The sequence below is a fragment of the Salvia hispanica genome, chromosome 1 (genome assembly GCF_029641045.1).
Source record: "Salvia hispanica isolate PSC_SH4W2 chromosome 1, Shi_PSC_v1, whole genome shotgun sequence".
Classification (NCBI taxonomy): domain Eukaryota; kingdom Viridiplantae; phylum Streptophyta; class Magnoliopsida; order Lamiales; family Lamiaceae; genus Salvia; species Salvia hispanica.
The window spans coordinates 67,888,524-68,156,660 of record NC_142692.1 but is presented as its reverse complement, the minus strand read 5'-3'; the positions used below and the strand labels follow the sequence as shown (position 1 = coordinate 68,156,660).

The 268,137-nt window shown below is 37.9% G+C and overlaps 38 protein-coding genes, 1 long non-coding RNA gene, 1 other non-coding gene and 4 pseudogenes across 53 annotated transcripts; 20 read left to right on the top strand and 24 right to left on the bottom strand.

The window, feature by feature from the left end:
• Positions 1-22,370: 22,370 nt before the first annotated feature.
• On the top strand, positions 22,371-23,735 carry LOC148934471 (uncharacterized; the record flags this gene model as incomplete). Its single annotated transcript, XM_089062311.1, has 1 exon — positions 22,371-23,735. A coding segment is annotated over exon 1 (1,365 nt), but the record flags the coding sequence as incomplete, so codon positions are not given.
• On the top strand, positions 23,702-24,743 carry LOC148934470 (uncharacterized). The gene has a single exon (XM_089066555.1). The coding sequence runs from the start codon at positions 23,790-23,792 to the stop codon at positions 24,741-24,743; it is 954 nt and encodes a 317-aa protein (XP_088922681.1). The 5' UTR covers positions 23,702-23,789.
• A 2,095-nt stretch (positions 24,744-26,838) lies between these two features.
• LOC148934469 (uncharacterized) lies at positions 26,839-29,211 on the top strand. The gene has a single exon (XM_089063172.1). It carries the CDS (start codon positions 26,839-26,841, stop codon positions 29,209-29,211), a length of 2,373 nt encoding a protein of 790 aa, XP_088919298.1.
• A 6,145-nt stretch (positions 29,212-35,356) lies between these two features.
• LOC125224370 (uncharacterized) lies at positions 35,357-39,770 on the top strand. 2 transcript variants are annotated; one of them, XM_089059826.1, is made up of 4 exons: positions 35,357-35,482; positions 37,258-38,039; positions 38,134-38,896; positions 39,010-39,186. In XM_089059826.1, the coding sequence occupies exons 2-4, from the start codon at positions 37,312-37,314 to the stop codon at positions 39,058-39,060; spliced, it is 1,542 nt and encodes a 513-aa protein (XP_088915952.1). In that variant the 5' UTR covers positions 35,357-35,482; positions 37,258-37,311; the 3' UTR covers positions 39,061-39,186. The 2 variants fall into 2 exon arrangements, with proteins under 2 accessions (XP_088915952.1, XP_088915951.1); XM_089059825.1 differs by having other exon boundaries at positions 38,134-39,770.
• Positions 39,771-44,257: 4,487 nt separating this feature from the next.
• LOC125185341 (uncharacterized) lies at positions 44,258-46,264 on the top strand. The gene is made up of 2 exons (XM_089062310.1): positions 44,258-44,976; positions 45,082-46,264. Exons 1-2 carry the CDS (start codon positions 44,258-44,260, stop codon positions 46,262-46,264), a joined length of 1,902 nt encoding a protein of 633 aa, XP_088918436.1.
• Positions 46,265-51,666: 5,402 nt separating this feature from the next.
• LOC125224003 (NAC domain-containing protein 104-like) lies at positions 51,667-53,662 on the bottom strand. The gene is made up of 3 exons (XM_048127334.2): positions 53,262-53,662; positions 52,548-52,819; positions 51,667-51,932 (listed from the first exon to the last, which is right to left on the bottom strand). The coding sequence occupies exons 1-3, from the start codon at positions 53,422-53,424 to the stop codon at positions 51,789-51,791; spliced, it is 579 nt and encodes a 192-aa protein (XP_047983291.1). The 5' UTR covers positions 53,425-53,662; the 3' UTR covers positions 51,667-51,788.
• A 2,738-nt stretch (positions 53,663-56,400) lies between these two features.
• Positions 56,401-63,876, bottom strand: ARC5 (P-loop containing nucleoside triphosphate hydrolases superfamily protein). The gene is made up of 18 exons (XM_048082001.2): positions 63,454-63,876; positions 62,405-62,569; positions 62,208-62,330; positions 61,836-62,057; positions 61,486-61,619; positions 61,317-61,409; positions 60,969-61,032; positions 60,730-60,778; positions 60,401-60,483; positions 59,729-59,886; positions 59,577-59,637; positions 59,216-59,278; positions 59,007-59,107; positions 58,203-58,260; positions 57,729-58,070; positions 57,268-57,429; positions 57,091-57,180; positions 56,401-56,650 (listed from the first exon to the last, which is right to left on the bottom strand). The coding sequence occupies exons 1-17, from the start codon at positions 63,799-63,801 to the stop codon at positions 57,106-57,108; spliced, it is 2,301 nt and encodes a 766-aa protein (XP_047937958.2). The 5' UTR covers positions 63,802-63,876; the 3' UTR covers positions 56,401-56,650; positions 57,091-57,105.
• A 279-nt stretch (positions 63,877-64,155) lies between these two features.
• On the bottom strand, positions 64,156-66,131 carry LOC125185294 (uncharacterized). Of its 3 annotated transcripts, none has more exons than XM_089057325.1 (4): positions 65,977-66,131; positions 65,129-65,547; positions 64,979-65,038; positions 64,156-64,872 (listed from the first exon to the last, which is right to left on the bottom strand). In XM_089057325.1, exons 2-4 carry the CDS (start codon positions 65,531-65,533, stop codon positions 64,594-64,596), a joined length of 744 nt encoding a protein of 247 aa, XP_088913451.1. In that variant the 5' UTR covers positions 65,534-65,547; positions 65,977-66,131; the 3' UTR covers positions 64,156-64,593. The 3 variants fall into 3 exon arrangements, with proteins under 3 accessions (XP_088913451.1, XP_047937767.2, XP_088913445.1); XM_048081810.2 differs by having other exon boundaries at positions 64,156-64,867; positions 65,977-66,130; XM_089057319.1 differs by having other exon boundaries at positions 64,156-64,867; positions 65,129-65,515; positions 65,977-66,110.
• Positions 66,132-66,266: 135 nt separating this feature from the next.
• On the bottom strand, positions 66,267-69,556 carry LOC125224342 (uncharacterized). 2 transcript variants are annotated; one of them, XM_048127724.2, is made up of 2 exons: positions 69,402-69,556; positions 66,267-68,462 (listed from the first exon to the last, which is right to left on the bottom strand). In XM_048127724.2, exon 2 carries the CDS (start codon positions 68,153-68,155, stop codon positions 66,371-66,373), a length of 1,785 nt encoding a protein of 594 aa, XP_047983681.1. In that variant the 5' UTR covers positions 68,156-68,462; positions 69,402-69,556; the 3' UTR covers positions 66,267-66,370. The 2 variants fall into 2 exon arrangements, with proteins under 2 accessions (XP_047983681.1, XP_047983682.1); XM_048127725.2 differs by having other exon boundaries at positions 66,267-68,477; positions 69,402-69,551.
• Positions 69,557-77,685: 8,129 nt separating this feature from the next.
• Positions 77,686-81,228, bottom strand: LAC14 (laccase 14). The gene is made up of 6 exons (XM_048081883.2): positions 81,154-81,228; positions 80,918-81,069; positions 80,599-80,843; positions 80,298-80,426; positions 78,704-79,654; positions 77,686-77,927 (listed from the first exon to the last, which is right to left on the bottom strand). The coding sequence occupies exons 1-6, from the start codon at positions 81,226-81,228 to the stop codon at positions 77,791-77,793; spliced, it is 1,689 nt and encodes a 562-aa protein (XP_047937840.1). The 3' UTR covers positions 77,686-77,790.
• Positions 81,229-83,190: 1,962 nt separating this feature from the next.
• Positions 83,191-87,035, bottom strand: LOC125185369 (putative calcium-transporting ATPase 13, plasma membrane-type pseudogene; annotated as a pseudogene).
• A 2,982-nt stretch (positions 87,036-90,017) lies between these two features.
• LOC125217828 (BRASSINOSTEROID INSENSITIVE 1-associated receptor kinase 1-like) lies at positions 90,018-95,598 on the top strand. The gene is made up of 11 exons (XM_048119377.2): positions 90,018-90,478; positions 90,812-90,944; positions 91,031-91,102; positions 92,240-92,383; positions 93,083-93,154; positions 93,245-93,316; positions 93,413-93,489; positions 93,773-93,904; positions 93,987-94,328; positions 94,610-95,004; positions 95,073-95,598. The coding sequence occupies exons 1-11, from the start codon at positions 90,397-90,399 to the stop codon at positions 95,388-95,390; spliced, it is 1,839 nt and encodes a 612-aa protein (XP_047975334.1). The 5' UTR covers positions 90,018-90,396; the 3' UTR covers positions 95,391-95,598.
• Positions 95,599-96,757: 1,159 nt separating this feature from the next.
• On the bottom strand, positions 96,758-99,606 carry LOC125222993 (F-box/kelch-repeat protein At1g22040 pseudogene; annotated as a pseudogene). 2 transcript variants are annotated; one of them, XR_016128965.1, is made up of 2 exons: positions 99,420-99,606; positions 96,758-98,431 (listed from the first exon to the last, which is right to left on the bottom strand). The product of XR_016128965.1 is annotated as an F-box/kelch-repeat protein At1g22040 pseudogene, transcript variant X1 (transcript). The 2 variants fall into 2 exon arrangements; XR_016128967.1 differs by having other exon boundaries at positions 96,758-98,424.
• A 1,793-nt stretch (positions 99,607-101,399) lies between these two features.
• On the top strand, positions 101,400-103,948 carry LOC125222994 (uncharacterized). The gene is made up of 6 exons (XM_089057306.1): positions 101,400-101,493; positions 101,554-101,818; positions 102,622-102,757; positions 102,844-102,935; positions 103,353-103,476; positions 103,557-103,948. The coding sequence occupies exons 1-6, from the start codon at positions 101,421-101,423 to the stop codon at positions 103,629-103,631; spliced, it is 765 nt and encodes a 254-aa protein (XP_088913432.1). The 5' UTR covers positions 101,400-101,420; the 3' UTR covers positions 103,632-103,948.
• A 2,600-nt stretch (positions 103,949-106,548) lies between these two features.
• LOC125224021 (putative CCR4-associated factor 1 homolog 11 pseudogene) lies at positions 106,549-107,559 on the bottom strand (annotated as a pseudogene).
• Positions 107,560-108,755: 1,196 nt separating this feature from the next.
• On the bottom strand, positions 108,756-110,241 carry LOC125218637 (non-specific lipid transfer protein GPI-anchored 31-like). The gene is made up of 3 exons (XM_048120354.2): positions 109,801-110,241; positions 109,635-109,661; positions 108,756-109,058 (listed from the first exon to the last, which is right to left on the bottom strand). Exons 1-3 carry the CDS (start codon positions 110,123-110,125, stop codon positions 108,883-108,885), a joined length of 528 nt encoding a protein of 175 aa, XP_047976311.1. The 5' UTR covers positions 110,126-110,241; the 3' UTR covers positions 108,756-108,882.
• Positions 110,242-112,310: 2,069 nt separating this feature from the next.
• Positions 112,311-113,439, top strand: LOC125222701 (chlorophyll a-b binding protein CP24 10A, chloroplastic). Its single transcript, XM_048125458.2, has 2 exons — positions 112,311-112,590; positions 112,800-113,439. Exons 1-2 carry the CDS (start codon positions 112,376-112,378, stop codon positions 113,347-113,349), a joined length of 765 nt encoding a protein of 254 aa, XP_047981415.1. The 5' UTR covers positions 112,311-112,375; the 3' UTR covers positions 113,350-113,439.
• On the bottom strand, positions 113,388-115,353 carry LOC125222702 (uncharacterized). Its single transcript, XM_048125461.2, has 4 exons — positions 115,012-115,353; positions 114,879-114,939; positions 114,655-114,799; positions 113,388-113,847 (listed from the first exon to the last, which is right to left on the bottom strand). The coding sequence occupies exons 1-4, from the start codon at positions 115,235-115,237 to the stop codon at positions 113,599-113,601; spliced, it is 681 nt and encodes a 226-aa protein (XP_047981418.1). The 5' UTR covers positions 115,238-115,353; the 3' UTR covers positions 113,388-113,598.
• A 902-nt stretch (positions 115,354-116,255) lies between these two features.
• Positions 116,256-117,747, top strand: LOC125185615 (uncharacterized). Its single transcript, XM_089057275.1, has one exon. The coding sequence runs from the start codon at positions 116,311-116,313 to the stop codon at positions 117,544-117,546; it is 1,236 nt and encodes a 411-aa protein (XP_088913401.1). The 5' UTR covers positions 116,256-116,310; the 3' UTR covers positions 117,547-117,747.
• Positions 117,748-120,759: 3,012 nt separating this feature from the next.
• Positions 120,760-122,648, bottom strand: LOC125219722 (peroxidase N1-like). The gene is made up of 3 exons (XM_048121765.2): positions 122,194-122,648; positions 121,731-121,893; positions 120,760-121,372 (listed from the first exon to the last, which is right to left on the bottom strand). Exons 1-3 carry the CDS (start codon positions 122,581-122,583, stop codon positions 120,957-120,959), a joined length of 969 nt encoding a protein of 322 aa, XP_047977722.1. The 5' UTR covers positions 122,584-122,648; the 3' UTR covers positions 120,760-120,956.
• Positions 122,649-134,112: 11,464 nt separating this feature from the next.
• On the top strand, positions 134,113-135,056 carry LOC125185545 (early nodulin-93-like). The gene is made up of 4 exons (XM_048082094.2): positions 134,113-134,275; positions 134,463-134,524; positions 134,604-134,679; positions 134,766-135,056. The coding sequence occupies exons 1-4, from the start codon at positions 134,191-134,193 to the stop codon at positions 134,861-134,863; spliced, it is 321 nt and encodes a 106-aa protein (XP_047938051.1). The 5' UTR covers positions 134,113-134,190; the 3' UTR covers positions 134,864-135,056.
• Positions 135,057-135,577: 521 nt separating this feature from the next.
• Positions 135,578-138,366, top strand: LOC125217526 (uncharacterized). The gene is made up of 5 exons (XM_048119043.2): positions 135,578-136,074; positions 136,901-137,025; positions 137,271-137,585; positions 137,674-137,843; positions 138,069-138,366. The coding sequence occupies exons 1-5, from the start codon at positions 135,799-135,801 to the stop codon at positions 138,284-138,286; spliced, it is 1,104 nt and encodes a 367-aa protein (XP_047975000.1). The 5' UTR covers positions 135,578-135,798; the 3' UTR covers positions 138,287-138,366.
• Positions 138,367-138,396: 30 nt separating this feature from the next.
• On the bottom strand, positions 138,397-141,984 carry LOC125185380 (uncharacterized). Its single transcript, XM_089057260.1, has 13 exons — positions 141,631-141,984; positions 140,866-140,939; positions 140,669-140,752; positions 140,449-140,529; positions 140,242-140,322; positions 140,041-140,133; positions 139,741-139,920; positions 139,593-139,660; positions 139,466-139,517; positions 139,114-139,167; positions 138,939-139,031; positions 138,775-138,841; positions 138,397-138,697 (listed from the first exon to the last, which is right to left on the bottom strand). Exons 1-13 carry the CDS (start codon positions 141,761-141,763, stop codon positions 138,606-138,608), a joined length of 1,152 nt encoding a protein of 383 aa, XP_088913386.1. The 5' UTR covers positions 141,764-141,984; the 3' UTR covers positions 138,397-138,605.
• Positions 141,985-143,683: 1,699 nt separating this feature from the next.
• On the bottom strand, positions 143,684-148,914 carry LOC125222773 (protein LNK1-like). Of its 2 annotated transcripts, none has more exons than XM_048125575.2 (8): positions 148,779-148,914; positions 148,281-148,385; positions 146,557-147,131; positions 146,159-146,480; positions 145,265-145,954; positions 144,359-144,507; positions 144,127-144,253; positions 143,684-144,039 (listed from the first exon to the last, which is right to left on the bottom strand). In XM_048125575.2, the coding sequence occupies exons 2-8, from the start codon at positions 148,302-148,304 to the stop codon at positions 144,037-144,039; spliced, it is 1,890 nt and encodes a 629-aa protein (XP_047981532.2). In that variant the 5' UTR covers positions 148,305-148,385; positions 148,779-148,914; the 3' UTR covers positions 143,684-144,036. The 2 variants fall into 2 exon arrangements, with proteins under 2 accessions (XP_047981532.2, XP_047981531.2); XM_048125574.2 differs by having other exon boundaries at positions 143,684-144,036.
• Positions 148,915-153,460: 4,546 nt separating this feature from the next.
• On the bottom strand, positions 153,461-159,825 carry LOC125219972 (pumilio homolog 9-like). Of its 3 annotated transcripts, XM_089057242.1 has the most exons (6): positions 159,685-159,825; positions 157,783-159,311; positions 157,528-157,690; positions 155,453-155,616; positions 154,713-154,971; positions 153,461-154,005 (listed from the first exon to the last, which is right to left on the bottom strand). In XM_089057242.1, exons 2-6 carry the CDS (start codon positions 159,285-159,287, stop codon positions 153,898-153,900), a joined length of 2,199 nt encoding a protein of 732 aa, XP_088913368.1. In that variant the 5' UTR covers positions 159,288-159,311; positions 159,685-159,825; the 3' UTR covers positions 153,461-153,897. The 3 variants fall into 3 exon arrangements, with proteins under 3 accessions (XP_088913368.1, XP_047978027.2, XP_088913376.1); XM_048122070.2 differs by having other exon boundaries at positions 157,783-159,825; XM_089057250.1 differs by having other exon boundaries at positions 153,461-153,991; positions 157,783-159,825.
• A 7,736-nt stretch (positions 159,826-167,561) lies between these two features.
• LOC125221991 (uncharacterized) lies at positions 167,562-172,304 on the top strand. 2 transcript variants are annotated; one of them, XM_048124361.2, is made up of 10 exons: positions 167,562-167,719; positions 168,030-168,255; positions 169,089-169,211; positions 169,281-169,433; positions 170,096-170,222; positions 170,315-170,356; positions 171,053-171,217; positions 171,300-171,342; positions 171,728-171,790; positions 172,061-172,304. In XM_048124361.2, the coding sequence occupies exons 1-10, from the start codon at positions 167,643-167,645 to the stop codon at positions 172,137-172,139; spliced, it is 1,098 nt and encodes a 365-aa protein (XP_047980318.2). In that variant the 5' UTR covers positions 167,562-167,642; the 3' UTR covers positions 172,140-172,304. The 2 variants fall into 2 exon arrangements, with proteins under 2 accessions (XP_047980318.2, XP_047980317.2); XM_048124360.2 differs by having other exon boundaries at positions 171,713-171,790.
• Positions 172,305-172,353: 49 nt separating this feature from the next.
• On the bottom strand, positions 172,354-174,441 carry LOC125221990 (Pentatricopeptide repeat (PPR) superfamily protein). Its single transcript, XM_048124359.2, has one exon. It carries the CDS (start codon positions 174,380-174,382, stop codon positions 172,505-172,507), a length of 1,878 nt encoding a protein of 625 aa, XP_047980316.1. The 5' UTR covers positions 174,383-174,441; the 3' UTR covers positions 172,354-172,504.
• A 1,120-nt stretch (positions 174,442-175,561) lies between these two features.
• Positions 175,562-182,593, top strand: LOC125222354 (potassium transporter 7). Of its 2 annotated transcripts, none has more exons than XM_089057236.1 (10): positions 175,562-176,017; positions 176,891-177,119; positions 177,233-177,481; positions 177,597-177,647; positions 178,119-178,379; positions 178,995-179,047; positions 179,158-179,272; positions 179,556-179,810; positions 180,957-181,479; positions 181,809-182,593. In XM_089057236.1, exons 1-10 carry the CDS (start codon positions 175,772-175,774, stop codon positions 182,335-182,337), a joined length of 2,511 nt encoding a protein of 836 aa, XP_088913362.1. In that variant the 5' UTR covers positions 175,562-175,771; the 3' UTR covers positions 182,338-182,593. The 2 variants fall into 2 exon arrangements, with proteins under 2 accessions (XP_088913362.1, XP_047980853.1); XM_048124896.2 differs by having other exon boundaries at positions 175,563-176,017; positions 176,885-177,119.
• Positions 182,594-183,020: 427 nt separating this feature from the next.
• Positions 183,021-195,796, bottom strand: LOC125221605 (copper-transporting ATPase PAA1, chloroplastic). Its single transcript, XM_048123757.2, has 17 exons — positions 195,237-195,796; positions 194,755-194,808; positions 194,187-194,340; positions 191,760-191,834; positions 190,866-191,143; positions 190,329-190,562; positions 189,975-190,073; positions 189,177-189,326; positions 188,889-189,035; positions 188,153-188,203; positions 187,878-188,050; positions 186,860-186,998; positions 186,419-186,516; positions 185,665-185,908; positions 184,691-184,894; positions 183,860-183,940; positions 183,021-183,486 (listed from the first exon to the last, which is right to left on the bottom strand). The coding sequence occupies exons 1-17, from the start codon at positions 195,630-195,632 to the stop codon at positions 183,235-183,237; spliced, it is 2,829 nt and encodes a 942-aa protein (XP_047979714.2). The 5' UTR covers positions 195,633-195,796; the 3' UTR covers positions 183,021-183,234.
• A 1,636-nt stretch (positions 195,797-197,432) lies between these two features.
• Positions 197,433-200,706, bottom strand: LOC125220105 (ubiquitin carboxyl-terminal hydrolase 4-like). The gene is made up of 6 exons (XM_048122241.1): positions 200,442-200,706; positions 199,567-199,683; positions 199,224-199,322; positions 198,410-198,574; positions 198,091-198,272; positions 197,433-198,007 (listed from the first exon to the last, which is right to left on the bottom strand). Exons 1-6 carry the CDS (start codon positions 200,580-200,582, stop codon positions 197,599-197,601), a joined length of 1,113 nt encoding a protein of 370 aa, XP_047978198.1. The 5' UTR covers positions 200,583-200,706; the 3' UTR covers positions 197,433-197,598.
• Positions 200,707-201,405: 699 nt separating this feature from the next.
• On the bottom strand, positions 201,406-204,771 carry LOC125220106 (ubiquitin carboxyl-terminal hydrolase 3-like). The gene is made up of 6 exons (XM_048122242.2): positions 204,532-204,771; positions 203,719-203,835; positions 203,279-203,377; positions 202,473-202,637; positions 202,146-202,327; positions 201,406-202,069 (listed from the first exon to the last, which is right to left on the bottom strand). Exons 1-6 carry the CDS (start codon positions 204,646-204,648, stop codon positions 201,661-201,663), a joined length of 1,089 nt encoding a protein of 362 aa, XP_047978199.1. The 5' UTR covers positions 204,649-204,771; the 3' UTR covers positions 201,406-201,660.
• A 3,296-nt stretch (positions 204,772-208,067) lies between these two features.
• On the top strand, positions 208,068-214,344 carry TOC64-V (translocon at the outer membrane of chloroplasts 64-V). Its single transcript, XM_048126200.2, has 13 exons — positions 208,068-208,457; positions 208,681-208,833; positions 209,207-209,331; positions 209,906-210,031; positions 210,396-210,578; positions 210,710-210,851; positions 211,149-211,317; positions 211,985-212,119; positions 212,262-212,462; positions 213,030-213,157; positions 213,244-213,295; positions 213,464-213,533; positions 213,976-214,344. The coding sequence occupies exons 1-13, from the start codon at positions 208,219-208,221 to the stop codon at positions 214,056-214,058; spliced, it is 1,806 nt and encodes a 601-aa protein (XP_047982157.1). The 5' UTR covers positions 208,068-208,218; the 3' UTR covers positions 214,059-214,344.
• Positions 214,000-219,023, top strand: LOC125223185 (uncharacterized). Its single transcript, XM_048126201.2, has 5 exons — positions 214,000-214,119; positions 214,766-215,415; positions 217,758-217,850; positions 217,946-218,013; positions 218,341-219,023. Exons 1-5 carry the CDS (start codon positions 214,104-214,106, stop codon positions 218,882-218,884), a joined length of 1,371 nt encoding a protein of 456 aa, XP_047982158.2. The 5' UTR covers positions 214,000-214,103; the 3' UTR covers positions 218,885-219,023.
• Positions 219,024-219,846: 823 nt separating this feature from the next.
• On the top strand, positions 219,847-223,198 carry LOC125218923 (1,8-cineole synthase). The gene is made up of 2 exons (XM_048120728.2): positions 219,847-220,557; positions 222,684-223,198. Exons 1-2 carry the CDS (start codon positions 219,888-219,890, stop codon positions 223,028-223,030), a joined length of 1,017 nt encoding a protein of 338 aa, XP_047976685.1. The 5' UTR covers positions 219,847-219,887; the 3' UTR covers positions 223,031-223,198.
• Positions 223,199-223,537: 339 nt separating this feature from the next.
• LOC125218292 (metacaspase-1-like) lies at positions 223,538-228,858 on the bottom strand. Of its 2 annotated transcripts, none has more exons than XM_089057216.1 (4): positions 228,110-228,858; positions 227,711-227,822; positions 226,963-227,160; positions 223,538-223,642 (listed from the first exon to the last, which is right to left on the bottom strand). In XM_089057216.1, exons 1-4 carry the CDS (start codon positions 228,856-228,858, stop codon positions 223,586-223,588), a joined length of 1,116 nt encoding a protein of 371 aa, XP_088913342.1. In that variant the 3' UTR covers positions 223,538-223,585. The 2 variants fall into 2 exon arrangements, with proteins under 2 accessions (XP_088913342.1, XP_047975886.2); XM_048119929.2 differs by lacking the exon at positions 223,538-223,642 and adding an exon at positions 226,603-226,884.
• A 60-nt stretch (positions 228,859-228,918) lies between these two features.
• Positions 228,919-229,696, top strand: LOC148934468 (uncharacterized). Its single transcript, XR_016128954.1, has 3 exons — positions 228,919-229,052; positions 229,180-229,377; positions 229,486-229,696. It is a non-coding gene; the product is annotated as an uncharacterized LOC148934468 (long non-coding RNA).
• Positions 229,697-231,496: 1,800 nt separating this feature from the next.
• Positions 231,497-232,189, top strand: LOC148934467 (glutathione S-transferase T3-like). The gene has a single exon (XM_089062309.1). It carries the CDS (start codon positions 231,497-231,499, stop codon positions 232,187-232,189), a length of 693 nt encoding a protein of 230 aa, XP_088918435.1.
• A 2,254-nt stretch (positions 232,190-234,443) lies between these two features.
• On the bottom strand, positions 234,444-236,799 carry LOC148934466 (metacaspase-1-like). Its single transcript, XM_089067540.1, has 4 exons — positions 235,659-236,799; positions 235,167-235,272; positions 234,742-234,936; positions 234,444-234,663 (listed from the first exon to the last, which is right to left on the bottom strand). Exons 1-4 carry the CDS (start codon positions 236,228-236,230, stop codon positions 234,607-234,609), a joined length of 930 nt encoding a protein of 309 aa, XP_088923666.1. The 5' UTR covers positions 236,231-236,799; the 3' UTR covers positions 234,444-234,606.
• Positions 236,800-243,933: 7,134 nt separating this feature from the next.
• Positions 243,934-245,431, bottom strand: LOC148934465 (metacaspase-1-like). The gene is made up of 2 exons (XM_089062397.1): positions 244,387-245,431; positions 243,934-244,097 (listed from the first exon to the last, which is right to left on the bottom strand). Exons 1-2 carry the CDS (start codon positions 244,947-244,949, stop codon positions 243,938-243,940), a joined length of 723 nt encoding a protein of 240 aa, XP_088918523.1. The 5' UTR covers positions 244,950-245,431; the 3' UTR covers positions 243,934-243,937.
• Positions 245,432-249,062: 3,631 nt separating this feature from the next.
• LOC148934464 (uncharacterized) lies at positions 249,063-252,833 on the bottom strand (annotated as a pseudogene). The gene is made up of 6 exons (XR_016134353.1): positions 252,758-252,833; positions 252,269-252,632; positions 251,481-251,587; positions 250,443-251,449; positions 249,778-250,175; positions 249,063-249,522 (listed from the first exon to the last, which is right to left on the bottom strand). The product of XR_016134353.1 is annotated as an uncharacterized LOC148934464 (transcript).
• Positions 252,834-253,191: 358 nt separating this feature from the next.
• LOC148934463 (uncharacterized) lies at positions 253,192-254,796 on the top strand. Its single transcript, XM_089062308.1, has one exon. The coding sequence runs from the start codon at positions 253,192-253,194 to the stop codon at positions 254,794-254,796; it is 1,605 nt and encodes a 534-aa protein (XP_088918434.1).
• A 1,611-nt stretch (positions 254,797-256,407) lies between these two features.
• HCF173 (high chlorophyll fluorescence phenotype 173) lies at positions 256,408-260,504 on the top strand. Its single transcript, XM_089057204.1, has 13 exons — positions 256,408-256,984; positions 257,818-258,030; positions 258,117-258,321; positions 258,406-258,481; positions 258,562-258,697; positions 258,770-258,874; positions 258,981-259,061; positions 259,404-259,493; positions 259,579-259,644; positions 259,757-259,813; positions 259,894-259,971; positions 260,059-260,106; positions 260,250-260,504. Exons 1-13 carry the CDS (start codon positions 256,445-256,447, stop codon positions 260,319-260,321), a joined length of 1,767 nt encoding a protein of 588 aa, XP_088913330.1. The 5' UTR covers positions 256,408-256,444; the 3' UTR covers positions 260,322-260,504.
• Positions 260,505-260,771: 267 nt separating this feature from the next.
• On the bottom strand, positions 260,772-260,856 carry TRNAM-CAU (transfer RNA methionine (anticodon CAU)). The gene is given in 2 exon segments: positions 260,772-260,807; positions 260,819-260,856. It is a non-coding gene; the product is annotated as a tRNA-Met (tRNA).
• A 4,387-nt stretch (positions 260,857-265,243) lies between these two features.
• On the bottom strand, positions 265,244-267,210 carry LOC148934460 (7-deoxyloganetin glucosyltransferase-like). Its single transcript, XM_089057200.1, has 2 exons — positions 265,937-267,210; positions 265,244-265,610 (listed from the first exon to the last, which is right to left on the bottom strand). The coding sequence occupies exons 1-2, from the start codon at positions 267,127-267,129 to the stop codon at positions 265,388-265,390; spliced, it is 1,416 nt and encodes a 471-aa protein (XP_088913326.1). The 5' UTR covers positions 267,130-267,210; the 3' UTR covers positions 265,244-265,387.
• Between the last annotated feature and the right edge of the window lie 927 nt (positions 267,211-268,137).

The window sequence follows — 268,137 nt, the reverse complement described above, 5'->3', positions numbered from 1 at the left end:
AGGAATGAGTGTCCTTATGAGTTTTTGAACGAGTTTAGTAAGCTATGTAGCATCCAGAAAAGGCCTAACGAAACTACCGAGGAGGACTATCGCCTGCGAGCGATTCCATTTGCATTGAAAGGAGAGGCAAACACTTGGTTGCTGAGGCTTCCACCTGACTCGATCACCACATGGAGGGATTTCAAATTGGAGTTCCTGGACTATTTCTTTCCGTCCAATAAGACAAACGCTTTGAAAAAAGAAATTCAAGAGTGTAAGCAGGACTACGATGAATCTTTAAGCCAATATTGGTCTCGGTTTAAAGGCCTGCTTGACGCTTGCCCAAATCACAGGATGACGGAGGCTGAAACATTTTATCTATTCTACGAAGGGGCAAATCCTGAGTCCAAGGACTTAATGAATTCCTCGAGCGGGGGGAATTTCACCAAGAATAAGGCAAGCGAGGCACGCGAGATTCTGGGAAGATTAATCGACGCGAAGAAGGCGTATGACTGCCCGCGTGCTATCATGAGGAGAAGCTCCGCGAACACAGTTAAGGAACGAGAAGGAGAAGAGGTTAGAGACAGAATAGATCGACTGGAGAAGGCACTGCTAAATGCCATTGAAAAGAAAAATACCCCTGGGTCGACTGATAAGGAAAAAAACCCAGGTCAAGAGGAACATCAGCTTCAATTTTACAATAATCCCTCACTCGATGGAGATTTCCAAGCTCAAGTGAATGCAATGGGGAATTGGAATCAAAGTAATCAAAATACCAACTGGAACCAGTGGAAGATTAAGGAGGCACCATGGAGGGACAATCCTTGTTTCAGATGGGCTGAAGGGAACCAACAACCACAGTCACAACACCCAGGTCCAGCGGAGAACCAGCAGACATGGCCCAGCCGGAATCAGGAAGGACCACAGCATAATTCTAACTGGGCAGGGAAGCAGCAAGAGGGGCTGAACAACTGGAATTTCCGTAACCAAGGGGATCAGCATAACTGGAACAACAGGAACCAGAGCAACCAAGGGAATTCTTATGTGCCACCGCATCAGAGGAACAATTCAGGAAACAATCAAAATTTCCAACAGAGTCACCCAGGTCCAGCAACCCAGTACAACAATAATCAAGGAGGTCAGGGAAATTTTCGCCAGAACCAGGTGGTTGGAACCAATCAAAATCAAGGATTTAATCCCAGTTCAATTCAAGGTTTCCGACCACAGCGGAATCTTGATGACATGGTGCATGATCTGGTAAATTCCCAACAACACATGCAGAATAACATGCAGGCTAACAATGACGTGGTGCACAAAATTCAAGATGCCCAGCAGGAGCAGAAGTCTGCCATGGACATGTTGGCAAAGCAGATGTCCCAGTTGGCCACGTCGCTGAACGAAATGCGGGGAAATGAAGGGAAATTGCCTGCCACTGTCAAACCACCAGACCGAGCAAATATTAGTCAAATTACCTTGAGATCGGGGAAAGGCTATGAAGGACCGAAGCAAGTGAAAAACGAGGAGACACCCTCACAGATGAACGGAGAAAAGGGGAATCAGAAGTCTCGAGGAGATGATCCTGGACTCAGAGAAATTCCTATACAGGATGACCTCCAGGAGGGAGATTTAAGGGGATCTATGCCTCGACTAAGTGACCCATTTTTCCTTGATCCAGAACCTGAGTTGGAACTTAAAGAGGGAAGCAGGGAGACAGGTGCAGCCCCAGCAGGGAGTTCCACGAATGCAGTAAAGCGACCCAAACCATTCCCATATCGAGGAGAAGCCAAGAAAAAGAAAGATGATACTGAGGACCTTGTGGAAATATTTAGTAAGCTGGAGATTAACCTACCCTTTTTGCAGGCTCTGAAAATACCCACCTTCAGCAAGTTCATCAAGGAATTCATAGCAGGAAAAACCAAACCTGATGGGAAGATTGTTATAGGAGAAAATGTATCCGCCGTGATACAAAAGAGGAGGATGCCGTCAAAGTGTACAGATCCAGGTATGTTCACTCTTCCTATTTCTATAGGTGATATTAAAATTGAGCATGCCATGTGTGATCTAGGTGCTTCGATAAATGTCCTACCGCTGTCAATATATAAAAAATTGGTGGGAGTCAGTTTGGTTGATACTAAAGTAGTGATTCAGTTGGCCGATAGAACATGCATCTCTCCTGAGGGAGTATTGGAAAATGTTATAGTTAGAGTGCATGATTTCCTATACCCAGCTGATTTTCATGTGATAAAAATGAGGGGAAATGAATCTACTGAGTCTAGTGGGGTGTTACTGGGGAGACCTTTCCTTCGCACCGCGAAGACTGTTATTGATGTGTTTGATGGAACCATATGCCTGGACTATCATGGGGAGAAATACACCTTCAACATTGAAGAAGCTATGAAAAAACCGCTTGATGTTGAAAACTTGCATGTTGTAGATGTAATTAACCCCCTAGTCCAAGAATATCTTGAGACTGAACTAATGCAGGAACAGTTTGACAATTCGGAGCTGAGCCAGACTGTAGAAAAGGAGGTGACAGGATGGTGTGAAACTTTTTTCACACAGGACTTGACAGATGATCAGATCAATGAAGCGATCATGGCATTCTGCCACCAGCCACTATCATTCCAATCAGCCAGATCTGTTCAGGAGAAGAGCCCAGACGAGGGAGCGAATCTAGAGGAAATGGCGCCAAGAAGTAAGGCGGAGAACCCTTTACCTCAGGAAGCCATCACACCGAAGAAGGAGTTGAAAACTTTGCCTGAAAATTTAAAGTATGCATACCTGGAGGAAGGAGAAACTTGTCCAGTGATAATTAACAGCCGCTTGACTGAAGACCAAGAGAGTGCGCTGCTGGAAGTAATAAGGAGGAACAAGAAGGCCATAGGGTGGACACTTTCTGACCTAGTTGGAATTAGCCCTGATCTTTGCATGCACCACATCAGACTAGAGGAAGGGGCAAAGGCTCGGCGTGATCCACAAAGGAAACTGAATCCAAACATGAGGGAGGAAGTGCTCAAGGAAGTTCTGAAACTACTGTCCCTTGGAATCATATACTCTATTCCAGATAGCGAGTGGGTCAGTCCGGTTCACATGGTACCGAAGAAATCTGGAATACAAGTGGTGAAGAATGACAAGAATGAGTTGGTGCCTACTCGACTGGTCACTGGATGGAGGATGTGCATCGACTATAGGAAACTAAATGAAGCCACCAAAAAGGATCATTTTCCTTTACCATTCATTGACCAGATGCTAGAGAGGCTGGCTGGCAAACAGTATTTCTGTTTCCTCGACGGATATAGCGGTTATTTCCAGATTTTCGTGAACCCAGAGGACCAGGAAAAGACCACATTTACATGCCCTTTTGGAACTTATGCCTACCGAAGGATGCCATTTGGTCTATGTAATGCACCAGGTACATTCCAACGTTGTATGATGAGTATTTTTTCGGATCTACTAGAGGTATGCATCGAGATATTCATGGATGATTTCACTGTATATGGAGGCTCATTTGATACTTGTTTAGCCAGCCTTGACCTAGTGCTGCAAAGATGTCAAGAGAAACATCTAGTCCTGAATTTTGAAAAATGTCACTTCATGGTAACTGAGGGGATTGTTTTAGGTCATGTGGTCTCTGAAAGAGGAATACAAGTGGACAAGGCAAAGGTGGAAGTGATTGCAAAGCTACCTTACCCTACAAATCAAAAGGAAGTTAGAGGATTCCTCGGTCACGCAGGGTTTTATCGAAGGTTTATCAAGGACTTTGCAAAAATTGCGCAACCACTCACTCATTTGCTGCACAACGATGTGGAGTTCGAGTTTGATGAGGGATGCAAGAGGGCATTTCAATTGCTCAAGGAGAGACTAGTGTCCGCACCAATTATCAGGGCACCGGACTGGAATCACCCTTTTGAGATAATGTGCGACGCGAGCGATTTCGCTGTGGGAGCCGTCCTAGGGCAGAAGATAGATGGGAAAAACTACGTAATTTTCTATGCGTCCAAGACACTAAATCAAGCTCAGAAGAATTACGATACTACGGAGAAGGAAATGTTGGCTGTCGTCTACTCGTTCGAAAAATTCCGCCCTTATCTTCTTGGGTCAAAGGAGTTTGATTGGGAAGTAAGAGACAAAAGAGGAACAGAGAATCGAGTGGCTGACCACTTGAGTAGAATTCATCAAGGAGATACGGACGAGGCTATTCCCGATGTTTTTCCCGAAGAGCATTTGTACTATATGGACGAACCACCTAGACCGATAAGCTGGGAATCTGTCTTAGTTTTAACCGGTCCAGGAGAATCTGATCGAGGAAAGCGCGTACGTAACGCAGAACCATGGTACGCAGACCTGGCAAATTACTTGGTCACGGGAGAGGTGCCAAGTTCAGAGGAAGCCTCCCGGGCCCAGAAGATGAAGCTTAAAAGCGAAGCCAAATATTACTTCTGGGATGATCCTTATCTTTGGAAGATGTGTGCAGATCAGATAATTCGACGTTGCATTCCTGAATGGGAACAAAGAGATGTACTCCATCATTGTCACTCCTTGGCGTGTGGAGGGCATTTCGGACCAAGGAGAACCGCAAGGAAAGTTCTAGACAGTGGATTCTACTGGCCTACATTGAACAAGGATGCCTTTGAATACTGTCAATGCTGCGAAAGGTGTCAACAGACAGGGGGAATCTCGAGACGAGATGAGATGCCCCAAGTGCCCATAGTGATCTGCGAAATTTTCGATGTTTGGGGGATGGATTTTATGGGCCCATTTCCGTCGTCGTACGGAAATGCTTACATATTGGTCGCTGTAGACTACGTTTCCAAATGGATAGAGGCGAAGGCTACGCCCACTTGTGAGTCTAAAGAGGTGGCCAAGTTTCTGAAGTCAAACATTTTCAGCAGATATGGAGTTCCTAGAGCGATTATCTCAGATCAAGGAACACACTTCTGCAACCGCACTATAGAAGCGCTCATGAGGAAATACGGCGTGCATCATAGATTGTCTACACCATATCACCCCCAATCGAATGGGCAAGCTGAAGTCTCTAATAGGGAGATAAAGAGTATTTTGGAAAAATCAGTTAACACCACAAGGAAGGATTGGAGTAAACGCCTTGACGATGCTTTGTGGGCGTATAGAACTGCTTACAAGACACCAATCGGGATGTCACCTTATAGGTTGGTGTTTGGGAAAATGTGTCACTTACCCGTGGAAGTGGAGCACAAGGCATACTGGGCCATTAAGGAAATGAATATGAAGTCTGTGGCATGTGAAGAAGAAAGGAAGCTGCAATTACAGGAGCTGGAGGAACTACGGCTAGAGGCATTCGATTCAGCAATGTGGTACAAGGAAAGAACGAAGCTCTGGCACGACAAGAACCTCCGGGTCAAGGAACTTCAGGTGGGGCAGAAAGTACTTCTATTTCAGTCCAGACTCAAGCTAATGCCAGGGAAGTTGAAGTCAAAGTGGGTAGGTCCATATACCATCGTTGGCCTCCGCGCACACGGAGCAGTGGAAATCCAGGGAAGTGCTCCTAACTCGGTCCCTTTTCTTGTTAATGGCCATAGATTGAAAGTCTATAGGGATAATTCTGAGCTATGCGTAGTGGAGGAAATACCACTACGTGCGCTCTCAGTTATCACTTAGCCAGACAAAGGAATATTCTCGATGAACTCCTGGGTCAAGGGAAATGTTATGTTTTTACACACTGATCCAGGGGATTCGAGAATATTCAAAGGTAATTGTACATAGTTTAATTGCTTTAGAAGACAAAGAAAATCCAAACAAAATAAAAATTCAAAAATTTCCAAAAATATTTTCGAAGACCCAAACTCAAAGGGGATTTATGTCTCGTACTTTAACCTTGACCCAGGAGTCTGGGGTCTTCATATTTTTTTAGGTCGCGGTCAAGGGAATCAATTAGAGGAAGAGTGCATGAAGGAGCAGTTGAGGAGGGAAGTTATAATTTGAAATTCAAAATGCCGACAATTATGGAGGAGTACGGTCGCTGATGTCATGCCTGCAACCGTCTCTCTCTTCTGTGTAAAAGATGCGAACCGACCTTCTCTCTCCACATAATAATTTCACAACTTGCTCCTCCCTCTCTCTACTGTCATTCTCTCTCTAAGCTTACAAACCCTAACCAAATCGGCCGAAGTGGCGAGGCACAGAAGATCATCCACAGCAGTCCCTCGATCAAGCCATTCCAGCAGTTGACCACCCCGACTATTCCCGAGAAAGTTCCAAATCCACCGAGGACGAAAATGCTAATGAGGAAACCAGGACTCGATCAAGCTGCAGAAGGAAAGGAAGAGCTGGAGCAACCAGCGAAGAAGAAAGTGAAAACAAACCGCCCCAGTGTTCCACCACCGTCTGGCTCTCGCGGGAGCCAGCCCCAGAAATGAGCAATTTCCCCAGACCAAGTAAATTTTAGTTTTTGTGTTTCTTTTTCTGTGTTTTATTTCCATGCGTTGCTGTGTTTTATGCTATCTTCTCCCACTTAGCCCAATGCTTGGTCTAAGTGTGAGAAGTTCTATGTTTTCTGTTGGTTTATTCTTCTCCCACTTAGCCCGTTGCTCGGTCTAAGTGTGAGAAGTGAAATTGTTGTTTAATTCTGCATTGAATTCTCTGTTTTCCCCCCTTCACGACGATGGCTTGAGGACAAGCTTGAGTGAAGTGGGAGGGGGAGAGGAATCAATGCAGTGTTATTATGCTTTGAGGAGTCGTAGGTCTAGGGGTGTGTCGCATGAACTAGTGGATATAATACGGCAGATTCCCTTAGGGAGAGCAATTGAAAATAGGAGGTATTCCAACTTAGAAGCCTGATTCTTTAGTAAGCCGAACCAATCTGAATGAAGCGAGAACGATAGTAAATGCCTTTACTTGCTCAGTTGTGAAGCCCTACTCTAGAGGTGAGTTATAAGCCTGTGATAACACTTAGAGCTAACATATGTCAAAAGTCTGCCACTGAATGCTGAAGGAAAAGAGAAGAAAAAAAAAAAAAATATAAATAAAAAAGGGGGAAAGGAGAAAATATATAATCATAAAATCTGGAGGTATAAGCTGGACGAAGTCCAGAGGAGGAAATAAAAAGAGAGAAAAAAATCAAGGAGGTATAAGCTGGACGAAGTCCAGGAAATCAAGGAGGTATAAGCTGGACGAAGTCCAGGAAATCAAGGAGGTATAAGCTGGACGAAGTCCAGAAAGAAAAAAAAAAAAAAAAAAAAAAAAGAAAAAAAAGGGGGATAGTGACGGAGGATAGAAGGAGGAATTCTCATAACCCGAGGTTTCAGTGGTTGGCAATAACTTAAGAGAGAATCGGTCCTAACATCCCTGGTGAGGAATGAGTGATCGAGTGAATCTAACAATTGGGGAAGTAAAAGGCTATCTTGACGAGCTGACAGATTGGCTAGGTAGAGGGGAGAAAAGGGCCTATTTGGAGGAGTGCAGCCTGTTGGATTGATCTTAATCTTGTGGGGACGGTTGCCTAAAAGTTGAAACCAGTTCATGCATATGTGTTTATATGTTTTCATCCTATGTGATTATGTACTCTTTGTTTTAGTGTCTAGCTTTGCCTCAGTTGTGTCTAGGTGTAGGAGTTTTGTCTAGAGTCTGTAGAGTCGGTCAAGGGGATAACCATGCTTGAAATTCGCCTTATTCTTCTTTTCTTCTTGTCTTTATACTTGAGGACAAGTATGGTTTAAGTGTGAGCAGTTTGATAAGGCTAATTTCATGCATTGGTTATGTAGTGAAAAACATCACATTTCTGCTGGATCTAACAAGTTTTGTTAAGCCAGGTGTGTGTGTAGCGCTAGATCCAGGAGATGCTGGAGGAGTAGATCTAGCGAGGAGCAGGAACGGAATCACGAGGAAAAGCTAGAGGAAGGAAGCCAAAAGCTGAGGGCAATCAAGTCAATCAATACCTCGCTGGGCCCCACCTCGAAGCTTATAAATAAAGGAGTGCGCAACAAGAATGGCAGATCGGTTACACTCCACACACAGTCACGCTCTTAGCACACACACTAGGGATATGGGAAATTTGGGGTGGTTTTCGTTTTCAGGAGTCTCGTATCAGTGCATCACCGTCCCTTGAGGGCGAAGAAACAATTGTTCTTTTAAAATTTCTGTTTGGTACTCAGTTCAGTCTCGAACTTCACGTTTGGAAGTCGAGCTTGCTGTTTTGTTGCTGAATCAGTTTATCCGTTCTATTTACATTTGATTTGCTTTGATGAAGTTAGATTTCGTGTTGATTATTATGATGCTTGCTATTTTGGTTTGTTTATTTGAGATGTTCTCTTGAATTTGTTGCTGAATATTTTAGGAGATTCGAGAATCGTGGTATTGAAGTTGTGTTCGGTTGGATTTTTGTTCTGATGCTTGGATCCGGAGTGGATTTAGCATCCGAAGTGTGGATCTGAACAGGGGAGGTGAAATTTGTGCATGAGATTATGGGGATTTTGTTCTGCTTGGTTTGCTTCGTCTAGCAGTTTAATTTCCGTCGTTGTTTAGTTTTCTGTTAAGATTATGCCTCCGATCTACATCTGAGTTTGTTTTTCTTGATCTCTGCATTTATTTGTGTTCGTTGAAGAAGATGAAGTCATTTTCAGTTGATGCTTTAGTTAGTTAGGCTGCAGATTCGATTCTGTCCGTACTTACCTTTTTCAGAGTTTGGTCCCCACTTGTTTTAATCTCCTTGGTCTAGAGATGTTCGTAGAAGTCCCAGATCTAGTAGTTGATTTGATTTAGTTCTTATACATAATTCATTTTTTGCCTAGATCTAGCAGTTAGCATAGCATACTTTATTTCCAAATTCACTTAGTTAAATTCCTCAACCCAAAATATGCGTGGCAGCAGCCAACCCAAAAATAGTTTCCAAATCTCTATGCATGTACTATACGAGTCCATCTCTGTGGGATCGATCCCTACTTCCCTGTGCTAGTTTAGTATCTGTGGTTGAGGGTTTTGAAGGTTTGCTTGCGTACCAACGACCAGACTTCCAGTCTTGTGAGTCTCTAGACCTTGTGATCTAGTTGATTTACTGGATCTAGGAAGTGTGTAATTAGAAATTGATAGGATACAGCAAGCAAGAAAATCAACTCTTCACAAGCTAACAGGTTGGATAGAATGTTATATTTGTAATAGTGAGGCGAATGGGTTGTATTACGCTTGTACTAGCTGCTGGTACGAAATAGACATCAAGTGTGCTTCTCTGCCCAACACCATAAAACACACATCTCACCCGCGACATAACTATCTAAAGCTAGTCACAGCTGATGATTTAGGGTTTGGTGTATGTGATGATTGTCATGAGCCTGCATCTAGTCGAAAGGAGCAATACGGATGCAATAGCTGCATATTCTCTGTATGTGGTAAATGTGTGATTCTACCGGCAACAAATAAGCATAGGCTGGAGAATCATTTGATGCCTTTGACATATGATGCTCGTGCTAACCGTCCCGGTGATTTCTACTGCAGCAACTGCGAGAACCAAATGGACCCCCGGAGGTGGATGTATCATTGTTATGACTGCGATCAATCCTTTCATCCCCAATGCTTTCCCGCTACATCGGGTAAGTACAGAAACATCAAATATGGGACAGAGCGCGTGATTTCCCGTATCCATGACCACCCTCTTAGATTTCAAATCATATCCAACAAAAAGAGATGTGATCTATGCCGTCAATATAGGTATGATGAGCCTGGATTTCAATGTGCGTCATGCTTCTTTGTAGTGTGTCGTTTTTGTGCATAAGGACTCTTTAGGAAAAGCTTGAAAAAGCATTGTTTTACATTGACTAAGTATTTTTAACTTCACTTTACTATCTTATCATTTCTCAGTTTAAATTTCAAACATGACGTACTAATGTCGTAAAAATTGAAACTTATACCAAAATTAAATCATTTTCAGACACACTTATAAATTTGCACGTAAATTATTCAACTTTTATCAATGTTCGCGCAGACATGGACTATTGAGAAATTATGTGGCATACTCTCCCACTAAATGTAACGCCACCGCTTCTAGGCTATAATTAAGGCTCTAACTTTAAATTTTTAAGGGCATTGACGCCTAATATCACGAAACTTTCTAAAAGTTTATTTTCACACGAACTTTAAACTTGACATGCATATAATATCACCTGCGACAAAATCCAACTAATATTAAAATGAGATAGATAATCATATCCATTTTGGTGACTTTGTAATCACATAACTATCATTTTTCATATCCGACGTGTTGTGATGATAAGTGAAAGGCAACAGTTATATAACTATCATTTTTCAGCTGTGCATCATGCTCCACCCCCAGCTCAGTCCCAAGCATCCAGGGACAAGAGGAAGTGGGAGGGACCACGAGCCCAACCGGAACCTAAGAGAGGAGGTTATGAACCAAGCAAGCCACAGGGTGTCGGGTAACAACCTACCCCTGGGTCATTCAAGGGGAATACCCCAAAGTCCAACCCATGCCCCAAATGCAACAGACTGCACGGAGGCATCTGCAAGTTAGGGACTGATGCCTGCTATAACTGCGGGAGGACTGGACACTTTGCTAGACAGTGCCCAAACAAGACTTCAGGGACGGGAGCAAAACCTCACCCGTCAGCTCAGCGCCCTCAACTGCGCGCGATGAATGTTCAACCTGGAGCAAATCCACAGCAGGCGCCAAGGAATCAGCAGCAGAGGCCAAAACTTCCATCACAGGCTCGAGCTTATGCAATGAGGCAGAAGCAGCCAGAGGTGAACCAGGGAAACTTGGCAGGCATGGGTAAGATCTCCAACACCCCTGTTATGCTTCTGTTTGATACTGGTGCTTCACATTCATTTATTTCTGCAAATTGCGTGACTACTTTGAAACTCGCTACTAAGGAGTCAGAACATAGAATGGAAGTAGTTTCCCCAGTAGGAGGATGTATAGAGATTTCTCGTACTTGCTCGAACTTAGAAATCACTCTGGGCGAACTTAAGATAGTAACGAACAACTTGAGTGTTATGATCATGTGGGACGTAGACATAATACTAGGAATGGACTGGCTGGCTGAAAACCATGCCACGATCCTTTGTAAAGAGAGGCAAATTTCTTTTGGAAGCCACGAGGGTGAAGCTACACGCTTTAATGAAATTTCTTTAGGAACACGAAAATCGGTAATTTCGATGTTGCAAGCCAACAAGCTGATAGGGAAAGGATGCCCCGCATACCTTGTTTACCAACAAAGAAGAGAAGGGCGAAAGGAAATTTGAAGAGGTCGACATTGCTCGCGATTTTCCGAACGTGTTTCCTGACACACTACCGGGTTTGCCGCCAGACAGGCAAGTAGAGTTCACTATAGATCTAGAACCAGGATCTGCCCCAGTATCGAAGGCACCATACCGCATGGCCCCAAAGGAACTAGATGAACTGAAGGTACAGCTGCAAGAACTCCTAGACCTGGGATTCATCAGACCCAGCGTCTCGCCATGGGGAGCACCTGTACTGTTCGTCAAGAAGAAAGACGGGACCATGAGGATGTGTGTGGATTATCGAGAGCTTAACAAGCTGACTCTCAAGAACAAGTACCCCTTACCCAGGATCGATGATTTGTTTGACCAGCTCAAGGGAGCTAGTGTATTTTCTAAGATGGATCTGAAATCGGGATACCACCAGTTGAAGATTAAACCAGCGGATGTGCCCAAGACGGCCTTCCGAACCAGATATGGTCACTATGAGTTTACAGTGGTACCGTTTGGACTAACGAATGCACCGGCGGTGTTCATGGACCTGATGAACCGCGTTTCCCACCCCTACCTCGATAAGTTTGTTCTAGTCTTCATCGACGATGTGCTGATATACTCTAAGGACAGAGAGGAACACAAGGAGCATTTGAGGACTGCTCTAGAGACGCTTCGGGCGGAGAAGCTGTACGCCAAATTCAGCAAGTGCGAATTTTGGCTCAGTGAGGTGAATTTTCTCGGACATATTGTCACGGCAGAGGGGATCCGAGTAGACCCAGCAAAAGTAGAGGCGGTACGAAATTGGAAAGTACCAACTACACCCAACGAGATCAGAAGTTTCCTAGGACTGGCTGGCTACTATAGGAGATTCATTGAAGGATTCTCGAAGATTGCACGGCCGATGACTCAGCAACTCAAGAAGGGAACCAAAGTCTCATGGTCTCCCGAGTGCGAGGCGAGTTTTCAGCTGCTAAAAGAGAAATTGACCAGCGCACCCGTACTAGCAGTTCCAGAGCCGGGAACGGACTACGTTGTATATACGGATGCCTCCAAGAGCGGACTTGGATGCGTGTTGATGCAGAACGGGAAGGTGATTGCTTATGCATCACGACAACTCAGGCCACACGAGCTCAACTACCCAACACACGACCTAGAACTAGCGGCAGTGGTCCACGCCTTGAAAATTTGGAGACACCACCTATATGGAGTTAGGTGTGAAATTTTCACGGACCACAAGAGTCTCAAGTACTTCTTCGAGCAAAAGGATTTGAATATGCGACAGAGAAGATGGCTCGAATTAGTAAAGGACTATGACTGCGGCATAAACTACCACCCGGGCAAGGCCAACGTTGTGGCAGACGCGTTAAGCCGAAAGACTCAGCACCAAGTGGGAGTCCTGTTCACTCGGGAAGAGAAATTGCTACTAGAGTTCGATAGAATGAGTTTAGAAATGGTGCAAGCGCCCGAAACGGTAGGAGGTATAATTTCTACTCTAGTAGTTATTCCCGATTTGAGAGGCAGAATCATTGAGGCCCAGAGACGGGACGAAGCTCTAGAGAAGTTGCGCCTAAAAGTGAGAACGGATGAACAAAAGAACTACCAGGAGGAGGCAGATAACGCCCTCACATTCGAAGGGAGATTGTGTGTGCCGAACCAGGAGGAGCTCACAAACGAGATAATGAGCGAGGCACACGATACTCCATACACCGCCCACTCAGGGAGTACAAAGATGTATCAGGACTTGAAGAAGAAGTTCTGGTGGGACGGTATGAAGAGAGATATAGCATCTTTCGTTGAGAGGTGTCTTGCCTGTCAGCAAGTGAAGGCACTACACCAGCGACCTTATGGAAAGCTGCAACCATTGGAGATTCCCGAGTGGAAGTGGGAACACATAGCTATGGATTTCGTCACAGGATTGCCGAAATCTCAGAAAGGAAATACTGCAATTTGGGTAATAGTGGATCGTCTCACTAAGAGCGCCCATTTTGTACCGATACCTATCACATACGGGTCAGAGAAGCTAGCCCAGTTGTATGTGAGAGAGATCATTCGCCTGCACGGCATACCAGCGACGATTACGTCAGACAGGGATGCTAAATTCACGTCCAGATTTTGGAAGAGCCTACAGAAAGAGTTAGGGACGCAGCTAAATTTTAGCACTGCTTTTCATCCACAGACCGACGGACAGTCGGAGAGAACGATTCAAACACTAGAGGATATGCTAAGGGCAGTAGTGCTCGATAGAGGGAGCAATTGGGAACAAGTACTGCCACTTATAGAGTTTGCCTATAACAATAGCTACCAGGCAACGATTGATATGGCTCCGTACGAAGCTCTGTACAGGAGAAAGTGTAGATCACCCCTCTATTGGGATGAGGTTGGTGAGAGAAAAATTCTGGGCCCAGACGCGGTCGAGGAGATGATAGAAGTTGTCAGAAAAATCCGAGAGAGGATCAAGGAGGCTCAGGACCGACAGAAGTCTTATGCAGATACCCGACGGACTGATTTGCAGTTTAATGTGGGAGATAAGGTTTTCTTAAAAGTATCACCCTCGAAGGGGATCACCAGATTTGGAGTCAAGGGAAAACTCCGACCCCGCTACATAGGACCGTATGAGATTTTGGAAGCGGTCGGACCAGTAGCCTATCGATTGGCGCTACCGCCAAGCTTTGGAAACGTTCACAACGTGTTCCATGTATCCCAGCTAAGGAAGTATGTGTTTGATCCGAAGCACGTAATCCACCAAGAAGAGATGATAATTAATCCGGATCTGAGCTATGAGGAAAAGCCAAAGAAAATTTTGGATAGAAAAGTGCAACAATTGAGGAATAAGACGATCACTTCGGTGAAGGTACTGTGGGAGCATCACGGGCAAGAGGAAGCCACGTGGGAGTTAGAAGATAAAATGAAAGAACTTTACCCCGAGCTTTTCGAGTAGAGCTGCGCAAATTTCGGGACGAAATTTCTTATAAGGAGGGTGGAATGTAACACCCCGGGATTTCGTTCTCTTCTTTATTTTAAATCGGTTTAAGTGGCGTAACTAAATTCCTTTGAGAAGCCGTGTAATCATAGTTATCGTTGCTAAATAATCTAAGTTTGTTGTTGAGAAGAAATTGAACACAAGGAAATTTCTACTTCAAGTATAAAAGAAAGTAGAAGAGATATTTTATTATAGAAATGTGGAAATGCTTAAAGAAATAGAAATACATGGGATGTGATTGAAAATACAAAGTGCATACATATTTTTGGGACAAAAATATAAAGGAATGAATAATGTACAGCTACTATTATCCTACTAGCCTCAAGCCTAAGAATTGGCTACACCAATAGAAACAAGGGATATGCTCCTAGGACAAGATCTCTTGCTCTTCACCTCCTCCTTCTCGAGAAATGGCTCCTCATAAGACTCCAAATCGGGACAGCCAAGTGCATCTTGAGGACCCTGCAGTTTACACAAAAAAGGGGGGGTTAGAATAGACTCACACTTGGAGAATAGGGTGAGACTAAGCAAGATATAGGAGATGATGGGGATGAGCCAAGCAAGACAAGTCGAGAAACCCGATCGAGGCTGTAAGATTTCAGCCAAACTATTTTCTCCCAAAAATATTCATAAACAGAGAGTCAATACAAAAACTGCCACAAGGGAGCAGACTCAACCACAAGCCAAAAAGGGAAGCCCCTGCAGGGAGCAGGATAGCCCCATGGAACTCTCAAGAATTTCACCAAATTAGTATGCAAATCCTCTTAGCAAAGCTCAAAAGTGAGCTGAGATGCAACCGAAAATAGTAAGTCTTTGCCCCCAAGAATCGGTCACAAAACAGCCAAATCCATGGCTATATGAGCAACCTCCCCTCACCTCTTCCACCACCACTTTACAACACCACAATTTCAAAACAACACCATAAGGAGAGCAGCGAAATAGGAGGGAGAGGAGCAGCGAGTGCCGACGGCAAGGGCAGCCACAACCGAGGCAGATTCACCCGTGTAAGGTAATCCCAACAACACCACTTTGCATCATATAGAGCAGCCACAATGAGTAGTCAAGAACTTAGACTTGCTATAGGAATCTCCACAAGACCTTAGCATAATTTCTGCCAAGATTCACAACATAAAGCCTCTGCCACAAACTAAATCATTGAACACAGTAATCGAACTCTCCCAAGATCACAACTTTACTCCAAAATAGCAACAAGGAAATCCTCAAACAAAATTTCTGCCATAGCTCAAGGAAAACTTGGGTGAAAGGGGAAAGGAGAAAGGGACTTAGCTTTTAGGCCTTCCAGTGACAAGCGTTGGACGACGGAGAAATCATCGGAGGGAGCCGGGGAGAGCGCTGGCAGCAGCGACGGAGAGCCGGCGACGCAGAGGAGCAGCGGACGGCGAATGACGGCGGCGGGCTGCTCGTCGAACAGCCGGAGACGAGGACGGACGGAGGCGCTGCTTCCTGATTCCTCGACCGGAAAGAAAGGCGACGCCTTTCCCCTCAATTCGTGACCTCGCCGGAGAAAAACGAGGCGGAGAGTTGCTGGAGCACGGAGGTGAGGCGACGCCTCCCCTCCACTGCCGACTTCACTGAGAGAGAGAGGGAGCCGACTGACAGAGGGCTCGGCGAAGGAGTTGGCGCGAGTCGCCGACCGACGAAGCAGGGTGAGGGCGACGAGGCCGCAAGCTCCGAGGCGACGCCTCAGCCCCACCAGCGAATTTGCTCCGCTGCGACTCCACCGCCGAGGAGAAGAGATTCGTGCGATGACCGAGAGTGGAGATAGAGGAGGCGAATCCGGCAACCGCCGGCGAGCAAATTTGACGGCGGATAGCCGTGGGAAGAAGGAGGAGCCGCTGCCTTCAATTTAGGGATTTGATTTGGAGAAGTGTAGGAGAAAGAGGGAGAGTTGACCGATAGGAGTATATGTTGGCACATACCGCAGTGGAAGACACGGAAATCAAATAGGCCCTAGAACGGATCTATTTAGGTGGTTATGCATTCGATTCCAATTTCATGCAATTAACCTAGATCTATAGATTTAACATCAAATAAACACATAAACATGCAATTTGATGTAGATTCGATCGTTACCTCATTTTGATCCGTCATAGGATCGTAGTTGCTAGCTGCACCACCCGGAGATCCTTGGTTTATCGACCGTGAATCTTCCATACTATTCCCTCGTCCTTGATTCTCCATCCGTGTGGGCGGATCTTAGAAAACCAATTAAATAACTTTGAACGAATCTAGGTAAACCCAATACAATCACAAATTGTCTAGATCTAATCCTATGAATTAGGATAGATCAAGAACAATAATCAAAACCCTAATTCTCCCACGGCTATGGCTCGAAAATCGAGACAAGGGGAGAGGAGGAAGGAGGCGCCGATTTTGGCACTAGGGTTAGGGTTTTGTGTTGTCTTGGATTGTGTGCTAGGGTTTGCCTTTCATTCATTATTTATAATGGACCTTATTGGGCTAGTAAGGGGATCCATGGAATGATTTAAGTGTTGGGCTCACCCATTGGATAATTAACTAATTAAATCAAATGACCCATGATTTAATATATTATCAATGGAATATTATTTTATTCCACTAAAGAATAATATTGCACTCCCACTTAAATCACCAAATTACAAATAACTTGGGTCCATTTTATTTTATGATATTTCCCGCGTTTAAGATTATCTTGATCCATCAATTTAATTCTTTTGTCTGCTATGCGACTAGAATAAATTAATTCTCCAAAGAGTTTTTCTAGTTTGAAACTTTATTTATTATTCGTGGAATAAATTCCAACTGCGCAGTTTTGCAATAATAAATTCCTTTTTCAAACACCTCTTGGGGATCACCCCTTAGGGATTTAATCATACCACACTGGGCACGCGAATTCTATGAAATAATATTCCAATACCTTCATGTTATTCAATTACTACCACCCAAGATATCATGAACTTGAGTTACGTACAAACTCTCACATATTGATAAGTCAAAGTGGCGTTTGATTGAATAAACAATATTGATATTAATTCCATAGACTAGAAAATACTAAAATCTCCGAAATATATTCTTACGGTAGATAGCAATAAAGAATACATTTCACTTTAGATCCTTTCAGTGCTTTACCACACCGGTGTTACTAATCTCGTCTTAGGTAAGAGAGAATTATCACAAACACCGCAACCGTACCAATAGGTAGCCAAAGCCTATCTAGGTTGTGAATACGTTTTTCTTCTTACTAGATCTGGCCAAGTCCCCTACTGGAAAACTCATGAGGAGGTTCATCGAATTTCCCTACTTGACCTTCTTAGTAAAAAGCCTTAGACTTGTTTATTATATTTCAATAATAAACCATTATATTATATTATTTATTCTCATAATTAGGTAAACAAGTGGATGTGGCGTTTCTCGTATACATGCACAAGCTGACTGTACAAAGGCATGTACGCTCGAAGCATCTTTTAGTATACAAACCCCAACAATCTCCCACTTATACTCAAAGAATGCTTTCGAGTATACCTACCGCTTTATTGGCCTTGTGCTACACATTCACACACAATTTCTTTCTCCCACTTATACTCAAAGCAGGCTTTGGCTACTATGTACTCAAAACTATAATTCTTTATAAAAGAATCTACCAACATAGTTTGCTAGAGTACATGAAACGAAAATATACTTGTAATTTATAACCTTAATTCTTTCTAAGGAGCACGAATATTTGATCAAAATATTTCTAGGCCATTTGATCCAGTGGAATAATTTTATGTGCCTTTCTCAAGTGCACTTATACATATTCCTCTATCAAAATCCATTATTTTGATCCTTCTGAATTTCTACTAATTAAAGTAGAGTACTTATAGCAATATATAAAGTTTTAATCATGTCGAATATGATTCCCAAAACTTTAATTATATAATACCAACCTAAATTGGTATTATCCTTGCTATATTACTTGTGATGTAAATTTATGTATGAACATAATTACCTCATCACAATGACTAACTGGAAATTAGTCCTTATAACAAATAAAACCGAATGATTGCATTCTTTGTTTTATAGTCATAAATTCCAAGAGTTCATTTATTTAATCATTTGTTGTGATCTTTAGAAATACTTTCTTTGGAAATCCAAAAGTAATTCTAATTTTAATAGCTAACTTGGAAATTTCTTTTAATGTTATTAGAGTCTTAGAAAGTGTGCAATTCATCACCTCTTTCATTCTAGGGTGTGAACCCCTTTAACTCTACTAAACATTACCTTAATTCCATTTATGAATAATCTATGAGACAAAATTTAGCTCCCACTTTTAAAAGTAGAAAAATACTAGTCTCAATATTCTTTAAGGCTATTAAAACAATTTAAACAGTGTCTGGAGTTAAATTCATCCTAGTTTAATAAAACGAGCCATGACGCTCTTATTAAACACTTAGAATTTAATTATTCATTTAAGAAAAGCTCCCACTATTTTAATTATCACTTTCACAACAAAATAAATAAAACAGTAACTAATCAAATAGTCAACTCTAGGCTTGGAACATTAAAACAATTTTAATGTGCATACTATATTTACTATACAAGAACTTCTAGTATTTATAAAAATACTTATCTTGTTTCTAGTTGAATTTAATTTACTTGTCTTGTAATCAATTATTGTGATTATTTTTCTTACACCTTTATTTGAACAAACGCGATCATAAGATCATTTTACTTTGTGTTGAATCCATGTCGAACATTAATGTTCTATTGACTCATCAACAAAATAATGGTTCAAAAGACTTAAGGATTAAAGAAACTTAATAATCAATATTTCTAGAAGAAAACTTCATAACAATTGAATCAACAAGTTTAACCACAAGTAAAAAATTTTGATATTAACCATGTTACATTTGATGTCATAAATAATTGGATAATCAAAACTTCATTTAGCTAATAATGCAAGCATTATAAAATGACATCGATAATCCAAAAACACAATTGATAGACTAGGAATTAAAATTCCATATCAATAATCCATATGATATCAAAACCAAACAATATCAAAAATCCTCAAAATTCAACAATGTAAATAAAGCAAAATAAACTCTTCTGACTTGAACATGATCATCTCAAAGGTCCACCCCTTCTGTTCATCTTAGTTTGAGCTGCCACAAGCTTGTTATAAAGCTCCAAAAATGAAAACCTTTTGTCGCTAAACAAAATTTCATCTCTGACTTTATTAAAGCTATCTGGAAGCCCATCAAGGATCATCATCTGTTGGGTTTCTGGGTCAATTTTCCCCCCGACAAGTGAAGTTGATTGAAGTAGCCAAGCATGACCAGGGCATATACCCCCACGTCTTGGCCCTCTTCAAAAACATCATTCCTTAAATGCTTCACGGCGATACCAGCTCGTACCTTAGAGGACTTTTCTTCAAACCACGTGGGCTTGTTGACCAACGGCCTTTTGGGATCGTCAAACCTCTCAAGGGCATTGCCAACATTGGCTAAAACGAAGCCCTTGAGATGACATTCCGCGGTATGCCACTGATCACGAAACTCCTTGTCCTCTCCTTGTAGATGGTATGTGGGCGGACGATTCTTGCTGAGAATCAACCTCAAGTCATTGATCAAACGATCAACATCAAGCTTACTTTTCCATTCCTTAAACAATTCAGAGTCATGCTTCCTCGAACTAAGTATGGCATAATAAATATCCCAAGTATCAAACATCTTTCGTTCAAGCTGAGAATAAAGACCAATAATATAAACATGTAAAATTTCAAAGAATTGCAAATAACCACAAAACAATTCATCAATTTTACATCCACAAAAATCAAGCACAAACGTTCTTCTACTAGGAAGCCGAGTCTTATTCATGCAAGAAATTCATTATTTTTACTGGCCACAATGTCGACAGATAGTCCAGAGACCATAAGAATGGCATGGCTGACTAACAATGCTAAAGCGTATAACCATAAAATTAAGCACTAAGGATTCTTTACTTGTGCGTGAACTCCTCTAAAGAAAGGTCGGACCGGACAAGCACCTCCTCCTATAGCTCCCTCTAAGTATTATTAAAATACAATCCTTATAATTTCGCAGCAATATTGCTCCGGTAAAAACCAGTCGCGATATTACTGAAAAACTAATTTTACGATTTTAATAACCTTTATCTAGAGAAGTCAAAACTTACGAACTGGTAATGCTCCTCCCGTAAAGACAGGCCGGTCAATACTTCGCACTAAGACCATAATGGAGGCCATATACAAACGTGTTGTAATTATCGCTTCATATTTTCTTATTGGTGGTTTTAATAGTTTAATTATTACTCAAGCAGATAAGGCAGATATCCACATTCAAAGAACAATTAAACATGTACTAGCTATGCATGTGAGGCAATAAGTACATAGGCGATGCATGAGTTAAACTAGATTTTAACAAATAAAATCATAACCCACAATTAAATATCCATCATCATCAATAAAACATGCAAACACATTTACAAAAGGTTCACATAACCATAAAGATGAAACTTGATCATTTAATTAAGCATCTAAAATAAATATAGATAGAAACAAAGTTCTACCTTCACATAAACAAGATTATCTAGACATTAAGTCCAATCTTAAATAATCATACATTATTAGTTAAAATAACGTATCTTGATTATTAGAATTACCTTTTAATACTATTAGGATTTACTTAGATAGAATTAATCCATCATTATCCTAAAATTAATGTCTAGGTGTATATCATAAAAGATTAGCTAAGTCTTAATTTAAAATGCCCACTTGGATAAAAAATCCGCACTTATCCAATTAAGACTAAATGTAACACCCGTCTTTTTAGTACCTTTTCGATTAGTTTTGTTTTGAGAACGAGCGAGTGATAGACCTTGATTAAAATACTGTCTTCGTTTTGTTTAGTTGCGAATGGAATTTTCGAATGCTTGTTTGGTTGTTGATTAATTGTGTGGTAAAAATAGTCGACGAGATTATTGTGAGAATCGTCGAAGGAAAAATTAAGCGTTCGTCTAAGTACTTGGAACAACACCAAAGTACTAAAATAATAAAACACCACAATTAAATCCAAGCACTAAATTTCATATATTTTTGTTCCTATCACTTTTATCTATTTTTTATTCTTTTCTAGCTCTTTATCCTTATTCAATTAGGCTATTTTTATATAGCCATTTATTCCTAATTCTTATTAAATTACCGCAGTCAACATAAATCTCTTCTCCAAATCTTTTCTACACGTTTTCTTCTCTTCATCAATATCTCCAAACCCAAAAATCTCTCCAACAAACCGATCAAATTGTTCTATATACTCCTTCCCCACGTTTTCATCTTTTTGCATCTGTCGTCCCATAACCCTTGAGCACAGAGACGAAGGGACAATGGGGCCTGGGGGGCCCAGGGGCCCCTCAACAATTCTAAAAAATCACAGGGGTATTTTAGTAATTTCATAATTATTAATTTTAATTAATAAAAAATACTCAATTATTTTCTATTTTCTTTCATTCACAGTTGTAGCCGTTCTCTCCTTTCTGCTAAACCTAGGAATCTCCCGTGGAACTTTCAGCTCGTCGTCGCCGCAGCATCCATTGTCGTTGCTGTTGCCTCCGTGTCGCTGGCGGATTGTTGCTGCGACTGTCCTCGTCGTTGACGCTGGCTGCTGCCGTTATCTTGTCTCCGTGTCGATTTTCCCCCAAATTCTGGCAAGTGTAAAATCAAAACTGCTATGAAGCATAAGAAATTAAGACTTTGCGGACTGCGAATGATTTTATTATGTTGTGTTTTAGGTTTAATTATCATGTTTATTGCAATTTGCATCAATCTTATAAATATTTGTAATTTGTAAACATGTTCTTGAAGCAACCATTGAATGATTGAAAGGGCAAAAGCACAGAGCATCTATGTAATTTTTTTTCTCGAATTCTGGAGTGGAATGGAAATAGAATTGCTTTGATGGCTATTAATAATTTACTGCTATGTAATTCATTGGATTTATATATGGACAGAATGTGGACTTGTGGTCCCTACTGACAAATATTTTTATATATATGTATAATGTATATGTGGTGTATAATTGTATAAACAAATGAAAATATAGCATATATTTATATATAATGACAAATGGACACAGTATAATGTGTCATGATTTATGCATTTCACTGTTAATAAACTTTGTTTCAAATTTTGAATGCAGGTGCTTGTTGAAAATTGAAAATGGATCGATATTTTAAGAAACTTTCTCCTAGTGTTGCTGCTTCATCTTCGTCAGTCAGTGGACCTACACTTCTTCAACCTCAAGAGTCATTGAATGAAGATGAACTTGAAGCTGATCCAGAAAATATTCAAAGTGATCCAGGGGAACGACCTAATATAATGAGATATCCGTCAAACTCAATAGAACGGGTGCGTAGAGCTTACTTACTTAAAGGTCCATGTCAACCGCGCGAGCATGATTTTCCTCCAAGAACTGATGGAAAGCGACAACGTAGATTTGTTGCACATTGGTTTGATGAATTCAAAGATTGGTTGGAGTATAGTATTACAAAGGATGCAGCATATTGTTTATATTGTTATCTTTTCTCTAGACTCCATGGAAATGGACAGGACGCTTTCGTATCTGGAGGATTTACAGCTTGGCGCAAGAAAGAAAGGTTGAGAGATCATGTTGGGGATCATACAAGTGATCATAATAAGTGTAGATTAGCATGTCGAGATTTGATGAATCAAGCCCAACACATCGAAGTGTGTATATCTAAACAATCAACAACATCTAAGCTTGAGTACCGTCGCAGATTAGGTACAACTGTTATGTGTCTTCGCTATCTTATCAAGCAAGGATTACCCTTTCGTGGAAATGATGAGTACGATGAATCCTTGAATCAAGGTAATTTTCTAGAGCTTTTGAAAGTTGTTGCTTCTTGCAATGAAGAGATAGCTAATGTTGTACTGAAAAATGCTCCTCAAAACCTCAAACTGACATCATCGGATATTCAGAAAGACATCATTAATGCAGCTTCTGTTGAGACAACGAAACTTATTCTAGATGATATAGGAGACAACTCTTTCTCCATATTAGTCGATGAGTGTCGAGATGTGTCTATCAAAGAACAAATGGGTGTTGCGGTACGATATGTGGATAAGAATGGATGTCTCAAAGAACGTCTTCTTGGTATTGTGCATGTCTGTGATACGGTTGCAACCACACTTGAGAAGGCACTTGATTCTTTGTTATCAACTCATAGTTTAAGTGTATCAAGTTTGAGAGGTCAAGGATATGATGGTGCAAGCAACATGAGAGGAGAATTCAATGGGTTGAAAAGTTTGATTCTCAAGAGAAATCCTTGTGCTTATTATGTGCATTGTTTTGCACATCAGCTTCAACTCACAATTGTTGCGGTTGCTAAAAAACATACAAGTATTGGGTCTTTTTTTAATTCTATCACCCGTTTGTGTAATGTTGTTGGAAGTTCTTGTAAGCGCAAAGATGTGCTACGAGAGAGTCAAAGAGCTAAGGTTGTTGAAGCAATCGCAAGTGATGAAATTGATACCGGAAGAGGATTAAATCAAGAGAAGTCATTGAAACGACCCGGAGATACTCGTTGGAGTTCGCATTATGGTACTCTCATCAACTTGATGCATTTATTTTCTTCTATTAATGATGTTCTTGATTATGTTGGGGAGAATGGTTATGAGGATGCAAATAGGGCTGAAGCTGAGGATGTGCAAGCAATTCTGAATCATTTTGAGTTTATCTTTGTGTTGCATCTTATGAGGAAACTCTTGGGAATTACACATGATCTCTCTCAAGTTCTACAAAAGAAGGATCAAGACATTGTTAATGCTATGAATCTTGTCAAAGTAGCAAAAACACGTTTACAAGTAATGAGGGAAAAAGGTTGGGAGGTTTTGCTTACTGAAGTTACAAAGTTTTGTAGAACAAATGAGATTGATGTTCTTGACATGGAAGATGAGTGTGTAGTTAGAGGAAGAGGAAGACGTAAAATTGAGAAAATAAAAAATCTCCACCATTATCGAGTTGAGTTGTTTTGTTTAGTCATTGACATGCAAGTTCAAGAGTTGAATCACCGTTTTAATGAAGTCAACACAGATTTACTTCTGTGTATGACATGTTTGGATCCTAGAGACTCATTTTCTGCATTTGATTCAGAGAAGCTGCTTCGCCTTGCCAAGTATTATCCATCTGAATTTTCTGAAGTTACTCTGTATGAGCTTGAAAGTCAGCTTGATAACTTTATTTTTGATGTTCGCACAGATGAAAGGTTTTCAAAAGTATCGGGAATTGCAGGTCTTGCTCAGAATATGGTTTCTACAAGGAAACATGAGAATTTTTCGTTGGTTTATTTGTTAATTAAATTGTCATTGCTCTTACCCGTTGCCACTGCTACAGTAGAAAGAGCTTTTTCAGCAATGAAGCTCGTTAAGACTTCTCTACGGAATCGTATGGGAGACCAGCTATTGAATGATTGCTTAGTTCCTTATATTGAGAATGATGTGTTTGTTAATGTAACTGATGAAGCTATTATGCAGCGGTTTCAGAAGATGAAAAGTAGAAGAGGAGTGTTATAGTATCATTGTACGGAACTATGTATTTGCAACATCATATTTATATTATTTAATATTATTTATGTTTCATTTTATTATTTGAATTTTTTATTCGGGCCCCCCAAGCGTAAAATCCTGGCTTCGTCTCTGCTTGAGCAGTTTTTTTTTCATCTCTTCCGTGAAGGTAATTTCTTCCCATTCTATTGAATACGAAAACAAAAACCTCCATAATTGTTGATTCCATAATTTGATATTACAGTGGGAAGAAGAAGCAGAGTGTTGTGATTACCTTCATTCCTTCCAAAGGTATATCTATTATTATTATTTTTTTTCTGAATCCCTGCATCCCACTCCATGATTAGTGTCACATAATCACACACGGGAATAAGCCCTTTTGAAATTCTTGAAACTGTTAAATGATGGATTCGTGTGAAAGCATCAATCTTTAATGCTTGAGATGTGCCTTCTGTGTTTCTTTTCAATCCCAAATTCCTAAATCCCTATGCCTGCCCTTTATTAAGTGAAATCAAATAAATAGAAATTTTTAATAAAAGAGCTAGGGTGAGGTTCAAGAGAGAGAGACGAACCTGTTGTCGGAGTAGCTGGCCATCGGGATAGGTGGTGGACAGCAGCGGCGGACAGAGACGTAGTAGCAGTGGCAGAACCGGCTGACGTCGAGGGCGTCGAAATGTAGACGGCGTCGCTCGCGGAATGAGAGAGAGAGAGAGAGAGAGAGAGAGAGAGAGAGAGGGAGGAGTTAGGATTGTTTCTGTTTTGTAAATTGTAGACGATAACTGAGAGATAGGGGGCGTGAGTCAAGGTAAGGAGAGGAGTTTTAACAGTTTAGATATCAGAGGAGGGAGTATATAATTCTTTTTCAGTCCATGATGGATAAGAAGTAGACGTGTTTAGTGTAGGAGTATACATGTGTGCCTAGTTTTTATTTTTGACATTTAATAATTCCTCTTTCTTTTTGCAAATATGTGGAGTTGAATATATTTTTGTTTTTATGTTAACATGTTGGAAAGTGAGTAGTTACGTGTAGATGGCTGGGAGTATAACAATAGTTATTTTAATTCTTTTACCTTGTGTTACATGTGGGATAGGGAGTATACGTGTGGTGACAGGGAGTATTTTGGCTACTGTTCTTTCCTTTCTTTAGTTTAAGTGTTAGGAAATTTAATATTTATTGGGCCATGAATTGTTTTGGGCTAATTGGAATTTAAGTTGAGAAACTACTTTTTTTTAAATTCATGAGTGTCTCTTGTATGCAGAGACGAAGGGACAATGGGGCCTGGGGGGCCCAGGGGCCCCTCAACAATTCTAAAAAATCACAGGGGTATTTTAGTAATTTCATAATTATTAATTTTAATTAATAAAAAATACTCAATTATTTTCTATTTTCTTTCATTCACAGTTGTAGCCGTTCTCTCCTTTCTGCTAAACCTAGGAATCTCCCGTGGAACTTTCAGCTCGTCGTCGCCGCAGCATCCATTGTCGTTGCTGTTGCCTCCGTGTCGCTGGCGGATTGTTGCTGCGACTGTCCTCGTCGTTGACGCTGGCTGCTGCCGTTATCTTGTCTCCGTGTCGATTTTCCCCCAAATTCTGGCAAGTGTAAAATCAAAACTGCTATGAAGCATAAGAAATTAAGACTTTGCGGACTGCGAATGATTTTATTATGTTGTGTTTTAGGTTTAATTATCATGTTTATTGCAATTTGCATCAATCTTATAAATATTTGTAATTTGTAAACATGTTCTTGAAGCAACCATTGAATGATTGAAAGGGCAAAAGCACAGAGCATCTATGTAATTTTTTTTCTCGAATTCTGGAGTGGAATGGAAATAGAATTGCTTTGATGGCTATTAATAATTTACTGCTATGTAATTCATTGGATTTATATATGGACAGAATGTGGACTTGTGGTCCCTACTGACAAATATTTTTATATATATGTATAATGTATATGTGGTGTATAATTGTATAAACAAATGAAAATATAGCATATATTTATATATAATGACAAATGGACACAGTATAATGTGTCATGATTTATGCATTTCACTGTTAATAAACTTTGTTTCAAATTTTGAATGCAGGTGCTTGTTGAAAATTGAAAATGGATCGATATTTTAAGAAACTTTCTCCTAGTGTTGCTGCTTCATCTTCGTCAGTCAGTGGACCTACACTTCTTCAACCTCAAGAGTCATTGAATGAAGATGAACTTGAAGCTGATCCAGAAAATATTCAAAGTGATCCAGGGGAACGACCTAATATAATGAGATATCCGTCAAACTCAATAGAACGGGTGCGTAGAGCTTACTTACTTAAAGGTCCATGTCAACCGCGCGAGCATGATTTTCCTCCAAGAACTGATGGAAAGCGACAACGTAGATTTGTTGCACATTGGTTTGATGAATTCAAAGATTGGTTGGAGTATAGTATTACAAAGGATGCAGCATATTGTTTATATTGTTATCTTTTCTCTAGACTCCATGGAAATGGACAGGACGCTTTCGTATCTGGAGGATTTACAGCTTGGCGCAAGAAAGAAAGGTTGAGAGATCATGTTGGGGATCATACAAGTGATCATAATAAGTGTAGATTAGCATGTCGAGATTTGATGAATCAAGCCCAACACATCGAAGTGTGTATATCTAAACAATCAACAACATCTAAGCTTGAGTACCGTCGCAGATTAGGTACAACTGTTATGTGTCTTCGCTATCTTATCAAGCAAGGATTACCCTTTCGTGGAAATGATGAGTACGATGAATCCTTGAATCAAGGTAATTTTCTAGAGCTTTTGAAAGTTGTTGCTTCTTGCAATGAAGAGATAGCTAATGTTGTACTGAAAAATGCTCCTCAAAACCTCAAACTGACATCATCGGATATTCAGAAAGACATCATTAATGCAGCTTCTGTTGAGACAACGAAACTTATTCTAGATGATATAGGAGACAACTCTTTCTCCATATTAGTCGATGAGTGTCGAGATGTGTCTATCAAAGAACAAATGGGTGTTGCGGTACGATATGTGGATAAGAATGGATGTCTCAAAGAACGTCTTCTTGGTATTGTGCATGTCTGTGATACGGTTGCAACCACACTTGAGAAGGCACTTGATTCTTTGTTATCAACTCATAGTTTAAGTGTATCAAGTTTGAGAGGTCAAGGATATGATGGTGCAAGCAACATGAGAGGAGAATTCAATGGGTTGAAAAGTTTGATTCTCAAGAGAAATCCTTGTGCTTATTATGTGCATTGTTTTGCACATCAGCTTCAACTCACAATTGTTGCGGTTGCTAAAAAACATACAAGTATTGGGTCTTTTTTTAATTCTATCACCCGTTTGTGTAATGTTGTTGGAAGTTCTTGTAAGCGCAAAGATGTGCTACGAGAGAGTCAAAGAGCTAAGGTTGTTGAAGCAATCGCAAGTGATGAAATTGATACCGGAAGAGGATTAAATCAAGAGAAGTCATTGAAACGACCCGGAGATACTCGTTGGAGTTCGCATTATGGTACTCTCATCAACTTGATGCATTTATTTTCTTCTATTAATGATGTTCTTGATTATGTTGGGGAGAATGGTTATGAGGATGCAAATAGGGCTGAAGCTGAGGATGTGCAAGCAATTCTGAATCATTTTGAGTTTATCTTTGTGTTGCATCTTATGAGGAAACTCTTGGGAATTACACATGATCTCTCTCAAGTTCTACAAAAGAAGGATCAAGACATTGTTAATGCTATGAATCTTGTCAAAGTAGCAAAAACACGTTTACAAGTAATGAGGGAAAAAGGTTGGGAGGTTTTGCTTACTGAAGTTACAAAGTTTTGTAGAACAAATGAGATTGATGTTCTTGACATGGAAGATGAGTGTGTAGTTAGAGGAAGAGGAAGACGTAAAATTGAGAAAATAAAAAATCTCCACCATTATCGAGTTGAGTTGTTTTGTTTAGTCATTGACATGCAAGTTCAAGAGTTGAATCACCGTTTTAATGAAGTCAACACAGATTTACTTCTGTGTATGACATGTTTGGATCCTAGAGACTCATTTTCTGCATTTGATTCAGAGAAGCTGCTTCGCCTTGCCAAGTATTATCCATCTGAATTTTCTGAAGTTACTCTGTATGAGCTTGAAAGTCAGCTTGATAACTTTATTTTTGATGTTCGCACAGATGAAAGGTTTTCAAAAGTATCGGGAATTGCAGGTCTTGCTCAGAATATGGTTTCTACAAGGAAACATGAGAATTTTTCGTTGGTTTATTTGTTAATTAAATTGTCATTGCTCTTACCCGTTGCCACTGCTACAGTAGAAAGAGCTTTTTCAGCAATGAAGCTCGTTAAGACTTCTCTACGGAATCGTATGGGAGACCAGCTATTGAATGATTGCTTAGTTCCTTATATTGAGAATGATGTGTTTGTTAATGTAACTGATGAAGCTATTATGCAGCGGTTTCAGAAGATGAAAAGTAGAAGAGGAGTGTTATAGTATCATTGTACGGAACTATGTATTTGCAACATCATATTTATATTATTTAATATTATTTATGTTTCATTTTATTATTTGAATTTTTTATTCGGGCCCCCCAAGCGTAAAATCCTGGCTTCGTCTCTGCTTGTATGTGAGACTGATGCCGACGGGAGGGAGTATATTTTGTTAGATGTTGTTTTGGTTAATTGATGAGTCTGTTTTATTATTTGTGAATGAGGGATATATTTTTCACACACGTAGGATCATGCATTGTCTTTAATTAAATTATTTAGCAAAGCCTGATTTTTGCATATCATGTTATTTCAAAAAGGGTGAGCTTGTACACGTGGGTTGCGGTTGGAAAAGGAAGTGATTGAGGAGTAAGCTTGTGAGGTGGGCTTTCGTTTTAAATAAGGACTATGTCCTAAATACTATTTTTTATGTGAAAGAAGGTGAAAATTGTTTGTCTTGCCATGTTTTATGTTTGAATGAACCTATCTGAAGTGGCTATGCCATGTATGTTTAATCGAATTCGGGTCCCAGTAGGGCCGCAAACCCTGCTCGGACTAGTGTACACCCAGTAGATCGTGCGCTATCTCTTTGGAGTTGGCCGGTCTAGTGACTTGGTTCGTGGCCACGTTCCTTGTCATGTATGTTCAGATATGGTGATGGTGATGTGAATGGAAAATGGTTGCAACCGAAATTTATGTAAAGATGATTTTAGTGACTTGGGTTCTTTTCAATTAAAACCCCCAAGATCACTCGTTATGGCTTGACAAACGGTTTTGGCATGTGTCCACTGAGTGCATCAAGTACTCAGCCCTGCATATTTGTTTTCTTAATGTGCAGATTGAGCGACGACGGGCGTGGAGGATGTTGAGCAAAATTCATGGATTAATTATGTTTGGCTTAATATTGTTGGATATGTCGTGTCTTCATACTCGGCATTTTCCGTGTCTTGAACGCTTCCGCTAAGTGTCTTTTCTTTAGAATTGTTTTAGTATTGAGAACCTAACTCTTTTCAAAATATTCTACTTTCTAGTCTTTATTTCTTAGAATTGGTACTTTGTTGAAATGATACTATGTTGTTTTCTAAGTTATTTCAATTATTTAAATATTTTGGTCAAAGATGTGTGTTTCCCCCTTTCTTCCCCGCTTCTTTAATCATCCCCTAGTCGCGATCAACCGTATTTTCTATCCTTAGAAAATACGGGCGTGACACTAAATCCATTTAAAACACACCAATTAAATTCGAGAATTAAAATTTCTCATAGCTTTCATAAAATCACATTACAAGTAGAACTTTATTACATCTTTAATTCATAATGATATTTTCTAGATGAAATAAAAAATTCACCTTTATCAAAATTAAAGACAAAATTCTACTTAAATAAATAATTAAGGATTTTAATAGCAAAATTAATGCTCTATGAATTTCTCATATCTTTAAATCAATTCGATGTTATCTAGATGAAATAAATTCACCTTCATCAAAATTAAAGATAAAATTCAAATTAAACTAGGAATTGAATTCCAATTAAAATCCAATTAATTATTTAAACTTTAATAATTTAGGATTTTAGGTAGCATGTTAATGCCAAATGAATTTATCACTTCTTTAATTAAACCGATGTTATCTAGATGAAATAAAATTCACCTACATCATATTAAAGAAAAAATTCAAACTAGGAAATAAATTCCAATTAAAATCCATCCAATTATTTCTTATGTAATTTTCGAAATTTTCAAGGTTTAAAACAATTGAAAACTCATGTCTTTTCCTTAGGTATATTTCTAGGAAATAATTCCATAACACACCAATTAAAAATTAAGACAATTTCAATTAAACCTCAAAATTAAAACATGAAAGCATATTAAGAAAATATTCTTTAAAATTCTATCCAATTAACCAAAAATTAGTTCTAACAAATATTTGAATTTCCTTATGTTAATTACCATGATATTATCTAGATGGAATTAATCCACCAAAATCAACTAATTAACAATTAAATCAATTATTTGACTAATTATTCAATTGGCAATTTTAAAGAAGGCAAATATTCTCTTTTAAACATTAGAATCTTGACTTAATGACAAAATCATTCTAATTCTCACAAGATATTTTAAATATTCTAGGTTTAGGATTTTAAACCACAATTATAAATAGCTTGTGTCTTGAGAAACGAAAAACACGAAAAACGAAAAACGAGACGACGCGACGACGCAACCCAAACCCTAATTAGGGTTTGGGCCGCCTCGGGCCTCGCGGCAGCCGCTGCTGCCGCGCCCGAACTCCGCCGCCTCCAGCGGCCTCCGGCGCTGCTCCCACTGCAGCGCCGCCGCGACCATGCTGCCTGGAGAAGCTCTCGCCACAGCCGCCGCTGCCGCCCGCCGCCGCTGCTGCTCGCCGTCGCCCGAAGACGACACTGCTGCCGCTGCCTGCCGCCGCCTGCCGCCGCCCGAAGACGACGACGCCGCTGCCCGGAGAGGAAGCTGCTGTCCGACGAGGACAACTCTTCCATCATCGCCCGAAGGCGACGCAGCTGCTGCCGGAGCCGCTGCCCGCTGCCGCCGCTGACTCCCACTCGACCGGAGCTCTCTCTGGTCGACGACCGTCGCCGGCCGCCGCCCCCGAGCCCCTCTCCGTCGCGTTTCCCGGTCGGCAACGAACTAGGGTTTTCGAACCCTAGTTTAAAAAAAAAAAAATTGTTTTTTTTCGATTTTTTTTTTTAATTAACTCGATTTATCGTGGTCGCTTCGCTTGACCACGATCTTAAATCTTAATTAATCGTTTCTTAAATTTTGCAACAATCTTTTATGTTCATATCAAACATGCATATTTAAATATCTAGCATTTAGCAATTTAAATTATTCTTGCATATTAAGAACATAAAAACTATAGATCTGTGAATACTTGCCTAGATCTAGAATATTCTTGTGAAAAACTTGAATAAAATCCAAGATTCATAATATTCTTTCATCGATCCAAGTATTCAATCATGGACCACTTTATTTCTTGATTCAAAAACATATATTCACTTAAACACATACATATATGTAATTACAAACATATAATCTAGTACATATTACTTAGAATATATAGATCTAATGATGTTCATCATAGATCTAGAATATTTTTGTGAAAAACTTGAATAAAATCCAAGTTTCATAATATTCTTTCATCGATCTAGAACATCATATCATAGATCGAAAAATAAAATCAAGAAAAACATAGATCCAATCAAACATTGCATTATTTTCGAAAATCTCAAGTTATTACACTACAATTTTCGAAAAATTCAATTAATCCCAAGTTGACCGATAGGAGTATATAATTGGGTTGATCCCAATTTAAATTGTTGGGCCACTACTAATTTCTAGATTTGGGGCCCAAGGGATTAATTCTACACATGAGCTGAAATTAAAGAGTTGGGCCAAGTATCATTCCTCATTTGAAAAAAATTAGGAGAGTAAAGAAGTTATAATTCAGTTAAGGAAGTGGGCCGAGAACTATTTAAGCTTGGTTGGAATAATTAATCTTTGGGCCAAAATAAATTAAAGAGGGAGAAGAACAAATGGGCGGCCTTAAGAAAAATCCGAAGAAAGGGATTTAAGAAGAGGCTTTCCAAGAATTTTTATTCTATTAAATAAGTGCCCAAACATTAATTTTAGAGAAAGTAGAATTTCTCCAAAGTTACTAAAGAGAATAAATAAACTCTGCAGAGTAGTGAACCCGAGGTAGGATTGAGAAAAAGAAAATCCTATGAGACGAGACTAAGATATAGGTGCTATCCGGTAGGATGCATGCATTCTTTCTCCAGAAAAATAATTAAAGTATTAATTAGCGTGATACGCTATTTATTTTCAAGGGATAAATTGCTCAAGGGCGAGTGAGGCCAAAGCGAGCATTTGAGTTGAGACATAAGCATATCAGGTGGGCTTTCTTTTAATATCCAGCACTATAGTGTGGATATAAAGCAAATACTTTTGAAGTTATGAAAAATCCTCTTCTCAAAATGAAGCAGTGTTTGTTTTAAAAGTTGTTGTCATGCCATAAATTGTTTATTTGAGGCCTATCTGTTGGGGCTATATGCCGTGGGTTCTGGCAATGCCAAACCAAGCTAAGTAACGAATTCGGTTCCCAATAGGACCGCAAATCCTGTTCGGAATAAGGTGCACAAGGGCCGTGAGCCATCTAAGAGAGTTGGCCGGCTATGGTGTCCGCTGAAGGTGGCCACCTTCACGGTACACGATTCACAGATATGGCAGCAAATTTTGAAGGAACTTAGACTGCGCAGTTGGACTTTTAAGATCACAAAAGAATTTAGTATGCTCGGGCCTTTTAAGAAAAACCCCCGTGTGATACTGTGGATGGATGACAACTATATAATGTATGTTTTGTTTTCGGCACGTGTCCACTGAGTACTCTAGTACTCAGCCCTGCATGTATTTATAAATGTGCAGGTTGAACGTCGAGAGGATGGGGAAAATGATCGGAGTCGATGCTATAAATCAGTTAAGAGGGTCTCTCACGAATTGTGTCTTCATACACAAATTCGTTTAGTAAGGACTATTCCGCTGCGTTTTTCTTTTGTTGAGAACTCTTGTAGTTTCACCATTGAACTCTGATCTATCAACAAGATTTTTTGTAAGAATGTTTAGACCATGCAATGGCAGGCTAAATTTCATAATTATTGATTTGGCATTGAAGCAATTCCTCAAGCTCTTTCCCCTTTTTCTTCCCCGTTTCTTTAATCCCCCTTCTTAGTCGCGGTTTGCCCGTTTTCGCTATCCTTAGCAAAAATAGGGTCGTGACAAAAGATGTCAACTTAAGTTCGATGATATTTTCGACTTAGAATTATTAAGTGAAGAACGGATATAATACATTCAATATATTTTCCAGTACAAACTAAAAAATCACCGTAAGTAAATTTCAAACTTAAATTTTAGAATGCCCCAACTTTAATGTCACACTTCCGTTTTCATTAAAGTCGTCAATATATTTTCGATCCAAAGTTTCAGTACTTTTTCTATTGTATATCGATAATAAAATCTAAATAATTTAAATATCTAAAGTATAATTCTTTTCTTTGTTTACGAAGATAAATTTTTCTAGATTCCGTAGAATCGGAATATGATTTTTGTCAGTAAAGTTTATATATGTCTTGAAATTCAAGATATATTGTATGTAACTTGATGAGAAATTGAGACTTCTTTGGTTGTGGAAAACTTGGAATTAAATTTTAAAAACTTATATATCCAAGAAAAGTATCAAGTTCTCTTCATTTGATCCTTTTCTTTGATTTATAACCCTTTTCAAAGTAACTTCTATGTGTATATCACTTTTCTATAACTGCATTTGGTAATGCAATCATCAGTTTAATTATTGAAACATCAATTTATAACAAAATTAAGAATTTTATACTAATATATTTTTATGAAACAAATTTATTAATAAGGTTAAAATGTGTTACTTACTCAATTTGATAAACTTGGTAGGAGTAGTATAATTTACTTAATTTCTGTTCTTTGCTCTCTCCCTCTCTCTATGCTTGCCTGATTCTATTATTACACAAAGCTTTCAAGAAGTTTAACATACACATTTTTTTTTCTTTTTCCATTCTGTTATATGATGAAGTTTCTTTTCTTTTCTTTTCTTTTCTTTTGTAGAGCATCTTAATCTTTGAAAATAAAAGTAGATGTAGTGTGTACTAAGAATGGTGATTTTTATTTTACGAAAATGAATTTCTATATCTTTTAATATAGGCCCACAAAACATTCAAGATAGACAACTTAAAAGTTGCTTAATTACATGTCGATATTTTGATTTCTTAATCTTGATATGATTATCTATTCTATCAAGTTATATTAACTGAAATTCAATTTAACTAATTATATTTATAATACATAGCATTTGATTTAATTTAAACAGTTTATAATGCATTAATTCTTTCTTACATTTTTTTGAATTTTTTAAAATTAAAAATGAATCTTGAAGCCATCCTTAAACGGCAACTTAACGTTTAATCAAAGTCGTATAACAATTCTTCATAGTAGGTTATTCGAGATGCCATCGACCCCACATGCACTACCTCCCACCCCAATAGTATACATACTCCTTGAACCTCATAACTTTAGCAGAAGTAAACAATAGAGTTTCTTATCCTTCTCCAATCTCCGTGATTTCTTTCTCGGTCTCCTCTTCTCCGGTTTTGTTTCATAATCAAATTCCGGCAAAGTCGCCGATTGAAGCCTGCCAGAATCGCCTCTCTATCTCTCTCTCAAATAGGTAATGTATTTATTCTAAATCTTCATTGCTGTGAATTTTTTGTGATTGTAAATGTTAACAAAATGTTGTAATGGACTATTTAGCTTTGTATTTGGATTGTATGTTTATATATTAATTATAATTATAATATGGTTTGTGAAATGGCGGGCAACTTTGTTGTGATATTTATTTTAATATTACTACTATACTTTATGTTAAATTGTTGTCTGATGCAACGATAAACATTTCCCATATCAGTAGTTATGTGTAGATTAAAATTTAAATAATTTTTTATATCTAAAGTATGGTTTTTTCTTTGTTTATGAGGTAGGAATTTTCAAGTTTTCTTAGAATCGGAATTTTGCTATATCAATATATGTCAGAATTACTATAGGAAACTTTATTTTGTTTCTTCTAATTTTAATGGGGACACTAACGTTTTATGAAACGTTGGTGGTATAATAGACACACAAATTAACTACAATCAAATTAATTTTTAGATCATCTTCCATATAATTTGCTTCTACAAATTATATGGAGTATCATATATATATGATGCATATATGGCTGCTTTGATGGGATATATTAGTACTCCTTCCGTCCCCGATTAAGAGTCACACTTTTCCATTTCGGTCCGTCCTCAATTAAGAGCCACACTTCATTTTTATCATAAATAGTAAGTAGGTCGACCCACATTCCACTAACTCAATTCACTCACATTTTATTATAAAAAAATCAATATAAAAAATTGGTCCCACATTCCACTAACTTTTTCAACCAACTTTTCTTTACATTTCCTAAAACACGTGCTCTGTCAAAGTGTGACTCTTAATCGGGAACGGAGGGAGTATAATATAGGAAGTCCAAAATAATTAGTAGTACTATATATTGGTCTTTTTCAAAAAAAATGGATGTCATAATAATTGAGATTCGTTTGGCTTTAATTTAGTCAAAATATATTGGTTGAACTTTTGGAGAAAACTTCTTGGTATGTCTTGACTAGTCTACACGAGAAAACTTGTGTACCTACTCACTTCTCATCTGTTCGATCTAGGGCTGACAATTTTTGACACGACACGATAACACGACACGAACCGGCACAAAATTAATGGGTTTGGGTTAGAGTTTATTGGGTTCGTGTCCTTATCGGGTCAACCCATTAAGGACACGAAAATTTCGTGTCGGGTTCGTGTTATCCGTTAACAAATAATATTTTAATATTATTATATCTTATTATTTTCATTTTTCAATACTTATTAAATAACTCTTACAATATCATTTTTCAATACGTGTTGTTATCGTGTCGTGTTGACCCAAAGTGGTTCGTGTCGTTAATGGGTTTGTGTCATGTTCGTGTCTGAGGGTAGCGGGTCGTGTTCGTGTTCGTGTTTGCGGTTTTCTTAACGGGTCGTGTTCGTGTTTGTTGTTATCGTGTTCGTGTCGTTATCGTGTCGACACGATAACGACCCGACACGCACGATTTGCCAGCCCTAGTTCGACCGTTCCCCACTTTTCTTTTTCTTTTTCTTTATCTTTTTCTTTTGCATTCTTATTGAATAAGATACAAAAATCCACGGCATGTGTTGAATTGTTAATAGTTATACTACTATTCATGTTTAATATTTAATACATTTATCAAACTATTAAAAGTTTTACATTTAATTGCGTTTGATAATGCAATCATCAGTCCAATTATTAAAACGTCAATGTTGAAAGAAAAATAAGAATATATTTTTGTTCCAATTGTTTGTATATTTATACTATAATTAATAAACTGAGAGTATTTTTTTTTTCAGTGTGAGTAGTGATAGGAAGAGGGCAAAAAATTGTTGAGAGGAAGATAAGAAGAAATGGAGGTAGAGAAAGTAGATCATATGTGTCATGAACATCCGTTGGGTCGGATCCTCCGTGAGTCGGCCCACCAAAGTTACTTCTACACTTTCTGTTATGGTTGTCATAGATTCTTTAGAGCAGGAGATGTAACTTATGGATGCAGCCTCAAGTGTGGATTTAATAGGTTGTTACACAAAGAATGCATGGAAATGCCTCGAGAGATTATGCATCCTCTTCATCCTTCTCATCCTCTCACACTCCATTCAGAAAAAATTCTTAGATCAAGAAACTGTGCATTTTGTGAAGCGAGGGTGTGGGGGTTATACTACAGATGTAGCCACGGGGGCTGTAATGGATTGGTGATTCACTTGAGATGCGCGGGGGGGCTTAAAGATAACGATGAAACGCACATGCGTATGTACCACCCAAGCCACCCTCAGCATGAGCTACGCTTTTCCAAGAAGACGAGGTGGTGCCCATTCCCTTGTGATGCCTGTGGTGCCACTGAGAACGGGGACTCCTACACCTGCACCCTCTGCGACTACTCCATACACCAGAGTTGCGCACTCCTCCCACTGTCTAAGGACTTCCCTCATCATCACCACCCTCTCTCCCTCGCCTTTTCTCTTCCATCTGAGTACATCGAGTATGATTTTGATTGTGATGTATGCTGCATGACTTTGCCATTGAGACAATGGGTCTATCATTGCCACCTTTGCAGATATGTCGTCCATCTCAACTGCGCGTAATGAAACACTCCTTTTTACTACTGCTACTACTACTATCATTGGCAAAATCATTTAATTAACTCATGTTGTGGTTGATTTTCTTTCTTTCAGATTTGATGATCAAAATGAAAGTGGAAGTGCAATTGATGGTGATGAGAAAGAGGCTACCAAGTTTCCAATAGCAGTAGAAGACATGTATGAGGAGATGATCAGACCTTTCGTTAAGCGACAAAAAGATCAAATTCTTGTCCCTCATCATGATCATGACAATCACAACATCGGTGGCAAGTACAGCTTCTCCAATCATCCTCATCATCGATTAACTTTTATTGCATTTTCTTCAGCTTCGTCGTCATCTTATGATCACCACGAAAAAAACGACGATGAAGATGACTTTGAAAGTATTCCAATATCAGAATTAATATGTGATGGGTGCACACTGCCTATACATGAAAAGAAGCAAACAGATGACGATGGGTATGAGAGTGGTTACATGAGTTGTGATGAATGCAAATACTTTCTCCACTTGTCCTGCTTCAACTTACCACTTGAGATTCCCTCTCTTCCAATTCATCATCTTCAAGATCACAGCCTAAGGCTTCAAAATGCTGATGGCAAGCTAACAGGTTGGATAGAATGTTATATTTGTAATAGTGAGGCGAATGGGTTGTATTACGCTTGTACTAGCTGCTGGTACGAAATAGACATCAAGTGTGCTTCTCTGCCCAACACCATAAAACACACATCTCACCCGCGACATAACTATCTAAAGCTAGTCACAGCTGATGATTTAGGGTTTGGTGTATGTGATAATTGTCATGAGCCCGCATCTAGTCGAAAGGAGCAATACGGATGCAATAGCTGCATATTCTCTGTATGTGGTAAATGTGTGATTCTACCGGCAACAAATAAGCATAGGCTGGAGAATCATTTGATGCCTTTGACATATGATGCTCGTGCTAACCGTCCCGGTGATTTCTACTGCAGCAACTGCGAGAACCAAATGGACCCCCGGAGGTGGATGTATCATTGTTATGACTGCGATCAATCCTTTCATCCCCAATGCTTTCCCGCTACATCGGGTAAGTACAGAAACATCAAATATGGGACAGAGCGCGTGATTTCCCGTATCCATGACCACCCTCTTAGATTTCAAATCATATCCAACAAAAAGAGATGTGATATATGCCATCGAGAAAGGTATGATGAGCCCGGATTTCAATGTGCATTATGCTTCTTTGTAGTGTGTCGTTATTGTGTACACTTTAGGATATGCTAGTAAAAGCCTTGTTTTATAATGACTGTATTTTTAATATCATTTCTCGGTTTAAATTTCAAACATGATATACTAATGTCGTAAAAATTTGAAACTTATACCAAAACTAAATCATTTTCAGACACTTATAATTTGCAAGTAAATTATTCATCTTTTATGAATGTTCGTGCAGACATGGACTATTGAGAAATTATGTGGCACACTCTCCCACTATTGAGAAATTATGTAATTAAGGCTGCAACTTTAAATTTTTAACGGCATTGACGCCTAATATTGCGAAACTTTCTAAAAATTTATTTTTACACACGAACTTTAAGCTTGACATACTCTCTCTCTCAAATAGGTAATGTATTTATTCTAAATCTTCATTGCTGTGAATTCTGTGATCGTAAATGTTAACGAAATGATGTGATGGACTATTTTTTTAGCTTTGTATTTGGATTGTATGTTTATATATTAATTATAATTATAATATGGTTTGTGAAATGGCAGGCAACTTTGTTGTGATATTTATTTTAATATTACTAGCTACTATACTTTATGTTAAATTGTTGTCTGATGCAACGATAAACATTTCCCATATCGGTAGTTATGTGTAGATTAAAATTTAAATAATTTTTTATATCTAAAGTATGATTTTTTTTCTTTGTTCATGAGGTAGGAATTTTCAAGTTTTCTTAGAATCGGAATTTTGCTATATCAATATATGTCAGAATTACTATAGGAAATTTTATTTGTGTCTTCTAATTTTAATGGGTACACCAACGTTTTATGAAGCGTTGGTGGTATAATATGAAGGGACTATGGCAGCGGAAGCGCTAGTTTTATAATGAATCAATTACAAAATAATTCTGATCTATTTAGCGGATTATTTAGACAAATTCTATTCGCGCAATTATCACATGTATCATGCTCATAACTCAAATAAATCATGCTTTAAATTAATTGAAACCTAAAACATGCTTTTTTACGGTTTAGCCATTATACCTTGATGATTCTCCAAAGAATCGAAGATGGCTTTCGACTTCTTCACATGAAGATCTTTAGTACAAAATCACGGATCTTCTGTCTGGTTCTCGGACTGTAAACTGATATCAGGGTGGGCTGATCTAACCAGTGTACTAGGACTTAAATAAAGAAGACAGAAATCATATCCCTCGTAGGAGAGAAAATCGTCCACTACTATAGAGTTGGGGGGGGCAAAAATTTTGTAAATAAAACAAGTGTGTTTTCTGTCTCCCTTATTCTCCTATTTATAATAAGTCACATATTGGGCCCAGACAGGGATCTATGGAAGGCTTTGGATATGAGTTCCTCCAATTAGCTTTTTACTAATTAAATAAAAACTCAATTTAATATAAGTTTAAAATTGGAATATTACGAGCAGCCACTACAGAAGTAATATTGCACTCCCCATCCAAATCCGAAATTACAAGTACTTCGGGTTTCCAAAATTAATATTTATTTCCCGCGCTTAAGATAGAAACATCCATTAATTAATTATTGTCTGCTCTGGACTTATTAATTAATACTCCATCCGTCCCAGTTTTATAGTCACATTTTGCCATAAAAGTCCGTCCCACATTTATAGTCACATTTAGAATTTTCCATATTTGGACATAAAATTTTACCCCATTATTCACTAAAATTACACTCAAATGTCATTATCTACACAAAAATAAATCAAAATTAAAATAAAAAACCAAAAAGTCAACAAGGGACCCACCTTCAACCAACTCACTTCATTTATTACACACTCCTTCATCTCACTTCATTTATTACACACTCCACTATCTCACTCTTCCATCTCACTTCATTTATTACACACTCCACTATCTCACTTCATTAATTACACACTCCACCAATTCCTTAAAACCCGTGCCCTAACTAAATGTGACTATAAATGTGGGACGAAGGGAGTATCTTATTTATTCTAAGAGAGGACTCAGCAAGAAAATCTTATTTATTATTCATAGAGTGGTTAAACTCCAACTAGCTAGGTTCCGAATAATAAAACTTTATTTCAAGCTTCTCTTGAGGATGTTATCAAACGAGACTCACCTCGCGCACGATTCAACATAATAGCAATCCTAGCACCGCTAGATATTAATCACCACTACCCAATATACCAGGCTTATTGGGTTGCGAAAAACCCGCACCATTTGGTAAGTCAAAGTAGTGCATAATCAATACCGTATGCTCAATGCTAACGTACATTGATTAAGAAATAATTTACCAGACCTCGTCTTTCAGTAGATAGCATAAAGACTGTCTCGCTGTTAGATCCATTCAGTGCTATACCACACCAACGTCATCTTATTTCAGTAAGGCTTAGAAATAATTGGACTGACATTGCAATCTTTCACGATAGGTAGTCTAAGCCTATCTAGGTTGTGAAGTTCTTCTTTTTCTTTGTTTAGAACTGACCGTGTTACCTTAAAGTGAACGACGCCCACAACCGGTCTACTAAAACAAAGACTTAGACTTTGTTAGGTTACTTATACATTTAAACATGTAATAAACATCCATTAAATGTAAAACATAACAACATTATAACAAAAATAATCTGTTTATTCCTTTGGAAAATAAAATAAGAGTTTCAACAGTATTCAATCACTCGAAAGGTGATTTCTAGTATACAAACTCTAACATAATAGACACACAAATTAACTACAATCAAATTATTTTTTTTGTTTTGTAATCATTTTCAACAACTTCTTTGCGCATAGCACTTTTATTTAATTGTGTTTGGTAATGCAATCATAAGTTTAATTATTAAAACGTCAATTTAAAACAAATTTAAGAATATACTAGTATATTTTTAGGAACACATTAATTAATCAAGGTTAGAATGTGTTACTCAATTTGATAAACTTGGTATAATTTAGTTTATTATATCAATTATTTGCTCGCTCTCCAAGTTTGCATGATTCTATTACTATGTCTATTAATCTATTACAAATATCTCAATAGACATATTTTTTCTTTTTCCCTTCTAATATATATGATAGAATTTTCTTTTCTTTTCTTTTGTAGAGCATCTTTAATATTAAAATTTGAAAAGCGATAAAAGAAGATAGAGTGTGTAATAGAACGGTCATTATTTTAATGAAATTAAATGATTATCTTTATCTTTTAACATAGGCCCACATTAATAATAACTACACAATCAAGATAGACAACTTAAAAGTTGGTAATTACATTTCCATATTTTAATTTCTTTATCAATCCTATCTAATCATATTAATTAACTGAAATTCGATTTATAATACATACTTGGCTTTAGTTAATCAGTTTATAATGCATTATTTCTTTCTTGCATTTTTTTTTATTTTGAATTGAAAATGAATCTTGAAGCCAACCTAATTAAAATGCTAAAACAATTGTTTCAACCCAAAATATTTAGTAGTAGTATTTTTCGTAGTATGTTACAATCACAGATGGTGGTAGGATAGGCCAACCCAACCGTCAGCCACTTATACCGAAATTTCTATCATGCTCAATAGTCAAATACGTCGAGATGTCAGGGACCCCTCGTGTACCACTATGTTAAAATTCTAATATCTTGTCCCGCATCGGTTTGGTAACGATCTTAGCTCACCTATAAAAGTATGGATAACCCTCCCCCTTATAAGGTCTTTTAAGGAATGAGTGCTCATTTTTAATATGGTATCAGAGCGGGTCCAAGCCGATGATGGATTTATCTCTCTATCTCTTCTCTTGCCTACCCACGTGATAGAAGTCCGATGTGTCATTCCGGCCCATACGTGAGGGGGCGTGTTAAAATTCTAATATCTTGTCGCACATCAGCTTGGTAACGATCCTAGCTCACCTATAAAAGCCTTTTAAAGGGTGAGTGGCTCATTTCTAATACACCATCTCCCGCCCCAACAATATATAAGATTTGAAATTCATAACTTGGGTTGAAGTAAGTTATGCAATAGAGTTTCTCATCTTTCTTCAATCTCCAACGGCAGATGCGACTTGTTTCCTAATCGACAACCGGCAAAGGCGTCGATTGAAGCCGGCCAGAATCGGCTATCTCTCTCAAATAGGTAATGTATATTTTTTCTGTAATTTTCATTGTTGAATTTCGTAGTAAAAAAAATTGATAAGGTGAAGGGGAAGTCGTCGTCTCATTATTCTGTAGTCAAATATTTAATTTTTGTATAAATAAAAAGGCAACTGACTAATTATCTACTGAAGGGGTAGAAACACTATAGGAATGTATCTAGATTTTATTCAATTTTGTATAACATAGGAATTTATCTTAAATTTGGTAAAGTATAATAGTAACATATTTTAATGCATGTATGTTACACTTTTGTGAGATAAAAATCTAAATACTAGTATAATTCCTTTGTTTGTTAATGAAGATAGAAATTTTGAAGTTTCCATAGAATTGGAATATGATTATTCTTAGCAAAAACTTACATGTCTAAATTACAAGATATTTGGTGAGAATACTTCAGAAAATTTACAATCAGAATTTTAAAACATACCTACCAACCAAGAAAAGTTCCTAGCTAGTTCTCACCCTTTTTTCCCTTTTCCTTTTTCTCTTTTTTTCTTTTTCTTTTGCATTCTTTTCGTTTTTCTTTTGCATTAATCTTACTCCCTCCGTTCCATAGTAGTGGAGGCATTTCTTTTCGACATGGAGATTAAGTAAAAGTTGTGTTAGGTGAGTTAAGGAATCAAGAATAAAGTAGGAAAAGAAAAAGGTAGAGAGATGTAGAGAGAGTAAAGTAGGTGTAGAAAAATGTGTTGACTTTTACCAAAAAAGGAAATGACTCTACTACTATGGAACGTACCAAAATGGCAAAATGACTCTACTACTATGGAACGGGGGGAGTACTCAATAAGATTTTTTCGAATCCACGGTTTGTGTTAAATTGTTATTGGTTATATTAACTCAGTGTGTATATATCTTTTTCAGTGTGAGTAGTGATAGAAAGAGAAATGGAGGAGAATTTTGTTCATGTGTGTCATGAACATCCGTTGGGACGGATCCTCCTTGACTCGGCCCATCAAACTAATTACTACAATGCCTGTTATGGTTGTGAGAGATTCTTCAGAGAAGGAGATGCAACTTATGGATGCAGCCTCAAGTGTGGATTTGGTAGGTTGTTACACAAAGAATGCATGGAAATGCCGAGAGAGATTATGCATCCTATCCATCCTCTACACCCACTCGCATTGTATGAATCTGATGGATTCAAGGAATGTGCAATTTGTAAAAAGGGTTGGAAATGGGGGTTAAGCTACAGATGTAGCCAAGGGGGTTGTGATGGAATGGCGATCCATTTGGGATGCGCGGGGAGCCTTAAGGATAAGAGCCCGGCTATGGCCCACCCAAGCCACCCTCAACATGAGCTACACTTTTCTAAGAAAACGAGGTGGAGCCCATTCTCATGTGATGCATGTGGTGTCACTGAGAAAGGGGACTCCTACATCTGCACTCTCTGCGACTACTGGATACACGAGAGCTGCGCACTCCTCCCGTTGTCTAAGGACTTCCCTCGTCTTCACCCTGCCCACTCTCTCTCCCTTGCCTTTTCCCTCCCACCTGAGTACATCGAGTATGATTTTGATTGTGATGTATGCAGCTCGACTCTGTCTTTGAGACGTTGGGTCTATCATTGCCACCTCTGCAGATATGCCGTCCATCTCAACTGCGCGTAACGAAATACTTCCTTTTACTAGCTATTCACTCATATCTTTTGTGCATCTTGTGTCAAAATCATTTAATTAACTCATGTTGTGGTTGGTTTTCTTTATTTCAGATTTGATAATGAAAATGAAAATGAAAATACAATTGATGACGAGAAAGATGTTACCAAGTTTCCAATAGCAATAGAAGACATGTATGAGGAGATGATCAGACCCTTCGTTAAGCGACAAAAAGAGCAAATTCTCATCGTCCCTCATCATGATCATAACAATCACAACATCGGTGGCAAGTACAGCTTCTCCAATCATCCTCATCGTGTACTAACTTTTATTGCTTTTTCTTCAGATTCATCGTCATCTTATGATCACCACCACCAAAAAAATGATGATGATGATGATTTTGAAAGTATTACAAGATCGGAAATAATATGTGATGGGTGCGCACTACCTATACGAGAAAAGAAGCAAACAGATGATGATGAGTACGAGAATGGTTATATGAGTTGTGATGAATGCAAATACTTTCTCCACTTGTCATGCTTCAACTTACCACTACACATCACCTCTCTTCCTATTCATCCTCACAAAGATCACAACCTAATCCTTCGAAATGCTGATGGCAAGCTAACAGGTTGGATATGGTGTCATATTTGTTGGAGTTATACTGATGGTCTCTATTACACTTGTACCAACAATTACTGTAGGTTCAAAATAGACATCAAGTGTGCTTCTGTGCCCAACACCATAAAACACACATCTCACCCGCGACATGACTATCTAAAGCTAGTCACAGCTGATGATTTCAGGTTTGGTGTATGTGATAATTGTCATACGCCCGCATCTAGTCGAGAGGAGCAATACAGATGCAATAGCTGCATATTCTCTGTATGTGGTAAATGTGTGATGCTACCGGCAACAAATAAGCATAGGCTGGAGAATCATTTGATGCCTTTGACATATGATGCTCGTGTTAACCATCCCGGTGATTTCTACTGCAGCAGCTGCGAAAGCCAAATGGACCCTAGGAGCTGGATGTACTATTGTCGAGACTGTGATCAACCATTTCATCTTAGATGCTTTCCCGCTACATCGGGTCTGTACAGAAACATCAAATATGGGACAGAGCATGTGATTTCCAGTATCCATGACCACCCTCTTAGATTTCAAATCATATCCAACAAAAAGAGATGTGATCTATGCCGTCAATATAGGTATGATACGCCTGGATTTCAATGTGCGTCATGCTTCTTTGTAGTGTGTCGAAATTGTGTACTAAGAATCTTTAGGAAAAGCTAGAAAAAGCCTTGTTTTATAATGACTAGTGTTTTTAATATCATTTCTCGGTTTAAATTTTAAACATGATATACTAATGTCGTAAAAATTGAAACTTATACCAAAATTAAATCATTTTCAGACACACTTATAAATTTGCAAGTAAATTATTCAACTTTTATCAATGTTGGTGCAGACATGGGCTATTGAGAAATTATGCAGCCTCTACGCTAAAATTAAGGCCCCAACTCTAAATTTTTAAAGAGTTTTGGCGTCTAATATCGCGAAACTTAAAGTTTATTTTTCCACACAAACTTTATCAAACTTGGCATATAATATCACCGGCGGCAAAATCCGACTAATATTAACATGAGATAGATAATCATATCCATTCTAGTGACTTTGTTATCATATAACTATCATTTTTCAGCGATTACCATCTCCGACTTGCTTTGATGATAAGTGAAATATAGTCGGATTTTGTTGCCGGTGATAAAATTGCAACAATTATATAAGTTCGTGATGTTATATGTCAAGTTTAAAGTTCGTGAGAAAAAACAAACTTTTTGAAAAGTTTTGTGATATTAAACGTCAATGCCCCTATTTTTATCATCTACAAATATTAATTTCACTTTATAACCTTAAAATCTAATGTAGAAGCTTGTAACAAAGTTCTAAAAACCCTCATTGTTTTTAAAATCTTTAAACCTTTTGTCCCTTTTAAAGTTTTGAATATAAGGTCGAGAATTATTTCAAAATCGAAAGTCCTAAACAAGTATGGGCCATAGTTGTACCTCAAATAACTCTAATTTAATTAAGGCCCAAATAAACAAGCCCGATATATCTCAAATCTCCAATTTTTGGGTCTTGATATCTAATTAATACTAATACTCTCTACATCTCATTAATGAGAAAGTATATGGTTCAATCTCAATTTGCACATATATTAGGAAAACATATTTACTTTTTTTGCAAATATATTTTATATGCAATTGTTCTAATTCTTTCTTTTTCATATAAAGCTATTTTTGGAAATTCATTTTAGTGTAGTTTGTGTGACGATGCTATTTCGATAGTGGAAAATTAATGGAATTTTCCACCTAATTATACTGTAACTCTGCAAGAGTTCGCTTTCAAATTGAATTTTGCAATATTTGTTAGCAGTGCATAACTCAGTGTTCAGACCTAATTACACTTTTTAGTCAAAAAATAAGACCTAATTACACTTTTCCCAATTTTCGTAATAATATCAAGCACCTTCAGCAATCAGCAACCAATCCCTTGTTAATTACGTGGTTATTTTACATTATAATCCGAATTTTTGACATGTTTTGATTTTCTAACTCGAAATCAAATGTTAGTCACCAGCTTAATTTTAATAAACTCTAGCAAATTTATCATAAAAGAGACTTAAATACAAAAACAAAACAAAAATTCTACTAGTATCATATTATAGTAAAAATTTGATTTAATGATAAGTTTAAAAGGCAAGTGTTACATATATGGGACATGGATTCAATAACTTTTTTAAAACTTTGTTTTAATGTCTCCCACAACTTGAGCCGGCGAATAGGACCCAATATTTTCACTTGAGATTTATTTTTCTTTAATATTTAAATTTGTCAAATTGTGCAACTAGTGCTATCTCCACTTGCTCTATCTCTAAACCTGTCTAATTAATCTTGTTGACTTCAATGAGGCTTTATCTTTGACCTTTTTGTTTGTGGAAAAAAACATGTACTAGAATAATTAGCTTTGCCCTAAAGCCACATGATATATTGGGGAAAACAATAATTCATTTTTTTAGAAGTTGCACAAATATGTTAACCAAGGAATGATTATCCCTAGCTAGCTCAATGGGTATTTGGCTTGTGTTCAAGTCAATATATACACTCTCTTTTTTGGTGTCTCTATCAATGAAACTAAATAACTTTATGAACAAGTTGAGATTGGCCCATGAGAGGCATGTCTTGTGCAATCATAATGACTTTCCATTTGATTTGGTCTTTTTCCAAGCAAAGTTTTAAAAAAAATGTCATTTAAATCGCAATATTTAAGAAAATTATGATCAATCCCGTAATGTTTGAATACGAAATATCAAATTATTAAATTTTATTTTTTCTCAATTGTGTCATCCGTGTACAAAACAACGTCTAATGATGCTCAATTGAATACGATGTTGTTTTGTTGCAATAAGTATTGCTCATATTCTGACATGTCCCATAATACTTGAAAACAAAATATGAAATTACAACATTTTTATTTTTCTCAATTACCCATCTATATACAAAACAACGTCTGATATGCTCAAACGACGTCGTTTCATCTAAACACTGATCTCTTTGTGTATTTATTTTCTTATTTTTTAATGCAATGACGTCATTTTGAGTATAACCAAAAGACATCGTTTTTCACTTGAACGAAACAATTGAAAAAAATTAAAACTTTATAATTTAATATGTATATCATTTATAACGTTGTGCTATTGACTAAAATTTGATTTAGTTTCATATTTCAAATGATTATTATTCTATGGAAACCCATCAAACTTGTAGTATATGGGACTTGCCTTTGGTCACAATTAATTACTATACACTTATACACTCACATCTCTTTCTCAGATGTGCATGTGCTTTGTTTGTATGTGAAATGTGTGTGGGTGAGATGATTACTGTGCTCAGTGCTTACGAGCTAATTAAGCAATCAAATAGTTTTATTATACAATATTTATTTAATATTTTATTTATTCTTTTGAGTTGAATAAGAAGTAAGCATGACATGTACTTCTAAATAATTGTTGCCTATACATAAGACAAAAATATAGGCACTCTTTTTATGATATACTAAGCGTTACCAATTATTTAATAATTTTCTTACCTCGGAACTGCAGAGAGCATGCCAATGGTAAGTGGTAACTAATCAAAAGTTTGAACATCATAAACTATGAATTAGGAATACTTAGCCAGAAAGTTATGTCAAGTAGGTGTTAGGCCCAAGAATTAGGCAAGATTAGCTAAAAAAGTACAAATATGGTTGTTTGCAAGTTGTGTTTTCATTTCAAAAAGAGTGATGCTATTAGGTTATAACGTAACTTTATAGTATAATTTTGAAATAAATAAAATCGGTTGATTTGTTTTAGTGCAAAAACCCACAAAAATTGATCAAATTCTGGTTTATATTGCAACTTTTAAAATCAGCTGAAAAATTCATTGGTTTATTCACAATTATTTTACAGCAAAAAAAAATCTATATACGGAGTATTTTGTTATTGTTTTTCATCAATTGATGTTGTTTTCTTTATAAAATAGACTATATTATTTATTTAACATGCTGAGATGTCAACATATGATTTTTTGGCAATTATATTAGTTATAATTTTAAAAAACAATGTTACTATAAGATAATTGTAAATAAATTCAAATTTTATGATTTTATACTGTTGTACATAATTTTTTTTATTATTATATCTTAGACTGGAGTCACATCACCTCTCTTTGTAATAAGTAGAAATGATTAGTAATATAAATATATTTGAGCATTAAATAAATTTATCAACTAGTAGTACCTTAGTACTATTGTTTCAAATTAAATTTTTTTAAAAAGTACCTTTTTATGGCAAGTTATATTTTGGCTTACTTTATTTTTCCTAAATTTTGAAATTCCAAATGAAAAAACTAATTTGGGAGAAGGTAGAAAGTGGTTTATGGAATTGGAGATATGGTCGGATTTATTGGTACAAATGCACTTATTTGACCAAAACAATTAGTTGCACTAAATGCATAGTTAATATAAGGTGCAAATTGTGACATGGACCTAATGGATAAGATTAGTGTGACATGTCCAAATTGATTTTTCTTTTCTGAATATTCATAATCTATATATATTCAAATCTTTTATGAAACCATATAAAAGAGATGCATTTGATTATCAACTAATGGGATCATTAATTTAATTGTCATTGAAGTTTTGAACACATGCCCTATTGTGTGTCCATATTCTCTAGCTTATTTTGTACATTTTCTACTTGAAAGATTGCTATGAATTAAAGCTATTCTAGCTTATTTTTTTGATTAATTAGAAATCCAACAACGTGGGACACATTTTAATGTGTGTTTGATGTCAAACACATGGTGACTTTATAGTGCAAGCACATCTAGTTACTTACTAATTACACTAAATGCGTATGACTATTATATTGGACTATAGACATGCAAATTTTATACATCGATCAAAAGCCTTTTATATATCTAAAGATAATAAATACTCTCACCATTCCATTAAATATGCAATATTTGGAAACTGTCACAGATTTTTATATAGTGTTGTTTTGTGAGTTAATGAAGAGAAAGCAAAGTAAGAGAGATGAAAAAGTAGAGATAGAGAAATTTCCATTTTAGGATATATTTTATTTTTAATGGGACAAATTAAAAAGAAAAATGTTTCATTTCTAATGAGACAGATGGAGTATTAAAGGAGTATTAGATCAAAATTAAATCTACCACAGGTCCAATACTATTTAAATTTTATTGTTCTGCAATTGAGTGACTAACAAAATAAGCTTTATTTTGGATTGATATGACCTTATTATGTGTGGAAAATAGTATAAAATAAAATTGTGATTGAGTGAGGTTGCATCATAGATGATGTAATGCTGGCGCAAGCAGCCACCAATATAAAAAAAGAAAATGCATTCCTTAAGTTTGTGATAAACAAGACAAGCACCAAATGCCCATCATATCATATAAAAGCCAAATAGATGGGAATGAGAAAAGGTTAATCAACATAGAGGCAACATGAAGAAACAACCATACACTATATACCAAGTACAACCAAAATAACTTCTCAAGAGAAGACTTATTACGGAAACGACAATAAAACGCAACTTAATTGATAAAATATTTTCTCTGTGACAATTCCAGTTCCGGTTTAAAATCACCGCTGATGGGGGCAATTTTCGCCTATTTTGAATTTTTTTTCCTGTTTTTTTATCGATTGCTCTTATTTCCTCAGTTTTAGCCAAACACCAACATTCGCTTACAATTTTAAAATTTTAAATCCGAAATCAGAGCCGTAGAACCAGCATTCGTAAGAGGCCCTTACGATTCAAAAATCAAAACAGCCGATCGATCCTACGTCACTGTACCGGAAATAAAAAAGCATTATTAATCAAGATAGTCATTGGGCCCCACACAAGCCAATATTTCTTCCTCAATAATCTCTCTCACTTTGCACGTGAGAATCCCAAATGATCTCATCAATTAAAATTTAAAAGCAATACCCCAGTGGAAGTCACACAATTAAACACACAATCTACCTCCATTTTCATGCATCTTATCTATGTATGACAATGCTTGTGGTTGCCTTTGCATTTGCATGTACTAACCACACGTGTCAACCCCTCGAAAAGCCACGTCATTAGCTCTTAATTAACTTCAAAGTTGCTATATTTTCAAATTGATCATATCACATTACATAATTTCCCCAAGCTAAAAGAAAGTAGCTAGATATGAATAATTAAAAATACTAGCTAGCTATAAAATCTTGGGAGCTAAGTAAAATTTCTCAAAGAGATTTCATCAAGATCATCAAGCGACAGGAATACTTCATCCAAGCTCGATAGCTGCGTCCCATCATCATCATCACTATCGCAGTTGCGCTCATACACTCGACAAACTACCCATTTGCTGTAATCCTACACATCCATAAACCACAAATACATACATATAAAATTGTGAATTAATGATAAAATTGTCATCACTTCTTCGATCGCGAAGATCTACGATAGATGCATCTACTTCTCGGCACCCGTGTTCGAATCATACGTGGAGCAAAAATTTCATTTTTTTCCTTCGTGAGCCAGTGGCGGACGCAGAACAAAATTTTTAGAGGACATAATCAAGTGAGGGGTAAAATTGTAATTTTACAGTATAAGCTTTACTACTGCTTAGTAGTGGGAAACACGAGTTTTAATGTAAATTTGGTAAAAAATCATAGAAATAATAATTCGAATGTAGTGAATTGAAGGTAGATAAATAAGAGATTAGAAAAATCGAAAAGACCATTTTTTGTGGATGACGAGATAGTGTCTAAAATAAACCCAAAATAATAACATTGTTTAACGTCTTCTTTCAATAAAAGATCTTCATACAAGGGGCAGTCATAACGTTTTAGGCCGACCCTAATAGAAAATTAATTAGGCGCATATCTAGGGCGCGTTTCCGGCCGACTCTAAGGGAAAATTAGGCTCTCTTACGAAAAATGCAGGTATAAATACAGATGCTACATCAAATGAAATATATCGACTTACGATTTTGGAACTTCTTCTTCTCGAAGACGATCGGCTAGAGGAAGTAGAATCGGGGAGGCCATATTCCTGCATTATCCAACTAGTTTTGACTCCTTGATCAGAAGGTTGCTGCCCTAAGTAGAATGCACTGCATTTCTTGATTCCAACTTTCTTCCCATTTGAATAAATTGGTTCCTCGATTCCCATTGGCTGCCAGTATCCGCTCCCGGTCACCCGGCTCTGCGTCCTTCTACTGTAGAAGTACCACTTGCTCCCTTCGCACATCGCTTTACCTACACAAATTAAACACGAGAGTGTGACTGAGCCAGACATTTTACGATGAGGGCCCAATTCAGACATTTTACATTGTAGACTGTTTGAATACTATAACTAAATATTTCACATTGGGGGTCAATTAAGACATTTCGCGACTTTTACAACAAATTTTTTTAGAAATAAAAATACAAATTAAACTCAACTAATTCATTTTCTTGAATTTTGGATAATTAAATAACACTTCGTCTATTTGTCAGCCAATTGAATTATCGTTATATATGTATAAGTCACACATTTCATTAACTTATAAAAATGTGATCCTTGTTCCGCTATTTTTCTAATTCATATTTCTAGAAATGGTGTAAGAAAAAAAAAAGACACTTATCCCTGAGCGGAGGAAGTAATATTTTTTTTAAATATGAAATTACTAAAATACCCTTGAATCGCGGAGACTATTACCGTGCAAGTCCCAGGGGTCGTAGGGATAGAGGTCGAGGTCGGGGATGACGTCGGGGTGGCAGGGCAGCAGCGCGGCCTTGCGGTGGAGGAAGTGGACCACGAGCTCCTCGTCGGTCGGGTAGAACCGGAAACCGGGGGGCATGTTGAAGCCGTTATCCCCCATTTTCGAGCACTAGCAAAAGCAAGAAGAGAGAAAAGTACTGAATTTGTGACTTCTCTCTCTATGTATTTGGATGAGAATTAATTAATGAGATTGTATAAGTGATTTTGTGATATATTTATAGTGAGAGAGAGAGAGAGAGGAGAGAGAGTGTTGGAACTGACGTGAAATGGAAGGTGTATCTGTTTTGATCAGCACCACCACCACCACCAAAGATTCAAGCATGGGATTGTTTTTGGTTTTATCTTTGGTGGATTGTGTATTTGTTTATTTACTTTTGTTGGCATTTAACATAATTGATATATGTATGTATGTGTATATATAAGTGTGTGTGTGTGTAAAAAGTATATTCCCACTCCACTCCAAGGCGGCGGGTGGTGGCTGTTGCCACTCGAGGGAACTTTCCATGTATGTATCTATAGTGTATATCTATACATTATATGTGTGGAAATCATGTTGACTTCATTTCTCATTGTGTGTACATATATGGGACAACACTTCATGCCTATATCATCAACATCATAAGCCGTACACGTGGCATTGTTCCGTTGGCTCGAGACTATGGACCGTATGGTATTCTAGTAAAAATTTGATGGTTCATACATATATACTATCTCACAATTGCATAAATCTCTAAACTGAGTACGATTTCATGGGTGATAACATTTATTGCATTCGATTATTGCAATTGCTTAGGATACCATTTTTTAGCTTCTAAGGTCTTTTTAAAGAGTAAAAGTTTAGTGGTCTGGACACGTAGTGTGTCTAGCTAATCATATTTGAAGAAAAATAAGAGAGTATTTCTGTAATTGTGATTGACGATATATCATGTGGTTATGTATCTGAATACAATTCCCGGATGGGAACTAACAAGTTGGAGTACAGTAAGGGCGAAGAGAATTTGTGGAGCGGTGAAATGCGTAGATATCGGAAAGAACACCAACGAAGAAAGCATTTTGATGGGGGGATCGACCATCAATATTTTACTCATGATCTTGGGTGTGCCCAAAACCTCATTATTAACAATAATTAAGTTTGTCCAAATATTTGAGGTTTTTATCTCATGGATTTAACCAGGCTGAGGATGATTGACAGCAATGGCATTTATGATCTTACTTAGGATGAAACAAAATTAAAGATTTTGATGGCCCATTTACCCCTCATGGTTAAAAAAATGTTAGCCACTAATGTTTGTTAGTGATGATTTGGTTCATTAATGAGACACATTAATGATGCAAGGAATTTGACTAATTGAATTATCCAGGAACAAATGTAGTACTGATTTAAGTGCAATCATCAATTGAAGTTGAAAAAACATGTGCATGAAAAAAATCTCAAAATGTGCATGATTAGGTTGTTTGAAATTCTTGGTTATGCACTTTTAAGGAAAACATTTGATCATTACATATGCATTATATCATTAAAAGACATTCAATTTGAGTTGGAGAAGCATTGTTAGCGGGATCCGATTAGATTCCCCTAATTTTGAGTGTATAATTCAAAGTTTCACATTAATAAATATGTTTTGATAATCATGCATGTTTCAAAATGTTCTTTGTCGACATAGATGAGAAATGTTACTATTTGAAAGTATCATCGTAAGCATTTCTCTCGTTTAATCTAATTTATTTTTTATTACAAAAAAATAGTATTAACATTATTTACTTTACAGATTAGATAAAAAAATGAAACTCGATTTAGTATTTTATTCATTTATTAGAAGTTATAGAGAAAATGAACCGATTGAGCTTGTTTTTTTTATATTGATGGCTTTCACAAGGACTTTTAATTTTTAGAATCAAAATAAATACTACTCCCTCTGTCGTGTGTTATTCGCACTTTTCATTTTATGTCGTAAATCCGGAATTGATTTTTAGTGTAATTAAATTAGAATTTTAAGTGTAATGAGACATCACTTAATAAAGGACCTCTTAACTTAATCTAACATATAAATTAAATACATTAACTTTAACTTAAACTATAAATAGTGTAAGAAATTTGTGACGAGCCGAAAAGCAACAATTAACATGGAACGGAGGGAGTACTACAGCAATCAAAGCAAATAATACTAATTAGTAATTGACATGTATTTGCTCACGAATTGTGTTCCCAACTTCCCATCAAGTATATTGCTTTAACATTTGTCAATATATAGAATTAGATGTGTAAATAATTACGTCAAATATATACATTGCATAGGTGGCTTTGGAATAATATGGATATAGTGGCTAGGACATGTGTGAGGCCCACATTTATGCAAACAAATATAATTTGAACTTCATTTCATCCATATATGTATATCCAAACTTAGTGACCTGAATCGTCCTTTGCTATAAAATATTTATTGAAAATTTTAAATATAAAGAAATCATATTTTTAAGGGGTGACATGTGCTTTTGTCAATTGAGAGACTATATGCCCTCTTTCTATTATCCATTGGGGATTTGTTCATTGTTATCTAGTTAGAGCCTTTTGTTTATTGAGAAAAATAGTTCAAATAAAAATTGAAATTCCAAAATAAAATAAATCAAAAGTAAAATAAATATTGATGTAGTTTGAGTTTGAAAACCCATAAATAAAATAAACAATAAATAAGATAAAAAAAAATTACAAGTACATTCAATAAAAATATCTCCATCTTAAAGTAATTGCAAAATTAAATCAAACATTTCAAATAGGAACATTTTCATTGAAACAATATCTTGTTTTTATCCATTTTTAAGTGAATTAAAATACTAGAATACTCATTTTTGCAGTTACTCATTTTTGTTAAAAAAACAATATTGGATATTTACCCTTTAATAGATGTTCATACAATCCTCCATCTTTTTCTGATTAGACACCACTGAATAGAAAATCAACCACATGAGAATGAGTGTAAAGAGGATGAAGCAAAGAGAATATATTTGGTGAAAGAAATCAAGATGAAGCCAAAATAGGACTATATGAAATTGAGATTTTGGTGAAATGGAAAATCACTGAATGGAAATGGGCCAGATTTGATTAGTGTAAATTTGTACAAATTTGGCATCATTCATTTGCAAATTTAGTCTCATGTTTAACATATCATACACACAAAAACAGTACTATATGAAATACAACAAATGGACTTACCTTTCAACATTCAATTTTCATAGCTACTGAGACACCTCCATTGGAATGTATCTCTTCTGTTACAAGCCACCCATTTGGAGTCTCGTCGATACTGGAAAAGTATCTTTCCGTAAACCTGTGGCATCGGACGAGTCACTTGATGTCTTAACGGACAAGTAACGATATACGGGTGGGAGAAAATGAGTAAAGCATAGTGTTCGAAGTAAGATTAACGGATAATTCAGTGCACCATAACAGTAAGTTCTCTAATCTTAAAATAATACTCCCTACGTCCCATCGTCCCATAACAGATGTCTCACTTTCTCATATAGTTTGTCCCGACAAATGTCACACTTCCATTTTTGAAAAAATGACATTTGACGACCTTTTTATCTCTACTTAAACAAACTAAACAACTTCTAAAATCTCGTGTCACCCAAAAAGTGTGACATCTTAACTATGACAAAGGGAGGAATTCTATAAAGCACGAGCAAATGTACTAGAAAAGAAACGACCCTCATGGATGCAATTGTTATCTAACCAACAGTTAAAAGAAAATAAAGAAGGGAGACTCACAGGCGTAGATAATCACTAGGCCCTCGACATGGTTTGACTTGAACTCAGCTGTTCGTGAATTTCTCTGAATTTATCTTTAAGCCTTTGCATCTGCATTACGAGGCCACTTCATGGGTAACAAAGCGTAGAGGAAATATTCATAAATCGAGAGAATACATAGCAACTATATATACATACCCGTTTCAGCTCAATCTCCATTTCTCTCTTACGGTGTCCTAAAGAATGCCGCACAGTACTAATGTCAAAGACATTATCAACGTCTTCAAAAGTGGCCTCTAAGTCTGCCCGGAGAAGTGCAGGCAACTTGTCAACAACGGGCATAAGCAAAAAGCAATTGAACTGCAAAGAAAGAAGGCAGAAAAAAAAGAAAACAAGTCAGGCTTACGGAAGACTTGTCACTTTGCTGCTTCTAATCTGTTGCAAGTGGCTCGTTGCATACGAATCTTTATAGCCGAGTATTGAAAAGGCGACTTCTTATAAATGTTTTTTTTTTTAAACGAAGTTGTTAGAAAGTCAAGAAGGCAGGGTAACTGTCCTCAGTTAAGGCTAGACAGACAACTTCTAAAAATGTCGATGACAGCTATTTTCTTAACACCATCAATAACCCGTGGTAACAAATTAGGGAGATGTATACAAACCTTGAGCTCAGTAGAGGCTAGGAAGTATTCCCGGATTCCGTGAAATATCTGTTGAACTAAAGCGTATACAATCCTTTCGGATGAAGGGGCGAGCCTTCTGTTCCATAGTGTACTATCTAAAAGGTCAGCTAGCCTTGTCTCTGTTGTTGGAGGACTAGCTGTCGAATCATTTCCTGGAGCCAAACTATTGAGCTTCACGTCTGCTTTGGACTTAATGTCTTGCCTATCATTGCTTGCAAATCCAGACGATAACTCTGTAGAAAGACTGGAAGAATTGACAGCAGCATTGGACTGTTCTGACCCACCAAATGAATCCAAGAACTGTCGTAATCCAGCCCTATTCTGCAATGTACGACAGTTCTTGTATAAGTGATTTTGTCATAGTAATATGCTAGAAATGATGCAATGGAGGTGACCAGATGAAAATGCTAAGAATCTAAAAACGACATTGACCAAAATAGCAAGTGAGTCTACCTTATTGTGAAGTGACCATGAAACATAGCGAGTAGTGCTCACCAAATCCTCCATACACCTGACAGTTCGTACGCCAGATTATATTTAAATAATGATAGTGATGGTGATATGCAACAAAGAAACATCGTTCCAAATTAAGACCACTTCTATAACATAAGAATAAGACTACCATACAATCAAATTTCATATATTCTGCAAGAAAATGTATGCTAAGTTTTTAATCATGTTGCTCGAGCAATTTCACAGCCAAAAAAACTTTTCAACACATTTAAACCCATTTCCATTAGACAAGGCATGTAAATGAAGACTTGCATTTGTTGTTTGCTTTTCTAGGTGTACGTTAGTTAGCTGGCTGTAAAATCGTTACCATGAGATTTGTGTATTTTCATGAGCAAACAATCCAAAACTCTAAGTTGGAGAAAAATAATACTAGTAATTGTCAATTTATGAGACGCCTAGGACTTTTGACTCCAAGGCCAAATGAATGATGATATGCCACCTTCTCTAGACCTATAATGCCTCCTTTTAGTATTGAGACGATTATATGAAAGTTTGGAGCATCAAGAAGCGAAATGAAGGGAACATACATCTGAAAGACCAATTCCTCCAGCATACTAGTTTACATCACTCACACTTAATTATACAAGGAAAAGGAAGTGCATACTGTATCAACAAAACACAACTCGAAATTCAAGGCAAAGTGACAGTTGCTTAAAAACAATTTCCATACTGTATGGAAACAGTTATGTAAATATGAAAACTATTTAAAAGGAGCAATTTGAAAATGCAGGCAGTTATACTAACTTTTCACGGCATGACCGTTCAGTTGATTCAGCAAAGTTGTCAAAGGCAGATGCAACACGCTTTAGAAAAACTTCATGGCCGCTAAGATATTCACCATCTTTCTGTTGAAGGGCTCAGACCACACAGAATTCTTAGAACACAAACAAGTAGAGCAAGTTGCTTTTTAATCATGAAAAATTGTATGATAATAAATGCATACTAATTGTTACCTGGAGAAGGAAAACAGAGATGGGAACCAGCCTTTTGAGAATGTGCAGCAGACGGCCGCCTAACTGGTACCACACAAAGAAGGAACGATATGAGAGTCAATAATAATCTTGAAGAACATGGGAAGAGGAAATGTACTTGCAATCCAACAGTTTTTCAGATCGGCTGTCTTATTGACTTCTGGGGTGTGTTTGCTCATTGAAACGAGGCATATATGCATATGTATGTTTGATCTAAGTACATTTTCTACCACCCAACTACCTAATTTGGTCCTGATTATGCAATTTCTTTATAATGGTTGCACACATATAGTCCAAAACAACAATGTAGGAGAACTGTCGTAGATGACATTGATCTCATTACCTGATGAAGAAAGGGCTCAAAAGTATCACGAGCCTTCGCAACAGCAATTACGCAAGCTGTCCTATATTTAGAAAAAAAAACAGAGTAAAAATTTGAAGTAACAAAGAATTTCATCGTTAGATCACATGTTTAAGAATAAATCTCATTAATACCTTGAATAGTTTGTTCCATCATGAATGTCCTCAACACCACAGGCATTGACAATCTCTTCGCGCGTAATTGGAGGGCATTTGATCCCGCCAACAACAAAACGGAACTCAGCCATGGCACGATGATATTGAGCACCTCCATAGAGACGCATCCCCGCATTCTGCATAACCAAGAAGACAGTAGCAACAAGGTTGAGTGTATCTAGAGGGACGTTACAAATACATATATATATATAAGCAATCTGATTGCTACCTAAGTGGCTGCTAAGTGAATTTACACATTATATTTCAGAAGCTGGAAGGCACAAAATAAGGAAGGTAAAATGGCTACTAATTCAAGGGGGCAATAAAAACACTATTTGTGGTTTGGAAACAGCAGCTCCCACTGCTAAATTTCAAAGCCTTGCTTTGGCATAAATTTTCTTTTGCATGTATAATAATATATTCCATTCAAAAGAAAAATAGACCACTCAAGAATTTCAAGTTTATTTATGTTACGACTGAATATGGACTAACCAAAAATTATAGTAGCCCTAGTAAGAAAAAGTTTGATGTTCACTATAAGAAAGGACAATGATGTAAAGTGACAAGTTCAACAACACACAGCTACTTCTGGAATAAGGACAAAAGGCACAATCAAACGAGATAAGATATGTGAAAGACGTGAAGACTCACAGGTATTAACTTGTGAGGAAATTGAAGACCATCAGTGCCAATAAATGCACCTCCATTAACCCTCTCGTCCTGCAGTGTTTCTCCTGCAAAGAGTACATAATCCTTCATAATGAGGTGCCATGTGCATTTTCAGCTAGAGATATGAATGGGTCAGTGAAGAAGTCAAACACACCATGTTTACACTTCAATTGAAATAGAGATATGCAGTATGTAGTTAGGTGCTCGAAACAAGAAGGAATGCATAGGAAGTTGTCAAGTTTAGCAAAATTGGGAAAGATCTAGTTGAAAATTGTATTTTCAGGTTAAGATACGTGCAAAAAAGAACTTACCAAATTTATCTGGTGGTGCGACAACCGTCCCCTTCAGTAAAAGTGATAACTAAGCAATAAGAGGAACATATAATCAGGAACTCTACTTTTCGGATAACCTGAGACCAAACCTAAGCCCTTATTTTTTATGCATTTGAAATCATGGATTCTTAAAAGTAAATAATACAGATGTTGCATATTATTTCAGCCTGAATAGTAGCTACAAGAAGATTATATGCAGACATGAACTAGGATATGACCTTGGTCAAGAACATATCATGAAAAGTTCTTCCTTTCTCCTTCAGCTTCACTTCATCCAAAGTGCTGAGGAAAAAAACAGCAGAGTTAGTTGAAAAGTACATAAGCTGAAAGGTGGAAAATGAGAAGCTTAACTAAGCCTGCTCAACAATAATTGACACGCGTCGCACACACATATATATATAGACTAATCTAACTTTTGCTTGCATTGATTATTTAATTTTAAACATGTTTGAACATTGACTATCTAATCCTCAAATATTCAATCATTTGTTTATCAATCAACCTATCGCACTAATTAATTGCCCCTATGTTTTAAGTATAACAAGGGGGAAAAGGTAACCTTCAACCTGAGTTCCTGATTAATTTCATTTAGCTTCCTTGTTGTACTTCGGTACTCTTTCTCAAGAAGCGGAATGATAAGAGGTACACTGTCCATATACCTTAGCAGAAAATAAATTATACCATCAATGAGTAGATCATATAAAGGAAAACAGCATTACAGTGCAACTTCAGTACCTTTTCTGTAGCAACTCTTCCAAGAATAACTTAAGACTGCTAACACCTATTCTACTCCTTTCCTGTTTCGAAAGTGATCTACCCAATTTTTCCTCCAAAGCTGCTCTATCATCCATCTCCCTCAAAGATATAGCCTGACAAAGCCTCAGTGGTGATCAATTGAATACACCATAACACAAGAACCGTTTATTAAATCAATCACCAAGATCATCTATCTATTACACGACTCTATGAACAAATCTAACTTTGGTTAACATCATATCATTTATTAGAGGTATTAAAAGATAAAATTAAAACAAAATATAAAGAATACTAACTGTCAGTGCATTTAAAATAATGAAGAGCCTAACCTGTTTGAACTCATCATTAGATCTATAAACTGACTCGTGCCCAGTTCCAACTCTTCCGGAAGGAACAGAAGTGAAAAAGGGTGAATCGCCTAACATGAATCCATCGAGAGCGCTTGCAGGTGGTGAAAGAAAAACTTCCACATCTGAAGCACGTGCAAACTGAGGGATCTTTGTATCAAGCTTCGTCGAGACAACTACTGTCCTTGAGAGTTCAGGATCAATCTAGATGGAAGCACGAACCAAAGGAGTCATTTACAGCTTGTAAATATAAGAAAATATCTAAACATGAGAAGAGCCCGTATCAGTAAAGTACAGAAAGTATTTTTAGTGTTCTGATCTTCTAAAGTTTGTATTTTGTAAAGAGAAACATACTTGCATCACAACCCTGCGGGTTGTGGCATTGCTCCAATCGCTGCAATCTTCGAGACATAATATGATGAATTCCTTATGTTGCATTTTAGCCCGCACTAGAGACTCCACGGCTCGCGCTTGAGACTGTGACATGTAGCTCCTCAACATTCATCATGCAAGTGCTTCAAAACTAACATTTTAAGAAACAAATAATGTACCTGCAAAGCACGATTTTTCCGGGCTGGAGCTGGGGCGATGAGTCCAGGAGTGTCTATTATGGTAAGGTTCGGACAGTTCTTGTACTCTATTCTAATTATTATCTCTTTCGACGAAAATTGATAAGATTCTTTCTCCAGCCTCATATTTTCAGCTTCAATATAAGCCTGTGTGAATTGACCAAAAGCCATAGTTTAACACTACAGTTTAAACAAAACTAGGCTTGAAACAACTCTCCCCTTAAAAAATATTTCTTGCAAGCATCAGCCACTATAAAAAATCATGAAAATGCAGTCAGCAGCAATGGAAAAATATTCTGAAGGATAACTTTCCCACAAACAACTCTAAAGGAATGTTCTTGCGTTTGTTCACCAAAAGAAGGAAAATGCGATCTCTAAATGATTAGGTTTGGTCGAATTCCGGTGTGTCCCGCACCTTCCAAAATTTGAACGACTAATAAAGAAGTTTCGAAATTCGTAATCGTCTCACAACAAATTTTCCAGGCAATGCTGAGTTGGCGCATGCGTGTCGATTAATAATAGGACGACATAGCAACTAAACAACACCGTTTCGAGGCTAAAAAAATCTGTTCACTCTCTCTCTCTACTTCCTAGATATCGTCTCCTCTCTGTTGTTGCCTCACCACCGCATCCATGTAAACTTTTTCACCCTGCCCGCCCGTCAACCTAGCTTCAATTTCCTCAAATTTCACAATTGCAAATTGTTTAAAGATTGGTTCAAAATTTAAAAGGCGCGATAGAAACCAAAAAAAAAGGTCCAATTTTTCGTTATTTCACAGGCAATTAAGCAACTTTTTAACTATAAAACCAGCAGAAAAGGCTCAAACACATAAATACTCTTAACAAAAATGCAACTTCCATTTCCCTGTACAAAATGCCAACTGTGCATTACTCAATTAGGGCATCAGAAACAGCACAATTAGGCAATTTTTTTCACAATAAAACCAGCAGAAAGCTCAAACGCATAAATGCAACTTCCATTTTCCTGTAGAAAATGTTCAAAAATTCAATTTGGGGATCGGAAAAGGCACCTGAATTTCGTGAAGGGATTTATCCTGGGGGACGGAGGGGTCGGAGTCGGAGAGGAGGCGGCAGAGAGGGGCGTCGCAGTCGGGGTTGAACTTCATGTGGAGGGTGATGGGGCGGCGCGTCTTGGTGCCGCCGCCGACGTGGTTGAACTGGAAGCCCATGAGGGCCTCGACGAGGGCGCTCTTGCCCTCGGTCTGGTGGCCCACCACGAGCACCGCCGGCGCGTCGAACGGCGTGGAGAACTCCTGCGCCAGGCCGTGGAGCTCGTTGTAGGCCTCGTAGAGCTTCCAGTTGGCGTCGGCGGCGGCGTCATTGGTGAGGTGAGGGAGGAAGTGGCCGTCGTCGTCCATTCTATCTCTAGATTTTGGAGCTTTTTTTGAATGGTTTTCGATTTTTTCGGAACTCTCCCACCTCGCGCGCTGGAAAACTCCAAACTTTAATCGAACCCTATTTTCTTTTTTTTTTTCTTTTTTTTCATTTATGTTGTCATTAAATCGTGATGACAACTACAAAATACTCCCTCCGTCCCATTTTAGGAATCCCGGTTTACCATTTTTGGATGTCCACTTTAGGAGTCCCGGTTGAAATATTTCAACTCACATTTTTCCACTCACATTTTATTATAAAACTAATATATAAAAGTATGACCTACATTCCACTATCTTTTTTCAACAACTTTCCTTTACATTTCTTAAAACCCGTACTGAACTCAACCAGAACTTCTGAAGTGGGATGGAGGGAGTAATAGAGGAAATCAAAAATGTATCCACTTTGTACAACATTGCATCAACAATCATACAACTAATCTTCATTTGACACTAAATCGACAGTGAAACGATCCTTTCGTTCGTAGAACTATTTACTCATTCCATACATTTCTAGAACATCGGGAAAAAAAGTCAATTTTGGCCGAAATTATTGTCAACCTCTTGGGACATGAATCTGATTATTTCTCAAAATTGCCCAATGTCGGCCAATAAGGTCAGATCACCAAAATCAAATCAGGAAATCCTGTCACCACAAAATGTGTCTCCTTCACCAAATGGTATGAATCAACTACGAGTCAGGGCAAATCCCAACAAACACAGGCAGCCTCTTCTTCTTCACCTTAGCCCCATACAGCACATTCTCCATATAAGCACCTACATCTTCCTCTGATGGACTCGTGTCCACGCAAGGCAAAGAGACCTCGATCCCATCTGTGCGAGGATTCCAATCCGAGGCGAGCATGGTAGTGTCCGGGACCGTGCTAGTTCCAGAAACTTCTTCAGCTGGGACTGGTGGTAGTGGTGGCATTGAGAATGCCTCTTCTCCTTCGGCTTCTGCTGCGGCCGCCCTGGCTTGGCTGTTTCGGTTGAACTCAGAGCCACATGGTGACGGGCTTGAATCGCTAGATCCCTCGAAACATTTGGAGATCTATGCTAGAGGGATATGCAAGAACGGACCAAAACAAACAAGAAACCATATAATCACTCAAGATTGCTTAATTACTACTCAGCAAAGATTCAGTTTGGTTTAGCTATGTACCTCGAGTTTGGTCTTGCCTGAGAACCGGTGGTGGCGCAGCTCCTCTTTGCCGTGTGCAGACTGTTCCATTTGGAAATATTAGCACAGTTGAATAGCTGAGTGATTGTTATGTGTAAATGTGAGTGTGACAGAGGTCAGAGAGAGAGAGACCTGACATTGGGAGCCAAATTGGCACATATGAGAAGTTTCCCAGTAATGGCAGAGGCTATTCTTATAAGGAATCGAATTCGAATTCGAAATCGATTTCACAAATCTGCAGTTGAGAGAGTTTGATGGCATCAAAGGCAACCTCAGTCTCACTTCGCCGCTTCCTTTGTTGGAATTGGGCACGGAAATCCCATCCATAACAATCACATCTTCCTCAACCTTGACCGGCGTGAGGAACGCCGGTGGCGGATCGACAGAGCGCATGAACTTCATCAGCGGAGACGGGGAATCCGGATCGAACGGTGACCTAGAGCGGCGATTGCCGGCCGCATTCATCGAGTTGATCTGTGATACGACGCCGGAATTGAACTTCGGAGCTTTGGATTCGCGCTTGTTTTCAGAAAACATTCGATTAATCAGAACTGCGTGAAAATCAATCAAATCAGAACACGCAGCGCAGCTGATGGAGAAATTTGAAATCTTAGCTAAGAAATAATCCAAAAATTCACGCGAAACAAACTGCAACAAAAAGCACTTCGACAACTGAATCACGAGCTGAGGTTCAGTTCAATCGATAGAATTAGCTACAAAGTTAAAACCTAAACCTAAACTAATTTCAATTTCGCCTTTTGTGGTGATGCGAATGCGCACCATTTCTAGGTTTCAAATCGGAAAACAAAAACGAAGCAACATAAAAATTGCACAATCGTTAAGCAATCGGATTAAATCACAGTTGCAACAAATCAGAACTGTAACATCAAAATGAAAAAATCGAGTTCCGTCTAACCACCGGCGCAGGAAAAGGAAACATCAAAATAACATGAAATCGCATCATCGCAATCAAATCGCACCTGAAGAAGAGAGCTTTTTTCTTTCGCCGTCGTAACTCGTTGATCGATCGAAGCAGAATCCGAGAAATGAAGAAGAAATCTGAATTCAGAGCGAAGCTATGAGCTTACTCTTCCTGCGTATATTTGAAAGAGAGAAATATTTCCGCCAAATTCATAAAATAGTTAAGGAAGTTGAAGCCTATTTATAGTAGCTATCAATGCAAAAAGAAAAATATAATTATGAAACAATAATACAAGTTATTTTAATTCTTCAGCATAATTACAAGTTTTATTAAATATTCAAATGCATCTACAAAATAGCATTCCTCTTGCACCATAATATATCACATATCACACATTACATTATTATTCAAGAATTTATACAAATCTTAATAAGAAGAAGTTTGTGGAGACATCAAATCCCAGTTATGGCAGAATTGAGGTCTCCGCCAAGCAACGAAAGGAGTCCACCACCATGTACTCTCCCCTCCGGGCCCGCGAAACCAAAGCTCGTTGGCGCGTCCTCGCCAGCCCCCGCGCTCCTTTGGAGTGTCGAGGCCTTCATCGACAAAGGAACCAGTACCTGAGGCGGGATGAGCTTCTGCCGCTTGGCTGCCCTCTCGACCGAGTTGGTTGAGTCCGTGATCACGCTCCCACCTGATGACGAACGCGCCTTATCAAGGCTCACCAAGCCGTGGAAGAGCCCCGCGCCTATCATTCCGCCTCTGCTCGCCTCCCTCCCCCGGACCAGGGTGCAGTGTGCAGCACACAGACCGCTCTTTCCCCGGGCAAACTTCTCGCATTTCCCCTCGCCCCAGTTACACCTCTTCCCCCCACCGTGGGCCTTGCAGAAGTCGGTACTACCCTGAGCGCTCTTCCCACAGTTTTCGACCTTGCAACGCTTCCCCCCTCCGTGCTTCACGCAACAATCAGTCCTGCCACGGGCGCTTTTAGTGCATCCAGGAACAGAGCACCTCTTCCCCCCGCCATGTGCAACGCAGAAACTTGTCCCTCCGTGCACACTCTTCGGGCAGATCCCTCCTCCATCGAACAGGCAGCGCTTCCCACCACCGTGCCCTTTGCAGAGGGGCGTACTCCCCTCAGCGCCCTTCGTGCAGCCTGCGAATATGCATCTCTTCCCACCACCATGAGCCTTGCAGAACATGGTACTCCCCTGCGCGCCTTTAGTGCAGCCAGTGACTTGGCAACGTCTCCCACCACCGTGAGAGATGCACAAACCGGTCTGTCCCTCAGCACTTCGGATGCAGCTCTCCACCTTACACCTCTTACCCCCACCATGCCTTATGCAAAGGCCGGATTTCCCTCTCGCTGCTTTAGTGCACCCTCCCGAGAATCCACAGCGCCTCCCCCCACCGTGGGCAATGCAGTGGTCCGTCTTTCCCTCAGCACTTTTCGTGCATCCAAGCTGATGGCACCGTCTCCCTCCTCCATGTGCTTTGCAGAAGGCTGTTCGGCTTTCTGCACCTTTGTTGCATCCGGGCTTCTGGCATCTATGTCCGCCCCCGTGCCCAATGCACAGACCTGTTGTCCCCCGTGCTCCTTTTATACATCCATCAAACTTGCATCTTCTTGAATTTACAGCCCTCTGATGTGATGATTCCGAAGCACTTCTAGGCTCAGACACGGCACTCATGGAGCGATCAGAGAAAGATGAAGGCGAAGGCTCAGAACTCGGCCGAGTAAGATGGAAAGTGGATTTTGCACCAACTTCTGTAGTTTTATTTTTTGTCAACAACCTGTTGGCATCTTCCACTCTTGGGGCCATAACAAGGCTCCTCATATAGCCACCCGATTTCTTGCAAGAAGTAGAGCCCTCATCACCGAGCTGTACTGAAGCTTGAACATTGAGTGCATCAGAAACTACATCAGCACTTCCAGAAAGACCAAGCTTCAACATTGAGTCATGTCCCGAGGTGTATACAGGTGCAAGATCTTTAGTACTGTCATCCTTAGGAAGCGAGTAGCTATCGGAATATGAACTGGGAGTTGGTCCCAGTCCAAGTACTAACTTGCATCCATCATCGGGATTGTTTATGTAAGTACCTTGACCACCAGCACTCATTTCACTACTTCCAAACATGGAAGCTTCATTTGACACATAAGCAAAGGCATTCAACCGCAGAGTAGTGTCTCCGCCATTACAATTCTTAACAAACTCAGAGTAGAAGGAAGGATGCATGTTGTTGTTGATCTTATTAACTTAAAATATTACTTTTTCGAAGGAATGAAATGGCAGCTTAAAAGACTATGATCACAAGTACTATAATCTATAGATTAATATGAAGAAAACACGAACATACAAGCTGCCCCCGCCACTCACAAAACCAGATGTGTCGGATCTATCCATTTCTTTAACTTCTTTCGAGCAACGTTCTGAGTATTTATAGATGCATCCTCATCGAAAAATTACTATTGGAAGGTATCATTAACCTCAAGTATCTGCACAATTCAAGAAACTGAACACAGAGTCCTTGCAGTTCATTCACCTGGAAAAAAAAAGACTACGCTTCAATAATCAAACCATACTCAAAGAGAGGATAAAGAAACCTACACAGGATAACGCGTCGTGACTGGAGTTAGAGATTGTAAAACTCTAATGAAATTAAACAGATAGCAAAGTATGATTTCTTGATCTTGATTTGTATCATACTACTACACATAAGGACCAGGAAACGGATATATGCATATCGGTCTTAGGAATCAAAACACATCATTCATTTAGAGATAAAACTCTATACAAACATGGCCATCATCTACCTCTGAATCCTTAATTCCTTCCATCTTACATCTATTATTTGGCACCATCCAATTCATACACGAAACAACCCTTAACGCGACAGTAACATTCCCTCTTACCAATTTACCCCGAAAATCGATCCATGGATGGTAGGTAATCATAAACTAGTGAAATTTCATGAAGCAAGAACACCTTGAGAAAAGTTGACTCATCTCATACTTGAAAATATGCAGATTTAGTTTGATACATGAACAAATCTACTAAAATCCAATCTCCTAATTCTAATCACTGAAATTTATCCTCAAAACTCCATCATAATAAGGTCACCAATTGAGTATGAAAAGAGATCTATAATTTGATAATTTCACCCCTCAATTGTAAAAAACATAAATCAATCACAGATTCCATTGCTGCCATGTTTGACAATCACAAAATCATGCGCAAACAGTTTTCGTTTTCAGTAAAAAAAAATATACAGTTTTCCACGTAACAAAATTTTACTGATCAGCTCTCAACGCATCAAATTCAGAGAAAACAAACACGGAAGAGTTAATGTGAGTGATTGAGATAACATATTAACAACCACACACACATCAAGTCATACGAACTCATTATTTTCAGAGATGAATTAACATTCTGTAATTTTGAAAGGAGATATGAAAGGAGTGGGAAGGAAAAGGAATATTACTCTCTACGGTTAGATTTTCTCTCTGCCATTTGCGCAACGAGCCAATCTCAACAATCCAGCACAGAGAGAGAGAGAGAGAGAGAGAGAGAGAGAGAGAGAGCAACAGCAATTGCCAGTTGAATACAAACAAAGAGTGGAAAAGGGAGAAAAAGAAGAAAAGAGAGAACGTATTTAAGGCTAAACAGAGGATTAATTAAACTTGATTTAAGCATTCCCTTATTTTTATTGGTTGTGGATTGCCAATAATACCCTTCGGGTGTTTGGTTTGGGAGTTTGCTCGAGATTAACTTGTTCCGAGATTGAACTGAACTGAGATTAAACGTCGAGAGTCGTGATGTGATTACCAAGTTTTATCGCTGCAACTGAACAATACTCATGACACTCAATCTTATCTAGTCCATCAAATCAAACGCTAATAGATGGTTGAAATTTATGTAAGTTATTCTATTAGATATACAGTTTTATCAAATCAAACACTAATAGATGGTTGAGATTAATTGGTTTGGACGTTTGCTCGAGATTAACTTCTTCCGAGACTGAACTGAACTGAGATTGAATGTCATGACTCGTGATACGATGCAATCTCTCTGCATTAAGTACCAAGTTTTATCGATCCAACTGGACAACATTCGTAACACTCAATCTTATCTAGTCCATCAAATCAAACACTATTAGATGATTGAAATTTACATACGTTATTTGATTAGATGGATGTGTCTCTGTATTCGTTCTCGAACCAGTGTCTCATAGGTTTAATCAATGCCGGATCGGCTATGAGTCTTGAACTTTTTATACTACAAAATAATTTGATTAATTTAATTTTAAATTTGAATTTAATCTCAAGCAATCATATATACCTCATTTTCGGATGCAATTATCAGCTGCAGGCCCATGATTCGGACACCATACATATATACACTTTATATTGAAAGAGACAAGGCCATTGTTTTCATTTTTATTGCTTCACTTGTTTGAATGTTGAATCATTGCAGCTTAAGGGGTAGTTTTGACTTTTCAGTTCTTATACTTCTATATTTTTGTGATAAATATATAGCCAACTTTTTTATTTATATTTTTACCTATTTGTAATAAAAAAATATATCATTGTACTATTTTATAGTTTTCACTTTTTGATCTAGACAACTTCTTTTCAAAATTTCCAACGAAACACTTATATGTATTAGACAAGAAAAATTGCATAAAAAAATAAAGACATGCAGGACATTGAATTTTTGGGTATTGGGACAGTTGAGAAAATTGTTAAAATTATACTTAATATAATCTCAAAAATTGTGATATTGACAAAAAAAATGACCAATCTTGTTATTTTTTGCGATGATATGTCAATTTAATCAGAACTAGATATTTTTAAATAATTAGATTCTGTCAAACTAGTCTAACAAGAAACCTACATGCATAAGTAAAATTTTCAATCTTGATTGAAGTTTCACATCTAATTAGTGAATCCGATTCTCTTGATATGTCCCAATCCATAAAATATTACCCATTGAAGTTGGAGGGATACTTTTATTCTGAAAATAATCTAAAGTTTATACTCATTCTGATCCTTTTCAAATTATTTTCATCAAATTGGATTTTCCATAAATATTACCCATTGAAGTTGCACGGATGCTTTTATTCCCAAAAAAATCTAAATTGAATTTCCAAGAATACACACTTTATGTTTGATAAGGAAAATTGCTGAGTGAATTTAGTAAAATAAAATGAAATTTAGTAGTATTATTACTATATTTTACTAATGTGTTGATTCCTTTTTTTGTCAATGGTTGAATCTTGAGATTCAAACGGCTAAACGTATATTCTTAATAAATGGTGGGGCCCGCGGGGTAGGAAAAAATAAGTGGTGGAGGTGGAGTCGACGTGGCGTACCCTTATCAATATCAACATAGAAAAATATCAAAATATGTGGCTGACCTGGATGGCTTTTCCATTTGTTTTTACTATGTTGGCTTGCTTAGTTGAAAATGTGACCGGGGCATGTTAGGGTTCCATCACCCCTTAAAATAACATCATACCATTATTCTTAGCCAATCATTTGTACACGTGGACGAATAATAAGCTGTTATGTGGCAAAAAATAAAAAAAAATCTGAAAAACTCGGTCAGCAATTTGTTGGTCTTTATCCAGCAATTTTTCTTGTCCAGCAATATCGGACACACTATACAGCAATCTATAGATTGTTGTGTGGCGTTTATAATATTGCTGTATAAGCGGTGTCACGGTGTCACTTTAAGAGGGGTCACAAACCAATGTATACATATTATAAAAAGATAACAATATATTTTTTTGGTGTTATATTTATGTTAGTTATTAAATTAAAAAAAATGCTAGAACATTAAAAAGTCTTGTCAAAATTCGTTCATGCCTCGTAATTTATAAACTATTCGAAAAAATCATGAAGTTTAGATTTTTTTTGCAGTCATTCTATGACGCATTCAGTTGATACCATTCAGTTGACAATCATAAAACAGCACTGTGGCCATCAAATTCTGGCATATCCGACGTATGATAGAGGATTTGATTTTGTAGTTCTGGCATTAGATAAATATTTTCTTCTTATTATTATAATAGAATTGTTAAGTATAATTAATTAATTACTATAAAAAAAATTCAAATGCTAGAGTATAAAATTGTTTTTTCTTGCAACAAAACAATAATCCACGACGGCTAATGCAAGTAGATAAAAATATGTAACTTTGTCTCCACTAAATAAAGGTAACTTTGTCTCCGAGTTTCCATTATATTTTTTTTTGGCTAAAAGCTAAACTAAGTGTAGATAAGGCTCACATGTTTATAACAAATAACAAATAAAAAATAAAGTGAGTGGATTTTGGCGTGAAGCCAAAATTAAATAACCAACATAATTGCATATGTAAGAAATTTGAAAAACTAATTAGATAAATAAATGTGGAAGATAAAGTGAAGGTCGATCGGTTACTAGCATGTCAGAAGATGATTGGTTGAAAATTGGATTTGTTGATATATGAAATAAAACCTGGCCTACCCAAGTCTTATTTATGATTATGCAACTTTTAGTTTAATCATATCATCTTTGTACATGTGTCCCCTCTCTTTTTAATTTATATAATATCTCATTCTAGTCTTAATAATGAATACTAAGAGTATTATGTAAAATTAGCAAAGTTAAAAAAAATATCCTCTATGTTCCATTAGAAATGAAACATTTTTTTTTTAGTCTGTCCTATTAAAAATGAAACGTTTTTTAAAATAAAAATATCTCTATTTCTACTTTTTCATCTCTTTTACTTTACTTTCTCATCATTAACTCACAAAATAACACTACATAAAAACCTGTGCTGATTTCCAAATGTTGCATATTTAATGGGACAAAGGGAGTAAATGATTAGAATATTAAATGATTAGTCGAGGGGGGATAAATAGGAGTACAATTTTGTGGTGTGATTTTGTGTAAATCCTCTCATAAAAGAGTACACTTGCAATATGGGAATTGTGAGGATTTCTCGAATATCAAACACAAGCGAAAGAATATGTATCATGGATTGAATAGAAGAGCTCATTTCATAGTAGAAACTAGTCTATTAAAATTTAGAAGAGAGAGCTAATTTGATTTTAAATTTCATACTAGTTGCCCTTAACTATTGATGTGAAACGTGAAAGTCCGTAACAAAATGTTAGTATTATTTTCTTTCAAATATCTTACCACCGTACAACATATTTGGTAGGGGTGATAACTCATCTAGAGATGTAAATCCATAAATAAAAATGTCTTTGTTCATAGATTTACATCCCTAGATGAGTTATCACCCATATCAAACATACGACTTTCTTAATAACTAAAGGGCTAATAATTTTATTTTTGAATTGCGATTGTAGTTGATGACTCATTAATTACTTATACACATTTCTCTTTTGTTTGGAGAAAAAAAAAATTCACTCTTTGAGTGTCCCAAATGGTGGGATGATTTTTTAATATGCTTTTTTTGAAATTTTTGAATTTCAAGTTTAGTTTAGGCCCCACTTCGTCGATCTAGTTTTAGCCAATAATATATATCAAAAGTGGTTAACTTATTATTACCTAAATTCATTGATAACAAATGGATAAAGATGACAAGTTGGCAACTAACTTTAATTCTATATTCGAGTCTTAGAAGATAAGTAAACTATATTATCATGCAAATGGTGTTGTAAATTTCATTTTGAATAACTGAGAAGATTATAATTTAATAATCTTCTCTTTATAAGAATGAAAAATTAGAGTACATATCACAATCTCTTATGTTTTAATTTGGAGAAATATAGACAAAGCATAATACTATATGTTATGATGTAATAATGGATGGCCTATCTCTTGGTATTAAGTACATATTGATATATGGGGACTACAATAGTAAAAGAAATTTTTAAAAAATCAATATATGGGGACTACAATAGTAAAAGAAATTTTTAAAAAATGCATAGGTTGTAACGTTTTTACTAATTAATGGGTCGATAAATAACAGGTAACATTTTTAGACTTTCAGTGTTCAATAAATGAAAGATTTAAAAGAGTGATGATACTTATATGAATCCTAATGAAAGCTATATCAACGGTCAGTTAAGCTAGTAGCTTTCGAGATGTTGAATGTGGTGAATGGTGATTACAACTTGACTTGTTGAAAATTATAGAAGAATACTTAACCGATTTTATACACAGTCATAACTAAGAGATTGTTGATTAGAATTGCTGAAAGGTTATTAAGATACGTCGTAAATATTTTCATATACTAATTCAGAACAAACTTGAAATCACAACTTGACATAAAATTAGCCTTATTATTGTAGTATTTTATTTCAAAATGAACAATTTCCTTTCTCCATATTCAAGTTTGACATAATGCATTCAATAAATAAGTCAATGATATATGAATAATAAAATATAAATAAATAAGATTCCGACCCTTCCGCACAAGAAAATGGTACCTTGGTGTCATTAATTAATAGGATGAAAATGTCAAAATCGAGAGTGTGTATTTAATATAAATAAAAAGGTTTTTTACAAAAATAGTCGCATCATCCGTAAATAATTGATAATTGAATATACGTGAAGATACCAAGTTGCAGAATATTCTAACTAGATGCAAATAAGATACATCGATAATTGTGATTTAGGAATCTATTTTTTAATGATTATGAAGAAATCCAGCATATGTGGGACTCTGCCATGTCTTCGTCTTGCCAACCAATTTATTTTATTAATGCTACTTCGATTTAATTAAATAATCACATACTATTTCGTATGTCCCACCAAGATGTAATTATTCTTCTAGCATTGTTCAAAATTATATCCAAACACTTAGAAACTGGATTATATATTCCCAATTTTTAGTTTTTAATTTTGGGATAATATTTTTATTTCGTTGTAATTTTGTGTGTTTTTGCACAATAATTCATGCAAATTAAATACGACAAAAATATTTTATTAGCTTGGTAGAGATTAGGGTTAGTGATAGTTTGTGTTTCTGGATTTAAATGCTTAGTAAATGTTCAAAAATTATTTTTCTCATTTTCAAAATCTTCATTTTAGTGAAATCACCAAGGGATGTGATCAAATGAAAACTCTAAATATTGTACAAACTCAAAACTATAATTTGGATCACTGAAAAATGTCAACAGATCACAAAAAGCATCAACAGAAAAATGTCAATAGAATTTCAACGGTAGTCAATGATTGATGTTGTGTTGATATTGTATTGATACTGTGTTGTCATTAAAATCTTGAAATTTTACACTGTGTTGATATTGTATTGAAATTGTGTTGAAGCTGTGTTGAGGAGTTTTGAATTTGTACAATATATAAGTTTGCATTTTATCACCACCCAATCACCCAATATAACAGATTTTGTGTCCCAACTTTCAACATCTTCTAAAATATGTTCCAAAGGTTAATTAGGTTTTTGTGTCCCAACAATTCTCAACCTAGAAAAAGTTTGATTTATATCTGGTTTGATATAATTCTACAAGTCATATCGTTTGATTCTTCGACGTATTATAGTTTAATTGAGGTGGATTTTATTTGACGTCGTTTCATTGGGAAAAAATTAAAAGTTCCAACTATAATCTCTTTCTCCTTTTCTCTATTTTGTCCAATTCTTCACCTTTCACTCTCTTCGGATCACATCAAATTCAAATTGAGGACAAAACAATTTTCTTTTTCTTTCTTTTTCTATCAAATGAAAAGTGAACAACATGAAATTATGAAAAATTAGGTGGGAAAATGAAATGTTACCTCATTTAGGGGTGATCCTACTTAAAGTTTTATAAAATTTTAATCTCTTAAAGATAAATCAAATATAAAGTTAAAGATCAAATAAATGCTAAATTTCAACTTTGGGGAGGCATTTGGATAATTCAAATGTTCTCATTTTTTTAACTTCCAAATCCAACCAATTGGCTAATTCACTATAAGATGACTTCTATAGTGAAAAATGCCCAACTAATGCATATATAATTGTATTTAGCTACCTATAAATAATGTAATCAAATACGCAATCACATTCATATTAGAAAAAATATAACACACTATATTTTTAATTAAGCACGTAAAATATGGTATATCACTTAGCTTTTATCAAAGGTTAAGCATTAATCATAAAAAAAATGAAAGTCACAATTTTGTGGCTACTCGTCCACATTGAATATTTAATTAATTAATTTTCAATCAAAGTAAATATATTAGTGACGATATGAATTATGTGACAGCAAAAAAAAAAAAAGATATATTTTTTGGTAATACCGTGGGCCAATACCACTGGACTTTGTGGCTTGTGTTAGCCTCATGGCTTTGGAATCTTAGTAGAATTACTAATTTAATTACTTATAAGGTCGACAATTTTTAGGTCTTATAATATTTGTTTTTAAACATAGTTGGAGGAACACAAAACATAAGCAATAGATATTGCCAAAACTAGGAATTTTATATAGTATAATTAAGATTAATTATTCGCTATAATGTTCTGTTAGTCCTTGATACTTTCTTCAAATTGTTTGGAAGTCAAAAATAGTTTTGGAATAAGTTCATTTTATCACTTTATGTCTATTTTGTTTGTGGTGAGCGAGTATTTGAATTATTTAAATTGAATATTAGTCCCTATAGGATGGAATCGATAAAAATAATTCATATATAAAAAGAGTTCTATTTTGACATTTTAGTACATCTCATATATATTATTCTTGATATATTAACTTATTTAATTTTTTATACATAACCCATCAAATCATCATTTTCTTCGCCAAAATACTTTAATCATTGTTAACCAGATTTATCCTTCAGGCCTATTTTTTATGGAAAACCTACTTGTAGCAACAAATTGTAATAGTAATATATAAATGCCAAAATTAAATATGAATAATATATACAAAAATATTTAAATTTTCTTGGGACCATGGGCCGGGCCTCCGGGTCTGAACATGGCTCTAGTAACTATGACGACTGAGCACATCTTAATTGGTTCGGAAGTTCGGATCACCATGACTACGAAGGTAAATAATAGCCATTAACAAGTTTCTTTAAAAAAGAACTTGTACAATACTCGTTAACCGTTTAAAATTTTTGTTGTAAGTGCCAAAAATTTGATGTTGTGACATTAACAAAAGAAATATTGGAATACTGATTATTTTTCAAGAAATTAAAGATCTTGACTATAGAGCCCAATTATCTCAGTATCCATTACAAGAAGTTAAAGATCTTGACTATAGAGCCCAACAATCTCAGTATCCAAGCCCAAAACATTAATTTAAAAACTTTAAAATGAGAAAGATGAATAGTACTAGGTACGGTTTTGATCTATAAAGACCATATTTAAATACAGAAACGCAGAACAAAGTCATACGTAAGACATTTTTAGGTCATAGTTAGTTTAATTTTAGGTCATGCTAACAAAGCATAACCTAAAATGATCTTAGCATGACATAAACTCAAATCTTATAATATGACCTAAAACTATTTAATTATGTCCTTCCGTATTTTTGGTTAATTATTGACCATTAAATCATCTAATCCAAGAACTAAGATTTGGATTGCATTTCTGGATTTAAACACATGCTTATTTTGATCATCTCCCGTACTAGTACTAGGTAACTATAAATGCAAATTACTAAGTACAAAAATAATTTTTGTGTAAATGTACAATTACACCATTAATTGCTCATAGTGAGGTGGAATTATTAATGAAAATACTTAACCGAGAACCTTTGTAATTATATTGGTAACTTGTCTTTATTTTGTTGTCTGAAAATGGTTGTTTCTTACCGAGCAGATAACTGCAATTATAATTTCTTCCACTCCAAACAAAAAATAGAATAAATCACAATTCGATGTTGCAACACTCAGAAGTTCATATTAGGATAATCAAACCGTGCACGAGGGCAAATCATGAGGTGGAGGAAGCAATTTGGTCTCAGAATCTGCACCATCTTTCACCACTATGACTGCACTCATCCCCCACATTTGATGCCTCTCCAAATGGCAATGCATCAACCACACTCCTGCACCATCATAACCATCATAGTTACATGTCACATCTTCTTCTATTCTCAAACATTCAAGAAAGATAATAAATGGGATAATAGCGATTTAAATCACGAAGTTTTATCAAATTCTGGCGTAAACCCATAAGGTTAAAAACGAAATTAAACGATGTCTTATGATGATGTTGAAAAAACTGAGTAGTTTCGTTGAAAAAGAAAAAAAACACTTATTCAATGAAACAATGTCGTTTTATTCAAGCATTACCAAAAGACGTCGTTTTTTCGGAATGTGATCAGTGCAAAAAAAAGAAGTAAACTTTGTGATTTAATCTCATGTTAATTGTTGAAAGAACCATGAAATTTAATCAAATTTTGGTCTGTCTTACAATATTAAAACAGGAAGAAGTCACGAAGTATTAATTTGTTGGTAACTATCTCACGACAAAAAATCTTTCGCATACGTGTAATATATTGATCATATTTTTCAACTAAATGACGCCATGAATAAATGACATCGGTCAACACGCTAGTGGTGCGTCTATGCATGATTTCTCGCTTGCCATATCAGATACAATTTCAGAAGAAAAAAAAATCTCCTTTGAATAATTGCAGACAAATCAATATTTCATTGTCTTATCGACTAATATTTGATGTTACGGGACCAACTAGATATTGACCAAATTTCATGAATTTTTGGCTATTTACTCTGTACTAGTAGTATTTCATTTTCAAACTTGAATTTTGCCGAATATCGTAATTTAAATGACTATTATCCTTTATAAAATGAAACTAACCTGGATTGTCCGCTCTAAACCGGATGGCCACCCACCCGTTATTCGGTATCCCGACCGTCGTCACCTGTGGAGGATCAACGAGATTGTACCCCAACGGCCCGTCTCGTGAATCGAAGTTCCCGAACCCCCACCCGACCACGTAGAATCCATAGCCATGGAGATGCATCGGATGATTGTCGCTCGCCAGCACATTCGTCCCCTGAAAAACCATCTCCACGCCAGCATTGTACTCCAACACCACCGCCCTCGTCCCGAACTCCGGCACCAGAAGCTCCCCGGGCAGATCCCTCCCCGTGTAGTCGAACCCCTTCGGCGGCTCCCTCGGGAAATCCGCCGTGTAAACGCCCTTAATCCCCTTGTAATACGCTTGCAGAATGTCGACCGAAGCTGGAGGGACGAAGCTCACGTTGTTCAGGCTCGCGGCGAATCTCCGGCCGAAGGGGCCGGCGCCGCTGCTGTTGAGGAGGTTGACGGAGGCGGCGACGACGAGGTGCGTGTCGATTTGGGTGGGGACGTTTTGGGGGGAGGGGCTTCTTAGTCTTCTTGTGAATTGGGTGGCGGCGGCGGTGGCGTTGGGGGGAGGGAGGGGTGGGGGGCCTTGTGGTATTCTCCGATGTGGGATGAGTTTGTAATTATTATTTTTATTTTGGTAGTGGAGGATAGCGGTGGTGGTGGTGTTGTCGAAGCCGGCGCCGAAGGCGCTGGAGTAGGCGGCGGCGGAGAGGTAGTAGGAGGAGGAGGGGGGTTGGTCCGCGGTTAGCAAGAGGTCCATCGATTGGCCCGGGGAGATCATGATGTGGTTGGTTTCGAACGGTTTCGTGTAGAAACCGTCGGTTCCGACCACGGTGAGTTTGTGGTGGGATATGGAGAAAAAGAGGCTTTCGTCCATTACGGCGTTTACGAGGCGGACGAGGTATGTTTTCCCGTGTTTCACTTCTATGTTGAATGTTTCTGTAAAAAAGGAATATGATAAGTTAAAATTACTGAATCCGTTGTTTGACTGAACTGTGATAAAGCTATACATTTTACGTTGAGAGACAGGACGGACATGTAAAATCAATATTCATATCAAATTCAACTTGCAAAAGTTTAATAAATATGAAAAAGAAAATGTTAAACATTCTCCATATTAATCCTAGAGCATATAAAAACAAAGAGAAAGAATGAAAAAACAAATTAGCCATACAAATTTCAATTTGTCAAATTTAGGTTTGAATCATAAATTTTTAAAAATATAATTAAATATGAAAATACTAAATACTCCTACAAAAATTTTAATTTTGTTGAGGCTATGGGACCCACACCTTAACGAAAAGGAACATAATTGTGAAGTTAGGAAAAAGTTAGCATCATGAAGTCAAATCGAAATAAATAAAAGAAATATATACCATCATCAGCGCTTGATTGTTCTTTGATTGTTCAAGATTAACTTGTTCTCGGATTGTCTAAGATTTAATTGGACGATATTAATTTTGTCACACAGGCTCACAACCAAGGCCAACTTTACTAATGAGACTATAAATCGGACACTGATTGAACAATCATAAAACTTAATCTTATCTAATCCATTAAACCGAACACCACCTAAGATTACCTTGTCGTGAGCAAGGGTAGAAATCACCCGGTTGGCCATTGATAGTATAAGCATCAGATAGCATTGGTTCCCCTCCCGTCTTGATTGCATTTCCTTCTATATCCATCACGTTCGTTTTCCACCATTCGCCTATCCTTTCAAACAAGTTTTTTAATTAACTAGCAGAAATTACACTATAGTGCACAAAATATATAAATATATGCTACAATAAACAAATCCAACCACACAAATGAGACTTCTTTCTATAATACCACATCACCACATCCTGCTTTTGATACCATGTTGAATTACGATAACATACCTAGAACGAGCGGAACCTCGGCATAAGGCTTAGGAAAAGGATAGCCAACCCCTTGCTTGGGATAAACAATGATGATCCCATGTAATGTAGCCCTTGCCCACCCACTATGTGCATGCCACCATATGGTGCCTTCTTCACTTGTCAATTGGATATTGTAAGTGAAGCTCTTCCCCGGCCTAATCGGGCACTGGTTCACGTACTCGGCCCCGTCAGACCACGGGTTCCTCGGCTGCCTCACTCCGTGCCTGCCCCAATTATCCAACTTAAAAAATTATATAAATCAATAAATTAACAAACCTTATGGTAAAAGATTGCATACCAGTGAAGGGTTAAGTTATATTCCACTTGGTTGTGAAATTGGACAATTAATTTGTCGCCTCGGTTCGCTCTAAGAGTTGGCCCCGGGAACTTTCCGTTCACCGTCAGAATTTGCTTTGTGCTGCAAAGTCTAGTGTATGAAGTTGACTTTACCTACATTGTAAAATTATCGAATTATTCAGTGATATATGTAGAGGGGCGGACGTAGAAATAAATACGAAGAAAAAAAAGGTGTACCACAAAAGTGTGGTGATGAGTTTTGCCACAACTCAGTGGAACAAGTATTGCTAGAGAAATTATGGCAGCCAACATGTCTGAAAATCTTGTACAATTTGTGAATCCCATGTTTTGAACTGAATGTGGAAAGAAATAATTTCATTGTTTAAATAATAGAGTATGTGAGTGAGTTGAGTTGGTCATTAATTATTTGCCACCGATATATTGATTCATGCTGTCCTGTTGTGAAATTTGTATTTGGTGATAATTGGAAGGTGATTTAATGTAGTTATATTCCTTCTTTTTATGAATATTAATGATGATTACATATTTACATATGACAAAAGAAAATACGTCCAAACTCCAAAGCTAGTGTATTGAAGTATGATAATCCTAAAATAAATTTGTGTGTATCTTTTTATATCTTGAGGAATACATTTCATTTCAAGACCGTAGTATCTTTTTATCAATTTGATTTAGATATTGTAAAATTTCTATTTGGAGGAGATTGTTTAGCTTTTAGAATCATTGAGAAATAAATTAACGTTTTTGTTATTTTGGTGAAATAAATAGTATAGCTTGTACCATAATTTTTTTCTGCATTCACCCATAGTATCTATGGACTAACCAAAATGTAATGATAGAATTGGTTATATATTGCATAGCAATTGGAAATAAAAATATTTTAATCCGTGCAACATAAAATTTAATGGCGAATTCAGGTAGGATTGGAAGATAGCTGACCTTTCGCGGGCACGAGAGTCAAAAAGCTTCATTAGATTTGGCTTTTAGAAGCTGTCGCTAAGCCCACAATGCGACAACTCCATCCCAACCCTTCGAGATTTGGTTCACCTCCGTTTTTTTGTCTACGCATCTCCCAACCTTCCAACGTCGGTGAAGACCTTTTGCATTGTATATATTCCCATGATTTGCAATCAACCTATTTTCTCATTTTCTGCTAATATTGTTTTATTTTTTTCACTAAACTTATTATTGTAGATATTTTGACGACTAATAAATGGGCTTTTATTTTTACTATAAAAAGAAAATTAGCTCCCAAAATTGAAACAAACACTACTTTGCATAACTGATTTTAACAGCCAATGGAAATTCACAGTAATCGAAATGCTTCTTCGATCTCAAATGCCATTAGATCTCTCGAAGATTCATTGCGATTACGGTAGCTCCTTCGATTCTCCATTTCCCAGTGTGTAATTGTATAAGTTATTCATTTATTGAGTTTGGGGAATGAAAGAGCATTTAATTCAACCTGATTTTGCTGATTTAGATCTGTTTATGATTTATCTAATTTCCTCAATCGATGCGATGCTTTGTTGAAGTTTAAACCGTCAGTATTTGGATCCTTTGTGAGATGATTTGATTTGTAAAATGCATAAATCGATTTTCAGTTGGTAGATATTCGACAGTGGTTGTAGCCTTGTAGAAGTGGACTTTTGATGTTAATATAAGGTTAAATTGGGAGGTGATGGTGTCGATTTTACGAGTAATTTGAACTGATAATTGTGTTGTTAAGAAGTTTGAAATGATTATGCATATGCTCTAGCACAGCCCAATGATTTTGATAGTATCTTTGAGCTGATGTTGAGTGTTGCTTATGGAAAGTGGTTCACTATTTGAACCTATGATCTAGTGGATGTTTGTATTTGGATAATATTTTCGTTTTACAGCTGATGGTACTAAGTAAGTTGCTGCGTAATAGGACTTTATCTCTTTTGGAGTTTCGAGGTATAAATGTATATACGACTATTCTCGCTTTTGTGCAAGTAATTCAGTGTCTTCTATGAAACTTCTGCATACATCATTGATTTTCCTTAGGAGATGCACCGCTAAAGATCTTGATGGGCGATTAGAGTTTTTGTCGTTTCCACTGGCTGTTATGATGAAGTTGCAAAACTGTGTTCTATTTAGACAAGAATGAGACTTATAGATAGACATTCTTCATTAGGATATGTGGAGCAAACATGATTTATCTGCATAAGAAATTAGTGATATGCATGCATAGCTGAACTACGCCAAAGGATCATGTTAATGAAAGACTTTCAGCGAAGCAAGGAAATTCTCTTCGTTTCAAATTAATTGAACTAAAGTTAAAACAATGGAAATTTCAATGACTAGAAAATTGCTAAAGGTCTTTAACAAAATGACTAAAGGAACTCATATAAACATAACTAATGAAACATCATTGGTGTGATTTTCAGCTATAGAGAGCTCAAGTAAGGTTTCTCAGGAACTGGCATCCTTCTCAATAGCCAACCCACCAGCCAAGATATCATGGCAATTCCGATGCATGCACGCCATTGCTTCCAGTTGAGCCTTTCTGTGTCTGCAAACTTTTTCAAAAACTCCACCATAATAACCTGCAGAATAACTATCATGCTTAGTAACATCCAGAACAGCCTTTTCTTCTTCAGTCTCTCAAAGATGTCCGTCCCCTTCACCGTGTTGAATATGGCAAAGATTTGGCAAAGGACAAAGATGTTGAAAATCAAAGTATCCTTTTCTCCACCACTCAGTTTGAAAGTTGCTTCTCCCTCAAACTGTATGATAAGTAAGATAATGATTTGGCATACAGCTTGTCCTATGATGTCCCTCCACATTATGTTGGTTATAAATGGTTCCCTTTTTTCCACAGGCATCTTTTGCATAAGGCTTTCAGCAGGATCATCAACTGAAAGAACTAGAACAACTAACGTGCCTACTACCAACTTCACCCAAAGTAGTTGGAGAGCTGCATATGGAATCTTACCAGATGAAATGGATGTAACGATGTTGATTTCTGGGGGTTCTCCTGAGAAAATTGTAGTAATAGAGTCTGTTACCAGAGAGGCCATTGTAGCTGTGAGCTGGAATTGTGCATATATCTGGATGTTGTTGTAGATGCCTCTTCCCCACTTCATAGCTTTTGCTATGGGGTCAAAACTAGCACCCGCGATGATAATATCTGACTTTTCCTTCATGGAATGAGATTCTTGGATCTCGAGATAGAAACCCACATCAGCTTCTTCAAAAAGTTTTTCATCGCCTGGGCAGCCTCCAATAACTCCTACACGGCCAGAATCTTTTAGGCATTGTACCAGTAGAAGCTTGTCCGAAGTAGAGGCTCCAGCAATCACACTACACTTTTTTGCCTCGTCCGGTCTCTCTAGATCAGTAAAGCTTCTAAAATCTTTGGCTTCAATGATGCCATCTGTGACTGCTGTTTGATTAGAACTGAGTATGCCACATCTTATAGCGGATATCTGTGCCTTCTGGACATCTTCTGTTGTGATCATTTTGACATTTACTCTGGCTTCTTGGCATTCTTTCACAAAATTTATTATGTCATCCCGAGGCTGGTCCCATAGACCTAAAAACCCTATCAAAGTGAAACTTTCTTGGTTGAGCCCTTGAATGTCTCCTGAAACAGCGGCATGTGCATACGCTATGCAGTTGAGGTCATTTTTCTTCATCCCCTGTTCAATATTCTTGAATGTTTCCCTTGCAGCTTCACTGATATCTTTGATTACCCCGTTTTCATCATAATATTTAGTGCAAAGAGCCAGAACCTCATCCATTGATCCTTTCATGTGGATGTGTACCCTGTCATCATCGTTTCTTCTTCGTATCCAGATGCAGCCATCTTTCTTCTGTTGGTCGAGGTTTTCAATATCGAGCACGCTACAATTTTCCTTCAGTTGTTCCAGATTCATCCCCAGTTCTCGACTTGCCCAACTGCAAATTGCCTTTTGAGTTTGGAGCTCGCCAGCAAGAACAGACGAAGCTTCAGAGGTTGTATTTAGACCTATTCCCTCATGCATTAGTTCCAGAACTGCTCTCGGTGGGGGTTTCCGCTCAAACCTCACCTGGCCCAGCCAGAACTCTTTCACCAGGGGTGAATTGGACGAAATGGCAACGCTCCTGTCGATACAAATTACTTTAATTGAACCAATTGCCTCACAAGCTGCAAGGTTTCTGACCAGTGCCTTTTCAGCTGCCATTCTCTTGGTTGAATATGCAAGAGTTATTGTGGCCGCGAGTAGTAAACCTTCTGGAATGGCACTTGTTGCAATCACTATTGGCATGACTAGGATCCCAATGATGTCCTTGCAGACTTGATCGATGCTCTTGTCTGGACTATAATCAACTGCTCCACTGCTATTCTTCATGTTCCCTGTAAAGTATTTGATCAGCTGTATCATGAGGACAATTGACGCCACAGCTAATCCAATCATAGCTATATTATGGGTCAGCTCATGTAGCTTCACTTGTAAAGGTGTCTTATCTTCAGTAGGGCATATCGAGCTCATGATCTTAGCCCATTTTGTTTTCGTGCCTACTGCCGTAACAAGCATTCGAGCACTACCTTTTGTGACTTTGCTTCTAGCCAGCAAGAAGGGGTTATCATTGTTGGGTGAAATGTCCACATTGTCGATGGGCTCATTTACTTGAAATGATATCCCTCGTACGTACAACCCATCTGCTGGAACTCGATCTCCAATCTGCAAGTGAACAAGATCTCCTACCACAACTTCACTTGCTGGAATTTGTTGCTCCCTGCTGTCTCTTACGACACGAGTGGTTGTGTGGATGTTGGACTCAGAGAGCGCGTGGAATTGTCTTGTTGGCCAGATATTGCTGAAAGAAATGGCAGCCACTACAACAAGTATAGAGACATATATGGACAGCCCATCAGAGACTCCTTCGAACCCTTTTCTGATCCCAAAACCCAAGGAAAGCGAAGCAGCCAGGAACAGTACAACAAGGATTGGGTCTTTGAAGGTTTCCAGCACAATCCCTAACATCTTTGAAGATGGCAACTGAATTTTGTTCGGGCCAAAAATCCGCTGCCGGTTGGAAATGGCTTCAGTGCCAGCCTCAATCCCCTTACTGACATCAGTATTGAGTTTAGAGGCCAACCCTTGAACCCGTCCAAGCTCCTCCAGATGGTCATGGTTTCTCTCTCTCACGAGCTTAGCGAGCCTCGATCCGTCGATCCCCCGGAAGTGTTCTGGTTCGACATCAATTGCCGTGTAAGAAGGAGTGCGGGAAAACGTTCCGAGTAATGCATCTTGGTCCTTGCTTGCTTGAGAGAAGGCCCAGCTGCTGCGTACAGCTATAGAAAGTTTTTGCCACTTCACGTGGCGTTTCCTCAGCATCGGCGTGAGCTCCACGCTGCTGCTGCTCTCTCCCAGCGCCGCGGGCGCTGCTTCTGGTGAGGAAACAGTTTGGTGCATGATGTGGTGATAGTTAAGGAATTTGCAAATGGGATCCTCAAGAAAGGTAAGTATCTTACCATGTGCTTATACAAAGTTTGCCTCATATCTGGTTACTATATTGCCATGTGTAAAGTGTGTGACATGGAAGCTTGAAGGAATGGTCCCATGTCTTTGATGATATTTAATTGGAAAGTGACATAAATACTTGTGTTCACATTGCTGATAACTTTTGGAGAGTCTTGGTTTGTTTGTTGCTCTATGATTAATTTGCTTTACTGGCTTCCACTGGTTCCAAAAATTATGATAGATGGTCATGGTGCACATATTCGGGTGGTGGAACCGGGCTTGGGTTGGGGTGAGCTTAAACTCGCATTTTTATCGATCCATCTTATCACTCAAAGTAAACGCCTCGTCGGTTTTCTATTTATTTTGCTTTTTCTCACTTCTTTACTGTTGAATCAGTAATGTTATGGTAAATTTCATGGAAATTTCATAATTTCTTTAGAATGACAATAGTTATTGTTGTTTGAGTTGGGACCTTTTGGTGTCTAATGTCTCAGTCTTGGTCTCAAGTCAACCACAGGCCCACAGCTGCAAACGCGTAAATCAGAATTTACAATGAAATTGAAAGGAAAAGTTGCCTTCAATTAATAGTACTACTATACATCATCCATCTCTTTTGCATTTAATGACTAGCATTTTTGGGTATATTTGAGTCTTATTATTAGCACATAAATTTCATTGTCGATCGACCAGTTTTCTTATCTTTACCTTTTCCATTGTCGTTGAATAGAAGTTATACCGGTTCGGTTCTTGTTGACAAAACTCATCCGAAAGACCGAAACTGGGTTTTTGGTTGCTGGTTCTGAACTGAAACAGTTAGGGAGGTTTATACCGTCCGTTTTGGTTAAGAAGTTTGAGAACCGGCGGTTCACGATTCCAAATTGTAGTACCATTCCAATTTTATTTTGTTTTATTATTTTTGCTTTTCTTTGATTTCATTGGATGATTGGAGTGTACGGATTGAAAACCCCACGCCAAACCATCGAGATTGATGACAAAACAAAAAAAGACCAATCAACACACACCAACGGACGCACAACCAAGAATAAAACTTTACTTTAGCATTGTGTTCGCTTAGTGGTTGAGTGGTCAACACTAGAGCTAAAAGTTTTAGGTTCGAGTCTATCGTGACACTAAACCCTATTTATTTACCCAAAAAAAAGAAGGAAACTCCAATAGCCAACACTTAGTCACACGGAGAGCGCAAGGAAAATTAGAATGTGGCTCATCAGGAAACCAAAGACTGTAAAGGTCACCTTATCATTGACCGTCGATTGAAGCATTTGGCTCTTCGATTATTTCCGACCATCTTCTAACTTTGAGCAAATCTTCATACACTTGTCGGGGTGAAAAAGAAAAATATGGGCACCGAGTAAGTTTTTTTTTTTTAGACATTCTAGTTTAGTTCCATCTCCATTTTTTGGAAAGGTAACTTTACTTGTGATCCAAAATGGTTTGGTAAACGGCACTAAAATGACCATAACTCTTTTCCATACTGAATATTTTTTAAAATTGGAATTTTCTAAAAATAAACTAGACATATGTAGCTTTCTATTTTCTAATGCTACAGAAAATGTTTTGTGAATGTTTTGGTTAAATGAATGAGTGAAATTTGTGAGCCTTGGGTTTGGTTTCTTGGTAAATACTTTGGATATGCTTTCATTTATTTACAGCATCCTCATGGTGTGTGCGGGTCAAATTCGACCTGACTTCACTTCAGGGGTGGTGTGAACGGGGAGGAGGCCGCGACGAAAAATAGTCTTGTTTTTTTCTATTTTTGACGGTCTATAAAAAATTAGTTTCTACCTAAGTTATACTTTAATTATTTTTTTCTTTATATCTCTCTTTTACTTTTAAGAATGTTATATTAAAACTTGTATCATCTACTACCAAGACTATTTTTTGTGGATGGAGGTAGTACTCCCTCCGTCCAAGATTTAAAGAATCCTTTTGCCATTTTGGTTTGTCCACGATTTATAGAACCATTTACTTTATTCAATTTTAAGTATGCGGACCTCACATCCCACCAACTTTTTAGACTCACAATCCAATATAAAATTAATACTCTTAATGGTCTCACATTCCACTCACTTTCTCCTTCTACTTTTTTTTATAAAGTTAAACAATTTGTTAAAATTGGTGACGAGTCGAAATAATTCTTTAAATAATGGACGGAAGGAGTAATATTTTTGTACTTTCAACGATGAAAATTAGAGACAAAATAGGTTGGACTGCATCTTAATCATTAAGACAACATAAATGCATTATAAAATATTTTCACTTATTTCATTTCTTTCCAAACCAACAAAGGGGCATTACCCCCTTCCTTTCATGTTTCAAAGAAAACATTCAACTAGAATATTTTTTTATATTAGTCCCCTCAGAATAAATTAATTCAGATATTATGTTTGACAAAGACCACCATAAAAAAATAAGTTCCAGTGATCCACTACTCTTTCTCAAGAATCAAATAAAGTACACTTAGGTTAGATTGTCCTAAATCCCAAGAAGTTCTCCAAGTGCATATTATCATTATCTGCAAAATAGCAAATAACACTCATTCACTTAATTTCTTCTTATTATTCCAAAAGTTTAATACTCCAATAAAATATTTGAATATTCCAAATGCTACTTTCTTCACTAGAAGCCAATGCAATGGTGGTAAAAGAGAACCTTTGACTAATACACCAATTGACTAAAAGCATCAACCCAATCGCTATATCTCCCTAATCCACTATTTCCAGCTAATCTATATGTCCTAACTAGTATTCTATTCGTCTTATTCAATATGGTCATTTTATTAAATCTCAAGTATTAAAATAAGTAGAAATATATATAATTAAATATTTCTATAATTGAGAGAAAAAATTAAACTTTTAATATATTTTCACTGAGAAAAATTGAAAAAGGAAATTTGAACGTCTTAAATGGAACAAATAGAGTATATTTTTGTTTGATTAGTGATCACTATGCACTTCTGACTTCTAGTAAAATTCGTGCCTCATTCCACTAAGCCTATTTTTAGAACGACATTAAGTCATTAAGTCATTCCATTCATATACCTTTTCGAAATATTGTAAAAACAAACTAACATCGCATGAAATTGCAATCCGAGACTTTTGGTCTTAATCCGCAAATTCGGAAGTCTTAATTCGCAAACTCGATCAAGCAGGATTAATCAAATTCCGCTAAAGGCATACTCCTTCCGTCCACGAATAGGAGTCTCATTTTTCTATTTTAGTCCTTCCGCGAATAGGAATCCCGGTTGACTTTCACCATAAATGGTAATAGGGTCTCACTTTCCACTAACTCATTCCACTCACATTTCATTTAAAACTAATATATACAAGTAGACCTCTATTCTACAAACTTTTTTCCATTTACTTTTCTTAACATTTCTTAAAACTTGTGCCACTAAAAAATGAAACTTTTAATGATGAACGGAGGGAGTATTCGAGAAATCGGTGGTCAAACAAAAAAAGAAATGTGTCGCTTTGAGCGGGACGAAAGTAGTTTTGGAGGGACCGTTGAATACTCTTCCCTCGAATATTATACTGGAAAAAACCGTAGTCTCATTTCTCAGATTCCACTAAAAAAGTGAAACAAACACAAAAAAAAAAAGCAATAGAATATTTCTCTTCTATTCCTTTTGCTCTCCTTTTCCATCTGCTTGCATTTTCCGAAATTCAACTCCTCAATTTTGCATTGTTGCTCTGTTCAATTATTCCTTTTTTCCGATTTCACTTGTTTCTCCTTTGTTGGTGGTTTGGTTCAGCTCATTCCATCGATTTTTCTGTTTTGTAGCTATTTAAATACATATATATTTAATTCTCTCTGCCTTTACTTTTTCGGTTTAGTTGAGTTTGTGAGTTGGATGAGTGCGCAATGATTAGCTGCAAAAGCTGGGGTTTGGTACATGTATTGATGATGCTTTTTAGGTGATTTATGATTACGCCGTGATTTTTGGAGAGAGACAAATTAATCGATGGATCGGTCGATTGCAGCGATCTTCTGCTGCTTTGTTGTCGTATTCACGAGGTTTTCGCGCGTTTCTCCCAACGCCGAAGGTTTGCTGCTGCTATTGTTTACCTTGTGATGATTAATTGCGGCTTTGATTGTCGTTTGCTTCTGATTTGCTTCCACGTGTTGTTTGGGGAATTTGATTTTGGCGTGAGTTAATGCACGTTGACTTCGTAGACTTGAATTGATTGACGATTGGTAAAATTCTACTTTGATTATTGAATATTAGAAAACTTGTAATTACTGTGAATTTATAATGAGACGTGAATTAAAAGGACTGTGGATCATTGTGCATTTCTGATTGTTGATGTTTTGCTGTTTAATTTAAGTGTAATCTTCCCTTGTTTAAGAGTTGTTGGTGTTTTTTTCTGCGGGGGCAGGTGATGCTTTGAATGCTCTGAAGAGCAATTTGCAGGATCCTAACAATGTTCTTCAGAGTTGGGATTCGACCCTTGTCAATCCTTGTACTTGGTTTCACGTCACTTGCGATACCGAGAATAGTGTTACTCGCGTGTAAGCCTGCTTGTATATCTCTTTTGTAATCTAGCAACGGACTTTGGTGTGTTGATTTATGGATTTCTTTGTGTTCATATGCACAGTGATCTCGGCAATGCAAATTTGTCAGGCGAGCTGGCTCCACAGCTTGGTCAGCTCTCAAAGTTACAGTATTTGTAAGTTACATCAAAATCCACCTTGTGATAATTAGCTGAACTATGGTATATGTTTATTTGTGAGCATAAAGTCGGACTTTTATGAAACTTTCTCCCTATAGATTATAGTGAGTTGGTGGTGCTGGTCAATTTAGCTGGTTCTAGGAAATTTCTAGGTTGATGCTGTGTGCTTCAACGTGTTGCTATGCTAGTTCCGGGGGTCATTGGCTGCAATGCTTCATGAGAAAGAATGGTTAAGCATTAAAATGTCAATTAACATGGGGATATGTGTTTTTATTGTGTCTTGCTGAATATAGACCTGGTCTAGAGATTAGTGCAACTAACAAGGTCCGAAATCACCCCTAAATTAGAATCGGGATTAGATGCTATGTCAAGTTGGCGTAGTACCGTTTGGCATCTCCTTTTCTGGATGATTAAACTTTACCTACACTACAGGCTGAAGCAGATGTAGCCATTGCACTATCTTTGCACAGTGCACACACATGGATACTGAGTTCACAATTTGCCAACTACTTAGAAGTTAGATGATTGGCCTTATGAGTGTTTCAGTTTGGTGGTCTGAGAAGGAACTGAGATGTGCGGTGGTTGTTTATTCAGTCATTTTAGACACAGAAAAGGACAAAAACTGGAAAGTGAAAATTTGATGGTTTTCGTGGAGTGAGTATATACATACAATCCATGTTGAACCACTCTGCATAAATAGAGTGGTTTGATCATGGCACTTCTTCAGATTTGATAGAAATTTTAGTTCTTCATGAATTCTATCTTTGAGTACTGGCTAAAGATGAATATAGTTTTCATTTGACTTCATTTGGTAAGATCCAAACCGTAGTCCAGCATAATGTTAAGCTAGTCATTATGAAATTAAATTAGAATTGAACTTAACTTAGATGGAAGATATTAGTAATAGATTTGAAAATGCAACTTAAAACTAATTTGCTGAATGATCCGCATTGCATTGAGTACTTACTATGTCTCTTTGTAAAATATTTTCTCTCTCTTTTTTTTATTCCTTAGATGTTGAGATATTCTATTATCACAGGCTATCATCTTGGATCTCCTCTTCTCAGCTGTCCCAACCTGTAAACGAACTAGTTGAGGGTATTAATCTCTTACTCTTTGTTTCTCTCCTTGCAGGGAACTTTACAGTAACAATATAACCGGAAGAATTCCAAGCGAGCTTGGAAACTTAACAGACTTGGTGAGCTTGGATCTTTATCTGAATAATCTAAGCGGCCCAGTTCCTGCTTCATTGGGCAAGCTTCAGAAACTTCGTTTCTTGTATGTTTTTCTCTTTGTTGAGCTTCTAACTTTATATTCATGCCTTATCTTTTCCTGATTTTATTTCCTATTTCTTAAGACTCTTCAGCTATTACTACTAATAGTTACTCCTTCCATCCAGAATATAGAGTAAGTTATTCATTTTTAGCCTGCCCCACATACGTAGTTCCATTTATACTTATTACATTCATTTACAAAAGTACCCCTATTTACTCTTCAGCTACATTTAGGATTTAATTATCTGATTAAGCCCTACTCACTAATAAGAGTATTATAAGAAAATTGTATGCATAATATACTTCTTTGAGCTTTCTATAATCTATGGGGAAAAATGAGGAATACTGGGATTAGATAATTGTAATTGTCAAGGTGTGTGACACATCTGATTATGATTCATTGTGGATGTCGTTTAATTGGATGGTACCATCAAATTTTACCAAGTTAGGCTTTTATGAAATGCCATCATGATTTCTGCAACTAAGCAATTAGATTAATAGCAGAGTATGATGCCCAAGAGAACTGTCAACATTAAGATCCTGGCAACTAAAAATGTGCACTCAATATTTTTCTCTAGCAAGTGAGGAGGTTGTAGTTGGTTGACAACTGTATACAAGCATAAAAAAATTTCAAGTATTTTTTTTATTTATGTGTTTCATACTTCTTAGTGTGTGCTTATGCTTCTGAAATCTGAATCCATAGGAGACTCAACAACAACACTTTGAGTGGAGAAATTCCCATTTCTCTGACAACCGTGTTCACACTTCAAGTCCTGTAAGTGTGAAGTGCTAATATTCCGTATCATTGTTCTTATTTGATTTTGTCTTTTGACTAATTCATACATGTTTTTCAAAACATGTGCAGAGATCTTTCAAATAACAAACTCACCGGGAAAATACCAATCAATGGATCCTTTCAGCTCTTCACGCCTATCAGGTTTATAGAACCAGTGTTTGTATTTATCAAGGTGGACATAGGGATTGAGTTCGGTTTTTAACTTTTAATAGTAATTAACTTCCTTCTGTCTGTCAGTTTTGCCAATAATCCCTTGGAACAGCTCCCTGTGTCTCCACCTCCTCCAGTTCCGCAGAACCCCCCTTCTTCTCAAGGTTTGTCAACCCACACCGCTTAATCATCCATCACTGATGGTTTTAAAAAATCTACAAGTTTGGGCTACATTCTTACAAAATTATACAGTACTTGGTGTGACATGTTAATTGTATCCTATTATTCACGAGATGTTGAATTGACAAAAAGAAGTAATACGAACCTCACTGCAGTGTACTTTATAGGATTTTTGGGTCATTTATTGTCAAATGAATTTGTAGGATGTATTTGATATGTGAATAAACATTTCAACACTGTGATCTTATTTATAAACTTAAATTGCAGTTCGAAACAGCGATACTGGAGCTATTGCTGGAGGGGTCGCTGCTGGAGCTGCCCTTCTATTTGCTGTTCCTGCAATAGCACTCGCATGGTATCGGAGAAGGAAGCCACAAGATCATTTCTTCGATGTTCCTGGTTAGTGATGATAAATCTGTGAAAATGTCTTCCACACTGCATATATCTTTAACTCCCGGAAATTTTGTTCTTTGTTTACCAGCTGAAGAGGATCCAGAAGTTCACTTAGGGCAGCTGAAGAGATTTTCTCTACGTGACCTACAAGTTGCAACAGATAACTTTAGCAATAAAAATATTCTTGGGAGAGGTGGATTTGGTAAGGTTTATAAAGGCCGCTTAGCAGATGGATCTCTAGTGGCGGTGAAAAGACTGAAAGAGGAGCGCACACAAGGCGGAGAGCTACAGTTCCAAACCGAAGTAGAAATGATCAGCATGGCTGTCCATCGGAATTTACTTCGTTTGCGGGGCTTCTGTATGACACCGACAGAGAGGCTGCTAGTTTATCCTTATATGGCCAATGGAAGTGTAGCATCATGCTTGAGAGGTAAACTCTCTCTATATCAGCTGCTCTTTAACTTGGTCGGAAATTACTTGTAGGGCATCAGTTTTCATTATTCGAAATATCGCGGTAAAACATGTTTTGCTTATAACTGGCCAATCTAAAGGTTCAATATCTTCACCATAATAGTTGCAGTTGATAAGGTGTATTTGATCCAAAAACTATTCAAATGATATTGAATTATTGATATTAACATTGATGATATGATTCTTCTTGAGATGCTTAAGACTCTGGATTTGAACAAGCTTTTGGGTGCGTTGTTGCAGAACGATCGGACTCTCAAGCTCCTCTCGATTGGGGGATTAGGAAACGTATAGCATTAGGTTCTGCACGGGGACTTGCCTATCTGCATGATCACTGTGACCCAAAAATCATCCATCGCGATGTCAAAGCCGCAAACATATTGTTGGACGAGGACTTTGAAGCAGTCGTTGGTGACTTCGGGTTGGCCAAATTGATGGACTACAAAGACACACACGTAACCACTGCTGTCCGTGGAACAATAGGCCACATCGCTCCCGAGTATCTCTCCACCGGAAAATCTTCCGAGAAAACAGATGTCTTCGGGTACGGAGTCATGCTTCTTGAGCTCATCACCGGGCAGAGAGCATTTGATCTTGCTCGTCTCGCCAATGATGACGACGTCATGCTACTAGATTGGGTAAGCATTCCTCCCGTCTCACAAACTTTTTCTCGTTGGAACTCGTGATTTCAGCCGTTGTTATTCAGGTCAAGGGGCTGCTGAAGGAGAAAAAATTGGAGACATTAGTTGATGGAGATCTCGCGGGAAATTATATCGACGAGGAGGTGGAGCAGCTGATCCAAGTGGCGCTGCTGTGCACGCAGAGCTCTCCGATGGAGAGGCCGAAGATGTCGGATGTCGTTCGGATGCTGGAAGGCGACGGGCTGGCGGAGAGGTGGGAGGAGTGGCAGAAGGAAGAAATGTTCCGGCAAGACTTCCATCCCATCCGGCACCCCAACACTGATTGGTTAATTGTTGATTCCATTTCTAATATTAAAGCTGATGAGTTATCTGGACCACGGTGAATTTAATGTATATTTCAGTCCGAGAAAGTAATCTGATTTTTCTTTTTTTTTTCACCTTTGTATATGTTCATTTTGTATATTTTTCTCTTTTGATTTATGTATTTAATAGTATTCTAGAATTTTGTTCATAGGGATCGATAATTTATTTCATACTTGCTAGTGTACCCCAGATTTATGAATCTTAATAGACAAACTTGGTTTAGAAATACTCCGTGTGTCCCGAATAAGAGTCTTATTTAGTTATGGCATGAGTTAGTAAGAAATTATTGTTAACACCCGTGCTATGCACGGATCATGTGATTTTCATTATTAAAGAATAATAATTTTAGAAAGTGCAACATAAATAAGAATAATATCATATGTAATTTTAGAGGAAAAAAATATAATTCTCAAGTTTCATTCTAAGTAAAGCATTTTGTATTCCGCATTAGATTTTATATTTTATGAGTGGAGAAGAGAAGGATAATGTATGAGATATGATATAGTGGAGATAATGATATTTACATTATGAAAAAAACGATAATTAGGGTAAGAAATCCAACCCCTGACCCCCCACCCTAAAAAAAGAAAAAGAAAAAAGAAAATGCGTTGCTTACAGTGGGGCAGAAGGAGTAAATACTACTAATTTTTTACTCTTTTTGTCTCATAAAAAATGAAACGTTTTTTTTTAGTTGTGTTGGCAATTGAAAGTAAAAATATAACATACGACTGTCCCACATCGGTGTCAAGAGAAAACTGAAACTAGTATATAAGTCTCATGGGCCCTCCTCCTATCACCAATTGGTTTTAGGATGGAACTCATGGATTTCTATCATGGTGTCAGAGCGGATCACCGACTGTGGGTCAAATTTAACTGACCCAGCAGTATATCTGGGCCGAAATAAAAAAAAAATGACTTTGGTTTAGAAATACTCCGTGTGTCCTGAATAAGAGTCTTATTTAGTTATGGCACGAGTTATAAGAAATGTAAGGAAAAGTGGGTAGTGGAATATGGATCTCACCTATATAAGTTAGTGAAAAAAAATTAGACACCCCCTCCACCTACCCCTAGCGTCCCGGCACGAGCTCTACAATGGGTGCCCGCGCCGAGACACCCCGAGCTGACCGGCGCCTCCGAAACCCCCCATTGTAGATGCTCTTAAGCCCCATTTAATCTTTTCATATGATTCTTTTTTCTATTGTCGAATTTATGGAATTGTTCCAATTCTTATTAAGTTGACCAATTTGAAGCAATCCTTATTAAGTTGATATTATTGACCAAATTGCTAGAAGTTTGAAGATCAAGAACACCACAAATTGCATGCTGAATGGAACAAAAACCAACTTTGCTGCAAAAATGAATTTGTGAGAGAAAGAAAATGAAAGTATTGAAAAGCAATTTCTATATTGATAGAAAGTAGAAACACACAACAAATTCCACATGATATAGGTATACACATAACCCAAGCATTCATTTACAACCCAATATATTTTCCCTTTATCTTCAAAAACAGCAATGAGATTATCATCTGCTCCAACTAGTAGAAGATGCACAAGAAAACAGCTTCAAATGTAGCTAGACATCAAGGATGACACAGCTCACTAGCTCGGCCGATCGAGCGTCTCTCGTTGCGACGACTTTCCAAACGTTATGCGAGGCCGGGTTTCCAGACGTCCGATGCACGCCATCAGACGAGGAGGTAGACGGGCCAGAATCAAGCCGGTTCCTCCACTCAGCTTGCACGACCGAGATGGCGTGGTTCGCGTCTTTCGTGACGACGTGCAGCTTCCCGAGGAAACTCGTGAGCAGATACGGAGAGTCCGAGTCAGCAAGGTCAGCAACGGGCACGTCTCCATCGACAGTTGTCCAAGCGTCGCCTTGCTCGTTGTAAACCTTGATCCTGGCGCTGTCGAGAGAGGTGGACGGATCGAGGGCGTACAAGTCGCCGTCGACGATCACACTCAGCTTCGTCCCCGCCTGCTTGGCCGGCCAGCCGTCCCCCATTCCAGCCGGCATTTCGACCCACGAGTCCGCCTCCGGATCGAACACCTCGCCTCCAACGTCCACGAAAAAGGGCCAGCAGTATAAGCTTTGAGGAACGTATAGCTTCCCCTTGTACGACGTCATCCCGGTCGCGATAGGCTTGAGCAGGTCGGATAGGAACGCGGTCGGCAGCACTTGGGCTTTCGAAAACGGCATGCTCGGCACATCGGACCATGTCCCGGAACACGGATCGAAAACCTCGGCCGACTGAAGAGGGGTCAGCCCACCTTGGCCTCGGGTAACGCCTCCAACGACGTACAGCTTGCCATTCAATACATCCGTCTTGCAATAAGCCCGGCCTGTCGACATGGGAGCCGCTTGAGTCCAAGCGTTCATGACCGGATCATACTGCCACACGGATTTCATAGCCGTAGCCCTGCAGAATCCACCCATCGCGTAGAGACGGCCACCAACAGCCCCAACAGCACAGCCACAGAACGGGACCTCCACCAAGGCATCTCTCCTCCCGAGCCAGCTTCTAATCGCGTCCGCAATACTGCTAGAGCTAACAGCGCTCCACAAACGGAGGCCACCCGCGCCCCTCCTCGCTCCACCTTCTGCAGCAACGTTCGGCATCAGAGGCAACCGTTGCCACACACGGGAAACTGGATCCAACGCGTGCCACACGAGCTTTTCACCCTCGAGCTTGGTCAATACATAGAGCCACTCCTCTGTCGTGCCGAGCTCTCTCCTCACTTCATAGCATTCTCTACTCGTCAGAGCGGCTTTCCAGCTCCTTGAGACGAGCTTCCCGCTGAAATACATGATTCTTGGGATCCTGGCAAGAATCTGCATCGATATCTCATCGGGCAGATTAGGAATCAGCCGGGGATTCTCATCCCAATAGCTCGAAGACGTCCTTTGCCTCTTACACGCCTCATTTAGAGACGCCTCGACTTGCTCACTGCAGCTTGCTTTTTGACTACTCAAACTCAACCTAGCTCCCATGAGGATGCCCTTTTTTCGAGTTTTCTTCGATTCTTGTTATGTCACTGCAGCTTAAACATTTTCCTGGGAGCTTTGATAGAAGCAAATTAGTCAAATATCCAAAGAGATCAAAGAAAGACTAAGAACTATAACCATAATCTAACTATGCTTTTTTCGAGTTTGCTACGACTTAAAACATTTTATTGGGAGCTTTGATAGCAACAAATTAGTCAAATATCCAAAGAGATTAAAGAAAGACTGAGAACATCAAAACGAGAACTATAACCATAATCTAACTATGCTTTTTTTCAAGCTTGCTTCGATTTTTGTTATGTCACTGCGGCTTAAACATATTCTCGGGAGCTTCGATAGCAACACCATCAGTCAAATATCCATAGAGATTAAAGAAAGGCTAGTACATCAATACGAGAGGTCGAGAACTATAACCATACTCAAACTATGCTTTATCCAACGAGATTAAAGAAAGACTAAGAACATCAAAATAAGAACAATAATCATAATTTAACAATGCCTTCTTCATTTTTTCTATATCAATCCATTTTCTTGGCAACTTTGCAACAACAAATTAGTCAAACACCCAAAAAGAATTAAGAAAGACTAAGAAAATCCAAGAGCTAAAAAACCATAATCTGACTATGAGTCAACACCAAGTTGTCTTAAACTACTATGATTTGCCATTTAGTCAACATATGGTAGAATTCAATCACTGTAGTTTTCAAGGAGAATACACAAATGCCTCAATGAAAATGCAAAATACATTCAAAACCCCATCTAAAAATTTCAATTTCAAATTTCTGTCAAATATTCCATGTCACATAAATTGCACAATCAACAAGATTAATCCATAATTTCCAGTCTAAAATGAAAACAAATTTCTCAAGAATGCAACAAAATCACATCTTTCTGAGAACCCAGTTGATAAATCTTGAATAAAACAAAAAAAAATGACAAATTTTAAAGCTCCACAAATTAAAAACTCGATCAATTGAACTTCCAAAAATCCTAAACGGAAAAAAGGTTAATAGAAATTGTGATCAGCTGAACAATTGGAAAGATACCTGTTTATAGATGACAAGAAAAGACCCAAAAAAATGGATGGACGACGAATTTCAGACCAAAAGGGGAAGCTCGGACATGAAAGTGGGATTGTGTCTGAGATATTTGTAGTATGAGCAGTACAACGCAGTACTCTCTTTTTTTATTTCTGAAGAAAGCATAATCCAATATAGAATTTAACTGAATTTGCTTTTGAAAATAGAGGAAAAAGTATTTATTTAAATGGTAAGTTGATGTGTTGCGTCACCGGCGTTGCCTTTAGCTTTCATTAATCATGGCAAATAAAAAACAAAATAAGGGTGTGTGACACACTGATGTGAATTCTTAAGTATTTTATTATTAATATTTATTATAGTATTTTCCTTTTTAATTATAATAAAATAAAAAATCACAATTCATAATGACAAAAATGGATAATAATAATAATAATAATAGTAAATTAAAAAAAATTGAACTCCCTCCGTCCCAACTAAGTTGAGTCGTATTCTTCTTTGAGATGTCCCAACTAAGTTGAGTAGTTTTCTTTTTTAACAAAAAATAAAACATTCAGTCACTCTTACTTTATTTCACCATCTACTTTTCTCTCTCTTAATCTTTCCTATTTTATTCTTCTCTCTCAATTTTCAACACAATTTATTAATCTACGTGTCTAAAAGATTTGTCTCAACTTAGTTGGGACGGAGGGTGTACATGACAAAAAAAATTAAAAGTGAACATCTCTCACAATAAGAGTCACATTTTATCATTTCAGATTGTCGCACAACAAGAGTCACATTTCACTTTTACAATAAATGGTGAGTAGGCCCCACATTCCACCAACTTATTTCACTCACATTTTATTATATTCATAAGTGAGACTCGTAGTCCACCGACTTATTTAACTCATTTTCTTTTCATTTCTTAAAACTCGTGTTCACACCAAACGGAACTCCTATTGTGGAACGGAGGTAGTAGTTACAACAAAATAAATAATTGCTATAAAATACTCGCTCCGTCCCACGTTACTTGAGACACTTCTTTTCGACATAGGATTTAAGAAAGTCGTGTTTAATGAGTTAAATAAAGTAGATGAGAGAATAAAGTAAGAGATAGAAGACAGAGTATAGTAAAAGAAAGAATATAAGTAGGTGCAATTAGATGTTTTGTTTTTAGCCAAAAAGAGAAATGACTCAAGTAACTTGGGATAAACCAAAATGGAATACGACTCAAGTAACCTAGGACGAAGGGAGTATAATTAAAAACACACACAACTAAAATAACAATAATTAGATCTCATTTCAGCACCCATCAATTGTGTAAAACGTGCTTAGCGTTTTCTTACCGCAACTCCTGCGGATACCCCCAAAATCAAGTTATAAGAAATTTTCGATTCGATAACGATGTTTCCATCATGACTAGAGTTGTCAACTGATCCGCCGCGCAACCTAGACCCTTTCCATCAATGAAACAAAGCCGGTTCAGACCGAGCTCATCGGTCGATTCGAGCTCTAATCGGTCATTTTAAAACACGGACCATCAGAAGCCCAACCTAATCCAAGCCCAGGCCCATGCCTAGCCCATCCCATGGCCCAACGTATATAAGGCCCATAATCTCATGTATTAGTAAATTCTTCTATAATATTTTAAAATTTAAAATTTTAAGAGTATTTAATTATTTTATTACTCCCTCCGTCCCCGATTAAGAGTCACACTTTGACCGGACACGAGTTTTAAGAAATGTAAAGAAAAGTTGGTTGAAAAAGTCAGTGGAATGTGAGAACCATTTTTTTATATTGGTTTTATAATAAAATGTGAGTGAATTGAGTCAGTGGAATGTGAGACCTACTTACTATTTATGGTAAAAATGAAGTGTGACTCTTGATTGGGGACGAACCGAAATGGAAAAGTGTGACTCTTAATCGGGGACGGAGGGAGTATATTAGTAAAATTCTTCTATAATATTTTAAAATTTAATTATTTTATTAATATAGAAGAAAAGAAACTAAGCTTCATAACGTTCAACAATGGTAGCAGAAAGAGCTTCCTCCGTCGCTCTGCAACGAACAAGGAAGCAGCGCAAGCTTCTCAAACGAAAAGGTATGCACAATTCTCGACCTGCTGAGACCGAATTTTCTTCTCACCACTTCGATTTCGCAGCGAAAGTCAGGGAGAAGCGGAAATCGGTGAAGGAGAAGAAGCTCAAGGAAAAATCGAATGTCACTCCGCTCGTGACCAAGTACTGGCTCCAGAGGTACGATCTCTTCTCCAAATACGACGTCGGCGTCAAATTGGACGAAGAGGGGTGGTTTTCCGTCACGCCGGAGGAAATCGCCGCCAGCCAGGCCCGCCGCTTCGCCGGTGCCGGTGTTGTGATTGATGCCTTCGCCGGTGTCGGGGGAAACGCAATTCAGTTCGCGAAAGTGTAAATTTCTTCATGCTGTTCAAGTAATTTGAGCTTTAACCCTGTCAATTGGTGTTTGCTCGCATTTGATTTGCCGATATATAACCTAAATTTCGAATTGCATTTTACATGAATGGAAAGAGAGAAGGGGAAATGTTGTTGATCATAGTTAGTTCCTAGTTTGCTGTTTGATTTGATCATATTTATGCAGAAAGCATATGTAATTAGACTGAGCTGCTATATTGGAAATTCAAGTGAGCTGCTAAATTTGAAACACAAGTGAATATATGTAAGTAGTTTTCAGATGGAAAAATGTCTCCACAAGTTTAGATTGTGTTTTCTCACTATAGCGTAGGATAATCGACCATATGCAAAACGAGATAGAATGGGAAGACGAACACATCTATTGCTAGTAGTTTAGCTTAGCAACGGCCTTCAAAACATATGGAATGGGAAGATGAAGGTCTATTTCTAGTAGCTTATTTAGGTGTACGTTTGTCGTCTGGATAAACATCGGCCTTTGAAACGAGATAGAATGGGAAGACAAACGTCTACTGCTAGTAGTAGCGGGTAAGCTGAGTGGTTAAGCAGTAGAAAGGTTTAGAGTTTAGAGGAATATGGGAACTTGTAGTGCTCAGTATAAATGTTAAGCAGCCGTTCACTATGTTTTTATTCACTTACAATTGCAATCACTGTCAATTCCAGTGCTGCTAATATCGGCAATGCTAATACCAGAAAGTCAGAAACCGAGAATTACTTGTATTACTAACCATTTAATTTATGGTGTCCAATAGCAGTTAATTTACGCTGTATATTCTTGTCAGGTGCCATCATGTTGTTGCCATTGAAATTGACCCAAAGAAGGTTGCCCTGGCATCTCATAATGCTAAGATTTATGGTGTTCAAGATAAAATAGATTTCGTAGTGGGAGATTTTTTCCAGCTTGCTCCTTTCTTGAAGGTAGTTTCTATTGCCTGGGTGATAATGGTCTTCACACTGTGTTGTGTGCTTAGTTTCTAAATTCATATTTCTGGTGATTTCATTAGGGAGACGTGGTATTTCTTTCACCACCTTGGGGTGGACCGTCATATAAGGCAAAAGAAAATTTTACACTCGACTTGTTGAAGCCAAAAGACGGGTACGCCATGATGATAGTTACTTTTTATCAATTTCTCCATGCGTAAATAGTTAATTGTTCTTCTTTAATTTGTTATGTCCCTTATAAGTAATTCAGCATCTCGGGTGAGGTATCAGATAATGAAATAATCTTTTTTAACCTTCTATGGACAACTTAATTCAAAGCATCTCATGTCTAAGTATTACCTATATAGATGTCGTGTAAAGAAGTTGTAGGAGGTCCATATTAGCTATCTAACAGCAATTTTCAACTTCTTAGTTTGGCATTTTACACATAAAACACCTCATCTTTCTTAGACTTTTAACTCGTTTTAAGGTGCCCGAATTACGTGCTTGACATTATCTTGCATGTTTATAATCGTATTCATTCTTCTTTGGCAATGTTTTATGGCTATAATTTAGAGTGCTTCTTTTGCAGCCATTCTTTGTTTCAAGTTGCCCAGGCGATAACATCAAACATCGTTATGTTCTTGCCTCGAAACGTCAATGTGCTCCAAGCAAGCGAGCTTTCATGGCTGTCTTCTCCTCCATTAGATATTGAGGTTACTTCTCATAAAACTGCATTTAATCCCAATATGCATATACTCTTAAATCTTTATACTGATTTTCTCTCTCTTTGAAGGTGGAAGAGAATTTGGTGCATGGTAGGTTGAAGGGAATTACAGTCTATTTTGGGGACTCGAAGCTGTGTGTGTAGCCACATCAGCTAAGCCGAATACCAGTAGGCTCGAGCAGTTGGATACTGAGCTCAAGCTCGAATGGGTAAATATTCATTAAATTAAGCTCGCTTGCCGATTTTTTGTAACTGTTATTCAGGCTCTAGCTCGACTTGTGTTAAAAATGCGGAACTTGTTATTTGAGCTCGAGCACGACAGCCAAGGCACGAGCTTGAGCTTGTTCAAGAGCTTGTCTAACTTAAAATGAAGAGCATGAAGCATTGACACTTGATCATGAAGATCTTATGATACTGTTCGAGATTGAATCATCTTGAGATTGATAGAGATTAATTTTGCAATCTGGGAAAGCAAAGACTCATAATAAGCCAAAGTTAATCATACCATCAAACAACACTTATAAGATTTATCTTGTCTAATCCATCGAATTGAACACCCAAGTAGGATTTGGAGCTATTCCCTGAATACATATATATATATGCTAACTAATTTTAAAGTGCTAACGTACATCCAATCATGTGCTGCCACGTGGCACGAAAAATGCAATATTATATACAGAAAAATGCAATATGAATTTCGACAGATTGCATTTTTGTTATATGAAGATTGCATTTTTTATTGTTGAGTTTTGCATTTTCGATATTGACTGTTTAATTTGCATTTTATATCTATACGGATTGCATTTATATATGTGAAAATGCAAAACTTAACAATATAAAATGCAATTTTGTGAAAATGCAAAACTTAACAATTAAAAATGCAATTTTCCTATAACTAAAATGCAATCTGCGGAAATGCATGAACAACTTCACAAATGTGTATTGCATTTTTATATATACAATATTGCATTTTTCGTGCCACATGGCAGCACGTGGTTGGATGTATGTTAGCACTCTAATTAAGGATGCGCCCTAGTGCTCCCCTATATATATATATATATATGTCTAAATTCAATACTCCCTCCGTCCCCAATTAAGAGTCACATTTTTCCATTTCGATCCGTCCCCAATTAAGAGTCACACTTCATTTTTACCATAAATAGTAAAAATCAATATAAAAAAATGGGCCCCACATTCCATTAACTTTTTCAACCAACTTTTCTTTACATTTCTTAAAACTCGTGCCCGGCCAAAGTGTGACTCTTAATCGGGGGAAGGAGAGAGTATATCTTAAATACAAGGCATCATACCTCTCTCTACTGCTAAGAAATTCAAACTTTATCTGTTGGAATTTGTTTGCATCAAATATATTCGTTTGAAAAGGATATCTATTTCTTTGGAAAAACATACTGATTTAAGGAGGATATATTTTAATAAATTACACAGGCTTGGAATTTTATAAAACTTTTTTCAGTTTAAACCGTTCCGACCGACCCGAAACAATAGCCCAACTTCGGCGGTTTAACGGGTCCAACTGGCCTGAAATAGTACCCAACTCTAGGGTGTTTAAATGGTTCGGATCAGCCCAAAAAATTAGCCCAACTTGGCTCTGACTGACCCGAACAATAGACCAACTTCGGCGTTTTAACGGTTCCAACCGGCCTGAAATAATACCCAACTCTAGGGGTTTAAATGGTTCGGATCAGCCCAAAAAATTAGCCCAACTTGGCTCCAAAGTTTCTCATGCATATTACTAATTTACCCTTGAAAATTATGATCTAGCATATAAATATGTAAATTTACTCATTCATCCAAAAAAAGGAAAGAACATTTCTAATTAAAGGAAATTGATTTGATTAACATTAGTTACTAATCTTTTATTATCCATAAAATTAGTTAAAGTGGCTTTGTAATACTATCTGAAACTTGGCTTTCAAGTTTAAAAAAGTGGCCGTCATTACTTTTTGTCAGTCTTAAAATAGTACGAAATACGAGGAAGATTGATTGTTAGATTTTAATTACATGAATCTTAAAGTCAGTATATTTATGTTAAACCGTTTTTATTTGCTAAACTCTAATTAATTACGGCCTTTACTTCCTTCTTTTTCAGTGTATTTTCGTTTCAAGGAAACAAATCTTTCCTCTAATACCATGCATATAATTCCAAGACTTGAACTCCAAGGAACATCTCCAATTAATTCAAGATTTTTTTTTATATTTTCTTTAACTTCAAAATAATAATTTCCGATAGCTGACTTTCGGTGATTTGAAAACTAACTTTTTTTTTAGGTGAAATATTATGGATTTATTCCAGTCGACAAATTTCAGCATACATATTTGATAGCTATCCGCATTTAAACCAGAATTATACTAGTATGAAATAATGATAGTCCCCGAAGGAAGTCAAAAGCAAGCCGCAGAGGTCATGGTTGGAAAGATTTTTTTAATTATTTTCTTTTACTTCAAAATAATAATTTCAAGTAACTGACTTTCGGTGATTTGAAAACTAACCTTTTTTGTGTAGGTGAAATATTATGGATTTATTCCAGTCGACAAATTTCAGCATACATATTTGGTACCTATTCGCATTTAAACCAGAATCATACTAGTATGAAATAATGAAAGCGATATTGGTTTCTAAAATCACGAACTTTAAAATTGGTCTAGAATATCGCAAACTTTGTACTCCTTTGTACTAAAATTGGCCTCCGAAATGCCCCAAAAAAGATATTTTCATCGAAATTTTATTTTGCCTGAGTAACCGAGATACGTTTTATGATATTTTAAATTACTTTTTAAGTTCAAACAAGTAGGATAAAAAATCAGGTAGAAAACGACATTGATTTAATTGTGTGGTAGACATGCCGTGTGAAATACAAATACATCCGAACTAATTTTAAAGCGACATTGATTTAATTGCGTGATAGACATGCCGTGTGAAATACGAATACCTCCAGACTAATTTTAAAGTTCACGTGAAATAACAAATTTTGGCAAAGTTCATGGTTTTAAGCGAAGTTCATGGTTTTAGAGAGTAATATCGAATTAAATTCCAACAAAATTGAAAGAAAATATGTTTATAATTTTATAGTTTCAAGCATTAACATGCTTTGAAACAAGAGCATTGATGAATTCAATGAACACCTTCATAGTGAAGCAGAGTCTCAGTTAACCCAAAAAACACATAATTAAAATCCTTCATGATCTGCTTCTCTTTCCCAAATCTCTTCATCAATTCCACAAAAACCAGCATTGTGAGCAAGCTATCGGAGCCGGCCTGGTGGCTCCTCCCGAGGGCCCGCTCGAGGCCCATCCTCTTCCCGATGGCCTCGAGCCCCCCGTGCAGGCCGCAGGCCCGGGCCACGGGCTTCACGTCGTACACCCTGGGGCCGAAGTGCAAGTCCACGAGCTCCACGAACTCGGGGAGGGCGCTGGGGAGGAGGCGGCCGCCGGTGAGGATCTTCACCATGAACCCCAGGTCGTAGGCGCCGTGGAACGTCACCCAGGCGAGGCGGCGGTTGAGGTGGAGGCCGGAGAGCTTGAAGAGGACGGCGAAGGAGCGGGAGTCGATGCCGGCGAGGCGGTTCTGGGCGAAGTCGATGCCCTGGCGGCGGAGGAGCGCGAGCGAGGCGGGGTTGTGGAGGTCGGAGGCGGAGTCGAAGTCGGCGAAATTGAACTCCCAGGCGCCGACGCGGCGGCCGGCGAGGAGGGGGAGGGCGCCGGCGGGGTCGGAGAGGGTGAGGCCGAGCTGGATCAGGCGGAGGGCGTCGACGTTGCGCTTCATCACGGCGTAGGTGTCGGCGGCGGAGAGGGAGGAGAGGAGGTGCTTGGTGAGGGCGGTGGTTTTGACGGTGAAGACGGTGCCGGGGAACTCGGTGTCCATGGAGATGATCGGGAATTGGTCGAGGAAGCCTTTGATTAGGCCGAATTCCGATATGAGGTTGCTCGCCCAGACCTTACGGATCTCGATTTCCGCCATTGATCGGAGGGATTGGAGGTTTAGGGTTTTGATCGGAAATTGGGGGATTTTGGGGGAGAAGGAGTTTGCAGAGCTCTTTAAATAGGTTACGGAGAGAGAAAGTTTATACTAATTTTTAAATGGAATATAATAATTACCTTTTTCCAAAGAGGATCGAACAAAAGTAAACAATATTTTAATCTCAATTTTCCAAATGGAATATAATAATACCATATTTAAATAAAAGTTATTTTGCCATATATAACTCTAATAACCAAAATAACACAGAAGGGAGAATAATAATGATTAATACTAATGATTAATGAATTATTTATTTTTACAATTTTCGATTTACATATGTAGTTATTTGTATTACTATTTTTCAAAAATATTGTAAGAGATTTAACACGTATTTATGCCATATAACCTCCATCTTTTTTAGATTATATTCTGAATTTAATTACAACTTCGATTTAATTTGGGATTTATTTATGTCAAATAAACTATAAACACGTTATTTTAAATAATTTAAATAGTAAAAAATTGTTTTCTAGGCTGTCGGAATTTTATAGATTTCAGAAACAATTAATAGTATCAATCAATATCCAAATAAAAATTAAATAGTTCTAAATTTACGTATTTGAATTTTGTAATGAAACTTGTTTCAAAAATAAAAAATGGCAACTTTAAGATAATAAATATTGATAATTTAAAACTGATATTTTACGTACCAACCTTTAAAAGTTGCTTGTATATAACTAATCAACTTTACAAAAAATTCCACACTTGAACCTTACTGACTAACTTATGCATGTATGACTATATGACTTCAGGGGAATGTTAGGGTGTCACCTCCTCTTAAAATAATACAATATCACCATTTCTAGCCAAACATTTGTATATGTGGACGAATAATAAGCTGTCACGTGGCAAAAAAAACCCTAAAAAACACGGCCAGCAATATGCTACACCTTATACAGCAATTTTTCTAGGCCAACAATATCCGACATACTATACAACAATCTTTATTGCTGTGTAGAGTTTATAATATTGCTATATATATGGTATCACAGTGTCACTTTAAGAGGTGGTGTCATTTTGACACAGTGACTTTCAATTTCTAAATTTTCGTCAAAACTATGTACTTACCAAAAAGAAATATGAATGAACTATTAATTTAAACTAATTTTGCAACCAAGAAGCATTTTCTTGTAACCATTATTCTAGTCCTAGCATTTTTCTTTCACCTTTGCAAGTACATGAACATCCCTCAATAAATAAATAAAATCATAGCCCATGAAACTCAAAAATATTTAAATCAAGGTGTCCATAAAATCTAAAGAGTAGTAGCAGCCCACATAATTATATCTACTAGAAATATCACTGCCACTAAATATCCCATGACTAGTAGTATATCAATTTGAGACAAAGATCCTCTCAAAATAAACCGAATGATGCTATTGCACCCATAAATACGAGCAATTCCCAGGAGGCGATCTGCGCCAACAATCCCGCGCTACCGTGAGCCGGGGCTGGAGCGCCTTCGTTACCTCCGAAGCTCGGTGCTGGAGCCCCCGCAACGGAGCTCGGTGATAATGCTAGTGGAGAAAGAGCTGCACCACAAAAACCAATGAATTAACAAAGGGAATGAAATTAAGCAATCCAATTTAGTTGATCATAAAAAAATAAATTTTATAGTCCTCAAATCTACTTGGGTTATTAATCTAGTATCCTTTTGCATTTATTTAAATTGAGATGACTTGACTTCAACGAAAAGTTTAATATTTTATGTTTTTATAAATTAAATAAACATTTTTTATGAAAGATGCTTCTATAAATTAATCAAATATTTAAGTAAATTATTAATAAATAAATCGATTTTATTGGAAACATCATAAATAAATAAATTGATTCTATTATAAGAAATTTACTTTCATAAATTACTTAAATATTTTACTAATTATTAAAGACTTTTATTTGAACCGAACAACAAACCATAAAAACAGTCTGATTAAATGTTCAAATATCTTTTTAGACTTATAATATTACCACTTTTCACGTTTTTATAATTGAAATTATTATCTAAATGAAAAGAACAAAAAAACAAATCCAATTATTACTAAACCATACCCAAATTAATATTCAATCTATCAAATTAGACAAAAAAAATGTTTAATTCATATGTATACCTGGTGCAGCCCCAACGCCTTCGCTCACTGTTTCAACACAAAAAATAAAATAATAAATCGTCAATTTTTTTATTATTCACATATCTAAAATAATAAATCGTCAATTTTTTATTATTCGCATATATAGATACAGATATAGATATAGAGAGAGAAAGGAGAGACGAACGGGAGCAGGTGGAGAGAGAAGGAGCGGAGACGCGGCAGGCGGCGGGGAGCGTTAGGGCTTTGGAGACATTGAGCGTGACGCCGAGCTGCGCGCTGTTTCTGAAGGCGTCGCACAGGCATTGGGGATTCGTCTTCACCACCGTCTTCAATCCGGAGCAGCACGTCCCCTCCGGCTTCTGCGCCGCCCCGCCGGCCGTCACGAACGGCAGGCAGTCCGCCATGCTCGCCACCAGGCTCGTGCAGTCCGCCGCCGCGGGCGCCGGGGCCGATTGCGCCGCGGAGGAGAGAGAGAGCAGCACCGCGATTGCGAAGAAGGTGAGCGCCATTTTCGGAATTGGAGAGAGATTGGAGAAGTTAGGGTTTGCGGAATTGGAATTTTAAGGGAAAGGGGGGAAATGGAGGAGAGGACGCGTGGCGCGGAAGGGGGAGTGAGGTGTCTCTGTTTCATCAGCTGCTGCGAAATTGTGATTTGATTTCGAATTTCAAAAGGTGTGAATCTTTTTCTCATTTGAAAAGTAGGAAATTTATTCGAATTTCAAAAGGACTCGTCACATTAGTTATGAAGGATTAAGCTCTTAATTAGAGTGATTAATTGTTGATTATTGGAGGTAGGGCTGGGAATTCGGCATCAGTTAGTCGGTTAACCGATGACCGAACCGAATCACAACGGTTCTCGGTTAACCGATAACCGACATCCCGAGAATTTCGGTTATCGGTTCGGTTTCGGTTCCAAATGCTAGGCGACGATCAGTTTCCGGTTAACCGGGAACCGATTAGAACCGCCCAAAACTAATCACGCAGCCCTTTTTTTCCTTCACTATTCTACTCTCACGGAGCAGCACAGCCTCCTCCACATCGCGCAGTTGGCAGCCATAATTTCTTGCGCTGCTTTTCTTCCCCCCGGCCGCTACTGCGACGCTCCGCCATGGAACCGCGCCTCCGCCTTCTCTTCACTTTGGATTTTGGCATTTTCAGTATAATTACCAGTTCACCACCATTTTAAGCATAAATATGTTTATACAAACATATAAAACGTTAAGAGCAATTGGTGCAAGTGGTTGGCTGGCTGTTTTTCTCACCTATTGGCAAAGGATTGAATCCCAACAGCATGTTTTATTTTTTTTAAAATTCGGTTACATCGGTTAACCGGAACCGAACCTACCCGAATTCGGTTAGGAACCGAACCAAACCGAATCCATTTCGGTTCCAGTTCCGGTTCTTCATTTTCAGTCAATTGAGGACTCGGTTAACCGATCGGTTGGTTCGGTTAGAACCGAACCGACCGAATTCTCTGCCCTAATTGGAGATTAATTATGATGCGTAAAAATTGATTAGGGTGATTAATTGTTGATAATTGGGGGCTTAGGTAGAATTCATGTGAGAGCATCTCATCAATATAAGGGCATGCGCAATGAGCAGAGTATACAAGCTGTTTGAACGACTAAGCACGGATAGTTGACATATTTGTTCATAGAATTTCATCCCCAAATGAGTTATCTACGCTACCAAACATGTGGAGCGTCACATGACGCCATTGATTTTTTTATTAATCCAAAAATAAGTTTTCTAAAAACTATTACTACTACACTCATCAACAATGTTAAAAATAATTATCAATTCATCATCATCAAAAATCAACAACACCACTTGATAAAGTGGTTGGGAATCGGTTGCCCACGTTTTGAACTGAATTGCTTTATTCTTTCTCATTAGATAATTGCTTTATTGTCCAATTTTTCCACATGTCTGCTCACTACAAGAAAAGCACTTTCCATCAAGCATAGAGTGCAAGAGAATGGAATTCATTCGTGGGAAAGAAGATGATTTTGTGTCCTTTGATGATTTGATCACATGAAAGGCATAAATTTTTTATGAGTTACAAGACACTAAGCTAAAAGGACAACAAGAATCATAGCATAGTATTATTACAAAAACAGTTCAGAGTATACTAATTGTAAATATTTTCCTTTATGTATCTTGTACTCCTCCCCCATCCCGCTCTAAGTTATGTGTGCAAAGATTTAAGAAAATGACACTCCTATAAAAAGAGAACGAGGAGAGAATAAAGTAGATGAGCAATGAGAAAATAAAGTAAAATAGAGTAAATGTGTATTTTGTTAAAATAAATGATTCACTCTAGATTAGACAACCCAAAAAGAAATACGAGTCGCTTACAGTAGGATGAATGGAGTATGTCAATCTAAGATAATGTCGAGCAAACATCCCACAATCATATTCATAGCATTAGTAACATGATTTTCTGTGGTCTTGAGGAGTAGTTTAAAACTCTACCATCATTTCACATGAAAAAAAATGAATAAACAAATAATGAAAAACTAGTGGTCCACGTGGAGGCATTTAAGGTGAGGATGAATCTGCCAATCTGATTGGTTCAAAATCTAACAATCTATCCCTTGCATATCATGAATCCTACTTGGCACCCCACAAGACTCATCTTTCGATTTCCTTCATTTCACCATTTGCCTTTTATACCTATTTTTCCTCTTTACATTTTGGCAATCTACACTCTTAGCCATATCTACTTACAAAATAATTGAAAGAGTGGAGAAGAAGAGATGGCTTCCACTTCAGCTGCATTGGTAAATGGCTTCTTGACCGGTGGCAAGAAGAGCCAGGCTCTCTTGTCGGCCCCCGTCGCTGCCCGGGCCGGTGGGGCCGCCTCCCCCAAGAGGCTGATCGTGGTGGCCGCCGTCGCCGCCCCTAAGAAGTCTTGGATCCCTGCCGTGAAGGGTGGCGGCAACTTGGTCGACCCCGAATGGCTCGATGGCTCGTAAGTCGCTCGCTAGAAAAAAATTGTATTATTAATGGCTATTTGTCTGTAAATACACGAACTTTCAATTATTTTTTTATTCTTACATGCAAATAACCATGTTGTTAATAGGGAGAGATTCTAAATGGGTTAATTTCGAACTTGTTTGGATGTTTTATTTTAAAAATATTTGTCCTATCACTCAAAGTATAAGCATGGTTACAATGCAGGCTACCCGGCGACTACGGTTTCGACCCGTTGGGGCTCGGGAAGGACCCGGCTTTCTTGAAATGGTACCGGGAGGCGGAGTTGATCCACGGGCGGTGGGCGATGGCGGCGGTCCTTGGCATCTTCGTGGGGCAGGCGTGGAGCGGCATCCCGTGGTTCGAGGCTGGAGCGGCCCCCGGGGCCGTGGCGCCCTTCTCGTTCGGGACCCTGCTCGGGACGCAACTACTCCTGATGGGGTGGGTCGAGAGCAAGAGGTGGGTCGACTTCTTCAACCCGGAGTCCCAGTCGGTGGAGTGGGCGACCCCGTGGTCGAGGACCGCAGAGAACTTCTCCAACGCCACCGGAGAGCAGGGCTACCCTGGCGGGAAGTTCTTCGACCCACTAGGGTTCGCCGGGACACTCAAGGATGGAGAGTACATCCCGGACGAGGAGAAGCTCGACAGATTGAAGCTTGCCGAGATCAAGCACGCGAGGCTTGCTATGGTGGCTATGCTCATCTTCTACTTTGAGGCTGGCCAAGGGAAGACACCCCTTGGAGCCCTTGGCTTGTAAGCTTCAATTGTGACATTATTAATGTTGTATAAACAAACTTTTCCAATGTAGAGAGTTTAATTATTGATCGATCATTGATTTGGGAGTTTACTTAATCGTCTAATGTTTTTCCCTTTTACAAACAATTCAATGAAAAGGGCTATTTTGACTACAACTAAATTAGACAGCTAAAGCAATCACCAGATTCTGCTCAGCTAAGATACAAGAAGATGAATAGAAAGAGACGAATTATTGTTGTTGAATCATTTGTTAGTTACCCACCATCAAGAATTCACCTTCACAAACCACCTCTCCGCCAACGTAAGCTTTGCCTTCCAACTTTGCTATTCCGAAGCGTTTCTGCAGCTTCACAAGGTTCATTCTCATCACTAATGTATCTCCTGCTATCACCGGCTTCCGGAATCTTACTTTGTCGATTCCAGCAAAGAAGAAACTGCTGCCCGACCACCCTCCTTCCTCCGGCTGTAGCATAATTAAGCCTCCAACCTGAGCCATCGCCTAGATAAAACAGTAACACGCTATCATCGAAGCTATGAATCTTGAGGAGAAAGTAGCTATAAGTTATGAGTGTTAAAATAAAACAAGGAATACTGCCAAATCACAAAATTGTAATTTGCAAAACAGATAATAAGAACTAATTGAAGTTACAAATGAATGTCATTCCTACATCGAAATTTTCAGCCTTTTGGATTGAACGGTGATCAACGATCATATCTTAAGAGAATGATAAACGATTAACGAGTCAATTAGCAAATACTCCTTGAGTAATTTCTAGAGATAATGGTATACTACTTGATGAAGTTATGCCTGAGGAAGGGAGTTTTACCATTACAACTATAGCATTGATACAAAATTTACAAGAACAGGATAAGCAAAGAATGCAAAGTAAAACAAGTTCGAAAACACTAAGGCTCTAGAGTATTTGGTCGTAGCACCTGATCAGCCACTACTTAGCAGCATATAAATGATGTCAACGCATCAAAACCTAGAAATCAACAATCCGAACATTAAAACCCTTGTCATCGGAGGTGCAAAAAATGACTGATGCTCGAGCATCAGAGACGATAGATGCATCCACGATCATACAAAAACTGAGCCTAGATAAACATCATAAACTACGATTTTACAGCCAATACAAATGCACTACTTAGAAGCATAAACATGATGTCATCAGAGGTGAAAAAACTGCCTGATACTCGAGCATTGGTGACTATACGTCCATCCGTAATCATAAAAGGTTCGATAATCGATAAACTACGGTTTCACAGCCGATACGAATTCAATACTCTAATCACATTGGTTTACCTCAATCATGAGCACGCCGGGCATAATCGGCCTCTCCGGAAAATGGCCGGGGAAGAAATTATCATTGATAGTCACATTCTTAATAGCAACAGCAGACACACCAGGTGTGAACTCAATCACTCTATCCACCAGCAGAAACGGAAATCTACAAACCAAAAACATCAACAATCAATTCGAGAAATCAAACAAAACTGATCCACCAATGAAATTAACGCAAAACCAACCTGTGAGGCAGGATATCCCGAATCTGATTAATGTCCATGACTGTTGGAAATGCAGGGTACTCTGAAGCCGTAAATCGGTGAGAAATTGCAAGCATCAAAGTGAAGAAGCTAAGCAAGAGATGATATTTCATACTCAATTCAATCGGCAGCTCGGCGGAGGAGGCGTGGTCATCGGAGGCAGCGCAGGAAGCGGTGAGACTACGGATTTTGTTGAAATTGGCGGCGACGGCGTGTGATCTGGAGGTAGCGAAAGGCTGCTTGACGGAAACAGAGAGCGGTGGCGGTGCGTTCTCGGGTGGTGGGGAGTGTGGAGAAGTGAGAGTGGAGAAGAGAGAATGCGAGAGGACGGAAGACGCCATTGTCGACGGAGTGTTCGACGAAATGTTTGTGAAGAAGGCTAAATAAACGAGGGCGGAGAGACCGAGATTTTTACTGCGGTCTATATCAGCCTACAATGGTGGTGATTGGTGAATCATTGTCTTTCATTTTTTTATCTATAAATAATTTTATTATCCCTAAGTCGTAGTTTAAAAAGCAACATTTAATTTTTGAAGTGCTACTGCTACTAGTGTTGATCTATTTTAGTATCCCTATAAAATTATTTAATTTTTTTAAATCGATCTAGTACACATATCTTAATATTCGAATACACCATATTAAATAGTAATTCACGAAACTATGTCAGTTCTATCAATTTGTAAGACTAGTGACTCGTGCCTTAATTCATGTTAAAAGGTAATGTTGAAAAAGTTATTAATTATTGGGTCTGTACATGTTAAATTTGGGATAGATGGTTATTTATCATCATAGAGTTGAATTAATTATTTCATAGCATATTAGCATCAATCGTTCGATTTCAACTAACTCATTAATTAAACCAAATGGTCCTATGTCTCTAAAGAATAAAATTCAAACCCAAAACACTTGTATATACCAAAACCCAAAATCGATCATTATAATATCAATGCTAAATTTATGCAGAAAAATAAAAAAATCATGATTTAAATAATACTACTAAATTTCTTCAAAATTTGAATGGTAATGAGATAATGGAGAAATAAAAATAGAATAATATAAATTTTATCCGGTTTTCGGGCCAGCCCATCAGGTTTTCGGATCTGGCCTTAACGGATTGCGAGTTAATCTAGTGCGAGCTAATCGGTTTTTAATTTTATCGAAATATAAATTTTCAACCTTAACCCTATAAATTTGGCGGGCTATTCAGGCCAGCCAATGAATTGTGGGCTACACTAATATAATTTCTCGTACTGATATTTTTGATTTAATATAAATATTTATCATATCATATAAATGGCAGGGGCAATACGGTCATTAAACTCAAGTAAAAATATGGAGTAAACGGCAGTCTTTTTTAGTGATAAAAGTAAACACAACTTCCACCGGAGTCGGCGGCGCTTCCACCACAACCACCATGGACTTCCACCTCCACGGCGGATCCCCCTCCTCCACCTCCTCTTCCTCCTCCCACCACCGCCAAAACCCCCCCACCACCACCACCAATTCCGCCTCCAACGGCCACCACTCCTCCGATCCAATGCACTCCTGGTGGGAATCCATCTCCCGCGCCCGCTCCCGCATCCACCTCCTCTCCTCCCTCCTCCCCTCTCCCCCCCTCTCCTCCCTCGCCGACACCGACCGCCCCGCCCGCTCCCTCCTCCTCTCCTCCCCGGCCTACTCCTCCCTCTCCGCCGCCCTCTCCTCCCCCTCCTCCGGCCGCGCCGACGACCCCCTCTGCCGCTGGCTCTACGACACCTACCTCTCCTCCGACCCCGATCTCCGCCTCGTCGTCCTCTCCGCCCTCCCCCTCCTCGCCGCCGCCTACCTCCGCCGCGTCCACCACCCCGCCGCCGAATCCCCGCCCTCCCTCGCCGGATTCGAGGCCGTCCTGCTCGCGCTCTACTCCTCCGAGGCGAAGTCGCGCAACGGCAAGGCGGTCGCCGTCTCCATCCCCGATCTCTCGCAGCCGTCGCTGTACCACGCCCCGAGGAGCCCTAGCCCTAATCCGAACCCTAGCGCGGCCTCGATCGGGATCCTCTCGCCGCCGCTGGAGCCGCAGATGGCGGTGAAGTCGACCAAGCGCGCTTGCATCGTCGGCGTCGCGCTGGATTGCTACTACAAGCAGATCTCGCAGATGCCGAGGTGGTCGAAGCTTGATTTCTGCAATTTCGCTGCTGTTTGGGCGGGGGTTGATTGCCCCTGCACTTCCGATTTCGATGGGAAACCAGAGAATTTCATCGATAAGAACGGATTTGGGGATGATGGTGAAATTAGGGTTGAATCAGATGAAATCGATCGGGTGGTGGAGAGAGTTAGGGATTTAGAAATTGAAAACGGTGAAGAAGAGGACTTGAGAATTCCGCTGCCATGGGAATTGTTGCAGCCGGTTTTGAGAATTTTGGGGCATTGTTTGCTGGGGCCTCTGAATGCCGATGAGGTGAAGGACGCCGCGTCTGTGGCTGTGCGACGGCTATACGCTCGAGCTTCCCATGATCTTGTTCCGCAAGCGATTCTAGCTACGAGGAGTTTGATCCAGCTAGATAAGGGGATGCGTGAAGCTGCCAATGCCGCGGCTGCCAATGGCTCTGGTTCGAATGCCAACACTCCCAGTAAGGCTAAGAAACCCGAGATACTTTTGGTTTCCAAGTGATGGTGTTCTATCAGAATTTGCCTGTTCTTAACTTGGGATTGGTGTTCATTGTGGAAATCTGAGAATGTGTTGGTTTTGTGTAGATTATTAATTGTTACTAGAATTATACGTATAGATGAATTGTTTTTATGATGGGTGACGGGCCAGATTGATGAGATACATGCTTAATGATGTGTAATATTATGAATTATGTTCATTTGATGCGTAGTTGTTCTTGAACAAATGCTTTTGTTTCTTTATATATGCTGTTGATATAGTAGTTCTTTGGTGATTTATAAAATTCAACATTATTTAGCTTCTCAATTGAATACCTTCTAATGTGTTTACTAATATGGAGTAGTTAACCTTGGAGGTAGATGTTTTTGTGGTACTGTCTTTGCTATCTGTTTTGAATTCGAAAGGTCTAACCTTTCTCTTCAAATCAAGGATTTAAGAGGAGGAATTGGGAATGAAAAAGAAGGGAACGGAGAATGCTGAGATTGTTCATGTGCCTATAGTTGGACTTTAGTAGTACCTTTTAGGCAACAATTTTGTTCATCGTTTTTGCTTCTTGCCAATGCGTTTAGTTTAGTTTCTTTCGATGAGGGAGGGGAACCATGGTTTCTGTTATTGCGTTATGTGATTTTTCAGTTTGCTCAAAGCATAGTTGTTGTCTTAGTGGCTGCCTGAATACTGAGTAAATCATAGTAGTATTAAGTTAGTAACAAGCTATGTATTTAACATTTCAAATTCATGCATAATGTGTTACAATAAATTGTAAGGAGAATCTCTACTTTCGATGACTATCCTTAGACATTTTAAATACTTCCCAAAGAGTTGTGGATTCGTTATCCACACCTTACTTAAAAGTTAGAACCAAGAAGCAAGATTATGAAATAAGAAATTTGCACTTGTGAGTTTTGAGCTTCTTGAGACCTTCCCTCTTTTTACACTCTGTTAATCTCAATGAACATTCACTTTTTAAGTAGCATTTCTGCCTTTGGATAGCACTAACGAGGATGATTAGGACGACAATATCTTAGTATGTAGGTTTGCTTGTTGGTTTCTCCTTAAGAGATTGTTTGAATGATGACCTTTGTAGGGTGGATTCTTAATTAGCATTGATAAGATTTCTATCAGAATTTGGGTATGAATTAGTTGCCTGCAGTGAGGAAAGAACCTGAATTTAGGAGCAACCTTCGTGTTTTAATGAGGATGAAGTTTTGACATTATCGAACTCCATTCTAATATTGGCCCTTAAACACTAAGCAGAACTTGATGAAATACTGTTTAGATTAGTAAAGTTTTTGATCCCGGGCTCATCTCAGCGTCTTTTACTTCAGTTAGTGATGTGTTCCAGTCGACCATATTGGTCGATCTAGATCTGCTGCTTGGCTCGTTAGTTGTTAAGCTATATCTATGTTGGTCCCGAAAAGTGAACTTGATTGACAAATATCACCAAATTGACCCTTACACCTAGTGATGATTTTACAACCTCCTGGGTTGTCGAAATCCATGGTCTAGTGCTAAAACGAGGATGATCCCTCCATCCCGAATTGTTGCCTCGAGAGTGAGGATCACATTGCCTTTGATCTCGGGGCCTCGTGACTGACAAGAGTCGATTTTCTGATTACTGGAATGTGTGAAAATGAGTCATTTTATTCTTCAATTTTAGCAAATGTATCATGAATTCATCATTCTCTTATAGCTCTAGTCCTTTTAATGTTTACTATCTTTTATAACACTTCTCATTATGTCTATGAAGACACATGAATGTTAATTATTTGTACTATTATGAATTATAAAATTATTACTCTCATAATGTACTTATTTCTATATTATTGCCTCTCAAAAATGTTTCCTAAGAAGAAACACAAACATACACTATATGGACACCAACTGGTCCAAATCCCATGTTATACTCACATGCACTAAATTTATGGATTTTCCTTTTCTTTTTATCTCCTTTTGCATTGTACAAAATTTCCAACAAAAGTTTAGTTTTTGTCGCCATTCTTGTCTTTTAAGAATATAAAGCATATTAGAAAAATAAATTTAGTTATGAGCACTACTTCTATGATTCTATTAAATTATTGATCTTACTAAAAAATTACAAAAAATTTTAGAATTATAACGAATAGAATAACCTTGAGAAATGTTTTAATTATTTATAAAATCATGAAGTTTGATGTTTGTCATGCACATTTTAAAATTTGAATGATAAATTACATCACAAAATATTGACAACACCAAATTTTCATAGGCAATTAACCCTAAAGAATATATCTACTTTAGTCATTGAAAATGACATTTACAATCTATAATTCAGTAGTAAATTATGTGAAGATAATTATATGGATAAAATAAGCAAGCAAAGTTGAAGAACCAACGACTTACTCCCAAAGTGCCACGTGGTGATATTATTTTATCCAAATATCTTTCTATTTGTTGGTTGATGCCGCATGAATACAAAACACTTGAGTTGATAGAAAATTAGAAACAAATAATTGTACTTTTACTATAGTTATATTTATTACGATTTTAATTACAACTGATAAATTTAAATTGAAAAAGTAAGAAATTTAATTGGAATGAATGTAACCTTATACAAAATTCTGTCGCGACTAATTAAAAAGTAGTGAAATCGAACATTAATTTAAAAACAAGTGTGGAGAGAAGTCAAAGTTGACTGATTTGGACGTTGTTAAGATTCATTCAACACATTACACATCATTGACTTCTTTTTTGAAAAAGACTACATTAAATATTAATGCATGTATACATACGTCCATTGAGAAAGATAGAGTCGAAAATATTTGATTTAAAGTAATATCTGTAGTCACTTATTTATATCGACTTAATATCTGGTTTATATTGACTTTAAAGGAAAATAATTTGTGACATAATGTCTTTATAGTTTATACTATGATATTATTTTTTATAAATTATATTTTACTCTAACTAGTAGTATATCCGTATGCATTTTTGATTGGAGATAAATCAAATTTAACTGAATATCCATATCCAAAAAATTAAATTACGACACTTAAAATTTATATATTCACTTTTATTTTATGTGATTTTTTTGTATTTTTTTAATGTGTGTTTGAGATAATGTAAACTAAAACATATTTATAAAATAAATAATCTATGATGAAAATAACACTTTATTATGATTAAATCCTCATAAAATTGAAAGAAAGTTTTCAAAATTATTAAAAATAGAAAATAATGTAAAATTACAAATTATTTTTTATTATGGCAAAGACAATACATTAGAGCCCTAATAGTTTCTATTTAGGTCCATTACAAATATGGCAATCCAACCTTAACAAATCACAAAGTGGCATAACAAAATTTAGATACACATCTAAACATCTAACAAATTTTACTGTCATCGTCGTCGCCGCCGCCGTCCTCGTCGTCATAACCTAATTAACCGCGGAGCAAACCGTACGGATCTCGCCGCTGGTGCCCGTCTTCACCTCGACATTGCTCATCTTCACCATCGACCGCCCGAACTCGACCCCGAACGTGAGCCCGGCCAAGCCCCTCACGCCGATGAAGCGCTGCACGACGGCCTTCGTCGAGGCGTCGCCCCAGAGGCGCTGGTCCGACTCGAGGACCCCGCGCCCGTCCCTCAGCTTGGCGAAGTACCCGTTGTCGAAGCGGGTCTCGCTGCCGTTGTCGAGCCCCACGCGCCTCGCGCCGTCCCCGCCGTTCGGGCAGAGGGCGCGGAGCGTGGGGAGGAACGCGGGGTCGATGGTCGGGTCGGGCCCGCCGTTGGTGAAGTTGTAGAGACGGTAGCTGAAGAACTGGCAGGCTGAGGTTCCTATGGTGTGGCCTCCTGCAAAAAGGTTAATAATAATTGAAATTAAATTTTTTATTGTAATTATATTATACTCCCTCCGTCCCCGATTAGGAGTCACACTTTGACCGGAGTTTTAAGAAATGTAAAGAAAAGTTGGTTGAAAAAGTTAGTGGAATGTGGACCCATTTTTTTATATTGATTTTATAATAAAATGTGAGTGAATTGAGTTAGTGGAATGTGGGACATACTTGCTATTTATGGTAAAAATGAAGTGTGACTCTTAATTGGGGACGGACTGAAATGGAAAAATGTGATTCTTAATCGGGGACGGAGGGAGTAGGTGATATTAGTAAATTTGGATTAATAAATTATAATTGGAGATGAAGCGGCTTACCAACTAAGGCAACCAGGTCTTGGGTGTTGAGTTTTTTATCAAGAAACTTCTGCTTTTGGACGTCGACGGAATCGCGGAAACCGGGTAGGTTGGAGGTGGCGCTTGCCAGTGAAACCCGGCCGTCACGCCGCCCTGTTGGCACGACCCAGCTCCCTCCGCCACTCTGCATCAATTGAAATAAATATGTTTAATTTACTTTCATGTCTGAACTTTGGTATAAATTAAGTGATTGATTGGACCTCATAATTGGAATTTTACCACTAATCATATAGTTAGGGTTGGTAATTAATTACTACTCATTTTACCATTTTTTAATATATTCAGATAAAGGTGACATTCTACTAACTTATTTAACCCATAGTAACATACTGAATTAATTCATTGAATTCGTGTTGAAAGTAAATGGGGTTTATAATGTAGGATTGAGAGAATATTAAATCAAATTAAAAAATTTGGTACTTACGACGACGACGGAATCGCGAGCAGCAAGAGCGAGAATGTCGGCACAAGAGACCACGCCAGGGCACACGCTCTCAATCTGCTTTTTAGCGTCGTCGATGACCTCATATCCTCTCAAAAGACGGTTGGGTCCCGCAGTCTTTTCGGTGTTGGGACCATCAATGAGAATGGAGCCGTCGCAACCCTCGACAAAGCAATCGTGGAAGTGCATTCTGAGCAAACCCGCCGCAATCGTAGGGTTGGTCCGGAAATGTGACCTCACGGTCGTCAGAACTATCGACTCGGCTCGAGGGCACGTGGCAGAGTAAAACCCTACCCTAGTGCCTTGGCCTTGTGACAAGGCCACTAAGCTACCCAACACCACTAGCACAAGAATTCCATTAATGTAACCCATTTTAGTATATAGTTTGTAGAAAGAAATAATCCACTCAAAATGTAGGAGAATTATTTGGTTTGTGATTATAAGTGGTGGAAATTGAGGGTATTTATAGGATGGAAATTGGAAGTGAAGTGAAAGTCAAAAAGGTTTAAGCCTTGAGAATAAGTAAACAAAGCCGGCTACTAGTGGTGGCATTTTCCATCTAAAATTCAAAAGAAATTTATAGTATTATCGTGTAATGAGTTGTCATGCAATTCCATTAGTATCTTCTTTGGATTATTTAATTTTGAGGATGTGACTCATGGTATTATTTGTCACCGACATGCATGGATTGTATGTAGCAATTAAGCATTATTATCTTTTTTGTGCTGTTAGAATAAATCTTTGACAAGTTTAATTAGGACAATGATTAGGTTAAACAAACACGTTATGTACCCTTTTGACTTTGTAATAGTATATAATAATATTATATACCAAAAGAGGCAAAAACGATTTAGGAGAGTTTTGAAATTAGGAGAAGAAGACAATAATCTAGTGTTGTACAAATTAATTAAGTTTTAGTATTTGTTTAATTTGACAATGAGGTGAATGGGGTTGCAGGTTTAGTTTTAATTTATTGTATTAAGGAAATTTTGTCTTAATAGGGGATAGCATTCAGACTTTGAGTCGGATTTTTAACTAATTCCAATTAATCTTCAAATTTTGAGAGAATATATATAGTAAATATCCATATATTCAACTTGTGTTAAAATGACAACCCCTCTTAAAGTGACATCGTGACACCACTTATACAACAATATTATAAACTCTAAACAACAATATTCAATACGCTATAGATTGTTGTCTAGCGTGGTGGATATTGTTCTCCAAGAAAAATTGTTGTATAGTGTACAACATATTGTTGGCCGTCTTTTTTAACTTTTTTTTGCCACATGACAGCTTATTATTCGTCCACGTATACAAATGATTGACTAGGAATGGTGGTATGGTGTTATTTTAAGAGGTGGTGACACCCTAACATGCCCCTATTCAACTAAGTTCGAATCGAACCGAAAAAAATGAAATATTCAAATATATGTAAGTATTATTTTCAAGGGGAGTGATCAATTGCTAACTAATTAGCAATCCCAAACTAAGACTAAATCTTAGCCATTAGATTAGAAGATCTAGTGGTTGAAAACTTGAAATAATGTCATATTGATTATATTTTTAAGAGTAAAGGCCAGATGTGGTCCCTAACATATGACTGTTTTATCAATTTGGTCCTTAACATTATCTTTTTTATTATTTGGTCCCTCACAAATAAACTCGGACCCGAATCGGTCCTCACTTAACAGAACCATAAAAAAATAGACGATGACCGCAATCTGACTATATTAAATTACTAATGGTAATTAATTATACCTAATTATAATTCTTTTCCTGTTAGCAAAATTGGAAAAAAGATAGTATCAGTTGCAAAATGAAATGAATAATTTATAATTTAATAGGAATTAAGAATTATAATCAGGTATAATTAATTACCATTAGTAATTTAATATAGTCAAATTGCAATCACCGTCTATTTTTTGACGGTTCTGTTAAGTGAGGACCGATTTGGGTCCGAGTTTATTTGTGAGGGACCAAATAATAAAAATGATAATGTTAAAGACCAAATTGATAAAACGGCCATATGTTAGGGACCACATTTGGCCTTTACTCTATTTTTAATTAAGAAAATTAATAAATAAAATTAGAGGGTATTAATGTCAATTCTCTCTCATTAAAATCATCTTAAAACTTTAAATTTACGTAACTCTCTCAATTTAAATTATTTTTTCACAAAAAATATATCAAATTAAAGATAATTTTATAAGGATTCCAACAAGATCTCAATTGCATATGTTCCGACGACGTTCGGATGATGAAATTTGATGTTTTTTATTTTAGATTTCGTAAAGGTTGATAATCAGATTTTTATCAACAAATACATAAAAAAATCTCAATAAATATGTGTTGATATTTTCTTGTAGTAGTGTTGATATTCTTATGTCATAAGGTTGATATTTGTAATATATTATGTTGATATAAAAAAACATTCACGAAAATTATCATATGATAACATAATGGCGATATTACCCTTTTGTTGATATTTTGTCTACTATTTATTGAGATTCGTAAAATTTAATCTCAACCATTCATTTTAAAATCTAAGGGTGGAGATTTGGTCTTGATTTTGGATTATGGTGCTATAAGCACTAGAATATGACCCTTATTTTCTATATTATATACTTATGTAGTAGTACTATTTTTTTTACAACCCAAAAATTAGGAGTGAGCATTTTATACATTAGGTTAGCAAAATATATTTAAAAAAATATAATTTGATAAAATATTTATGTAACATTAAAATGAAATTTGAAATGTATTATAATTTATAATTTTATTTGAAGAAAATAATCTTATCTGATGCGAAAATCCACGAAATTCAAACCGAGTTTAATATTTCGATTTGATTCAATTTTGTTGTTACGACTACGGATATTTTACTCAGATTTACATATGATACTCACATAGGATAAATAAACATTTTTCTATGACAAAAGTAAGGTTAAAGTTCAAAAAATATTGATAGCCACCACCTAAAAATAAATTCTTATATATGTGCTGAGAAGATGAAGTTTCGTAGGGAAATTTGACCCTTGCTACACTTATCTGAATTCGTCTTTATTTGCTAAGTCAAAAAGTTGCATAGTGCTACAAAATTAATGGATAACATATGAGATAGAGAAGACTATTCAATGATTGAATTGGACAAACATTTCAACAACTAATTGCATGCATTGATGTATAACAAATGCCTTGTCTAAGTAATGCCAATTAGTAGAAACTTCTTGTTATAATGCGCCATTTGCATGAGCACTGTGCTTTATTATTATCACCTAACTTTTGACTTTAAATGTTCTATTCATACATGATTCTATTTTTACTTCAGATTGAAGCAATACATGTACCGTATGTATGTATGCATGTATATTGAAAGAATTTAGTATAGATAGGTATGAGAGTCTCGTATTCACTCTCATTTCAGTTACAACATCTGCTATGAAATCAGTCTAATTACAAACAATAACTCAATTCACTAAATTTATATTTTAATTTTTTTGTTTTTTATTTTGAATTTAGAATTAGAAAACTAATAAAAGTGTTTAATTAAGGTATAAATTAAAATTATTTTTATAAAAACAATGAAAATAACTAAATAAGATAAATTAAAATTTATTTTCTTAAAAGGGTTGTAGCCATCGTGAACCCGCAATAGGGTGTTGGCGGCTTTCCATCTAGCCTATGACCAAAAAATCGAGTTATCGGGAAAAAAGTCGACCATGCTGCAAACTTGTCGTGCTCCAACGGTCAGATTTTGCAGTCTTATTGTGAATGACCTGAATCACTACAAAGTGTTACACATGTAATATTTAAGAGTAATATATATGAACAAAATGCAAGGTAATTAATACACAAGGTAGATTAAAGAACATATATTTAAAATATATCTTCACGGGTTTATATAAGTATATAAGGATGTATTAAGATGACAACCCTCTTTATTGTGACACCATACCACCATCTTAGGCCATTGGATCTGAAAATCATATGTTTGTCATGCTGCCATGCACGTGTAAAAACACGGAGTGCAATATCTAATACAGTAGACTGTAATATCTAATACAGTAAACTGCAACCCGTGTTCTGTTCACGAAATTTAATCTTAGGCGTCCATAAGTGAGATCTAATGGACTATATTGGTGGTATGGTGTTATCCTATCTATGGTGGCACCACAGTGCACCCTAAGTATATATAGATGTATTACTATGATTATATCGCCTTCTACTTATTGCATACTGCACATAAATATTAATTAGTCGCTCAGCAAAGAATTAAAAACCTAAAAGGAAGGGAAGTGTTAATTATACGCAGTTATTTCTTGAGAGTCCAAATTCATTTTGAAGATAAATTCCAAAATATTGGATATACACAAGAAATGTTAATATCACAATCAATAGATTAAGACCCTTTCATCTAATATATCTAAATATCTATGAAGTCAATGTTGACTCTAACACACACACACACACATAGTGTGATCAGTATATATAAATATAAATACAAAATAATTTATCCCCAATAAGTAAATATGGTACACAACTAAGAGAGTGAGTCAACAACTTATGATGATCATTTTTGTCATTTTTCGTTTAGAAAAAACATTTGGCACATATATTTTCAACGAAAATATGATTAATTTTCATTTCCATTTCCATTTCCATTTCCATTTCCATTAGTATTTTGTTATTGGGTTAATGTTTATTGATGGAAATTTGATGTGGACTGTTGTGAATTATTGAGTCCGTCCGCACCATGTGGACTGCTACACGCAATTTTTGGCCTTTTCATAATAACATAATAAGAGGGTATTAATCTAATTTTTTTAGGACAAAATATCAAGAAAACCATGAATTATGGTCATTTTGGTACGTTGTCCCACAATAAAATTCACGGGCAATCTCGTACTCGTATAGTAAAGTTTAAAATTTCATATTAGATACAATTTCATTCAAATTCGATAGGTGGAAAAATATGAATAATATTAAAATTCATGGTTATTACAACTGATCATCAGAATTTGATCAAAATTCATAATTTATTCTGACAATTTGACCATTTTTTAATTAACAATTGATCTAGTTAGACTATATACATGTCTACTAATTACATCGATGTTAATCAAAATAGTTATCCAAGAATCTTCAATAAATGGTCTAAAAAATCTTATTACTGCAACAAACATACTGTGTGTACATTATCAAGTGGTACGTAGTGCCGTTGTCACCTTAGCTAATTAATGATCGATAATAACCGATGTGTGCTTTGCAAAAAGGAATCGGAGTCTATTGAACATCTCTTTTTTGGTTGCAAGATATCCAGCAGCTTATGGTACTCATGCTGCGAGCGATGGAACATCTCCATGTGTCTTCCTAATCAACCAAAGGCATGTCTTCTCTCCTGCTTGGCGCCCCGTTTAGAGATCATGAAAAGAGGAGTTGGACGACCATGTTTTATGTCATCTCATGGTCTATATGGGACATCCGCAATAAGGTTGGCTTTCAAAATTTCAACCCCATTTGGGAGGTTGAGAAGAAACGACTTTTTTGTCGTCTTGAAAGTTGGATGAAAGGACGTGGCCAGGTTCCGTGGCGGCAGGAGATTCGGCTGTTAAGGTGAGCACTGCTTGAGGTGTTGTTAGCCTTCCTCTGCTTGTGGCTATCTTCTGGTGTTAGGCTTGCTTTCTTGCTTTCTTTTTGTGTTTCCTGGGTAGTTTCCGTTGGTTGTTGTTTGTTTTTTAAGTAGAGTTGTTTGGGTTCTTCCGTTGAGTGCTTTGGGAGGTGTTTTTTTTGTCTTTGGTGCTGATTTGTTTGCTGGTAGTTTGAGGGGGTTGGTACTGTTATGGTTGTCTCCCTCTTTTGTTGAGTTTCGATGTACTTTTCCGGCTCGCCTTCTGGGCTTGAGCATTTTGCTTAATCAAAAAAAAAAATGAGAAGACCTACCTAAAGCTAGAAGATGGTTGGGACACAAATGAAGTTTATCTGGCGAGTTGTGGCTTTTCATCTTTGGTGTGGATGTTTGGTACTTTGCTGTAGTTTTTGGTTTGTCGTGTGTTCCTTTTGGGCTGGCTTTGTTTGCGGCGGTTGTTGGTTGTGATTGGTATGTTGTTTTGTGGCGTTTCTTTGCTTATGGGGAGTTGTAGTTTTTGTTCAAGTTTTGTACTTCTTTGCTCACCATGTTGAATGGTTTGAGCCTTTCTTTTTATCCAAAAAAAAAAAAACAATTGCTATCATTGCATATTCTACTATAAATTACTCCCCCCGTCCCCGATGAGTCACACTTTTCCATTTCGATCCGCCCCCAATTAAGAGTCATACTTCATTTTTACCATAAATAGTAAGTAGGTCTTACATTCCACTAACTCAATTCACTCACATTTTATTATAAAACTAATATAAAAAAAGTGTCTCACATTCCACTAACTTTTTCAACTAACTTTTCTTTATATTTCTTCAAACTCGTGTCCGATCAAAGTGTGATTATTAATCGGGGATGAAAGGAGTATTTAGCAATACAAAAGTTTCTAGTAGTGATAGGCCAATATCCAATTTATGGGCCTACCGTCACACAATAGTCCGGAAAAATAGAAGAAGTGTTGACAGTAACATTTTGTATTTTTAAATTTCGAAAGTTAGATCTAAATCCTAAGCCCCTAGTACATTTTGTATTATTAGACTTGACATCTAAACTTTGGAATATGTTGGGAAATCGGGATGAGTTAGGTCGTTATCAGATTAACTTGATAATGACTAACTTTTAGCATAATACTTTTTTCGTCCTATTTTAGGAAATCCGGTTGAGTCGACTTTTAATTGAGTGTCCAATAAATAAATGTTGTAGTGGATATTAGAGCATCTCCAATGCTAAATAGGCCAGCAATAGGCCAGCCATTCTCCCTCTCTGCCACGTCAGCAGCACTAAAAATTCACCTGCCACATCAGATTTAGGTCAGCCATAGGTCAGCCGCAATAAAAATAATTCAAAATATACTACATTTACGGAATTAAAATCACGATTAAATTTACGAGACATATACGGGAAAATTCATTAATTTTATTTTTAAAAAAAAGTACATTAACTAAAAATCAAAAAAATTACATAATAAAAAAAATCCGGGCTTCCACACACGAGCCACCGCCCCACTCTACTCCTCACTAATTTATTAAAAAAATACATTAAAAAAATGTTAGTATGCCTTGAATCCGTTATAGTTTGCCGCTAGCCGAACAGGGGTCTCGCTGTTTCTGTTTTAGGTCATAATTTTGTATTGGGCTAGTTGTTGTTGTCCATCGCTAGATGTTGCTCTTGTACGGAAATTTAGAGATAGAGAAAATCGTGTATAGTTTTTCAAAAATTAAAAAAAAAAAGAATTAAAAAAAAAGAATTAATTTTTTTTTTTTAAATAGCGCTGGCCGATCGGGCCGCCACAATGGCGGCCAGCGCATCGGCCAGCCACACACAATCGGCTAGCCTTGGCCGGTTTTTTCGCTGAAATTCGGCTAGCCTACTCCAATGGTTCGGCTAGCCACGTCAATCGGCTAGCCGGTGGCTAGCCTACCATTGGAGATGCTCTTAGGACCCACTTTTAACACTTTTTTATTAGTTGTAGTGGATGTTGGGATCCACTTTTAACACTTTGTAGGCATTTTTATTAATTTATCTCAATCGGAACTCCTAAAGTTGGACGCCCAAAATTGATCAACTGGGACTCCTAAAGCGGGACGGAGGGAGTATTTTTTTATTGATGAAAATAATAATTTTATTTATAACAATATTAGCTTTCACATCAATTACTTTAATTAATAGGAGTACAGGTGCAATTTTTATTCATATCGAGTTTTAGGTTAAAAATCAATCATGAGTTTGGATCTTGAGCCTTTGAGTTAAAATAAAACTCGACTTTGATTAAAAATCAAGTGGGCCTAAGTGGGCTCATTTTGCTGTTGGGCTTGAAAAAAAAATAACTATTTGCCACCTTAGAACATCAGTAAGCCCACAACTCCAAATCAAACAATAACTTTTTTAGTTCATCTTTTTTAATTAAGTATCATCCAATTTTATATATTATCTGTTAATTTAAAATAAATAATTTAAATGTATGCTATTAATTAAATATCATAAATTACATAATTATAAAATTTTAAATTAATTATCATAAAGCTAAAATATGAATTGTGATTGTTTGATGATGTGTTTAATTACGAAAATGACTATAATAATATTTTAAAATGGTTTGCAATCTGATTTGTAGACTAGCGACTCGGTCGTGTTCAGAGCCAAACCACCATGCATGCATGCTTGGTCTCACACCACTAAAGGGGTCCACGGCCTGGTCCGGGTCGTTCCATCATCGCCAACAACGTGCGGAGCCGGACCGCACGCAAATTTTACGGTCCACCCCCAATTTATGTTCGTTACTGATGCTCTTAGTATCTACCAAGTCCAGTGGCTTAATTTGGATAGCAAGGTCTAAATTCAGATTATTAGTGTAAAGATTTATTCCACCCACAATTAGATCTTGAACGAGTGAAAGTGAAATAAAAATTGCCACATTTAGATACATAATACATTAATAAAGATAAAAATCGAAAATAAAATAAAGGCCCACTTTTATGGATGTTTGTGATGATGAGATAAAACTTAAAAGATGCACCGCACATGGCCTATATTATAAAATACTTTATAACTTTATATAGATTGCATTTTAGTGTACAATTAATAGAATATAAGAGAGAATATAAAAAATGATTGAAGTATAAGAAAAAAATAAATGTGGTTGAAATAGTGAGCCATATAATTATTAAGCTATAAATATAAGTAGCTGTATGAGATAGCAGTGATAAAATTTTCGTGAAGACTAATTTTTATGGGCAAACTAAAATAAGAAAAACAAAAACTATTTTTTATGGATAAGAATTACTACTAAGTGATATAGTGAAAATTGCAGCAATATTATTGTGTGAATAAAAATAAAATAATTTCACAAATTAGAAAATTAAAGTAGGTGCAAATCCAGATAAAAAGATAAGAGCACTCCCAATGGAGTTCCCTAAAAACTCCCTTATTTCTCCCTAACTCCTGCCACATCAGCGCCACATCAGCACCAAAATTTATCCCCAGTTTTTAGCCAAGTGCTACATTGGTTTCTCCCTTATTTCTCCCTTATTTCTCCCTAACTCAACATTTCATTTTTACATCATTATTTTTTATATTATTTAATTTTCCCTACAAATGTATTTAATAAATAGACTAATAATGAACAATTCATCGTTGTATTAATCATTGGAAAATATAATACAACGAGAAAAAAAAAACTACAAATAAAAAACGCAAATAAACAAAGATTTAAAAAAAAAAAATCTAAGACGGAGGGGCCGGAGGGGCGTCGGGATCGAGCCCCAGCGTACTCTGCAGGTGTTGGATGCATTTCCAGAGGGCCGCCTTTTCTTCAGGGGTCCCGCCGCCGGTGAAGTACAGCGTGTACATCTGGGTCAGATTGGCGACATTGCTCGAATAAGTGGCTTTTTCTAAGTCGATGACGGATTCCGACGCGACTTCCGACGTTGCGCCCTTCCCCTTCCGCCTCCCCTTCGCCTTCTTCACTCCCTCCGGGCGCTCGTGCGGACCATCCCCACTCAAGTCGATGTGGGCCGCGCTCCCCTCGCTCTCCGAAACGCTAAGTCGCGAGCGCACCGATTTCCCGTGCAGCGCGTCGTGCATTCCCGTCCGGAATTTGGGGAGATCCTTCAGCTTATCGTAGATGTTCCAATACTTGAAGCCCTTCGTCGACAAGTACTGGCTACTATACATCCGGATGGCCTCATCTCGGACCATGTGCTCGTTCTGGCCACTCGTCATGTGAGTCATCAAGTTAGAATAAATACCGTTGAAGTGCCCGCAGTCCCTCATGAGGCGCTCCCAATGCCGACGGATCGCCTCGCTGCCATGGTCCTTCATTGAGGCAGTCTTGTGGCTCCTGTACTTCGCGGCAATCCGCTCCCAGAATATGATCTCAGTCTGGTAGTTGCTGCGCTCCGCGTCCTGTGACGTGTCCGCCCAGCAGTCGGCTATCAGCTCGGACTCTTGCAGAGTGTAAGTAGTCCTTACCCGCTTCGGCCTCTCATCGGAACCCGTATCAGTCGCAGCCGACGACGCCGGCGCCTTCCCCCTCCCGCTCCTAGAAGGCGGCTCGGTGGGCGTTTCTTCCACCTCGAAGTCCTCCGCGCTCAGTGTCGCGGCCTGAGATTCTTGGTCGCCTGGGGTTGATCCGGGGGTGTCGAACTGGGGCCGATACACATCGTCGGCTGGAAAGGGCATTCTGCCGGCAGAGTTGAAGTACGGAGAAAGTCTCCGCGCCGGAGGAGTCTGCAAAGGAGACGGACCCCCGTATGGAAGTTGGCCGGGAGGAGAACCCATCGCCAACAACGACTGCATCCACTGCTCGTTTGCTTCATCCGTGTTGGGAATTTGTGAACTCGACTCTTTCCCCTTACCCTTATCCTTACCCGATCGGGAACTTTTCTTCCAAAAGCTCATAATTTTGATGAAAATTGAAGATTGGGAGAAGAGATTGAAAATGGAGAGAATGAAGATTGTGGGTGATGAATGGAGGAAGTGGAGGAAATATTTATAGGGGTGGAATGTAAAATAGCCGTTGGGTTCAAAAAAAAAAAAAAAAAATTTTAATTATCGCCGATTATCGCCGAGCGTCGCCACAGTGGCCGGCGATCGCTCGGCGATAATCCGGCGTTAGAACGCCACTCGGCGAAGCAACGGCAACATTATCGCCGAATTATCGCCGACTTCGCCACAATGGCCGGCGATAATTCGGCGATAACCGGCGATTTATCGCCGAGAATTCGCCACCTCCATTGGGAATGCTCTAAATATTGATGGGATAGATTACCCATGGTTTTGAGATTTTAGTGAGACCTGGAATTCTAAAACCAGTGGGTAAAAGTGAAATATATTTTGTATTTTGCCAACTTTTTGGATACATGAATGGAAATTGAATTAATAAAATAAACCTTTTTCACAGAAGTTTGCGTTGGTGAGATTAATAAAGGGATAAAGTGATGCATGTACATTAATTAATTCGGTTGCACCTTTAACTATACTCATCTCAAAAATATTACTTATAAAGTATTCAAACTATCAATTTTCATTCCAACAAAAGAATTCTAAGGCGAAAGATAATTAAAACATACAACACTAACAATAATTTTTTTTAAAAAAAAAGGATAATTATTATCTAAATCACAACGCTTTGTTGACTGGTCCTACTGTGAGCTCATTAATTAAACTTGATAGTTGATATTATCACAAATCTTACGGTCTTCTGATACCAACGACGATCTTATTCATTGTATATCCGATATTCTATGAGTCTTTTTGTTTAGCTTGAGATTTGATACTCAAATCATGAAATTTGGAAATTAAGTGGCGACAAAATAGCTACTCTCCGGTCCACAATATGACTCCTATTTGGTTTGGGCACGAGTTTTAAGAAATGTAAAGAATAGTTGGTTGAAAAAGTTAGTGGAATGTAAGTCTCACTTATATATATATATTAATAAAATAAAATGTGGGTGCAATAAGTTGGTGGAATATGAAGTCAGATTACCTTTATGGTAAAAATGAAATAAGACTCTTATTATGGGATAGACGAAAATGGCAAAATAAAAATATTACTGTGGAACGGAGTGAGTACTGAGGTGGATTAAAAAAAGCAATGGGCATGGGAAAACCCAAACTAGTGGCTAGTTTAGTACTATGCATCAAACCACCAACCACATCACCAATAAACAATTGACTCCCAAATCCATTGCAACTCAAACCATCAAACCCCCTTTCCCACTAACCAAATTCACACTATATATAACTACACTTCCATTTCACTACAACCATCATCCACTCACTATAACAACCAATTCTATAAATAGAAATAGAATTTGCCAAAATTTTGAAGCAACATTAAAATGGCTAGAGATCTTCATCTTGCTAACAAGCCTTCCTTGTCCTCCGTCGACCAAAAGCTAGCCCTCGCCAAGCGATGCTCGCAAGGTCCGTGCAAACACGTGATTATCCGATCATTCGTGCTCGTTTTTATGTGTTTTGCCTTTTGTGTTATTTTAAAGCAACATTATAGCTAGAGGGAGTACTATTTTTTTTATTTTTTTGTGTTCGTTCGTTGTTTTTCTTCTCTGTTCCATTTTAACACGTGAAAAATGTGTGTGTTTAATTCGTGCAGAGGGTGCATTGGCAGGAGCTAAAGCAGCTGTTATTGCTACTATTGCTACTGCTATTCCTACTGTAAGTTTTATTTAATTTCTATAATTTCAATTTCTTGATATGATATTACAATAAAATTGAATAATTTATGTTTTTTTAGGTGGCAAGTGCAAGAATGTTGCCATGGGGTAGAGCCAATCTCAACCCCACTGCACAAGCTCTCATTGTCTCCACTGGTGAGAAATTACACCTTGCCTTTAATTAATTAAATTGTGATTAAAATAAATTATTACATTAATTTTGATTTATTACATATATACAGTGGCTGGAATGGCATACTTTATAGTGGCTGACAAGACTATCCTTGCAACTGCTAGGCGCAACTCCTTCAATGGCACTGACCAACCTCATAACTTTTGAAGATTAATGTTTAGTGATTTAATTAAGATGGATATTTTTGGTTAAATCATCTTTTAATTTCTATGTACTACCAACTATCTATATATAAATATTATGCTAAATATAGAGTTGGATTGGTCACTTATGTGAAAGTGCTTCAATCAATCTATTGTATCCAAATGTTGTTCAAAATGTTATGATTGATGTTACTTAATCATGGGTGATGATTTTTAATAAAAATGTCTAAAATAATGGTAACAAATATCTATTTAAATTACATAGTTATTACCCGACAATAAATGAGTCAAAACGGGTGCTTGATGCAACTTGCCGAATATTTGTACAACGTGAAAATTATCTTTTCAAGGTTCCATTTGGTAGCTATGTTTTATCGAATAACGAGAGATATCACGTCTACTGTGATAGTTAAATTAATCCGCTCGTCTATACTAGCTCCCTGGCTCGATCACACTCATAATCATGTCTTGCTGAATTATCAAATCGATGGATTTATTTCTCGTCTCAAAATTTTAACCCTATTAAGAACATGACGATTTCATTTTTGTAGTAACATCGATTGCATATTGATTCTATAGTTTGTGATTAAAATAAACAATTTTTTAAATTTGAGAGATTTTTCATAAATAAATGTTCTCGTAATTTGGGTCTTGTAATTAAACATAATTAAAAGGGCGCAATTTTGAATTAAAACAAAATGAAGAAAAAAGGGGAAGAATAATTTCCCTTTGGCGTATTGGTCTGTGAGCAAACGCCCTGTAAAGAAGAGCTCCCCAGTTTCCATGTATATACATTCACGCACATCTCCTCGATCCCACCGCTGCCTCTAGAAACACTCCCATTTCCTCCAATTCTTTCTGCAATTGCTGTTTCCACTAGTTGAACGAAAGGGGAAGCGGAAAGATTCGATTTTTATTGTTATTTTTTTGTGGGAAGTGATGGGCGATGGTGAGATGAAGAAGAAGAAAAAGAAGAGAGGTGGGGCGAAGAGGAAGATGACGGTGGAGCAGACGGCGGCGTATGGGGCTGTGAGGGAGTGGGTTTTCTTGGAGCAGTCGAGTGGTGGTGGGAATTCGATGGTTGGTGGTGATGATTTTGGGGTGGAGTGCTATCAGCCTAAGGAGAAGCTTGTGTTTGAGTTTCATTGCCACACAACATTCAGTGATGGGTTCTTGTCCCCTTCTAAGCTTGTTGAGAGAGCTCATCACAGAGGGGTCATTTCTCTCTCTGTGTGTGTGTGTGTGTTTGTGTATTGCATGTGTGTTTGAATGGATGTTTTTTAGGAGAAATTGATGGTTGATTTTAGATGTGAACTTTCAATGGAATGTATGTGTGAAACTGTGATTGATTTTTTGAGGGTGGTGTTGCAATGCAATGAATGGAGCAATGGCCTTGTTGAAGCTCAGTTGATTTTGATTTTGATTTTCAATTTTCAACATGTGTAGCACAGGATATGATAAAATGTCAGCATGTGAAGAACAGAATTGGTACAAGAAACAGTGTGGGTGTACTGTGTGAATTTGTACAAGTTTTTTGGATATAGGAAGGGATTTGTCTAGTTAGGATTACTACTTTGGGACCAGCTTGTACAGCTTTAAGTTAGGATTTAGGGTTTAGTGTTTGATTCCCTCTAGGTTTATTTGAGAAGCTTTGGCAGACTGTATTCAGGTCATTGGAGCTTTATCTTCCATCTTACTACTATATTACTGTTATTACGAACATGGTTAAAGTATAAAATACAGATGATTATGGTGTGGTGAATTCGTTGTGAAAAATGATGGATTTGTAACTTGTTGGAATCTACACGGATACATCGCAGTAGATCTTCACAACCGAAGGGCCGAGAATAGTTTCTGTTTTATAGTTTCTTGTTTGAACCGCACCCTGTTAATGACAATGTTATTGTACTGTCTTTGTTGATTGTTGATTGTTATTCAGCTTAATGACAATGCGATTAGAAAATCGAATATTTCTTTCCGAACTAGCTTGCAAATATATGGTAAACTTGAAAGTGACTGAATGTTTAAAGGCATGGAACAGGTGAAAGTGTTGGCTTTGACAGACCATGACACGATGTCTGGCATCCCCGAAGCCATGGAAGCAGCTCGCAGATTCGGCATCAAAATTATTCCTGGTGTTGAAATCAGCACAATTTTCTACTCAAGGTTGGTTGTTCGCTTGTTCTTAATTTGAGTCCGGTGCTCTGCTCGACAAAACAAAAGTAATTCTAAATTATCATCATTTTGTACTCTATGGAATAATATTTCTTGTGCACTTGCTGTCACTAATCACTGCATAATATGGCCATCTAAATAAGTTTATGCCTCAAAAAAACAGAAGTAAGTTTTACAGTGTTTTATAGTTGTTTTGTCAATGATTATCTTATTGATGTTGGCGAAATGGCTCACAGAGGGGATTCGGGAGCACAGGAACCGGTTCACATACTTGCTTATTACAGTAGCTGCGGTCCTACAAATTCCGCAGCATTGGAGAAGTTTTTAGGGGATATTCGGGATGGCAGATTCCTCCGTGCAAAGAACATTGTTTCGAAGCTGAACAAACTGAAGCTGCCAATTAGGTGGGAAACCGTGACAAAGATAGCAGGAAAAGGCGTTGCACCCGGAAGGCTTCATATTGCTCGTGCTATGCTGGAAGCGGGGCACATAGAAAATCTGAAACAAGCATTTACCAGATATCTTTATGACAATGGACCTGCTTATTCCACGTAATATTTATTTGGATTGCGTTTCATTATTTTTAAATTGCTCTTCAACAACTTTAATTACTAAATGGCTTGGTTTTGTATGTTTCAGGGGAAGCGAGCCCAGTGCAGAGGAAACAGTGCGTTTTATACGTGAAACCGGGGGTGTTTCCGTATTGGCACACCCATGGGCACTGAAAAACCCTTCTGCTATAGTCAGGAGACTTAAGGAAGCAGGGTTACACGGTATAGAGGCTTATAGAAGCGATGGAAAGCTATCAGGTAGATGCTTTCTTTTTTTCTTCCTCTAATTCTGATTGAAACCGTTTTAGTCGATGCTTAATGTCACACCAAGTAAATGATTGAAGTTGAGACCTACAGATTTTAATTAGTCTACAATATGTTGCTTATCCCAAAAATGTGAAAACTTGAGAAAAATTGAGGCTTTCGTAGCGTTTTTATACTAGACTTGCGCAATCAGTGCATAATTTTGGTGGTTGCATGCAGTATATAGTGATCTAGCAGATGCGCACGATCTGTTGAAGCTTGGAGGATCCGATTACCATGGGAGAGGGGGGCAACAAGAGTCGGATGTGGGAAGTACAAGCATTCCTGTGTTGGTTGTGCAAGAATTCCTCAAGGTCGCCCGGCCAATCTGGTGTAACGCCATCCAAGACATACTCGAAAACTACATCAAGGATCCTTCCGACTCAAAGGCAAAGTGATTGTTTAGGTTCATTTTATATTGTAAGTATTCTGTATTGAAATGGCTTCAAAATTTATTAAAGCTTCCCAATTACTATTATTCTGTTGATTTGTTACCAGAATTTGCAAGTGAAAAAGGCAAAGCTCTTTATATTCTGAAAAATGTGAGTGAAAATGAACAAAGGTTACAGAATCAATTACTACAAAATGAAGGGCAAAATTGTCAAAAAAAGCAGCAAAAATGTCAACATACTACGATGGTTAGGAGTGAAACAAGAGTAGTCATGTCAAGCACTTTCACTACCCTTTCTTCTTCATTTCATGATAAATCACAGGCCTTCATCTGAGTTTCCCTAATTCTGCTTTCTTCGTTAACGCCTTCTTCCCGTGGTAAATGAACGAGTCTACTATCCCGGCTACTGTGAATACACCTGGAAAAGAAGATGAAGAGGGAGTTTAAGTAAAAATGGGAATGTGTGTTATCTAGATGAAATAATAGGTTAGTTACCTCCTACTATGGCACAAATATGTGTCAAGAAGTGGAGGAACGACGCGTGCTCCTCGGTGTGAGTGACCTGTAAAACATAGAGACATTCAGATACATACACAAGAGTAGAAAATCCCTACAAAGTCACACAATCTATGATAAACGGATTCGAATTCTGGACTAACCTTAATAGGAGACAGGTCGTAAAAGAAGAAAACGCCGGGGGGAGATTTATAGTGGTCCAAATCGGTGTTCTTGAAGTGTTCCGTAACTGAGAACTGTGTAGCAATTTTGTGTCACAATATGAAAAAATTGAGGATTGAAGAATTCAATTAGATTTTCTCACTTAAGTAGGAGTACCTGATTTGACTGGGTAGTGTGCCCTCTAATGTCAGTGTATATGGTCGGAACCACCTGCAAACGTGAACGACACGGTTAGGCAAACGACCGTTGTAAACTATACATTGATGCAGCAGAGGCTCTTTTCAAAATGCAGCCTTCAAATTAGTAATTTGAAAATCTCATAGTAACGGTTGAAACGAAACCATCATCTTGGCTTTCTAACACAACAGTGCAAGCCAGTATCCAAATGGTTCTCTCAAGTTAGTCTAACTTCAACACGATGGTACGAGGTTAGTGTGTTTAACGGATTCAGTACAAAAATACGCATGCGCTAGGAAGGTAATACCGAGGGCGGTGTAACATCACTGACCTTAATATAATACTGATACACGCCATTTGGTGATGTTTGCTTCCATTGCACCCTGAGTATCCACAGAAATGTTTGTCAATGCAAGATTGTAATGTAAAATATATCGACAAGAGTTTGAAGAGCTTACCCATCAAGTGGGTTAACAACGCCAGGAAGAGCATCCCCGAAAGATAACTTGTTAATTTTGTGGCGTATCTGCATCACGTGGCAAAAGCATTATTACAGTGGTCGAATCGAGATTCAGAAAGATACTGGGAAATACTATACGTTCTTACGTTATAACTCTCTGTCTGTACAGTTATCAAATCGAGCAGATTTATAGTTGAATGACGAATGCTTTTCCCGGCACCAAAATGAAAATTCCCAGCAACTCTGTTAACCACCAAAGATCCGTGTATATTACATCCCTCACCTTCTTCCTCGTTCACTTGCTGAACAAAACCTTCTCGTTGGCACTACACGCAACAGACCAGAGAAGACAATTATTCAATGGCAAGTGTAATTAGTTAGATTTTGCACGAAACAGCTATGCTTTTAGTTTTTAAGATGTTGCTGAGATAATCACTCAATCATACCTGATCAATCAGATCAGGATCTGTCATTCCCCAGCCCCTCTTACGATATGCTTCACGAACCTCTTCACACGAATTACAGCAGTGATCGTCAGCCTGCAGGAAAATTACAAACACCAGCCAACCATAAACCGATGTGCGTAGGTACGAGGAGACTGGAGCAGAGTTAAACCATAGTAAACGACTTTTGAAAGATTGAAATACCGTTTCTGCACCAAAACATGACCCGCAGTATTCCTCGTTGTGCTCAAGCCTGCCGCCATGTTTCTGCAGAGGCTTCTCAATCTGAATTGACCATCACACAACAAGTGATTAGTGAAAAATACAATTTATAGGGCAACTTATGGAGCTGTATAGACAGTAAATTCAAGAGCATTGTGAAGCAATAGCAGCCAGTCGAATGCTACGTACCTTGGGTGCACCAATTTTATCGTGCCTCGCTTTTATCACATTGCCATAGGAATCAATTCTCGTTTTGATAATGTCATGCCTCTGTAAATTTATTGCAACACACCAAATAATTAGTCAGATCATATAGAGGACAAGAACGGCTAAAATGAGCATCGTGCTATAAGCTCGAGAGTGAGGCTTTTTAACCGTAAAAAAATGAACGAAAGGCAACATCACATACAATGTCCAGATGTTGCTCCCCACTGATATCGATGGCATCGAGACTCAGCAACGAGCATGGAACGCTTGGAAATGTCACATCAAACTGCAATGCAATCGGATTACAATGCAAGGATAGTTAATCTCACGACTCGTTATAACAGACTGAAGGCCTTAACAAGTCTTCCACAGGTACTTGAAAGAAGACAGTAATCTTACGTTGATAGGTAATTTTCCTCCCCTGGTCGTGTCTACCACAAGCTGTGTATCTGTAACCGTGTGGAGGTACAATCCTGCCGGTTAAAATGCCATTAATAGGATATCCAGTTTTAAGTCAGAAAGAAGATTTCGAACATATTCTTCCAAATACACCCAAACACACACGAATATACTATTTCATGTATGTCTCAATGCAACTCCATCAGCCTATATCTTTCCTCTCCCTCTTAACATTTCCTATCAAACGTGAACCGATTATACGTTTCTCATGATAGATCATTTGTGAAAAATCCATCGAAGTAGGAACCTAACCTCAGAAATTTTACCATCTTCATATACAGAGAGAAAAATACACTAAGCCACAATCTCCAAAGCGAAGAAAGACGACAAAAGGGGAATCGAACATAAGGTAACTACACGCCACAATCCTGTTCCAACTTGTATGTATCTATTCAAAAGACTAAAAGGCAAATGCTCATAAAATAACCTTCACATTAACTCTCCTCCATAGACCCTATTGATCCCAAACTTTCAAGGCTCCGATAAGGGCTATTGGCGCTTAAAATCACGAAACTTTCAAAAAATTTAATCTTTTCCAAATTGAATCCGCCGGATATTAGCAAAACGACATTATTCGCCATATTCGAAGCTCGTGGAAAAAATCAAATCTTTTGCGATATTAGGCGCCAATAAATTTAAACACCCAAAAAGTGCCATAATTTAAATAAAAAACAATACTTTAGCTAAGTTGAGAAGAAGACATACTGAATTCGGAGACGACGAGCAAACCGATGAAGAGTGAGGAAGCGATTGTGATGAGACCGCCGGATAACGAGCGGCTGTAGAAATCCTCATTCACCTTCGGGTACGCGTCCAATTTCCTCAGCTTATTAAACATTTTGTCTGTAAAAAAATGGCCGGAGGCGGACGGGGAGGGATTGATCGGCAACGGAGAAAAAAAGGGAGGGTTTGACGGAGGTTGATTTTTCAGCCAACCCCGTCCCTCTTTTCTCACGTTACAAGAGGGAGAAAAGTGCAATGAGCTCAGGCGAGAAATTTTGAATTGGAGTGTGATCGCGATGCCTATTTATACAGGTTTGAATTTGGGGGAATTGAAGGTCGGAGATTAATTCGCGGGAATGTATGATGGCCATTGATTTGTGGGGTTTTGTTTTTTTCTGGTTCAACGGTTTCTTCAATGAAGGACTATTCTTAGGACTTTTGTCTTTATTTTGATTATAGAATTCTTTTTAACAACCTTTTAAAATTGATTAATTATTATTGTATTCATATGTAGTGATTAACATTAAGATAGTGACAAATTCTTTATTCACTGTCTTCGTAGTATTTTCCTTTAGAGTATCTCCGATAGCTTTAGGTTAGTCATAGGCCAGCAATAACCTAGCCAAAAACTCATCCTGCCATATCATCATGACAAGAAACTCCTCATATCACATCATCAGGATAAAAAACTGGACAAGTAATAGCCTAGTCATAGCCCATAGGCCAACAAAATTATAAAAAATAAATACTCCCTCCGTTCCGGATATTTCGGGTCACTTTGACTGGGCACGGGTTTTAAGAATTGTAATGAAAAGTGAGTTGAAAAAGATAGTGGAATGTGGGTCCTACCTTTATATATTAGTTTTATAATAAAATGTGAGTGGGAATGAGTTAGTGGAACATGGGGTCCTCTACCAAAAATGGTAAAAGTGAAATGGGACAATATATGTGGGACGGCCCGAAATGGAAAACTGGGACGGAGGGAGTAAATTACAATCACGCAAAATACGGAAATTAAATTTACGACACAGATACGAGAAAATGCAATAATTTTATATAAATTAAAAAAATGTACATCCTAAAAAAAATTACATAATTAAAAAAAATTCATAAAAAAATACATTAAAAAAATACAATAAATAAAATAAATGCATAAAAAATATATTAAAAAGATGCAATCGGCTAGCCGAAATTGAGCCTGCTATGGCGGCTAGCGCATCGGCTAGAGCTCGCCGATCGGCTAGCCTAAATTGCTGCAATGGAGGCTAGCGGATCAGCTAGGGCCCGCGATCGGCTAGTCTATCCGCTAGCCTCAATTGGAGATGCTCTTATAGTAAGAACTCTTTATGTCCACTAACACTTTTAATATTAAATGGCATGAATTTTATTTTAAAATTGGTAAAGTAAAAGATAAGCAAAGTACATGTAACAATTGAAATATTACTATAAAAATTGATATTCACTTCATTGAAAATAGAAACTTATAAAAATAAATAGAAGATGGCTAATTTTTGTGTACAACCCCGAGTTTAGACGGAATATAACTATTAATTATGGACGAATGAAATATTAAAATAATATTAGTCCAGTTCCTATATGGTGAATAATAGCACCAGTTTTCCATCTTTGTGAGCCGAGAAGAAAAGGGGCTCAATGCATAAAAGATTTGAATACATATTAAAATCTTGTCAAATATCGAGATAGAATCAATAACAAAACAATGTTTGAATTTTGGTGAGATAAATTTGCTTACAAATTTTTTGCATAAAAAAACGACAAGATATCATGAGATGTTTTCTTTGTAAGGAAATAGACTAGAATTCTTGGTTCAGTTCTCCGCCTTAAAGATAGAAAAAATGATTGATCAAATTCTATTAAGTCTGACTCATAGTGATCATTTATCAAAGAATGGCGCTAGTTATCGAATGATTGAACAACCGGGAATAAAATTTATAGACCAAATGGACACTTCTTTTGATATATTCCTAGTTTGTAGATAAGTTTGCTTATTTGATAATAAGTATAACACTATTCATCAATAAATCACAAGAAACCTAATATTTGAAATTGCTTTCAACTGTATATTTCTCTTCAACTCACTACAATCACAGTTAGGGCAGCAGTGTTAGACCATGGAAGTTCTCCCATGATCAAAAAAGAAAGATGAGCACTAGCTCTAGACCAGTTGAAATTAGATTTTTTTTACTTTACAAGACTATATAAGCAAGCAAAATTCTTAATACAAAAACTTTAAAATCCACTCAAATGCTCTCATCTCTGTGAGGGTAATTGTTTGCAGTCAGTGGTCAGAGACCTTTGTGTAACATCTGCCTCTTCACTGTCCATCAAGGTCTTCAATGCAGGTCTACTTGTGTCGGATCCACGTACCTACTAGCGTGCAAGAGTATATCGTTAGTTACACACGTACGGCCACGTTCATCGTAAGGCTAGAGGGTGGACATGAATTCAAAAGCTTACCATGCTTGGTGACTTGAATGGTAATGAATCCTGGGCAGGCGCAGGGGATGACTCGGAAGGTCTGTGAAACAGCAAGTGTGCTACTGAACGATCAACGGGATTTGTATTTGTTTCGATATCCATGAAGCTGTTACCAGAGATGGACGTAAGAAAGAGTTAGAATGTTTTTATAATACTACTTTTTTTGTAATAGTAAAGTAACAGATGAGAAAGTTGGGAAGAGTTCTAATACCTTTTTTCTCCTTCAGTTACTAATGTTCCAGAGGCATCTCTTCCATCATCGAAGCTGCTGTTTGAGTTTGCATGGCTGTGCCTTTGTTCAGCACTCCGAGCGAGACGGTACAAACTGTCTCTTATGCATATCTTTGTTCTCAAATCCAACTGATCCAACAATGGACACAGTTAATTTCAATAACCTAATGAATTTTTTGTATAATCATATGTGGTGTTATTTGCTGCATCAGGTTTCTTCAACGATTTCAGGCATTTATATAAATTCTTTGAATAATCATCCATTTCAGACAGTCGTTCGACATTTCATTTGAATAAATGTAAGGAAACTGCTCATACTTCATACAATTAGATCATCATGCAAGACAGTGTTTGACGAGCATGTAATTATGACGAACCTATTACCAGGAAAATCTGAAAGGCAGGACGATTTCAACGTACAAAGGGAACCTTATCCCAAAGCCTAAGCATGTAAAAACTAAAATGATAAGATTCGGGACATAAAATACATGACATACTGCGCAGTGTTCTACCAAGTTAGCATGTACGAAGCAATTTTAAAGTGGACAGGCTTGGTCATATAGTTTCATAAAGACTGGAAAGCTACATCAGTTGCTAGGACATGATATAGTACGAAAATAAAATAGAATCCCAACTTTAGAAGAAACTAGATAAATGAACTGAAATAAAACAGACTTTGGTACTATCCGCTTCAACATAATAGAACTTTGAAAATAAGTAAGTATCAGCAAAAAAAAAGCATCAAACTTCACATACTCCATCTATGTGTGCCACGATACCAGAAACTAGTTTTTTCCATTATTTCAGAACAATACAGTGCAGTTTTTGTGATTACGATGAAGTTAAAAAAATTATTGATGTTCATAATTTTAGGACCAAATGGTACCTTCTCCATAACAAGCTGAAGCTGGCGAAAACTAGCTGCTTCCAGAGAAACATCATCCATGTCAGAACTTGTTGAGCTTTCTTGAGCATTTGAGAATCCTAATTCTGCTGGAACAAAGTGGCAGACTTCTGCCGAATCATTATGATTGTCTGACTTATCTCTGGCATAATGGGCTTCTTCTGTCAGAGAACCAGGATCGCTTGAGGTGGCTTGCACCACTAAGCTTGCAGGCTTTATATTGCTGTTGGCCAAAGATTGACTACCATGACGACTATGTAGCTTTACTCCTTTTCCAGTTCCTGTTGGAACTGGCGGAGGAAGAGGATGGTCATGAGAGCCATCGACAGATGGTAACAGATTTGATGTATGGGAAGAATCTCTGGTTGATGAAGATGTCAACTCATTTGCCTCGGTTTTGACAGCAGAAGGTGTTGGATTTAGTGATGTCAGATCAGATGAATGACTGTTATCTGGATGCACATACGAAAGGTGATTTTGTAAATAATTACAGGATTCTGTAGGCAAAACATTTTTCGGTTGTTGCTGGAATGAGAAAGCTTGATGAGACTTGGCCCTAGAAGGGGATTGCACTATCTCGTCCGGAAGTTTACTTGTACCATGTCCATAATTATGCTCTTTTATTTTTCCACTGGACTGGTTCTGTTTCACCTGCTTCTGGTGCCCGTTCAGCTGCCATACAGTGAAGTACAATTAAAAACTGCGCTACAGTTTGTCAAGCTTCCATTGCACAAACAAAGTATATGTCTATACATATCAGCACTATTACTCACACTCATACCCTGCCACACCCAAGGACAAATGGTTCAGGGTGGCAAGAAGTCCAAAGCTGATAAGGATAGAAAACACTCATTTCATATTAGTAAGTATACTCACATGTGATCTAGGTGTAAACTCTTGCTCGCCATTTGCAATAGCAGGTCCATCCGAAAAAGACACGTAAGAATCAGGTTTCTCTGAGATCCAGGAATTGTCTCTAAGCCTGATAGGTGCACCCATCACGGCACCATCATTTGAAGAATGGGCCTTTAGAAAACCATGGTTTGATGAGATATTTTCCAGAGAATTCAACTCAGGTGATGGAAATTTCACGTCTGAATTGACAAGTTCTCCAGTGCCTCCTATGTTATCTGATGCTGAATACCAAGGAAATTCATCCTCTCTACTGGCCCCAAGTCCAAATGTTGAGTCACAACTCCTGAAATGCAGTTGGCCATTATGAACAATAACAAACAGTATAACTTGAGACTTATGGTGAAAGAGTGCAGCATTACCTAAATATCCTGTCAACGTCTTCAAAGTTCTCTATTTCAGGCCAACCAAAATTAAAGAAATCACTTGAATCTTTGACCTCATCGTTCTCAAAGAAACTGAGATCGCTGCTAGCATGAGTTATGTCACCAAGTGGATCAGTAGAGGAGTTGTTTAAAGAGCCAGTGGTCCCAACACCAACAACGGTACCATCAACACAGAATTGATTACCATGGGTATCCGTGTTACTATTTTCATGAACATGACTTGAGGATGTGGTTTTTTCAGAAGCTAAACTAGATACATCTTTGATTGAGTCATCATCTGCTGGAGAAGAAAATACACCACTTGGTACATCCGACCTAGAATCTCTTTCCAGCATTATGTATTTCCTTTTACTCGATGACGGTAACTTTCCTTCTTCACTTTCTTGATCAACATATCCAGTAGAATACTTGTCCTCAGTGTTATAGGCAATATTTGTTTCTTCACAATGAGGTTTCTTGCAGCTATCACGCAAGAGAGAATGATCTTCCAAAGTACGAGGCACTATATGATCATCACTTTGACAGAGATCATCCCAACCTATGTCTTCGAACTGTGACAGCAGTTACAGAGTTTTAGCAGTAATAAATTCATAGGAAACTTATATAAAGGAGTAAAACTGTACTAAACCAAAACAGGTCATGCAGTTATAACCCAATAGTTCCAGTAATGGGTTCTAAAATCACTAGGAAGAAATCTGTGGACCTCATGCAAGGAGCTGTATTTTTATTGCAAGTTTTGCATTTGCTATATGAAAGATTAGAAGAGATGCCAAAGATAGAATATATCAAAATATTAGCTAGCCTTCCATCCGCGGCATGAACCTTAAATAAACTGAAAAGTATGTATCTGACTCATACTTAGTTCAATTATCCTTTATAATAACAGGCAACTGGGGCTTACTAAACTGGTTACTATAATTCCCATACTGAAAGAAAAAAATTTGCGTTGCATTTAGTATGTAATTCATGAACTAATCCACTTTTTCGTCACACAAATTGGCAGGACTAGCACTTAATGGGGCAGATTTTTTGCTATTGAGAAAGGTAATAGCCAGTTCATCCAAGTATTTTATCAAATACACTGTGGTCATTAGAAGGAGAACCTGTGTCAGCGTTTAAATTCAGAAGTCCATAGTACAGGATAGATGTGATATCGATATTGAGTAATCTAAATTATTTGTTAAGAAGAAAAAACCTAATACTAAGCATAGATACCATCTGAAATTCTTAGTTGCAAAATGAAATTGAAAATGAAAGGCAGAATGCAACAAAATCACTTCATGTAGAACTTTCAACATGTTACCTTACCCTTTTGTCTGGAATCTAGAGTCGAAACTATACTGTAGACATACTAACACATGCTTCCAGAAAATGTGCACAAACAGAACTATATCTAATCTTTTTAGCTAGAAAGTTTATTCACTTAACAACTCAGCTTGTCTCCCGTATTAGTGTTGACAATTGACATGTGTTCTGTTAGTACTTACTATATATATCTCCTAACAGACATCTTTTACACATGAACAGTAATTACACAAGCCATTATGCGTTCTGGCCATCACAAATCATATAGTATTAGAAAAATAAGACGAATATGATTTCAAGTACAATTTCTTCAGCGCGAAAAAGAGTTCCCCTCTTTCCCTTAAATAAAATAATGCAATATCCAATAATACAACAACTGGAAAAGACGAACTCACCTCATACATACGCGAATCAGTCATTACTTAAGATTAATTTAACCAGCACTGAAGCTGTAAGCATTTTTCTTCATGTTCATGCACAAATCCTCTTTCACCTCCGTTCTAATATCCACCAACAAACAAGCAACCGGAGAAGTATTAGAACCAAAAAGTAAAGAGATCACAGTCTTTTAAACCACAGGAACAATTTAATGTGCGCTTGCAGATGAGATAAAAAGCAAATCTAAACCCTCTCAAAATTCACAAGGCACGAATTTCATCTTCCTACTCAAAATAACATAAATAACAGCATCAATTAGCTAATTCAAAGCAAAAAAATCTGTCACGACGCATCAAATTTTTCATTTCCCTTCAATACCAACACCAATAGTAAATCAGCAATCACAAAATTCATCTCTCACTATCCAATTCCCCAACAATACTTCAATTTCACGGGAACACCACAATTGAACCAGAACAGTGTAATCAATAAAAACACAGCTGATCTCTACTAACCGGAAAATCGAAGCAATTAGACCTCACAACAACGTGAGAAGCTGATTCCAGCAACGGCAAAACCCTACGGGAATCCAAAGTCGCAAATCTGGGGAATTTCTAGAGAGAGAGAGAGGGGAAGAGGGGAGCTTTGGTTGGCAGGGAAGAGAAAATTAGTTGGGATTTTTTAATAAATAAAAAAAAAGGAGAGTCATGGAGGGGCCGCCACGTGGCGAGTGGATCAATAACGGGTTAGTATCAGAACTAGTGGACGAGAAGGCGGGTCGGGATACGATCTCTTTCTGCGCTCTCATTGGTCCGCTTGCCTATTCGGGTTATCGGATCCTTTTCGCGGCTCTCAATCGTTTGAAATCGGATCCTTCGCTTTTATTTCACCTTTGGAGATTTAGATTTTATATTGATTTATTTTATTTTAGATTGTATTTTTATTTATCTTTTATATGTCAAATGAGTATTGGGCAATTCTTGGCCACAAATTTGATTCAAACCTGTACTGCCAAAAATCTAAATCTAGGTAGATCTCAACTAGTATTATTTCGTTTTTTTATTAATCTTTAAATTGTATTATTTGAATTGAGATATTTTTTAATTTAAATAAATAATTAAAATTAAAAAAAATTATAAATAAAATAAAATAAAAACATGATTTTTTTTCTTTCATAATTGATCACGTGTCTGCGCACATATTTAATAGTAGTACTAAAATTTAAACACAAAAATTAACATTTAATAATTAACCATCCATTAACACAATTATAACTAATACTCCATCCGTCCACGAAAAATAGTCACATTTTGTCATTTTTGGGATGTCCACAGAATATGACTCTATTTCTAAAAATGAAAAGTTTATCTCTTATACTTTACCCACTTTTTCTCCTATCTCCAAAATTATAACTACTTTTTCTCTATATTTCTCTTACTTTACCTACTTTTTCTTTTTCTTTTTTAGTTTACCAATTGTGTATTAAAATTCGTATCATCCACAAATAAGACTATTTTTTGTGGACGGAGAGAGTATTAAAATTTATTTTAAAAAAAGGAAAATTTCAACAATTTTGAGAGGAAAAAGAAAAAGGGAAAGGGTTTTGGAAAGGGAAAGGCTTGGTACAAGTAATATTACACCTAAAAACAAGAAAAAGGAAAGGAAGCAAAAAATTGCGTTGTTGGACCGCGATTCATATGAGAGTCGCGGTACGCAAACTTCGACTGCTTCTGCACAACACTAACCCTTTTTTACACTGCACTTTTGGCCCTGCTTTTTATTGCATTGCCAGTTTATTATACTCCCTCCGTACATGAAATGTTGTCCACTTTTGTCATTTCGGTCCGTTCGCGAAATATTCTCCACTTTGCTTTTTTCCATTTTCGGTATATGGAGCTCACTTTCCAATAACGCATTACACTCACATTTTATTATAAAACTAATACTCCCTCCGTCCGCCATTAGGAGTGTCGGTCACTTTTGCGCACTTGTCTTACAAAAATAATGATAAATAGTTAAAGTGGAGAAATGATAAAGTAAGGAAGAGAATAATGTTGAGAAGAGTCTTGGCAACATTATTCTCTCTCTTACTTTACCATTTCTCCACTTTAACTATTTATTACTCCCTTCGTCCCAGTTTTATAGTCACATTTTGCCATAAAAGTTCGTCCCACATTTATAGTCACATTTAGAATTTTCCATATTTGGACATAAAATTTTACCCATTATTCACTAAAATTACACTCAAATGTCATTATCAACATAAAAATAAACCAAAATAAAAATTAAAAACCAAAAAGTCAACAAGGGACCCACCTTCAACTAACTCACTTAATTTATTACACATTCCTTCATCTCACTTCATTTATTACACACTCCACCATCTCACTCTTCCATCTCACTTCATTTATTACACACTCCACCATCTCACTTCATTAATTACACACTCCATCAATTCCTTAAAACTCGTGCCCTAACTAAATGTAACTATAAATGTGGGACGGAGGGAGTATCATTTTTGTAAAACGAGTGCGCAAAAGTGACTGAGACTACTAATGGCGGACGGAGGGAGTAGTACTATATAAATGTGAAACTCATATTCCACGAACTTTTTCCATTCACATCTCTTAAAAATCTCTTAAAATCCGTGTCGAGTAAAATGTGAACAATATTTCGCGGAGTATTTATATTGTGATGATAGATTATATATGAACTTAATATTACACTCTATTTAGTTAATGGTTATGATATAATTGGAATTGAGAGTTTATATTTATTTATTGTAGTATAGAGGAGTAATTGATTTTGTTGGATGAACTTTTACAAGCTGGATATTCTTTATGGACAAATCATCATCCATTGAGTGAGAGGGATGTCTGAGATGACTAGAGCCAACAAATATATCATTCGAGGTTAACGGCTTCGAAATCGTTGGGACAGTTCAGTACGTCAATCTAGTTTCCATGGTTGGTGTGTCCACAAGCTAAAAGCATGGACAGAAAAAGGGTAAAAAGCAAGAATCTTTGAGTTTATTGCAATGGAATTTCCAAGTGGCATTGATAGTGGTGCTCAATTTCCGATAGAGGGAATCACACACACAAGAGGATATGACTTACTCCATCTAGATAGCTTTTGATGCGATTGTGTGTTTGGAGGTAAGCTTGTCACATTGGAAAAAAAATGTGGGTTTTATTTTGTGACGTATGAAATGATCTCTTTCTGGCTTCTCATTGGTCCACTTTTCTTATCGAGTTGTCGGATCCTTTGCTCGGCTCTCAAGCGTTTCTAATCGGATCCATGTATATTTTGGATTGTGTTTCTATTTATTTTTATACTCATTCCACTATCCAAGAAAAGAAGTACTTTTAGTTTTCCATTAAATTAGTTTATTTTTTAAAATCTTTTATACTCCCGCTATCACACAATAAGAGTTACTCCCTCCGTCCCCCAAATTTTGACGCACTTTGATCCGACATGGGTTTTAAGAAATGTAATGGAAAGTGAGTTGAAAAAGTTGGTGGGATGTGGGTCCTACTTTTAAAGTATTAATAGTTTTATAATAAAATGTGAGTAGGAATGAGTTAGTGGAATATGAGGTCCGCTACCAAAAATGGTAAAAGTGAAATGAGACAAATTATGTGGGATGGCCCGAAATGGAATACTGGGTTGAATTATCTGGGACGGAGGGAGTACATTTTTTTACCATTTCAATTCGTCCCACAATAAGAGTCACATTTCACTTTTACCATCAATGGTAAGTAGGTCTTATATTCCACTAACTCACTTCACTCAAATTCTATTATAAAACTAATATAAATAAGTGCACCTTATATTCCACTAACTTTTTCAACTCACTACTCTTTACATTTCTTAAAAGCCGTGCACACTAAATGTGGCTCATATTGTGAAATGGAGGGAGTACTTTACAAATTAATTTCACATTAAGATTTATGTCATTTATTAATGTAACTATTTTTTTGGGGCAAAAATGATATATGAAATGATCAATGAGTAGTACATATGTCGATTGGACCCGCTCATATTTTGGCATGGGTCAATTCTACTTGGGTGTGGGTTAACGGAGTGCGGACGATTGAGTTGGAACATGTGGGTTTCGGGTTAGGCTAGCATACTAAAAGTTAAATACTCTGTAATTTGAGTATTTTATATTTTTAATGATTTTATATTTAAATATACAAATATGATAATCATAAACGCAATTATAAATTAGTATTCAAATTTCAAAACTTACATAATTAAAATAAGTAAATCGCATTCAAAAATTTAAAAAATAACTTAATTTTAATAGATCAGCAAACTAAAAACACAATCACGAATATATTAAATATATAAAATATGAAAAAAATAAAAAGAAAAGGAAAAGATGTGGTGCAATGAAATAATACTAAACCTAAAAAATAAGAAAAGGAGAGGAAAAAGAAAAAGGGAAAGGGAATAAAGAGAAAAGAAAAAGGAAAGGAAATTTATTGCCATATGTTTATGTAGAGATGGACCGATGTAATATGCCTATACTGTATTTATTTGAAGATTAATTACATAATAAATGATATTTTATTATTTTCATCTTATAATTTTATCGTGATATTATTAGTGTTAAATCTGTATTATTTGCCGGCTTTGGTTACTTTAAATTTTAACCTCGACTATAAAGAGAACAGTGTAGATAAATTCATGATATAATTAATAGCAGTAATTAGAGCTATTAAGTTTTAATTAAGGTGATTAAGTATTAATTAATGTACTTAATTTCAGGCCATTGTATGAATTAACATGAGACCAGACTGAAGTAGCTCTATTAAAAAAAAAAGTTGTTTTTACATCAAAATTGTATTTACCTACAACGAATGATCACAGAGTTGTATTGAAAATTGAAATCCAGATCAAAAATTTAGCCAATATGCGTTTTTATCCCAATTGATGTTTAGCCAATATAGTGAAAAGGTCCCATTTGATTATTTTGATAAATCATCATCCAATTTACTGTTAGTCAAATCAAGTAATCGATATAAATTTAAAGCCTATCTAAATAAATACAGATGTATGCAAAGACACATCTATATAAATAACACTTCCTTTCCTTAATGAAACATTTTCCAACTTGCAAAAGGAATATAGAAACGCTTTCTACATATAAATTTTGCACTCTAAAACAATATATTGATCCATATTATGCAAATTCTTGATCAAAACAACAACAAATTCACCATAGATAGCCTAAATGCACAGCTCAGACGGCAGAAAACATTCGATATACAGACTCTACATAGCAGCAATCAAAAAGCTTGTACATCGCTTAGCTAAACTGCATAACTTCGGCCTATATACACTGTAAGGTAGTCAAATGGAGAGTATACAACGAGCGCGTGGATAAAACTTAACCTGAGCGTACACTTGACAACAGAAAACAATTATACAAATCCAGCAATCCTGTGTTTCAAGTGACTAGAGGAATGATTGCGTTTCTTTACACTCTTCTGGTAAGCAAAAACCTGTGCAACAAAGCAGTTTTGAGAGCAAGATTGACAAAAGATCTGGTCCTTTCCGAGCATGAGTGACAGCAAACTTTTCACACGTGGAGCACGGACTCAGACAACACTGGAAGGAGACTGCAGTTCACCTCTTCAAAACCTTTTGAGAGAAGATCCTCTTGGAATAGGGACTATTCCTTGAGACCATCTTGTACGATTCGATTGCATTAAGTAAAGACCTGTGTAGAGATCCCTGATTGTGACAAAAATATCAATGGTTGGGTCAAGAATATTATATCACAATATGAGTACTTACATTACGCAAAAATATTGCTCTAAAGCATTCAGATGCATAGTGAAAAAAAATATAGTGATAGGGAACTGATTCAAAAGGCAATCAAATATATTCATCAAAGATATGTCAATTTAATCCTCATTTTTGGCTACAGAATAGCAACTGAAGTAGCAGAACTGTAGCTCTAGTGCGCGAAAGAGTAAAAAAATGGTTAGTGTGCCATCTTGCACTTCTCTAATTAGGAGCTATCGTAGTGGATCGACTTATATGGAAAACAAGTGTCAAGTCAATAACTAGAATAGTTATAGACTTATAGTCGAGAAAAAAGAATAGGTTATAGTCAAAACATTTTTCGAGGAGATGGTTCATTTAGACTGAGGGACTGATAAGCACCAATGAGGTAAATATGATTCAGAGATACCTAAATAAGGTGTTGGATAAGGAAGACAGGTCACAGGGTAATACTTGGTATATAAGTCTATCTCCCATAGTACGTGTTTCTGCATAAATTAAGATCATCTTGCTATTCAATCCATATAATGTTACTTTCTATCGTAACAGCAAGTTATATATGAGGTAGTGATTAGACTCAGCAGTCTGATAGTAAGAGATTAAATTGTCTTGACACCAAATTATTAGCAACAAAATGTCAGTGAAAAGCATACCTCAGTAACTCGAAGAGCAGTCTGGACAACATAATTTGCATGAGGATCCTGAAGCAACTGCTCAAAGTAAGGGGCAGAGAGCAATTCATGGATGATCTTTGACCGTGTTTCATCATTACATACTACAAGGCACTTTTCAATTACATGGCTGCTAAACTTTTGTCTGGATAGGTGCACATAGTTACCCTCAAACTGGCGAGTCAGCTTGGATGTGGCGGATGGGATCTTGAGTTCCAATATGAACTGAACGACATAATTTCTGCACATAAAATGAAATTGGGTCAGGAAATATTGTTTTGCATAAATAATGATCTTAACATGTTTATGAGTGCTGTTCAATCTACTAGAATTTTACTTTAAAGGGCCAGTGAGAGAGAGAGCAACACTTATCAATGCCATACAAAAATCGGAATCAAGAAAAAGGAAGCGTCAGCAATCACGTACATATAATACTGAAATATGAGAGACCTCTGCTCCCTGAGTTGGCCTAGGAACAGCTGTTTCAGTTATTAACTCGAATTAAAAGTTCACTTTTAGCATTTTACTTAAACAAGATCCCTAAGCTTGTGAATAGAGTGCAAAGTTCCTAAACACAAAGAACTAAATTTCTTGAATTCTTGTTACTGTTTTGATCTAGTAAATAAAATCATAATGTCCTCGCTAAGCATGGGGGAGGGGGTGTTCCAGCAAAACTAAACGTGAAATAAATATAAAAATCAGGTTTCCGGTGACTTGAATACCCGAATGCATCTTGAGCAAGTAGGAGTCCATTTGCTGAAATCTCAGCAACCAAATTTTCTCGAAATTCTCCCGTGGAATGTGTGATGCATCGCTGCAGAACGCAGCACCCATGCTGGTGCATTGCAATATCCAGACAGTACTTTGCAGCACCAACAAAAATGAACTGCGAATGTGATTCATTTGTGTGAGTCAAAAAACATTGAAGAAGACAAGTGTAAATGTGTAATATTTCCTATTTGTAGAAGAACTTTTACCACCATTTAGTATAGGGTTCTGGAAGACAAATGCTGAAAAAGTGGGTAAATCTTTATTCCAATTAACACACAAGCTAGTTATATTCTGTAACCTAAACCTTCAGAAAAGTTACAGCAGATATAAAACAAATATTGCACTTAGATCCCTTTCTAACTAGTGATCAGATATGACTGATGTTGAATTCCTTCTGGAGTTGTATGCGGATAAGAGACAACAGATTACTGCTCTAAACGCATGAAGGAGCTCTGAGTTTTCAACGTAGAGAAACTACTCCTTAAGCATACTGAGCAGAAGAACATTTCCTATCTCATATGACTTCCAGTATCAATGAACACTTCAAATAAATCATGAGGAGTTGTTGGAGAAATTTCTACTCCACAAATGTAAGTCTTTCTTGTAGACAACTATGCTTACGTTAGTTGATAGTTGATACCTAGGGGTGAGAAACCATCCTATGTTTTCAAATTCAGAAGCCAGCTAGTGATCTTTTGTAAGTTTAATTTGGGCACCATATTCTTTAAAGTTTTGATCATTAATTTTAAGCATAACACAAGACATCAATCTCTTTCTAAGGGAAGGACACAATCCTTAGGAGAAGGTAATACCGGGTAAATGGTAAGTCATGGGAAGAAAGATCAAAATAGGTCCAACTCCCAAATTTGCAAGTTAAAAGGATATTTCAGAGAGAAAAACATAAGAATTTCTCAAGTTGGATAGCAAGATATTATTCATGAATAAGTTATAGTAACTAAATTTCCAAAGTAGCAGGTTGAAAGATCAAACTACACTGTCAAAACGGCTCTGGTTAATATCCTTTTGCATATAATTACATTTTTTCTAACAGATTAGGACTAATAAGGTCACTGAGAGAATATTTATACACTAAATATCCAATGGAATACTTTAGAATGCAGCATCTTTGAACTCAATGATAGTTTATTATAGGCCAGATATGTAATGACTATTTATTCCACAAAGTCTTAGAAGAGAATTACATGCAACCCTTATGAGAATAACTGTCCCTCTTAATGGAAATACTTAAAGGAGTACACGTGGTGAAAAGGCTATCTAGTTTTAGAAAAGAATACCCATCAATAGCGGTGCTGAGCAAAGTTCAAAGCATTGTTGTATTTCATTTGTAGCAGTTTAAAACTAAAGAAAATCGATGCATGCTTAAGGAGTCAATGGTTATTCATTACAATGCTTTACACAAGGTTTCAGTAAGTAACTAACCATTTATTCATAATAAAATTCAGAAACTTCTCTATACATCTTACAATATCTTCTACAAGGCCATTGGATTATATTGAAAAGCACATGAAACTACATCTTATTTCCACATCTAAATTAGTGATATCCACACAGAATCATAAGAAAATATCTCAATTCTCAAATGGGTATTGAGGATAAAAGTTCAGTTGATGAATGTTTCAGAAAAATGGCATAGAGTAAAATGATCAGAAGATGTAAGTGCAACAAAATATGGACATCAATTTTGAATTAGTGTTATTTCAAGCTCTCCAAGGTCTCTATTGAATGGAAGTGGCATGCAATAAAATTGGATGTCAATCATCTAGTTCAGCTGCACAGCGTCTTATTCCTAATACTAATTAACTGACTCTTAAGTCATCCATAAGAATAATTTATCACAAAATGTTGTAGAAAAAAAGTCATGCACAGCACAGAGCAAGGAGGAGATACACTCTGCTGGGGCCTAACTATGATAGACGATCTGATATGGAACAAACAATAGCAATACAGAATGAGTCTATTACATCAAGAAAAACCTTTTTTAGGAAATATATAGAAGAGTAGTTACCTTACTATCTTCTGTAGTGAAGCATTGCAAGCACCGCTGAACAACATGATTACCATTTAAGTTCTTGATAAGTGCAAGGAAACCAGGCTCAAGAGCTGAAATAACAAGTGATATTTGTTGTCTTGTTTTAAGTGTCTCGATTAATTTCTGAACCACCCGAGTGCTGATACAAAAAAAATAAAATAAAGAGCTTGAAATAAAAGTGATATCAGCCATCTTGTTTTAAGTGTCTACAATTAGGCAATGAAAACATACCCATGCGTGTTCAGAGAGATCCTAACAAGTTCCCCCCGCTCCTCAGTCAACCTTAGCAATATGCGCGTTTTCTGCTCTTCATTGCATACTTCCAATAATTTTTGCATAAGATAGTTTCCAAACGGATTAACCATAAGCTCAGCAACATGGTCAATTATCTCATTGAATATTATCTGCACATCTTGAGAAGTTCCTTGTTCAAATATCCTTTGCAAAATCCGACAGCCATGCTGGTCCTTTGCAATGTCATGTATGAACCCCTGAGCGTCTGCAAGGGAGCTACACTTTGAAGGTACAGAGGGAGGACAGACCATCCTTGGACTGTGGTAACCATCGCGAACTGCAGCAACACCAAGACAGCCATTTAGCAGCAACCTCTCTTGAGTCTTCTCAGCAGCATTCTTCTGATGATGAAGTCCCCTCGGATTGTTTCCCCTTAAATGCTTGTGTCCTCTATCCACCCCATAATTTACACCCTCCCCCTGAATGATCAAACTATCCTCACTGGAAAAGGTATCAATACCCACTTGAGGCACTCTAACTTGGGGAGGCACTTTTGTTCGTCCATTAGGCACTGATGGCTGGTACTGATGTACATTTTCTTCACCACAACGTGGCAGAATGCGTGTCAACTGAACCACATTAGGTGAACAAAAAGCATCCCTTCCGTCAACCAGATTCATCCCATTTCGTGAAGCACAACGAAAAGCATCACCAACTGAAGACCTCTTTAAACCCGAGGACCCGCCCGGTACCACAAACCCCTGAGGGTAACTGCCATCTCCAAACACATTACCTCCAAAACCTGACGGGGAAAACATTCCATCAAACCGACCAGGTGAATACCACAGATCACCACTCCTAGAATCATGCTGCATTTCCGAAAATGCAGAACCGTTCTCCCCCTGAATCCTCGAATGCCCTCTGGCACTGGAGAAGCTAAACCCCCCACGCCCCAAAAACCCCTTCCTACGATCATCAAACGCCTCGTAACTCTCAAAATTCATCAGAACCCCTCCATTCGAAGCTGCCTCACAAGATTGGGCACCGTTAGGGAACTCCTCCTCTTCAGTAACGTACATTTTACTAAAATTTCTCGACAAATCAAAATCACCAAACAATTTGTTCTCATCCGGCCGAAAGGGTTTCAGTTCCTCCAAATGCGATCCAGTCCCATACAACGACCGCACGCCGTCACGGAACAGACTCGACGACGAACCATCCGTAGGTTTCACAGGAAATCCACTAACAGGGGAAGAACTCTCACGCGCATAGGCGCGCTCAAAGAGCTCTTCCCCATCGCCATAGCCACAGCCATGGCTATTCCTTCGGTGAACCACACGTGATGCATGACCATAACGAAATCCATAGCCACAGCCGCGATCGACACGATTACCACTCTGATGCTGATGGCGATGCGCATCGGAATGGAGATTAAACGGTTCCGCCGCACGAGAGATCTTACCGAGTAGCATTTCCAGCTCATCATCATCGTCTCCCTTCATGCTCTCCCCAGCCCTCGGATGAATCTTCACTCCCTCAAACATCACAAAAACACACACAGACAGAGAAATCACACCAAAAAAAAAAAAAAAAAAACTAGAAAAATTACAAGCACTAGATTGAACAACAACAACAACAAATCAAAGGCGAAAAAGCACAATAATCAAAACACAAAGAGGATCAGCGAATTTCAGCGAAAGTTGGAGTGATAATCATGGAAGAGTGGGGCAGTGAGATTTGAAAAGGCATTGATTTTGTTTTCGGTTGAAAGGAGAAAAAGGATTTTGGTTTGTGCTTTAATTTATTTCTTCATTTAGGTAGTTTCGGTTTAGGGATTAATTTCTGGAAAAAGAGGTGGTGTAGCATGCAAATGTGAAAGGATTGCTTAATTGATTATACATTTATACTGCTACTGTGTAATGTAGCACACAATTGCACACTGTCTCACGCCATTAAAGCTGGAGGAAAGGGGCGCTCTCTCTCTCTGTAATTCCTGCTCCTCCTGACTCTGCATACAAAGCCGTACAATGTGTTTTTGCTGTGTGTGTATATATGTATAGAGAGAGAAGGAGAGAAGAATTGCAAAAAATAAGTTGGCAGCTGCGCAAACGCTGCGCTTTCAGTTTGTTTTCATCTAACGTTTTACATTAAAATAATATAAATATAAATAGAATTACTCGATACGTCCCATAGAAGATGGCATACTTATATACGGCACGGGATTTTAGGAGGTTTTGCTTTATGTGTTATGCGGAGATATAAGATACTCTCTCCGTCCACAATTAAGAGTCTCATTTCTAAATGGCGCGGATTTTAAGAAATGTTAAGAAAAGTAGGTGAAAGAAAGTTAGTGGAATAGGGGTCCCACTTGTATATATTAGTTTTAAATGATACTCCATCAGTCCCCCATTAGCAGTCACAATTTGACCGGGCACGGATTTTAAGAAATATAAAGAAAAGTTTGTTGAAAAAGTTAGTGGAATGTGAGACTCATTTTTTTATATTAATTTTATAATAAAATGTGAGTGAATTGAGTTAGTGGAATGTGAGACCTACTTACTATTTATGGTAAAAATGAAATGTGACTCTTAATTGGGAACGAACCGAAATAGAAAAGTGTGACTCTTAATCGGAGACGGAGGAAGTAAAATATAAATAGATTTATTGAATGTGAAGTCTATTTATAAAAATATGAATTAAAATAAATACTCCGAAAATTACATTAACTTTGGAGTATTTAGAGAGGGATGGAGAGAGCACTGTGAAATGTCACATTAACTTTGGAGTATAAACCTATAATGGAATAGATGTGAGCCTACTCCCACCTGTTTATTAATTGTCCATTTTTGTTATTTTTACTTTTTTTTTATTAATTATTTACTACTTACTATAAATAGTAATATAGTAATATAGTAAGCAGAACACATATTTCATTAACTATTTTTTTCACATTTTATTATCAAATTAATAATATGAAAATGAGACTTATATTTCATTAACCTTTTAAACTCATTTCACTTTGCATTTTTTAAAACTAGTGCTGGAATCAAAGTGAATAATTATTGGAGAACAATGAGAGTATATAAGTAAAATACTAATGATCTCGCTAGTTCTTTTACTTCCTTCATCCGCGAATAGGAGTCTCATTTTTTCATTTTAATCCGTCCGCAAATACGAGTCATGACTTGTCATGGCTTGTGCCTCGACATGTTCCTCTACACCACGCCGCTAGATCCGGGCTTCACATGTTTCATTTTATAGTCATGTTGTCAGTTTCCTATGAAAATATGATAGTCCCACCATAAGCGAGTCATTTTCCTTTTTTGGATGTCCCATCATAAGTGGGTCATTTTCATTCTTTTCACTCTTCTACTTATTTCTCTTTCATACTTTTCTCTCTCTATTTTAATTTTTCTAATATCAACTCTTGAAATCTTGTGCTAAAAGAATTGGCTCGCTTATGGAGGCGGAGGGAGTATAAATTTGAATAAAAGTGGTTGAAATAATGTAACTACTCCCACTATATAAACCAAGGCATAATAAAATAAAAGGTGATATTTTTATTTTTAGAAATACATCAATTGTAGTGAGAATTAAAATAATTACAACTCCGTATGAAATTTGTGTGACAGCACTGCGTATTTTCTTTTATAAATGATGGAGAACATGTTAATTTTCCAAGTAAGGTAAATTCATTGATTCATATACGGAGTGTTATATAAGCAAGGTTAATTGTGATATTATTCTATATAGTATACTAATGTAATGCACGAGTTTATTCTGAAACCATAACAATAATGATTATTTGAAGAATAATTACCGCAAAATAGTAGTACTAATTTTTGTATAGAAGAAGGCGTGTACAATACGTTCAAATCTGTCACATGTCGTGCCCCATCATTTTTAACCCCACGCCTTTTTAACAACCGGAATTTCTTAATATGAATAATTATATCAGTAATAAAAAGTGACTTTTTTTGTAAAAGTTATGCTTGCAAAAGTGATCGATATTCTTAATAAAAGTTACTAACTACTCTTTAATTTTGTTAAAGTACCGTGGAATTGTACTTAAATGTGTTTTTTCTTTTATTTGAATAGTTGTAATTAGGTTAGACTGAGTAAGGTATATATAATCGGAATTGAATTGGAATTATAGATCAGTGCAATTAAATTGGAAGCAATTAAATTAATTCAATTTCAATTTCATTGTTATGTGAAGATGATGTACTGGTTGATACGAAATTGAATTTGAAGAAATTATATAACGTGTTGTAAGTGTATGAGTTCAGTGTGTGTTGTATGTTCAGGTATTCAATTTTATACACTATTTGGAATTCAAATTATCTATTTTTTATATGAGGTTTGTGGTATTGACTTAAAATAAAAACTTTGACCGAATAGAATTATGGATTGACAAATTTATGTCTCCAAGTGGAAAATGTGGAAAGGTGAAAAAGTGAGGCAAATGTGTAAAACCAAGTCCATTTCTTGGTGCACTTTTGAATGCACAACCAAATCTTACCAATTTTGCAATATTTCAATTCTTCCTCCATTGGCATGAATAGTGCGGACCCATCTCAATTGTAAGCCCCCAACAATTTATTAGTGGAAGGTGAACATAAGAATTGATCCAATTAGACCAAGAATTGTTCAATTCTTTCAAAGTGAACACGCCCTAGTTAAAATGAATTAGAGATAGTTTGAGGATGTGCTGAGATGAGCTAAGAAATATACTACTGACGTGGCATGAGAAAATAGAAATAAGCTATGAGATAGACTCTCCTTATTGGAATGCTCTAATAATATCATCGCAAATTGATTATAATTGAGTAATCCATAATTTATCTAGGCTATTACTGGACTGTGGGAAGTTCTTGATGATGTGGCAGGAGAAATTTTTTATTAGACTATGGCTAGTGCGCATTCTATTATGGATGCTCTGAACCTCGAAATAATTGTTAAACGAATATCTTAAAATAGTCATATGCTCAAAAATAATTTGCCATGTGTCAATCTAGTATATTGAATTCTTTTCAACATATGTAAGACTTAAATTCATGGTGAGGAAAAGTTCTATATACTACTTACTTTGATTACTATGAGATGTAAAAGTTTAAAATAATTAAATAGTAACTTGAATTGCTTGATTGTAAAGTTTCTTCTAATCTTGATTGTCATACACATTTTGAATATAAAATATAGTCTTTTTTAACTTCTATTCCTTTGGCAGTTGGATAGACCAATAAGGTGAAATTATAGACTTCATGGACCATAGTGTGTCACAATCTAAATCATTATCAAATAGGCATTATGGTTGTGGCAGATAATGCATGCTCTTTACACACCCCAAACTGTGATGTGTTCTATATTGTATACATTACTTTTTTTATTTCTACTTTGGGAAACTTTAGTGGCTGAGATTTCATTTCTATGTAAAGGGAACCCTCCTATTAACCTTTTTCTTATATTTCAAGTTTCAAGGCACATAGTATTTGAAAGATGAACTTATTTTTGTTCTTCTTTTTGCCATTTCTTTCGAAATGGTATTATTTTTCATTTGATAGTGGGAAATTTTGGAGTTTAAACATTTAGCCAAAATTAGAGAATAAAATGTGGTTTAGTTATAAGACGTTTCTTCTATATTTAATAAATTGAAGATAATAGTAGAATCATTATTGATCCTTGATAAAAAAAAATTTTAAAAAAAAACTATAGTCACAGTTATTGCTAGAATATTGCATTTTCTTATATCGTTCGGAGGGACGGAAATAGCGTGTTATTGGGTTATAAACTAATTGTACTTACACTAACCCAATCCGTAATTACTTGTCTCATGTTTTCTTTTGAATTTGTTCGCGAATATATATAGTATTATTACTTTTTACTATTTTTTCCTAATTAATTTTACTCATATTTTATTAATTATACTCCCTCCGTTCTACTTTAGGAGTTTCGATTATTAATTTATTACGTATCCCACATTAGGAGTCTTAGTTAAAATAATAGGGCCAACATTCCACTAACCCCATTCACTTATAATTTACTCACTCCGGCCCACTTTAGGAGTCCTGGTTGAGTTCAACATGTGTATTAAGAAATGTAAAGGAAAGTTAGTGAAAAAAAATAGTGGAATGTGGATCCTACTATTTTATATTAGTTTTATAATAAAATGTGAGTGCAAAAAGATTAGTGGAATGTGGGGTCTAATACCATTTATGGAATATTCTAACCGGGACTCCTAATGTAACGACCCGCCCATTTAGGGTATAATAAATGCGGCGATTGTTAACTAGGCGGATTTAAAAGCATCAAAGATCATAGGCTAGGGTTCCATTTAAAAAGGGATTTAACCTAAGCATTTAATGAACAATTAAATGGGAGAAGAATAATGCCTTAGCAAAGAAATCCAACAAAAGCTATCACCATAAATGCTCCAAAATAGCAAAGGTTCCAAAATAGACTCATCTGTTTCATGTTCAAAAATTATTCCCACGTACTAAAAGAGTTTATACCCAACCAAAGGTCACAAGTTTTCATAATATAGCGGAAGCGATCAAGAGAGAAGTGAGGCTATGTATGGAGACACAACAACACTTAGAGTACCAACAGATCATCTTATTATTCCTTACTCAACACCGCCGCCCGCTCGCCACCGCTCAACCTGCACATAGGGAAAACACATGCAGGGCTGAGTATTTATAATCATACTCAGTGGACTCATTGCCGAAAACAGTTTTATCAACAGTAGTAATTATCATGCCATTTTCAAGTGTCCGTCGGGGTTTTAACTTTAGAAAGACCCGAGGCACCAAAATATATTCTTTCTCAAATATCACGGTCGCGCAACCATTTTTCACATCGACGTTTACCATATCCTCATTCTACATGACAAGGACTGCAGCCGCAATCCAGGTCACTAGACCGGCCAACCCGTACGCTGACACTCGGTCTAACATTGGTGTACACTAACCCAAGTAGAGTTTGCGGCTCTACAAGGATCCGAATTCGATTAAATCATAGTGGCATAGCCACGAGGGATAGGCACGACAAAACAAATCAAGGCATGATAACACATATCTCATTCTCATCAATATCAGTTTAGGACAATGTCCTTATTTTAAAAGAAAGCCCACCTCGTCAGCTTAGCTTGATAGTATTCTCTTCTCCTCGTTTATCACGCTGAGAGCGCGAAGTATCACCTTTAGATTAGGCGTATCACAAATCAGTTTCAATCATTGATCTCAAATCATGCATGTCTCCCATATTTCCCTTTTTCCCATCTATTATTTTCAAAATCATCAATCAAAATCAAAGTACGATTAGCATATCATTTTTATTCAATTAACAACTCCAAATTCACCATTAAAATCGTGTCACGCATGAGTGTTCCACACACAACACACGCACATGATCACAACACATGTGCACGCCTCGGTCGGCGTGCACACACACACACACGGTCTCGCACACACACACTTGCACACATATATCCCAAAATTCATCAATTTATTCCCCCTTCACTCAATCTAAATGCATGTGGACTCAAGAACACCGATTAATCGGTAGAAGAAGAGGAGATCAAAGATTAAAGTACCTTTTCCAAAAGAACAATCGGTAGAAACAAGTTATAGCCTTGATTCTTCAATAAAATCTTGAACTTCAACTTGAATTCTTCTCAATTGATGAAGAAATCTTGAAGAAAATTTGGAGAGAGTGGGGGAGAGATTTTCGAAATTTATGAGGAGTGGGAGGCGTCGGTTTTTGATCTCTAGGGTTTAGGATCTCTCATGTATTTATAGAGTGCCAAAATAATATCCCATAATTAAATAAATCAAGATTTGGAAGATATGGAGAGATTTGTTGGTTGTAGAGGCCGAAAACTTGGAGGGTGGTTAGGAGAGAATTTCGAATTCTAGGCTATTAACTTAGCCTATGATTTAATTCAAATATTTCACGGAGTAGAATAATATATCACGGAGCAAGAAAAATAATAATATTCTTCCCCAAATAAATAGGAAATAGGCGTGTATTTCAAATCTTCCAAGGGATTTGAATTTCAAATCCTAATTTAATCAGGATATGCAATATCTTCTTAGATTTGGCAAGATATGGTAGGATATTCTAGCATATTTATATTTATTCATGGAATAGAATAAATAAGGGATCAAATAAATAAATAATTCTCTCTTCTCCAATATATGAGATTTTCGAAAATCTCATGGGAAAAATCAAAGTGGTGATTCGAAAATTCCATGTAGGATTTATAGAGTATTTGGACTTTGGATTTAATTTGGATAATTATCCCAAACAAATAATTAAATCCAAGAATAGTAGGATTTCTTCTCCAAATAACAATAATGGCCGAAAATTCCACACATTTAAATAATGCTCCTATTTAATCCTCACTCATCCCTTAGGAAAAAAATAATTCACCCACAATTATATTTCTCCGCATCAAATATTCACACCCAATCAATCATTTCTTCACTTTCTCTTCTTTTTCTCAACGCATTGACCTTTCAATGGCCACGTCATATTTTTCCCATCTTTGACTATTCAATAGCCGCGTCAACATTTCAACAAGTTGACTATTCAACTCAATCTCAATTCTCATACGCAATTAGGTCACAAAGACACTATGCAGTTAATTACTCATCAAATAATTCACATATCAAAGCATTTAAGGCATTTAATGCAATAATTTTATAACCCGAAAATTAGGGTTTGAAAAAGTGGGGCGTTACACCTAAAATGGGACATCCAAAAATGGTAAATCGGGATTCCTAAAGTGGGACGGAAGGAGTATTGTGGAGTATAAAATTAAAATATAAAAATGAGACTCACACATTTTTTAATCAATTTTCCTTCACATTTCTTAAAACTTGTACCGTTCTCACTTAGAACTTATAAAATGGAATGGAGGGAGTATAAAAATACAACTCATATTTTAATAACTTTATCCATTATTTTTATTTAAATTTATTAAAACATGAGCTAAGCCAAAATGAGACATTCAATGAAAACCAATTAATATTTTCTACTATCTACTAATCTACTAGAAAACAAATAAATACCCAAACAAAATTGCTTAGCTTCCAAGTCTTTAATTTTTTTAATATAATGAGACTCGTAATTCTCATATGCTCACTTCTTCTTAGGTCAGTCCACTCGTATTTAATCATTGGCCGACTTGCATGTAAGTAAATTATTGAATTAATATTTCTTTTCCTAATTTTTTCAATTTATCGTTGAGCTTTTTGGTTCTATTTCTAGTGAGTTCTCAACAAGAACCGTAACTTGTGATCCTTGATTTGAATAAATAAGATTCTAATATACTTGGTGCTTATTATCACATAATACTGCAATATCAATTCGATATAGCATATGATGTTAAATAGAATCTATACGTACAAATAATATGTTATAGACAATCTATTAATGAATGACTGTAATATGACTCTAAAATAGCACCTATTGTCACATTATATTGTAGTAATATTAATTCGGTTCAGCATATGTTGTTATGTACAATACTAGAATATATTCGTATAAATATAAAGTTTAGACAATTTATTAAGAATGACTATAATATGAGTAATATATTATTTATTGTCACATAAAATCATATATAGAGAGAACCGGAATTTATAATACAAGACAAATTTATCTCAACATCAATTACTTATCAAAGTCGGCTGAAAGAATATTAAATATTCTACTCCTACGTTTTAATTCATTTTGGCGGTGAATAAAGTTTAGAAGATAAATATATTCCATTTTAAATTATTCCATCTTATTTTTACACACACTCACACACACACAAAACACACGTCGCAACACGCGCTCCGATTCGTGCAATGGCGGAAGAAGGATCATCGCGCGGCGGCCTGAAGCGCTCCTTCGTCGAAGACGATGAATCAAGCAAACCTCCTGCGTAAATTTCTCTCTCCCTGTACTCGTGCATGTATGGCGCTAGCTAGCTTCTGCTAATTTGACGACGTGTTTGATACTAGCCCTAGGGTTTATGCAATTTACTCGTGCTTCGCATTTTCATGGCGGAATTTGTACTTTTGTCATGTATTAATATCCAATTGAAGGAAAATTTAGGGATTTTGATTGATTGGGGGCGAAGGGGGAAAAAGTAAAATGAAACAATTAAGCCTTTTACGTGGATTGGATGTTTTGTTTTAATGGAGAATCTGCTTTCTGTGTTTATTTTTGGGTTTGTTTGCTCACTTGCGTAGGGAGAAGAGGGTGAGGTTTCCTAAAGGGAAGAAGGTGAAGCAGGGGGATCATGTTGCAGGTGCTGCACCGGGAGACGATGCTCCAGTTGCGAAGGATCCTAGCGTTGCTGCCAGAAATCGTGCCGTGAGAAGGAGTAAGTTTCAGAAAGTGCTTAGTGAAGAGTATGCTGATGCTGAAACCTTTGGTTTTGCAACTGATGTGAGGAAAGCAGAATTCAAGTACCAGGTAGTTTATATAAGGGGACCTAGATAGATGCTCATTTGTGCTGTTGAATTGTTGATGCTTGTGCTCGAATGTGCTTTAGTAGGAATTTGCTATTTTGTTGGTTTTTGTAATTTTGTTAGAGCAGTGCTTTGAGCTTAGTATGATGCTTCTGTTTATAATTTTTGTGCATTATTTTACTTATGTGCTCAGTGAAGTGGATTCTTGCTTTCATTGAACTTGGACTTGCCAATCACTTGCAAGAAAATTGTGAAATATACCATGCCTTCCGAGCTTAGGCTGCTAAATTTGATTGCTATCCTAAATTCTTGCTCGTACCTGTGGTATCATATCATAACCGTGGATCATTTACCAACACTGTGGAATCATCCAAGTTATGACTTTAAAATACCTTTCTCCTGGGCTTCAAATAGTTTCTTCTGTATATATAATGCACTTGTTTCTATCATCCTTCTGCACTTGCCAAATGACAGTACTATTTCATGTGTGCCAGTTGATGGCTAGTCTTTTATGAGGTAATATTCAGTTTCAAAATGGATTTACCAACGAAGTGACCAAGAACATTTCATCTGTAATTCGGGTGTTGTTTTTATGATGGTTTCTTGCACTTACTGTTTTCCATCTCCAACTCGATTTTTTTCTTTTGTGCTTGAGGCCTTCCACCTTCCTTTTTTACAGTAGTAACAGTTCCTTGAATGAAGTTAACCTCTTCTCCCACATCTAGGCTGATTTCGTGGTCCTATTTAATTGGTTTTGGTTTTGGTTTTGGTTTAGGTTTAGACGTACTAGTTTATTTTCCTTGGATTATACTAATTGTCAGAAATGAATTTTGTCAGGACACTGAGGAATTTATTGATGAAGGCGTCCCATTAGAACCTTTTAATCTCGAACAAGAGAGAGAAGAGGGCTACTTTGATGATAATGGAAATTACGTTGAATACATGAATAAGCAAATTAAGGTACTAATAGTCTTCAGTGTGATTACTGATTATTTTATTCCTGCATCATGCTCACATAAACTCTTACAGGATGCCTGGCTTGATGGTGTGGATTTGTGTGAAAAGTATGTTGAAAAGAGCTCTACGCCCATGAATAATGATGAGAAACCTCATGACCTATCAACCGAAGAGCTTGCAGTAATTAATCGGCGGATTGCAGATGCTCTTGAACCTGGAGAAACAGTAAGCTCTAGCTGTTATGTTTTATTTATTCCAGTATCTTACATCACTGTAGGGTGTTATTCAGAATAATCGTTCCTTACAATCATGGGTGTTTTTTTGCTCTTTCTTTTTTTTTCCCCTGCATGTCAGTCTCTTCAAGAAAGGTATACGGTTTGCATTGAAAAAAATGTGATGGGTTTTATGTTTTAACTTTTAATGAAATATGCATCATCTATCCTGTCAAACTTGTTTTGAATAATTGTTGCTTATTGGTACCTTCACCTTCTGTAACCTAGGCTCGTTACCATGAAAGAAACTTGTATGCATGAGTGGCTGAACAAGCTATAAAGATTCAGAGAGATAAAATGTCTTCTGCGGATAATGTCCATACAAAAACTTTATCTCTCCTTCAAATTATTCGCTTTTATGTATTTAACACTACATTCATGTTCTAGAATAGTTCATTTTTGTTTGAAGGGAAGAGGCCATATATCGTTTATTGGGTGATAAGAGAGAGTGTATAGTTAATTTTTTTGTTTATCTCATCTTACATATGATTTTGAGTTAATTTTTTTCGTTCAATTTTGAGCTGCCCATGTTTTTCCAGTTGAATTTTATCTCATCAAAATAGTCGTCACACACCACTCTTTGTCAAAATCTTTAATTGAATCAATCTCCAACAGGTTTTGCGTGCTTTGAGGAGATTAAAGGGTTCAACTGATAAGAGGCAAAAGATGTCTGCAGAAACCAAAAATCTGTTTGACCAGCTAACTGAAGATGCCATGAAACTGATGGAGAATGGCGATTATAGTTGAGCTGTTCTATTTTCTGTCTGAAGAGCCTGCAACCTTTAAGACATTTTCACTCATCCATTTGTATTTGTGGACTTGTTTGCTCTGCAGATGTCTATGATGAAAAGCAGGAACATTTTGAGCGTGAAGCAGGTCCGATCGCGTGACTTTTCTTGGTTTTTTCGGGCCCTTTTTATACTCCTCTGTGATTATTACTTCTTTATTTTATTATATTATTAGCATGAAACATGACATATTCTTCTAGGCATTTTAAGGTTCTATTTTATTTCTAAGAGTTACGACTTCATTTTTATGTGCATGACATATAGACATCATACCTTTTGGCAGCGGTCTTATCTCAAAAGATAATAGACTCATTCCCTTTTTCTTCTTGAGTCACTCTCCTACTCACGCGGCTCTTTCTAATTTCCTGAAATAAGAACAAAATGGAGGCAAACTAGGACCTTATTAAAGTATTTATTTGATTCTTTGAGTTGTACTGTGTAGTGTGTGTTTCCGTGCTTTAGAAATTGCTTTCTGGGATACTGGTAAAAATTAGGACCGCTTTAATGCAGCCACTTGTGAATGTGAAAATGATCTTCTCTACATCTTAAGCTCCATACCTTTTTGTTTAGACACTTTGCTTATTATACTCTCTGTAGTTTTTAGTGGGTTTGTACTCTCATTGTAAAATCTGTTTCTCTAAAAAACTTAGAAAGAGTTGGTGATAAAAGCTTTGGCATTGAAATAACTTTTTTCCTTGTTCCTTAATTTGGTATTTTTTCTCTTTAGCCATGTGTTTATTGTTGATAAGTTTATTATGAGAAATGTTATATTGTAACTTTGCAGAGGGTTATGAGAAATTAGTCAATGCTAGAAAGCATGGTCTCCCAGAAGGTCTGGGCAAAGAGACATCTGAAGACATGTTTGATATGTTTGGAGACGATGAAGGGAAGGCTGCGGATACTCCCGCCACTACTGGGAAGGGGTCGTTTTCATCCCAGGCCGTTGAGGGTATGCTTAATCCCAGCATCTTGAAGTATATGGTATAGGGAAAAAACTATTGTAGCTAAGTTGTACATGTATGTGCTTGCAGGTGGAGAGATGCAAAATGACTATGTATATGATGATTCTACTGGGTATGTCTCACCTTTCAATTTCCCTTTACGTGGTTTATGTGCTAAATATACAAGTTTAGTTGCTGGTATCATAAAATGCATTATTAAACAATATACTTTTTCTGTTATATCTTCTGTTTTGCTAGCGCCTAGCTGAACATGTGACGAGTTCAATCAACAACATATTGTTCTAGGTTTCTAGCTTTGAGGACTAGCTTATACAACTCTTTTGCGTCTTGAAAGCAACTTATGTTATCTCTCGTTAAAAGTAATAAACACTGAGATGGTCAAGGCTGTCAATATGTTGTCACTCATCTTATGTGGTTGGATTGTGTTTTAAGTAGAGTGGTTTTTCTGAGCTATTCTCGTACCCAATCACTTACCGTTTCAGATATTACTACAACAGCAATTTGGGCTACTATTATGATCCATCCACGGGATTGTATGGCTGTGCAGCAACTGGGAAATGGTAATGTGGCAGTAATTATTCTTCGACTTTTTATATAAAATGAATGCATTCCTCCTTCAGGCTTCATCTTCTCACTCATATGCTGATATTGTCATACAACGAGTAGTCTGATTTACTTGAGCAAAATAATTATATGGTTAAAGTATGGACCGGGAAAGCATGTAGTTGCTCCAGAATCTTTTGGTTAACCATAAATAGGCTACTTGCTTCGTCCAGATATAAAGTTGTCTTATGGCTTACTTGTGTTTCCCCCTTTGTCTGTTGGTGCAGGTATTCTTATAACGAAGAATCAGGGGCGTACGATGAAATTCAACAGGATGTGGATGCGAATGCTGCCGGGATGAGTTGAAGAGACGGATTGGATAATGCACAATATGGAGGATTTAGTGATGTTAATTTACAATCTGATCCTGTGTTATATAATTTGTGAGCTCTTGGATTTAGTGATTATTAACTTACAATCTGACAACTCTTTTATGTGAATGGGGGATAAAGTAGTTTGAAGTTTGAACCATTGCTTAGGTTTTATTCTTTTTTTTTAATACTTTTGGATCAACCCAAAATTTGACAATTATCTGTTTATCTTGTTGAATCAAGATCAACCCTGGAAAATTACAGATTCCATTTGTCTTTTGTCACAAAAGAATCACCCCTCTTTCACTAACATATTCCTACACTCAATAACTCGTAGCTACTTCATCTCAGTGTACAGACTCACCAAAATTCTCCACACGAACACACCCCCTCCTTGAAATGGTGAAACCGATTATTATCCCTCACCACGATCTCGCGCCCCGTTACAGCCGAAGCAACCTTCATAAACTGATGGCAGTCCCCACAAATCCTCAGATTCTTCATGATCCTTATCGGAACAAACCGAGGCAAACACATCAACCCGAAAGTAAAAGCCAGCTTCTCACTATGATGCTTCAGCAGCTCCCTCTTGCAATCATCCTCCACATCGTGCAGATCGTGCTCAACTAGCCCTCTGAACCCCGACTTCTCCATCTCCTCGAGCAAATCATCCAGCCTCGCGTATATCTCCCCCATCCGCGGATGGCTCCTCTCCCCGACCATGAACGAGTGAACAGTGTCTTTGATCTCAATCCAGCTCTTCCCCCTCTCCTTCTTAACTTCACTACTCTTGAGCAGTTTCCTTGCTGATGCAACGTCGTCCCACCTCCCGCTTGCAGCATATACGTTTGACAGCAAAACATGATTCCCAGCGTTGTTAGGCTCGATCTTGAACAATTTTCTTGCAGCAACCTCTGCCACCTCTACGTTTTTATGAACTCTGCATGAGGCCAAGAGCGATCCCCACATGGACGCAGTGGCCTCAAACGGCATTTTCTCAATCATATCCATGGCCTCGTCAATCCTCCCCGTTCTACCTAGGATATCAACCATACACGAGTAATGCACAGCGCCCGGATTCAAGCCTTGCTCCTTCATCATGTCAAAATACCTCCGCCCCTTCTCAGCCAATCCCATGTGAGCGCAAGCAGATAAGATAGAGACATAAGTTACCTCACTCGGATACAGAAACGCCTGTTGCATCTTCTCGAACAGCATCATAGCCTCCAAGGGCCTAGCGTGCCTTGCAAAGCCCGAGATCATCGTGTTCCAAAGGATCACATTTCTCTTCTCTGCTTCGGAGAAAACAGAGTGAGACTGATTAATGCTACCACATCTTGCATAAACATCGACGAGAGAAGAAACAACGTACTCGTTTGCACCAAAACCGGCCTTACACACGACTGCGTGCACTTGCCTCCCTTGTACCAACGCCGCCAAGGCAGCCGAGGCACAGAGAACAGAGGAGATCATGAAAACATTCATCTCGACTCCATTTCTCTGCGCTGCGAGAAACAATCTCAACGCCTCCTCGTACAGATCGTTCTGCACGAATCCAGCCATCATCGAGCTCCACGTCACGTCACTCTTCTCCGGCATGGCCTCAAACACGTGCAATGCGTCGTCGATGAATCGGCATTTCGCATAAACATCGAGCAAAGCCGTGCCAACGAAGGCATTCGACTCCATCGACGACTTAACAACCAAGACATGTAACTGTTTGCTCTCACAGGGCAAAAAATTCGAGGCGCAAGCGCATAGCACGCTAGACAAGGCGAATTCACTCAACTCCGATCCTTCTCTGAGCATCCGGGCGAATAGAGACACAGCTGCTTCGCCGTTGCCGTAGCTGTTTTGAGAGTAGGCGCCGATCATGGTGTTCCATGAAACCACGCTTCGCAGGCGCATTTCGTCGAACACCTTGCGGGCATGATCCACGGCGCCGCATTTGGAGTAGAAATTGATGAGCATGTTGGAAGTGGAAGTGTCTGATTGCAAGCCGAAATGGATGATCTGTGCGTGGGAGGATTTTCCGGGCTGGATTGCTCTCTGTTTGGCGCATTTTTGAACGATGGTTTGCTGAATTTGAAGAAAAGCTTGTCTTGTGCATACCCAAATATGGGATTCTTCTTCTTCTTGATTTTGTTGGTCAATTTTAGCTGTGCAGATTGTTGAAATGCGTTTTTGATGAAAGCTGAATGTTATGCAAGATTTAGTTTTTCTGTGCAAGAATTTCATTTGGAGTGATGGAATGATTATGGAAATTGGCTTTTCATTAGTTTCAGCTGCTAACCTTCATATTTCTTCTTTTCTTTGATTCTCTATGATTTCCTAGTAAATATTATCACTTCGTTGAAGTGAATATAAGCAATAACAAATGGGAGTTTTTTTTATATAAAAAAAATGTTTGAAGAAATCACAAATTTATACCGAAAGTTAGTACTCCATTTTTCATGAATTGAATGCAATGTCCTTTCCCTAAACCGAAATTGCCATATCGAATTTAATTTAGGAGAAAATAATTAAAGACCATATGGATTTTACTCATATTCGGAAGTTAGGTGTCAGTAAATAATAGCTATTAGATATTTAAATAAATGCCTAGATCATTAACCCCGAAATGTCAATACGATTAATAAAAAATGTCAATAAATTAGTTGTAACTAACTTTTAAAAAATATCTCATAACTTTAAAATGCATATAACTTTCTCGATTTAAATTATTTTTTCGTATAACATATATCAAATTAAAGATAATTTCATAAGGATTCTAACGAGATCTCACTTGCATATGTTCTGATGTCAAAATTTGAATTTTTTTTTAAATTTTCAATTTTTTAGTACATCAACAAACGTCAACGTAATATATAAAATATGTCAATATAATACATGAAGAATGTCAATATAAGCTATGTGTTAACATTCTCAAAGCATTGTGTTGACATTTTCAAAGTATTGTGTTGATATTTTCGAAACACTATATTGACATTTTCTTCCAAAACCCTAATTTGGTAGTTTTTTTTTTATCTTTTTCGATTTAATTAATAAAAACGAAAATTACACGTGACAAATTGTAGACTATAAGTTTTCTAAAATTCTATAGTCTTAAATTAATTGTAATTAGCAATTAAATGATGAGTTAACACTTGATCACTCCCATGAAACACAAATTAGTAATCGAAATGAAAGTTATCCAATTCTAAAATAACAAATAAATGAAAATTATCCCATTGCTATATACTAGCGTGGGCCACTTAATGGGCCAGGAAAATGGGCCCAGCATGAGTTGGAAAAAACGGGCCGATAATTGGGCTTTGAGCCTGTCGAAATTCCGATACGCACCGTCGGCGCACGTTAGACTAACCTCCACTCTTTTTCTTACGCTGCGCTCTGATCAAAAGCTTTCTTTTACGAGAGCTAACCTTTGAATCAAGTTGGTTACATTCATTTCACACACACAACACACACTACCAAAAAGCACACGCACAGAAACCCGATCTCGTCACGCGAAATTCAACCAAACAGTCTGAAGAAGATAAGCCGATACGTATAATTTACGCGTGCGTGTTTGTGTATTGGTAAATCCATGTGTACGTGCAGCTAGAAGACGCGACTGCGTGTAGAGAGATGACGGAGGAGGGATCGGAGAGGGAGAACAAGGGGTTAACCTCGATGGATTCGATGGAGTCGCGCTGGGTGTACCAGGATGAGGAGGGCTCCGAGATCGACAACGACGGCGGATTGGAATCGCCGCAGAGGGATTCCGACGACGAGGATAATGCGGAGCAGAGGTTGATTCGCACGGGGCCTAGGATTGATTCGTTTGATGTCGAAGCGCTCGAAGTTCCCGGAGCTCATAGGAATGATTTTGAGGTGCGTTTCGTTTAGCCTAATAGTGTTCATGTATTCTGATTGCATTTCAATTCGACGTTGAGCGCATTTGAGCTATTTAAATTTCAGAGGATTTTATGTGATAACTCTGATAAGAAGAATAATTACTCGAAATTGAGGCTTATCTGATCGCCAGGAGAGCAGGGTAAATGCAGTGAACAATTATCCAATTAGCTACGGAATAAGAGCACTTCTAGTTAGCGGTTTTCCTTTTGATCAGTGGTGGAATAGGATAGGTCGATGACAGTAGTATTTATGTTTCTACAGTGTGCTCTCTTTAAATCTGATCTGAACTAAGTCTCCCAAAAAAGTTACCAAAACTTGCTGAGATGTTGGTGAAACTAATTGCTGTTTCCGACAGCATCTGAACCTTGACCTATTTTCTCTTGTGCAAGTGTCAAAGAACAAGAGGTTTTGGAGAATGATGGACTAAATATTTGTAATGAGGTTTCATCCTAAAAGACAAAACCCAGTGAAGGAGTGGGTGTTGAGTTTTGTGATTGAACTGAGAACTAATAACAACCAAATAATATTGATGTGAGAGCTGCTTTGAATCATTAGTTAAAGTTCTGTAATGGAGTATTTTAGTTTTTCACTTCACTAGTGCATTTTACTTGTTTGTCACTGTTGAAGAGCTCACTTTTACCCACAAACTATTTAGGTCATTGTGCCTTAGATTAGGTTATGCTTATGAAAGTCCCATCTCTTAGCAGCTTTTACACTCATACTACCCACAGTTAAAAGTAAGTTTCAGTGTCTAGGAAGTTAATTATTCAACCTGAGTTTTGATGCAATTATATTTGATTAATGGGCTGATTTTTTGTTGATGTCTTGATTTTAAAAATAAAGTCACAGGAAGCCACTTTAGGCAGGAGAATAGGACTTGCATTTCAGACACTTGGTGTTGTTTTTGGTGATGTGGGGACTAGTCCTTTATATACCTTCAGCGTGATGTTCAGCAAGGCACCTGTAAACGGGGATGAAGATGTTATTGGGGCATTGTCTCTAGTTTTGTACACGTTAATTCTGACTTCACTGGTCAAGTATGTGCTCATTGTTCTTTGGGCGAACGATGATGGCGAAGGTATTTCACCTTTTGATCTTTTTATTTACATTTGGTACCATTTGTAGAACAAATGTGCATGTCTATTCACTCTCTAGATGTCGTATGACTTCTACTTTTACAATTTCCTGTAGGTGGTACATTTGCTCTCTACTCATTGATATGCCGGCATGCCAAAGTCAGTCTTCTTCCAAACCAGTTGCCTTCAGATGCTCGAATATCAAGCTTCAGGCTTAAAGTGCCATCAGCAGAACTGGAGAGGTCCTTGAAAATAAAGGAAAGACTTGAGTCTTCTCACACATTGAAAAAGCTTCTTCTCATATTGGTTCTTGCTGGTACTTCTATGGTGATAGCTGATGGTGTGGTTACACCTGCTATGTCAGGTGCTTTTTAACGATCATTTTAGTATATTTGATTCCTTGAGGCGTTGGTTCTTAAGTAGTCGAAAGATGAAAGAGCTAAATGTAGTTATGAACTATTTCAAATCTGTTTATGCAGTTATATCTGCTGTTGGTGGGTTGGATGTTGGAATCTCTGGGTTTGAGCAAGGTGATTCATCCTTTACTTCTTCTTTGTATCAGAACTGTTTGCACCTTTTATGTACCTTCCGTAGTTTGACTTTGTTGAGTGGTATGACATTGAAAAGGTGCTTTACTAGTGATTCTGTAGATAGCTGATCCCATAGCACATCAACCTGAAAAAGAATGGAATATTGCTTCTTTCTCATTTGTGGATATTGAACTGCAAGATACAGTGTATAAGTACAATAGCAGCATTTACATTCAATAATTGGCCGACAACCTCTCAATTGTACTTACTAATCATGTGGACCATGTTGGAACCTCATGTGTAAAGATAATCAGTTGGACTGTTAATTACTGCACATCAGATCCATATCACATTGTATGACCTAGCTTAGTTTCTGCTGTTTACAAATGTAATTCTATTGTATAATAATTGTTTCAGTTTGATCCTGTAGCATGGTCAATAACTGAAAATATTTATTTTTCTGAAGTGCAGAGCACGTCGTGATGATCTCGGTTGCATTTCTTATAATTTTATTCAGTGTACAGAGGTATGGAACAAGTAAAGTCGGGATTGTAGTGGGTCCTGCCTTGTTTATATGGTTTTGTTCTCTTGGAGGCATTGGCGTATACAACCTTGTCAAGTACGACAGTAAGGTTCTGCGGGCATTTAATCCAATACATATTTATTTTTTCTTCAAGCGCAATTCAACAAAGGCATGGTATTCTCTAGGGGGCTGTATTCTTTGTGCAACAGGTAGAATCTGATGTTCAGTTTTTTTCCTTCCAATTACACTATTTTTTTGTTTCAGTTTCCTTTAAATCTTGCAACATCGATAAGATTAATTGTTAATTCAACTTTCTCTATTTTTTGGTGTATTTTAATCTGGCTCGCTTTGCATTTTGTTCGATTTTGAAGTCCAATATGGAATGACCATTTATGTGTTTAATCACATTTACCTGGTTGTTGCCTCCCCATTTGCCAATGAAGCATCCCTTTGATTTGTAGCTTATGTGGTAATGTAAATATCTTCAGGAGTTTTCACATAAATCCATCAGAGATCTGCATAAGTGAAGTGCCTTGAACTGGCCATTCTTACAACTTAATTGTGAGAGCTTTCTTGTTTTAACTTTTCCAATAAATTTTCAGGTTTCAATTCCTCTATATTTCCCAACCTAAGAGTATCAGTGAACTGGGTATCGTACTTTATTTTCAAACGTTTTAATTTCTGAACGTGAAAATCAGCTGCTAGCTTATGCTGAACTCTATGATGCCCAAATGAGTGCATATTATTTTGAAAATTCATTTTATTTTCTAATAAGAATGGCATCATATTTTCTGATTAATCTGATCATCAGTTATGTGACTCAGGTTCCGAGGCAATGTTTGCAGATCTTTGCTATTTCTCTGTAAGATCAGTGCAAGTAAGTAGTGACAGTTCGCCAAATTATTTTATGGTTTAACCTAAAATTCAATAACATGCTTTTAGAGATGTATTGTGTTCTTACAAAAAGATTTAAATTATTTGTGACAGCTTACATTTGTGTTCCTTGTATTACCTTGCCTTCTGCTGGGTTACCTGGGCCAAGCTGCATATCTTATGGAGAATCATGCTGATACTACACAGGCCTTCTTCTCTTCTGTTCCAAGTAAATACAATGTATTCCTTTTCATTGTTGATCTGTGTGGTAGTTGGGTAGCATCAGTAATTGATAAAAGTACATAACAATCATTTTACATTTTTTTGAGGGAAAGATTTTACATTTTACATGTTGTGTACTGATAATGCTTTCACATTTAGATAGATATACAAGTTAAATTATGCAGCATGATAGACATCTCATTTCGGTTGGATCTGGCACTGCCCAGCTCAACTGCATATAGTGTTTCAGTCAGCAAATAATATGGGAGTTCCCTTTTGATCTGATGCAGGTGGAGCTTATTGGCCCGTTTTTCTCATAGCTAATGTAGCAGCACTGATTGCTAGTAGGGCCATGACAACAGCAACTTTCTCTTGTATTAAACAATCCACAGCACTTGGGTGTTTTCCTCGTCTTAAGATTATACATACCTCGAGGAAATTCATGGGCCAAATTTATATTCCAGTCATGAACTGGTTTTTGCTCGTTCTAACACTGGTGTTAGTCTGCAATATCTCAAGTATATATGAGATTGGAAATGCATATGGTAAGTCTCTTTTCATTGAAATTTGGCTCTCAGTGCAACTGATACCTTCTAACTCTTTTCACATCTGTGCATTCTCTTTTTAGTTTTCACCTTTCGTTTTGTTTGTTTGCATGTGCAAACTGACCAATTTGCTTACAAGTTTGAGTCTGAATTTGGTGAATGGTTATGATATCTTTAACAATGAGCAAGTGTGAGGAGAGAATGTGAAGTATCAAAGCTTATAACATTTTCGTGTTGAGTTAAGTTTAACTATACAATGGGACAATCTGATTAGGTTTCCTAAATAACTGTGTGCTTGATTGTTGTATTTTGGTCTCAGATAGAGTAATAATCTTAAGATGTAATATCCAGAGATAAGCCATATTGTTCATTAGCTGCTAAGTCATATAATAAGCTAACAAATTTCAAATTTAACCGAAACTTGAGGGAAACAAACTGCTCAGGCAATTTATGTTGGATGTTGAAATTGTAAGTCTAAGCTTAGACACATTGTCTCATGTATATCTCCGAATCCCCCATAACTGTTCTCTATCCTTGCTTCATATTGGTATAGTATCTAAAATCAAAAGCATTCGATAGGCTAGTGGCCTTTTTACTCACTATGTTACCATGTGAAACCTAGTACCAGCTACCTATTTTTTATTTTAATTTCGATACCCGATAGACCACTTGGATTACTATATCGGAAACTAATATTTTTCTTTTAATCTCAATGCCATATAAGGCCACTTGGATTACCATATCTGGCAACTAATAACTTGCTTGAGCTTTAAAAGTTAAAATGATTTGAATACAGTAGAAAATTAAATGAATAATGGATTGTGAATACAAGTGCAACTGTGCAAGCAACATATAAGTAGCATGACATGACTGATCTGTAACTTCTAGGGGTTTTTTCATTTTGTAGATAACAATTGCTGTGTTCAGAACACTTCAGGTTCAGAAGCATATCTGAATCTCCAGTTTGTGAATTTGATAAACTGAAGGAATATCTGATCTGGAATTCGTATTTGACCTATACCAGTATATCCATTTGATTGTAACTGAAACTGCTAAGACACAATTTGATTCTTCTGGTTGTTTTGTAGAAACAATCTTCTGAGATAAAATTACATAGGCCTCGTTTTGATTGGTCTCTTTTTGCAGGCATTGCTGAACTCGGTGTTATGATGATGACTACAATCTTAGTAACCCTTGTGATGCTTCTCATCTGGCAGATAAACATTTTCATTGTTCTGAGTTTTGTTATCATTTTCTTGGGAATAGAGCTGACTTTCCTTTCTTCAGTTTTGTGGAGTGTGGGGGATGGAAGTTGGATTATATTGGTATTTGCCATTGTCATATTCCTCATTATGTATATTTGGAACTATGGTAGCAAGCTAAAATATGAGACAGAGGTGAAGCAAAAGATGTCAATGGATGTGCTCCGAGAACTAGGTCCTGACCTTGGAACTGTTAGGGCTCCTGGAATTGGCTTGATTTACAACGAGCTGGCGAAGGGGGTACCAGCTATATTTGGGCATTTCCTGACAACACTACCTGCTGTGCATTCAATGATGATATTTGTGTGTATAAAGTATGTTCCTGTATCTGTTGTCCCTCAAAGTGAGAGGTTTCTGTTTAGACGAGTCTGCCCCAAAAGCTACCACATATTTCGTTGTGTTGCCAGGTAAACTGCAAATTTTGAGCCGCATATAAGCTGAGATTTGTTCCATATTATTCTAGTCGAACTTGCATGTTGTAAATCATCTCGGGCTGGGACTGCAATGTTTTCTTTCTAATTAATTTTCCTAGAGGCTTTAGCGGTTCGCGTTTGTGCTTCTACAAATTCTGGATTGTGCACATCATGTATTAGGCTGCTAGAAATTGTCGAGTTCTAATTTGATAGTGTATTGGTGGATACAGGTTTCCATTGAAGGCCTTGCTAGGCTATATTACGTGTTTTGAAACTGTTTCAAGAAGATTTTATTAATACACTCCTCTTTCTTCTGGTAACAGATATGGATACAAGGATGTTCGCAAAGAAAACCACCAGACCTTCGAGCAATTGCTGATTGAGTCTCTTGAGAAGTTCATTCGGCGGGAAGCTCAGGAGAGATCGCTAGAGAGTGATGATGATGACTCGGATGCTGAGGGAGAGAATTTCTCTAGAATTCTAATAGCTCCAAATGGGAGTGTATATTCCCTCGCTGTCCCCCTCCTAGAGGAGCTCAAGGATACGAGCAATTTCATCCCAGAAGGAAGCGCAGTGAAGGAACAGCAGCAGGCACAAACAGATGAGATCACCCTCGATGCTGAGCAAAGCCTCGAGAAGGAGCTGTCCTTCTTACGCAAGGCAAAGGAGTCCGGTGTGGTATACCTTCTCGGGCATGGAGATATCCGAGCAAGGAAGGATTCTTGGTTCATAAAGAAGCTCGTCATCAATTATTTTTACGCGTTCTTGAGAAAGAACAGCAGGAGGGGGACTGCGAATTTGAGCGTTCCGCACTCGCATCTGATACAGGTAGGCATGACTTACATGGTGTGAAACTTTGCGATTTTTTGCAGTTCAAAAACTGGATTCGTAACCGCTTAATATATGTGGAGTTTTTGTATAGCTTCTGCTGATTTTCACTCCCATCTTTCCAGTTTTTTAGGCCTGTACTCTGTTTTGATATCAAATCAACACAGTCGATTTTAATGTGATATACATGATAGGATTAATATTCTAATTTGTGTACAATTTGCACATGCTGATGTGGATCTCACAACTAAATAAATACAGTATATATTAGCTTTTCTCATTTCAATTTTCGGATATTTTCGATTTGGGACTGAAAGTGGACCATTTTCTATTTGATATGAGATTTTATACAGTTTTGTTTTTGCAAGTTGAGAGATAATAAAATAAAAGAGAGAATATAGTGGAGATAATGATGTGACATTAGAGTGAGACATTCAAAAATGAAAAATGTGTCACTTAGAATAGGAAGAGGTAAATATTAAAATCACTTGCTAATAAGTGATAATATAGGGCTTCATTATTTGGGAGTTCACAGCTTCGATTCATGAATGTGGTTTGCAACTCACTGCTGTGAGGAAGCCGGACTGGTGTGTTCACAACTCCAAAAAATTCGGACATTCGCAACGTGAACTTTCTAATGGAACAATTGCGAATTGTAGTAAACTTATGAGTTAATTCAGAGTTTAAGGGCTATGAGATTGACGAGATAAATGAATGTTAACTTTGATAGAAATGATCAAAAGTATCGAGAATACCACGACGTAAACGACCCTATGCTAATTTATTATCTATAAAGCTAACCCACAAAAGTAAACAGCCCTAAAGAATGAATAATCTTGGCTTTATAGAGCTAGCAAGATTCAAGATTCAGCCACTTGACTTCCCACACCTTTAGAAAACCATTCACCGCTTCATCTCATATCATCTAGCAGCTGGATACGGGTGTTGCAATCTTGCTTCTCCGTCCCCAGTTTTCTCAGCGTCTGAAGGGGGCTTGACGTAAAGTGGTAACTTGTATATATCTTTCCCTATCGATTTAAACCTCATTCTGAGAAGCAATGAGTTCGACATCACACCAATTGAACTCAACCCCATAAGTGCCCCTGCGATCGAAGGTGATAGCATGGTTCCGGTCACAGGCAGCAGCGTTCCAGCTGCTACGGGGATTCCTACCTGTACAAATGAAGAGAGTGTTACTCACCAACTTGAAGAAACTATGATCTAGTTGGGATTTCCAGAAGAGAATGTGATTAAAGCAGTGCATGCTTTGGATCCGAAAAAGAAAAGAACAAAGAAACAACAACGATCTGGATTTCAAAAGAGCAATCAAAGAAGCTGAACATCATCAAATGCAAGAAAGAAACTATGGATCCTTAATGCTAAAAAGTCCATAATTAGTCTCATTTGGTCTTTTCACCCATGTGGTGTGTTTCAGTACTCAATTCTTTTTAACACATTTTTCTACACATTTTCCTAAATTTCAGGACATAAAAAGTCAGAAACTTTTATCTGAAGAAAATAAATTGCAGAATAGCTAAAAACTCACAATGTTGTATGCAAATGCCCACCAAAGATTTTGCTTCACAGTTTTCATGGTAAGTCTACTCAGCTCCAGTGCATCAAGTAACTGCATGGAAAACCATATATTAAGAATACACACAAAGATACAAGTTATCTGAATTCAGGAAGCCCTTCATATGCACGTTGAAAGTATCAGACAGCCCTCTTGGGACCATCAGATGAGATTTTCAAATTGGGGTTCAGGACTTGGTAACTTAACTGATTTTCTGTTCCTGTAACTTATTCCAGAAATTACTCTTTATTTCCCATAACTGGCAATCAGTTTGTTAACTATACTTCTAACAAGACCATGAATAGGTGAATATTTTACAGGCTTTATAATGGATAATTTGGTAGAGGTTTTATGTAAAATTTTCTGATTTTCAATAGTAAAGCATGTACTCAAGCTTTCTCTGGTAAGAGTAGGAAGTCATAGTGGCATCTCCCAGTTTAAACCTCAAAAGTTGTGTGTGATGTTGAACTAAATGGACAATTGCTACTCTGTGAAAGCGTGTGACGTTCTTTGCTCATTTAAAAGACATAAATTACCAATCCCAAGCCTAGGAGTTTGCACATAGGACCACAAATCTTGTTCTCAGAAGTCATTGTGGAAGAGAGTAAATCATTTTTGGACTATACATTCTACGGGCCCATAACAAACAGCTAAGCTGCAAAAGTTAATCTTCTTCTCAATGAGATATTTATTATGAGTCTAAAGCTTAGTAGAGAACTTAAAATCTATGGTAAAGCATAAAATTTTGGAGATGAGAGGAAAATAATCCAGAAAGATTCTGAAATGAAGAATGAGTCATTATACCTGGGACAACCTGTTCTGCATTAGGACAATAGAGGACACCTCACTAGCAGCCCCAACACCACCACCAATGGCAATTCCAACATGAGATGATGCAAGGGCAGCTGCATCATTGATTCCATCACCAACCATAGCAACAACATTCTGGCCTTCCTGAAGTCTGCTAATGAAGTTCTTTTTTTCATCAGGTTTGACTCCAGACAAAACCTGCAATCAACCAGCCGTTTAATGCAGTACTTTATGCAGTCACTTATTGAAAGTAATGATCAATAAGGGTATATTAACTATGTGACTACACAGAAGAAAATTCCATATATTTAATTACAAACTACACTTAGCATTGCAATCAATGTTTCTATATCTTGGCAGTCTGATATGTACTCCTCTATTTCATATGCAATGAAATTAAAAACATTTTGGTTAAAGCTTTCATCTATTTCATATGCAATGAAATTAAAAACATTTTGTTTAAAGCTTTATCTCTTTCCTTGAAGAGAATTACTACTGAGCAAAACTTATACTAGGCAAAATAGTGTCATAATTCTTAAATAAATACTCTGCTTAAGTAGTCAATCTCAAGGAAAATTTCAAATCCTAGTCTTGTTCGCCTTACATCAAACTTCTACAGTTCAGTTTAGGATTTCTTAGTTCTAATATTTCCGGATTTCTATCTGATTCACTAGTGGAATACGCATTATATTTTCTGCAGGGTCCAAGTACACACTACACAGGACATGCGTATAACAACCCACAGTGACAGAAAGAATCAGTAGTGTGTAACTAAATCCCCATCCACTTAGAGAAAGGAGTGTAACGCTCCAACTTAAGGATGGTAACCTGATAAATCTCACTGATAAAACTTGATATTAACTTTATAATTCTCAAGAACTTGCTGAATCCTGATGACATTAACCACTCTACCCGAAAATTGGCAGTATGTGTGCTAGTAGGAAGGGTATTTCATGCAGATGCCTCACCCTGTTTCTTGGAATACCAACAGCAGAAGCCACGTATTCAGCAGCACTTCTTTTGTCACCAGAAAGCAAATATGTATTGATTCCTTGACGAGTCAATGATTCTATCACATGCCTGGCATCTTCTCTGATTTGATCCTCGACATAAATTACTCCAGCAAGAATACCATCTATACCAACATACACAACTGATTGATTTCTAAACTCTTCAGCTTCATGGAAAGGACTATCACCAACTACTCCGTGCCTGCATATGTTTAGATATATGAAGCATAAACTTCGAGAAAATTAAGCTAGAAAAAGAGTATCGGAAAGGTTATAAGTGCAAGGAAGTTTTTAATTTGTTGACTAACTAATATCTAGGCAGACAAAATTACTTGTTGCCTCTAATACATACTAGTGATGTTTCCTTTAATGTCTTACTTTCTGTAATTCTCCAGAAGACTCAATTGTTTTACTGGAAGAGTGTGTTAAATGAGGCCATCTTGCATACTTACTATCATTGTTATAGAGTTCAACTGACTATTGACAACTGTATTGTCAATAAGAAGTTTGAACAACTGTATCTCCAACAGTTCTTAATAAAATTGCTATTGATCAGAATGGTGGGCTGCGGTCAGAAATAATATGTATTAGTAGATTTGGTGATAAGAGTCTTCAGCAGCTATATTTAGATTGTGCTACACACTACCGAACAGAGTATATCAAAGTATCGCATACTTGCTACCTCAAAAAGAGGATTGTAGACATATGTTACCTTTGAACCCATTCCATCGTACCAACAGCTACCTTTTTCATATCAACAGTTGCCACAGCTCCAGATCCAGGTTCCTCAAAAAAAGTTCCTTCGGCTACCTACATCACAATCCTTAGTAAATTAAATCTGAAGCTGTTTCTTAACAATTTGATAAGATAAAGTTAGCAATTAATTACCTCAGCATCCTACACAAAGTGATGATAATTTCAGTGATCAAGTGAAGAACTGATGAAACATAAGCCTCTATGGTATCATTATGACCAGACTAAGTAATTCTAATCATACACTATAGCGCAAGCCATGAAGTTTCTAAGAAAAAAATCAAAATTCTTCACTAGAAGTGTATGATTGTAACTGGAACACTGAGCATGCAATACAGTTAGAACTTCATATTGCAAATCACATAGACTCCTTATCCTTATGAACTGGCAGAGTATATACCTTTACATTCAGACAGTTCCGAGCCTTTGCAGCCTCAACAATTGCTTTTCCAATTGGATGTATTGTACTTGATTCGACTCCAGCTGCCAACTTCAGAATGTCTACTTCAGACCAGTTATAATTTGAAGCAGAATTTAACCTGCATTGAACCATGCAAAATATCATTTGAAGGCCATAAAAAATTTGGAATTACTAATATCATAATAACTGAAAGGGAAAAAAAGCTAGGATGAAAATGTAACTTCAAGCTATCAACCACAAAAAATACATCACTAAATAATGTCAGCATTTCTCTAACATACACCAAGAATAGTTGAAAGTGGTTTCTCATAGTCAACAAGGAGAGGTGATCTATGTTCCAACCTTTACTCTTCTTTAGAGGACATGTCATTCAGTGAGCATCAAGGGCCTACTTTCCAGATTTATGTTATCTGTTAACGTGCAAAGAAGCATAATTACCAAGAAACTGGTGATACCCTTAATTGGGTATAAAATTATCCTTTCCCATCTCTCTCAAGTACTGAAGAAGCCTCTTTTCTTGCTCCAAAAACTCACTCACTACATCTATCATTTTGGGGACTCAGAACATGGTGCAATCTGAAGAACCATGATCCTAATCCCAAGTCTTCCTTGTTCTCAAAAAAGGTCATATAGTTTCCAAATGCAACAGTTGAGAGAATAGCTCAGATTGGCCTACATGATCTTTAGTCACACTTGGTAGTCCTTACCTTTTCTTAACTACTCAAGTTTCATGACTACTAACCAAGAGTGCATAAAATACTGTATCAACAGACAGATTTGCAGTAAAAAGAGGTCATATATCTCGAGTGGGACTTCGCTTTTCTAATGGGGCTTCGAAAATATACAATACCAAGAATCTATGCAAAACATTATGAGACAACTATGTTATAAAATAAACTGAGTTCAGGTAAATATCAAGGAAATTAAATGCCAACAGCATATCGCAGAAACATTCTTGACCAATATAACAAAATGACATTGCAAAGTCTGTACTCACTCTGGAGGTTTATCGGCCTGAGAGCCTTGTGTCACTACTTTTTTCACAACAGGCCTTCCAATTGTTAACGTCCCTGTTTTATCAAATACAATTGTGTTAACAGATGAAAATCTTTCTAAGATACTTCCACCACGCAAAAGTAGCCCTTTTGTAGCACCCAGTGATGTTCCAACCTGAATTGTGGAGTAATAGTTAAACAAAAGTAGACCAAAGTTAAGGCTCTATCCGAACCATGTAAGAAAATACTGAAACCAAATCCCATATATAAATATTACCAGAACTGCTGTAGGTGTTGCTAACCCAAGAGCACAAGGACATGCCACAACCTGTATGCAGTCAACAGGGAGAGTGAGATCATTATAGTGACTTCATTATGTAAACGGCTAAACACTAAACAGATAATCAAAACAAGATAGATGGATATTACAGGAATCCACAGAATCATGAAAAATGACCAGGGTTTTGAATGTGATTTCAAGTTCCAAAGGTTACTTGGTTTTTATCTTTTTCAGGGACCTCACTGTAAAAGGTGCAAAGTCTGATGATTTCAATATTTTTTGTTACAAGGTTAGATCAAACAGTGAATACCATGTACTAGTATACCTAGTGTGATTCTTAAAACAAAAATGAAAATATGGACCAACACCATATTATCCCATAGACTTCTTCTAAAGAGTTCTTATATCATTTCAACAATCCAGTCATTTTTTTCCCAATAATGAAAAGGAAACCATCCATATTCACAATTCAAGTAAAATAACTCTGATACAGCAAATCAGAAGATTTCCACCAATAGAATAGAAAGTGAATAATTGTTGAAGAAGATCGGATTTAAGTGGAACAAAGTGAATAGTTGTTGAAGAAGATTGGATTTAAGTGAAACAAAAGGATAATTTTAGAAAAGAAAAGAGCTTGTAGATCTGTTTCCTTCTCTCCAACTCTCTGCTATCATTATATTCCATTTTTCACATTTTATACTGGACTGAGATGTGAGATACAAAAAAAGCATACCAAAACACTACATGAGAGCTGCAATGCTAATGACATGGTATTTCCTTGGTGAATAGCTGCTGGAAGAATTCGTGAACCAAAAAGATTCCAGAACATAAATGTGGCAGCAGAAAGCGCCATTACTCCGTAACTAAAATGTCCAGCAACCTGGATTTAAGATGGCAGAGTTAGCGGACTGTGACTGGACTTTCCAGCAAAAAAGCATATTCTACTCATGCATGAGGATATAGAGATATCAGGTGTAAACATCATAACAAATGGGAGTATGAAAAAATTACGGTTATGGACCTTGTCAGCCAACCGTTGTACAGGAGCTTCTCGGGTCTGTGCTTCTTCGACCAATCGGAAAATATCTCCAATTGCAGTTTCACCACCTGGCCTGCGAACCTCAATGGTAATTTTTCCATTTAGGTTTATGCTTCCAGCTGCAACGTCGGCCTATAACAGAAAGATGACATTATTCGACAAAACTGAGACTGGCAGCCCCTCTTTATCCACATTTACTTTTCCCCTACTGTGGGATCCTGGAAATAAATGGTGCATAAAAGGAAAAGGGCACAACAGAACTTCCAGTTTAATTCAAAAGTCTGTAGGGGTAAGCTTGTTTGGAGAGAGGTTTCTGCGCTCAACAAAGTTATGTGATTTGTGGATAAAAATTACCAACTTAACAAGAAGGAAAATTAGGAACGAAACAAGAAATAATTTATTTATTTGAAGAAAGTGAACTCCACAATTATTTTATCACTGCCAAATTTGTTGGCAAGAAAGAACATCCTATATATTAGAAAATTTTATTTCTTTAACCAGATGCCCTTTCATGCCAACTGTAGAAATGGGCAACTCACCCCCTTAAAAGGCCTTATAAGAGGGGAATTATCCGACAAGAAATAGGGGTCTCAACACCAAGCATAGTTACAAAGGCTACCACAGTAAACACTAGCAGCATCTCTGTAGAAAATAACAATACACAAAAACAACAACAACAACAACAACAACAACAATAATAATAATAATAATAATAATAATAATAGTAATAATAATAATAATAATAATAATAATAATAATAAAAGTTGGCAATATCATTACCCCAGGTAATTTAGTGACAGGAAGAGGTTCCCCAGTAAAGCTCGACTCATCAACACTGCTTCTGCCTGCTGTAACAATTCCATCAGCTGGTATGCGATCCTACATGGATGGAAACGTGTGAAATCAAAATGCAAGAGAATACGTGATGAAAATGTCCTCATTTTCTTGGTGCAGTACCCATATGATAATGATTGTTCCGTAAGAAGATGATCACAGAAGTTCTTATTTTCTAAATAATATTAAAATTTCATCAGCCTCATGAAGCAACTTAATGTATTTTCCTTCTTTTTTGTATAGTTTGTTTTGATGCTTAAGCAGGTCAATGCAATGTAGTTTAAAAAGTAGAAGGCTTACACCAGGCAAGACAACAATATGATCTCCCACGGAAAGACTGTTAGAAGGTACTTCAACAGTTGAGATGGACTCTTCTTCATCACCATTAATCACAAGACGAGCTTTAGATGGTATAATACTAAGAAGGCTGGTCATATCACTTGTTGCTTTTATCTTAGCTCGCTGTTCAAGATTTCTTCCAAGTAGGACGAATGCTATCAACATAATTGGCTCTTCAAAAAATGTCTTCCATCCCTATGCCAAAATAAATTTCGTTTAATACAGACTGAAACAATTAAAATCCATACTTACACATGAAAATGCTTCTAAGTAAGGGATGAAACATAAAGATTAGAGAAAAAGATAAAATACTAAGAAGAAAAAGATAAACTGAGAAAATTTATTAATTGAATCACTGAATTTAGCAAGTTCGTAAAAAGGCATCATAAGTCATAAACTTTAACTTTGCGCATTAGAATTTGCAACAATATAGACAGCCATTTGTGTTTATTTTTACTTTATGACCCCACATGGGACGTTTTGTTTATAAACTTTTACCAGTTTTGGCACTAAGGCTGCTATTGTGCTGACAGAAAAGGATGATAAAGCACCAAGACCAACTAGAGTATTCATATTTGGGGCCCCTCTGAGTAGACTTTTCAAACCATCTGTAATAAGTTGGCGCCCGGGAACAAGCAGGGTAAAGAGAGACAAAGACATATGGAATCCCGTCGAGTGCAATGCATGGATCCATGGAGCGCTAGCTCCAAAGAAATGAGAAATATGGCCAAAGATGCACACAGCGCAGAGAGCCCAAGAAACAACAAGACCGCGACCTGTTAAATAGGCAAATTTTCAATTTAGGTGATGTGCCACCATATTGGCCTTACAAGAGCTTGCGTAATAAGCTGACAAGGTAATCAAACTTTCTAGAAATACTGAATTAATAGTTTATTTAAGACATAGCAGAGTTCAGTGGTGCCCCTTGATCTTGCCCAGATCTTTTTGTCGGACTTGGGGCGGCTAGAAAGAAGGGGGCAAGAGAAAGGTGTCATAGAGATTGTCCTGGTGGTATGTACGAACTAACTTTATCCATTTTACATAGAGAGCAAAGTTTACATTTTTAGTTTCACTTAGTCTTTTTTTGAATTTAATATTTTGATCTTTCGGCTGTACTCACTCTACAATTTCTGGTTGATTCTTGTAGAAAGATCCACTATTTTGCATCTCCAAAACAAAAAATAAAGAATAAAAATAATGTTTTCAACCAAGTGTATCTTTAGTCAATATTCTGCAAAAATCATTTTAAATTCGTAAATGAAGGGCTTTAACATACTATTTTTTGCAATATTCCAATGTGGACTTCAATCATATCTCACATGTTCTGCCAACTTTACATTAACAGTTCCATATTTCTGATGATCAAAAGGGAATAACTGAAAGAAACTTTACCACTTTCTTTTAACATTGCATGCTTCTCATTCATTTTCTTCTCAAATGTCTCATGGAAGTTCATTCTTCTCAAATCTGCAAAGTACAATTGGTATTGTTATTGCCACACAGAAAAGATAAATTGTGACGAAGCCAATTTCAGGAATTATACTTTTCAATGATTTTTTCTCAGGGACTTGCTAGAGATCTGCATCATTTTTATTGAATCCAAGCTTAAAACTTCTCTCTTCCTAGTCTGACACTTTCACATGTTTACCAGAGGGAAATGATTTTCCAAATCCGACACTGGACCGGTACACACATATATATAGACATATAGAGTGTAGTTCAAATAAAGACCTCTTACGGGAAATGTGAGAATGCTTGCACTGAACCTATGAGTTACTGCAGCAAACTCTACACTCAACAAATTTCATGAATTCAATATATAATGTGAGAACTATTGTATTGCAGCTATTAGTCACTTGCACTGAACCTATATCGCAAATTCGCAATATTTGCTGAGTGTAGAGTTCAGTGCAAGCGCCAATGCAGTTCTCATAATAAGAGGTCTTTATCAACATTCATATATGTATAGGGGTTAGTTATTGTAAGCACGACATTTTTCCCTTTGAACAACACTAAAAGTAGAAAGTCACTGCATTTGTAGTTAATTTATTAATTGAACTAAGAAAAATGGAATTTTAATGTGGATCTTTGTGATCAAACAGATGAAAATGATTCCCCATTCTTACAAATAACTAAGGGTTCTTATTTGAACCATGTCTTGTATATGTGTATACACCCACATATGCTTCAAATATAGGGAAAGGGAAAAAGGTGGTTGCAGGAGGGGAAGGGGAAGGGATTGTCGAGGGAAGTAGAAGGGTGGCAGTGCAGGGGGGGATACAGAAGAACAACAAAAAGGAAGATATGGGGAAGGGAGTACCGATATGCATTGTATTTTTTTGTTTATGTATTGGATAGAAAGTAACTCAGTTTTTCTTTTAAATAAACAAAGATAATTGATAAATCAGAACAAAGAACAAGTACATTGTCCACCCAAAACCTATTGCACTCCATCTCCCATCCTTTCCTCCTCCATCTAGACAAAGCTTAAACATTAACAAAATTGTTGTATGTTCTAACAGTCTCCTCTTACAAAAGCTATTACATTAATCCCTCAGGAAAATATTCTAACAGTCCCCTCTTACAAAAGCTAATACATTAATCCCTAAAGAAAATAATTAAATGTCCACTTATCCACTTATATCTAGTGAAGACTTGGTAGTATTAGTTAATCTGCTTGATGGGATAGATACGCCTGCCTTCAACAAATCCATCACTAGTAGCTGAAGAGAGACACCTAAGATGAAAAAACTATGTCATTAGAATGTCCTGAGGCTGACATTTTCTTTAGTTGGGTAAAGAGGGCCAAACTAGACCATAAAGAAACTCTCAAATATGAATAGATCCGGGACATACCATGAATGCAGAATGATGGTTGTTACAAGAATCCATTGCACCCCCTACAACTGAATATCCCCTTCAATAGCTCCCTGATCTGCCAATTTCCCATAAAGCTATGTAAGTCATAAGGCCACATGCATGACAGTGTTAATTCTTACTATTTGAAAACTAGACGAGAGGCTCAGTGGACAGGTAATTATTGTCACGTGGTATTTACGCGTTTTAGCATGAAAGAAATGGGTGATTGACCTACAGTTAAATTCTCTTTCAGAATGCTAATGGTGAAATCATGAAAGTAGATCAAGTAACATAATTAAGTAGAATTTTAATTTCAAAACCAGAACCCATTTTGAATCACCATAACAAGGCACAAAAAAAATCTTTGACTGTCAGTTTCTCCACATGGCAAAATCAGTTACTAGCTCTGCCTTCACACTGGATCGTGTATGTAGAAAAATCTGATAACTAATCTCACATTGGATCCTTCACTAAGTATCCAATAACTACCCTCACATCGGACCAAGTACAAACTACAAAGAGAATCAATTTGGCCAAAAGAAAGAACCACAGAGGTGTCATTTGCAGTGTCTCACCCATCTCATGGTATAGCTAGAATAAGCATGACATTAGAGTATTGGATGCAAGGATTCTTGTAATTCTCAAACATTCACCTAATTCTCATATGGTCAAGAATAAATTCAGATATTTATCTGTGGATAGTTGGAGAGTGGAGATGGAAAGAAAACCTGTAGTGCTAAGTACTATCGCACCCTTGTCTTATATATGAATGGATCAAATTGAACCCACATATACCACTTTTTCTAGATAAATAGCAAATAGAAATCCCTATTTCAGCATTAGCACAAACAAGACCACACTTTCTCATGAAAGTTATCCAGTGAAAAGTGCAAGAGCATAAGCAGCACAGCAAACAGCAACTTAAATGAAACATCCAAATCAAAGATACTAAATGCAGACCTCTGAGGTTTGATGTGAAACCACAGCTGCTTAAATGCTTTGCAAGAGCTTCTCCGATTTCCTTTTTCCAGTTTGGTCCTGCCTTGGCTTCAGAAACAGGCCATACAATTGCTGTCTCTGTCGTCAGGTTTACACTAGCTGAAGAAACCTGTGGCTGTTCATCATTTTGAGAGTATTGCAATTAGATCTACTGTTTTAAGAACAAAATATCCAGCAAAACTTCACCTAAAAGCATGACAATAGTTACTTCAATCCATGAGCCTTCCACAACACAAGTTCAACAATCTTTCTCCCACAAATCCAGACTATTCTAGAGTAATTACACCAAATTTAAAGTATCAACTACACAGCTAACAGAAAGTATCAAAATTGGAACCTATATACCACAAGCAGACCATTCGGACAAGAGAAATATGCACCAAATGAGCCTCAAAATATCAAGCATAATGACTTATGGTCTTCTCCGATATTCATATGAAGGTAAAAGAAAGATGAAAAATGCAATACAAGAGAAAGAACAGAAATCAGCAGACATTTGGTTGAAACATATGAACGATCAGATGCTTACTTGATTTTCTAAAATTCTCCTCACTTTCGCCGCACATCCTCCACATGTCATCCCCTGCAATACCAAGGAAGTTAATAATCTAAACATGAGATAAATCACATACAAATTTAGGAAATAATCATAAGAATAAGAACAGTCATCATAAACTCAGCTTGGAGAGATTTAACCTACAATCAATCATACACAGATAAACCATTCATTTAGTAAGTTACAAACATCAAAATCCAATCCATTCTGGAAAAAACTTCGAGTAATTTGAGCTACTGCAGGCTCACGGCCTTGCATTGCAGATATATACAGAAAAAAATCTACAGAAACAGTGAAACAATTAATCAAAAAAAACAAAGATGAAGAAGCAAAAATTTGCAGAAATCATCAGCAGTATCATCCAAAAACAAACTTAATTGAACCAGCAGAGCTCCAAAAAAGGACCGCAAAGCAAAAAACAGTGTTAAAAAAAGCAAATAGAGGCAAGTGCTCACTCCAACATCCAGAATAATAACATCCGAACTCAAAGCAGCAACATCGGCCGCTCCAGCAGCCACAGCGCCAGGCTTAGCATCGCCACTCTCCGGCGATCCATCGCCTCCGCCTCCACCTCCGCCTCCGGCGCCGCCTCCGCCAAATCCGCCGCCGCCGGACGCACTCGACGCCGAATACCTAGCGGAGAACTGCGACCGGTTCGGGCGCAGCACCGCGGATCGGGCGGAGGCGTCGGCGCAGCGCCTGAGCTGGAGGTGAGCGAGCTGCACGGGGAGAGTGGAGGAGAATCGGCGGTGGAGGTGAGCAACGAGCGGGGTAGAATGGGGATTGCGAGACTTGGAGAGGAGCAAAATCGACGCCGTGGAAGCGCTGATTGAGAGCATTGTTGACTCCATCTCCGATTCCTCCTCGATTCAGAGGATACGTGGAAGTATGTGTGTGTGTGTGTGTGTTGATGAGAGTTGATCGGCCGATCCTCCTTCTTCTTCTTCTGTGGCTAATGAGAGAGAGAAGGAGTGAAGCACGTGGGGCGTAATCCGTTTTCCGAGATAAGCACGTTTTCCATCTTGGTGCATTAAATTTTTAATCAACTGTGACTCAGACTTTGCCTTCTCATTAATTTCAAAAATGTGCACATTATTGCCCCATAGGCCATACCTACTCAAAATTAATTATGATCGATACTCCGTCGTTAGAAGCCTCATTTTTTGACACGGATTTAAGAAATGATAATAAAAGTGGATGAAAAAAGTTAGTGAAATAGGAGTCTCACACTCTATTACTACCATTTATGTAAAAAGTGAACCGGAACTTCTATTCACGGACGGACTAAAATAGAAAAATGAGACTCATATTCACAGGGAGTACTAGTAAATTAGAGTAGCATGGGTTATACTCCCTCTGGCCATGAAAGTTTGTCTATTTTCGTCTGTCTCACAAAATTTGTCTCATTTCAGTTTAGTGGACTTCATATTCCACTAACTCATTCATACTCACATTTTATTATAAAACTAATATATAAAAGTAAGACTCATATTCTGTTAACTTTTTCAACTTACTTTTCATTACATTTTTTAAAATCCATGTTAGTCAAAATAAGGCGGCGGGAGTAGTATATTCAAGATATTACTATGAATTTTTGAGATTATAATTTTTTATATTTAATTACTACGAGATTTTGAATAATGATTTGCATAAAAAATGTAAATAAATGACAATGTAACAAGATTGATAAAGATAAAAAAATAAATAAATAAAGATAACTAAAGTTGTGAGGTAGCTAGAGGCGACCATCACGTGAATAAATAATGGTAGGTGAACCGTGTATCTAGCATTGTATATTAAATTAATTCTATTACATTGGTTAATGCATTTATTATATCCATGATTGCCATAAAATCTGTTCTTGGGTAACGATTATGATAAAAGATTTGTGTTTGTTTATGATATGGTATTTATCTATTCTGACATCAATTCATATATTATTGGACTCGTAAAACTAAATTCAATTTATTTAGCTAACACTATGCACATTAAGTCATAATAAGATTATTTCTCCTAATAAGATTCATATTTTTTCTTCAAAATCCGAGTAATTTGCAGCTTAGCAAATAAATTGCACCGAAATCCAAATATTCACATTAATCTTCAAGTGGTTGTAGTATTATAAAATAACATTCAAATTAAGTGGAGTAGTTAAGAGTATTGCTTATTCACCACTTTCAACATCCAAAATATGAAAAATAAAATAAGACAATAAGTCGGAAAAATCATAAATTTTAGCCAAATTCTGATATGTACTATAACTTTAAAAATAAGCCGGAAAAACTACAAATTTGTTCACAATTATCTCATACTGAAATCTTTTGGCCGCCTGCATGTAATATGGAGTACTTATTGAGGTTTTCAACCAAACGACATCATTTTTTTATATGAATGGACGACATTTTAACTTACCAACACCAACAGTACATCCACGTATGTTCTCGGACATAATATTGCCACAAAATTTTGCCGTGAGATAATTTCAAACAAATCCAAACTTCATTATTTTCGTAGCTGATTTTTAAAGTTGCGGGAACTAGAATACAACCACAATTTCCCTATAAAAGTTGCTAAACTCATGAAAATGAGGCCAATATAACATCAAGAGTCAAGACTATTGTACAAAAAAGAAAAATAAAACAGAGAGAGGATTGCCCAAAAACATCAGTTGGTAGCAAAATATTAAAGTAAAAGTTACAAAGTGGAGTATTTTACTATTCTAGACTTGTGAGGCTGAGTTATTCATGTACAAAAAACAAGCCTTGCAGGTGCCAACATCATGCCATGGCAAGACAGAGGTAGCAACACAAGGTAAGGTTAGAGTGACTTGTCGTCGCCACTGAGGCTTTCGTAGAACAGAATGTACCCATGGTCCGTGTTGCTCGAGTATTCCTGGGCGGACCCGAAAAACGTCTGGATGGCCGACTCATCAATCATCTCCGCATTCTCATCATCAAAGAACAGCCAGTGATTGTGACTTTTTACAAGACTCACATAATGCCCGTGGTTCGGCCCCGTTCCTACGTGAACCACCACAGCAAACAGAGAGTATACGGAGTCGCCAGCATCTAATGTGGTGCTGAGTTTCAGCTCTATGGGGAACACGACCCGGTAGGATAACTTCTTGTGTCTGTTTAGCTGTTCCATGTACTTGAATCGCTTGAGATGAATCACCAAGATGCGAGGTGATTTCTTTATCTTCATCCTTTTCTGGGCTTCTTGCAAACTGTGATTAGATAAAGATAAACGAATTAACCTTCTTCATCGTGAATGTGAATGTGTAGTTGTAACGTAAACAAGGCCACCCACCTGCAGCATTTGTCGCAGAAGAATTTATCTTCGGCATTGAGGGTCTCTGTAGAGCTGAAGTTCTTGAGGCAGCTTGTAATCGAACTGTTCTGTTCAATATCAAGGCTTAAATCTAAGAATGTCTCATCCCTTGCAGTAACTGTCTCACACCTTAAACACCTCGTCTCATTCGTGAGAATACCCTGCATTTTATTCAAAGCCAATCAGAACAACGATAAGAAAAACACGGATTAGGCGAAAACAGAAAAATGACAAAGTGCAGCTAGACATGTGAGTAACGAATTAAGTTTGGAAGACGTAAGATACCCATTGGCTTTACCTGAAAATTTTTGTGGACCCAAGTAGCTGCAGGTTCCTGCTTAACCCCATTGACATGACCGTTACTCGGCCCATTTGAAACAGTCTCAGTTGTAGGTTTGAGACACTCTTTCTCGAGTATGTCAACAAGTTGGTTTAGCAAGAAGTTCAGAAATTCATGAGCATCCTGCATGATAGGATAGTTGAATATCACTTAATGTAAATATATTTACAATGAAAGATGCATAATCAAGAACCCTTTATGTATAAGCCATACCATATAATAAATGATAAGCTACAACATCTCACTCGTTGCATGCTGTAATAACCAGAAAGACCTAAGAGACATTTCAATAAACCAAGGCTTTTATAAAAGTAAGTGCTTTTCAAAAGACAATCTGACTGATATAAAAATTGAACACCCAGCCAATCAGCCATCAGAATAAGCAACTTATGGACGAAGTCGTTGGTGAAGAATAAAATTTTTTTGAAAAATTGAAAAACTTAAAGAAATCAACATAACCTGATAAGAAAAACAATAAAATTCTTGCCTCTGTCCTTCGATAAAAAGAACAAGTGAGAGAGACTAAGATTTTCCAAATGACATAGCTGACCATAATTTCTTGCTTTACTTAACTTAAAGTCTGAAAGAGCCTGGGGACAACCGCAAACTACTGAAAACACATAGTATTAAAAACGACCAACGATTTTGATCAAATCATTTACTGACTACATACAGAATTGTCCCTATGGGGAAAACATATTCTATCATCATACATAAATATGCAGCCTCTTTATTGTTGTTCACTACGACTATCTATACAATAGTACATTACCTGGTGCATGTATCCTCGGAAAACATCATTTTCTTTTCTGAGCCTCTGCACAAAGCGTTTTGGAGCTATCACACCTGTTTTCTTCTTCTGAGAGTTTATCTGCACAGAAAACGTGAAATAAATTTGTCAGTCCCAACTCAATTATCTAAAAATACGATGAAGTAAGAGTACGTTTCTTAATTCCACTAGGAACCACGATTATTATGTTCTAATTAATGGATTATTTTAACAGGAGCAAATTTTTCCCCCATGCAGTACTTTAGCACAAACGGTAACAGTTCTAGGTAATACCAAGGTTCAAAAGATACCAAATATGAACTGTTGCAATTCTCACATCCACTACCTGTGAAAAAAGTTCCGCGAGACAAGTTAAAAGGTTTTCCTCTGCTTCGCCTTGGCTTTTGTTGCTGGAATAATACTCCAATAATTGTTCACGAAATGGTACGCAAAAGTAGAGAGCCTGAGAAACAAAACAAATCAGGGAAAAGCAAACAAAAAAAGTCTCTCGGAACATGTGAAAGACTCTTGTAGAATACCACACAACATGCTTTAACAATTGCATCTACTTTCTCTTATTGACTATATGAAGATTTTGTTTCTACATCACATCGCTTCATTTGACATAAGCTAAACCGTAGATATTTACAACCTCTCATAAATATGCAACAACCTGAAAACCACCCGACCCACCTCCTCCATACACACCACACTGCGCACAAGATGCTTATCATATATACAAAAAATCGAACCCAACGACATCTCATCTCGAGCTATTCACTGTAATAAAAATCCCATCAACCGTTACTCTGTTTAAAACCACCAAGAAACTGAATAACAAGCACACCATAACCTCTACCAAACACAAATCAACTAAAAATTGACACATCCACAAATCTCCTAAACCAACCAACAAAACCAATACATGAGTTAGTCTCTATATCCAGCCACCACTTAAACCAGACCGATCTGAATTTACCCAAATAATCAAATGATCAACCTTAGTCAATGCAAATTATGCAATCAAACAGTCGAATTTCTCCCTTCATCACTGTTAATCCAAATAACAAAAAAAAGCCCTCTTTAGCACAATCAGCCAAATTCAAAAACCTAAACTCACATAGAAACTAAGAATCCCTCAACTGAATAAAACAAAAAAAGTCCTCACGAATCAAACATAATCGATAAAATCGACAGAGGTAGAGAATTAAAGATAACGACCTGCAAAACACTGTTACAATAGCAAGTATTGCCGAAATTCTCCAAACCGAAATATCTTTCCCCTTCGGGAAAATGGTCGCCCAAAGCCTTCTCTAACTTGGAGCCCGCCACACCCATTGTGAGTGTGACACCATCCACCATATACCAGAACTCCTCTATCCCTCTCTCTGTCTCTCTACTCTCTCTGCTACGGATTGATTGTTATTGAATCCCCTTTTGTATTTGGGTTTTTTGAGGAGCTGATTTTCTGAAATCAAGATTGTTTTTTTCTAACACCCACGAAGCATGTCATTTTGGGGAAATATACAAAAAAAATTCGATAAAGTTTGGTCAAATTTTGGTATGTCTCGTAACTTTCAAAATGAACAATTAATCATAACGAATATCTAAATAGTGTCAAGTAATTGAATTTAGGGAGAATTGAGCATTACGGGGACTTTAGGAATTGAGTATGACGTGAACGTGATACATCATTATTACAGTTTTTCGAACCGGCGGTTTTTCGGCAATTTTTTTTACGATTTTTCACGGTTCCTATCCGCCTTTTTTTGCGGTTCCAGCTTGATTTCACGGTTTTCCAGTAGTTTTTCGTGGTTCTGACTTGGAACTGCCCAGATGCAGCGATTCCGACACGGTTTCGGTTCAAAATTTTTTAAATCTGAACTGAACCACGGTTAAAAAACCGACGATTTCGGTTTTAACCGCCGATTCGGTAAACCTTGGGCAGATCTACCCATAACTTCCAAAACGAACAATTAATCATAACGAATTTCTAAATAGTCTCATGTAATTGAATTTAGGGAGAATTAAGCATTACGTGGTCTTTAGGAACATATAATGTGGATCCCAGATTCTTTGTATAATGAAATAGTTGCAAACAAATCCAAGATTCAAGATTTTTTCCAACTAATTTTAAAAATTGCGAGGCAAAGTAAAATTTAACCACAATTTAGCCAAAAAAAGATGTTAAAACTCCAGAAAAATGAGCCATTATAACCTCAAGAATATTGTACAACATAGAAAGGAAAAATGAAAATAGAGAGAGGATTGCCCAAAAACATCAAGTTGGTAGCAAAATATTGAGGTCGAAGTTACAAAGTACACTTCATATCACTATTCTAGACTTGTGAGGCTGAGTTTTCCTGTACAAAGACCAAGCCTTGCAGGTAGGTGCCGACATCATGCTATGGCAAAACAGAGGTAGCCACACAGAGTAAGGTCAGAGTGACTTGTTATCACCACTGAGGCTTTCATAGAACAGAATGTACCCATGGTCCGTGTTGCTCGAGTATTCTTGGGCGGACCCGAAAAACGTCTGGATGGCCGACTCATCAATCATCTCCACATTCTCATCATCAAAGAACAGCCAGTGATTATGGCTTTTTACAAGACTCACATAATGCCCGTGGTTCGGCCCTGTTCCTACGTGAACTACCACAGCAAACAGCGAGTACACGGAGTCGCCAGCATCTAACGTGGTGCTGAGTTTCAGCTCCAGGGGAAACACGACCCGATAGGATAGCTTCTTGTGTCTGTTTAGCTGCTCCATGTACTTGAATCGTTTGAGATGAATCACTAGGATACGGGGTGATTTCTTTATCTTCATCCTTTTCTGGGCTTCTTGCAAACTGTGGTTAGATAAGATAAGCGAATTAACTTTATTCATCGTGAATGTGTAGTTATAGCGTAATCAAGCCCACCAACCTGCAGCATTTGTCACAGAAGAATTTATCTTCGGCATTGAGGGTCTCTGTAGAACTGAAGTTCTTGAGGCAGCTTGTAATCGAACTGTTCTGTTCAATATCAAGGCTTAAATCTAAGAATGTCTCGTCCCTAGCAGTAACTGTCTCACATCTTAAACACCTTGTCTCATTCGTGAGAATGCCCTGCATTTCATTCAAAGTCAATCAGAGCAACGATAAGAAAAACATGTATTCAATGAAAACAGTGGCATAAAAATGACAAAGTGGAGGTAGACATGTGAGCAACGAATTAAGTTTGGGAGACATAAGAGATATACATTGGCTTTACCTGGAAATTTTTGTGGACCCATGTAGCTGGAGGTTCCTGCTTAACACCATTAACATGACCGTTACTTGGCCCATTTGAAACATTCTCAATTGTAGGTTTGGGACTCTCTTTCTCCAGTATGTCAACAAGTTGGTTTAGCAAGAAGTTCAGAAATTCATGAGCATCCTGCATGACAGGATAGTAGAATATCACTTAATGTAAACATATCTAGTTATCTACAACGAAAGATGCATAACCAAGAACCCTTTTTGCTTAGCCATACCATATAATACATGATAAGCTACAACTTCTCAGTTGTATCAAGCTGTAATAACAGAAAGATCTAAGAGACATTTCAATAAACCAATGCTCTTAAAAAAGTAGTAAGTATTTTTGTAAAGACAATCTGATCAACATAAAAATTCAACCCAGCTATCAGAACAAGCAACTTATGGATGAAGACACTGGTGATTAAAATAATTTTTTTTTTTAATTGAATTTTTTTTAAAAATCCACATAACCTGATAAGCAAAAAAATAAAATTCTTGTCTTTGATAAAAAGAACAAGTGAGAGAGACTAAGATTCTCTAAATGACATAAATAGCTGACAATATTTCTCGTTTTGTACTTAACTTAAAGTCTGAAAGTGCATGGGGGCAACCGCAAACTACTGAAAACACAATAAAAAACGACAGAAGATCTTTGATCAAATCATTTATGACTACATACAGAATCATCTAAATATGCACTTATGCAGGCCCTTTATTGTTGTTCACTACGTCTACGGTCTATCTACACATGGAACTACCAAATTTATAGGTACATACCTGGTGCATGTATCCTCGGAAAACATCATTTTCTTTTCTAAGCCTCTGCACAAAGCGTTTTGGAGCTATCACACCTGTTTTCTTCTTCTGAGAGTTTATCTGCATAAAAATGTCAAATAAATTTGTCAGTCCCAACTCAATGATAACCCCCATCCCACCCCACCCAACAAAATAACCCATAATGTAATTTTGAAGGCTAAGTGTTACGATTACTGTTAACGGATGAAACAGGGTTCTAAAATTATCATGAAGTAGGAGTAGGTTCTTAATTTCACTAGGAACCATGATAATTACTATTCCAATTAATGGATTATTCTAACAGGAGTGAATTTTCCCCTCATGCAGTACGTTAGCACAAACTGTAACAGTTCTAGGTACTATCAAGGTTCAAACTTCAAAAGATACCAAATTCGAACTGTAGCAATTCTCACATCCACTACCTGTGAAAAAAGTTCCGCGAGACAAGTTAAAAGGTTTTCCTCTGCTTCGCCTTGGCTTTTGTTGTTAGAATAATACTCCAATAATTGTTCACGAAATGGTACACAAAAGTAGAGAGCCTGAGAAACAGAACAAATCAGGGAAAATTAGAAAAACAAACGAGTCTCTCAGATCATGTGACAGACTCTTGTAGCACACCACACAGTCACACAACATACATGAACAATTGAATCTGCTTTCTCTTACTGATTATCCTAGGAAGGAAGATTTTGTTTCTATATCACTTCAATTTACATAAGCAAAATCATAGATATCTACGACCTCAAAGATATGCAACAACCTGAAAACCACCCGACCTATTCCACACGTACAATTAGCACAGGATGCTTATCATATATACAAAAGATGAAGCACAAAAACACCCCATCTCGAATTATTCAGTGTAATAGACATCCCATCCGAAGTTATTCTGTTTAACACCACCAAGAAACTGAAGAACAAGCACACCATAACCTCTTCCCAACACAAATCAACTAAAAATTGATACCTCAATAAATCTCATAAACCAAACCAACAAACCCAATCCATAATCAAGTGATCAACCTTAGTCAATGCAAATTATGCAATCAAACTGTCGAATTTCCCCCTTCATCACTTCTAATCCCAAATACTAACAAAAAAAAACCCTCTTAAGCACAATCAGCCAAATTCAAAAAACCTAAACCCACATAGAAATTAAGAATCCCTCAGAACAAAAAACATCCTCACAAATCAAACATAATCGATAAAATCGAGAGAGATGGATGATTAGAGACCTGCAAAACGCTGTTACAATAGCAAGTGTTGCCGAAATTCTCCAAACCGAAATACCTTTCCCCTTCGGGAAAATGGTCGCCCAAAGCCTTCTCTAACTTGGAGCCCGCCACACCCATTGTGAGTGCAACACCATCCACCGATCTCTCTCTAGCTCTGCTACAGATTGATTATGAGCTGATTTTGTGAAATCTAGATTGTTGTTTTCTTCACCTACGATGTATCTATTCATTCATTACTCAGAAAAGTATTGACTCAATTTTTCTTTTATTAAAAATAAAAATATGAATAAAATATGGATTTTAATGTACAATAATGAAATAAGAGAACTAGAAATAAAAATTAATAAAAAATGATTTATAAATAAAAAAAAGTTATTATAATTTTAAAAGACCAACTAAAAAAATAGCTCATATATTTAAAAGACGGATGATGTAATATAAATACATACTTAATAATTTAAGGGTTTTTGGCTTTTTAAACCAAAACTTTTTCCCCGAATTCCGGTTTATCCCATGAACTATGAGATTTGTTTTTAAAACCACGAACTTTCATTTCGTTAGGATTTTTCCCAGGCGGGTCAACGACGAAACCCGGGTTGTCTACATCTCAATTTTAATCATATTTGTCACTAAATTGATTACTTGGATCCTATTTGTCACAATAATACATGCAGTCACAATTATTACATAACAAATGACAACTTTTGAATAAACAAAACACAACTTTAACATTTTGAATTATGCTATTCGGGTCGGAAATGTGCTATTCGGGCCGGGTTGGGAAAATCCTAACGAAATGAAAGCTCGTGGTTTTAAAAACAAATCTCACAGTTCATGGGAAAAACCGGAATTCGGATAAAGATTTTGGTTTAAAAAGCCAAAAACTCATAATTTAATGCCACAATTAAAAATTAGATTTTGACAAAGAACCATATGAATGGGTTTATGACGGATCTCTTGGACATTATGAAATTATGTTGATTCATTGAAATATTGTCTTGACTTAGTTTTTTTAGAAAATTGGTACTAACATAATGATTAATGGACGATATGGATTTAGGTAGGATTGAGAGTCAATTGATCCCTCCTACCTCGGTTGATTTAAGATTTGATCTTTGAAATTATTGTCGACGTATAAAGTTGGTAATTGAATCGAAACCAATGCATAGTAGTATCACACTTGTCCAATGACAAGAGTACTAATTTTGATATTAATTGATAATTATTTTTTCCAATATAAAAATATACTAATTGATAATTATTTCATATCCATTTTCTTCGCCTTAGAGGCATGTTTAGCTTATGGCTAAGGTCACTTTTAATTTCATTGACTAAGAAGATGATAATGTTTTTAATAGTCTAATTTATCAAAGTGAATGTTCTACATTCAAACATGTCCACCGTATAACAATTCGAAGAGCTGCCTCATCCTTAGCCTTTCACAAAAATAATCCATCCTTCAATAAATCACAATTTAATATTTGATAATATGTGAAATATTTCAACTTTGCAACCTCTTTTGTTTGTTTATTGAATGTTTGAGTTGACATTAATTAATTTCACTTTTGTTATTTTTTAATTGAGATAGTGTAAGTATTTATAGTTTTAAACAATGAGAAGACCTTGAAGGTTATGGAAATGATTTTTAATTAAATGCTTCTAGCCTTCTACTCGATTAATTATACGGTTGAGATTATTACACAATTTTATATAATGTGTATTAATTTGCTTCATACGCATTTTTGGGGATATTAACCGAATTTGTCATATTTTTAGTAATTATATTAGTTACATCTCAATTTGCAAAATATAGTACTACAAATTTTATTACAATAGTCTCTAGTAATTGTATCAATTACTATATTGCAATCTTTTAATTAGTGAATGATATTGTGTGTAAGTATATGGTGATCGAATGCACCAAATATATAGATTTAATATCTTGTACTCCTTTTTAATTTATTTTATTTAATATTTTAATTTAATTAAAATTAGAAATTCATCAAAATTATATTATATTGAAAGTGTAAATATATAATATAATTGAACTCATAATTACTCGTTGGTGTCACCAAAAGTATGATCAAGTTTGTTCGACTAGACCTAGTTGAATCCAATCATGGGTAGCAATATCGCGAGACAACTCACACCGGAAATAGTTGCGACGTACTTTGGTTTGGGCGTTTAATAAGGTTGACGGAGAGCCAACAATATCCAGTCAACCTCAATTAGATTCAGTCATTTGTCTCAAATAATCATGTTGGTGTTGCAAAGAATCACAAACACCACACACCAGTGATCGCAATACATGCTTTCAAAAATATAATCCTCGTTCTACGTCTCCACACAAAACCATCGATTATGCATTATTTGGAAATTTAGTTTCGTATTTTCAAGTAAGTGATGCCTTAATTACTTTAAGAAGAATAATTTATTTATTTTGAAGAAACATTTTTAGTAGTACTATTTTAAAGATGATAATATTTCATTTATTCACGAGAAAATAATAACTCAAACACTTATTTTATTGATTAGAATGAAATAGAAATGCTACAATCGAGTAAATATCGAATTTAGTGTTTAGTCGAAATAATATTTCATTTTACTATTTCATGATGTATGCACCATCACTCCTCTCATTTCACTTAAATTGTACTCCCTCCACTTAAGTTGTACTCCATTCGTCCCATAAAAGATGTCATACTTTCCTTTTTAGTTTATCCATAAAAGATGTCACATTTCCTTTTTTGGAATAAGTTTCTTCTCACATCAATTATAAAATTATATTTTCTCTCACCACTTAACACACAAAATAACATCTCCTAAAATCCCGTGCCATTTTCCGAGTGTGACATTTCTCTGGGACGGAATTTCCTTTTTTGGAATAAGTTTCTTCTCACATCAATTATAAAATTATATTTTCTCTCACCACTTAACCCACAAAATAACATCTCCTAAAATCCCGTGCCATTTTCCAAGTGTGACATTTCTCTGGGACGGAATTTCCTTTTTTGGAATAAGTTTCTTCTCATATCAATTATAAAATTATATTTTCTCTCACCACTTAACACACAAAATAACATCTCCTAAAATCCCGTGCCATTTTTCAAGTGTGACATTTCTCTGGGACGGAGGAGTAGTAAGTAATTTGATAACTTATTACACTTTCTTCAAGGGGTGTAATCAATTGCTAACTTTCCTAACTTGCTAATTCATCAATGTAGTGTATATTAAAAATGTCAACACAATAAAATTAAAATATCAACGCATAATTTTATTAAACTTCAATATAATGTGTTGACATTTTGATGTAACCGTGTTAACATATAGTATTTAATACAATATATTTACGAGTTAACAGTTAGCGCACCCCCTTCTTCAAACTTGTATCATTCACATTTCATTATATAATTTCATTAACCCGCTAATACTGCAATAAAAAGTTTCATAATTTATCAATCAAATAAACTAATTACCACTTGATTTTTTCATTGAGAGTATATTCTTCTTCTTATACGTGAGAGTATATATAGTCTTCCTTAAACCCTTTCTCTCTCTAAAACCCCTGTATCTCTGCAATTTCTTCAAAAATCTCGACGGCGGTGATGTCGCCGGAGCAAAAATCCTTATAAACTCGCCGACTATTCAATTCCAATCCGATCATCATTTATTTTGCGATCGCTAAAAATGCCTAATTTGTCGAAGCTAAATGCGTCGAATCCGAAGGTGTGGGTGGTGATCGGCGTGGGCCTCGCCGGAGTTTTGATCCTCGCCGAGGTCCATCGCCGCCGCCTCAACGCCAAGAGCAGCGCTAGTGAAGATTTCGGAGCTTTCGTTGAGCGATTCGAGCTTCTTCCACATCCTCAGCCTCCTCCGCCTGCTGCTCGCCTTCCGCTCTCTGGTCTCACCTTCGCTATCAGTGATAAGTATGAAATCACCTCTGCTCTTCTTCTACTTATACTTGATTGATGTTAGCATGCCTTGGTTCACCGACTTATGTTCTGGTTCAGTGGTGTTTGATTCGTTGATTTTATCGAAATAGTTGTGATAAAACTCATTCGTGAAGCTTGATTTATGGATGCAAGGTCTTATGAGATGAGTACGAATGTTGTTACTCATAGCTTTTTTTATCATGTGTGTGTCATGTAGCTTTGATGTGAAGGGCTACATAACGGGGTATGGAAGTGCGGATTGGAAGAGGACACATGAGGCAACATCGAATACTGCTGAAGCGGTGAAGACACTGCTGAGAAGTGGGGCAACCTGTGTAGGAAAGACAGTCATGGATCAGCTTGGCTTTGGGTATTACTTCTTACTTTGGGATTTTCTTTTGTTGCACTGTTTCTTCTGAATATAAATGACGGAGATGAGTTATGAAATGCCGCAAATCAGTTCTGCTAGATGAGGTATCAGTGTTACCATGCTAGTCTAAGCTAGGTGTTGTGACTGTTGGCTGCTTCTTGTCCCTCTTTTATATTGCATTTTTATATTGGACCGCATGTCTTTTGAATGTGTGCATTTTCTGTTGGGATAATATGTTTCTTGGTATGGGAAGGATTGCTAGCTGCGCTCCTTATTCTTGTCATTTTCTCTCTCTCCATCATTTGTTACATCAATCTACATCTGTCTGAGGTTGTGGAGGGATACTGATTGTCATTCTTGACTATGAGTGCAGGATAATAGGGGAAAACAAAAACTATGGAACTCCAATCAACCCTCAAAATCCATCTTCTGTTCCTGGAGGTTCATCTAGTGGATCTGCAGTGGCTGTTGCCGCCCAAATTGTAGATTTTGCTCTAGGTGATATTTTGCTCTTATCCTAAAATCTCTGAGGTTTATGTCTTAGGAGTATTAGATTTCCACTCTTTTCACATGTTCAGTAGGGTGTATAAATTGTTGAGTACGATAGTCTTTTCCTAAATCTATTAGGACTCTTGTGTATATGTAGATGCTTTGATAATAATGAACATAGTGAAAACTTTCCCCAGCATCATGTTTCTACCTTTAATTAATACTCTCACAGTTCTTCCTAACTCAATCGTCAGTATAGCATGTAGCTAAAATGTAAATACTGATCCTAATCTATTTTATTTCTAACTATTGAAAAGAAACAAAACCACGATAAATGTATTTTTGTAGTTTTATCATAGTTCACTTTTAGTTAGTTTAAAACATATGTTGACACCATAATGTTGTCTTATCCTGTGGTTGAATTGTTCAATGTTGTTTTTGCTACATGGTTTTGTACTAGTCATTTTCTGAATTTTATAATGGTTATTGTCATCCCTATCTCCTTGTACAATTTCATTAAAAGATTGGTGTTCCTAGGAAAGCTTGCTGTTTCATGATTTCATGAATTTGAACTGTATTGTAGGCATCGATTCAGTTGGCTGTATAAGAGTACCAGCAGCATTTTGTGGTATCTTTGGATTCAGGCCATCTCATGGACTCGTGTCTACAGTTGGTGTCTTGCCAAATTCCCAGAGTTTGGATACTATTGGTATGTCGTATGTGTACATTGCAGTTTAAGAAGTTCGAAATTTTGTTAGATTGCCAGGGCATATATGTACACCAACATTTATAATTTATGATAATCACCTGTGCTGAGTTGGCATTCTTTTCATGTATGGGTAAGTGAATCTAATCTTAGATCTGAGCTGATTTGCAAATATTCTAAAAAGGTTATTTTTGGAAACAGTTGGGTGCACTCGTCAGGTTGTGGTCATCAGATCATTATGTCATCCTAGTTCCTTCATGTGTGATTCCCATATCTGATTTCTTGGTGAAGATAATAATTAAGTAAATGTAGAATGTTATTTGTTGTCCATTTTTGATATTGTATTTTGATATAAACATCACCGTAGGATGGTTTGCATCTGATCCATCCATGTTGCATCGTGTGGGACATGCTCTTCTACGGCTAAGTCCACTTGAACCTAAAAGGACCCGACACATAATAATAGCTGATGACCTTTTCCAGTTGTCAAAGGTTCCCCTTCATAAGACTGTCTCTGTCGTGAGCAAAGCAATTGAGAAGTTATCTGGCTGTAAGTTTTTGCACCATTTATATTACAAATACATTCTTTTTCTGCTTCAACTTAGTTTACTAATAGGGAAAAGAATATTTCTAAATATATGCACATCTCCTTTGTCCTTATATTTGTTCTTTATGTTGTAGATGGGAAACCTAAACATATTCAATTTGGTCAGTTCATTGCATCAAATGTCCCTAGCCTGGAACTCTTCTTTGAAGAATCGTCAAACAAGCAAACTGCAGCTACATTAAGAGCATTGTCTTCAGCAATGCTACTGTTGCAAAGGTTTTCCCTGAAAATATAATTATTTGCTAAATCGATCTTGTATTATGCATTTGAAATAGTACTATATATCGTTTACCAAACTTTTTTTTTTGTAGTATATGTAGCAACTTATACAAGTAATTTTCTTCATTTCTCAGCAAATAAATTGCTGGAGCTTCTGAAATTTTTATTCATTTCTTCCTCTCGTGGAAGGGAATACAAATGAAGAAAATCTGATTTCCATGCAGGGATTAAAGTTGACCAATATTTTCAATGTATCTAGTTTATTTATCTCTGATCAGCATTTTTGCTTTTCAGACATGAGTTCAAAATCAATCATGAAGAGTGGGTTAAATCCATCAAGCCGAAACTGGGCCCTGATATCTCTAATCGTGTTTTGGCAGCAATAAACACGACCCAAGAGAATGTAAAAAGTCTGTATAAAGTTAAAGTAGAAATACGAGCAGCTCTACGGAGCCTTTTGAAGGTATGCCACCGTATTTTCAACAGTGTAGGCTTCTCCTATATTGTGCGGCAAGATTGACTGAGGTTTGAGGTTCTCTGGTGGGCATTTTTAGATAGTTCTTGTTCATTCTTTGGTACATCACAATTCATAATATTCCTTTTTGGGAAAACCCATGTTTGTCTTTTGATGTATCAATTGGCGTAAAGGAAATCCTTACTTTGGTGGCAATAATAGACCCAGAAAAAAGTTTGGGATATTTTACATCTTTAATTGACCTTGGTTTCATCTGGTGTTGGTGGCTAACTTAATTGAATTTGAAGAGAGAATTTAATATCACTACATGTTTATGATTCCATTACATGGTTAGATAGAGAATACTGTTATGCTCTAAATCCATAACCATAGTGGTATTGTTAATTAAGCTGGGAATGAGTGCTTTTGTACCTTAAACTGAGTTATGGATTCTGGAAGAGATGCAAGAATCTTTATAGTCCACGCAAGTGTTTTAGATTGATGGAAATTGTATTCTGCTAATAATGTAGGAGCCAGAATTTCGTGGAATGTGGAAGAACCATGGATGCTTTCTTGTTTTCTACTGTTGAAACATTTGTTGGTTGCGATATATTCTTTGATTCTTTCTTCTAGTTGTGGATTTTGTTTCTTAAATACTCATCGCTTATTTTTGAAGGATAATGGGATATTAATAATTCCCACAGTGTGTGATCCCCCGCCCAAGCTAAATTCCAAAAAGAGTCTCCTTGCTGAGTTCCATGACAGAACATATGCTTTGTTGGGAATAACAAGTATGTCTGGAGGTTGTCAGGTAATCTATATTGCAAGGTTTTAGTTGTTTCTCACAATCCTCACCCATGCACCCAACCATTCCATAAGGACTCCCAAGTATCTGCCATACACTAATATACCCACATATGGTCATCTTTCATCTTGTAATTTTGAATTTGTAGGCAGCGATTCCACTTGGGATACATGATGACTCTCCGGTTTCTATATCACTTGTTGCATCACATGGGACTGATAAATTCCTACTTGATACTGTCTTGGATATGTATTCCTCTCTTCAACAAGAAGTCGGCATCATATCCAGTTCCTCTCCACTCCCTGATACCAACAGTAACATGGATACTGCCGAACTTCTTAAAGAAAAGGTGCATTTCTCCTTATTGAGATACTAAATTCTCATGAGTTTCTTTAAATATCAACTCAAATTGTTCTTGTTTGGGTGAACTTGTCTTGATGGAATTAGAAGTATGTAGTGACTATGCTTGTCAAAGTGAGAGTGAAGATTTTAGCGATGGCATGTTTCTGTCCTGCCGGACAACTGATAACAGACCCACACCCACAAAATGACAAGACACACACTAGGACGAAAACCAGTCAACACTTGGAAAAGAGAGGGGAAACCAAATAGAAATAGAAATTCAAAAGACATGATTGTACTTTAAACCTTAAAACATGTCCTTGTCATAGCGTTCTTGTTTCTATGGCACATATTACATACTTTGGACTTTACAAGCCCGCTATCTCATTTCGCTACTGGTCTGGAATATACCTGTTCTAGTGGACAACAAGATATCTGTCCTGTACTTACATTTTTGGTTCTTCGAGTAGTATACCATCTGTAATCTTGTTCTGCATAAATTTCCTTTCTTATGACTTCTTCTTACTTCAGGATGGTTTCTAATGTCGTTCTTTTCTACATAATATTCCTACAGGGTAATGCTGCATACAAAGGGAAACAGTGGAATAAGGCTGTCAATTTTTATACCGAGGCAATCAAATTGAATGATGCAAATGCTGCCTACTATTCCAATCGGGCAGCTGCTTATTTGGAGTTGGGATGGTTGAACACATTCCACCATTATTTAAAGCAGCATTTTCTTAAGTCATTTGACAAAATTTTGTCCTTACACATAGCTTTCTGTGCAGTTACCAGCAAGCTGAAGAAGACTGTAGCAAAGCAATATCTTTGGATAAAAAGGTCAGGGAGCTTGCTCTTGCTTTTACTGATAATAGTGCTGTTATGTTTCTGTTTCTGAATCTAGTTTTCCCCACTAAATCAACACGTTCACGGTCCCATTTGAATTTTACCTGCTTCCATGTTGGGTGTTATCTGACTTTATTTCATCCCCTCAACTCCACCCTACAGTACGTGAAGGCTTATTTGAGACGAGGGACTGCTAAAGAATCACTGCTTTTCTACAAAGAAGCTGCTGAAGGTCAGGACTCATGAACACTTGCAGTTCTTTAGTGCATTATTGTAGCATACATGTTACAGTTTCAGCTCATGATATCGTTGCTACTCTCTTTGTGAACATAATCAACTTTATTATATGTGATCGCGAATCCATGAAAAGTTGACTAAATTAAAAGAGTAGTAGGACAACCTGCTGTAAATTTTAGGCGTCGGAAGTCTTAATCAAGCTAGGCACAAAATTAAGTTGCAAATCTCTAGATATTAGCTACTCTGGATTAGTACACTTTTGAGTTCATTATTTACCCTAAATTAAGTTATGTTGTTTTCTAGGAACAAAACTAGATGAGAGGTTAGAGGTGCAATCTATTGATCTGCATAATTTTTTTTAGATATTTCTTGGTAAGCAGATAATAGTTATCAACCTGTCTAGAATTTACTCTCATAATCCACCGTGTGACACACAGACTTCAAGCATGCACTCGTTCTGGAACCACAAAACAAGGTCGCGAGCCAAGCGGAAAAGAGGCTAAGAAAATTAATTGGTTGAATCTTCTTCTGCTTCATCTGGCTTTTCAAGCTCTTGTTTCATGCAATGATTCTTCAATTCGGTAAGGATTCCCGAGTTCATGGTCCACAAGAAGAATGTATAAAATCGGTTAAGCTAGTATTTGATTTTGAGATATCTATAACAATATAATATAAAAGGCGAGTTTGAAGATTGTGGAGAGAGTCACATGAGAAGGTGAAAGGAAAATATTACTTTTAAATCTTATTTTGAGGATCATGTTATGTTTGAGCGTTATTATTAGTTCATATTTAAGTTTTTTTCTTAATGTTACTTTGTTTTAGTTTTTAATAAGTTTTATTTTAATTTTTTTGATGTTAGCTATAATATTTTTTTACGAATAGAATAAATCATAGAAACTGATTGTCTATAATATTTTGTAGTTAATGGCGTTGCATAGTAGAGTGTAATTGTTTTTGCGTATATGCATAATTCATCAGTTTAGAGATTGGGAAGGAAAATCACTCTTTAATTAGTGGATGAAATTGTGCTCGGATAGAAATCCCCATCCACGACTAAAAATAGCTCTCTCACCAAATCCATGTCTTCATCTCTATCTCTCCATTCCAGCTAGTTTTTTTCCATCTCACAGAAATAAAAAAAGGCCATACATATTTGCATGTGTATGTGCCTGTATGTATGTTCTTTTCACCCCATACACACCCTCACATAATCTTATAATCATATAGAGATAAAGCGATTGGAATCAAAGAAAATGGCCCGTTGCCTGAGCCTGACCGGGTCGGCGGACTTCCTCTACCGGAGCTTCTTCTCGTACTCGGGGCTCCGGTCGATGAAGACCGACCTCCAAGATGGCACGGTGATGCACTGCTGGGTGCCGAAGAGCCACAAGGCGGCGAAGCCGAGCCTCCTCCTCGTGCACGGGTTCGGCGCCAACGCGATGTGGCAGTACGGCGACCTCCTCCACCACCTGATGCCGCGATACAACATCTACGTCCCCGACCTCCTCTTCTTCGGGGAGTCGTGGACGCAGAGGCCCGACCGCTCCGAGGCCTTCCAGGCGCGCTGCCTCATGCGCCTCATGGAGGCGCACGGGGTGCGGCGCCTGAGCCTCGTCGGGATCAGCTACGGCGGCTTCGTCAGCTACAGCATGGCGGCGCAGTTCCCCGAGGCGGTGGAGAAGGTGGTGCTGTGCTGCTCCGGCGTGTGCCTGGAGGAGAAGGATCTCAGGGAGGGGTTTTTCGAGGTCGCCGATTTGGATGAGGTGGCTGGCATTCTCATGCCGCAGACGCCGGAGAAGCTCAGGGAGTTGATCAAGTTTGCCTTTGCCAAGCCGGTCAGCGGCGTCCCTTCGTGCTTCCTCTCCGATTATATCGACGTACGTGCCTCACCTTTTATTCTTTTATCGTATTTTTTTTAATGGTTAAATGAATATAAATTTAAAGGTCGCGCCATGGAGGACTCGAACACGATACCTTTGACCTCAGACATTATTAATCCCTCTATCGTATTTATCATTTCTAGGTAATTAGTCTCGTATAGTTAAGGATTAACTTATCTTGAGATTGCTTGAAATTTTCATAGATTAATTTTGTTCAAGACTCATAAGCGAAGACTAATCCTATTTGTCATTGTCCCAAAATTAAGTATAGACGATAGACCTTATCTACCTAAGTGTGGCTTTGAAATTTAAATGGATGAGGGGATACTTAGAGCATCTCCAATGGTACTTCGGCAAGAAATCGGCCAGCAGTTTCTCCCCCTGCCACGTCAGCAGCACTAAAAATCCACCTGCCACATCAAATTTAGGCCAGCCGCAATAAAAATAATTCAAAAAATACTACATTTACGGAATTAAAATTACGATTAAATTACGGAATTAAATTTACGAGACATATACTGGAAAATTCATTAATTGCATTTAAAAAAGGTACATAGATAAAAAAAAATTACATTTAAAAAGGTACATAATAAAGAAAAAAAACTATCGCCGTGCAATCCTCCGTGCCCACAACTCTTCAATTATATCCTTTTGGAGTTGAATATGAGCATTCACTTGGCGCATGTTGGCAAATTTCTTCAGGCGGCCGGGTACCCCACGTCGTACACTAGGGGTGGCTGTTCCGTGGCTTGGACCGGCTTCATCATCATTGACCCAACTAGTCAGTTGTACGCCTTCGTCTTCGACGATCATGTTGTGCAGGATAATGCAGGCGTACATTATCTGGGAAACGCATCCTACATCCCACAAACGCGTTGGACCCTTAATTGCCGCCCATCGAGACTGGAGCACACCAAATGCGCGCTCCACGTCCTTGCGCGCCGACTCCTGTCGTTCCGCAAAGTAGGCCTTCCTTTCATCACTTGTTTGCCTGATCGTCTTCACAAAGACCGGCCACCGAGGGTATATCCCATCCGCCAAGTAGTAGTCTATATCATGCTGGTTGCCGTTGGCCATAAATGAGACGGCTGGACTGACGCCCTGGCACTTCTCGTTGAAGAGGGGAGACGAGTTCAGGACGTTGAGGTCGTTGTTCGACCCGGCTACCCCAAAATACGCATGCCAGATCCACAGCCGGTAATCAGCTACGGCCTCGAGGATCAACGTGGGATTCTTTGACTTGTAGCCGGTCGTGTAGGCCTCCTTCCAGGCAGTCGGACAGTTCTTCCACTCCCAATGCATACAATCTATGCTGCCTAACATCCCGGGGAACCCATGCTTCTCCCCGTGCATCTGCATCAAATTCTAACAATCTTCGGGAGTAGGGCTTCGAAGGTACTGCTCACCGAAAACGTTTATCACGCCCCCACATAAATTCTTCAGACATGGGCTGTCGACTCACCGATGTGGAGGTAATCATCCCACATGTCTGCCGCGCCTCCGTAGGCCAACTGCCTGATTGCCGCCGTGCACTTTTGAATAGGGGTGTGGCCGGGTCTGCCAACCGCATCGTGCCTGAAGCGGAAACACAGATATCGACGCTCTAATGCGCCAACGATGCGCATAAACAACTCCCTGCGCATTCTAAAACGCCGCCGGAACATGTTGGCGGGAAACCGCGGGTTCTCTGAAAAGTAGTCGTCGTACAACCGCTGATGTGCAGCGGCGTGATCCCGATCAATCACTGCTCGGCGGTGGATAACCCGTGGAGGGCGAGGTATCGTCTGCTGTTCCACCCTACGCATGTACCGCTCCATCCCGCGGTTCATGTAGGCATTCATAGCCTCGTTCATCCTCCATTCGTATTCCTCAGCATCCCCACCACTACCGCCACTACCACCACCGCTACCACCCGTGTTACTCATCGCTCGATGATGCTCTTGTACAGAAAGTTAGAGAGAGAGAAAACTCGTTAAAACAAGTGGTGCAAATGAAAATGAAACTAAAATCGCGTTTATATAGGTTTTTAAAAAAAAAAAAAAAAAGAAAGAATATTCGGCGCTGGCCGATCGCTGGCCAATCGGGCCGCCACAATGGCGGCCAGCGCATCGGTTAGCGCATCGGCCAGCGCCCACCAATCGGCCAGCCCACGCCGATCGGCTCGCACAGTTAGCCGCTCGCCGCCTCCAATGGTTCGGCTAGCCGATCAGCCAGCGCGAAGAATCGGCTAGCCGGTCGCTAGGCGACCATTGGAGATGCTCTTATTGGAGTTCATGTTACACTTCTAATAATATATTCTATTTACTAAATCAATTGTAATTAATTTTGATGGGGTGCAGGTTTTCTGTACAGAATTTATTACTCAAAAAAAGGAACTAATTCGTGCATTAACTGCCGACAGAAAGCTCGATAAAATTCCCAAGATAGAACAGGTAATCATATATACATTCTTCTAAATCTACAATAAATGAGAATTCAAATTATTTTTCATAATTAATTAATTTGCTTTTTTACATATATTTAACAGCCAACGTTGATTTTATGGGGAGAGCAAGACAAAATCTTCCCTCTGGAATTGGGATACAGGCTCCAAAGGTCAGGGAACATTATTTACAATTATTTTAGTTTCACAAATTTTACAACTAATAAATAAAAAATTCAAGTTTTAATTTATTTATTTTATTTTTTTAGCAATTGTAATAATTATAAGATATTTAAAGAAAATCTATCAAGTTACGTTTATCTTCATAATAAAGAGATATCACCACTTTTATATATAGAGTGATGTTAGTATAGTAAATTTTACACTATATTATTAAAATTGAATAATTTAGTACTAACATTAATTTGAACTATTGATAAGACTTGCATGGTTCTGTTGTTATTGAATGTATTTTTTTTTTTTTTTTTTTTTGTATTTAGGCACATAGGTGACAATGCAAAAATAGAAGTGATAAAGAATGCTGGACATGCTTTGAACATTGAGAAACCAAGGGAGTTTGCTAAGCATTTGAAAGCATTTCTAATCGACACTAATTCGACCCCAAGATCAATGTCGAGTTCGGCACTGAGCCTGAATTGGAGTTGGAGTTGGAACTCGAGCTCGAGTTCTGATTCGAATTCGAGTACAACCAGTTACCCTTACTCTCTTTCATATCTGCGACAGAAGAGTTTATTCTGGGCCGGCACAAGCCCAAGGCCAAGCACAAGCCAAATTCAAGGCTCGGACCCAAGCCCAGGCCAAAGCCAAGGCCCAAGTCGAAGTCTAAGCACAAGCCAAATTCTAGGCCCAGACCTAAGCCCATGCCAAATCCAAGGCCCAAGCCCAAGTCAAAGCCCAATTGAAATCCCGAGCCCAAGTGAAAGCCCAAGCCAAAGCCCAAGAAAAATCTCAAGCCCAAGTAAAATCCCAGGCCCAGGTCCAAGCCCAAGCCAAATCCCGGGCCCAGGCCAAGGGCCAACTTGATATATACTCTCAACTGAAAAATATTAGGCAGATTTGTAAACTGATATTGACCATAATATTTTTTTCCTTCACTTGTATATATAGTCCAGTGTAAATTATACACATGAAATTGATATCCCATACATTTATTTTTCAACAATTTCTTGTGTGTTTACAGTAATTTGTCTAGTTTAATTGCAAGCATAGACCCATGAAAATAAGGAGTTGAATCTAGGAAAATTATCCCTTCACCATGTCATGCTGAGGGTGACAACCTGAGATTTTCAATCAATAGGTTATAAATGACCCGCCGCTCGCGGAGCTTTCCTCGACACGACACACCTCCAACGCAATGCTGATGTCATTTCGTCCCATGGAACGGAATGCAAAGGCCATCTTGTGGGTGCTACTAGAGCATCACTATTGCAAAAGTTTTTGAATCAGACGGTTGAACGTATATGGACCATAAGTATACCACAGATTATGATTTTGACTTTAAATTGAGGCTTATTGGATATAATGATCTAAGTAAATTTATACTCCCTTCGTCCGCGAATAGGAGTTCCGTTTTGCCATTTTGGTCCGTCCGCGAATAAAAGTCCCGGTTCATTATTTCTATAAATGGTAAAAGGTTCCACATTCCACCAACTCATTCCACTCACATATCATTTCAAACTAATATAAACAAGTGAGCCCATTTTCCACTAACTTTCTTTCACTCACTTTTCTTAATATTTCTTAAAACTCGTGCCGGAAATGAATGAGACTCTTATTCGTGGGCGGATGAAGTAGATTATAGTAGAGTAGAGTATTATTACTCCGAAAGAATCACACCATGCCTTATTAAAAACTTGACCCTCTCTTACTTACCAATGAGGCAATGAATACTCCTTCCTTATACATCTTGTGAGACAAATCGCCCAAATCATTGACAACCACAAATTAAACCCCAATTCATATTCCCACAACATATACCCCCAAAATAATCACCAATCACCAAAAAAACAAAAAAATACTAAAAAAAATGGAAAATTCATCATCCACCATAGCTTCTCTCCTCCTCAGAAAACTCCTAACTTCAATCTTCCTCCACTCCGACGACCACCACCACAAGCTCCTCCACCTCCTCCGCCGCTTCCTCGCCTCCTCCCTCCTCTTCCTCCTCGCCCTCTTCTCCTCCAAATCCACCCCTCCCGCCGACGATCCTTCCTCCTCCTCGGGCCTCTCCAGGGCTCTCTCGCAGCTCCTGCAGCTCATGAGCGATATCCCGGTGAGCTCGAGAAAGTACGAGCTCATCCGGTCGCTCGCGGAGAAGATCATCGACGACAACTCGGCCGAGCTGGCGGAGGTCAACTCCGCCGTGCTGTCGGCCGCGTTCGAGAGGTCGGTGGCGCGGCTGGAGGCGGCCATGGCGGCGGGAGGGGAGGCGGCGGCGGCGGAGAGTGGGGGGAGGAGGTGGATGGTGGTGAGGCGGTGTGTGAGGGCGGGGTGGAGGCTGGCGAAGAAGGGGAGGGGGAGGGGAGGGGGGTGGTCGGCGGAGAAGGTGGCGGCGGAGGTGCTGTGGCTGGCGGAGAAGATGGCGGCGTCGGGGTGCGCGGAGGAGGCCGTGTGGAGGTGGGCGTCCGCCGGGAAGGTGGCGTGGCTGGCCCTGTCGACCGAGCCGCGCCTCCAGGGCTCATTGGTCAAGGTCTCAGGTAATTGAGTTTGATGGATTGAATATTGCATATTGACTTATACGATAAAAATCAAAACTTATCCTTCCACGTAATTTATCAAATACTCCCTCCGTCCCACATTTGTAGTAACATTTAGTTATGACACGAGTTTTAAGGAATTGGTGGAAATAAAGTGAGAGGTGAAGTGTGTAATAAATGAAGTGAGTTGGTGGAGTGAGATGATGGAGTGTGTAATAAATGAAGTGAGATGGTGGAGTGAGATGATGGAGTGTGTAATAAATGAATGAGATGGTGGAGTGAGATGATGGAGTGTGTAACAAATGAAGTGAGATGATGGAGTGTGTAATAAATTATGTGAGTTTGTGGGTCCCTTTTTGACTTTTTGGGTTTTTATTTTTATTTTGATTTATTTTAATGTAGATAATGGTATTTGAGTGTAATTTTAGTGAATAATGGGGTAAAATTTTATGTGCAAATATTATAAATTCTAAATGTTAATCCAAATGTGGGACAGACATTTATGGCAAAATGTTACCACAAATCTGGAACGGAGGGAGTATGAAAATATTTCACATTACATAATTTAACCATGTTCTCACATTCTAAACCTCTACTCTGAGTGCTCTCTATTTCGCTGAATTTATACTTCACCCATTCATTAGTACTCCCTCCATTCCATAGTAGTGGAGATAATTTTTTTCGGCAATGGAGATTAAGAAAAATTGTGTTAGGTGAGTTAAGTAAAGAAAGAGTAAAGTAGAAAATAAAAAAGGTAGATAGATAGAGAGAATAAAGTATGAGAGAGTAAAGTATGTGTGGAAAAATGTGTTGACTTTTAAAAAAAGGGAAACGACTCTATTACTCCCTCCGTCCCAGAGAAGTTGGCATACTTTGAAAATGGCACGGGATTTTAGAAGGTTTTGTTTTGTGTGTTAAATGGAGAGAGAAAATATAATTTTTATATTCATGTGAGAGAGAACTTTTTCCAAAAAGGGAAATGTGACATCTTTTGTGGGACAAACTAAAAAGGAAAGTGTGCCAACTTCTCTGGGACGGAGGGAGTACTATGGAACGTACCAAAATGGCAAAATGACTCTAATACTATGGAATGAAGGGAGTAGTATTTCTATTACATTGATTTAGACACGACTATAAAAAATAAAAAATATCCCTATATATAAAAATTAATAAAATGTAGATCTAAAATGTAAATAAATGAGTTAGTGGAATATGAAATTCTAGACTAGTAGTAGTAGATACTCACTCCATCCATGAAAATGTCACTTATTTCTATTTTCTTCGTCCCAAAAGAATCTCACATTTCACTTTTATCATTTTCTGTAGTAGATCTCACATTCCACTAACTCATTCTCACTCCATGTTATTATAAAACTAATATATAAAAGTAGGATCCACGTGCCACTAACTTTTTCAACCAACTTTCTATTTTTCTTAAACCCATGCCGGGTCAAATGATGAAAAATAATTAGGGACAAATGGAGCAAATGTGATATTCCTATCACTTAAAAATATGAACTATTGAAGGCACGAGTTAAAGTAGGAGAAATAGAAGAAAAAAAATTAATTGAAGTATTATTAGTGGAAAATGTGTCCCACCTCATAGATAGAAAAATATTTCCTAAAATCATAAATAGTGCATAATTTCAAAGGAAAAACTTAAATGGAAACAATTTTAAAGGACGGAGAAAGTATTTCCCATTAGTGTTTAGTCATATTTCTTTAGGAGCGTCTTATTACAATTTAGTTATTTTTCTTTTTGATACTAAAATTTAATATACTTTCTTTTAATCCATACATTATTGTTTCACAGGACCTAAGTCTATGGGTTTGTATTCTTTTATACTATTAAGTATTAATTAACACTTTCCTCAATTTTTAATTGATTATATATCCAATATTTTAATAAAGTCTATATATCTCCCATCTACTTTCCTTTCATTTGCTGTCCATTAGTAGAGAAATTTGTCTTCCCTACTCTCTAGGACATCAATTTTACACATTAATGTCTTTACTTTCTAGGCACCTTTTAATTTAAATAGTTTTGACATTTGAATTTTCAAATAATGTAGCCTTTAAATCTAATATGCAATCAAAACTCTAATCTCCCATCTCTTTTGTTGCAGCATTCTTGATCAGACAAGCAAAAGAATTGAGCAAGGGAGAAGATGAACAAAAAATTAGAGCAACGAAGATGAAGATGCTCATGTCGTGGCTTCCCCTGTTGTGCAGCGCCAACAATGGCACGGATGCACCCGTGCTGAGCATGGTGGAGAGGGCGGAGGTCGAGAGAATATTGGAAGAGGTGATATGGACGTTGTCGGAGGAGGAGCAGGAGATGGTGTTGTCCCTTTGGTTGCACCACTTCACCTACTGCCCCTCCTCCGACTGGCCCAATCTACGCTCTTGCTACACCCGATGGTGTAACGCCTCCCGAGCTTCCCTCCTTAAGCATCATACGTTACATACATAATATTAAGGGAGTTTCTGATGAATTTGGGGTCAAAGATTAAAAAAGAAATTTTTAAGAGAGATATGCTTCGAATGACCTTCAGTCAGTCAGACTCTTTCACTTGTTACACTCTGATGTAAATATATATTATTGACACACTTATAAATAGATGAAGAAATTTATATGGTTGATTCTTTCTTTACACTTTATTTTCAGTTAGTTATTATACCATCGCAATTTATACATCCAAAAATTAACTTACATGAATGCTACTACCTCTGTCCCTGAAAATTTGATACAGTTTACTATTTCGGTCCGTTCCTGAAAATTTGATACACTTCACTTTTACCATTTTTGGTAGTGGACCCTATATTCCACTAACTCATTCCTACTCACATTTTATTATAAAACTAATACTTTAAAAGTAGGACCCACATCACACCAACTTTTTCAACTCATTTTCCATTACATTTCTTAAAACCCGTGTCGGATCAAAGTGTAGCAAATTTTGGGGGACGGAGGTAGTAATTACTAAGAAGAAAGGAAATTCAATGTGACATTTTACTTTAACCATTATCACAGACTGAACTCAGTGTTTGTGTTAAACTCTTTAGTAGATGACAACAATGGATCCTGAAAATCAATTTAAAAAAACCACATGAGAATTGTGGAAAACAATCCAAGATTTTCACTAATGATACTAGCAAGTACCTGCAAGATTCTCTGGTGGAATTTCCGGCATATTCCGGCAAAGATGCCTCCCGATTTACCGGCTTGCTTGATGCTTTCATGAATAGCATCCATGGTACCCTTGTAACTTATCTTCTCTTTTCTTTCTTGTGATTCTTTGATTGCCTTTATGAATGTGATGGTCATGGCACCGGTCATTTCCCTCTCTGATGATAAAAGCTGCCACAATAATTGATAGTTTATTCCCTATGAAAAAATCGGGATTTACTGACGAATTATTACACAAATATTATAAAACTAATATATATGTATATGCATTCCACCTACTTTTTCCAATAACTTTAATTTATATTTATTGAAACTCGTACAGAATCAAAGTACAGAATCAAAGCAAGACTTTAAACCGTGGAAATAAAGAATATTGCAATAGATGGAAAAGCACTAACTGTTGTATCTGCAGCGAGTTGATAATCTTCACAAGCACTGAAACAAATGGCCTTTCCTCCTTTTGTTCCTTTATAAGCTCCAGAAGGTGGTGAAGGGGTGTATGAGGCAGAGGCTGCGGTAGAGGTCCTTTGCTTCGGGTTTTATCTTGGAGATGTCGAGGCGGAATTCTTGGGTGGTAGAGCGTGCGGCGTCGCCATTGGGGGAGAGGGAGAGGAGGGTTTGGCAGCCGAGGCAGCGGATGCGCTGGGTGGAGGGAGGGAGGGAGGATGCTTGCTTGCATCTTTCGCAGACTATGAAGGTTTCCATGGATGGTGGTTTTGGGGATTTTTGATTGAGGTATGTATATGTAGATATGAGTTGGTGATGTTTGATTGATGTTTGTGGGAATCGAATTCTTTTTTTTTTTTTTTTTTTTTTTTTTTTGTGTTTGAGAAATTGTGGTTCTTGTAGATGAATACTTATATTCTAATGGAAGGGAGGAATGGAACGACGATAAAGTGTAACCTGGCTAAACCTTTGATTGATGGTAGGTGATCGCATCCAATATCTCAAAAAAAATCTAATTGTGTCGAACTTTCTGTTTGTGGGATAGAATACGATCAAGATCAGATCTTATTCCATTGTACTTGATCTAGAAAACGGAATTTGTTAGGTCGGATGCAATGGAGAAGGTTGTTGATATGATATTGGATGGTAGATGCGATTTGGTAGTTGTCGCTGACAATGGATGACGAATGAAGAACGGAAGTAAGCCAAAATCCTAAAAGAAGGGAAAAAGTTGTTGCACCGTGCATGCGACAACTTTGAAAGTCGAATTATGTGGAGTCTCCCTGCCTCATGGCCGACACTAAGTTTAGTCGACCATCTAACCCCACCTGAATCTGTCATGTGTATATACATGATGTGTAAATGAAGATACTTGATAAACTACAATAAATACTTTATTTATCGAGTAGAGAGATGTATTCGCCATGATACAGGGGTAGAAAGCATGATCGCCCCCTGTCAATTCGACATTGAATATGTGTTTATGTTGTTGTTCGTATTTAAGATTTTTTCATCTTTACTCCTTTTGGCCGCAATGCAATATCTTATTTCACCCTGACTAATTTATTAAAGTGAACCTTGCATTTCAATTTTCATCAACTCATTTCATCCCGTTAACTTTTTCTATTTACTGTTTTTCTTTTTTCCCTAAATTATTTTCTCTTTTTCCTTATCACTATCTCCCCCTTCCTACCTTCTCTCTACTCTCTTTCACTATTTTCTAATCTTTTACGATTATACTTTCCCTTTATTTCTGATTTCTTACTTTCCAACCCATCAAGATCATAAGTATCTTTTGTCAACACTTTTGCAATTATATATGCAATGCCGTTGGTAGTGGCAAAAGAATAAAAGAAAGATAAAAAAAACATAGTAGCATCTTTCTAATTGTTAAAGACAAAGTAGTTGTGACATTTCTCTCGATAATGCCCATTTTAAGAAAATGCCATATTATCTTCAGATTGCCACCAATATTAGAGACTTAAAACACAAGATTCGGATTATCAATTTGTCTATCAGTCACTGGGTTCGTTGTGGATACCCTTGGTAATTACCAAAAAAATTAAGGCTAATTGAGACAAAAATCTTGAAATTAGGTGTGTTTCACAATTTTAAAAATAGCCGAAAGCACGCAAATTTAGATTTTTTCCGCAATTTTGTGAAAATGTATCTAACACTCCATCCATCCTTAAAATATTAAACTACTTTTACCATTTTGGAACATCCCCTAAAATTAGGCTAAGCTTAAATATAGAGAGCTTTTAGAAGATAATAATCATATCCATCATTTATAATGTGGTTCCACTTTCCACTTTTATCAGTCTCATAAAAATATGAATATTTTCATTTTTAGAAAATTGTCTCCAACTCATTATACATATACATCTATTAATTTATAACTTATATCGTTATGGTCTACTATTACAACTTATTAAACAACAATAATAAAGTGGGTTCCACTATCCACTAACACTATTTAAACTACTCCTTTTCTTTTCTCTCTTAATTCACTAATTGTATATTAATTTCTGTGCCATTTTAAAAGCTCATATTTTTATGGGACGGAGAGGTTATATAACGAGACTAATTTTGATAGATTATATGTCTTGAAATAGCAAAATGTGTTATTATTTGGTGGATGGACGAAGTAAAAAAATACTTACTTGTTGGTTAATCTTAAATCATAACTCGCTTATAACTATTCTAAAAGTTATGCTTCAAATAAGTTGAAATTATAACTCGTTGGTTGAACTTAACTTATCTTGAGACCTATGAGGAGCTTAATTTTATGACCTTTTGAAATTATTATTTTAATCATGACAATTCATTTTGTCAAATGCTGATTCTCTTATGCCAAAAAAACTCGATTCATGTGTATTTGACATTTGGCAGAAAAAACAAAAACAACGAACAACTAAAAATCTTTGTGATTCATGTAAGAGTATTACAATCTGACATCTCTAGGGAAGGTGCGATTTATATATGAAAATATGAAATCTTTTGACATAAAAACTACTTAAAATTTTTAAATATACCATGGCAATGTATGTGTCCATACATTAGCTTATATGAATGTTAATTACTATAAATATTATCAAAGAAAATGTGATAAGTATTTTATTTTAAATTGATTATCACAGATTGAACTCTGAGCTAGTGTCGAATTCTTCAGTAGATGACAACAATGGATCCTGAAAATCAATTTAAAAAAACCACATGAAAATTGTTAAAAACAATCCAAGATTTTCATGAATAATAAAAGTAAGTACCTGCAAGATTCTCCGGTGGAATCTCCGGCGTATCCCAGCAAAGATGCCTCCCGATTTACCGGCTTCCTTGATGCTATTATGCATAGAATCCATGATACCCTTGTAACTTATCTTCTCTTTTCTCTCTTGTGATTCTTTGATTGCCTTTATGAATGTGATGGTCATGGCACCAGTCATTTCCCTATCTGATGATAAAAGCTGCCACAATAATTGATAGTTTATTCACTATGAAAAAAATCAGGATTTACCGATGAACTATTACGCTTATATTTTATTATAAAACTAAGGATTGTGTTAAAATGACAACTCCTCTTAAAATGACACCGTGACACCACTTATACAGCAATATTTTAAACGCTACACAGCAATATCCAACACGTTAGACAGCAATCTAGATTGCTGTCTAACGTGATTGCTGTCTAACGTGTTGGATATTGCTGTTCAAGAAAAATTGTTGTTAAAGACCAGTACATTGCTGCCCGTCTTTTTTGGGGTTTTTTTTTGCCACGTGGCAGCTTATTATTCGTCCACGTGTACAAATGATTGGCTAGGAATGATGGTATGATGTTATTTTAAGGGATGGTGGCACCCTAACATGCCCCTAAAACTAATATATAAAATTTGTACCAACATTCCATCTTCTTTTCCCAATAACTTTAATTTATATTTCTTGAAACTCGTATAGAATCAAAGCAAGACTTTTAAACCGTTGAATAAAGAATATTGACATAGATGGAAAAGCACTAACTGTGGTATCTGCAGCTAGTTGATAATCTTCACAAGCACTGAAACAAATGGCCTTTCCTCCTTTTGTTCCTTTATAAGCTCCAGAAGGTGGACTATTATCTTCCCATTCTCCCCTAATTATTAAACATTTACAAAATATAGCCTCAATTTTGATTTAGATTCAAATGTGAATTTTGAAAAAAATTTCAATAGTCAATAATATGATAGTTTCCGAGTATATTGTCAATCCTCGATCGTTATATAACAAGATTCGTTTGACTGATGCTCGAGCTTTGTCGATCATGTCACGACAAAATAAATTTGTCCTTACTAATCAATTAAAGTTGTTGAGTATACTATTCTCTATAAAGTTAAATAATTTCTTAAAAGTCGTGTTGAGTCAAATCGTGCTTTTAAATACCTGGCGTTGCAAACGTGGGGTAAGTCGAGAATAGTTCCACTGTGGCAAGAGTCGATGATGGCGTGAAGCGTGACACCTGGCACGAGCGGCCTAACGATGGTGCGGTTGATGAAGTTATCAACGATCATCCCTTTCTCCTCGAAATCGACGGGGCAGATCGTCTCGTCAAATCCGTCGATCTCATCCCCGGCCACCTCCTCCCGCTGCCTCTTCCCGTGGCCGGAGAAGAAAAACACGAGGGAATCCCCGGGCCGGATCCCCCTCACCAGCCACCGGAGTCCCTCCTCGATGTTCTCCCTCGTCGGAGGAAGAAACCCGCCTTCCTCCATGAGAACGAGGACGGATTCCTGCGGGAAGCGGAAGCTCTCGAGGAGCAGCTTCATCTTCTTCACGTCGAGCGCGGTGCCCTTGAGCTCGTGCTTCTGCTTCTTGTAGCTCACTCCGCAGAGGAGCGCCCGCCTCCCCGGGCGGGGCTCGCTGTGGAGGGAGGCGAAAGGGGTGTTTTGCGGCGGCAGCGGCGGCGTGGTGGTGGAGAAGGGGAGTTTGCGGCGGAGGCTGCTGCAGAGGTCCTTTGCTTCGGTTTTTTTCTTGGAGAGGTCGAGGCGGAGTTCTTGGGTGGTGGAGCGGGCGGCGTCGGCGGTGGTGGAGAGGGAGAGGAGGGTTTGGCAGCCGAGGCAGCGGATGCGCTGGGCGGAGGGAGGGAGGGAGGATGTTTGCTTGCATTTTTTGCAGGTGAGGGCTTCTTCCATGGATGGTGGCTTTGGGGATTTTGTGTTTGAGGGAGGTATGTGTTGATATGGGTTGGTGATGTTTGAGTTTGATTGATGTTTGTGGGAATCGAATTCTTTTATTTTTGTTTGAGAAATTGTGGTTCGTGTAGATGAATACTTATATTATAACGGAATGATGATGGAGCGTAACTTAGCTAAATCTTTGATTGGTGGTAGGTGATCGCATCTGATTTCGAAAAAAAATCTCAAATTGTGTCGAACTTTTCATTTATGGAACAGAACAGGGTCAAGATCAGATCTTATTCCATTGTACTTAATCAAGAAAGTGGAATTTGTTAGGTCGGATGCAATGAAGAAGGTTGTCGCTGATGTTGGATGGTATATGCGGTTTGGCAGTTGTTGCTGGCAATGGATGACGAATGAAGAACGGAAGTAAGCCAAAGTCCTAAAGGGAGGGTACAAAGTTGTTGCACCGTGCATGCGGCAACTCTGAAAGTCGAATTATGTGGAGTCTCCCTTCCTCATGGCCGACGCTGAGTTTAGTCGATCATCTAACCCCACCTGAATCTGTTATTGTGTATATACGTGATGTGCAAATGAAGATACTTGATAAAATACAATAAATACTTTTTTTTTTTCGAGCAGAGAGACGTATTCACCATGATATAGGGGTAGAAAAGCATGTTCGGCCCGTCGGCAACTCTGAAAGTCGAATTATGTGGAGTCTCCCTTCCTCATGGCCGACCCTGAGTTTAGTCGATCATCTAACCCCACCTGAATATGTTATTGTGTATATACGTGATGTGCAAATGAAGATACTTGATAAAATACAATAAATACTTTATTTTTTCGAGCAGAGAGATGTATTCACCATGATATAGGGGTAGAAAAGCATGTTCGGCCCGTCAATTCGACTTCGAATATGTGTTTTTGTTGTTGTTCGTATTTACGATTTTTTCACCTTTATTCCTTTTGGCCGCCATGCAATATCTTAATTTACCCTGACTAATTTATTAAAGTCGCATTTCATCAACTCATTTCATCCCATTAACTTTTTCAATTTACTGTTTTTCTTTTTTCACTTTTATGTTTCCTATATTATATTCTCTTTTTCCTTATCACTATTTCCCCCTTCCTACCTTCACTATTTTCTAATCTTTTACTATATTATACTTTCCCTTCTATTTCTGATTTCTTACTTTCCAACCCATCAAGATTATAAGTATCTTTTGTCAACAATATTGAATAGTAGGACAGAATTTTTTTTGAAAACTTTTTGACTTTTACAGTTATATATGCAATGCCGTTGGTAGTGGCAAAAGAATAAAGATAAAAAAAACATAGCATCTTTCTAATTGTTAAGGCAATGTAGTTGTGACATTTATCTCGATGATGCCCATTATAAGAAAATGCCAGATTATATTTGCTACCAATATTAGAGATTTAAAACACAAGATTCGGATTTTCGATTTGTCTAGCGTTAGATGAAATGCACGTTATTTATTTAAGGCTAATTGCGACAAAAATCTTGAAATTAGGTCAAATTTTGTGTGTTTCGCAATTTTAAAAATAGCCGAAAGCAAGCAAATTTTGTGAAAATGTATCTAATATTCCATCCATCCTTAAAATATTAAACTAGTTTTACCATTTTAGAACATCCCCTAAAATTAGGCAAAGCTTAAATATACAAAGTTTTCAAAAGATAATAATCTTATCTATCATTTATAATGTAGTTCCACTTTTCACTTTTATCCGTCTCATAAAAATATGAATATTTTTAGTTTTAGAAAATTGTATCCAACTCATTACACATATACATCTATTAATTTATACTTATATCATTATGGTCTACTATTGCAACTCATTAAACACTAAGAGCATCTCCAATGGCGGCTAGCGGGCCGGATAGCCGGTCCGCGCGTGCTGGCCGGTCCGCTAGCCGACCATTGGGACCGGAGAGCGCGAAATCGGCTAGCCCACGCCGATTCGCGGCCGCTAGCCAATTCGCTCGCCGATCCGCTGGCCGCCATTGTAGCATCCCGATCGGCTAGCAATCGGCAAGCGCCCCTTTTTTTAATTTTTTTTTATATTTTCGAGGCTCTGTATATACGTGATTTTAACGTCATTTTCATTAGCACCACTTGTTTTAACGAGCTTCTCTCTTTCTTAATTCTGTACAAGAGCAATATTACCGAATGGAGAACAACGACGACTCTCCTCTAGTGACTTGCGGGTCGCAAACTCCCACGGTACCCATGGGAAGTGGATGGAGTCCAATGAGCGGGTACTACAATATGTACCCTTGGCCACAGATGATGCCGGGGATGCCAGGGGTGCATTCGGGGGGTAGTAGTATGTCGGTGTGGCAGGGCGGGCAGGGGATGCAAGGGATGCCGGGGATGCCGGTGATGCAGGGGTGGCAGCCGGGGATGCAGGGGGTGCAGCCGGGGGGGACAATGTCTATCGCATCAGTCTTGACTTTTTGACTGCGTCTTCCCACACATCGACCCCAGTGGAGACTCAATTCACTGGAGATGACTCCCTAGAGGAGTTGTTGGAACAAGTCGATCGATACAACAACACTCCCATTCATACAGGGAGAGTAGGTCGGGGTCGGGGTCGGGGCGCACCGAAGAAGAAGAGGGGCAGGAGCAAAATGGTGGTCGGCGAGTCGTCGCAGCCGGTTGATGACGACAATATACGAAGGAAGTGGACGGATGACGAGAACACCGGGCTGTCCAAGGCTTGGGTGACTGTTTGCGATGATCCTCTCCAGTCGAACAATCAAAGGATCGTTAACTTGTTGGCTAAGATTACAACAGCCTACAAGACACATTGCCTGCATAGGAAGACACACAACGGAGAGGAGTGCCGGAAGCAGTGGGAGCGAATCAGGACTGCGGTCTCCCGATTTGCGGGGTTGTACGCCAACAACCTCCGCATGAAGACCAGCGGCCAAACTGAGGCCGATGTCAGGAGGATGGCGGAGGCGCAGTTCCCCTTGAAGGAGGTTTATAAGGAGTTCACCTTCTGGAACTGCTATGAGGTGCTGATGGATTCTGAGAAGTTCCGGGTGGGTGTCGATGCTGGCTGGTCGAAGAAGCAGCGGTTGAACCTCGCCGGTGACTACACCAGTAGCGGTGGTTTCCACAAGCTCCTCGACGATGCTCAGGAGTTCCCGTCCCCTCCATCGTTTACTCGCCGCACCCGCCCGGTTGGTCAAAGGACGGAGCAACGGGCCCGTTCTAGGGGAGTCGCCCAGGGCCAGGAGGTCCAGTCGACATCCCCCCTACTGGCAAGTCAACAGCCAAGCTCGCCGAACTCGCGCGTTGTCAACAAACGGGGATGAACATGTAAAAAATCGTCAATCAATGTAGGGCGGCAGAAAACCCTGTGGAGAAGGGGTTTCTTTATGAGATCCTTCAGAGTGCAGGCCGATTTGGCCCGCGCACGTAGGGTCATGGGAGACGAGGGGGACTCAGCTGCACCATATTTGGAGTTCCCAGGTAGCGGCGACGGCGACGACGAGGAGTGAGATGTGGTTTCTTGTCCTGATGATGTGGCAGGAGGAATTTTTGGCTAGGCTATGGCTGGCCTAAAGCCATCGGAGATGCTCTAATAATAAAGTGGGTTCTACTATCCACTAACACTATTTAAACTACTCTTTTTCTTCTCTCTCCTACTTTACTAATTGTATATTAATTTCTGTGTCATTTTAAATGCTCATATTTTTATGGGACGGAGAGATTATATAACGAGACTAATTTTGATAGAGTATATGTCTTGAAATAGCAAAATGTGTTATTATTTGGTGCATGGACGAAGTAAAAAAAATACTTACTTGCTGGTAAATATCCTTCCACTTGTTGATTGTTCTGCAATGAATCTACTTTGGTATCTTCATGTATATATTTACGTTGGCAAATCCAAGTGTGGGGTATTTTTACGCATAAGTGTCATGCGTCATTACTAAAAGACGCACAACCATTTTGCGTCACTATAAAATGCATAATGCTTGTGCGTCACTATGTTAACACGCACAATAGTCATACGTTTCAATAATAAAGACGCATATTGGTGATGCGTCACTCCCTGAGTCGGAATAAAACTAATGTCCATCATAAAAATGAAATGCTATTATCAGCTTAGAACAAAAGAAGAATTCTCCTGATAGATATGGGTATTGACTATTGAGAGAGAGAATTAGAGAATAATTGATAGAAACTAGAGATATATATGATGATTATCGTTAGAAATAGTGTTGATGTTGAAAGAGGCAATAGTGTTTGGAAAGCAATAGTGTCTGGAAACTCAAGTGTATGTTTGGAGAGAAGCAACAGGGTCTAGGCCATGCTTAGGGCTGGGGAAAAATACCGAAATACCGAAATACCGGCCTTATCGTATCGAAAAAATACCGAAAATACCGAATTTTCGGTATACCGTGACTTTCGGTACGGTATGATACCTTACCGAAAGATTCCGGTAAGGTAACGGTATGAATTTTCAAATACCGCGGTATACCGCTGCATACCGAAATTCGGTATATACCGTAAATTAAGGTATATACCGTAAACTAAGGTATATACCACAAAAATATAAACACAATTATATATAAAAATATATTTTATATATTTTTAAATTATAAAATCTATCATAAAATATAAATATAATTATGAATACATTATATTTAATTTATTTTTAAAATTATAAAATATAAATAATATTCTAGAAACTTTAATTTTTTATTTTAATTGATGTTGAAAGTCAGGTATACTGTAAAAGTAAGGTATACCGAACTTCGGTACGGTATACCGAAAATGAGATACGGTATTGGTATGGAAATTCGTCATACCGAAAATAAGGTATATCGAAGTTCGGTATACCGAAAACTTTGGTAAGGTAAAGGTATGACTTTTTCGCTTACCGTATTTACGGTAAGGTATACGGTATGGTGGTTTCGGTAAGGTATACCGTACCTACCCACCCCTAGCCATGCTGGGTTGGGTCGGCTTGACCTAGTCGACAAAAACTACTCTAAAAGTTATGCTTCAAATAATCTTAAATCATACTCCCTCCGTCCTAGATAATTTGGGACACTTTAATCCGACACGAGTTTTAAGAAATCTAATGGAAAGTGAGTTGAAAAAGTTGGTGGGATGTGGGTCCTACTTTTAAAGTATTAGTTTTATAATAAAATGTGAGTATGAATGAGTTAGTGGAATATGAGGTCCACTGTCAAAAATGGTAAAAGTGAAGTGGGACAAATTATGTGGGACGACCCGAAATGGAATACTGGGTCGAATTATCTGGGACTGAGGGAGTAACTCGTTCACAACTATTCTAAAAGTTATGCTTCAAATAAGTTGAAATCATAACTCGTTGGTTGAACTTAACTTATCTTCGGACCTGTGAGTGAGCTTCATTTTACGCCCTTAAAAAATTATTAATTAAATCATGACAATTGATTTTGTCAAATGCTGATTCTCTTATGCCAAAAACACTCGATTCATGTATTTGACATTTGGCAAAAAAACAAAAACAAAGAACAACTAAAATCTTTGTGATTCATATAAGAGTATCACAATACGACATCTCTAGGGAAGGTGAGATTTATAAATGAAAATATGAAATCTTTTGACATGAAAACTACTAAAATTTTTTAAATATTCCATGGCAATGTATGTGTCCATACATTAGCTTATATGAATGCTAATTACTATGAATAATATCAAATAAAATGCGATATTTTATTCTAATAATTGATTATCACAGATTGAACTCTGAGCTGATATCAAATTCTTCAGAAGATGACAACAATGGATCCTGAAAATTAATTACAAAAAACCACATGAGAATTGTGGAAAACAATCCAATATTTTCACTAATGATACTAGCAAGTACCTGAAAGAAACTCCGGGGGATTATCCAGCGTATCGCGGGAAAGATGCCCGATATACCGGCTTCCGTGATGTTATTATGCATAGCATCCATGATACCCTCGTAACTTATCTTCTCATTTCTCTCTTGTGATTCTTTTATTGCATTTATGAATGTGCTGGTCATGTTAACAGACATTTTCCTGTCTGATGAGAAACGCTGCAACAATAATTGATAGTTTATTCACTACGAAAAAAATCAGGATTTACCGACGAATTGTCACACTTATATTTTATTATAAAATTAATATAGTATAAAATTTGTACCTACACTCCACCTTTTCTTTTTCCAATAACTTTAATTTATATTTCTTGAAACTCATATAAAATCAAAGTAAGACTTTAAACCGTGACGGATAAATAATATTGAATAGATGGAAAAGCACAAACTGTTCTAGCGAGTTGATCATCTTCACAAGCACTTAAACAAATGGCCTTTCCACCTTTTGTTCCTTTATAAGCTCCAGAAGGTGGACTATTATCTTCCCATTCTCCCCTAATTATTAAACATTTCATGAGCTCTCACAAACAAATCAAATAGTTATACGAAATATAGCCTCAACTTTGACTTAGATTCAAATGTGAATTTTGAAAAAAAATGCAATAGTCAATAAAATGATAGTTTCCGAGTATACTGTCAATTCTCAGTCGTTATATAACAAGATTCGTTTGACTGATAAAATGCAATAGTCAATAAAATGATAGTTACCGAGTATACTGTCAATTCTCAGTCGTTATATAACAAGATTCGTTTGACCGATGCTCGAGCTTTATGATCATGTCACGACAAAATAAATTTGTCCTTACTAATCAATTAAAATTGTTGAGCATTCTCTATAAAGTTAAATAATTTCTTAAAAGCCGTGTCGTGTTTTTAAATACCTGGCGTTGTAAACGTGGGGTAAGTCGAGAATAGTTCCACTGTGGCAAGACTCGATGATGGCGTGAAGCGTGACACCTGGCACGAGCGGCCTAACGATGGTGCGGTTGATGAAGTTATCGAAGATCATCCCCTTTTTCTTGAAATCGACGGGCAAGATCGTCTCGTCCAATTCGTCGATCTCATCCCCGTCGACCTTCTCCGCCCAGTAACTCCCGTGGCCGCAGAAGTAAAACACGAGGGAGTCCCCGGGCCGGATCCCCCTCACCAGCCACCGGAGTCCGGCCTCGATGTTCTTCCTCGTCGGAGGAGGATGCCCGTCCTCCTCCCCGAGGACGAGCACGGATTCCTGCGGGAAGCGGAAGTTCTCGAGGAGCAGCGCGCTCATCTTCCGCACGTTGAGCGCGCTGGCCCTGAGCTCGCTCTCCTGATTCTTGTAGCTCACTCCGCAGACGAGCGCCCGCCTCCCTGGCGGGGGCTCGCTGTGGAGGGAGGCGAAAGGGGTGTTTTGCGGCGGCGGCGGCGGCGTGGTGGAGAAGGAGAATCTGCGGCGGAGGCTGCGGATAAACGCCATAGATACTGAATGAGACAAACGCCTTAATTAACTCTGATCAATTCCTCGCGGGAACCCTTGCCCGACGATCAACAACGATAAGAACTAGGGTTAGGGTTTGAGTTGTGAAAGAGAGAAAAGATTGCGTAAATAAAATATTTTATTCCGTAAAGAGTGAAATGAAATACATAATCCAAAATAATTAAAATAACAATGATAAATCCCAAAAAGACTAATTCAGCAAAATAAAAATAACGTAACTAAAATAAATAAAAAGGTCTCTGCCTTAGTGACAGGCCCTTGGCTATGGTTCCCTGCTGCTTCTATCCCGCGTGTCGACCGCACTCTCTTCCACCAGCTGCTCCGGGCTGATGGTTGACTCCTAACACTTTGCTTCGGTTTTTTTTCTCAGAGATGTCGAGGCGGAGGCGGTGGTGGAGGGAGGGAGGGAGGATGTTTGCTTGCATCTTTTGCAGGTGAGGGCTTCTTCCATGGATGGTGGTTTTGGGGATTTTGTGTTTGAGGGATGTATGTATAGATGTGGGTTGGTAATGTTTGATTTATGTTTGTGGGAATCGAATTCTTTTTTTTTTTGTTAGAGGAATTGTGGTTCTTGTAGATGAATACTGATATTCAAATGGAATGACGATGGTGTGTAACTTAGTTAAATCTTTGATTGGTGGTAGGTGATCGCATCTGATTTCGAAAAAAATTCCCAATTGTGTCGAACTTTTCATTTATGGAATAGAATAGGATCAAGATCAGATCTTATTCCCTTGTACTTAATCTAGAAAGTGGAATTTGTTAGGTCGGATGCAATGAAGAAGGTTGTCGCTGATGTTGGATGGTAGATGCGGTTTGGCAGTTGTTGCTGGCAATGGATGACGAATGAAGAACGGAAGTAAGCCAAAGTCCTAAAGGGAGTGGAGAGAGTTGTTGCACCGTGCATGTGGTAACTCTAAAGGGAGTCTCCCTGCCTCATGGCCGGCACTGAGTTTAGTCGATCATCTAACCCATCTGAATTTGTCATTGTGTATATATACGTGAGGTGCAAATGAAGATCCTTGATAAGCTACAATAGATACCATACTTATCGAGCAGAGAGATGTATTCACTATGATATAGGGGTAGAAATCATGATCGTCCCGTTAATTCGACATCGAATATGTGTTTTTGTTCTTGTTCGTATTTAAGATATTTTCACCTTTACTCCTTTTGTCCGCCATGAAATATCTTATTTTTTTCTGACCAATTTATTATAAGTGAACATAGCATTTCATCAACTCATTTTATTCATATTTTATTGTAGTCAAAATCCCAATAACTTTTTCCATTTACTGTTTTTCTTTTTTCACTTTTATGTTTCCTAAATTATTTTCTTCTGTTCCTTATCACTATTTTCCCCTTCCTACCTTCTCTCCATTCTCATTCTCTAATTTTTATTCTTTTACTATTATACTTTCCCTTCTATTTCTGATTTCTTACTTTCCAACCCATCATTATTATTATAAGTATTTTAAATTTTGTCAACACTATTGAATAGGTAGGACAGAATTATCTTTTTAAAAGTTTTTGACTTTTGCATTAGCATTGCCGTTGGTACGTAGTGGCAAATGAATAAAAGAAAGATGAAAAATAACATCTTTTTAATTGTTAAGAATTAAGAGACATTTGTATCGATAATGCCCATTATAAGAAAATGCCAGATTATCTTCAGATTGCTACCCATTTATTAGAGATTTAAAACACATGATTCGGAATTTCGATTTGTCTATCGTTAGATGAAATGCACGTTATTTAATTTAAGGCTAATCGCGACAAAAATCTTGAAATTAGGGCATCCGCAATGGTGCGGACGACGATGGGTTAACCATCGTCCGAGCCCGATAGATCGTCTGCGGACGATGCGCGGAGGATACCCATCGTCCGTCGCATCGTCCGCCACTGTGGACGACGCGGACGATGGGCACGCGTTTCAATTTTTTTTTGAATTTTTTAAAAAATTTTCTTATTTAAACTCTACTATTCACTACCATTTCACACACTCCAATTTCACATCTCTTCAATTTCTCTTCAATTATTCTCTCTCATCGAATCAAAAATGAATCCCGACGACTACGAATTGAGTACATCGGATGGCTGCAGACGGGCCTTAACTCGAGCCTTGTTCGATGCCGTTAATGAAGCCAAGGCGGAATGCTTGGCACAAATGCAGCGGGAGCAGGCGCCGGCGCCGGCGGAGGCGCGGGTCCCTCGCCCGATACGACGCCAGACATTTGTCCCCCGCGAGCACGACGTAGCGCACGAACGTCTGTTCGCAGATTAATTTGCCGAGAATCCAAGGTGGGGCCCGAATATTTTTCACCGCCGTTTTAGAATTAGCCGAGATCTTTTTCTCCGCATTGTGCACACGTTGGAGGCCCGTGATGAGTACTTTCAGTATCGGGAAGACGGGATCGGCAGACCCAGACTTACGCCGTTGCAGAAGTGCACGGTTGCGATCCGCCAGTTGGCCTATGACACAACAGCGGATATGTTCGACGAGTACCTTCACGTCGGGGATATAACTGGCCGCGAATGTCTGAAGAATTTTTATAAGTTAGTTGTGGAGGCTTTTGGCGACACATATTTGCGACGCCCGACTGCTGATGATTGCCAGAGCCTGATGCGGATGCACGAGACGGTGCATGGCTTCCCTGGGATGCTAGGGAGCATCGACTGTATGCACTGGCAGTGGAAGAACTGCCCGACGGCTTGGAGAGGCCAATTTACTAGCGGCTACAAGGGCAGCCACCCGACGATGATCCTAGAAGCCGTCGCTGACCACCGCCTCTGGATCTGGCATGCCTACTTTGGTGTAGCCGGGTCGAACAACGACATCAACGTCCTCAACTCGTCCACCCTATTCGCCGATCAGTGCAGGGGTCGCGGTCCGGCCATTCAGTTCACTGCCAACGGCCGCACACATCATATGGGGTACTACTTGGCCAATGGCATATACCCTAGGTGGCCTGTTTTTTTGAAGACGATCAGCTGCCCAATTGGTGAGAGGAGAGTCTTGTTTGCGGCAAAGCAAGAGTCCGCGCGGAAGGATGTGGAGCGGGCTTTTGGGGTGCTCCAATCGCGGTGGACAATCGTGAATGGTCCGGCGTGTTTCTGGTACAAGGAAGTCATCGCCGACGTCATGTATGCGTTCATCATCATGCATAACATGATAGTCGAACAAGAACGTGGCCATGTCACCAATTGGGTGGATGATGAAGCCGGATCTAGCTCCAGCACGGCGACCTCGCCGGTCACTCGATGATTACCGACTGGCTTCGGTGCGGTTCTAGAGCGACATGCCTCAATGCGCAACCAACAAGACCATACTCAGCTCATGACCGACATGATTGAAGAAGTTTGGACCCGCAACCGCCGCCGTTGAGAAATTGTAGTTTTTTTTTTCGTATTGTAAATTTTAATGAAATGAAGTTTTAGTTTTCCAAATTTTGAAGTATTTAAATATTCAAATAATAGAAAAATGCCTAGGGCGTCGCTTAGGGCGTGCTATAGTCCGCCCCACTGCAGGTGGAATAGGAGGGGGATAAAATGCTGACGTGGCGGTGCATAGGGCGTCGCTTAGGGCGTCCCATTGTGGATGCCCTTAGGTCAAATTTTGTGTGTTTCAGAATTTTAAAAATAGCCGAAAGCATGCAAATTTTGTGAAAATGTATCTAATAATCCATCCATCCTTAAAATATTAAACTAGTTTTACCATTTTGGAGCATCCCCTAAAATTAGGCAAAGCTTAAATATAGAAAGTTTTCAGAAGATAATAATCTTATCCATCATTTACAATGTGGTTCCACTTTCCACTTTTGTCCGTCTCATAAAAATATTTTTTATGAATATTTTTATTTTTGAAAATTGTCTCCAACTCATTACACATATACATTTATTAATTTATACTTACATCGTTATGGTCTACTATTACAACTCATTAAACACTAATAATAAAGTGGGTTCCACTATCCACTAGCACTATTTAAATTACTCTTTTTCTTCTCTCTCTTACTTTACTAATTGTATAAAATTTTTTTGTGTCATTTTAAATGCTCATATTTTTATGGGACGGAGAGATTATATAACGAGACTAATTTTGATTGAGTATATGTCTTGAAATAGCAAAATGTGTTATTATTTCGTGGATGGACGAAGTAAAAAAAATACTTACTTGCCGGTTAAGAGCATCTCCAATAGCGGCTAGCCCACCGACTAGCCGATTCACGTCGCTAGCCGGTCGGCTAGCCGAACCATTGGAACCGGCCAGCGGCATTTCGGCTAGCCGATTTGCGGGCGCTAGCCGACCGCTGGTCGATCCCCCGCTAGCCGCCATTGTAGGATCAATTTCGGCTAGCCGATTGCAATTTTTTTAATGTATTTTTTTTATTTATTGTATTTTTTTTAATGTATTTTTTTATTTATTGCATTTTTTAATATATGTTTTTTATGCATTTTTTATTGCATTTTTAATGTATTTTTTTATGAGTTTTTTTTAATAAATTACTGAGGAGTAGAGTGGGGAGGTGGCTCGTGTGTGGAAGCTCGAATTTTTTTTTATTATGTAATTTTTTGATTTTTAGTTAATGTACTTTTTTTTTATTTAAATAAAATTAACGAATTTTTCCCGTATATGTGTTGTAAATTTAATTCCGTATTTTGTGTTTAATTCCGTAAATGTAGTTGTTTTTGAATTATTATTATTGCTGCTAGCCTGTGGCTGGCCTTAGGCTTGCCTATTTGAGTAAAATGATGATGTGGTAGGTGAAATTTTAGTACTGATGACGTGGCAGGGAGAGAGAGTGGCTAGCCTGTGGCTGGCCTAAAGCCATTGAAGATGCTCTAAGAGCATCTCCAATGCCGGCTATCCAACCGGCTAGCCGATTCACGTGGCTGGCCGGTCGGCTAGCCGAACCATTGGAGCAGGCTAGCCGATCGCGTGGCGCTGGCCGATGCGCTGGCCGCCATTGTGGCGTGCCGATCGGCCAGCGCCGTATTTTCGAATTTTTTTTAAACCTATATAAACGCGATTTTAGTTTCATTTTCATTTGCACCACTTGTTTTAACGAGTTTTCTCTCTCTCTAACTTTCTGTACAAGAGCATCATCGAGCGATGAGTAACGCAGTGGTGGTAGTGGTGGAGATGCTGAGGAGTACGAACGGAGGATGAACGAGGCTATGGAGGCCTACATGAACCGCGATGGAGCGGTACATGCGTAGGGTGGAACAGCAGGCGATACCTCGCCCTCCACGGGTTGTCCACCGGCGAGCAGTGATCGATCGGGATCACGTAGCTGCACATCAGCGGCTGTATGACGACTACTTTTCAGAGAACCCGCGGTTTCCCGCAAACATGTTCCGGCGGCGTTTTAGAATGCGCACGGAGTTGTTTATGCGTACCGTTGACGCTTTGGAGCGTCGATATCTGTGTTTCTGCTTCAGGCACGATGCGGTTGGAAGACCCAGCCACACCCCTATTCAAAAGTGCACGGCGGCAATCGGGCAGTTGGCCTACGGAGGCGCGGCAGACATGTGGGATGAGTACATCCACATCGGTGAGACGACTACTCTGGATTGTCTGATTTCTGTGAGGGCGTGATAAACATTTTCGGTGAGGAGTACCTTCGAAGCCATACTCCCCAAGATTGTCATAATTTGATGCAGATGCACGGGGAGAAGCATGGGTTCCCCGGGATGTTAGGCAGCATAGATTGTATGCATTGGGAGTGGAAGAACTGTCCGACTGCCTGGAAGGGGGCCTACACGACCGGCTATAAGTCAAAGAATCCCACGATGATCCTCGAGGCCGTAGCTGATTACCGGCTGTGGATCTGACATGCGTATTTTGGGGTAGCCGGGTCAAACAACGACCTCAACGTCCTGAACTCGTCTCCTCTCTTCAACGAGAAGTGCCAGGGCGTCGGTCCAGCCGTCTCATTTGTGGCCAACGGCAACCGGCATGATATGGGCTACTACTTGGCGGATGGGATATACCCTAGGTGGCCTGTCTTTGTGAAGACGATCAGGCACACAAGTGATGAAAGGAAGGCCTACTTTGCGGAACGACAGGAGTCGGCGCGCAAGGACGTGGAGCGCGCATTTGGTGTGCTCCAGTCTCGATGGGCGGCAATTAAGGATCCAACGCGTTTGTGGGATGTCAGATGTGTTTCCCAAATAATGTACGCCTGCATTATCCTGCACAACATGATCGTCGAAGACGAAGGCGTACAACTGACTAGTTGGGCCAATGACGATGAAGCCGGTCCAAGCCACGGAACGGCCACCCCTAGCGTACGACGTGGGGTACCTCTCGATGAAGTTGGTCGCCTCAAGGAATTTGCCGATATGCGCCAAGTGGAAGCTCATATTCAACTCCAAAAGAATATAATCGAGGAGTTGTGGGCACGGAGGACTGCACGCCGATAGTTTTTTTTTTTTTTTTATTATGTAATTTGTTTTTAATCTATGTACCTTTTTTTAATGCAATTAATGAATTTTCCCGTATATGTGTCATAAATTTAATTCCGTAATTTAATCGTAATTTTAATTCCGTAAATGTAGTATATTTTGAATTATTTTTATTGCGGCTGGCCTATGACTGACCTAAATTTGATGTGGCAGGTGGATTTTTAGTGCTGCTGACGTGGTAGGAAGAGAGAGTGGCTGGCCTATGACTGGCTTATTTGCTGGTTAATCCTTCCAGTTGCTGGTTAATCTTAAATCATAACTCGCTCACAACTATTCTAAAAGTTATGCTTCAAATAAGTTGAAATCATAACTCGTTGGTTGAACTTAACTTATCTTGAGACCTATGAGTGAGCTTCATTTTACGTCCTTTTAAATGTACTCCATTATTTAAATCATGACAATTGATTTTGTCAAATGCTGATTCTCTTGTGCCAAAATAACTCTTTTCATGTAATTGACATTTGGCAAAAAAACAAAAACAAAGAACAACTAAAATCTTTGTGATTCATATAAGAGTATCACAATACGACATCTCTAGGGAAGGTGAGATTTATAAATGAAAATATGAAATCTTTTGACATGAAAACTACTAAAATTTTTTAAATATTCCATGGCAATGTATGTGTCCATACATTAGCTTTATATGAATGTTTATTACTATGAATATTATCAAATAAAATGCGATATTTTATTCTAATTGTTGATTATCACATATTGAACTCTGAGCTGGTATCAAATTCTTCAGTAGATGACAACAATGGAACCTGAAAATTAATTACAAAAAACCACAGGAGAATTGTGGAAAACAATCCAAGATTTTCACTAATGATACTAGCAAGTACCTGCAAGAAACTCCGGGGGAATATCCAGCGTATCGCGGGAAAAATGCCCGGTATACCGACTAACTTGAGGTTATTATGCATAGCCTCCATGATACCCTCGTAACTTATCTTCTCATTTCTCTCTTGTGATTCTTTGATTGCATTTATGAATATGCTGGTCATGGCACCAGTCATTTCCCAGTCTGATGAGAAACGCTGCAACAATAATTGATAGTTTATTCACTACAAAAAAATCGGAATTTACCGACGAATTGTTACACTTATATTTTATTATAAAACTAATATAGTATGAAATTTGTACCTACACTCCACCTTTTCTTTTTCCAATAACTTTAATTTATATTTCTTGAAACTCAAATAAAATCAAAGTAAGACTTTAAACCGTGACGAATAAAGAATATTGAATAGATGGAAAAGCACAAACTCTTGTAGTTGTAGCGCGTTGATCATCTTCACAAGCACTAAAACAAATGGCCTTTCCTCCATTTGTTCCTTTATAAGCTCCAGAAGGTGGACTATTATCTTCCCATTCTCCCCTAATTATTAAACATTTGAGATCTCACAAACAAATCAAATAGTTATACAAAATATAGCCACAATTTCAACTTAGATTCAAATGTGAATTTTGAAAAAAAATTCAATAGTACTCAATAATATGATAGTTTCCGAGTATACAGTCAATTCTCGGTCGTTATATAACAAGATTCGTTTGACTGATGCTCGAGCTATGTCGATCATGTCACGACAAAACAAATTTGTCCTTACTAATCAATTAAAATTGTTGACTATTATCTATAAAGTTAAATAATTTCTTAAAAGCCGTACCCGGCGTTGCAAACGTGGGGTAAGTCGAGAATAGTTCCACTGTGGCAAGACTCGATGATGGCGTGAAGCGTGACACCTGGCACGAGCGGCCTAACGATGGTGCGGTTGATGAAGTTATCGAAGATCATCCCCTTTTTCTTGAAATCGACGGGCAAGATCGTCTCGTCAAATTCGTCGATCTCATCCCCGTCGACCTTCTCCGGCCAGTAATCCCCGTGGCCGGAGAAGTAAAACACGAGGGAGTCCCCGGGCCGGATCCCCCTCACCAGCCACCGGAGTCCGGCCTCGATGTTCTTCCTCGTCGGAGGAGGATGCCCGTCCTCCTCCCCGAGGACGAGCACGGATTCCTGCGGGAAGCGGAAGTTCTCGAGGAGCAGCGCGCTCATCTTCCGCACGTCGAGCGCGGTGCTCCTGAGCTCATTCCTCTGATTCTTGTAGCTCACTCCGCAGACGAGCGCCCGCCTCCCTGGCGGGGGCTCGCTGTGGAGGGAGGCGAAAGGGGTGTTTGGCGGCGGCGTGGTGGAGAAGGAGAAGTTGCGGCGGAGGCTGCGGATAAACGCCATAGATACTGAAGCCTTAATTGACTCTGATCAATTCCTCGCGGGAACCCTTGCCCGACGATCAACAACCATAAGAACTAGGGTTAGGGTTTGAGTTGTGAAAGAGAGAAAAGATTGCGTAAATAAAATATTTTATTCCGTAAAGAGTGAAATGAAATACATAATCAAAATAATTAAAATAACAATAATAAATCCCAAAAAGACTAAATGTCAGCAAAATAAAAATAACGCAACTAAAATAAATACAAAAGGTCTCTGCCTTAGTGTTTGGCGAAATCAGCAGAGTGTGCTAGGGTTCTCTCTGGTTCCCTGCTGCTTCTATCCCGCGTGTCGACCTCACTCTCTTCCACCAGCTGCTCCGGGATGGTCGGGAGTGGAGAGTTTGGCAGCCGAGGCAGCGGATGCGGTGGGCGGAGGGAGGGGGGGAGGATGTTTGCTTGCATCTTTTGCAGGTGAGGGCTTCTTCCATGGATGGTGGTTTTGGGGATTTTTGATTGAGGTATGTATGTGTAGATATTGGGCTTGAAACCCCTGCTGTGGAGGAATCACATCAGTGGATGTTGTTCCTCACAACATCATTTTTTAAATATAAAATATACTCCCTCCGTCTATGAATAGGAGTCCCATTTCTATCCGGCACGGGTTTTAAGAAATGTTAAGAAAAGTGGATTAAAGAAAGTTAGTGGAATACGGGTCTCACTTGTATATATTAGTTTTAAACGATATGTGAGTGGAATGTGGGGTCTCCTTACCATTTATGGTAATTATGAACCGGGACTCCTATTCATGGACGACCAAAATGAAAAAACGGGACTTCTATTCGTGGACGGAGGCAGTAACACTTAATAAAAAAAACAAACATTTTAAAAAATTGAAATGTGAGGAACAACCTCGCCTGTTGTGATTCTTCCACAGCAGGGGATCCAAGCCCGGACGAGATCCTCTACTGGGCTGAAAATCACCGCATTTGGTGCTGTGGCTAAAACGCAACTTATTGCAAATGAAACGCAGCACCGCCATTTATCTTTTCCTTTTATGATCTTGTATCATACTTACATTACTCCATTAAATACCTGTTCATTTAAATATTTATAACTATTGTAACATTTAGTTAGATTTACAAATAAAAATTTGGTTTAGATGCATCGCATACTGGACTGAAATGCAACAAATTTTTTATTTTTCTTCTACTTGTATGATAATTAAAAGTTTTTATACCATATTAGATTTTCATCCATATGTATTATTTTTTTACTTAAAATACTTACCAATTCTAAATATCATGTCATCTTATACTCCCCCATCCAACCGAAGATGTCTCACTTTATTTTTTGATTTTTCCCAACCATGATGTCTCACTTTACCTTTACTTTATTCTCTCTTTTATTTTATTCTCTCCATTTAATATAAAAAATAAAATTATATAAAATCTCGTGCTGCTTAAAGAAGTCATCAACCTTAGGACGAATGGAGTACGATTTACGTTTTTGTTTAATATTATTATTTACAAAACCATATTAATATATAACTAAAACAAAAACATAAATATAAAAGATTGCATTTAAATATTGTAAGAGCGTCTCCCATGGCGGATGTCGCGGTAGGACGTCGCCGACGTCCGACCGGACGTTCGCCGTAGTGAAGGGGAAGGGCGCCCATGCCCGTCCCACGGCCTCGCCCGTCACCCCCACGGCCGACTGGACGTCTGCCACTGTGGCGACGGTCGGACGTCCGAGTTTTAAATTTAAAAAAAAAAAAAAAAAAACTCTATAAATAGGGCTCGTTGAACTTCATTTCATTCACACCACTTGTGTTGACAAGTTTCTCTCTCTAAATCTACAAATTTCATTTCTACTACAATGGAGTACAATAGGAACTCCCCCACCACGAGCGGAGAAACACACCCACGATTCCCACCGGATCGGAGGAAAACTTTGCGGGGATGAATCCCCAAATGGCGGGGATGAATCCCCAGATGGCAGGGATGAAGCCCCAAATGGCGGAGATGATTCCCCAAATGTTCTACAATATGTACACTTGGATGAGTCAGTTGAGTGGGATGATGCCCGGGGCAGCGGGGATGGGCGGTATGCCGCCAAATATGGCGGGGGTGGGTGGGATGATGCCCGGGGCAATGGGGATGGGCGGTACGCCGCCAAATATGGTGGTGGGTGGGTCGATGCAGCACAGGAGCCCGAGGACGCCTAGGGAATCTGTCTACTGCCCATATATAGATTTGTTGGCCGATGATTCCCCTAGTACTGTTCCGGAGACTCAGTACGCCGGCATCGAGACTTTCTCTTTTGAGGAGCTGGGAGCAGAGTTGGGGCTATCGCCGATCCGTGAGACTCCCGATGAGGCGAAGCCTGCTGCAAGGGGCAGGAGCAATGGCAAGGGCAAGGCCAGGGGCGGGGGTAGGGGCAAGGGCAAAGTCCCGAGCTCTTCCTCGCACACGGGGGCAGAGGAGGAGGAGGGTGAGGATGAGCCGGAGATGAGGACGATCTGGACCGTGTGGGAAAATGCCGCGCTTGCGAAGGCATGGATCGGTGTAGTAGAGGATCCCTATGTCGGGCTGACCAGTATGTTGACCGAATGTGGCATCGCATTAGTGAGGCCTACCTCATACTCAAACCGTCTGGGGCAAAGCCTCGCACTCCCGAGCAATGCCGGAAACAGTGGCTTCGGTTGAGGCCTAAGCTCAGTCGTTTTGCCGCCCTATACCAAAACAACATGCGCATGGCAACTAGCGGCATGTCTGAGGATGATGTGAAGAAACGAGCCTTGGCCCAGTACCCCAACAAAGAATTGAAGTTCAAAGATTTTGACCAATGGGAAGCCTTTCTCGTGGTCAGGGAATTGCAAAAGTTTGCTGTGAAGCGGACGAAGATCAACTCTTCCGGTGAGTACGCAGTAGTGTTGGTTCGCACGAGCTCCCCGAAGCCGAGGAAGTGGCCCCGCTACCACGATCAGACTCTCGCCGTCGTCGTTGCCCGATGGGGCAAAAGGCTGCGTAGCGGATGGCGAGGGGAAGCGACAGCGGGTCCTACGAGGTCGAATCGGAGGCCCCAGAAGGCCCAGGTAACGACCGTCTCGCCCGCGCGCAGCTAATGAAGACCTTGATGCAGAGCACGAGTAGGTGGTATAGCACGCACGATCCTGTGTACAAAAGGCTGTGCAAGGATGTGGTCGATGCATGTCGGTGCGATTTAGGAATGCCACCCATTGATGATTATGGCGTCGAGATTGGAGGCGGGGACGTTGGAGGCTGCAGCGGCATGGACGACGGGGACGAGGACGAGGAGGAGTGAGAGCCGAGGGTTGTATTTCTCGATTTTTTATGATTATGTAATTTTTAGGTATTATGTAATTTTATTTTTAAATTATGTACTTTTTTTTAAAATTATGTAATTTTTTTTAAGTATTATGTAATTTTTTTAATGAAGTATTCGAATTTTCCCGTATTCCGTGTCGACATTTTAAGTTCGTAAATTGAATAATTGCGGAAAGTCCTAGTGGAAGTCTTAGTGATGTGGCAGTAAAATGGGATGAGCTAGTGATAACGTGGCATGAAGTTTTTGTGGGAAGGCGCCACCGGAAGCTTTAAATGTAGTTAGATTTTTGACTTAAAACACTTACCAATTTTATACTACCCCTATATCGTAATCTTTTAAAAAAACACATACTAATATCTAACTAAACACTTAAAAAAAATCATTTACTATGATAGCTGATATGATACTAATCGCTAAGTATTTCAATTTATTAATCTAACTAAAGGATAAGTATACAATATTTATAATATTTAAAAGGAAAAGATAAGTGGCAGTGCTGCGTTTCATTTGCAATAAGTTGCGTTTTAGCCATAGCACCAAATGCTGTGATTTTCAGCCCAGTATTTGATTGATGTTTGTGGGAATCGAATTCTTTTTTTTGGAATTGTGGTTCTCTAAGATGATTCTGTTGCAATTCTATTTCTATTCATAGATTAAAGAATCATATTCTCTTTCTGATTAATTATAAGACAAGATGGTTGTGAGTTGTCATTTCTTTACATGATGTCCATTATAGGAAATTCCAGATTATCTTTAGATTGCTACCCATTTATTACAGATTACAAATGCAAGATTCAGATTTTCATTTTAGTTATAAGTAGTACAATACAAATTTTAGATTGCTTCTCCTTGACACACATACACACACAGATATACAAGGAGGCACAGTAGTACAAGTACTAGCATATTTCCCTCATGCCTTACAAGAACTCGGGCTACCGTTTCCAGACCATTGCGTCCAGTACCTGAAATATACGGCCATATAGATATACGTATCGAGAGGGAGCGATAGAACACTATACACGAGCTATTTAGGGGTTTCTACTTCGTGCTTAAACAGCTTAGGCATCCATGGGCAGCAGAAGGGAAGGTAGTTATAGTTAGCAATGCGAATTTACATTCGTTGGCATGGACACATAGTCTCGTTCGTATACACTGAACAATGGAATAACATCAGCTCCTCGACAACAGCATCTTTTCGTCACATCAATTTGAGCTTCTCACTTCAAAAGGTGTGAATGTAACTGAAAAGAAACAAAAGACAAAGCAATCAACATATGGAACTTCTCTCTTCAAAGAGAAGGTTCTAAATAATAGTATGAGAGACAATACACTACTCGAAACATTTAACTGTCGCAAGGGACAGAATAAACAACCCGTAATGGAAATATCTTACGTCCTTTAGCTTGATTTTAATAGCTCCGAGGATAAAGGAAAACGTCGTGCAAATAAGTAAATAGCGCAGGAAGATATGAGTTTTAGTGACTAAGATAACATACCCAAAAGTCAGAAGTTATGAGGATCCATTGAGGGACCAACATCAAAGTGCTCGGATATGTTGGCCTTGCACGTTGGACACATGTAACCTATAGAATCTGATAGAGTTTCCAATTCAATACCCTCGAGTCTGAACTCTGCTCTGCACCAAACATACACAGTTAAATGATTTGCGTGCAGAGTATTCAGCATGATTTCCTCCTTCGAATTTAACTTAAGGATCAAATTCATCTTCTATCCCGCTGTTACTATTTAAATTGATGGAGCCCCCTGGCAGAGAGGACAACTCTTTCCCATTCCCGAAACCATACTTGAATGGCTCCATGTCATCAAACCCGAGTTCTTCGAATCCAGTAACATTCCCAAGTTTTTGCTCACCCACCGAAAATTCGTGTTCACCCTGCACATAGGCATAGTAGTACAAGAATTAAGGGGGTGATGTGATTGGTTTCAAGCTAGAGCAGGCCGGGGCTTTTCAAAAGTCCGTGAACGTGTATGTGTTTCAATACAAGGCTGTTAAAAGTAAGAGCAATTGCAAGTTACTATAATCAACTTTAATCTTTCGGCTTTCTGGTTCCGAACTGTAACATACCATGGAACAGAGCTAAGACACACATAAACCATAAATTTTCACAAACTATTATCGACACATGCAACCAAATGATACCTTATTTGACATGGAATCAAAGGGTGGGAAGAACTGAAATGGCTGGGTCAAGGGAGCCAAAGAAACTCCACCCTCAAAAATCTCTTCAACAGTAAGCCCAGGTGCATCTTGTAGATGATCTTCACTAGTCTTCAAGGACCTGTTTTCGTGATTGACTTCCAAGCTACTGATTTTGTACTTCTGAATCTCACATGACCCCACAGGGCCCTGAGTCACTTATGCATGTGGGATCCGTCTTAATGTTCACATTCCATGCCTTATCATCATTCGGGATGCCATTGTCCTTTGTCGAAGCTTGACTACCATGATTCAAGTCTTCAGGTAGATATCTGTCGGCACTGCAATCCTCTGCCTGAATTTCAACAGCATCCATAGTTGATTTTTCTTCATGACAACTCAAGGCTGCCTGAGTATCTTCTACTCTCAAAACTACAGCAGAGTGATTTTCAGTGGTTTCTTCACCATTTGCATTATTTGAAGTTTCGAAAGTAGAATTATGAGCAATTTCAATCAAAGCATCCATCTTTGATGACCTTAAGGGCACTCCATCCAGCAGTGCAGATTCAGCATTTATGGGGGCACCAACCGGAGCACCTAGTTCACCGGATTTTTTCCAGTGTTCCTAACATGAGTACCTACATGACCATTATAACTATGCCGTTCCTGAAAAACCTTATGGCAGAATTGGCATTCATATTTTCCATCTCTGACAATCACACCCTCCCCAACAGTAGTCACAAGTTTGTACCTTTTTGTAGTCCTCTGGTGGAATGAAAACAGATGCTGCAGATAAACATTCTTCTCATCAAATGTTAGTTTGCATTTGACACATTCAAAGACGTCCCGAACTTGAACTTCAGGGAGATTCTCTATGCCCATCAAGCAATCCTCCTTCTCATGTGCACTGGATGAGTTTACACCCACCGGTGCTGAATGGGCTACACGATGGGACGCGGCATGTCATCTGTCTTGCCAACTGGACATGCAATCTGCTGCTGCTCTATTTAGTATCATTTCATAAAAATTTCCAAAAAGAATAAGATATTTCCACATTTACCATTTGCTGATCTGCATCTTTATTGCTGAAATAGGATCTCAAAAAGGATGCCGCCTCTGCGCATGACAAAAATTGATGGCCGGTGGGGCTGGAAAAGTGAGACAGAAAAACCAAATCAGAAATACATGAACACCTGAACAACGTAAATATAGTGGTGTGAGAAAACAAACAAAACCACCATATTACTATATAGCAAAATTAAGAAACAGCAAAATTCTCATTTTGGGTGATTTTGGAAAGGGAAACACGGCAATGCTAATGGCGGGTTTAAGGAGAAACACGCCATCTTTGATTGAACACGCCTTTCTCTTTAAACACGCATTAGCATTGGCGTGTTTCCCTTTCTAAAATCACCCAAAGCGAGAATTTTTCCACTAAGAAACCTCTTTTCCAATCATTTTTTCCTCAAGACATACAACAGATCCTACCAATTTGTCACTAATATAGTATGGAAGCAAAACCAATATAAGGATCAAAGCCTAAACAGCCACCAGACAGAACAATTGACAATCTAACAGCATGCAAGTCTCCATCTTCTCTTTAAACAAGCCAATTTTGGCACGTTTCCCTTTCTATAATCACCCGAAACGAGAATTTTTCCATTACAAAACCTCATTTCAATCATGTTTTCCTCAAGACATACAACAGATCTTCACCCAATCTGTCACTAATACAGTATGAAAGCAAAATCATATAAGGATCAAAGCCTAAACAACCATAAGAAAGAACAATTGACAATATAATGAACCTGCAATTACACATACAATACCTAATGTATCTCCGGCAATACACAGAAACCCGGTAACCGCGTCATCTGAGGCTGAGCAAGAGCTTCCAGCCAGCCGGCAATGCATCTCCGAACACGCCAGCATCAACATACTTCCTCTTCTTCCTCCTGCTACACCACTCTCCCTCCAATTCCCCCAAAACCCCCAAAATAGCCGGCCTCCGCTTCAATTCATCGCCGTACAATTCATCCCCCTTTTCCCCCAATTCCGCGAAATCCACAATCTCACCTGTCCCATTCATTCGCTGCAGCTCCCGATTCTCCAAATTCCCGCCTCTCCTCGCCCTATTATGCTTCAATTTCACATTCTCCTGTAACCCTAGAAATTCTACCTCCGCCGCCGCAGCTCATACACGCATTCCTCTCTTGCGTCTTTAACTATACACGCATGAGGCACATGCGTGTATGCCTTGGATACAAAATCCAATCCAGAATGCAGAACCTTTACTTCCACCTCGCCCACTCTCTCACTCTCAGCAACGCCCCTCACTCCCAACGTCTCTAGCCGGCGAAAATCGAAGTGAATCCGACATTTTGCTGCTCCCATTACTATTTTAAGTGGTTTTAGGTATTTTTTGACCATTAATTTCAATTATCATTGTTATATGTTAATTGGGTATAGATTTAGGGTTCATGATTGTTATATGTTAATTGGGTATAGATTTAGGGTTCATGGTTTGACATTGTGTGACAAGAAATTCATTGAATTTAGGCTATTGATTTAGTTATATTTAGCCATTGTAATGGTATTGAAATTTTAAACTACTCTATACAATTATTGGTTATAGAATTAGGGTAATTTATTTGAATTTTGTTAAATTTGGTATTGAACTTTGTTGAATATTTATTTAATTTTGTTGAATTTAGAGTATACGATGTTTTATCGTACTTATTTTGCAGGATTGATGGTGTTTGTGAGTTTATATTGGAATGGGAAAATTATTCAGCTCCCAGGTTTGGGTGTTGCTTATGATCCCCCTCGTGCGAAATCATTTATTATATTGAATGAAATGATACCTTATTATCAGCTAGTTTCAATGATATGTGAAAAAATTGGAATTGATTTCGATGCACATGTGATTGATTTAACATGGAGGCATCCTGTGGCTTTTAGTGGAGTGGTGAATTATATAGCTACACCGGTAGATGAGAATTTGTTGGAGTATATGTTTGCTGAAAATCCACGTCAAATTGAACTGTTTATTGAATATACTCCTGTTGCTACTGCTTTGCAATTTGAACCACCTATCACTCATCATGATGTTGGAACATCTAGGAGGGATGAACATCATAGTTTTGATGTCGGGACATCTAGGAGGGATGATGAACATCATAGCTTTGAATTCAACACATTTGGGAGGGATGTTGATGAACAACTAGATGTACCAAATGTGACATTTGATGGTTTTGATAACTGTGATGGTTCTGATTGTCCTCCCCCTCGAGACGACACTCTGGAGGTGTCAGATAATTCAGTTAGTTCTCAACCAAGTGATCTTGATTATAGTGCAGAATCATGTGAAGATTCTACAGACGATGAGACACTTGATATGACAGTTAAGAACTATGTACAACCATCTGTTCGTGGGGAGCAACCTGTTCCCGATTATGTGCCTGAAGGGTTACCATTTTTTCGATCATTACCATGTGAAGGCCGTCGAGGTTACATTTCAGATGACCATGGAGTGGGTGAAGAAGATGTGCGGTATTGGGATGAGGATAATCCGAGATATATAGATGTGAGAACGAAATTTGATAGCAACTTGCAATTGAAAACTGCTGTAACATTATGGCATGTGGGAACAGGTCGGATGTATGAGGTTATGGATAGTAAATCAAGAAGATGGCATGCAGTTTGTAGGGACCCATTTGGTCCGAAAAGAAAAGGCAAGGACCTCGGCCAACAGCATCCATGTAATTGGGAGGTTAAAGCAACGTTCAAGAAACACGATGGTTGTTGGTCTATCAACTCATGGGTTGATCGTCATTGTTGTATGGGAGATCACGATCCAAGTGAACATGCTAATCTTACATCATCCATGATTGCTCTTTGTATTCGGAATCAAATTGAAAACGATGCTGAATTCAAGCCTTCTGCGGTAGTTACATATATCAAAGATAAATTTCACGTGAAAATCAGCTACAAGAAAGCATGGTATGCTCGCAGAAAAGCTATTGAGCTTGTATATGGTGGGTGGGAGGAGTCTGGTGGAGGCGAGGGAGCCGCAAATGGAGCGGTGGTGGAGGCGGGAGTAGGTCTAGCGGCGGCTGGCGGTGGACTCGTTGAACACCGATCGGTTGAGCTGCGGGGAAACGACGTCGTCGCTCCGCTGCGCGGAGACGGAGCACAGGGAAAGGGCTTGCAGTTCCAAGTGCGAGAAGAGGCCGATGTCGATGCGAGCCATGTCTTCCACCCTGATCGCGGCGGGGCCATGGGAGGGTGGAGGCGGCGGTGGGTTGACCGCGCCGGCGCTCGCCATTTGCATGCGGCGGACACGCAGTGGAGGTGAAAGTGTGTGAAACGGAGTGGCGGTGATGACCGGTAAAGTGAGGTGGCAGCGTTGCAGAAGAGGTGTATTTTGTTTGCGAATTGTCCGAAATAGACATGCGTTCCGGTTCTCAACTAGTGGCAACGTATGGGTATTTTTGGAATTAAATTAAGTACATTTTTTAACTACTCCCTCCATCCCGCTTTAGGAGTTCCGGTTGAGTCGGGCACATGTTTTAAGAAAAAAGTATTTGAGTGTGTAATAAATAAATATTGTAATGGATGTTGGGACCCACTTTTAATTGAGTGTCCAATAAATAAATTTTGTAGTGGATGTTGGGATCCACTTTTAACATTTTTTTTATTAGTTGTAGTGGATGTTGGGAGTTGGGACCCATTTTTAACACTTTGTAGGCATTTTTTATTAATTATCTCAACTGGGACTCCTAAAGCGGAACGTCTAAAATTGATTAACCGGGACTCCATAAGCGGGACGGAGAGAGTATTATGTAAAGAAGAAAATTTCGAGCCCAAAGCTGGAGTGAAGTTTCTGAACTAAAAAATTTGAATGACATTTTCAAAAGTCCAATTTATTGTATAAGCTTCATCATTTATAGAACTTGACTACTATGGATACCGTTTTATAGGTGCTCATAGATATATTAGAGAATTTGGTTAATATGGAAACTTGCATAAAGTTGTAAAATCGAGAATGTCAAGAATGGAATAGCTCAAATCAACCTTTAACACACAAATTAAGTCAGGGCATATCTCATTTCTAAATATTTTTCATCAAATAACAAAATACATTCGAGTTTTATATAGACAATTGCAGTGTCACTAGAAAATGCGATTCACGTACGCTTTAGAACCTCCTCAATTCCTTATTTTGCTTTTAAGCATTCACATTTGATATTAACATCTTTAATCTACATGCATTAATTTAAATATTAAATTTCGTGTTAATATATTTCACTTTAGCATACAAGCATCAGACTTTGCAATATCTAAGTTGAAAATGGCCAAATTTCAATGGACGAGGTCAATGAACTTCAAAATTCAGTCTTTTGAGCTGTCGACAATCCACGATTCAACATCTCCTTCCCAATTGTTACGTACTCCCTCTGTTTCTTCATAGTTGAGGCGGAACTTTTCGGCACGGAGTTTTAGAAATGAATGTTGGGTGTGTTAAATAAATAGATAAAAAAGTAAGAGAGAGGAAAATGTAGAAAGAATAAAGTATAAAGTGAATAAAGTAGAGAGAATAAAGTAAGAGAGAAAAGTAAAAAAGAGAAAAAAAAATTACCATATATGGAAATGACTCAACTATGAAGAAACTTCTCAAAATAGAAAAATGACTCAACTATGATGAAACGAAGGGAGCACTTCACTCGTCAAATGACAACCTTCTTGATTATATTCTGCCCCAAATTTTTTAAGGTATATTCAATTAGGAAAAATATTTCATTATCCATTACATAAAAATGAAAGGAACTTAATAGAGGTACGTGTCTATGAGTTTGTGCGTCACAATTGCATCCATCTTATGTGGTCTGAAATCGCAGCTTGTCCCTTTCCGAATCCGACTCATCACCCTTGCAGTCTTCAGTTCCAATCCCAACCCCAATTCCATTTCACCAAATTTAACACAAGCAAAGATTCGGAATCCAATGGGAGTGATGAGCGCCGCCGCTTCCTCCGCCGCCCTCACATCAACCATCTTCGGCAGCCAAACCCCGCGCAACCGCCGCTGGACGGAAATCTCCCACCACCCGCCGCCCAAGCTGAGGGCCCTCGCCGCCGCCTCCCCCACCGGCAAGGAGAAGCGGAGGAAAAACAAGCGGAAGCCGGTCCAAACGGTGGAGTCTCCTCCTCCTCCGCCGCCGCCGCCGCCGGCGGTGGCGGCGGCGGAGGACGACGCGACGGCGGCGATCAAGAGCCGGCTGGAGGAGGTGAATCCGGTGGGACTGGGGCGGAAGTCGAGGCAGATATTCGACGAGGTGTGGCGGAAATTCTCCGGGCTCGGGCAGATTTCGAGGACCACGAGGAAGGACGACGAGGAGGCGGCGCTGCTCATAAGGGAGGGTGGGCCCATGTGCGAGTTCGCGGTGCCCGGGGCCCAGAACACCACCGTGCTCGTTGTTGGCGCGACTAGCCGCGTTGGCCGCCTTGTTATCAGGAAGCTCATGCTTAGGGGCTACACTGTTAAGGTACATTTCCATAATTAGTAAATGTATTAATTATAGTAATATATGCTCTCTGTAGATACGAAATTGGTAAAGTAAGAGAAAAAAAGTGATTGAAGTATCGTTACAGAGAATGTTACTTACCGTATTAGACAGAAAAACTTGCTAAATGTTATGACAGAATAGAGCAATTGTGTAATAAGATAAACAGAAACGTAAAGAGAGACAAAATTTACGTGGCTCACCAATGTTGCGTTGGCTACGTCAACGGGCGGAAACGGAGAACAGAAGCTATTCAGATTGTTTTCAGATTATAGAGTTATGCGCCCTACTTCTATATAAATAGGCACACAGACGACGACAGGCTAGGCCGAATACAAAATTAAGGCCTAAAACAGAAATATATCATAGCGTTGAACTACATATACAAATTCAGGGCATACTAACACTAAATATATAGCGAGACCCCTGTTCGGCTAGCGGCAAACTATACAGATTCAAGACATGCTAACACTAAATATAGAAATGGACTAATTTTATAGGACGGCCCATGAGACTTATATAATGATTTCAATTATCTATGAGCAGTATATAGTTATGTTTGTATATTTAGTTTCAATTGTCAACTGATTGGAGTATTGGAAGAACTAATTAAATAATACTCATTTCAACTTATTGAAACAATTGAAAAGGAGACTATTATTTAGAGAGGGAGGAAGTTTCAGTTTGGATTTTGTATTCTATTATTCTGGTCACAATTTAGACCATTTCCAAAGTGCTTGGTTATTGTATATGATATGAATGTTGTCATAATTTAGAGGGTGATCTTATATAGGATGATAACTTTTGATGGCCAGGCTTTAGTGAGGAAGGCTGATAAAGAAGTGGAGGACATGCTCCCGACTTCCGTCGAGATTGTGACCGGGGACGTTGGCGAGCCTTCCACGATGCAAGCTGCCGTCGAAGGCTGCAACAAGATCATCTACTGTGCCACAGCCCGCTCCGCCATCACCGGTGATCTCAACAGAGTTGATCACCTCGGTGTCTATAATCTCACCAAAGCATTTCAGGTTTGAAATGCGCGATTTTATGTTGACACTCACTACTCTTGATAACTATCGTTATTTGAAATGTATCGTTGTTTGCTCGAATGAAGGACTACAACAATCAGCTTGCACAGCTACGAGCCGGAAAAAGCAGCAAAAGCAAGCTATTGATAACGAAGTTCAAGTCCGAAGATTCGTTGAAAGGATGGGAGGTACGTCTAGGAACTTATTTTCAAGACGTCGTTGCTGCAAAGTATGATGGAGGAATGGATGCCAAGTTCGAGTTCACTGAGAACGGAGATGCAACTTTCTCAGGTATCATAACATCAGGCGAAAAATTAGCATTATTCGTTATTCCTTTCATGTGTTTCCTTACACTACTCGTCTTAATCGGAATAGGATATGTCTTCACGAGAGGAGGCTATGTTGATTTAACGACGAGGCTCTCGCTTCCTCTGGGATGTACCCTTGACAGGTATTGAACATTACATTGCTCAAATGTTTCTGCTGACGAATTGGTATACGGTCCTTACCTCTTCTCATTACCTTGTTTAGGTATGAAGGTCTCGTGTTCTCTGTTGGTGGGAATGGAAGGTCGTACGTTGTAATTCTCGAAGCCGGCCCTTTGGCCGACACTTCACAGAGTACAATGTACTTCGCCAGGATTAGCACAAAAGTCGGGTTTTGCAGGGTGAGTTTGAAGTGTGCACATCTTCGGACAATCAAGTTTACAATATGTTTGAATTGTTTCTAATCCGACCAGGTTAGGGTGCCGTTTTCATCGTTCAGACCCGTGAAACCAGAAGATCCTCCGCTTGATCCGTTCCTTGTACATACATTGACCATTCGTTTTGAGCCTAGGCGGCAGGTGTGCTTCAAATTATCACGTTCTTAGGTTTTCGTTTTAGCTCATGCACGCAATGTAGGTTCTGAAACGTTGGTCGAGTTTAGTCAACGTCGATTTTTTATTGCAGAGAACTGTCGAAGGACCTGTCGGGGGAAAACAAGACTTGAGAAGCTTCCAGTTGATTTTGGAATATATTAAAGCTTTGCCTGTAAGTTCAGTTATGAGATTTTGAGTGTATTGTGACGCGACCTTTAAATTTATGTTTATATATCTAAATTAAGATATGCAAATCTGATTCATTTTATCAGTCCAATATTTGTATGATCAAACATAAGTAAATAGCATAGAATTCTTCTACGTTGCATAATCAAAGGTGTACTTCTGCGTTTGCAAGTTATTTTCTCTTTACGTGGAATGCTTGATCGTTAAACGACGATTCGTGAACTTGTTACATCAAAGTGACAAAAGTTGTTTGTCAGCAGAGCCTCTTTATGCTCTTAGTTCCTAACTAAATCTCGTATAATTCCCGAACGCGTTCTGATTATTGCAGACGGGCCAAGAAACGGATTTCATCTTAGTTTCGTGTACGGGATCAGGAATAGAACCTACAAGAAGAGAGCAAGTTTTGAAGGCTAAGAAGGTTCTCCTCCATCACATCACATCCCTCCTTTTAGTTCGGATTTTTCTAGCCTTGTCGTTCATCCATTTATCTGGAAATTTTGTAGGCCGGGGAAGATTCACTCAGACGATCAGGCCTTGGATACACAATTATCCGCCCTGGTCCCCTCGTGGTAAATTTCTTACAACACCAACTACTTAAATTCCGCGTCTAGATAAAGAAGCTAATCTCTTTATTTATTGCATTTGCACTTCATCACCAAAAAATATTGTCCTTTTTCCCAGGAAGAACCCGGTGGCCAACGAGCTCTGATCTTCGATCAAGGCAACCGAATATCTCAGGTTAGACCAGATTTTTTTATACTTAATAAAGTGTTTGCTTAAGCCCTTTTATCGAAATCTTGTGGCGTATACGTATATAGGGAATAAGCTGTGCAGACGTTGCTGATATATGCGTAAAAGCATTGCATGACGCAACAGCAAGAAACAAGAGCTTCGATGTAAGAATTCTTTCCTTGTACGCATATACCAAGCCGGATCTAGTGGTGTGGCTTATATACTAGTTTTCCTTCCTTTAAACTTATCAGGTGTGCTATGAGTATGTCGCGGAGCCTGGGAAGGAACTCTACGAGCTGGTAATGACCGACTTCACGTACATACTTGATATTTCAATTAAAAAAAAAGAAAAAAAAAATTGTGTTAGATCGTCAGATATATTAAAATTAGTCAAGTAGTACTCGTTTCTTGACCCGAACTCATATCTGATGTTTCGTCGTAGGTTGCGCACTTGCCTGATAAAGCGAATAACTATCTATCGCCGGCGCTTTCGGCTCTTGAGAAGAATACTTGATATAGACATACATACATGCTCTTGATGTGTCCATTTTTTCTTTGTGCTAATTTTTGTGTTATTTGAGCGTATATATGTTGTAATATAGGTGTTGAATGCATAAGAATTCAAGCAATGTGTACAAAATACACTTTGTTATGTACCTATACATGTACATATTCAAACTACCAAGACTTTTGTGTATGACAATTACTCAATGTAGTAGTACTATATTTTTATGTAAAATAATTATGACAAACGCCTCTACGTGCACACCCGGCCTAGTTCGACCTCAGCCCGAACCCACACCAGCCCAATTCGACCTCAGCCCGAATTTGAATACAGGGGAAAAGGGATGAAGTGAAAATTGGTTCCAAATATATTTAGAGAAATTAAGAAAATAAAAAATTTATTTAGGTAAACAACAAAATTATTTAGAAAATTAAGGTAAAATTTAAATAAAAAATATTATGGGGTGAGAGAGGCTCGAACTCTCGACCTCAGGATCACTCAGAAGCTATGAGACCTACGCGCTAGCCAACTGCGCCACCACCCCTTTTGGAATTGTCGGTAACAAAAGTAGTTTTAGTTTTATTGTTCATAAACTGTAACCATATTGTAATTGAAAAATGGAAAACGTGTCACATTTTATGGACTATATATTATTCATATCTTAATAATTATTTTAATACTGGTGGACAAAATTGAAGAGGTGCATAAGTGCATAACAAAGTTCAATAGTACTATTCCCTCCGGCCCATATAATTTCGTCCCACTTTGACCTGCCACGTGTGTATTGAAAAGTGAATTGAAAAAATTACTGGAACGTGAGTCCTACTTTTATATATTAGTTTTATAATAAAATGTGAGTATGAATGAGTTAGTGGAATATGAGGTCCAATACCAAAAATAGTAAAAGTGAAATGAGACAAATTATGTGGGATAGACTGAAATGGAAAAATATGACAAATTATGTGGGACGGATTGCATTTAAAGGTGTGAAATTTTATGTCAAAATTATTTTTAAAGTCATAATGAGTCTCAGACTTCAATTGTACGTCGATATATATCTTGTTCCCATTACTTTATTTGGTGAATACAAATTTGCAAACAAACAAGGCTCAGATTCATCACCTTCTTCAGTGTAATGATACTCGGCCATACGAAGATGATATGCCAAATAGTCTTCCATGTAATAATACTCAAATAAAATGTCGATGACTAAGTCAAATGTCCAACAGTGAAAAACAACAAAATATACAAGATCGTGTATGATACACCAAAAAACTGCTATGGACAAATAAAAGAAAATAAAAACAAACACTATATCAGCAAGAGGACATTCCATGACATTGCAACAAATAATCACAAGAGAAAGACAACATCACAAAAACCAATTAAATCTATTGTTGAAATCTATGCCCGGTCAATGGACTTTGACCAATTATAATTTCAACAAGACATTTAATTTTATGAAATTAAATGATATAGCGTTGATCTACGTTCGGAGTAGATGAATATGGTATATTCATTTTCTCAAATATGATTCCCGGTGAGTGAGAAATAATGAATTAAAATTGTGCTATAATTATTACATGTAATAATTATAGTGGACTAAGATGGGCTGTAGAGCCCATACGCGAGCCCGAGCCCGCGCCCTTGTCCTTGTCCTTGGATCTTGACAATTGGTCTTTGGGCATGGTCGTGGGCTCGACCCAAGGCTATGACGCGGTAAAGCCAACGTGGCTGATTATCGTCCACGTCGTGAATGAACCCAGACGCGTCTAGATTCACATAGCATTTGCATCATACGCTCTCTCCTCTCTCTGCATTGTTTTTTCTGTCGAAAACTTTGCCCTCTCCTCCATCCAGTTCGCCGGAGCTCTGCTGATAGCGGTGCTGCTTCACCAGAGACGTAACCGTTTTATCTTTTGGGGGCGAAACGCCAATCCGAAGAGCATTACCGGGGCGTATCTCATCTTGCGGAAAGAGGACTCCTCGACTCGGCTAACAACTTTTCACGTTTATTTGTTTCGATTTTCAGTTGTAATTTCGTTTCAGTGTTCCATTTGTATTCCTTCTTTTGGGTTGTATTACGCCCGGTTTATATCTTGTAATCACAGAATCCAACAATCGCAAGACAAGATATAACTTGCCTTTGAAGGGATTTGGACCTTTAAATTGAAACTAAAACTTTCGAAACTTAATACCTTTGCTGGAGATGTCAACCGAATCTAACACCGCCGCTGCCGCCACTCCGGCCACCACCACCACCAACTCCCGGGCTCTTTCCATCTTTATCAACAACCCCTTGGGTGTATGTTAACACCCATGGGCTCACTGGTGGATCCACCTCGGGTGGGTCAGTTAGTTCCACTTTTAGTGTTTCTTTCGGGTCCTTTAATGGATCGTGTGTTGGGGCCTCCAGGTCTCACACGACTGCTGGGGCCTTCGGGTCTCATGCGAGTGTTGGAACCTTCGAGTTCAACACAGTTATTGGCTCCTCCGGGACCAATATGACCATGGCGGGCTCTATGCCCAACATGAACATGATGGGCTCAACGCCCTACATGAATGGTAGGAGCTCTATGCCCAACCATGTTGTTGGCTCCCTCAGGGGCAACGTGAATGGTTCCTTTCAAGAACCAAGTGCAGCATCTTTGGCACCAAGAATGATGTCACCCGTCGAGAAGCCACCAAAATTTGGAGGATCTGACTTCAAAAGGTGGTACCAAAAGATCTTGTTCTACTTGACAACATTGGGCGTCGCCAACTTCCTCACGGAGAACGAGCCGCCTGCGCCAAGTGATCAAGAGACGAGACTCGAGATCTTGGCGGACTATGAACAATGGCGCAAAGGAGACTATCTTTGTAGAACTTTCATTCTAAGTGTTTTAGATGATAGCTTGTACAATATATACTCCGTTGTAACCACATCCAAAAAGATGTAGGAAAGCCTAAAGAAAAAGTATAGTATCGATAATGCTGCAGGTACTGAACACATTGTTGTTAGGTTTGGTATACTGAAAAGCATGTTTCGAGCAAGTTTCGCGCGAATAGAATCTTGCTTGTATACGTAAAACTCTACAATCCACTTTTAACCTGATTCAGTATTATTCGAGCACTTTCGCACGAATAGAATCGGTATATTACTCCCTCAGTCCCACAAAGATTTTCTATTTTGCACCAATGCTTTGCAAAAGAGAAAGAAGAATTTCACAATCTAGATAGGCTTTGGCTACCTATCGTGAAAAGTTGAAATGTCAGTCCGCATATTTCTAAGCCTTACTGAAATAAAATGACATTGGTATGGTATAGCACTGAACGAATCTAACAGCAAGACGTGTTTTTATACTATCTACTGAAAGACTAGGTCTTGATAAAATACTATTTCTTAATCCATATATGTTAGCATTGAGCACACGGAGAGTATAAAACTAAACCCTAAATTACTTCAGTCGACAATTTTCTACTAATATTTTAAAGTCTAATGCTAGGCCAGTCTAGCTTTATTAGTAAAATTTAAAAGCAAATTATGAGGTTTGGTCACATTAAACGAACTAATTAATTAGTCAACTATGACAAGTTGGAATTAACGAAAATAATTAGTTGGGGAAGGCAGACTTCCACTAGGCACTAATTGCTGCCATACCACTATTTTATTATCTTCTAAATAGGAGTAGTGGTGCTATTAATCATTTAATTCACATTTTATCTAATTGTTAGTACTAAATTACAGCACCTAGTTAATTTTTTATTACATTATCTCTTCCCCACTAATAATAAATTACAAAATGCACGTATCTCCATTAGAGTTGACATTATATATTTAATTAATAGAGTAGATAATATTATAATGAAGATGGGATCTTAATTCAGTCTTTAGATGACGAAAATGAGGGAATATACATTGTCATTATAAAGAGAGGAACTATTGTTACAACTTTTGTTTAAAGTAAGAGATAAAAAGAAACAGTAAGTGATACTCTTTTAGTCATTAACTTGTTTCTTTGAAAGCCATTATGCGAATAAACAGATAGTGGTACAAAAAATAGTTAAGTATGACAAAAATAATATTCGTATTTTGAGTAATTTAATTAAATTTAATTGGAATATCAAGTTTGTATCTGAATTTAATTTCTTTATAATTCGATTTTTTTACTGTATGTTATTTGGATTTGTTTTTCAAATCCAAATATCCAAATTATACTATATAATATAACATTTTATTCAAAATATATATTTTATTTGAATATATTCTTTAAATATTTCTAACCTAATATATATGATAATTAACTTATTTCAAAATTAATTTTTTTTGATAATTCTACTTGTTCAGGTTAGTTATAAAACTTTTTTATTTATATCTCGATTCGTTTGGATTTTCATTCTCTCAAAATTCATTTTTTTGATCTAGATCGGTTTGAATTAGGCAAAAATTTGATCACCCTAACGTATGCCAAACATCATTAATTAACATTAATTATGCAAAAGATTTGTGTATAGTACTTCTGCAACTAATTAAATCGATATTAAATACTAAGAACTAAATATCCTCTTAATTACACTATTTACAAAATCAAATTATAAAATTGAAGAATTATGCATTAATAAACCACGAACAAAAATCAATGAAACCTATCACACTACTACATAAATGGGACCCTAGAAAGTAGGATGGATACAACTTAAATTAGGCACATAATACATGTGTATGAGATGGAATATAATCCACTAACAATTTCTTGGTAGGTTAGTAACGTATGTATTATTATTAGGGAAAAAAAACTTAAATCAGGAAAAAATTAGACGTGACCAAATTTTTTTTCCCATCTAGTCGCATTTAGTTATTTTCAGCACTAATTATTTAACTTGATCATGTAGTCACTTCTCATGAAACTTGCATCAAGAAATTGCACAAAGAGATAAAAGACTTTAGACAATTTTCCAACTTTAACTTTGGCATAAAAATAATGTTCAACACGAGAAACCACAAACGTTAATATCAATCAAAATCCACATTCAATAATAAGAATTTCAACCTCAAAGAGTAATTTTCAATTTTACTAACAATCTTTTTCAAAAACTTAGTTTTTGAGCAAAATCTGATTGATCAAGAAGTCCAAGTTCCGGTGAGACGAGCCGCCGACCTCCGCGGCCGCGTGCGCCTTTCGCTTCCACTCCAACGCCTTCTTCCTCATCTCCTTCCCCTTCTCCCCCTCCATCAAAATCTTCACTAGCTCCGCCACTTTTTCTCTCGTCACCTCCCCCTCGATCTCGAGCCCCACCTCCCAATCCGTGCATGCATACCTACCATAGCGGTCACAAAAATTTATTAATTACGTATATATTCTAAATTCTGCATTTAATTAATACGCGCTTTTACACAATAATTCACATAAAATACAGTAAAAGTGAATGATTGTTATATTAAAAAAAAATTGATAACCATTTAAATCATAAAGTTGGTCAAATTCTGGACAATCTTACCAGAATTTGACCAACTTTGTGACTTAAATGGTTACATCATTTGTGTTTTAATATTCTGATTACCACAGTAATTCGTTACTTTTTAATCAAATATTAAAACACAAAGTTTCATTTTCTCTTAATTGATTGGGGAAGATGATACATACCTACAATTAGTCTGTTGTTCCGCGAAAAACGGCCAGCAGATCATCGGCACGCCCTCCGACAGGCCCTCCAGAGTCGAGTTCCACCCACAGTGCGTCAAGAACCCCCCGACCGCAGGGTGCGCCAGGACCCGCTCCTGCGCGCACCACCCGACCATCTTCCCCCGGCCCGCCACCTCCTCCACGCACCCCTCCGGCACCACCGCGTTCTCGCCGGAGACCAAATCCGGCCGGATGATCCACAAGAAGCTCTGGCCGCTATTGGCCAGCCCCCACGCGAACTCCGCCATCTGCTCCGGCGACAGCACCGTGATGCTCCCGAAGTTCACGTAGAGCACCGAGCCCGGCGCCCGCCCGTCCAGCCACTCGATCGAGCCGTCGTCCTCCTTCCACAGGCTCGACCCGATCGCCCGGACCTCGGCCGCCTCCACCTCCTTCTCGAGGAGCTGCAGAGGCCCGATCGTCGATACACACCCGAACTTCGCGTTGATCGCATCGAGAACATCTCTCTCGAGATCATCATAGGTGTTCAAAACCACCGATTTAGCTCGAATTGCGTTTTTCGTCTGCAAAATGTTGTAATTCACCATGATATCGTTGGGATCGGTTGTCCGTACAAAGCTAGGGAAGTCCCTCAGCCTTATATTCTTCATCCCTTCAACCCAATCGAGCTCCTCATCGAGAAATCCGTTGCTCAGCTGCTCCTCCGTCATCGGAAACAGCCCACGCGCCGCCAGCTCGGCGTAATTGCAGTATCCGAGGAACCCGCACGCGCTCGTCGTGAAGAAGACGACCTCCGGGATCCCGAGCCGCTCGGCCGCGTCGAGGGTGAAGCTCATCGCCCCGTCCGAGACGATGCAGCTGACGGGCGGGCGGCCGGGGGTCCCGTTGAGGTCGTCGACGAGGTCGAGGAACGGCCGCAGGCCGTTCCTCGACAACGAGTCGCAGAGCTGCGGGATGTCCTGGGTGGCGTCCTTGTCGGACGGGGGGAGGCCGTCCGGGATGGTCCGGAACTGGAAGTCCTCGAGGCCGGCCACGGATTCGGGCCCGCGGGCCCGGACCAGGCGGTTGTGGTTGAACTCGGTGTTGACGAAGGTGACGAAGAATCCCCTGGAGTGGAGGATCTTGGCGAATCTCAGGACAGGGGCGATGTGCCCCTGTGCTGGATACGGAATGCACACAACATGGGGCTTCATTTTATTTTATTTTTGTTGTTGATTTTGAAGGATTGTGTTTGTGTCATTGATTAATGATGTATATATAGGAAGAGATTTGGAGTGTTTAAATTATGGAATTTATTATTATAGTCACAAAGATGGATAGGCACCAACCTTCCATTTTGCTTGTTTAGGTTTAATACTACTAATAAGTTGATAGTGTGTTGTCATTTAGGACTTGAAAATGTATTTTAAGGATTAAACGTAACTTGAATCTTCAGTCTTTTGCTTTTTTTATTAGAGTATTGTGTGTATGCATGTCACGTCCCATTGTTGATATCAATGTTTTTTAATTCTGATTCTTGTTATAAAACTTTTAATATAATGAGTGGGTAGTTGAGGAAGACTTTTTAGGGAATCTATTTGATGTAAAACTTGTACTAGTACTATTTTTTTTTTGTCTGGAACATTTTTTGTGTAAAGAAGCATTTTTGTTTTCACATTAAAATTTGTGAACTACGATAGTAAAAGTGGTGAGATATTAAATGCAACAATGAATATGGTATGGAGAAGTAGCGTAGTAGCTGCCTAAAGAATAAAAAATCACATACCCAAACAATAGGAAATCTAAAAAAGAAACTCATGAAATCAGATATAATGAAAAAGGCTATTGTTGACTTCGGCAGACAAAGACGGTGTAGCGGTTCATCACTAGTAGTGGATGATGGACGAAGAACTGAAGTTAACTCCAATAATAATGAGGGTTGAGTTGACACATCTTGAGACTGCGAAAACTCCTAGAAGACTGAAATTGAAGTCGGGGAAATTTTTCAGTTCTCATAAGAGCCGGCAATGGGGCCTGAAGATCACTTGACCATACCTAAATCTGTCATGGCATCACACAATGGCAGATCGGGTATAAAATAGTAGTAATATAGATTTTTATTACTTATATGTTAACATATTAATTTATATAAAAGTCCGAACTATATGTAGGAGCGGTTTATTGTTTCCATACTTGATAAATTAATCTATAGTCAACTCATC

Excerpts from the sequence above, each read along its gene's own strand:
- LOC125221991 (XM_048124360.2), top strand. The coding sequence starts at position 167,643 with ATGGCGGAAGAAGGATCATCGCGCGGCGGCCTGAAGCGCTCCTTCGTC. Across the intron at positions 169,434-170,095 it reads CTCTTGAACCTGGAGAAACA|GTTTTGCGTGCTTTGAGGAG; the intron begins GTAAGCTCTAGC and ends AATCTCCAACAG. Across the intron at positions 171,791-172,060 it reads TGTGCAGCAACTGGGAAATG|GTATTCTTATAACGAAGAAT; the intron begins GTAATGTGGCAG and ends CTGTTGGTGCAG.
- LOC125185545 (XM_048082094.2), top strand. The coding sequence starts at position 134,191 with ATGGCTAGAGATCTTCATCTTGCTAACAAGCCTTCCTTGTCCTCCGTC. Across the intron at positions 134,276-134,462 it reads CGCCAAGCGATGCTCGCAAG|AGGGTGCATTGGCAGGAGCT; the intron begins GTCCGTGCAAAC and ends TAATTCGTGCAG. Across the intron at positions 134,525-134,603 it reads TTGCTACTGCTATTCCTACT|GTGGCAAGTGCAAGAATGTT; the intron begins GTAAGTTTTATT and ends ATGTTTTTTTAG.
- LOC125217526 (XM_048119043.2), top strand. The coding sequence starts at position 135,799 with ATGGGCGATGGTGAGATGAAGAAGAAGAAAAAGAAGAGAGGTGGGGCG. Across the intron at positions 136,075-136,900 it reads AGAGAGCTCATCACAGAGGG|GTGAAAGTGTTGGCTTTGAC; the intron begins GTCATTTCTCTC and ends GGCATGGAACAG. Across the intron at positions 137,586-137,673 it reads AATGGACCTGCTTATTCCAC|GGGAAGCGAGCCCAGTGCAG; the intron begins GTAATATTTATT and ends TGTATGTTTCAG.
- LOC125223185 (XM_048126201.2), top strand. Across the intron at positions 215,416-217,757 it reads TCCTCTCCGATTATATCGAC|GTTTTCTGTACAGAATTTAT; the intron begins GTACGTGCCTCA and ends GATGGGGTGCAG. Across the intron at positions 218,014-218,340 it reads TTGGGATACAGGCTCCAAAG|GCACATAGGTGACAATGCAA; the intron begins GTCAGGGAACAT and ends TTTTGTATTTAG.
- LOC148934467 (XM_089062309.1), top strand. The coding sequence starts at position 231,497 with ATGGTGGTCGGCGAGTCGTCGCAGCCGGTTGATGACGACAATATACGA.
- LOC125218637 (XM_048120354.2), bottom strand. The coding sequence starts at position 110,125 with ATGGCGCTCACCTTCTTCGCAATCGCGGTGCTGCTCTCTCTCTCCTCC. Across the intron at positions 109,662-109,800 it reads TTCTCTCTCCACCTGCTCCC|TGAGCGAAGGCGTTGGGGCT; the intron begins GTTCGTCTCTCC and ends GTGTTGAAACAG. Across the intron at positions 109,059-109,634 it reads AGGCGTTGGGGCTGCACCAG|CTCTTTCTCCACTAGCATTA; the intron begins GTATACATATGA and ends TTTGTGGTGCAG.
- LOC125185341 (XM_089062310.1), top strand. The coding sequence starts at position 44,258 with ATGGAGGAGAATTTTGTTCATGTGTGTCATGAACATCCGTTGGGACGG. Across the intron at positions 44,977-45,081 it reads GCCGTCCATCTCAACTGCGC|ATTTGATAATGAAAATGAAA; the intron begins GTAACGAAATAC and ends TCTTTATTTCAG.
- LOC148934466 (XM_089067540.1), bottom strand. The coding sequence starts at position 236,230 with ATGGCGTTTATCCGCAGCCTCCGCCGCAGATTCTCCTTCTCCACCACG. Across the intron at positions 235,273-235,658 it reads CCCCACGTTTACAACGCCAG|GGGAGAATGGGAAGATAATA; the intron begins GTATTTAAAAAC and ends TTTAATAATTAG. Across the intron at positions 234,937-235,166 it reads ATGATCAACTCGCTAGAACA|CGTTTCTCATCAGACAGGAA; the intron begins GTTTGTGCTTTT and ends TTATTGTTGCAG.
- LOC125224003 (XM_048127334.2), bottom strand. The coding sequence starts at position 53,424 with ATGGGGGATAACGGCTTCAACATGCCCCCCGGTTTCCGGTTCTACCCG. Across the intron at positions 52,820-53,261 it reads CGACCCCTGGGACTTGCACG|GTAAAGCGATGTGCGAAGGG; the intron begins GTAATAGTCTCC and ends TAATTTGTGTAG. Across the intron at positions 51,933-52,547 it reads GAAGAAGAAGTTCCAAAATC|GATTACAGCAAATGGGTAGT; the intron begins GTAAGTCGATAT and ends ATGGATGTGTAG.
- LOC125219722 (XM_048121765.2), bottom strand. The coding sequence starts at position 122,583 with ATGGGTTACATTAATGGAATTCTTGTGCTAGTGGTGTTGGGTAGCTTA. Across the intron at positions 121,894-122,193 it reads CTCGCGATTCCGTCGTCGTC|AGTGGCGGAGGGAGCTGGGT; the intron begins GTAAGTACCAAA and ends CAATTGATGCAG. Across the intron at positions 121,373-121,730 it reads AGACCTGGTTGCCTTAGTTG|GAGGCCACACCATAGGAACC; the intron begins GTAAGCCGCTTC and ends ACCTTTTTGCAG.
- LOC125222994 (XM_089057306.1), top strand. The coding sequence starts at position 101,421 with ATGGTAGCAGAAAGAGCTTCCTCCGTCGCTCTGCAACGAACAAGGAAG. Across the intron at positions 101,494-101,553 it reads CAAGCTTCTCAAACGAAAAG|CGAAAGTCAGGGAGAAGCGG; the intron begins GTATGCACAATT and ends TCGATTTCGCAG. Across the intron at positions 101,819-102,621 it reads GCAATTCAGTTCGCGAAAGT|GTGCCATCATGTTGTTGCCA; the intron begins GTAAATTTCTTC and ends TATTCTTGTCAG.
- LOC125221990 (XM_048124359.2), bottom strand. The coding sequence starts at position 174,382 with ATGAAATTCTTGCACAGAAAAACTAAATCTTGCATAACATTCAGCTTT.
- LOC125222773 (XM_048125574.2), bottom strand. The coding sequence starts at position 148,304 with ATGACTGATTCGCGTATGTATGAG. Across the intron at positions 147,132-148,280 it reads CTGATTCGCGTATGTATGAG|TTCGAAGACATAGGTTGGGA; the intron begins GTGAGTTCGTCT and ends CTGCTGTCACAG. Across the intron at positions 144,037-144,126 it reads CATTCAAGTCACCAAGCATG|GTACGTGGATCCGACACAAG; the intron begins GTAAGCTTTTGA and ends GCACGCTAGTAG.
- LOC125218292 (XM_089057216.1), bottom strand. The coding sequence starts at position 228,858 with ATGGAAGAAGCCCTCACCTGCAAAAAATGCAAGCAAACATCCTCCCTC. Across the intron at positions 227,823-228,109 it reads CCCCACGTTTGCAACGCCAG|GGGAGAATGGGAAGATAATA; the intron begins GTATTTAAAAGC and ends TTTAATAATTAG. Across the intron at positions 227,161-227,710 it reads AACTAGCTGCAGATACCACA|CTTTTATCATCAGATAGGGA; the intron begins GTTAGTGCTTTT and ends TTATTGTGGCAG.
- LOC125220106 (XM_048122242.2), bottom strand. The coding sequence starts at position 204,648 with ATGGGTGTGGCGGGCTCCAAGTTAGAGAAGGCTTTGGGCGACCATTTT. Across the intron at positions 203,836-204,531 it reads ATTGTAACAGCGTTTTGCAG|GCTCTCTACTTTTGTGTACC; the intron begins GTCTCTAATCAT and ends TCTGTTTCTCAG. Across the intron at positions 202,638-203,278 it reads TCCGAGGATACATGCACCAG|GATGCTCATGAATTTCTGAA; the intron begins GTATGTACCTAT and ends CCTGTCATGCAG.
- LOC125224342 (XM_048127724.2), bottom strand. The coding sequence starts at position 68,155 with ATGCATCCTTCCTTCTACTCTGAGTTTGTTAAGAATTGTAATGGCGGA.
- LOC148934470 (XM_089066555.1), top strand. The coding sequence starts at position 23,790 with ATGCATTTATTTTCTTCTATTAATGATGTTCTTGATTATGTTGGGGAG.
- LAC14 (XM_048081883.2), bottom strand. The coding sequence starts at position 81,228 with ATGTTGGCTGCCATAATTTCTCTAGCAATACTTGTTCCACTGAGTTGT. Across the intron at positions 80,427-80,598 it reads CGAGGTTCCGCTCGTTCTAG|GCGAATGGTGGAAAACGAAC; the intron begins GTATGTTATCGT and ends TTGAAAGGATAG. Across the intron at positions 77,928-78,703 it reads GTTTAGAGCGGACAATCCAG|GAGTGTGGTTGATGCATTGC; the intron begins GTTAGTTTCATT and ends ATGATGGTGCAG.
- LOC125222701 (XM_048125458.2), top strand. The coding sequence starts at position 112,376 with ATGGCTTCCACTTCAGCTGCATTGGTAAATGGCTTCTTGACCGGTGGC. Across the intron at positions 112,591-112,799 it reads CCCGAATGGCTCGATGGCTC|GCTACCCGGCGACTACGGTT; the intron begins GTAAGTCGCTCG and ends GTTACAATGCAG.
- LOC125219972 (XM_048122070.2), bottom strand. The coding sequence starts at position 159,329 with ATGTTTGAGGGAGTGAAGATTCATCCGAGGGCTGGGGAGAGCATGAAG. Across the intron at positions 155,617-157,527 it reads TCACTACAGAAGATAGTAAG|TTCATTTTTGTTGGTGCTGC; the intron begins GTAACTACTCTT and ends TCACATTCGCAG. Across the intron at positions 154,972-155,452 it reads CTTGCTCAAGATGCATTCGG|AAATTATGTCGTTCAGTTCA; the intron begins GTATTCAAGTCA and ends TTTTATGTGCAG.
- LOC125222354 (XM_048124896.2), top strand. The coding sequence starts at position 175,772 with ATGACGGAGGAGGGATCGGAGAGGGAGAACAAGGGGTTAACCTCGATG. Across the intron at positions 177,120-177,232 it reads GGCGAACGATGATGGCGAAG|GTGGTACATTTGCTCTCTAC; the intron begins GTATTTCACCTT and ends AATTTCCTGTAG. Across the intron at positions 179,273-179,555 it reads CTTCTTCTCTTCTGTTCCAA|GTGGAGCTTATTGGCCCGTT; the intron begins GTAAATACAATG and ends GATCTGATGCAG.
- LOC148934460 (XM_089057200.1), bottom strand. The coding sequence starts at position 267,129 with ATGAAGCCCCATGTTGTGTGCATTCCGTATCCAGCACAGGGGCACATC. Across the intron at positions 265,611-265,936 it reads GAACAACAGACTAATTGTAG|GTATGCATGCACGGATTGGG; the intron begins GTATGTATCATC and ends CCGCTATGGTAG.
- LOC125224370 (XM_089059825.1), top strand. The coding sequence starts at position 37,312 with ATGGAGGTAGAGAAAGTAGATCATATGTGTCATGAACATCCGTTGGGT. Across the intron at positions 38,040-38,133 it reads GTCGTCCATCTCAACTGCGC|ATTTGATGATCAAAATGAAA; the intron begins GTAATGAAACAC and ends TCTTTCTTTCAG.
- LOC125185380 (XM_089057260.1), bottom strand. The coding sequence starts at position 141,763 with ATGTTTAATAAGCTGAGGAAATTGGACGCGTACCCGAAGGTGAATGAG. Across the intron at positions 140,940-141,630 it reads GCTCGTCGTCTCCGAATTCA|GATTGTACCTCCACACGGTT; the intron begins GTATGTCTTCTT and ends TTTAACCGGCAG. Across the intron at positions 139,921-140,040 it reads ATCCTGATCTGATTGATCAG|TGCCAACGAGAAGGTTTTGT; the intron begins GTATGATTGAGT and ends TGTTGCGTGTAG.
- LOC125222702 (XM_048125461.2), bottom strand. The coding sequence starts at position 115,237 with ATGGCGTCTTCCGTCCTCTCGCATTCTCTCTTCTCCACTCTCACTTCT. Across the intron at positions 114,940-115,011 it reads CGAGCTGCCGATTGAATTGA|AGTACCCTGCATTTCCAACA; the intron begins GTATGAAATATC and ends TTACGGCTTCAG. Across the intron at positions 113,848-114,654 it reads CCGGCGTGCTCATGATTGAG|GCGATGGCTCAGGTTGGAGG; the intron begins GTAAACCAATGT and ends TGTTTTATCTAG.
- LOC125220105 (XM_048122241.1), bottom strand. The coding sequence starts at position 200,582 with ATGGTGGATGGTGTCACACTCACAATGGGTGTGGCGGGCTCCAAGTTA. Across the intron at positions 199,684-200,441 it reads ATTGTAACAGTGTTTTGCAG|GCTCTCTACTTTTGCGTACC; the intron begins GTCGTTATCTTT and ends TTTGTTTCTCAG. Across the intron at positions 198,273-198,409 it reads GGGTCCACAAAAATTTTCAG|GGTATTCTCACGAATGAGAC; the intron begins GTAAAGCCAATG and ends AATAAAATGCAG.
- LOC148934465 (XM_089062397.1), bottom strand. The coding sequence starts at position 244,949 with ATGGCGTTTATCCGCAGCCTCCGCCGCAACTTCTCCTTCTCCACCACG. Across the intron at positions 244,098-244,386 it reads CCCCACGTTTGCAACGCCGG|GGGAGAATGGGAAGATAATA; the intron begins GTACGGCTTTTA and ends TTTAATAATTAG.
- LOC125185294 (XM_048081810.2), bottom strand. The coding sequence starts at position 65,533 with ATGTTTTCTGAAAACAAGCGCGAATCCAAAGCTCCGAAGTTCAATTCC. Across the intron at positions 65,039-65,128 it reads AATTTGGCTCCCAATGTCAG|TCTGCACACGGCAAAGAGGA; the intron begins GTCTCTCTCTCT and ends CAAATGGAACAG. Across the intron at positions 64,868-64,978 it reads CAGGCAAGACCAAACTCGAG|ATCTCCAAATGTTTCGAGGG; the intron begins GTACATAGCTAA and ends CCTCTAGCATAG.
- LOC148934469 (XM_089063172.1), top strand. The coding sequence starts at position 26,839 with ATGGATCGATATTTTAAGAAACTTTCTCCTAGTGTTGCTGCTTCATCT.
- TOC64-V (XM_048126200.2), top strand. The coding sequence starts at position 208,219 with ATGCCTAATTTGTCGAAGCTAAATGCGTCGAATCCGAAGGTGTGGGTG. Across the intron at positions 211,318-211,984 it reads CTCTACGGAGCCTTTTGAAG|GATAATGGGATATTAATAAT; the intron begins GTATGCCACCGT and ends TTATTTTTGAAG. Across the intron at positions 213,158-213,243 it reads GCTTATTTGGAGTTGGGATG|TTACCAGCAAGCTGAAGAAG; the intron begins GTTGAACACATT and ends CTTTCTGTGCAG.
- LOC148934463 (XM_089062308.1), top strand. The coding sequence starts at position 253,192 with ATGGTGTTTGTGAGTTTATATTGGAATGGGAAAATTATTCAGCTCCCA.
- LOC125185615 (XM_089057275.1), top strand. The coding sequence starts at position 116,311 with ATGGACTTCCACCTCCACGGCGGATCCCCCTCCTCCACCTCCTCTTCC.
- ARC5 (XM_048082001.2), bottom strand. The coding sequence starts at position 63,801 with ATGGACGACGACGGCCACTTCCTCCCTCACCTCACCAATGACGCCGCC. Across the intron at positions 60,484-60,729 it reads CGCACCACCAGATAAATTTG|GAGAAACACTGCAGGACGAG; the intron begins GTAAGTTCTTTT and ends TACTCTTTGCAG. Across the intron at positions 59,108-59,215 it reads TCTCTGTTTTCCTTCTCCAG|AAAGATGGTGAATATCTTAG; the intron begins GTAACAATTAGT and ends GCCCTTCAACAG.
- LOC125221605 (XM_048123757.2), bottom strand. The coding sequence starts at position 195,632 with ATGGAGTCAACAATGCTCTCAATCAGCGCTTCCACGGCGTCGATTTTG. Across the intron at positions 189,036-189,176 it reads TACAACGGTTGGCTGACAAG|GTTGCTGGACATTTTAGTTA; the intron begins GTCCATAACCGT and ends TCTTAAATCCAG. Across the intron at positions 183,487-183,859 it reads GGGCATTTGCATACAACATT|GTAGGAATCCCCGTAGCAGC; the intron begins GTGAGTTTTTAG and ends TCATTTGTACAG.
- LOC125218923 (XM_048120728.2), top strand. The coding sequence starts at position 219,888 with ATGGAAAATTCATCATCCACCATAGCTTCTCTCCTCCTCAGAAAACTC. Across the intron at positions 220,558-222,683 it reads CTCATTGGTCAAGGTCTCAG|CATTCTTGATCAGACAAGCA; the intron begins GTAATTGAGTTT and ends CTTTTGTTGCAG.
- LOC125217828 (XM_048119377.2), top strand. The coding sequence starts at position 90,397 with ATGGATCGGTCGATTGCAGCGATCTTCTGCTGCTTTGTTGTCGTATTC. Across the intron at positions 92,384-93,082 it reads CTTCAGAAACTTCGTTTCTT|GAGACTCAACAACAACACTT; the intron begins GTATGTTTTTCT and ends CTGAATCCATAG. Across the intron at positions 93,905-93,986 it reads TCATTTCTTCGATGTTCCTG|CTGAAGAGGATCCAGAAGTT; the intron begins GTTAGTGATGAT and ends TTTGTTTACCAG.
- HCF173 (XM_089057204.1), top strand. The coding sequence starts at position 256,445 with ATGGGAGTGATGAGCGCCGCCGCTTCCTCCGCCGCCCTCACATCAACC. Across the intron at positions 256,985-257,817 it reads TTAGGGGCTACACTGTTAAG|GCTTTAGTGAGGAAGGCTGA; the intron begins GTACATTTCCAT and ends TTTGATGGCCAG. Across the intron at positions 259,645-259,756 it reads TCCGCCCTGGTCCCCTCGTG|GAAGAACCCGGTGGCCAACG; the intron begins GTAAATTTCTTA and ends CCTTTTTCCCAG.